The 288,358-nt window shown below is 34.7% G+C and overlaps 1 protein-coding gene and 1 pseudogene across 1 annotated transcript; both read right to left on the bottom strand.

Annotated features, from left to right (window-relative positions):
• Positions 1-32,814: 32,814 nt before the first annotated feature.
• Positions 32,815-33,503, bottom strand: LOC715043 (small ribosomal subunit protein eS7 pseudogene; annotated as a pseudogene).
• Positions 33,504-107,750: 74,247 nt separating this feature from the next.
• BMP5 (bone morphogenetic protein 5) lies at positions 107,751-230,736 on the bottom strand. The gene is made up of 7 exons (XM_001109809.4): positions 229,498-230,736; positions 174,729-174,921; positions 149,043-149,191; positions 128,937-129,131; positions 114,339-114,415; positions 112,914-113,024; positions 107,751-109,575 (listed from the first exon to the last, which is right to left on the bottom strand). The coding sequence occupies exons 1-7, from the start codon at positions 229,985-229,987 to the stop codon at positions 109,426-109,428; spliced, it is 1,365 nt and encodes a 454-aa protein (XP_001109809.1). The 5' UTR covers positions 229,988-230,736; the 3' UTR covers positions 107,751-109,425.
• Between the last annotated feature and the right edge of the window lie 57,622 nt (positions 230,737-288,358).

Raw genomic sequence — 288,358 nt, 5'->3', positions numbered from 1 at the left:
TCAAGCCTGTAATCCCAGCACTTTGGGAGGCGGAGACGGGCGGATCACGAGGCCAGGAGATCGAGACCATCCTGGCTAACACGGTGAAACCCCGTCTCTACTAAAAAAAAAAATACAAAAAACTAGCCGGGCGCGGTGGCAGGCGCCTGTAGTCCCAACTACTCGGGAGGCTGAGGCAGGAGAATGGCGTGAACCCGGGAGGCGGAGCTTGCAGTGAGCTGAGATCAGGCCACTGCACTCCAGCCTGGGCGGCAGAGCGAGACTCCGTCTCAAAAAAAAAAAAAAGAACTATATTGTCTGGATAGACAAAATGACCTGATTCAAATAGATGTTTTTCATGTCATTCTCAAGAGCTCTGAGTAACTTACAGCAAAAAAATCATATGCCCATGACAACAAAAATAGAAAATATCAAGTATATATGGAATTTATTTAAAGTAAAGCTTATCTCTCTGTCCATATCTAATGGTGCGGTAAATAGACGACTGAAACTTAGCTTTGAATTATATACACTTATGTCACTAAGAGAGACACCCATTGGGTCAAGCCCTAACTCTTAGTATGAAACATTGCAGAACTAGGGACTGTGAAAAATTAGTTATGACCAAGACCTGACTGTTTTGAGGGTCCAGCCAAGAATTCTAGATAAAAAATTCCTTCATTTTAATGGAATATACCACCTACAAACAAGGAATTAAATTTCATATGCATTATATGCAATATTCTGTAGTTGAACAGATTATCTTACAAATTAATAAAGACTATGTACTTTCTTTCCAAGGTGCAAGCTAGTCATCATTTAGATACCATTTTTACTGACAGTTGATTTTTGCTTTTGCTTAAGTTCGTGGAGAAGGTGCTGCATTATTTTGAATCATCTGCCAGACACCTTCAGCAGGATTTCTCCTTTATGACATCACTAGGTGAATGGGACAAGAAGGAAAGAGTCAAGAGAGCTCAATGGGTAGGACAGAGGGCATCAAAGAAAAATGTATTGTTCCAGCCCTATTGATGCTGGCCACTGCTGCACACAGAGAATAGTGACGTTTAATAAGAAATGTGACCAGAAAAGTAGAGTTAAAGTTCTGGGCACTTGGTAGCGGCCATTACAACTGAACACAGAAGCTGCTCTGGGAACCCAGTCTTGTCTTCCAGCATCATCCACCCTCTGACCCAGATATTAGCCCTATAAGAAGTAGCTGGAAGTCGTCCAGCGGCATAATGAACCTCTCGTGTTTCCACTCAAACACTGAAAATGTCAATCTCATGATCAAGTATAGCACTAGACTTTAGGGTACTTGTTTCATTTTTACAACTGATTAATACAACTAAGAACATCACACAGAACCCATTCCTACATGCATATTAATAAAGTGGAGGCCACATCAAAAGGGAATATCATTAAGGCATTTTAAACTAGAAAAAAAAGCCAATATTTTAAAGCATATTTTGAATGCTGATGTGTTCAAAATATCCTGAAAGTATTATGGAGGGTATATATAAACATTCAGATAAAGATCATGATGGAACATCAATGGAACTTTGAAGGTTAATATGAAAAATGAATAAAATGTACAGTAACTTGTTCTCACTAAGAATAAAGGGTCTAAGTTTCCTGGCTATACCAGTGGCAACTCACTCAAATTTCCATATGTCCTTATTACTATACATGCTTTGTTTCCAGTGTTACAGCTGGACTCACAACCTAAATCTTAAATTCAATTGCTGGTAAGCTAAATAACTTATGGCTTAGTGTAAGGATTCATATTTCTTAACTCTAAGCAATGAGCTGTTGCCTGTGGGGATGTGTTAAACTAACATATGAGTAATATGCCTCTGGAGAGTTCAAACAAAGGAGGCGTCTTGCATTCACACCAGGTCCCCCATGTATTTTTCTCATTGCAATTACAGGCAAAATGATATCACTTTTAAATCTAAACAATAATAAAGGAAAAAGTTTAGGGTCAAGGTGATGAACTGTTTAACAAATTTAATAAAATGAAACAAGCTCTGTGAAAAATGTAGATTGAAGAGAGAGTTCCTGGTATCATTATTCACTTCTGACAGACCCACCTGGAGTACAGGACGGTACAAAGAGCTTCCTGCAGTGATATAAACTTTTAAAACCTTGACTTAGTTGTCCCTCCAAAGCCGAAATAAGTGTGATAATAAAGTTACTTCCTTCACATAATACATTTGAAGATTGCCTTTCAAAGAGCCAGCTAAAAAATAAAAACAAATGGATCATTATTTTTGACATACATATTCAAGGAATTCCTTCTATTTTCAAAATACCTTATTCCCATTTAAGATGTTTCAGCCAAGGAACTAGCATACATCTGTCAAAGACAAAATAACGACAGTATAGCTATAGACTTAATGAGCTTTTATTTGAGATTCATAAATCGGCACAGTCTCCATTCTACAGAACAAAATGAGAGCTTCCTCTGGGCAATGGTAGGACATAGGGTTTGTAAAGTCATGATAAGGAAGCAGAATATAGAAAACAAAAACAAAAAACAATATTGGTGAACATCAAGTTACTTCAGGTTACTTTTTGTAAGAATTAAAGCTGAGGGGAATAGCATATTATCCTGTGGTAGACTAGAATCTCATGTTCAGGAAAAATTGGTCTGTTCTGGGATTTATCTGTTTTCTTAATGTTTCAGTTTGACTATGTGGCATTTAACATCAGTAACTCCATTTGACTTGGCTTGATTTGTTAGGGCCTGGTGTATAAGCTCAGTCCAAAACAATGGTCTTCCATAATTTCATTTGATACACTCTCCGTATTAGAGATCATATCTAGTCATAGGCCTCCTGTATTCTTCCTAGATAGTGAATGCTCAGTATGAACATCAAAATGATATACATTCCCCTGGTCTTCCTTCTCTAATTTGATGTGTGTGTGTGTGTGTGTGTGTGTGTGTTTTCCTATCAGCATCAAATTGATACCATAGATACATGTATGTACAGCATAATTGATGGAATTATTCATTAGAGAATGAAGACTAAATCATTGTCACAACAGTGGCTTTGTGAATCCAAGAGGAAGGGCACTAAGAATATGTATAAGAGAAGATCCACAATGGATGCCCAAAGCATAATTTATTTTATCCATATTACTGTCAAGTATTGAAACTACAAAACTCACTTTGAACATGATTGAAATAGCTGTGACCCTAGAATTTGATGCTTTAAAAATGATATAATTAAGTCTCCATTGCAATTGTGATAATAAACCAAAATGGCAGAATAGGATGGGGACAAGGTGATATTAGATATTAGAAATAAAAAGTTATAGCTGGGCATGGTGTAATCCCAGCACTTTGGAAGGCTGAGGCAGGTGGATCGCCTGAGGTCAGGAGTTCGAGACCAGCCTGGCCAACATAGTGAAACCCTGTCTCTACTAAAAATACAAAAAACTAGCTGGGCGTGGTGGCGGGCGCTTGTAATCCCAGCTACTAGGGAGGCTGAGGCAGGAGAATCACTTGAACCTGGGAGGCAGAGGTTGCAGTGAGCCGAGCTGGTGCAATTGCATTCCAGCCTGGGCAACAAGAGCGAAACTCTGCCAAAAAAAGAAAAGGAAATAAAAAGTTATTTAGAAACATATATTTTCCCCATTAAGAAAGAGTTTAATATGCAGCTTCCAAAACTAGCTCAAATGACAAAAGCTTAGTTTAGACAGAAGCTAGGTAAACCTAAAAAACAAAAGCAAAACAAACAAAAAACACTTTCAGTCCGAAATGAGTCCTGGATTCTTTTATTTTCAACCTTTGTTATGTTTTCAAAGTCACGTTAACTTCTTGAGAACTTCATTTACTCATTTGTATAATGTAGATAAGGCTGCCTAATCCACAGGATTCTCAGACAAATGACAGGAGATATGTCAAGTGAAGAAATCTGTTTTGATATATTCCTAACCTTGTTTTGTTTAAGGTAGCTTTAAAAAATATATACAGTAAAAGAGATAAATTAAATGGTTTAGGGAATTAAGATAAATAAAAAGTGGAAACAGGGGAATAAAGCCAAGAGTATAATAAACACTAAATTTATACCATATGGTTCTAAATATTGCTAAGAATAACTTGCAAATTTAAATCTGTGTGTCCTAGCAGCCCAGGCAAACACAGGAAAATGACAATATTTACACATCTGACAGATAAACAGACTAATTATTTAGTTACTATGGTATCATTCTGCAAACTTTAGTTATAATTAGTAGTAATTACTTAAACTTTATTTGCTTTAGTTTTCTTATTCATGAAATAATGGTATTTATACTTGCTGCAAAGAATTGTTGAACTATTAAACTAAGTAATTCATGTGACTGACATATAGTACAATCTCAATAAATGTTAACTACTATTATTATTCCTAATAACAATAACAGCATAACCACTACCATTACTGATAACATTTTTGCTGCTACTAGCAGGACAGTACTTTATTAGCAAACATTTAGTGAGCATTTGTTATGTACCAACACCTTGCTAAAATAGTTATTTCATAAATTCTTTATTCTGTGAATATTTATTGAACATCTACTAGATGGCAGCACTATTCTAGACACAGGAAATGCTTTCCAAACACCATGTTTCTGAACCAAATACTCATATTTCTGGTCCTTCTGGAGCTAAAACTCCACTGGAGAAGATAGGCATATTTATATTTTTGTTTATTGATAAGGAAATAGAGATGAATAGTCGATGCAAGAGCATGTCATAAAGACAAGCAGTGCTGGAACTAGAACTTAAGTTGCTGCTCTCCACACATAAGCACCATACACTCTAATTTGTTTAAGTGGCTTAAGGCTATAATCTCCTAATAATCACATAATTGTTCTCTATTCTCAGTTTTATTCCAGTTTTCCTTCACTAGTCGCATAAACCAGGAAAAGGAAGGATAATGGCAATGAAAATGATGAAGGAGAAAGAAAAGAAAAAGAGAAACGTGGGTCAGGCGCGGTGGCTCATGCCTGTAATCCCAGCACTTTAGGAGGCCGAGGCAGGCAGATCACCTGAGGTCAGGAGTTCAAGACCAGCCTGGCCAACATGGTGAAACCCCCTCTCTACTAGAAAAAGTAAAAAATTAGCCAGGCATGGTGTGCGCCTGTAATCCCAGCTACTTGGGAGGCTGAGACAGGATAATTGCTTGAACTCGGGAGGTGGAGGTTGCAGTGAGCCCAGACCATGCCATTGCACCCCAACCTGGGCAATAAGAATGAAACTCCATCTCGAAAAAAAAGAAAGAAAAAGGGAAATAAAAAAGAAGAAGAGAAAGTGGATAAGAAGAGGAGGAGAAGGGGGAGCAGGAGGGAGATAAGAGAAGGACAAATAATGGGAGGAGGAATTTTGCAGTGTCTCCAAAAGTTGAAGATGTTCACGCAATACTCCAGTAATTTAACTTCTCAATACATAAAGTAATGAACAAACTAAATGTGCATTAACAGAAGAACAAGTAAATGAATTTTATTTATTCGTTGAAAACTATGCCCCAAAATAAAAGCTAATAACAATAACTAGACACTTGCCTACTACAAGAATGAATCACATAAATATATACAAAAAAGAAGATATAGAAGAGTACATACAGCATCATTCTTTTATAAAGCTATACAACTTGTGCTGTATAAAGAAATAAATTAGTTAATTAATTTAAATTAATAAAAACATAAAAATTTAAAACCTCACATTCAAGATTGTGTCTATCACTAGCACTATAACGAGGTGTAAGAAAGAAAGGAGAGAGTTATATTTGAGAAGAGATAGAGAAGGCCCTTCAAATGCATTAGTGATATTGTATCACCATGGTAGGCACATGCTACAATATTCTTTAATACATTATGACATCCTTATGTGTATTATGTTATATATTTTGTAACATTATATATTATAAAATTTATATTCTATGTGTTATATATACTATTTAGTATAATATTTAAAAATTTTACTTCTATGAACTAAAGTTTATCTTTCTTGTTTGAATGGAATTCTCCAAACTCATGACTGACTTAAAATATTTTTGGAAAGACACAGTTTTCATATGTTCAAATATGTCCACTGTATCCTTATATTTTGTTTATAAATCAAAACTTAATAACAAATTCACATTGATGAAAGAATGGGTGAAAGAATCAAAAAATGTCTAAATCATAATATAAAGCCATTAAGAAATAAATTAGAATAATGTCACTTTATTTGGAGAGATTTTATTTATTTATTTATTTTTTATTCTTTTTTTGAGACAGAGTCTCGCTCTGTTGCCCAGGCTGGAGTGCAGTGGCCGGATCTCAGCTCACTGCAAGCTCCGCCTCCCACGTTCACGCCATTCTCCTGCCTCAGCCTCCCGAGTAGCTGGGACTACAGGCGCCCACCACCAGGCCCGGCTAGTTTTTTGTATTTTTTAGTAGAGACGGGGTTTCACCGTGTTAGCCAGGATGGTCTCGATCTCCTGACCTCATGACCCGCCTGTCTCGGCCTCCCAAAGTGCTGGGATTACAGGCTTGAGCCACCGCGCCCGGCCTATTTGGAGAGATTTTCACAAGACATTATTGAGCAATTATTAAAACATACAAATATGATAAATAGGAAACCAGATAAATTGTTGGTGGAAAAAAATGGTAACAAAAACTAGGTATTTTTAATTGTATATATTATAAGCTATTGTAAAAGACAGGAAGGAGGAGGAAGGAAATAATAAAGAAAAAGAATGAAAAAACTTTAAAGCTAGTAAGTATTGCATAATTTCTTATGTATAATTAATTTTGTATTGATATGCATTAATGAATTAGAGCAGCAATAGGTTAAAATTTGATCTACTGACCAAAAATGTGGGCCCATTCCAAGTGAAAAAGCAAGTTGCATAGTAATAGATATATTAAAGACTATCTATAAATAACAACAAATGATAAAAATGTTATATACGTGTGTGTGTACGTGTGTGTGTGTGTATTCACACACATGCATAAATAGATAAGCTTTTCTGATCAAGGAGAAATAAGTAATAGGATATACCCTGTAGTTACCCTAGGAAAACGGAATTGGAGAAGGGAGTAGGAAAACAGTAGGGAAAACACAACTGGAATAGAGAGTAGGGAAATGAATAAATTTTTTTTGTATGTCTTCCAATTATTTCAGCCATTATAATAAATACGTATTATATAACTAGAAAACATCAAATGCAAAAATATCATTTTGTAAGAAGGAAGAAAATCAAATCTGTTTCCTAGCAATTGTATTTCTGTTCTGATGGCTAAAACAGTCCTTGTAATTTTAAATTTATAAAGGTATTTCACATTCTTCTATAATTTTAAGAAAATAACTTAATCAGAATGAGAAAAGATATAGCTCTTTTAATGGACTGATTAACAATAAGTAATGTAAAATTATGAGTCAATCTGAATGAATTTTTATGGCTGCTTTTAAAAAAATACTTCTGGGTCCATATAGGCATATATATTTATGAGATACCTAAAATATTTTGATACCAGCATGCAATGCTTAATAATCACATCATGGGAAACTGGTTAATCATCCCCCTCAAGCATTTATCCTTTGTGTTACAAACAATTCAATTATACCTCTTAGTTAGTTTGTTTTCTAAAACTTCTATTTTAGGTTCAGGGGTACATATGCAGGTTTGTTATAGAGGTTTGTTATAATATAAAGCCATTAAGAAATAAATTAGAATAATGTCACTTTATTTGGAGAGATTTTCACAAGATATTATTGAGCAATTATTAAAACATACAAATATGATAAATACGAAACCAGATAAATTGTTGGTGAAAAAAAATGGTAACAAAAACTAGGTATTTTTAATTGTATGTATTATAAGCTTGTGTCACAGTGGTTTGTTGTACAGATGGTTTTGTCACCCAAGAACTAAGTATTAAACTTAGTATCCAATAATTATTTTTTCTGATCCTCTTCCCCTTCTCACCCTCCACTCTCAAATAAGCCTCACTGTTTATTGTTCCCCTCTTTGTGTTAATATGTACTCATCATTTAGCTCCCACTTAAAAGTGAGAATATGCAGCATTTGATTTTCTGTTTCTGCATTAGTTTGCTAAGGATAATGGCCTCCAGCTCCATCCATGTTCCTGCAAATAACATGATCTTATTCTTTTGTATGGCTGCATATTATTCCATGGTGTATATGTACTACATTTTCTTTATCCAATCTATCATTGATGAGCAGTTAGGTTGATTCCATTTCTTTACTATTGTGAATAGTATAGCAATGAACATACACATACATGTGTCTTTATGAAAGAATGATTTATATTCTGTTAGGTATATACCCAGTAAAGGGATTGCTGGGGTGAATGGTAGTACTGTTTTTAGCTCTTTGATGAATTGCCATACTGCTTTCCACAATGATTGAATTTACACTTCCACCAACAGTGTATAAGTGCCCCTTTTCTCCACAACCTTGCCAACATGTTATTTTTTGACTTTTCAATAATAGCTATTCTGACTGGTATAGATAGTATCTCACTGTGGTTTTGATTTGCATTGCTTTCTAGTTGTTTTCTAGTTCTGTGAGTAATGTCATTGGTAGTTTGATAGACATAGCATTGGATTTGTAAATTGCTTTGGGTAGTGTGGCCATTTAATGAAACTGATTCTTCCTATTCATTAAATTATTATTGACTATAGTCCCCTTGTTGTGCTATCAAATACTACATATTATTTATTCTTTCTAGTGTTTTTGTACCCATTGACCATCCTCACCTTCCCCCACTCCTTACTACACATTACCATTCCCAAGCTGTGGTGACCATCTTTCTGTTTCCAAAAATTCAAGCGTTTTGATTTTTAGATCCCACAAATAAGTGAGAACATGCAATGTTTATCTTTCTGGGCCTGACTTATTTCATTTAAAATAATGACCTCCAGTTCCATCAACATTGTTGCAAATGACAGAATCTGCTTCTTTCTTATAGTTGAATGACACTTAGATTGCTTCCAAATCTTGGTTACTGTGAACAGTGCTACAACAAACACGAGAGTGCAGACAACTCTTCAATATACTGATTTCCTTTCATTTGGGTATAAACCCAGCAGTGGGACTGCTGGATCATATGGTAGCTCTATTTTTAGCTTTTTGAGGAATTTCCAAAGTGTTCTCCATAGTGATTGTACTAATTTACATTCCCACCAACAGTTTACTCTGGTTCCCTTTTCTCCACATCCTCACCAGTGCTCACTATTGCCTATCTCTTGATATCTCTTATCCCATTGATTGATTTGCATATATTGAACCATCCTTGCATCCCTGGGATAAATCCCACTTGGTAATGAAAAAGATCTTTTTAGTGTGGTGTTGAACTCAGTTTGCTAGTATTTTGTTTAGGATTTTTGCATCAATATTTATAGAGATACTGGTTTGTAGTTTTTTTTATGTATCTTTGGTTTCGGTATCAAGGTAGTACTGGCCTCATATAGAATGAGTTTGAAAGTATTCTCTCTTCTTCTATGTTTTGGAATAATTTGAGTACAATTGGCATTAGTTATTCTTTAAATGTTTGGTAGAAATCAGCAGTGAAGCCATTGGTTCCTGGACTTTTCTTTCCTGGAAGAGTTTTACTGTGGTTTTGATCTCATTATTTGTTATTGGTCTGTTCAGGTATTGGATTTCTTTATGGTTAAATCTTGGTAGGTTATATGTGTCTAGGAACTTATTAATTTATTCTAGATATTCCAAATTATTGGCATATAGTTACTCATAGTAGCCACTAATGATATTTTTAATTTCTGCAGTATTAGGTGTAATGTCTCCTTTTTCATCTCAAATTTTATTTATTTGGGTCTTCTTTTTTCTTTCTTAGTTACTCTGGCTAAAGTTTTGTCAATTTCATTTATCTTTTCAACAAACTTTTTATTTCATTGATCTTTTATATCATTTTCTTAATTTCATATTTATTTATTTCTTGTCTGATCTTTATTATTTCTTCTATTAATTTTGGGTTTGGTTTGCTCTTGCTTTTCTAGCTCTTCAGGATGTATACTTAGGTTCTTCTTTAGTGGACATTTTTCTTCTTTTTTGATGCAAGCACTTACAACTATAAATTTCCCTCTTGGTACTGCTTTTGCTCCATCCCATAGGTTGAGGCATTTTGTGTTTCCATCATCATTTGTTTCAAGATATTTTTCAATTTCCTTCTTACTTCTTTCATTGGCCCACTGGTCATTCAGGATTATATTGTTTAATTTCCATGTGTTTGTATAGCTTCCAAAATTCTTCTTGTTATTGATTTGTAGATTTATTCCATTCTGGTTGAAGAAGATACTTGATATTATTTCATTTTGTTGAATATTTTAAGACTTGTTTTGTGATCTAACATATTCTTGAAAATGATCCATGTGAAGAGGAGAAACTTGTGTATTCTGCAGCTGTTGGATAAAATGTTCTGATAATATTCATTAGCTCCATTTGTTCTGTAGTGTAGATTAGGTATGATATTTCTTTGTTAATTTTCTGTCTAGAAGATCTATTCAATGCTGAAAGTAGGGTGCTGAAGTCTCCAGCTATTCTTGCAGTGGGGTCTATGTCTCTTTTTATCTCTATTAATATTTGCTTTATATATCGGGGTGCTCTAATGTTGGGTTCATATATATTTACAATCAGTGTATTCTCTTGCTGAATTGAGACTATCATTAAATTATGAACTTTATCATTATATAATGACCTTCTTTCTCTCTTTTTACAGCTTTTTTCCTGAAATCTATTTTGTGAGGTATACATATACTTAATCCTGCCCTTTTTGGTTTCCATTTGCACAGAATGTCTTTTTTTAATCCCTTATTTTCAGCCTATATGTATCTCTATAGGTGATGTGTGTTTCTTGTAGGTAACAGATCATTGGGTCTTATTTTCCATCCATTCAGCCACTCTATGTCTTGACTGGAGAGTTTAGTCCATTTAAATTTAATGTTATTATTGATAAGTAGGGACTTACTCTTACAATTTTGCTATTTGTTTTCTGATTGTTTTACAGTCTTCTCTTCCTTCTTTCCTGTCTTCCTTTTAGTGAAGATAATTTTCTCTGGTGGTATGCTTTAATTTATTGCTTTTTAGATTTGCTTATCAATTGCATGTTTTTTGATTTGAGGTTACCATGAAGCTTGCAAACACTGTCTTATTACCCATTATTTTAAACTGATGATAACACTGACTGCATAAACAAACATGCAAAAAGAAAACGAATAAAAACTCTACACTTTAACTTTATTCCCCCATTTTAACTTTTTGTAATTTCTCTTCATGTATTATTGTACTATATATGCCTTGAATAGTTGCTGTAGTTATTATTTTTTATTGGTTCATCATTTAGTCCTTGTACTTAAGTCAAGAGAAGTTTACACACCACAATTACAGCGTTATGACATTCGTTTTTCTGTGTGCTTACTATTACCAGTGAGTTTTGTACCTTCAGACAATTTCATCTCACTCATTAACATTCTTTTCTTTTAGATTGAAGAATTTCCCTTAGCATTGCTTGTAGGACAGATCTGGTGTTAATGAATTCTTGAGCTGTTGTTCATCTCAGAAGGTCTTTATTTCTTCTTCATACTTAAAGGCCACTTGCATCACAAATACTCATATATAGGGTAAAAGTTTTTTTTTTTTTTTTTTTTTTTTTTCCTTTCTCCGCTTTAAATATGGCATACCACTCTCTCCTGTCCTCTAAGAGTTCCACTGAAAAGTCTGCTGCCAGCTATATTGGAGCTCCTCTATATATTATTTCTTTCTTTTTTCTTTCTGCTGTTGGGATCCTTTCTTTATCATTCTTGGCTGTCAGGAATTTGATTAAATGCCTTGAGGTAGTCTCCTTTGGGTTAAATCTTCTGGCTGTTCTATAACCTTCTTGTACTTGAATGTTGATACCTTTCTCAAGGCTTGGAAAGTTGTCTGATATTATCATTTTGAACACACTTTCTATCCCCATCTCTCTCTACCTCCTCTTTAAGGCCAAAGCCTCTTCAATTTGCCCTTCTGATATTTTCTAGATCTTCTAGGTGTGCTTCATTTGTTTTTATTCTTTTCTCTTTAATCTCCTCTATGTATTTTCAGATAACCTCTCTTCAAGCTCACTAATTCTTTCTTTTGCTTGAACTATTCTGCTCTTCAGAGATACTGATGAATTTTTCAGTTACATTTTTCTACTTTAGAATTTCTGCTTGATTGTTTTTAATTACTTCAATCTCTTTATTAAATTTATCTGATAGAATTCTGAATTCCTTCTCTGTGTTATCTTGAATTTGAGTTTCCTCAAAACAGCTATTTTGAATTCTCTGTCTGAAAGGTTATATATGTACATATATATGTGTGTGTGTGTATATATATCTTTCTCCAGGATTTATTCCTAGTGCCTTATTTAGTTCATTTGTTGAGGTCATGTTTCCCTGGATTAAGTTGATGCTTGTAAATGTTCTTCAGTGTTTGGGCATTGAAGAGTTAGGTACTTATTGCATTGTCTTCATAGTCTGGGCTTCTTTATGCCTGTCTTTCTTGAGAAGGCTTTCCAGGTATTCAAAGGGACTTGGTCCCCAAGCCTAACACTGTGGTTGGTGGTCTTGGGTAAGATCTGGAATAATTCCCTGAACTACTAGGCAGAGACTCTTTATCTTTTCCCTTACTTTCTCCCAAATATATGAAGTCTCTCTCTGTCTTTCCCTCTCTCTCTCTCTGTGCTGAGCCACCTAGAACTCGGGGTATGATGCTGCAAGCAACCCTGTGGCCACCACTACTGGAGCTGCGCTTCATCTAACATGAAGCTGGCCACAGCACCAAGCTACCTTGCCTTGCCAAGGTCCTTCCCTTCAGCATGGCAAGTTCCCCTAGGTCCTGGGTGTGTCCAGAGATGTAGTCTGGAAGCCAAGGATTAGAGAAAACAATCTTGGCAGTTTGTCTGATGTTCTATTCTACTGTAGTTAAGCTGGCTCCCAAACCACTATACAAAGTCTTCTTTGCTCTTCACTCCCATTTCCATAGGCAGAGGAGCCTCTCCCTGTGGCTACCATCACAACCTGTCCACAGGGTGTTCTGCCTGGCTACCACCAATTTTTACTTAAAGCCCAAAGGCTCTTCTGTCAGCTTGTGGTGAATGCTACCAGGCCTGGGACTTACATTTAAGGGAAGTAGGCTCCCTGCTGGCCCAGGGTAGGCCCAGAAATGCTGTCCAAGAGCTTCGTCCTGGACTTGGGGACCCTCACAGCCTGCTTGTTGCTCTACCTTACTGTGGCCAAGCTGGAACCTAGGGTGCAAGGAAAGGTCACCTTTACTTTTCACTCTGCTTTTCTCAAATAGAAAGAGTATTTCACTATAGCCACAACAACTGCAAATGTGCTGGGTCTCCCCTAAAGCCAGCATGTCTAAGAGCCCAATTCCTGCAGCATACTCCTTCAGTATCACTGATGGTAAGTCAGAGCTCAGCTCTGTAGTCAGCACGTGATAAATCTTGCCAAGACTGCATCGGCTTCATGTCAGATGAAGCGCAACTCCAGTAGTGGTGGCCACAGGGTTTCTTTCTTTAAGGCAGTGGGTTTCCATTTTGGCTGAGGCTGTGTCTAGAAACGTTACTTATAAGCTAGGGCCCAAAATGGGACCTCACAACTCTGCCCAATGTCTTATCCTACTGTCACTGAGCTGATATCTAAGATACAAACAAAATCCTCTTTACTCTTCATTCTCCTCTTCTTAAGCAGAAGAAAGGAGCAACTTTCCTTGCTAAGAGCTGCACTGCCTGGGGTTGGGGGAGGAATGGCACAAGCATTTCCTTAGCTGTGCCAGTTGGTTTCTCCCTAAGTCATGGGCCACCCTAGTTCACTGGCTCTAAGCCCAAGCTAGGCCTAGGAGCTGCCTAGGAATTGTAGTCCTTATGACCTAGACTGTCCTTCACGTTTACCTGGGAACCCAAAGCACTTCAACCCATGGTGGCAAGGCTTGCCAAGAAACTCAAGTTATGACTACTGGCATAGGTGATGTTCTTCTGACTAGGTCTGGTCGAATGTTGCCTCCATGTACAGGTGCTGGCTGAGCCTAGCAGAGCTCTACTTTCTGCTGTGAGAAAGCAGCACTGAGTTCAATGTAAAGTCTCTGAGTCACTCCACTCTCCCTTCCCAACGTGCACAGCTTCTCTCTCTGGGCCATGTGGCTGCAGGGGAGATGAAGGAGAGGTGATGTTGTTGATTCAAGGCTGTCTCTCCTGCCCTCCTCAATGACTCTTTTAGTGATATGAAGTTAAAACCAAGTACTGTGATTGCTCGCCTGATATTTGGTTCTTATGGTAGTCCTTCTCTATCTGCAGATAGTTGTTAATATTTGGAGTTCCATGGTGACGGGGAGGGGAGATAAGTGGTGTGTACTTTTATTCCACCATTTTACTCCATCCCCTGAATGAATTTTTGATCAGCCAGGTTTCTTATGATTCTAACAAGAGATCCATTTTTGTGACTTTCTTCCATCCATCTCTTATAAAATCTTTTTTTTAGCCAAGAGGACTTCAGTCGTACCACTATTCATACATCAATATCAACACTCATGAAAAAGCTGGTAGACATTTGTAGGTAAATAAAAGCTGATTTTGAACGTATAATGTCTGGATATTGAGAACTCTGCATTTACACAAAATTTAGACACTTTAGTTCATTATGCAGACAACATTTTAAGGAAAAAAATAAACCCTAAGAGAATAAACTGCTGTGAGGATAGAGAATACAATGTTCTCCATGAGATAGAAAACAGGTATCAGTGTCTGTGCTGAGGAACTCCTGAATGATTCTGTGGTTCTGCAGGTGGTTCTTCAGATAATTTGGCTTGTCAGTGATGTCCATGTTCTGCAGTTTGTCTAACATTGTTCCTCTTTCACAGAACTTGAAACTCATACAGCTCATGGCCAGGGAAATTTCATGGCCTTCCCAAGTCATATGCAAATCAATCTTTTCTGTAAATCTTGTCTACTTGGGAAAACAAGGGCTGCCTTTGTCTTTCTTTGTAGAAATTCTCTATCATAAAAACAAGAAAACATCCATGAAAAAATTGTCAAATTAACAGTGGATCTTGGATTGTTACTTTCCAGGACAGATTTTAACACACATGTCTTAAATAGCTTCTTATTTATCTGTTTGCAAATGTGTTGTTATTATTTGCTCACCTGAAGAAACAACTAGTACATTCCTTATTTCTTTACCTACTTGCTTTAAATAATTATGGCTTGATTCTGAAATCAATATTCCTTCCCAAAATGGTGATCGTAAAGGAAAAAACTCATGTTTATAGGGAAATAATGAAATCCATATCCAACTTGATTTCTAAAGTCCATATTATATCATTACCTTTTCATCGCCATATTAAAAAAACAAAAAAGTGGCTTTACAAAAGTTCATACCATTCAGCTTCTTTGTTTCTTTTATGGCAAGAAAAAATTTCTTAGCTACTAACAAAAAAAGTTCCTCCCCAGTATTCTTCTTGTTGTATAGCAATAATCTTCCTGTGAGACAAAGGTCTTCAACACTCCAGGACAAGAGCAAACACAAAAATGAAATAATTTTAAGAAGTCAGTTAAATTTTAAAGTAGATTTTATGAAACCTAGAACAGGAAAAAAAATTAAATACAAAACAGTTTGGATTTTCAAGTGGCAGATGTTTGAGAAAAAAAATATTTTTTATTACCAAATGACATGCTTTCAAATAATAATGAAAACTTCAAACTACCCTATAGGTAGAATTTATATCATAAAAACAGGACTAGGAAAAATGTACAATATCTAAAATAGACAAAGTCAATGCAGTTTGAGGAAACAGAAAATATTAAAAAGATGAGCAATAAAATTAAGTAAGCCTTTTTGAGAATCCCTAAGAAGATACTTTGCTCCCCATCTCAGCAACAGGCAGAGCCCTTGAGGTATTACCAATAGGAACCCTGGACCAGGTCAATGGGAACCCAGAGCAGAGCAACACTTCCTAGTATGTGTTCTGGGAAGCCCCTTAGGAAGAGCTGACACCCTAGAGAAGTTCCACTTCCAGCATAGCACCAAAGTACCTGAATGGGACACAGTCCATCTAAGTGAAGAGAAGACCTGTGTTAACCCTCCCATTCCCCTGGGGACTTAAAAACAGTATGAAGAAAGACTTGAGAATGTTCCATATCCCAAAATAATTATGTTGGGTTTGATATTAAGATGAAGCACCCATGGAGATTTCTTATGGTGGGAAAAAGGTCAGTATCTTGATGGTGAGCAAGACGGGAATCATCATCTAATTATCAGCTTGGAATCATCTTTTGAGTATCAGCTAAAGAGAGTAAATGCCAACAACATAAGGCCAACCACCTAATCCTTTATTTCGGCAAAAGCCTACATAAGAAAGTACTGATCATTGTGAACTAAAAATGTCTTCCCCAGATAGTAAACATATATAATCCTATGAAAGGGATAGAGGAGGAGACTGAAGTGACTGAATTTGACTGAATTAATAATGAAATTTTTTGAACACTCACCAATTTAACTGTGTTTGTCTTATAATAATTATATATTATATAAATATGTATTATATAATTTATTATTAAACTTTCTGTTGCTGACTCAATAAGGACTTAAAGTCAAAATTTGAAGTTATTCATGAAAATGAAGAACATTATATTTTGCACAACAGAATAAGTTGCTTATGAGCATATATCCACCATAATGTCATCTATCGACTAACTCTGGTTCCTTGAAGACTTTAGCATGGAGTACTATCTTCCTGGCAACTAAAAGTTCTGCCATCTCCTAGGTGATTTAAAGGCCATTGAAGATGATATATGCAATAGCGTAGCTTATCAGTTGTTTGACTTCCAGTAAGTGCTTGATCAGCAGTTACTGTCCAAACTGGTACCTGGAAAACAGCAGGATAGCTCATCTCTGAAATATTACATTGAAACATTATATTGGTCATCACAACTTCTCATCCTTCAGCTTGCACATATCACTTTATCTAATTTCTTCTTCCCTGTCAACCCTTTCCAGGATTCATTTCTTACAGTATTCACTTTAGACTCTGTAGTTAAATCATGTAATCAACTCTCCTCCTCATAACCTTAAATGAGGTGTTCTGTGGCCTTGCAATGATCCATTCTAAAAATCCCAATCATGATTCAAATGGTGAATTTCTCTTGCACCTACACATACAGGCACTGAGCACTGTTGGAGAAAATTTTAAACCACATAGATTAGCCATATTATTAATTTCTTTTCTCCAGCCTAAGTTGAGTCCTCAATTCTGCTGATTAGTATTTCTCTATTTCCCAAATAAGCTATGTTCACAGTTCTCTACAATGTATTTTCAACCTACTCTACTTTTATCAAATCTCTGATCTTTCTATTTATTTTACTTTAGTAGATAGACTTTTCTTCTACTTACTAGAGAAAATATATTCTACCAGTGAAAAATTATATCAATTTACTCACCACACCTATTCACTTACCTTAATACATATGTATTATTCCCCCCAACCTCCATCCCCCTCCTGTTACAATTAGATAGAACTCCTTATTTTAAAGTAAATCCTCTCACGCATACTATGGCTCTGTGTCCTCTCTTTTATAATTTACATTTCTACTGGAGTCTTCCCATCAACATTTAAATATGTTGCAGTATTCCTTTACAATGATAAATAGATGATAGAGAGATAGATGGATACGTAGGTAGGTAGATTGGTTGGCAGATAGATAGATAGATAGATAGATAGATAGATAGATAGATAGATAGATATCCTGCCTCCATCTCAAGTTTCATTACAAATACCACCCTAACGTATCGAATGAAATATGTATTGACTCTTTCTCCACTTAATTACCCATATTTATTCCTCAGTTCACTAAATCTGTCAAACACCTTCATACTTACCAACACTTCTTTATACTATGGTCTTGGCAAAGTTTTCTACAGCTTATCTTTGCTAAATTATTGAATTGCTTTTAATTGTTATTTTAGGTGACCTCATTAGGTGAGAACATTTGAAGTATTTAACCATTTCTTCTTATCAGAAACATCTACTCCTATACATTACTCTCTCCTAATTTAATTCCTATTTTAACTCTCTCCTGGTTACACATGGGACATCCCTTGATATTTGCTGAGTTCATTTCTAGAGATCATTTCTTCTTAATCTCCCAAGGTAGTCTCATATATTCTCTTGATTTCCATTCATATGCTTATATTGATAATTCCAAAATAATATATCTATCCAAGATCTCTCTACTGAACTTACCATTTAGAAACCTAACATCCTACTGGGAATTTTTTTCAATATCTAATTAGAATCTCAACTTTAATATATTCAAAAAGTTTCATTTCCAAAGATGTCCCTCCTACCTCACTGAATAACATCATTACTTAACTCATTTCACAAGTCAGAAATCTAGATATGTTTTACCATACCCTCATCCTAACATAACCCTAAGTTTCTCCAGGTCTGACTTTATGGATTATGGTGAAAATTTTAGACTGCACTCTCAGAATTATAGGAAACAATTGTGAAAAGAAAAGGTGTTCATCAATATCTATCTTTTTATTTTTCTTCCTGATCACACAGCTAAGCATATAACTAACTTACCAGGTGAAAATTATAGGCACCATTCACAGGCCTGGCCACATAAACATCTTGTGTACTTCCCTCCACTCCTTGATATCTCTCTTTTTATCCAGCTGCCAGCCAGATCCAGAAGACCCAGTGGAAGACTCGAGTCTCTGTGGGGTAGTGGAGCCACAACAAAGAAGGAAACTGGGTCTCTGAAACACCACAGTAAATAATGTCCACTGAATTGTGATACACTAAGAAATAAACTATTGTGTTAAACTATTGAAGGTTTCTTTTTTCCCCCTAAAACAAGCAGTTTATCCATTGAAAGTTTCTAAACATAGTAATAACACAATATGATTTCAAAGACTGCTGACTTTTCTGTGTTGAGAAAAGGACTAGAGGGCAATGGGTGAATGTTGATGAAGGGAGACCAGTTAAATTTTTATTGCAAAAATCTGGGTAAAGAAAAATGGCTACTTTGACACTGTATTACTTGTGGCAGTGGTGAGAAGTTATCAGATTCTGAATATATTTTGAAAGAAGAGACCACAGAATTTGCTGATGAAATAGATATAGAAGTGTAGGATGTACTTTGCCCACTTTTTATGGGTTGTTTGTTGGTTTTTTTTTCTATAAATTTGTTTAAGTTCCTTATAGATGCTGGATATTAGACCTTTGTCAGATGCATAGTTTGCAAAACTTTTCTCTCATTCTGTAGGTTGTCTTCTCACTCTGTTCATAGTTTGCTTTTGCTGTGCAGAAGCATTTTAATTTAATGAGATCCTATTTTGTCAATTTTTGCTTTTGTTGCAATTGCTTTTGGTGTTTTCATGATGAAAGTTTTGCCTGTGCCTATGTCCTAAATGGTATTACCTAGGTTGTCTTCTAGGGTTTATATAGTTTTGGATTTTGCATTTAAGTGTTTAATCTGCCTTATTTTTTGTATATTGTATAAGGAAAGGGTCCAGTTTCAATCTTCCACACATGGCTAGCCAGTTAGCCCAGCACCATTTATTGACTAGAGAATCCTTTCTCCATTGCTTGTTTTTGTCAGGTTTGTTGAACATCAGAGAGTTTTTAAGTGTGTGGTTTTATTTCTGAATTCTCTATTTTGTCCCATTGGTCTACATGTCTGTTTTTGTACCAGTACCATGCTGTTTTGGTTACTGTAGCTCTATAGTATAGTTTGAAGTCATGTCCATTGTAGCGCTATTCACAATAGCAAAATATGGAATCAACCTAAATGCCCATCAATGATAGACTGGATAAAGAAAATGAGGTGCATATACACCATGGAATACTATGCAGCCATTAAAAAAGAACAAGATCATATCCTTTCCAGAAACATGGGTGGAGCTGGATACCATTATCCTTAGCAAACTCATACAGGAATAGAAAACCAGATACTACATGTTCTAACCTATATGTGGGAACCAGTGATGAGAACACATGGACACACAGAGGGGAACAACACACACTGGGGCCTTTTGGAGAGTGGAGGGTTGGAGGAGGGGGAGGATAAGGAAAAATAACTAATGGGTACTAGGCTTAATACCTGGATGATGAAATAATCCATACAACAAACCCCCATGACACAAGTTTGCTTATGTAACAAGCCTGCACTTATACCATGAACTTAAATAAAAGTTTTCTTTAAAAAGGTGTAGGATTTGTGACAAGAGGGGAATTAATAAAAATTGTAAAATTCTTGAGCTCTCATTTACTGAGCTGAGGATAAAAGATCGATTTGAGAGAGGATTGACAGGACTTGATAATAGATGAGAAATTTATGGATCAAAACGCCATCTGGACTTAATCTTCTCTCTTTGTCGGCCTTCCACCTTGACAGTCTATTCTCACTTCCAAGTAGAACCCCAGGCAAATTCTGTTTCAATGTCTTAGGTTAAATTCTACATAAAATGGTTGCTCTCTTTTGCTAATACTCCCAACAAAAATATCATCTCTGATCCTAAATTGAATAATGTGCCCAAACCTGAAACAACATCCTCTACCCCCAACCCAATGCAAATACCATTGGGAGTGATATGGGAATGTGTTGTGGGGCTTGGGCTTCTGTCACGTGGGCACAGAAATAGAGTCATTCCTCTGCAAACCCCATGGGCTGAGATTTGAGAAGCATTATAGTATTATGGAAATGTGGGATACATATATCTAAAGAAGGCAATGGATATGGGGAACCCAACAATAATGACAACAAAAATATATAAAACCTCTTTATTTCAATAATCTACCATAGGGAGTGAAGATGGTATATAGCAAAATCATTTCTTTATTCAACAAATACTTTTGTTAGGTATTGGGATATTTTCTGGTAATAAATGATAAGCAAAAATAGACATGTTCTGTATTTTCATAGAGTTGAATAATTCAATGAAGAAGAGAGACTTGAACAAATAACTCACTAAGCAAAGTATAATTATAAACTTTGTAGGTACTATGAAGAAAGAAGCATATTCTAGGATAGAATATCAAAGCACAGTGACCCAGACTGGGGCATCAGAGGATCCTCTATGAAATATGTAATCATTCTGACTTCAATGTGGAGAACGAACTGAAAGAGGGGGCAGTCTGTATATGCAGACAAATTAAAAGGCCATGTTAGCAATCTAAGTAGAATTTAATGGTTGATTTAGCATAATGTTAGCACAAAATGAAGAGAAGGGGACAGAGGCAATGGATATTTATGAGAAATATCATATCATATATGGGTGGATATAGGTAATAAGAGAGAGAGAAAGATCAAGGGTTACTCCCAGGTTTCTAGCTTACGCAATTGAGTGGATAGAGATGTCATTCCCTAAGAGAAAGAATACAAGCAAAAATCCCCAGAAAATTAAGGCTGGAAAGAGCAATAATTTTTTGTTAGATGGATAATTCACTAGAATATATAACATGGGCCCTAACTAAAATCGTTTATGACTTCATTGAGTATAGTCTCAAAGATTCTCTGGGCTGAAAATTAAAATTTATTTCACCCTTCTCACTCTTTGTCTCCCTGAAGGACAAATTGCCCTGCAGAGATAGAATCAGAAACATGTGTCTTAAATGTCAAAATGAATGTCAAAAGAAAATAACTGGCATAATTGCTTAATTGCTAGCTGTCACGCAACTGAAGGAAGGAAATGCAATTAGAATAAGGTGATTTTTCTAGACTTCTCATATCTATCATACTTTTACTGTTCAAGAGGTGTATGTAAAGTATAATTTTTCATTGGCTTAATTATATGTTTAAAATTCTCATGTTTTCTGATGTGTTCATTTATTTCTATTTATCCTGAAGTTCTACAGACATGTATCTTTGTTCTTCACTTTATGCTGTATTCAGCACTAGGTTATTCCTTCCTGAATACAATAGAGAGGAAATTACCCTATCATATCCTCTAAACATAAAGTTACCAAAGTATTTCCCGCTTGAAATGTCAGTCTATATTGTAGCTGCAAGATCAGTTATAAATCTTCTTGTATTTCGGACATATCAACACTCTGAACACATGCCAGAAAACTACAGAAGTTTGGGATTCATTGAATTCACTACTTCCACAGAGTGGAAGTCCAATGAGATAGAGGTGCCCAATGAGATAGAGGTTTCCAATGGGATAGAGGGATAATTATACTACTAAAATAAATGCCTCCTTCAGTGTTTTTATCCTGGCTAGATTGTCTTCAAATTCGGGAGGGAGTCAACTCGATAATTGGTTTGTGAGCTGAATTATCTGATTTATGCACCTCACACCCCTGCCTTACTGGCTAATATTTAGTGTTTTCCAGACTCTGTCTATGGTTTCAGAAAGACAGGAAAAAACCAGGTACAATCATTTTATTTAACTTTTATTTTACTTTCATCAGTACATATGCAGATTTGTTATACAAGTAAACTCATGTCACAGGGTTTTTTTGTGCAGAGTATTTTGTCACCCGGGTACTAAACCTAGTACCCAATAATTATTTTTCTGTTCTTCTCCCTCCTCCCACCTTCCACTCTCAATTAGCCCTGGTGTCTGTTTCTCCCCACTTTATTTCTGTGTGTTCTCATCATTTAGCTTCCACTTATAAATGAAAACATGTCGTATTTGGTTTTCTGTTCCTGTGTTTGTTGGCTAACAATAATGGCCTCCAGCTCCATCCATGTACCTGCGAAGGGTATGATCTCATTCTTTTTCATGTCCATGAAGTATTCCATAGTGTATGTGTACCGTATTTCCTTTATTCAGTCTATCACTGATGGACATTTAGGTTGATTTCATGTCTTTGCTATTGTAAACAATGTTGCAATGAACAAACACGTACATGTGTCCTTGTGGTAGAATGATTTATATTCCTATGGGTATATATCCAGTAATGGGATTGGTGGGTAAATGATAGTTTTGTTTTTAGCCCTTTGAGGAATTGCCATATTGCTTTCCACAATGATTGAACTAATTTACACTACCATCAATGGAGTATAAACATTCATTTTTCTCCTCGACCTTGCCAGCATCTGTTATTTTTTGACTTTTTAATAATAGTCATTCTGACTGGTGTGAGATATCTCATTGCGATTTTGATTTTCCCTAATGATCAGTGATATTGAGCTATTTTTCATTTGCTTGTTGACCTCATGAATCTCTTCTTTTGAAAAGGGTCTGTTTGTGTCTTTTGCCCACTTTTTAATGAAGTTGTTTGTTTTTTTCTTGTATATTTGTTTAAGTTCCCCATAGATGCTGGATAGTAAACCTTAGTCAGATGCATAGTTTGCAAATATTTTTGCTCACTCTGTAGGTTGTCTATTTACTCTGTTGATAGTTTCTTTTGCTGTGCAGATTCTCTTAAGTTTAATTGGATCCTATTTGTTAACTTTCACTTTTTTTGTGATTGCTTTTGGCATCTTCATCATGAAATTGTTGCTAGTTCCTATTTCTAGAAGTCTATTGCCCAGGTTGTCCTTCAGAGTTTTTATAGTTTTGGGTTTTACATTTAAGTCTTCAATCCGTCTTGAGTTTAATTTTGTATATGGTGTAAAGAAGGGGTACAGTTTCAGTCTTCTGCATACGGCTAGCCAAGTATCCCAGCATCATTCATTGAATAAGAAGTTCTTTTCCCAATGCTTGTTTTTGTCAGCTTTGTTGAAGTTCAGATGATTGTAGGTGTGGGGCCTTATCTCTGGACTCTCTGTTCTGTTTAATTGGTATACATATCTGTTTTTGTATCAGTACCATGCTGTTTTGGTTACTGTAACCCTGTAGTATAGTTTAAAGTCATGTAGCGCGATGCCTCCAGCCTTATTCTATTTGCTTAGGATTGCCTTGGCTATTTGAACTCTTGGGTTTCACATGAATTTTTAAGAAGTTTCTTATTCTAGTTCTGTGAAGAATATCATTGCTAGTTTGATAGGAATAGCATTGAATCTGTAAATTGCTTTGCGCAGTATTGCCATTTTAGTAATATTGAATCTTTCTATCCATGATCATGAATTGTTTTTCCATTTGTTTGTGTAATCTCTGATTTCTTTGAGCAGTGGTTTGTAGTTCTTCTTGTAAAGATCTTTCACCTCCCTGATTAGCTGCATTCCTAGGTATTTTATTCTTTTTGTGGCAGTTGTGAATATCTCTTGGCTGTTGTTGGTATATAAAAATGCTAATGATTTTCATATGTTGATTTTGTATCCTGAAACTTTGCTGAAGTTGTTTATCAGCTGAAGGAGCTTTGGGGTTGAGACCATGAGGTTTTCCAGATATAGAATCATGTTGTCTTGAAACAGGGATAGTTTGGCTTCCTTTCTTCCCATTTGGATGCCTTCATTTCTTTTTCTTAGCTGATTACTCTGGCTAGGATTCTCAATATTATGCTAAATAGGTGTAGTAAAAAAAGGGCATCCTTGTCTTATGCTGGTTTTCAAGGGAATTCTTCCAGCTTTTGCCCATTCAGTTTGATATTGGTTGTGGATTTTTCATTGATGGCTCATTATTTTAAGGTATAATCCTTCAATGCTAGTTTACTGCAAGTTTTTAACATGAGGACTGTTGAATTTCATTGAAAGTCTTTTCTGAGTCCGTTGAGATTATCATGTGTTTCTTGCTTTTAGTTCTGTTTATGTGAAGGATCACATTTATTGATCTGTGTATGTTGAACTGACCTTGCATCCCAGGGATAAAGCCTATTTGATCATGGTGGAGTAGCTTTTTGATGTGCTGCTGAATTTAGTTTGCAAAAATTGTGGTTGAAATTTTTTGCATCAGTGTTCTTCAAGGATATTGACTTGAAAATTTCTTGTATTGTTGTGACATTGCCAGGTTTTGGAATCAGGATGATGATGGCCTCATAGAATGAGTTAGGGAGGAGTCTCTCCTTCTCAATTGTTTTGTGATAGTTTCAGTAGGAATGGTACCAACTTTTCTTTGTACATCTGGTAGAATTTGGCTGTGAATCCATCTGATCCTGGATTTTGTTGTTGTAGTTGTTGTTAGGCTATTTATTATTGATTAAATTTCAGAGCTAATTATTGGTCTATTCAGGGAATCAATTTTTTTTCTGTACAATATTAGGAAGGTGTAGGTGTCCATGAGTTTATCTATCTCTTCTAGGTTTTCTAGTTTGTGTACATAGAGATGTTCACAGTAGTCTCCGATGGTTGTATTTCTGTGGAATCAGTGGTAATAAACTCTTTGTTGTTTCTGGTTGTGTTTATTTGCCTCTTCCCTCTTTTCTTTCTTATTAAACTAGCTAGGGATTTATCTTATTAATTAAAAAAAAAAAACTCATACTCCTGAACTCCTTAATCATTTTAATGGTTTTTTTGTTTCTCAGTCTCCTTCAGTTCAGCTCTGATTTTGGTTATTTTTTGTCTTCTGCTAGTTTTGGGGTTGATTTGCTTTTGCTTCTCTAGTTATTTTAGTTGCAATGTTTGGTTGTTAATTTGAGATACTTCTAACTTTTTGATGTGGGTATATAGTGCTATGAATTTCCCTCTTAACACTGTCTTAGGGGCAACCCAGAGATTCTGGTATATTGTATCTTTGTTCTCATTAGTTTCAAAGGCCTTCTTAATTTCTACCTTAATTCCATTATTTACCCAAAAGTCAATCAGGAGCACATTGTTTAATTTCCATGTAATTGCATATTTTTGAGAAAATTCTTTTAGTATTGATTTATATTTTTATTGCTCTGTAGTGTTTGGTACAATTACAGTTCTTTTGCATTTGCTGAGGATTGCTTTACATTCAACGTGTGGTTGATTTTAGAGTATGTGCCATGTGGTGATCAGAAGAATGCATATTCTATTGTTTTAGGTGGAGAGTTCTGTAGAGTTGTATCAGATCCATTTGGTTCAATGTTGGGTTCAGGTCCTGAATATTTTTGTGAATTTTTTACCTCAGTGAGATCTACTGCTGTCAGTGGAGTGTTGATGTCTCTCACTATTATTGTGTAGGAGTCTAAGTCTCTTTGTAGAGCTCTGAGAACTTGCTTTATGAATCTAGGTGCTCCTGTGTTGGGTGTATATATTTAGGATAGTTAGGTCTTCTTGCTGAATTGAACCTTTACCATTATATAATGCCCTTCTTTGTCTGTTTGGATCTTTGTTGGTTTAAAGTCTGCTTTATCTTAAATTGCGACTGCAATCTCTGCTTTTTTTCTGATTTCTATTTGCTTGGTAGATTATTCTTTATTTCTTTATTTTGAGCCTATGCATGTCATTGCATGTGAGATGGGTCTCTTGAAGACAGCATACCATTGGGTCTTGCTTTTTTATGCAGCCTGTCATTCTGTGCCTTTTAAATGGGGCATGTAGCCTATTCACATTCAAGGTTAGTATTGATATATATGGGTTTGACTCTGTCGTTTTATTAACTGGTTACTATGCGAGCTTGTTTGTGTGGGTGCTTCATAGTGTCAGTGTTCTGTGTATTTAAGTATGTAACTGTATTAGCTGGTAATGGTCTTTCCATATTTAGTGCTCCTTGCAAGATCACTCGTAAGGCAGGTCTGGTAGTAATAAACTGCCTTACTATTTGCTTATCTGAAAAAGATCTTAGTTCTCCCTTGTTGAGGAAGCTTAGTTTGACTAGATATGAAATTCTACCCTGTACAATTTTCATATGTATACAGAGATTAATAATATATGTATGCCTTAGTAAAAATGCTATTAAAACTATGTCTATAAAGTAAAATCCTATTCATATTTTTAAAGTCAAAGTTAAGTATTTTGATTTAGCTATCTATTATTTTGTAGCCAACTTTCTCAACATGTAGGGCCTTAAAACAATAAACATTTATTATTTAACAATTTCTGTGGGTCAGGAATCTGGACAAGGCTTAGATGAATGCCTTTGGCTCAAGGTCTCTCATGAGATGCATTCAATTTGTTAGTCAAGCTGCAGTCATCTTGAAACTTTGCTAGGGCTAAAGGATACACTTCCAAGCTCACTCACACAATTGTTGGCAGCCCTCAGTCCTTTGTTCCTTTGGCTTCTTCACACATATGGCAAATCCTCACTACATGGCAGCTGGCCTCTCCTAGAATGAGGGATCAGACATGGAGTGAGAGTGAGGTAGGGAGAGACAGAAAGAAAAAGAAAGGGAGAGACCAGGAAAATTCATGATCTCTTTATGAGCCAAACTCAGAAGCAGTATACCATCACTTCTACCCTGTACAATTTATTAGAAGTGAGTCAACAGGTTCAGCACATACTCAAGGAGAAGGAGTTTATACAAGAGTAAAATTACTAAGGAATAGGAATTATTTCCCCTCCCCGCTTAGAATTTGCCTACAACCTACGTATTTTTACATGTCTATGTTAACAGGATAGACATGTATCTCAATAAAGCAAGAAAATTTTGAAATTATCTTCATGGGCAAACTTTTTGTTGTTATTGGTTGTTATTTTTAGAGGCAGGCAAGTATATTTTAAAGTAGATTCTGAAGACTACAATAGATAATCAAGTTACATAATGTTATTTTATCCCAAATAAGGGTGTGACTACAAAATAGGAATACACTCCCTTGTTGAGTCATTTATAAGTTTTCATTCATCAGGGAAGCCACAGGTAATTTAAGTGCACACATTTTCTTAATTAGGCTGTTCTTTTATGTTTTAAAGGGACATGGTAGTAGGATTATAGTTGATTGGGGAATATAAGATTAGGAAGAGATTCCAATGCTGAAACAAGTGGTACTCCCTTTCTTGGTAGTTTCACTAAGTACCTTATCTGCCTCCTTCCCCACCCCACAACTGTCCAGCTGTTGAAATTGCTTCTTCGCCCAATGCCAGCCCAAGCCTTTCTTTTTATTCTTGTTGGAAAATTCTCTTGGGCTTTTAACTGGAATTAAAACATTACTGCAAAGCCATCTGTCTCAAATCTCTGCTATGGTACAAAATACCTTTATGTTAACTGAGCTAGTTACACGAGTAAATTATTTAAATTATTGCTAAAAGTCCTCAATACAGTCTATTCTAAAATTTCTCAAGATAAGTAGATGAAACGTCTCATTGAAACATTTATTTTTCTGAACTCTAAGTTATGTTATATAATAAAGATAAAATGATATACCTACTATAAAGTTGGACAAATTGATAAATTATTAGTTAAACAACTGAAACCTACAGGAAGGGCCACATATTGTCTCACAATAACCATAAAAAAAACTATGGTTCCCTTGACTAGAACATAAGCTTCTGAGAATGAAGTAACAGAGAGAGGCAGAGGAGAGGAACCCCTATGCTCATAACTTTTCAGCTCACAAGCTTTTCCCCTACAGGAATGTACTTCTATAAACCCTCTTTTTTTGGTTCTGAATCAAGCGTGGACACTAAAGTCCCAATTGTATGCTAAAAAGTAATGGAACCAGCATGATCCAGCTATGCAAATAATTTTATAAATAGGGCCTAGAAACAGCATTAACTAAACAGGACTATATGCCAGAAACAGTCTCCCATTTCAAGAATTAACACACAGGGTACTCAGTAATCAGTTAACCCTCTTCAAGGAAAACCACATTTTTATCCACTCAAGTTTCAGAAATCAGTTACTGTACTCTGTGAAGTGCCCAAGTTAAAGTCAGGGTAGGCAATGACCTTAAGCAAAAGCAGTTATATTTTCTTTCCCACTCCTTGCCATGTCAAAGAAAAAAAAATTACATGTTATTGCATCTAATATTACATGTTAAAGCCTTGTAAAGATTAGAGTTTTTATTTTTTTATTATGAGAGACCAGGCCACAAATTATCATAGATTCATAGCAGGACTCATTTATTTTACTCTAATATTTTCTAGCTAACGGAGCATGAAGGACTCACACAAATATTCTTTCCAAAGCAATAAAACTCAAATTATTTTCTCTGAGCTATCATCTTAAATGTTTGATTTATACCAAAAGGAAACAAATCCTACTGCATGGGTAGCAGCCAGTTTAGAAAGCTGCGCCAGTTAAACATTTCAAAATTTTTGGACACATCATCTGCCAAAACTGCATGGAACATCCCTTAACCAGACATGGGAGGAGAGTACCGAAAGACATTGCAATTGAGTCTCTTTTACAACATTATACGTAGAAGCCAAGAAACATTCACAATCTTTTATTTTTTTTTTCCAAAAGTTTGGGCTCCTGCACATCATGTTCTTAAACAGACTAGGTTATAAAAGTCATGAGTTTCCATTGACCTTTGCCCGGCCTTCTTAACTTTGAAGAGCATTGTATCTTATGTTTGAAAAGAAGCGTAAGTGGGTTTCCAGTAGAGATATCCCAGATTCTAATTACCTTCTAAGTCCATCACATACAAGAAAGTGGACAATATTTAGCATTGAGAAGTCCTTTAATTTACGAATCTCTTGCAAAGATTGCATCACAAATCACAAAATATTCACTAGTTGTAACAACTAATTTTCATTCTACTCCACATTGAAGATACTTTTGATTATCTTAGAGGGCAAAAATAAATGACTTTATTTTATTGATGTATTAAAAAATTAATAATACTAAGCATAGCTGAAGTTACCAAGTGTTTACTATGTACCAGTGTTTACATTTACCTCATTTAATCCTCTCAGTAATTCTATAGGATTGGAACAGATATTATCACCCTCTTTTCAAAGATAAGAATCCTGGTTGCAGAGAAGCTAAGTAATTTATCCAAGCCTACTCAGCTAGTAAGTGACAAGAAATAATACAAAGGAGGCTTTTTCTGTACTCTGTGTTCTGTACTCTACACATTAAGACATAAATAAGCCAGTTTGTGCTTTGTTGTTGGTGGTGGTGATTTGTTTATAGCACAGAGTCATAAAAAGGAAACATATATAACATTATAAATTCTAAGCACAACTAGAGAGAACATTATCTATAAAATATTTTCCTTATCTACCAGTGTTCAATGCCACAATAAAAACACGTAAACATACTGGTTAATTTTACTGAACTTTCTATGTATACGAACAAATGAATGCTTTTCCCAGCATAATAGATCACATATTATTAGTAAATAAATCAGGACTGACATTTCTTATACAATATACTCTAAATGCAACAGATTTTTTTGTGTGTTTTTTGTTTTTTATGTTGTTTTATGTTTTTTCTTTCTTGGTTGCCCAATACCTTTTGAATACCCTGACTATGCTTGGGGAATTTTCCTCCATGAGGTAGAACCCATAGAACTCACTTCTATGGCACACTTTCACTGTTAAAAATATAAGTATACAACTTCGATTGCACAAATTAAACTCACCTATGAGAGACTTTGATTTAGATGTGAGTGACTTGAGTAAGAAGGCATTTCAGGCTAAAATGAATGTTTGTTTGACTTCTGGCATCAGAGATAGACTCACTGCTGATGGTGTGGCTGTTGTGAGAAAGCTGAGTTTCTGGTAAATGCCAACTTTGTTCTTGTAGCAGGTGTTCCCTGATCCAGCAGGATCTGTGACAGGGTTAACAGAATTGTCCCTAAAATATAGCTTTCTGGCTAGTTCTTAACACTCTCAAAACTTCTGGAAATTACCCAATAACCTTTTAAAAGCTTTTCTTCTTTAGCAACCAGAGTCGGCTTCTGTTGCTTATGTTTAAGAATTCTAAGTTAGGGGCTCTGGTTCTGGGTAAAATAAAGTAAACACATCCCATCCCATCCTGTCTTTCTCACTTTACGTAACTATAAAACCTAGGCAGATTGAATGTACTGGACTATGAGGAGTCTGAAAAGAAAATAGCAATATGTGGATAAAGAAAAGATACCAAAATTCTAATCATCACTAAGCCTGTGTGAGTTTACATTTTTTTCCCTTTAGTATCCTTGAACTGAACTCAAGGCAGCCAAAAACCCAGAAGTGAACATTGTGGTAAAGAGTGAGCTTTAAGAGAAGCCTGGCTCAGGGAACAGGGAAGGAAACTGCCAGATCTCAGAGAAAGTAGAGGAAATCAGCCAAGTTGTTATTTTTCTTTCATTTTTCCTGTATTCGCTCATGACTTATCCCCCAGGCAATTCATTGGTACCACAGCAGCAGTAGCAGTAGTGGCCAGCAACAGGAATCACTGGGTATACAACTCCAGGGAGGGAAACCTTCCTTTCCATTTGGTAGAGCTGTGTCTTCAAAAGGGTGAGGACAAATCCATTGCTTTTTTCCTCTTCTCCCTGTCCTCCTACCACATGGCCTCAGACTTGGCACAATAATAGAAGTGGACAATTTCTGGCCAAAGAACCAAAAACTAGAGCCTGTGGAAACCAGAAAGTTCCAAGAAAACAGTAGAGAAGGAAGGAAAAAAAGAAAGCGAAATGTTTCATTAACTCCTGGAGTCACTGTCAACCTGAGCATGCCTGGATCTATCATTAGTAGCATACAAAAAGTTTGCCAACTGAGTTAATGGATCAATTTCCTTTCAGGTCCCACATGGAACAGTGAATGATGTACACATAAAACAAATTTGAATAACATTGCAACAACTTTGGAAATTAAACTGACTTTGGAAATAGCTTATAAAAGATGGGTTGATACATGTAGTCTGAGCCAAACCAGTCAATTGCCTACTGAACTAAAAAAACATCAACTTTCTCTATGAGATTTAAACAAGAGTCAGTCCCACAATATTCAAAATGCCCAGTATGTAATCCAAAATTACTTAGATTATGAAGAAAAAATAATCTAAAATGACATAGTAAAATAAAATCAATAGACAGCAAAGACACCAACACAGATGCAAAAGGCTTTAAAATACCTTTTATTAGAATGTTAAAAAAAAGCCATCACAAAGTCTTGAAACAAATACTAAGATACGAAGTATCCGCAAATAAATAAAAGAGACAAAGAAGAATCAAATGGAAGTTTCTGAGCTGAAAAATTCAGTAACCCAGATTAAAAGCTCACTGGATAGATTAAAAAGCAGAATGAAAATGACAGAGGAAAGAGCCAAAAAACTTGAAGGTAGATCAATAGACATTGTCTAACCATAAAAGGTAGAAAAAAATTTTTTTTAAATGAACAGAGCCTCAAGGAAATGTGGAGCAACAGTAAATATTTAACAATGATGTTGAAGTCCCAGGAGAGATCAGAATCTAGAGGTTTAAAAATGTGAAAAAGTAACAGCTAAAAACATTCTAAATTTGGTGGAAAACATAAGACCATAGATTTAGGAAGTTAAGTAAATTACAAATAGAATCAATCCTAAGAAATTCACATTCAGATTCATCATAATGACAATACTGAAAACTATATACAAAGAAAAATTATTGAAAATGGTCACACACTCAAAAAGACACATTACCTACAGGAGCAGAAATATGAGAATGACTATGGATTTCTTATTATAAGCCATGGAGGTCAGACAGGTGTCACAACATATTTTTCTTCAGTGTGGAAAGAGAACCGTCATTCCAGAATTCTATCTCCAACAAAAATATCCTTCCATAATGAAAGAGAAATAAAGATATTCTCAGATGAAGGAAAACTAAAATAATTCAATGCCAGCAGGCCTGCTATTTAATAAAAAATTGTTAAACAGGTACTTCATACAGAACAGAAATTATACCAGAAGAAAATACCATGAATAAACAAATAACAACAAAATGGTCAACATCTGAGTTATGTTACATTTTTATTACATTTGAGGTCTATTAAGTATATTCCATACTTGAAAACAAAGAACATAACATTGTTAGGATTTTCCATATATGTAGATGTAATGAAGAAGACACCTACATCATAAAGGGGGAATGTAAAGGAATTTATATAGTTATGTTTCCATATTCCTACTGAAGTGGTAAAATACAAATTCTTTTTTTTTTTTTTTTTTTTTTACTGTGAATATATATTTTATTTAGTCACTTTTGTTTACAATTGAAACTCTGGGAATTCAAAATTAACATCCTTGCCCGTGAGCTTCTTATAGACACCAGAAAAAATTTCAACCTTGTGTTCCACATTGTTCTGCTGTGCTTTGTCCAAACGGACCTTTATGAGCCAGCTGCCATCTAGTTTCACACGGATTCTCTTGCCCGCAATTTCGCTTGGGAAGACCAAGTCCTCAAGGATGGCATCGTGCACAGCTGTCAGAGCACGGCTCCTAGGACGCTTTTGTTTATTTTTGTGTACAGCTTTTTTGAGTTGGCTTAGGCAGAATTCTCCTCTGAGCGATAAAGACAACAGGCTTCCCACTGAACTTTTTCTCCAATTCGCGTACTAGCCGGACTTGGATTTTCTGGAAAGATTTCAGTTGAGGAACAGGAACAAAGATAATGATAGCTTTCCGACCACCACCAACTTCAATTTCCTTCGCTGCCGTCATATTCAGCTCCCTGAGCTGAGCCTTGAGATCCGGGTTCATCTCCAGCTCCAGAAGAGCCTGGGAGATGCGGGACTCGAACTCGTCCGGCTTCTCGCCATTGGGCTTCACGATCTTGGCGCTCAAACTGAACATGGCCTTCTCCTGGGAGAACTTGCCGAGCGCCGGCTTAGGAAGAGCTAAAATACAAATTCTTAATAGACCGTTAATAGTTTAGTATGTATTTATAATCCCTAGGGCAACCACTATAAAACATTGTAAAAAGATACATTGTGAAAATTACAATAGGTAAATTAAAATGGAATAAGGCAAAAGAAGGCAGAAAAGGGGAAACATAAAAAAGTAGGGACCAACAGAAAGTAAATAATACAATGGTTTGCTAACAAACAAATAATTGCATTGTATGTAATTGCAACATCAGTAATTGCATTATATGTAAATAAATAAATTGCAACAGAGATTACTGGTGAATAAAAAGCATGACCCAACCAGATGTTGTCACCCAAAAACGCACTTCAAATATAATGATAAGGACAGATTAAAAGTAAAGGAAATCAAAAAAAGCTGTAGTAGCTATATTAATACCAGACAATATAGGCCTTAGAGAAAAGAAAATTACCAGGAATAAAAAGGAAAATTACACAATGATAAAAGGATCCATTTCAAATGTGTATTCACTTCTGATAAGTGAAATTCGAAGAACGATCCTTGACCTTTTGCCTTTGTATAATCTGCCTTCCTTTGAGTATGGGCTGAAGCTGTGAATAGGATGAAATACCACTCCCATGAATATGTTATGTTCCTTGGTAAAAGGAATGTTTCAATTGTGTTGAGTTTAAAGTGGAAAGTTTTCTCTGACTGGTGGGATTAGTCAGAGAGATTTGAAGCATGAAAACGACTTTACATGCCATTGCTCTTTGGGACCCAATAGAAACCACCCGGACATCTGACTTACAGAACTATGAGGTAATAAATGGAAGTCATTTAAGGCCATTGAGGTCGTGATAATTTGTTACTCTGCAAAAAAAAAAAAAAAAAAAAAAAAAAAACAAACAAACAAAAAAAAAAAAAAACACCTAATACAACCTCTAACAAGAGTTTTTACATGAAGCGAAACTAACAGAACTGAAAGGACAATATGAGATTTTAGTTGGAGACTTCAACACTCCTCACTCCTCTCCTAGTAGTAGATACAACTGGTAGAAAACCAGCAAAGACATATAAAAACAAACGAGATTTTTTGTTTATTCATATTTAAATGTTGGAGGTTCTATCAGCTTGATCCGCTGAGAAAGAACTATGTGGTTAGGTACCTAGGAAACCAACAATGGACATGCAACATGGATGAAAATTAAACTTTTATTGTATAATCTGCTGAAACTTGAGGATTTTTTTTTTTTGACAGCAGCCATGTCTTCTTCTTCTGGTTGATACAATCCATTATTAGGATATTGCTTAAATAATTACAAAACATAGTGTAATGAAATATATTATGAATATTACATAACTAACATAATTTTTAGATACATTGTTGGTTGAAAAAGATATAATACAAAAGAAAGTGAAGAATATGCTAGCCTAGAGGGTATGGTATGTGTTTGTAGTGGATATATGTTTGTGTGTTCATATGCTCCTGATTAGCCCTGAAGGGTGCATAAACTGATAGTACTGATTACCTCTGGGAAGAGGAACAGGGAACCAGGGGACAGAGGAAGATTTTCAGTGTCTATCCTTTTGTACCTTTTAAATTTTAATTCTTGAGAATGTATTATTTTTTCAAATATCAATAACTGATCTTAATTTTTTAAATCTGCATAGATTCAATTATGTTTGAAAATACATTTACAGAAAAGACAGCAAAAAGAAATAAACTAGTATCTATTACCCTTTAAAATTAATGACTGCTTAAAATTTTGCTTACAAACTTTTATCTGTCATTTATATTTTCTAGAATAAATATAAATTAATTTTGTGAATTTAAGTTTTATAAAATGAAAATTTACTTATTAAGCTCAAATTCTCTTAAAGAGTAAACTTTTAATCCCTTTTTATAGCATCAAATCCTTCACCATTTATATCTAACCTGCTTTCCTAACCTATACTATTTTCCTTTATAATAATCAAATGTAATATATTCAAATTGAACAGCATTCTCTTTCCTTGAAGACAGGAAGAATCTTGTTTGTTTCTAGTTTGAGGGTGTGTAATAACACAGAAAGAGCAACAAAGGCAAATTGGAATACTTTGCAAATCACTTTCACCTAATTGGCTTGTTACTGAACATTAGCCTTGAACATAAGAAGTACTATTCAAACATGCATACACCACACACTAAAATTACTATTATATGTAATTGCAAAATTCTATAATAATATATAGAGTCAACTCTTGATAAGAGACTATATTCTACTTGAGTTTTCCATTGTGTGTTATTAGTAATTAGACCTCTGCATATGTAAAGTAAAATGGTTGATTTAGCTATAAAAACTGATCACAAGTTAAGTGCATGTTACGCGTTCGCAAGGAGAGCCTTTAGGCACACTAATATTGGAAATTTTTCCTAAGTATGTCAGAACTAAGATTTCTCATTTTCCCATTTGACAATCATTATTAACAACTCAGTTTATATACTGGATACTCCTTACAGCTCTTTCTAAGGAGAAATAAAAAGAGGTGCCTTAGCAGAGACCTTCAGTTGGTGATACCTACACAAACTTCCTATGGAATCAGTGTTCAAATATAAAACATTTCTCATAGCAGCAAGACTTTAAACCTAATTTCAAAGCTCAGAGATTTCCAACTCTGTAGGTGAGGTGTGCCTCCTCATAGCTCCTGTGTAAATATGCAAGGAGGCAGGAAACTGGTTCCTCTCTTAGTGGAGAATCCAGCTATACCTAGCCTATTGGTATTGTCTGGAAGCAAAGTAAGCACAGCATAAAAAGCCATGTGCACTTATCAGCCTCAGTTTGCAAGCATTACTGAGCCTGTACTATGTATTTTATATGGTGACCATGCTCTCCCTGTGTCCAACGATTATCAATATTACAAAAAAATGAAATAAAGACCTAAACTATTTACATAAAGGTAAATGATGCAACGTGACATAAAATAAAATGTAAAAACAAGCTGGAGATAATGTTTTAAGCCTACACAAGGGCAAACGATCATGCTTTGGAGAAAATAGCAAACACCTATTAACAGAATTAAGCAAGCAAATAAAAACAAGATGGGATTAAAAAGCAGTCACGTTAAAATATTACTAAGATTAATAATTTGCTACAAATTAGATACAAATAATGCATAATAGCAAACTATTTTGGTAGTGATGCCCCTTAAGGGATGATGATAATAACAAAAATAATATAATTGCAACACTACTATTAATACTTTTGCCTGCTCATTGTGTGTCAAATACTTTACAAAGTATTTCAAATATATTATCAGATTAAATATGATGTTAAATGGTCCATTTTGTTTTGACTCTAATGTTACGGTCAATTTTGTTGTTTACCATTTTATAGATTGAGAGACTTAGGTTTAAGAACATTCAGAACTTTCAAAGACATCAGAGAGATTTAAAAAATGCCAGAAGTACAACTAAAACTTATTATCTTAACTATTGTACTATAAAAAAGTGTTGATATCAATGAATACAAATTGACTAAGACTGATAATTGGTAGGCTGAGAGTAAAGAAGGACAAAAGGGATTGCTTCCAAAGGACTAGCATGTCGTAATGTTTCCAGTTGAAAATGATGTTGATACACGTTACCATTATCAAATTATTCTCTAGATGCCATTATCTTTTTATATTCCTGACTCCCACAGGACTTCAGGGAATCAATAGAATATGGTGTCAAGTTATATAAAGGAAAAGTAAGCTGTTATATAAAGGAAAAATAAAGCTGGCCTTTATTTACAAAAGTGATACCTAATTTAAAGTAGAATAAATGTTTTGCTGAGCGTGGTGTTGGAGGTTATTGGTGATATGATCGTGCCTGTGAGTAGCCATTGCACTCCAGCCTGGGCAATAAAGCAAGAGTCTGTCTCTTGAAGAAAAAAAAAAAATCTGAAAAATTTTCAACTTAATTTAGGTCATTGGTAATGAGAATAACTAATTTTAAAATACGCAACGTAAAAGTACTAAATTGTGAAAAGCAATTAAAAGATCACAAGGAATCTGTAAATTTACCTTTACTCCATGTCATTATCATAACTACCTACCAGGTTATGCAAATGAGCTAGATAACCACACTTTTGCTGTAATTTCTGTCTTTATGAGACTACTCTTCCTGGTTTGGGGCTCTACATATGTGGGGCAATGATAATGTTACTATAGGATTTCATCCAACAAAGTTAGCAAGGATAATAGGACCTGTGAGGAAAAATTCAGGGCTTGGGGCTTTTAGAGGAACTGAAAAATAAAACGTTAAAGAGAGACTTATTGTAAGAGCATGATGTCCAACAGCTGTTCTCTTTTTCCAGCAAACCAAGAGGAAGAGGAGACAGGCTTCAATTAAGGCAAGAGAAATTTAAATTAGACATCTGCTGAGTTGGCATAATGATCCCATATTCTTTTGGAAGTGGAAAGAAATGAAGAAATCCATGAGTTTAATATTTGAAAATATTTAAACAATTTCATAAAAGACAAAAATCCAGTCACACTGATACACACTGGAAGAAGGAAACAAAAACATTTACTTTTGCCTAAGAAGTATTTTGTTGCATCATCCAATAATGTTCTAAATAAATATTTTTGATCAAAGGAATTAAATAAAAAATTTCATGTAAACATGGGCATAAGGCAGAATGCAATCACTGGAAGTTGTACAAGGTGTGCTGAAAATCCTATTCACCAGAAGTCTCAATAGTAAATTTTATCTTTGTGTATAGGCAAAACAAAAAGTACTAGAGAACACACACATTTTTATCCAATTTATTCTTATCCTTTCTGAGTATACTGGTATTTACACTGCCAGTAACAATAAAAAGTTTTCCGTTTTTGGAATAAATTATGTCTTCTCAGGTGTCAGTGGCCTTATTCAAACTGACTGAAATGTCAATGATTGATTCTTTTCTAAAGGATGTAATGCCTAGATATCTTACTGTGATTCTTGGAATTCTAGGTTTCAGGTTCCTAAGGCATTTGAGAGAGCAACAATGTGAAATAACAAGTAATAAATGAATTTAGGCAGGAAACATTTATGGTGATGATCACTGCCTCTCTCTTCTGTCATGTGCTACTCTTTGAAAACCTTAAAGTTCCTTCAATCCATGTAACCTTAATTACATCACTGTGTATGTGTGCTTGTTTTTATTCCATCTGAATGCAAAATGAAATGGGAATGTTTTATGTTATTGCTCATTTTAATACCGTAACTTTAATTACATCATTCTTTGTGTTTGTGTGTGTGCTAATTCTTATTATATTTTAACACAAAATATAATAGGAATGTTTTTTATTACTCATTTAAGAATTGTTGGTAATACAATCATTTCCCATTTGCATATCAAAGCTCTGAGCTGCAATGCTTGGAATCAAGAATTGGATGCTTATCTGGCCACCTACAGCCAATTTTGCCTGAAGATTGGCCTCATGTGTTTGATTATTTCCAAATAGTTAAGGCATATGCTTTTTGAGAAAGCACACTACATATTTTTAGAATTTCATCATTCAAGGCCACAGCTGGTTAATAGCAAACACCACTCATTTTCAAACTTCTAATAACCATTAAAGTAAAATCCTGCACATCACAGAACAGACACTGTTATGCTCAATGTACAACATAAAAACAAGCAAAGACAAACAAAAAAACAAGGGGCTGTATGTCTTAGCTACTATAAACTGCTGACACTAGAGACAGGTATAGCAAATTTTCCTTCATTTATCTTCCTCCCTCTACCATCTTATGAGAAATGGCATACCAAAACAGGTCAATATTCAGACCAATGTCTTCCAAAATTTTAACACTATATTGCCTTATATATATATTAAAAAAAAAACCTGTGAATGCTAAGCTCATTAAATGGCCTTTCACTGAGGAAGTCATGATAGCAACAGTATGGCCTAAATTTTTCCCTTTTCCTCACCACTTCTCCATGGCCCTTTACCAAGCATTCCTCCCACTGATTACACATTTGCCTACACTTAATAATGTCAGTGGAGGGACAGCGTGGCATCTAATGCTGAGCATATTATTTACAGTATCTGAAATCTCCAAAGTTGTAATAATCTTCATACACTTTCTTTCAAGCATGCTTGAAACAAACACTGCACTAAAACTCTTCAGTTTGCAAATGTTTGATTGTCCACAGTTTCCATAAAAGAACCAAAGTAACAGCTTGGTTTTAAGAATAAAAAGAGTGTCTTAATAAATGCAGCGTACAAACAGTTCAAACTGTCTATCTTGACCAAAGTTAAGTTCATAAGAGATGGTTCCCACATGCAGGGAAAAATGCTTTACTTGCTTTTGCATTTGCTTGGCACTTGGGGCCTATTTATTACTTCATATACTTGGATGCATCAACAGCTAGCACATAGTTATAGTTGTGGAAAGGGGTGGTATTGTGGTAGATATACTCTGAGTGTTAGCAAATGTCACATAATTGTTATTTGTAGACTTTTTCAAGCCCAGATAACAAGAAAGTTTAAAAATATGACTTTACAAAATACTTCTGGCTGGGCACAGTGGCTCATCCCTGTAATCCTAGCACTTTGGGAGGCCAAGGCGGGAGGATCACTTAAACTCGGGAATTTGAGACCAGCTTGGGCAATATGGTGAGACTCCAACTATACAAAACAATTAAAAATTATCCAGTCATGATGCTGTGTACCTGTGGTCCCACTACTTGGGAAGCTGAGGTGGGAAGACTGCTTGAGCCCAGCAGTTCAAGGCTGCAGTGAGCCTGGGTGACAGAGCGAGACCCTATCTCAAAACAAGACAACCCCCCAACACATACACAAAATATTTCCTAAAATAATAATCTATAAAGCCTGAGAGAAATTGTGAGGAGAAATTTACTCTGTTAAAATTCACACTTTTAATATCCAAGTTTTTTTTCTTATGATTATAAAAACTGATTTATACATATGGGTTACTATTTTAGGACAGTCAAATTTTTTTTTAAGATTCCTTGGTTTGGGGATTCCACTAAAGTAATTCTTCAATTACAGTGTGTGTGTCTTTAATTTGTCAGAGAACACTATAATTCCTACATTAGGGTGATACCTGTTATCAAATGACTACACAGGGAGGAACTCATTTTGCCAAAAAACTTAATTCAATCTACTTACAGCTCAATTTTATAGTTCATTGAGAGTAAGGGTGAAACAAAACACAACCTATAAGTGATAATACCACAGTAACATTTGCTTCAAAAACCATTCATATTTATTTCACCTAATTTTCACATTTATCCAATAAAGTAACTGTGGAAGACATTGTATTTTATGCATCTTGGCTGCCTCAATGTCTATCTGTAACGCGTAAGAACTTACTATTAGTGTCTGACAATAACGCATGAGGTTGATGTTGATTACTCAACCCCAGGCACTCAGTGAGACTGTGTCATTGTACAAACTAGATTCATGGACATACTCTAGCCTCCAGACTCTTCTCGTAATGCCATGCTGAAATCAACTATAAGGTTGTTAATAGTCAGGAGGCTGCCATGTATGAAGAATTATTAACCACTCTAGATCAAGGTGTTGGCTCTTATGGCTGGCATTTTGAGAACCAGAGCTATGGGTGAGGTCATATTAAGTAGGAATATAAATATTCAGCACTTCCAATATCTGGAAAGATCATTCAGGGCTATCTTTGCCTTTCTCCAAATCCTTTAGCAGAGATACAGCTACACAGATTTTTTAATTTGCTAAGGATTAATTTACTAATTTTACTAATAAATTACTATTTTACTAATAAAATTAGTAAATTACTAATTTACTAATTTTAATTTACTAATTTACTACCAGGGAAAGATCATTAGCGCAAACTTTAGTTTCCATGAACATTGTTTAAACACAACATAATCAAGAAATAAAATGAAATACAGGGAATGAATAAACAATAAGCTACTAATAAGGCTGGTTTATGGTCTTAAGGGGGCCAACCTACGTGTAATGACTGGAAGTGATGTAATAGTAAAATTGCATCTAAGCTGTCAAGTACATTGCCTATGAAATCTGATAAGCTCACTGATATTGAGCAAGAAAAAAGAGGAACCATCAAGAGAAGGGCACTGTTTTTCCATGTGATGTCACTGCATTCGCTTGGTTAGTTAAAAATAAAAACAAACAAACAGAAAAGCTACTTTTATATCATTCAGAAAACCAATAATCCCATTGACTTTCCAGTTAGATGCTATCATTAGGCATAGTCCAAGGAAAGAAACAAGGTTGTAACAGAATTTTAACAGAATTATCTTTTTTAACCAGTTAGAATACAGATGGAAGAGGGAGGTGGAGGAGTAAGAAGAAACAAAAGGGCACAGACAGATTCCCAACATATAAGCATTATTAAATATTATTGGTGTTTTGTTGAGTATACTTACTCCTGTTAACATTAACTTAGTCAGTGCTTGTCTATGAATCAGACTCGCTGGACTCATGTCCATGGTGTACTCTAGAGCAGTAAATTATCATATTGTAATGGGCATGCGATTATGTGGGCATGGTGTTAACATGCAAGCTCTGATTTAGAAGGTCTGGGCTGCTAGGAGATGCTGCAGATCCAGGGACCACACTCTGACTACCACTGCTCCAGGCAATCCATATTAGCTAAACTGAAGGTCTTCATAACAGCTTTCTTCCTGTCCCACAATGAATTGTTATGAAGAGGTTAAATATTTTCCCTAATTGTGTTTCTAATTCTCAAATAATAAGATCCCCATTGTAAGCAGATAATATTATCAATGTGACTTATGCCATAAAGAAACTGTGCTATAACAGTTTGTGCTATAACAGATTGTTTCATAATAGAATTCTCAAACAAAGATGATGAAGTTATAGAATTTAAAGTTATCTATCTACACACTGGAGCTCTATAAACATATGATTTTTTAAAAATGAGTTTTTAACAACAGATGTCTTGTTTTTCACATGAAACCCCTCATGCTTCTCTATATTCAATATATGAATATGTGAAACAGATAAATGAGAAAGAGAATATCTTTGCTCCGACACTGCCTGTGTGTAATGACGCGGGGAACCTTCTTAATACCTCTGAGAAAGCTCTTGGGTATGAAAACGACTTTTCCAGGGGAAAAGTCCTGTCACCTTAAACCAAACCTGAGACTAAGGCCTCACACATAAAGTAAACCACAGAATGAGTCTTTGCTCTCTTTGCTCGTCAATACTGGTTTTCAGCTCAATTAATTCTGTCCCTTTCAGTCCATTTACCATACTGCCAAAAGTAATTTTGCCTAAATATCATATTTCTGATGTTACTCTCCTGTCCAATAAAATCTTCAGTGATTTCTCTTTAGAAAACAACACATTTACTAGCACAATGTTCAAGATTTAGAATTAAGCATGAGTTTGAATTTACTCTGTGACACAAGTCCCTTAAGTATTGTCTTATTTTCTCCAACTACAAAATAAGGACATACAATTGGGTTGAAAGAAATTCAGAAAAAACTAAAAGAGGTTTTGGTCAAAATGATTATTTGGTAAGAAATGAATCAAAATAGTCACTCCCCTACTTCCCCTCGCCACAACAAGCTAGTGACTTTGAAGCATCTTTGAGAAGTTTTATAATCTTTTGATTTTTTGGGGGAAGTCTTTCATTCTTTTATTATAATATATATATGCAGATACACACACACACACACACATATATATATACATATGCAGGTCTGTTTTACATACAACAATTGATCCTATCAAATAATCAGACAAAGGTATTCTACTGGTAATTTCTCCCAAAATCAATTCAGGTAAAATTAGATACTAACGTACTTAACAGAATATTAAAATTTGAGAATTCATGATCAGTTTCAGTTCTGAGACCATACACACAGTTCAAAATATACATTAACTGAGTTAAGGCAATACAAGTGGGCTAAAAGAAACCACAGGTTTCAGAACAATTAAACTGTGTATTTTACTTGCATTAGAGTCACAATGTGAAGAGCAAATATTGTGTGTATCTCATGGCTGTTTTGTGCAGTGTGAGCAGTTTCTGAACACCTAAGGTGATTACACAGCAGGTGGGCAAACAGCTGGTGTGGCCTGCTTAATGCTTCTCTGAGGGTACATTTCTTCTCCACCTCTCCTTTCCTGGGTCCTTATTTTAGTTTGTAACCAGCCAGGTGGCCTTGGTTGCATCTTCAGCCAGCAGGGAGCAGGCACTTTCACAGGAGGATGGCAGGACTCCTTGGTGATGTCTGTGTTTTTGATGGTAGGCTTCCTCTATCATATTTTTTTCACCCAGTCAGTGGCTAATGGGCTGGAGGCAACTGCAGAACTGCAGCCAGATGCTTTAAACCTCATATCCACAATCTTCCCCTTTTTGTCCACTTGAATCTGTATTTCATCACCTCATGCTGAAGCCCACACCAATCCAATTCCAATATTTTTAGATGTCTTATCATGGGACCCCACATTTGTAGGCTTTTCATAGAAATCAACAATCTTCATTTGACCTTTTGTTTAATATTTTTGTTGGTTTTGAAGCGTTTTGTACTTGTTTGATGTTTTTCTATTTTATTTTCTTTCAAATATTATTGCCTTTCCCTATCTATATTAGTCATATTAAGTTAGTTTCTAAACCAGTGTATGTGTTCCATGCAAGAATCATAGAAGATGAACTTAATGGAAATAAAATCAAATGAAAATTTTTAACTTTTTAAAATGTTAACATATTATTAGAAGAGATACAATGGGATGAAAAAAACTGTGGAAGACAGAAGAAGGAGGGTTTGACTAGGACAATCCTTCCAAATAAGAAATGTTTAAATTATATTATTTGGTTTGATGACTCCATTCAGTTACTGTTGTTGGAATTACAAAAACGTAAAATAAAATAAAAATTATGATCCTATCACACACATAAGAAAAATAGCAAATACAAGAGTATTAAAAAATGTATAAAACTGTTCATAAAAATCAAACATAATCTGCACAGTTTTATATACTTCCAAATATATTTCTATGTACATATACATGAATTTACAGAATGGAGGCTTGCTTTGTCCCAGGCATTGAGCTAAACACTATTCTTATATGACCTCATATAATCCTCATAACAGCTTTGAGGGGTAGATATTATTCCCATTATTTTTTATATAAAGTGAGGTTTAGAGAAGTTACAAATTATTCCACTGCATTGTTATGTCATAATGTATTTAATCACTTATGTTTAAAATTCAGATTTTAAAACCTTTTAACTACCACGAAGAGCTCAGGATAAGAATAATTGCCTTAAAATGGTTTCAAATAATCAATGAGAACAAGAACAAAACATTTTTTACAGTTTATCAGTTCTTGGGTAAATGTTCACATCTCTACCTTAGCTTCTCTTTGTCTAGTACAATGTTGTAGCTTTACTATCAGACTCTGCTAAACACCTTCTGTGTGTGGGTGTGTGAGAGCATTTAGTTTCCACAATAACTCTATAAAGCAGATACATCATCCCCATTTTACATAAGAGGATACTATAGGTCAGTGGGGTTAAGTAGTATGTCTAAGGTCACAGAGCTACTGTGCAACACATTTAGAATGCAAGCCAGGTTTGTCTTGCTACCCAGCTTTTCACCATCAGTTCATCAAATTTCTTCTCACCCCACTAGAGTCTCTTCAAATAACAGAAACGGCGAACATTAGCAAACTGGCACTCTGCACCCTCCCTTTTGAACCCCCAATTCTGGTGTGCCCCTACTAAAATAAGGTCTGTATCCTCCCAATACTTAAGAAAACCTATCATCTGTATAGACTTAGTTTTCTGGGATTTATTTTTGTTTGTTTTTTGTTTTGTTTTGTTTTTGTTTTTGTTTTCGTTTTGAGACTGAGTCTTGATCTGTCGCCCAGGCTGGAGTGCAGTGTCGCGATCTTGGCTGACTGCAACCTCCCCCTCCTGGGTTTAAGCGATTCTCCTACCTCTGCCTCAGGAGTAGCTGAGGTTACAGGTGCATGCCAAGCCCAGCTAATTTTTTTTTTTTTCCTGTATTTTTGGTAGAGATGGCGTTTCATCATGTTGGCCAGGCTGGTCTCCAACTCCTGACCTCGTGATCCGCCCACCTCAGCCTCCCCACGTGCTGGATTACAGCAGTGAGCCACCTCGCCCAGCTGGACTGTTATCTTTAAGTCTGTTTTTAATTTATCTCTCCCTATATTCTAGATTTCTGCACTGTGGGCTCATGCTTTATGTGTTCAGTAAATATTCAAATTGCCATGAAGATGGAGGAAATGATCAAATTACCTGTTACTGTTATGTTATTTCTATTACAAACTGCAGACCAAGCCTTTTTTCATCTCTTCAATCATATTATTTTCTTTTAAGTAAACACATTGCAAACAAACAGTAGCTTATTAATAGATATTTAAAGTAATTTCTTGTTAATAAAATTTCTTTTTCTATTGAATTTCTTGTTAATCATTAAGTAGTCGTTGCCTTTAAACCTTGGGTCCCCAACCCCCAAGCCACAAACCAGTACAGGAACCCGGCTGCAGAGCAGGAGGTGAGCGGCCTGTGAGCAACCATTACCGCCTAAGCTCCGCCTCCTGTCAGATCAGCAGCTGCGTTAGATTCTCATAGGAGTGAGAACCCAATTGTGAACGGCGCACCTGCGGGATCTAGGTTGTATGCCCCGAATGAGAATCTGATGCCTGATGATCTGAGGTGGAACAGTTTCCTCCCAAAACCATTCCTGCGACTTCATCCACGGAAAAATTATCTTCCACAAAAACCAGCCCCTGGTGCCAAAAGGTTTGGGGACTGCTGCTTTACACATTTTTTTAAATTTATAATCTGTCAAAGATTAATTTTGCCACAGCCATTTTCCTTTGGTTAGTATTTTTCTTTCTCTTACTTTCAAACAATCTGTAAAGTGGCTTCTAGAGATGTCTTCTGTAGAAAGAATAAAACACGATTTTTTATAGGCCAATCTACTTTCTGTTTTCACACTTTAGAAGCTAATGGCAAAATATTACAATGATAAAATTCAAATTTAAAAAATTTTTATTTTGGGAAATTTTGAAAACATACAAAAATAAAGCAAATTATATAACAAACTTACATTTATCTATCACCCAACTCCAACTAGTATCAACAATTCATTCAATTTTTTCAATGTATCTCCCAACATATTATTTTCTTGAGAAAGTATCTTTTAACATATACCCTTGAACTTTAACATTTTTTGCAATTGATAAATACGGAAACTATTTCTAAGACTTTTTTTTTCCTGTTTTTCTTTTCTGTCTTTTATTGAATCAAATTTTTAAGTTCCTTTTCATCTTTCTTTTATCATAGATTATATTTCCATCCTTCAGTAACTGTTCCAAAAATTATCAGTTTTTAAATTAACAAAGCCTAATATTGATTAATATGTGTTTTCTGCTACCGAATACCTTTGATATGGTTTGGCTGTGTCCCCACACAAATCTCATCTTGAATTATAGCTCCCATAATCCCCACCTGTGGAGGGAGGGACCTGGTGGCAGGTAATTAAATCACGGGGATGGGTTTTTCATGTGCTGTTCTTGTGGCAGTGAATAAGTCTCACGAGATCTGATGGTTTCATAAAGGGCAGTTTCCCTGCGTATACTCTCTTGCCTGCTCCCATGTAGGATGAGCCTTTTCTCCTCCTTCACCTTCCACCATGATTTTGAGACCTCCCCAGCCATGAGAAACTGTGAGTCTATTAAACTTCCTTTTCTTTATACATTACACAGTTTCGGGTATTTCTTCATGGCAGTATGAAAATAGACTAATATAACTTTAAAAAGAAGTAACTTTATATCCTAACCCAGTTGCTATTATTTAATATTTTATATTTACTTTCTATATGTACTCAGGCAATTATTATTTTTAATTTACATAGTCAATGTTACTTTTATGTTTACAACTTGTTACTGCTCGCTTTCTTCTATTGCTTCATTTTGGGTGCAATTTCCTTCCTCAAAGTACTGCTTTGGTCATTCTCAGTGATGGTCTGGGAATGGTAACCATTTGAATTTTTACTTTCTCTGGAATATGTCTCTACCCTCAAACTTGAATGATAGCTTAACGAAGTAGTCATTTTATTCTCCTAATCTAACAGTATCACTAGAAAAGGAAAAGCTGTTAAGATTTTTAAAAAGTACAACTTGTCAATATTTTTCTTTTATGTATCACACTGTTGGTGTCATATCTAAGAAATATTTGCCTAACCCAAGGTCACAAATATTTTTGTCTTATACACTGTTTTTAAATTTTAGGTGTTTCATTTATAATGTAATGAATGAAATTTTTGAAATGGATATTTAGTTGTTCCCCCACCATTTGTTGAAAAGGCTATCATTGTTGTCTGAATTTCCTTTGCATTGTCAAAAATTAGTCGTCTATATATAGGTGGATCTGTTTCTGAATTCTTAGTTGTTTGATTGACTTCAAATTCTTTTTGAAATAGAAAATCTTGATGCCAGTATCATGTCTTAATTACTATAACTTTATGCTTTTTGAAATTATCAAATATGAATTCTGGAACTTTTAAAATCATTCTTGAAGTTGTTTTGGTTATTTTTCTCATTTGCATGTCCATACAAATTTCAGAATATATCGATTTGGAAAGAATTAACAATATTGACTCTCCCAAGGGGTATCTCCTCATTTACATTTTTTAAATGTCTCTCAGTAATGTTTTGTAGTTTTCAGTTTAAAGGTTTTGTACATCTTTTGTCGGATTTCTCCCTTGCACTAATATTTTCAATGTATGGTTTACTTTTAATTTCAACATCCCTTTGTTCATTAGTAATAGATAGAACTGTGCTTGACTTTTGCATATTGATCTTGTATGCTATAATATTGATGAAATACCTTAACAGTTCTGGTAATTTTTTGGTGGATTTTGTGAAAATTCTGTGTAGATGAACATGTTATCTTAAATACATGTAATTTTCCTTCTAATCTCTTTTTGCCACATGGTACTAGTTCCAATCTTTAGTATAATGACCAGAAGTAGTGAGATCTGATATGCACGTCTTGTTCTTGATCTTGGTGGGAAAGTATTTAACACTACTAAGTATAATGTTAACTTTCCGGATTTTTGTTGCTCCTCTTTGCCACTTTTAAGATGTTTTCCTTTTTTTCTTATTTCACTGAGAGGTTTTAAAATTTATTTTAAAATCAGGAATGGAAGATGATGTTTGTCAAATACTTTCGATGAATCTATTGAGATGATCATATGGTTTTTCTTTTTTTTACTTACATGGTGAGTTATATTGATTTTTTTGCAATATTAAACTATCATTCCTGGTATAAAATATCTTTGCCTGAAAATGCATTATCCTTCTTTTTTTAATTCAATTTACTAAAATTTTGTTCAGAATTTGAGATTCAATGATTCTGAGGAAGAGTGATCTGTAATTTTGCTTTCCTTAACTGTTTTTGTTTGGTTTTGATATTAATGCAATACTAGTCTTATTGAATTTACTATGAATTTCAAAAAATCTGTGTAGAATTAGTATTTTATCCTTAAATGTTTAGTAGAACGCACCTCTGAAGCTATCTGAACTTGAAGTTTTCTTGCAGAAATTTTTTTTACTACGATTTTAATTTACAGACATAGTACCATTCAGGCTATTTTTGTTCTTGAATACACTTTTGTAGTTTGTGTTATTCAAACAAGTGTCTATTTCGGCTGGGCATGGTGGCTCACGCCTGTAATCCCAGCACTTTGGGAGGCCGAGGTGGGCAGATCACCTGAGGTCGGGACCAACATGGAGAAACCCTGTCTCTACTAAAAATACAAAATTTTTATGGTGGTACATGCCTGTGATGCCAGGCATGGAACTACTCTGGAGGCTGAGGCAGGGGAATCCCTGGAACCCAGGACCCAGAGGTTGCGGTGAGCCGAGATCATGCCATTGCACTCCAGCCTGTGAAACAAGAGCAAAACTCCCTTTAAAAAAAAAAGGGGGGGGGGGTCTATTTTATTTAATTTGACTAATCTATTAGCATACAGTTGTTTACAATGCTCTCTTACTATTGTTTCAATACTTGTAGATCTCTAGTGTGCCATCTTTACATTCCAGATATTGGTAATGTGTGTCTTTTCACTTTCTATCTTTTTTCAGATTAGTCTGGTAAAAAGTTTTTACATTTTAAAAACTCTTCAAAGAGACAGTTTTTGGTTTCATTGGTTTACTCTCTTCATTTTGTTTTCTCTTTCCTTAATGTTGACTGGGTCATTATTTTCTTATTTTTTGTGCATGTTTGTTTCTTAAGGTGGAAACTGAAATCATTGATTTGAGCTCTTTAGTGCAGTCAATTTTCCTCTTTGTAGTACTGTTTCAGTATCCCACAAATGTTGATATTTTGTGTTTCTATTTGCTTTTTTTCTTCAGTTAAAAATAATTTCTGACCCCAGTGTGGCAGCACACACACGTAGTCCCAGATACCTGGGAGGCTGAGCCCAGAGGACAGTTTGAGCTTGGGAGTTCCAAGTCCAGTCTGGGCAAAGCAACAAGATCCCATATCTTAAAAACAAAAACAAAAAAACTTCTACGTATTTTTTGACACATCAGTTATTTAGGAGTCTGTTAATCTCCTCATACTTGGAGATTTTATAGATGAATTTCTGCTATTTATTGCTAATTTAGTTCCACCATGGTTAGAGAATACATTGTGTATTCACTTAATGATTTTGTATTCATTGAGAGTTGTTTCACACACCAAATCTATCTCATGATTTATCTTAGTAACTATTTCATGCTCATATAAAATGATGGATTATGCTATTAGATAAAATGTTGTAGAAATATTACTTAGGTCAAGTTGTTTGTTAACATTACTCAGTTTTCTGTGTCCGTGCTGATTTTCTGCGTATTGTTTCTATCAATTATTGAGTGAGGGATATTAAAATCTCCAGCTGCAATTATAAATTTGTCTCTTACTCATTGTACTTCTACTAGTTCTTGCTTTATGTATTCTGAAACTCTGCTATTAGGAACATAAACTTTAGGATTGTTATGTCCTTCTGGTGAATTGACCACTTTGTACAAAATGACTTTCTGTACATGTAAAAGTGGTTAAAATGGTACATTTTATCTACATTTTATGTTTGTATACTTTACCAAAATTAAAATAATTGAACATTAAATAGGGTGAAAAAATAATGTAAAATCAATTGTTTGCAAGTTCCTCCCATAATACCTTTCTCTTTCTCCTTTTGTTCTTAATATACTCTAGATTGTAATGTTATGATTTATCCCTTTCGCTTCTGTTGCAGCCTACAGAATTAATTTCTCCTCTATGGAACATGGAATTTCTTAGGTTTATAGACTATTACCATCTCATCCTTTGCAGTCTAGTCTAAACACACTTGGGTGACTTATCTTAAATTGACAAAGAAACAAAATTGAAACATTCTGTGCACACTAAGGTCAAGTTATATTTTTTATCTAATTTATACTATTTGCCAATTAAAATAAGGAGCATTGTCTTCATGAAAGAACAATTGATCTGTTAATGATTTTAGGCAAGGAGAAGTTTATTTTATCTTAATGCAGCCTGTAGAAAAGCATTTCCTTTTCTTTTATGTGGTCTAAATTAAGTAAAAACATAATACTCTGAGCAAAGAAATCATGGAATGGGCCCCTTGCTATTGTATGCTGATGTTAATATAGAAGAGAGACTTCATGACTGGAAGGCATCCATGATATTAAACAGGCCATGGTGCTGTGAAGTGCTGAGAGTGGTCATGCCGAGCAACAGGCCACAGGAATGCAAATCATCCACAAAGCCAAGAGTGGAGCTAGCAGGTGGCCTCGCCCATTCATCTGATGTCAACACTTTATTCAGCTCAGGCCCCTTTAACATCTGGGAAGGCCCACTATTGCTTTTAATTAAGTAGAATACAGGCCGTGCAGTGTTCCCTTCATTTAAAAAAAAAAAAAAAAAAAACCCAGTCACAAAAAGAGGTGTCTTCTATACACTGAGGGTCACTCTCCTTATATAAATAAATATGGGCATTTAACTTAGATTGTATGGAGGTTTTAGTTTCACAGATTTTTCCGTACATTATTTCAGCATTTTATAGAAAATATTTATTTGGCTTTTGGTGACAGATCAAATTTTCTTTTGGGGAAAAATGAGTTCTTTTAGTTCTCTTATGATTAACATTTCAGACTTTTGAAATATTTCTACTTTAAGGAGTTTTGGGATAACCATAACATATCATTTCAAAATGAGTTTATAGAAGATTAACCTATAGCAGTGGAAAGTGTCAGGTTATGGAATTAAGTCATTTTCTGAGGTCTGAATCTGAAGCCAAAGCCATTTGTAAGTGTAATTCTGTCTGTAAGTGCATAATACATGCACCCACATGCATATTGAATATTTCAAGTCATGTAAAACAAGTCACTGTCAAAAACTATTTAAACCACTACTCTTTAAGAGCCTTTTAAGTGTGAAATTTCTTAAGATACTCATCATGTATAGTAAATATTTAAATTAGAAAGGCCAGCCAAGGTACGAAGTATTTAGAAGGTTCATTTAGAATTTCATAACAAAGATCTTATAATTTAATTAGGTTAGTATTTTCTTCCTTTAGATGTCTTTGAAAGGCAAAATTTTGCTTTCAGAGGTAAAAGTGTTCCATGTCTTCATGAGAAAATATTGTTTTCTGTTGGAAATAGGTTAAACTTTCCCATACACATAACCAGTTGTTATAAATTCTACATTGTTAACCATGGCATAATTTTTACAGAGTCTAGTAAAGTATTAAGAGAATCACACTAAGAAATTCTTGAAATCATAAATCATGTCTTTATATCCACATCCTTACACTTTTGTCTAATATACAATAGACATTCAATATGTGTTAAGAAATGAAGAAAGGAAGGAAGTGGGGATGGTTCTAAGTGTTAAAGATGAGTGACAATATAAAATACAAAAATGATACATACTCATAAAATAAAATAGAAAGATAAAAAGTTCTTCATTCAAAGTCCTAACTTTTGAGCAGATTGTTCAACAGTCTTGAAAATCCAATTTTATCTGGATTTTGACTGAAGTATTATTCTTTTCTGCTAATTTAACCTTCTATCCTTATGTTTTTCACCTTTTTGAATGCAGACACACCTGTAAAACTTCTTCAAGATCTACATCATAGAGTCCTATTCCAGACATACTTAATTCAGACTATCCTGTTTAGGAGCCTGATATACATACTATCTATGGAAACATTCCAGATTGTTCTTATGCCCAACAAATACCAGTAACCACTGCTTTAGTAGCACCAAACTAAACGTTTTTCTTTCAACATAATTCTTTTAACCTCTCTATTTTTACTTATACTCTCCCCTCATCCTCAAGTGCTCTTTTCTCCTCCTATTTCTAATCAAAGCTTAAGGATTTCTGCTAAGTTCCATAACCCTTCATCCAAAACTAAGGCCCCCGGAAAAGTAATTGTTCTCTGACCTCTCCTAAATCATTTCACTTGTAGTTAATAAGGTTGGTTACTCGAGAATATTTTGCAGCACATTAAATTTGATTCCACACTCTCAATGTCAGGAGATCCCAATAAAAGCCATAATTAGAGAACTGCTGCAGTCATTAAGGATTTGTAGGTATTTAGACTGGGTAGACAAGGGTCACCTTGCCTTCGTTGAGAATACCCAGGCCCTCAGGCTCATTCAAATGACTCTCTCCATGCATGCAAAGTAAAAAAGTCTCAAGCTCTCTAATCATGGCTGAGTGTCCAGGCTCCTTAGGCACAGTACACAGCTAGTCCTCTTATAACTCTGGGAGGGAGGAACCCAGGTTTGGCTTAAGTACTTTTTACTAATTCAGTTCCTAGAGTGAGTTTCCCAATGGACTTCAACCTCTATGATATAATCTGAATAGGGATTATTATCAAGACATTCCCAAAAATACATAGGAGTTCTTATTTTCCAATCCACTAAAAGAGCATCTAGAATTCTGAACACAGATCTATACGTTTAAACTTCTTTAAGAAGGCAAATGTACCTGCCATTTTTTGCTGTCCCTGTGGCAACAAAGATGAACCACAAAATAACCTGTCTATATTACCCCACTACAGAATTTTTAACCTGTTCATAGATGTTTATTTACTATGTCACTGATCTTTTTTGAGATTTGTAATTCATTCATCTTCAGTTATATATTAAACTGCTTGGTTATGAGCTCTGTGCTAAATGCTGGAGGTAAGAGGGAAAATAGAAGTTACCAATCCCCACCCTCATGATGCATATAATCTGGTGAACAACTCAAGCAAGTAAACAGGCAATTACAATATAGCATCCTGTGACGTATACTTGAAAAGTATAGGAGGCTATGGGGGTACATGAGAAGGGCTGTCTAACCAAGGTTTTCACCTTTAGAACATAGGGCCTGCAGATAATTGGTGGTTAATGTTTATTAACTGAATAATTTTAGACAAAAATTAAAAAATACATTATAAATGTCATCACTCATTTTTCAAGGTTGATAGGCCTCCATTGTGAAGGCATTACTTTTAAAATTTATGAAATGGAAAGATAATTCTTTCTCCACTATAATATTATACTGCTTTGAGAAATATTTATCTTCAGAAAGGGGAATACTGTGGGGGTCTACTGCTATTATCGGGACTATAGGAGGAATAAATCATATAAAAATCACACTGATGAAAAATGTCAATGGCATCAGAATTATGTTCAAGTCTCTTGCTAAGAATTAGGAAGACACAGCCTTATGTGCCCAGCACCATTCAGAAAGACTTGGATTCTTAAGACCTGGAGTCCTTCATCTCTAGATTAAGGTCTGATGGTGAGAGGATGTTGAATCCTGGGGCAAATCAATACTGTGCAAGGTGAGGTGTCCTAAAAGGTGGTGAATATTTTTGCACAGTACAGATTAGAAGGAAAAAAAGGTTAGGTAGAGTCAAGCAGGTACTACTTGGTTGGCAATGGAGAAAGCTGACTTTAAAAAATGGGTGTTCCCAGGCCAGGCACGGTGGCTCATGCTTGTAAATCCAGTGCTTTGGGAGACCAAGGCGGGCGGATCACGAGGTGAGGAGATCGAGACCATCCTGGCTAACACGGTGAAACCCCATCTCTACTAAAAATACAACAAATTAGCCGAGCGTGGTGGCAGGTGCCTGTAGTCCCAGCTACTCGGGAGGCTGAGGCAGGAGAATCACTTGAACCTGGTGGGGCGGAGGTTGCAGTGAGCCGGCGTTGCGCCACTGCATACCAACCTGGGCGACACAACAAGATTCCACCTCAAAAAAAAAAAAAAAAAAGTGTTCCCCAAAATAGACTCATGGGTATACAGGGAAGCACAATTTAACAATGAAATTTTCAATTCCCTATAATTAGTGCCAAACTTTGAGAAAAGTTTTACAAAACCATACCATGTTGAATGGTGGTGGTTTGAGGAAAGAGACAAGGTAGCAGACTGTAGGTGCCATGCCCCACAAAATACTCATTGAAGCTTCTCCTGTAGGACAGAAATATCTCTTTAGGAAATTGGGTCTGGAAACTTAAAGGCTGCGACCAGTAATACAGTGAAAGTTTTCCCATAATGAAGCTGTAAGCACCGTGGAAGGCCCAGAGACTGAGGTATGTGTTTACAGTACACAACGCAGCAGAGAAATGAAATAGCCTCCTCTCTTCCTCTAGTATTTCCTTGAAGAAAGGAGAGGGAGGCAGATGATTAATTATTCTAATTAACCTTAAGCAAAATTCAGACTTCTCTCTGTTTTCTAATGAGAAACATGATGATACTTTGCCAGCTTCAGTGGACTGATGTGGAGAAGAAATCAGTAAAAGAAGTAGAAAAGTTCTACGAAGACCATTAAAAAAGACTTTATCACTGTACATATGCTAGATTATTCTCATGATGTGTACCAAAGATTAGGATCAAGTTTTAAATTGTAAAGTTCAAGTGGATCCTAAATCAACTTAATAAGAATGTGTTGGCCTGTTAAGAATTTCATATATGTTGCTGTGATTATTAATAAATAACTAGAAAGAAAATTTATGGAATCCTGCCAAAAATGCTGTAGAAAGATGAGCATATTTGAAATTGTTTTCACCAAAAAAGTGTTCTGAATCTCAAATCCGTATGCTTTTAAAAATATTATATTAAAAGTATGTTAAACTTACCTCCTAATATTACATCTGTGCTTGTCTTTCATATTTATTGTTACAGAAGATTCCATGTCTGTTTAACTCCTAATTAGCCATGGTTGGTAGGTCATACGGACTTCTGGAAGAGGCTATTATTAAGGATATTAAAGAATATGTATAATAGATTTTTTTCTGAATATAGCAATAAATATCCTCAAATTTACCATTATAAAAATAAGGGTTTTGCTCCAGAATTCAAGTATTTCTTCAGAAATATTTTCTAGTTGACAAATTGAAAGTATTAGTGGAATTTCTTCACCTTATTCAATGCAAATTGGAACCTATATCATTTTATTTACCCATTCATATTAACACTTTTCAGATCAAATAAGAAGGTTGGTACTCAACTCTATCTTTAATTAGGAATTTATTTTGTACGTTTAAAAATGTATTATGATTCAAAGTGTTAATAAAAGATGTCTCTACCAACTGAAATTGAAGAGAGTAGAAAAAAAAACTTGATTTAAGATGTGTAGTAAAGGTGAAATAGTGTCTTCTAATTTGTATACCTTTTCTCACTCTTTGTGGGGAAAGACAATCTTTCCAACACTCCCATCCTTGCTTTTCTCTAGTTTTTATCTGAATCTATGGAAGGACTGAGGGGCTTGGGCCATCTCAACATGGTGGAGAAGTGAGCCTTATGGCCACAAGTTAGCTTCTGAATCCATGCTGGTTTCTGCTGCAGTCACAGGTCTGATCCAGGCCCTGCTCATTGTCCATTTAGATACAATTATGATACAGTAAATAGAGGCAAATTTTATTGGAATAAAGTAATTGTCAGGGAAGAGCAAAGGGGAATAGTTTGAAGGGGAAGTGTTCACAGTTTAAGGAAATGCAACGTGACTTCAGAAAGAAGACCCATTTGAGGATGGTGATCATTAATTTATTGAGAAACTAGCGAACATAGCCACATTTTTCCTCCCATTGATTCTGGGGCAAACAGTATAGAGTTGAATCCAAGTAGGGTTGGGTTTTTGCTAAACTAGTTAAAGGTAGAATAGCAGGTCAAGAGAGTCTCAGTCCAAGGAGTTATTGTCTTGATGGAGTCTTTGCTGGGTAAGGGGAGAGATCAAGACTTGAAGGAGACATAGAAGAGTAAAATGTAGTGGGGTTGATGAATAGGGAAGCATTACTAGAATTACAGTGTAAGCTGAAAAGTGGAAAGGAGGCATGACTGAAATTAGATTTATACCGATACTACAGTTATAATAATATCTAAATATGACAATGAATGTTCGTGACTTTGGTAATTGATAATTTGGCTACATATGAATCTGGAGTTATATATCAAAACAAATATAAAAAATTGCAGCATATATAATAAAGGGCTAATATACTAAATATCTTTTTGGAATCAATAAGGAAATGAAAAAAATCCCAATAAAATTGGCAAATACAGGCTTAGGCAATTCTCAAAATAGAAATACAAATTAATAATAAACATATGAAGAACTATCCAAGCAAATTAAAGCACCTGTCAAACTGGCAACAATATTTGCAAATTATAGTATCCAATGTTAGCAGATCTATAGTTATAAAATCACTCTCATACAATGCTGGTGTAAAGGGTAAATCAGAACAACTTTCTCAAAGTCACTGGCCATTATTTTTAAGAACCTAAAAATGTGCATAGCCTTTGACTCACTAATTCTGTATCTAGGAGTTTGTTCTAGGACACAATAAGAAGTGTGCTTCTGATTAGTTCAGCATTTATATAGCATTATATTAGTGAAACAGTGAAACACTGGAAATATCTGAAAGTTGAAACATCTTACAGGAAATGATTAATGATAGAATGAAATATTGGGTAATCTGTGAATATCATTTTCAAATAAAATTTAATAACCAAAATTATTTAGAACGTACTAGGAAGCAAAAGCAGGTTACAAAATGCGCACAGAGATTGTTCTCTGAATAATTATGTGTTCCTGTGCATGTGTGTATGTTCAGGGTGTTATGTGTGTGCACAGTAGCATGCATAAAGCCTGGAAGACAACCTCAGTTGTCCTTATATCTGGATGACTTAAAAAATACTTTCAAGCTGGTCTCAAACATAGCAAAACCTCATCTCTGCACGAAAAGAAAATTAAATAAAAATTAGGAAAATAATTTTAGTAGTATTCATGCCCAATACTATATGCGAACACCCAGCTACAGCCTGAGAAAAGTCAAGTAGGAGTACGGGTGAGATACAAAGTTAGAAAAAGGAAGTCTTGACATCATTTGGGTTTCTGAATCCAGTCATGCAGAAATAGTTCCCTATTATCCTTCCTATGATTTTATTCAATATACAAATATGTTGCTCCCACTGTTTTGTTGTATTTCGATTTTCCCTTATATAGGTTTCAACTGGGTTTCTCTGACTTGAATCAAAGAGTGGTAGACAAGATTAATATCACTATTATGAATTATATAACAATGAATTATTGGCACATATATCTTTGTCCAAGTTTTACCCATTTTCTTAGATTCCTAGAAGGGGCTGAATGTATCAAAATCTTACTGGCTGCTGTGGCAGTTGAAAGAACTATAGCATAGAGATGTCAGCCCAGGGCCAGCCAGCCATATAGGCAGGGGTTCAAACCATGACCATAGGTGAATAATGTGTCCACCATTTCTTTCTTTCTTTTCTTTCTTTCTTTCTCTCTTTTTCTTTCTTTCTTTTTCTTTCTTTCTTTCTTTCTCTTTCTTTCTTTCTTTTTTTCTTTCTTCCTTCCTTCCTTCCTTTCTTCCTTTCTTCCTTTCTTCCTTTCTTCCTTCCTTTCCTCCTTTCCTCCTTTCCTCCTTTCCTCCTTCCTTCCTTCCTTTTCCTTCTTTTCCTTCCCTTCCTTCCCTTCCTTCCCTTCCTTCCTTCTTTCTTTCTTTCTTTCTTTCGAGATGGAGTCTCGCTCAGTCGCCCAGGCTGGAGTGCAGTGGCTGATCTCAGCTCACTGCAAGCTCCGCCTCCCGGGTTCACGCTATTCTCCTGCCTCAGGCTCCAGAGTAGCTGGGACTGCAGGCACCTGACACCACGCCCAGCTAATCTGTTGTATTTTTAGTAGAGATGGGGTTTCACCATGTTAGCCAGGATGGTCTCGACCTCCTGACCTTGTGATCCGCCCGCCTTGGCCTCCCAAAGTGCTGGGATTACAGGCGTGAGGCACTGTGCCTGGCTGAATGCATCCACCATTTCTAATTTTGAAAGTTAAGAAACTGAATTTTCATTAGTGAAAACAAGTCTCAGAGATAACAGTGTCAACCCTAATAGAAGTGCTAAATTATGGAGTCAGAACTATTACCATTATGCCAAGTAAAATACCTGTGGCATTTGATCAGTGCAACTCTTTATACAGGGAAGCAAAATTCCCCCCACTCACTCTGGTGGCGATATCTGAAGACATGTTTTGTTGTCACAACTGAGGATTGCCACTAACATCTAACCAGCAGAAGCTAAGATGCTGTGAAACATCCTATAAGGCACAAAACACAGTTCCCATGACAAAGAATTATCAAACCCTAAATGTCCATAGAGCCAAGATTGAAAAGCCTGCAATAGAGACATGTGCTTGACAAGTGATTGTTTATCCCAACTGATCATTTTTATATATGGGAAATACTAGACACAAATGAATACTTTTTTGACCATTAGGATCCCTATTTCTAGGTTCCATTGATCATTTCCTAATACAAATGCCTCCAGTAAGGATACAACAGTTTATTACATTACAGATTTCTTGGTTGCAAACACATTCTGCCTCTGCCTCCCTAGAATTACAACCAAGTCAACTTGATTGCAGTGCTTCATTCACACGGACATAGCTTTATCATAGTATATGCATATTTCAGTTTTTCCAGAAATAGTCAAGTTTGTGTCAGTTGACACTTTTCCAACAGATTTGTACTCCATAAACTAACCAATAGCTGGCAGTTCCGGACTTCAAATATTTGTCAATCCGGATATAAAGTTGTATTTTATCATTATTTTAATAAGCATTTTTTCTGAATTCTAGGTCAGTCAAGAATCTTAGCAATAGTATTATAACCATTCTGGTTTCTTTTATTAAAATTTATCTGTATATTCATCTTTTGTAGTTTTTTAATGTTTCTTATAACTTTTTAGAAATCTTTATAATTTCCTGGTGCCTAATTTTTATGTTTAACATATTGCAATACAATTTAGTAATGTTTATTTATTTATTTTGGTGTTTTTTTTGTTTGTTGGTTGTTTTTTGTTTGTTTGTTTTTTGAGACAGAATCTCACCCGGGTTGTCCAAGCTGGAGTGCAGTGGCACGATCTTGGCTTACTGCATCCTAGACATTGTGGGCTCAGGCGATTCTCCCATCTCGACCTCCTGAGTAGCTGGGACTACAGGCATACAAACCATGTTCGGCTAACTTTGTATTTTTAGTAGAGACGGGGTTTCACTATGTTGGCCAGACTGGTCTCAAACTCCTGGACTCAAGCAATCTGCCTGCCTTGGCCAGCCAAAGTGCTGGAATTATAGGCATGAACCACCACGCCCAGATAGTAATGTTTCTTTATTATTGCAATCCTTGGGATTGAAAAGACGTTTCAGATTATCTTCATTTTTAGTCTAGGAAAATATATACCTGAGTGTTATCTTCAAAAGAATACTACTCCCTAATAGTTTACTAATTTCATAGAAGCAGGGATAATCATCAGGTACTACGTTTGAATAAGTTTTTCACTTTTAACGAATATGTTCCAATTATAATACAATCTTCTACTTTTATATATTTATACTTCAGGGAACTTTAATGAGTTCTTTTTTTTCCTTTTATTTCCTTTCAAATCACAGATCTTTTGCGATAAGTTTATCAATTATTATATTTATGCCACTTAAGGTGGTCATAAATGTTTCACCTAATGATTTTTAAAAAGAATATGATGTAATTTACTGTTGTTCACTTTAACAGAGGTTTATTTTATTTTGTACAGAACTGCATGGCACCTCTCTCATTTGCTGGCTCAAAAAATGTTTATTGCATACACTCTGGGTGCCAAATAGTGTTTTAAGTATAGGAAATACACCAGGATACAAAACAAATTTAATTCCTGCTCATATGGATCTAACTTAATGGAGAGGGAGACAAACAATAAACAAGATAAATATATGAAATGTCAGCTAGTATAGTATTAGTAAGTCCAAAAATGGAGTATCTGCCCGGAACATAAGTGAAGGAAGTGTGATTTTCAATGGAATTGCCAGAAAAGACTCGCTGAAGTGATATCGCGGGGAAGACAGAGAACTGTGGATATAAGGAGAAAGGACATTTCACCTAAAAGGTAAAATGAGAACAAAGCCCCTGAAACATGAGGCTTTAGGCGTGAGGCTTGGATAGGTAGAGATAGGAGCTGAACTACCTTATTCATCTCAGTCATGCCAGGTTCATTCTTCTAGATGCTTAGGCTAGAAACCTTGGGTTCTGAAATTAGGGTTTGAAAACTGAGCTACAAATGGGAGATAAGGTCAGAAAGATCATGCAGGAGCCAGATACAGATTTTTAGCTTATACCCTGAAAAAGATGGGAAAGCACTGGAGGGTTTATAGTAGACAGTAACAATATCTGATTTAGATTTTAATTGGATCACTAGAACTTCTTTCACCAGAAAGTCTTCCAGGAGGCAAGGGCAAAAGCAAGATCAATCAAAACATGTTGCCTTCACTTTTTTTTTTTTTTACCCTTTCTCTATCTGTCTGTCTGTCTGTCTGTCTGTCTATCTATCTATCTATCTATCTATCTATCTATCTATCTATCATTTTAATAGAAACAGGATTTCACCATATTGGCCAGGCTGGTCTTGAACTCTTGGCCTCAAGTGATCCACCTGCCTTGTCCTCCCAAAGTGCTGGGATTACAGGTATGAACCAACCACCGTGCCCACCCACCCTTTCTCTTTTTAACACACTCCAATAGGGTATTTGCTGTGACTCATTTTCCTATTAAGGGCAATAATAATCTCCACTTCGGTAAATTCGGTTGTCCATTCTAGTTCACCTTCATAGACCATTAGCACTTTGGCCATGATATACTTTCTCATTTGGCTTCCAGGATAGCATAATCTCTCCCTTTATCTCCCAACTTACTGGCTCTTCCTTGTCAGTTTTCTTTGCTGGTTTCACCTCATGTCCCCAGACTCTTAATGTACAGAATCCAAGTGTTCATTTTTTGTTTTCTCATCTCCAACTACACTGACTCCCTGCATGATCTCATCCAGTCTCCTGGCTTTAAATGTCATGTAAATGATAGCAGTTCCCAAGATCTATTTTTACAGAGACTTTTCTATTGAATTATAACCTCATGTATCTAATTATCTGAATAAGATCTCCACCTAGCTTTATACTAAACATGTCAAAATCACTCTGCCTAACCAAAATCCTGATGTTTATCCCTAGTCCTTCTCTATCTGCAACCTTATTCATCTCAGTCATGCCAGGTTCATTCTTCTAGATGCTTAGGCTAGAAACCTTGGGCTTTGAAATTAGGGTTTGAAAACTGAGCTACAATTATAAATTTTAGAATTATCAGCACATAGATTATTTTCAAAAAAATCCCTAAAAATATGTTTTGGTTGGTATTTAACAGAATAGTCATATAAAGTATCTTTTTGTTTCTGTAAGGCGCTCTTCAATACAAATGTATTTCTTACCTACATCTTATGTTAAATCTATAAACACTTAAACATTTAGTTAATTAGGCAAATAATTATAAATAACACTAATAAAGCAACAATTAATGTGAACTAATATGAAGTATTAATTATATGTCTAAACACAGATTTTCTGAAGAGGTTTGACGAGCTTGTCCATTTGAAGTCAACTAAACTAACAACAGTTATATATTTTCTTTTCTCCCCTCTTTCTTTCAGATCCTATAATCAATCTCTTAATAATTTTTGTTTAAGGATGATTTTCCCAAAAAAAGTAAAATCATTACTCTCATACAGATACAAAATTGGAATCTGTAAGATGTCTTATGTAATTCATTATGAATGAAATAAGTGGGCAAGCGTTAAACCTGCTCAAAGGAGAAGCCAAAGAACAGACACATTTATAGATAAGGAATATTAAAATGAATTTGCAAATAGACACAAAACTGGCTTTTTACATAGTGGAGCAGGGAAGTCTCTACTTGACAGAATTTATTTGCATGTCTATAGAGAAAAATTATTTTGGATCACTGTTCCAAAATTTTTTGGAAAACATTATTAGTAAGTGCAATTTAGAGAATTGTAAAATAACTCCAAGATAGTGATGGGCACAGAGCCTCACATAATTAGAATCAGATAAGCCAGGGGAGGAGAGTGTAAGTAATGCAGTTTTTCACTGGAGACACCCAGTATTCTTTTTTGCTTATTCCAAATTTTCTTCTGTAAATATTTATACCCAGTATCTGTCATATAACAGAATAAAAATCTGAAACCTGGAGAGTAATAAATAGCATGAAAAGAGGAAATTATTATTTTTCATTAATCCACATGTATTTAGCTTCTTCATAAGAAATGAAAAGTTATGTTAAACATAATAAACAAACTTTAGTAACAACCATTCTTCAAAAATATTTTATGACATTGAAATGTTATATTTTTTGTTATCAAGTTTATATTCAAATCTTCTATTTTATTATCATGGTAATTCAAACCATAATACTTCTAACAGACTATAACGCTATTCTCTATAAAAAAATAGCACTTGAGAAAAAATTGGTCTCCATTATCTTAAAGATCATCAATTAAATAACTACACTTAAATTTATATGTGTGTGGTATAATAAAGAATTTCTACTCTTTGTTATCCATTTCTGTCCTAGAGCTTCAAAAAACTTGGAATTTCCTGAGTGGAAATTTTCTGAGTTGGAGTATTTGTTAGGTTAATTAGGTGACTCATTATGGGACCTTATGCAGATTCAGAATGGGAGTTGGTCACTGAAAACACCCACCGCATGATTGTGACTAAAGGATTGAAACTTTGGGACAGCTCAATCTCTGGCAAGAACCAGGGGTACTGGAATTTGAGCTCAATCACATGGCCATTGATTTAATAAATTATGTCTACATAATGAAAACCCAATAAAAACTCTGAACCTGGGATTCAGTGCAGCTTTTGGGTTGGTGAACACATTGATTTGCTAGGAGGGCAATAGGCCAGATTCTATAGAAAAAGCTTGGAAGCTCTGTGTCCCTACCCCAACCTAATCTCAGACCTTGCCTATATGCCTCTTCCATTTGACTATTCCTGATATGTATCCTTCATAACAAAACTGTAATTGTAACTATGGTGATTTTGGTGAATTCTGAGTCATTCTATCAACTTATTAAGACTGAGAGAAGTGGTGAGAACTCCTGACTTTATAACTGGTCAGTCAGGTGTGCCTGTGACCCTGAGATTTGCAGTTGATACCCAAAGTGAGTGTAGTCTTGTATTCACAACTGTTTGTACAAACTTGTGGGGTCTGTGCTAACTCTAGGTAGTTAGTGTCAGAATTAAATTGAATTAAAGGACATCGAGTTGTCAGAGAATTGGTTTTAGAACATATGTAGATACTGGGCAGTGTAGAATATTAAGTCAGCAATAATGGGAAAGTATTATGTTGAAGTATTATATTTCATAAACACATAAGGAGTGACTGAATTTCTTACCGAGTCTGTCCATGTGATATTCGATTATCTGCTCAATTCAGTTAAATCAAGCCACAAAACAAAGTAAACTCTTCTATCTATGAGTATTGAGATCTATTGCATATAAATTACAATAACCTTTACTGAAGCAACTTTTCCAGAGGGTTTCCTTTTCTACCCACATAAAACCATAAAGAGGAAACTTGTGGGCCAGTTCTTCCTACTGCAAAAAGGAAAATGGCAAGTATCCAATGGTTGTGAATAGTGTAAGTGGTAAGCCTGGATGATGTCGGAACAAAAACTACTTTTTAAGTCATATTTCATTACTTACACAATTTTCTGGCATCAGTGCATCTTGACTTCATCTAACCATTTTTTTCAGCCATCTACAAAATACAAATGTGAGGCTTTTACAAAGAAATATTGGGTAAAATAAATTCAAATATAAACAGTACGTCTACAGAATTGTTATAGCAGCTCCAATTATAATGAAAGCAATGTTTTTAAGCTTTCTTGCATTATGAACATAATGCTCCCAGTATTACAGAAGCCAGGAGTCTATTTATAATGGTCTCAGCCGCCCTCACTACATCAAATCCTTAGCATGCAAACTGAAGCCAGAAAACCAAGGATCCAAATTACACCATGCAGAATGCCAATGCAAGTTTCTTTTTCATTTCCTAAAGCGTTAAGACTAAGAATGTAAAAATACAGCTAAAAATATGCTTATCCTTGAATCTTCAAATGTGTAAAATAAAAAGCATTCAATCTCTATTTCTTTATTTCTTGAATCACATATGCATAAAGCAGCACTGAAATTATTTCAAGGTGATTTTGTGGCAAAGAGGACGCTTTGCAAAGAATTAAAACAGCGCCAAGGAGTTAAGTTCACATAACATATTACCTTTGTCTTGCAAGACACAGTAGAGAGATCTTACTGATTTCCAAGGAAAAAGAAGTGCTATTATGTTAAAAAGTCTAAGCATAAAACTGCTAGAAAACAACGTACTACAATTATATCCGCTCTCTGTAAATCTCAGGTAGTGAAAGAAAAAAAATGATTAGATGATTGATGAAAATCACTGTAAAACTGTGCTCTTGATATGGAGTAAAATTGGTACCTTGAAAACCTTCATTTCCACATAAGTCATAATGAGAACACTGGTTTCATACCTACATGTTTTTAGGACATTTTACAAACTGAAACACCCAAACTTCGAAATTTGAGCTATTTTTCTTGTTTTCCATTTCAACTATTGAATTAGTAGCAAACCATCCCAACTGTTATTACACAAGTTAAAAGCTATGAAGCTCTGAACATTTCCATTATAAAAATGTGTTACTTCCTAAAAGAACTAAAACTTTCTTTAGCCTGGATATGTCCAAAGTTTTTCTAATCCAAAAAAATGAATTCTGAACTGTTTAATTTCATATTTTCAATTTGGAAACAATAAATCGGTAATCATACTTTAGCAGACATTGGTTTTTGTTTTTTAAACTCAAGATACACATGGATGGATGACCTTCCCCTGCTCAGCAGGCATAAAACTTATAACGTGTAACACCCAACTGGACTCACAAATAAGTCCTGACACCTCATGCCTACAAGCAGGAGAGATTCTAGGCAAAACTTCAAGGCAAATAAAATGTCTTCTTGTTACCCTTAAGGTCCTTTTCATAGCACTTCACAGCTTCAGAATCCCTTCTGTTCTATGATCCCCTCCTTACCAAGGGCTCTTTTGAGACTTTTAATGTCTTAAAGGGCAGTTTCTGAAGAGGGCAATGCTTAACGAAAAGATATAAATTATGTTAGACATATTTCAAGTATTTCATACTGCTTGGTCAGCTTCCACATTCGGCTCTTTCAGCCCCTGAATAGTGGTGGGGAAAACAGTCTTTATAATAGTGAAGCCAATGATTTAAGAGTGCTTAGGATTGATCATTTAACCCAGAAATGTTTTGATTAAAAAATGCTGTCTTTTGGTAGATGGTACTCATTCTTTATGCAAGCCTCTTTCTAAAGCTAGAACATTTAAATTATTTCCTCGTTCAGCTTATCTATTATCTGTCTCTCTTGCTCTTGATATATTCCTTTCTCTGCAATTCCATCCTGATTTTAGTACTTTATCCTAAACTTCTAATTTTTAAGTTATTTCTTGTAGTATTCATAAACCTAAGTAACCTTGTGAAATTATATTAGAAGACAGTAGGCATTCTTACTGAGAAAATACAAATCTCAAAGACTGAAGTAGTCGTAAACACTACTTTCAAAATTCTCAGTCTTTTTTATTACAGCACTTGACCTGGGTTAGCCTCAATAAATTCAAAAGTCTTTTAATAGTGACCTAATATTTTCTATTCATTTCACTAATGTTTTATTCCTGGTGAATTACTAAACTTTTCAATCTATTAAATCTCTTATTTTTTAAACTAAATATTTTTAGATGTGTTCATAGCACATTTCTGTGCAATTTATTTCTACATAGTACATAAAGTTCAATTTAACAGTGTTATTTTGTTTTTATTATTTCAAGTATTTTCAATGTGTTCCTGAATAAGGCTTTTTAGCTTTTAAAAATATAAAAAAAAGATAAGAAAATAAGTGCTATATTTCTCTTTTATGACTCTAGCAAGTCTGTAACCACAAATATTCATGTATAATGATTATTTACCAAACTAATTTGGTAAATATATGTGTTCTCTATGGGCCTATATAAAGTTCCAATAAAAATTTCACTTATTTGGAGGAAACATTTATTTTTATAGTAATCTCTAAGTGGTTTTGTGTTGTTGTTGTTGTTGTTGTTTTTGAGACAAAGTCTTGCACTGTCGCCCTGGCTGGAGTACAGTTGCGCAATCTCAGCTCACTGCAACAATCTCAGCTCACTGCAACCTCCACCTCCCGAGTTCAAGTGATTCTTCAGCCTCAGCCTCCTGAGTAGCTGGGATTACAGGCACCCACCACCATGCCCAGCTATTTTTTGTATTTTTAGTAGACAGGGAGTTTTACCATGTTGGTCAGGCTGGTCTCAAACTCCTGACCTCATGATCTGCCCGATCGGCCTCCCAAAGTGCTGGGATTACAGGCATGAGCCACCACACCTGACCAGTAATATTTAAGTATGTTTTTAATTATGTTATTTGGCAAATGAAAAAAGGAACCTATTCCTATATATGTCTTAATGTCCACATTAACCTGGCTTCAGTGGTCTTTATGGAATTGTCTTTTTTGTTTACTACAGGAACTTTTGAAAAGACTTATCAACTTTTCAATAGAAGACATAAACAGACAGTTAACCTAATAAGATTCTTTGAACCCCTTGCCTAAAAATATTGCCATTGCTGCTTGCACCAATTATAGCCTCTTATGTCATAAGAATTTCCCAAAGCTAATCAAGTTTCCTCCTGTAACCCCTTCTTCCTGCTCCATTCCCTCCATTGCTTTCTTAAACCAAGTTTCAGAATCCCAATAAAATTCAGTCTTGCCCTTCCTGGTCTGAGACATTCCCAAAGCTCTGTTCAAGTGGTGTTCTCCCACACTGCAGTGAGCAATAAACTTAACTTTGTCTTATCCACAGTTGTGATATATGAGGAGCTGGCATTCAACATAAACATAATTGAAAACATTTTTCTCTCCCTCAAAATACAAATATTTCTAAGTTAAACACAATTTTGGGCCTATCATTTTAAGTTGGCTGGAAAACATACTTTTTTTGGAATCTCTTTGAGAAATTCGAAGTAAGTGTGTATTACAGCTTTAAAGCTTTGAAATGGTTACCTGAGTAATATGGTAGTAAAAAGTTCACAGAAGAGACAAGGTTTTTCATGTTATAAACATAGTAATAGAAAGGAATTTTTCTCTAAACTTTTTCCAAGTTATTTTAAACGTCTGTTTACTGTGATTTTTATAGAATTTATGAAGTTTTACCACAAAATGCAAAGCATTGAAAAGGTCATTCACTACTATGTTCAAATGGGTTGGAAAAAATAACATTTGTGAATTGCCCATCTTCTTTTTAGAGAGGAGAAACATACATTAATTCCTTTAAAAAGTGTCATGATTAAAGTGCTTGTGGTAAGACCTTTCTGAAATTTAGATATAGGTCTACATTCATGACTCATTCTACTGGACTTTTCCATATTGCCACAGTGTTGCCCTAATGTAGAACCTCATACACTACAGTTCTGTTCAACAGCAATGACAGAGCCAAATTCATGCTTCTTATTTTGAAAGTCCTGTGTTTCTTAAGTGTAGGATCCATGTCTTCTACCCATTAAGTAAGCAAGGAGTATTTTACTGAAGCCAGTTAAAGGAATGAGGTAAAGGGAGGCCAAGAAAGTGGAGGGATGTCCAAATGGGGGAAACAAGTGAGAAAGAGCTCCCAGGGTTTACGGACTTCTACTAGAGGGTGAGGAAATACGTGGAAACACATGCACTGTTAGGTTCAGTTAAGATAAAACAGAGATACAAAGACACATAAAAGTACAAAATGTACTTTTATTGTCTAGAATTTTGTAGATCCTCGTCAAGCTCACTTCTTAATTACACAGACACACACGTACAATCATCATATGATAGTCAGTTCACTTACATGCTAATTGGTAAGCTTTCTTAAGGATGGTTCTAGTCACCTTTGAAATTAGCTTTAAATTGATGCCAAGGTATGAAACATTAGTTTTGATAATGGCCTATTCTAAGGATGCTTTGCTATTGCTTATTTTGAACTGTGCCTTTATGCTTCATCCCAGGTACAAGTGCCTTTCTTTAAGAAGTATTCAACTTAAACTCATGCGTGCACACAGGCTTCAGGATATTCTTAAGTAGGTAGATTCCTTCCTTTTTAATTAAAATGAGATAGTATCTTTTAGATCCCCTGATACTTAACTGTACATCTTTTTCATATGTATAGGTAAACATTGCTCCAGAAAGTTTGAAATACATTTTATTATATAAAGTTTGCAGATAATAGTGGGCTATTCATTTGAAAAGCACGTAACACATTTCTGGAGAGAAATGCTGGCAGTTATTTGAGAGCCATTTTTCAATTGCCTGGCACCATTGCTGATCTTGTTCTGATGTCTCTTCCGGGTCTGCAAGCCCATGATATTAAAAATTTTAGATGTTATATACCTTTAAAATATATCATTTTAAAAATCAGATAATGAAAAAGTCAACTATTTTAATACCTGAAAATTTGATTAAAAAAAACCAGTACAACCAATCTTTGTTTTGTTTTATTTTGTGGGAGAAACCTACAGGAGATTTTGCCAGTCATAGAGCTAGTAGAGGATGGAAAAATTGGATCAAGAGTAAATGTAACAATTTATAGAATATGCGAAATTTCTAATACAGTCCGTACATGCCATAGACTCTCAATACGTTTAAAACACTCACTAGGCTCTCATTTTAAAACACTGCCTATCCTTGCCAATGACTCTGTGCCTATTTACTCGCACTGTATAATCCTCACACTGTGAGAAAACTTAGGATATCATTATTCCCATTTTGCAGCTAGAAAACTGAAGTTAGGCAGCTTTCCTAAGGACAAAGAGGTGACAAATAATAAAGGGGCTTTTTAATCTGGCAGTCTGGCTCCAGACTCCAGGCTTTTCACCACTGAATTGAACTGCTGTTGCAATTGTTGTCATTAATACAGTTGCTTACAGTGGGAAATTCCTTAAATATTCATTATAGTGACAAATGAAGTAAAGAAAAAGTGGAGATGCATAAAATCAAGATATGCCATGTAAGCATATATAATTTTCCTTGTTTGATTTATATTTTAGAAAGCTATATGGTAATAGTACCTTTGAGGTTTGACACTTAGGTTTGAATTCTGACTTTCCTATTTACTAGTTTAAGTTATTGCATCAATATGAGATTTGTTTACTCACATTTGAAACCACTTACATGTAAGCGTCATTACAAGGATTAAATTAGTTATTAATGCACAAAAAATGCCTACTAGAAAAACACTCAGTAAATGGTTGCTGTTGTAGCAGTCATAGGAGTTTTTCTGTTCTTTCTGCTCTATTTTTTTTTACTACCTCTTCTCAATGGAGAAAAGAAGAGGCACATAGAAAGATTCTGGAATGACCCAGTGGCCTTGGGCTATGAAGTATTCAACTGTCTGCAGTGGGAAGACAGGCAGAAACTACATGTGCAAGGCCCTGTGGCCAGAGGAATGATTACTAAAAGCAATGGATTGAAAAGGCAGATGATCTCAACTTTAGAAAGTGAAGAAGCAGATGAGGCTGGAGAGGTGTCAAGGTACCAGATCACAGGGGCCTGAGGACACTGGGAAGTCACTGAGATATTTTTATGCAATAAGGTACATGAACAAATATGCCAGATTATTATTTGACTGCAGTGTGGAAATCAGAATTAAGAGCAAAAGTGGCAATTAAACAAGATACGGTTTGGGGTTTTTTGTTTATTTTTGCAATGTCTAGTCTAAAGAAATATGATCTGGGTCTAAGAAAGGTGCTGTGGGAGATAAGGTGCTTTGGTGATCTGCTTCACACTACCTAATGAATTATTACACTAGGAAATGAATTCCGTGGTAAGCATTGTTTTTTTTCATGGCAGCATCATTTCTATCTAAATCAATTATCCCCAATTGTCATCACCCCCACATTCTCTTTTCTCAAGCAATATACTTGCACACTTTTACAAAAGACTTTATATTTCACTGGACTTAATAAAATAAAAAATTCTCATAAAAGTCTTTAAAAGAGAGATTTAAAATTATTAATTATAGAATGAACCATAGAGAAAAATCTTGTGTCTGTATGTACTCGTTCCATGCAAATAATTACAAACATTTGGTGAAAGAAGTCAAATAGTCAAATGGCTTTCCACCTACTTGGCCTTTTTTTTTTTTTTTTTTTTTGAGACGCAGTCTTGCTCTGTCGCCCAGGCTGGAGTGCAGTGGCTGGATCTCAGCTCACTGCAAGCTCCGCCTCCCGGGTTTACGCCGTTCTCCCGCCTCAGCCTCCTGAGTAGCTGGGACTACAGGCGCCCACCACCTCGCCCGGCTAGTTTTTTGTATTTTTTAGTAGAGACGGGGTTTCACCGTGTTCTCCAGGATGGTCTCGATCTTCTGTCCTCGTGATCCGCCCGTCTCGGCCTTCCAAAGTGCTGGGATTACAGGCTTGAGCCACCGCGCCGGGCCTACTTGGCCTATTTTTAAAGTCAACAGGTATTTTTACTTGTTGTATAACAATTTATTGAATTTATGAAGTGTCTGTTTGGTGCAAATTTCTATAAGTGACACTATAAAAACTAAAATTTTTTTTTCAAAATAAGAAAGATTATTTTTGAGAAGATGCAATTCATTTGAAAGTTTATTTAAATAAGTTATGTATTATAATGACTCCTGGAAAACATATAGCCACCTCTAGAAGTCCTACCCTTCATGGATTTTACCATTTGCAAAGCAACAATTCCATCACAATAAGTAAAAACTAAAGATTCAAGGAAGAACAAACCGGATTTTCTAACCTAGAATGACTACAGAAGTTAATATTAACTTAAAATTAAAAGCAACATTTACTAGAGACCATGTTATATAGCATATAAAGGACTTATTTTGAATTGTAGCAAATGTAAACTGTAATGCCATCCTTATTATTTAAGGGGTCTCAATTTACTTATCTGTAAATGAGGATAAGCATATTCACTTGGAATTGTGGGGACTGGAGGAAATAATGTGTGCTAAATGTCTAGCTTCGTGCCTAACACATAAGAGAAATTAACCATAATTAACACACTGACAGGCAGATCCCAAACTAAATCTGCATTTGAGACCAATACCTTCTCTATCTCAAATATGGAGTCATGAGAATAAGCAATGTAGCACATTATTGAATGCAGGATTTGGGGTAGATATGCCAGAAATGATAAGGAAGCAGGGATGGATTGTTGCGGGGATAGGAATGGGCAGCATTTCTGAGTAGTGTGTTTCCAGACCTGAGATTTTTTTTCCCTGGTTAGGAAGAAAAAAATATAGAAAATTTACACATTTAAGATTTTGCATGAATTTAAAATTGTTACAACCTGGAGAATTAGACTAATCTCACCTATGAAAAACCTCATCTTTAAAATAAGAATTTCAATGTAGCATGATTTAATCAAAATGTTAAAATAATAGCAAAGGATTCATACAATCCTTCATAGAACAGCACACTCTGTTTTAAAAGTGTGCTATAGTTGTTTTGGATTTTCCTCACATTTAGGGTCAGAATTTGAGGCTAGACAAAAGGGTAAAGATGATTCAAAACCACTAGATTAATTTACTTTTAACTAATTATAATTAATATCACTTCAAGACTGTTTACATTTCTGCTGTCATCCATATGCATTAGCACCAGGTTAATGTGATAACCATGAACCAAATAATAGCTTGCATAAATCTCCACTGTATTCAGATAGTAAAGTCCATTGCCCTGTCCTTACTTCCTGGAAACAACCTTTGATCTTCAGATCAACAGTAAAAATAATTACTGGCATTGGCCAAACCAGGATTAGTCATTTCTGTGCTGAGAAGCTGCACAGCTGGAGACAGATGTGCAGGTCTCTTTGCACAGATCCGAAAGGATCATCTCCAAGCGTTTATATCATGCTTGTCATTCGTTTATCAGAGGCCAAATGTTTTTCTTTGTAAACGTGTGTAAAACATTCTCAGAATTTTAAACAATAACAAATCAGGGCTGAATGTGGCCAACATGCAAAAAGGAAATCTCCCATCTGTCCAAATCAAACAGTTGTATTATTAGAAACTGGGGGCTAAAAACTGTGCACATAGACACACATATTATTTTAATATAGATTTTTCAATAATTGGTCTAGGATAAGGGTAATATACAGAGAACATGAGAAAAGTTTAAGAAGAAAACAAAGACTGTTACTATGGAAAATGAAAATAGATTTTAAAACATGTTAATTCGTGAAATTAATTTTTGTTATTAAATTTATTTTTCTTCTTTCACTTCTTACCTGTCAACGTTATTAATATTTTTAGGAACAATAAATCCCATTAATTCCTTATGTGAAATTTCATATTTGTGATTGATACATTTAAATATCATCTGTTGAAGGAAGATTATTCATTTGTTCGTTCAATAAATATTGTTTAGAATAATAAGTCCCAGGCACAAGACTAGTATTATGTTCTCGGCATTGGGGATATCATGTTCACAAGACAGACTATGATTTACAGGATCAGATGTGGAATCTCAAATTCAACTGAGAATAAAACAGACACTCAGCAAGTAAATAAAGTTAATTTCAAGTTGTAATTGATGCTAGAAAGACAATGAAACAGAGTCATGTGATCACTGAGAGAGATGAGGGGGGCGGCCGCCTGTTTGAGATAAGGTACCTGATTGGTGGGATTGGAGAAAACCTCTCTGAGATTAGTGTCTTTAGCTATGACTTAATGATATGAAAGAACCAATCATGGGAAGGCCTAATATTAAAAACTGTCTAGGCAGAATGAGCAGCAAGTGCAAGGGTCCTGGATGGGAATGAGCTGGATGTACTCAAGGAAGAAAGAGAAAACCAGCATAACGAGCAAATTAGCTCAGGAAAATTTGGCAGGCACTGATTTTCACTGGGCCTTGGAGGCTATGGTTAGCAGCACCAATTTTATTTTAAAGATGATTTGGTGTTTCTAAGCATATTTTGAATCTTTTCCCCTAAAGAGCATTGACAGCATGGAAAAGCTAGAACTCCCTGTTTAATAAGTTAACGAATAGGAAAGAAAAATAGATACAATCAGACTTATTCTAACATTAAAAAATCATAGACTCCTCTTGTTTTGAAAAGATATATATATAATCCAGCCAAATTGTTTTCTGCTCGTCTCTTTAGGCTATTGTTAAACCCATGACGAAAAGGGAAATTTCGGGTTAGATTTCACACCCCTGGGGGCTGATTTTTACATTTTATTGAGTTTGGCTCCTGGATCATATGATTTGAAAGAGCTAATTTTACTCGGGTATCACACAGACACAGACTAAATACATTTGCAGCATTTCAGGAAATCCATTGTTTTTATTCTAGTTGTTCACCAGGGTTGAGCCCCTTTCTTGCTCACTTGAGAAATCACCATTCAGAGGCCTTACCGCACTTGAAATTAGCTCATGATTGACATTCTCAAAGCTAAGCAGTAAGTTCCCAAAGAAATTAATGGCACTTTAACTAAAGGATCATTAACTAAATAGTATTTTAATTTCTCTTCCTAAAGTCAATAATTTTATTCTGATTAAAATCAGATGCATGATTTGAGAAATAACCAGAAAAATCTCACATGAATCCTACCACCTAGAGATAGTCACAGTTAATATTTTGGTTCCCCCTTCCAACTATTACAATAAGCCTTTGTAGTATCAGCCTACCTACTATTTTATCACCTATTTGCTTTTTTGAGAACTTAATTTGCTGTGTACAAAGTTTGTATTCTTCTAAGACATGGAATTATAACCTATTGATGAACCACAATTTATGTAACTAATATCCTACTACCAGACCTTAAAATTGTTCGGCATTTTTTCTTTTTTTGAATGGTTTCACAAACCTCTTGGTACATATATGTTGGGGTACATTAGGTACAATTTAAGCAGGCTTTAAATGAAAAAAAAATGCCTAGGTTAACAGGAGCTAAAGAAGTCTACTAGTGTTAATGGCCATTTGCATTTTTGTTAAATAACTGGGTCGTAGAGTTGGAACACTTTTCACCTTTTTCTTCTCCCTGGCCAAGTTAACTGTGTAAACATAAGAGCACTTAGGTTTAATAAGTGATGGAGTAACTTTAAAACAGGGATTACGGTAACCTCCTCACCTTTGGGAAATCTGAGTAGCGCCCCCATGGACAGGGCAGGCATTATACATTCAATTTTCACTGGAGATAATCGTGTGGATCACCAAGTGTAATAGCTCCTCAGGATGTCAAATTTCATAGCTGCATGGGCAAACACAATGCTTGCTGATTCTTTTCTTAGTTCCAAGAACGTAAAGCAAACTTAAGTTCAGTTATTAGCCATTAGTTGTTGTTGTTTTGTTTTTAAGTGGATCTAGATATACCTTTTTTTATTATTTCCCTGAAACTTTATCTGCCAGGAAAACTAAGAAGGCTATTTAAACACCTTAAGATAATTTCATTTTAATAAGCCCAGCTAGCAGAAAGTAATATAAGAGGGAAAATCTGACCAGTTTGACACTCTTTAAGATTATAAAGTTTTTTCAACTACTGTCGAGATCAATTAGTCAGTGGTCCTCCTCTATTGGAAAGTATTAGCAAATCCTACATTGGACAATTCTTCAGTTTTCTGCTTATATCTTTCTCATGGAGCTTCCCTCATTTTCCTTTAATGAGTACTGGTAACAACTTGTAACTGTTTAGGAAAATGTAGAGTTTTGTGAGATGGAGTCAAAATTTCTAATTTTCTTTGAATCAAAAGAAAGGATATATTAAATATTGATTAAGGTAGCTTTTTATTTTATTTCAATAACTCAGATCCTTATTTACTATAAGCATCCTAAAAACAGAAGTGTTTTTAAACACCCTATGCTACTATCACTATTAAATATTGATCAATTTATAGCACAGATGGTTGATTCACTTAAATATTGTGTTGCAGAATTTTTTTCTGCATAGCCTATAAAATATTTGAAAAAACCATTGCATATTATAAAATTAACATCTTTTTATCAGTAGTTTTTTGGTTGCAAAGGAGGTTATAATTGGTGCTTGCAAATACTGATATTATAGAACTAAATTGTCAAATCATTTGTTCAATTAAAACTATTCAAATGTAAATATCATAGCTATTTGGTACATATAAATTTTAAAAATATATGAGAAGATAATCAGAAATTTTGCATTACCTATTTTATTTTTTAAATTATACTTCCAATCTAATTCTACCTAAAAATATTATTAATATATTATAATCTTACCTAAATAGGTTACATATGGAACATCTTGTCATAACTATAACAATAGTGTGTGTGTGTGTGTGTATATATATATATGGAATTAAATAACATTATTTTCTGTAACTCTAACTGTAAAATTTTTCAAGATTCACTTATTCAGATTATTGAATAAATATGTTTAATATGTTAAACATAAAAAAATTTCTTTGAAAGTGGCTTAATAAAATTGGTGTGATTCTAAAATTAGTTGGTGTATACGTAGATGAATATTTCTATTGCTGGAATGAGACAGGACTCAACATAAATTTTATAGTTAGTTTTCACATTTGGGGAAATAAACTGTATGTAACCACTTCAGTTACCTATAAATAGTTACAAAGGAAAAAAAGAAGTCTAATTCTAGATTTATCACTTAATTTTTTAAATACTCCTTCAAAGTTTTATATTAAAGTTAAAATGAAAATTACATTATACATATATATGTGTGTGTGTGTGAGAGAGAGAGAGAGAGTGTGTGTGCACATGTGTGTCACCCAAACTGGAGTGCAGTGGTACAATTATGACTCACTGCAGCCTTGACCTCTTGGGCTCAAGCAGTCCTCCTGCCTCAGCCTCCCACGTAGCTGAAATCACAGGCACATGCCCATGCCATCATGCGCAGATAATTTTTCTATTTTTTTCTTTTTCTTTTTTTTTTTTTTAAGAGATGAAGTCTCACTTTGTTGACCAGCTTATTTTGCACTCTTGAGCTCAAGTGATCCTTGCACCTTGGCCCACAAAGGGCTGAGATGACAAGTGTGAGCCACTGCACCTGGCCAAAAATATTTTAAATAATATACCAGATTATATCTTATTTAAATTATTTCTAATTTTGCATGAAAACAAGTTGTGTGAATTGCGAAAAGTTTTATTATATAGTCATAAGAGTAATGATCTTTTTAGTTACCCCAAGAACAACTGTCCCTCAGTTTTGTGCCTGGAGGGAGATTTTTACCCTTAAAAGAAATATGCCCTAGTAAGAATCAGGATGGATGAGTGAGATGTGTTTATTTTACAACTTGGATAAAGAAAGGGCAATAGTGAAAGGGGTATTTGGAAAGGAATAGCAGCAAACTCTGTTCTCCAGGTAGATCAGTTTTACAATAGTACAGATGGAAGTTGAGGATATGGATACTGATTCCTTTAAAAATTCTGGATCTGCTTAAGTCCAGACCCAAAGGTCTGAGTGCCTCAGTTTTAAGACAGCTTGTCTTGAATGGTGGTCTCCAAATGAGGTGCATGAATCCAAAAGGATGCATAAGACCATCCACAACAATGTACGGGTATAAACCAGTGCTATATTTATATTTTGACCCAATTTTTTTAAAATAATTTTTTTACATTATAAAATAGATGCATTCACACCGATGTCCCTTTTTCTAGCATTACAGTGAGTCCTGGGGAGAATGAGTACCACATGATCACTCATTTCTTTTCAGTATATTGCCACAGATTGAACGCCGTTGTTTGCTTATGTGAATTTTGGGCTTTTATCATTATAAATAACAGAATATTTATAACTCTGATATGAAATGGAAAATGATCATGAAAAATTTTCTGTATCCCACATAGACTCACCTGTTACTGCATGACAAAATATTTAAAGAAGTTGTTGAATAGAAAACTTGACCCAAAAAAGAATTTAAGAAGCATAAAATACTATAATATATTTTACTATGTGAAAAATTAAGAAGGTATACTCATCAAAAATACCATAAAAAGTGTATAAAAAGCAAGCGACAATTCAAGAACAGACATTTCAAACTCATAGTGCATATTCTGAACGTACATTTAACTTCTACAAATCAGTAAGAAAGCATAAAATACGCTGCTACCACCATTTTACATAAAAGGAATTAATAGGAATTTCACAGAGTAGGATACAAAATGGCTCTAATCTTAAAAGATGTCCAATCCTAGTAGTAATTAGGAAAATGAGAATTAAAACCAAAATGAAATACCCTTTCATACCACAATTTGTCAGTACTATGTGCCCATGAGAATGTGAAACAACAAGAATCATGTTACTGGTATAAGTAAAAAAGTGGGCAATATATTTGGAATATGGTATGTATCACATAGTAAGGTTGAACATGCATGTATCATATATCCAAGAAAGCCTACTTCTCAAGAGTTATTTTAGGTGCTAGGAGCTTTTACATATGTTTTCCCAAAGGTATGCATAATAATGTTCATAACAACCTTGTTAATAATAGCAAAACAAACAACATCCGACCAGTCAAACAAACAAAATACCTTTGAACAATCCTAAAGTCCATCAGCAGTGGAAATAGACAAGTGGTGGTGTATTTATACAATGGAATATGATTTGGTAGTGAAAATGGGTTAATTAGAATCATAGGCATCAGTACATTAAAATCACAGAGATGTACTACTGGGCAAAAGAAGTCATGAATAAATATATGGTATGATTCTATTTATATAAAGTTCAAAGCCAAATAAGCTACTGTTCATGATTTTCTACATATATGTATATATAAAATCTGTGGAAAGCCAGTAAATTCCATATTATGGTTAACTGATTGCAGGAGGAGGTACTGGAAGTGGGCAAGTAAAGTCATAGACAAGGAGCTTTTAGAGTACAAGCTTCTGTTTATTCACTTGGTAGTGGCCATATGGATATACACATTTTTTATTGTTTTAAAATTATACATGCAAATTTTCATTCACTTTTGCATATGTGGTTTATTTTACAATTCCAAAAATTATTATTGCCCTCAAAGAGGGAGAGAAAGAATATGAGTTATGGATATTTCTTTTACAAAAAACAAGTGTTTCATATGTGCTGCCCTTTTCTGCAAAAGATAACTATCCAATATTTATATGTTGCCAAAGACATACTTGGGGATGGGGAGTGAGAAACACGTTTTGTGTAACCTTCAGAGTAAAATTAGTGTTTGTAAAAAGGACATAGAGAATTTTTCAAATTATTTTGGAAAATTTGTATTATAAGATTTGTGGTAAAAAATGTGCCTCACCTATGAAAATTATATGTGTACACATAAAATTAATTTGAGAAAAGTTGTTAACCACTTTTCAAACATTCCAAATGAAAAGTTTCAATGGGTTTTAAACAAGTTTATTAACATTATTAAAATAGTACAACTTCCAGGTGATACATGCACCAAAATCTCACAAATCACCACTAAAGAACTTACTCATGTAGCCCAAAAACCTATGGATATAGAACATAAAAATAAATAAAAATAAAATAGTGCAACTTCAAAAGAATATTCAGGAAAAATCAATTGAAATCAAGGAAGATGAAAATTTACTAGCCAAATTGCAAAAATTTTAGGTCTATGTATCATTGTGAGTTGTCTAGTTATGATGACATCAAAACCAAGCTTGAAAGCCAAAAAAAAAAAAAAAAAACCTTGAAATCATAAAATACTCCCTCTGAAGTAGAAAAAAAAAATCATAAGATATGTTTAAATTGATGTATCATACATTACTAAACAAATATTCTAAAATTCACAAGGCAAATTTAGTTACGTTGCACTTACTACAATATTGGTATTTAAAATGGTTTCTACCATTAAAAGATAAATTGAAAATTCCTTAAATATTATATTTCAAATATGCTTATTTCAATTTTATCAATTTATTTCAAAATATTATTTTAAATTTAACAATTTAGCTCTCCTTTTAAGTGTATATTTAGGGTATAGCATAATGAACAATAATTTTCTGCCGTTCTATTGATTTATGCATGTAATTTATATATAAATAAATATACACATATTGTATGTTCATGCTACAAAACTGTAGTGATAAGAATGCATCATTCTAAAATGTCTGGAGACCAATGGTCTAAAAATCTTTCAGCAAATGAAATATTAAATTTGGGTTTCTTGCCCTTCACCATAGACATGTGGCCAGAGGACCAGAATTAGCCATCAGATTAAACAAGTATTAAAATTCCAAATCCTTTGCCATACAAATCTGTATTCTTATACAGGTATCAACTTTGCAAGGTAATTGTTTTAAATATTCATATAGTTTGTTTAATTCTTTAGTATGAGTTACTAATGAGTTGCATAGAGTTTGCAAATATTTTCCGGTTTTTCAATATTCAACGTACCAGTAGTTAAACAGTATGTTACATAGACTATATGAGTGATTGAATTTCTAAACAAACAGGACATGAATTCAAAGGATGAATAATTTCTAACACATGAACTGTGTAACTATGGTTTTAGGTCTTTGTAGTTCCAAACCTTACAAAAACATTTTATATTCCCCCATGTGAAATGTCTTCTCTATTTCTTCTGGAAAACACTTTGAAAGTCAGCAGCAGTGGCTCACGCCTGTAATCCCAGCACTTTAGGAGGCCGAGGCAGGTGGATCACCTGAGGTCGGGAGTTTGAGACCAGCCTGGCCAACATGGCAAAACCCCATCTCTACTAAAAATCCAAAAATTAGCTGAATGTGGTGATGCACGTCTGTGATCCCAGCTGCTCGGGAGGCTGAGGCAGGATCATCACCTGAACCCAGCAGGCGGAGGTTGCCGTGAGCCACGATCGGGCCACTGCACTCCAGCCTGGGCGACAGATTGAGACTCAGTCTCAAAAAAACAAAAAAGAAAGAAAACAGATGCACCAACGAATGGAGGAAATTTCCCATTTTCCTCAGCCAGATTCAGTCCTTTTTTCTTCCCTTTTCTCCCTCCTTCTTGTATGTTTCATTAGATTTTTAATTATTCTTAATATTTTTACCATAATGAATTATAATTGTATGTAACCAGTTGTTGTCATTTGTGTGTGTTTGGTTCATTTATGAATTGTAAATTCTTTGAGGACAGACTTTGTCTTATTAAATTTGTAAGAGATGATTCAAGAATTATTTCTGAATAAGTAAAATAGGCATACATTCAGTATTCCTTAAATCAGTGTTTCATAAAAAAAGATTCAGAAGAACAGTACTATCTTGATAGTCTCTAGGTAAAAGAGTTCCATTGTCAAATAATCTTGTTTGGTACGTAATAAATATTACACTTCCCTTCCGAAAATCAAAAATGTACATTAGTCAGAATTCCTACCATAAATAAACCTGTTTAAATTTGTTAATTCAGTATTTTTCAAATATATATTGCAAATCTCCTTTTTTTTTTTTTTTTTTCCTGGAACACACATTAATGTCCTGTGGAAGTGGTTTTCTACGTAGTAATACTCTAGGAAATGCAAAAATGCTACATTTCAACATTTATATTGTTAAATGTGCATGCAGAGAAAGTAATTAAGGGGAAGAACTATAATTATATTATTCAGGGGGCCATGCTGCAGCTAAAGGAAAGGAAATGAATTCTAAATAGTTAAATTATTTATCCATGTAGAACTATGTCATTGTTTATATTAAAAACATATGTTGTAAATTGAGAGATAAATTTTATTCCATGTATATTTTTAAGGAAGAAAGATTTGACTTTGTCTAAGAATTACTATCATATGAAAATGAAAAAATTAAGCTTTAAATTAAACCAACAGAACTCATAAAATCGGCACAACAAATTTATGCAGCCCTCCATAGTGTTAGCCATCAGAATTGCCATATTTAAAACCATGATGTTAAATATCTCTGAGGAAAGTTCACCAATCACAAAAGAAAATTATTCTCATCTATTTATTTTTGGCATCAAAGAGCATTAAGAATTTGATCACCAACTTTATTCTTCAAATTTAGATTTTAATTCTTAGCCTATTTTTCTTAAAGAAATTCTTAAACTGTGTAAATTGTTACTGCTGAAGTTTCTCAAAAGGGCTTTATTGAGCATATGAAAGTAATTTTAGTTGATAAGATTGATTCCAAAATAAAAATTGACATTTAAATATCAGTTTCATTCCTTCAAATAGCTGCCATGGTAGGAGTGCTTCCAAATGAATTTAGTAATGAACATGTTAAACAATTTGAGATACTCTTAGGATTGCATATTTTATTAACCAAGAGACTATTTAAAGGAAATATCTTTTAGACAATTGAAATGCTAAAAATTGCAAATATAGGCTGGCGCAGTGGCTCACCCCTGTAATCCCAACACTTTGGGAGGCCAAGTCGGGCAGATCACGAGGTCAGGAGATCGAGACCATACTGGCTAACAAGGTGAAACCCCGTCTCTACTACAAATACAAAAAAAAGGTTAGCCGGGCATGGTGGCAGGCGCCTGTAGTCCCAGCTACTCAGGAGGCTGAGACGGGAGAATGGCGTGAACTCAGGAGGCGGAGCTTGCCTTGAGCCCAGATCGCGCCACTGCACTCCAGCCTGGGCAACAGAGTGAGACTCCGTCTCAAAAAAAAAAAAAAAAAGCAAATTTAGATCATCTTTATTCATCCTTTCAAAAAGTATTAGTTACCTATATAACTAAAATGAGTTAATACCATTGAAAGATTAATTTTAGAATATCTGTGTGGATAGCAAACCAGCATAATGTTTGACTTTTTTTTAGTACCAGAAAATGTTAATTGATGGATGGTTTTTTCACATGGAAAAACAATGAGTTGTTTTATTCAATCTCAAACATGTGATTTACAAGGCAAAAGGGCTGGAATAAACATTAAAACATAAGAATCTGACCCATAAGGCTTTGAAGCTCTTTATACTACTGATTGGGATCCAGTCCTAGTGTATTAATATACATTCTGCAAACTCTTACTCTTTACATTTATAGAAATCTTCAACATTAATGAAAGAAGGAAGTAATTTTCAATGTCCTATATATATTATTGTGTTTTTTGGGAGAAGAGGTCAAAGGATAGAAGTCTACTTTCTTCCAAAGAAGCATCAGAATTAAGGGGAATGTCTCTTAATAATGAGGAAGCATAACATTTTCTACCCTTTTATATTATTAAATTGCCTAAAGTCAGTACAGGTGTACCATATGAAGGACTATGAAGTCACCAAGATTTAGGAGAAAGTTCTGGGCTATTTTTTACTCTTGAATCAAATATCTCTAAGGGATTCTCTGTCATAGAAGAAAAAGAAGGAGAAAAAAAGAAAGATGGGATAAAGAGAAAACTAACTTTGTACAGACTTTTGGAACACATACTTTTGCGTTTTAGAAACTTCTTTGCATGGAGTTCTCTTTCCTGTGCAAATGTTATTAATAACACATACATATTATTAATATAAATATAGACTGGGACTGAGAAGGATATTTAACAAAGAAAAGCTTATGAGTAGTGAGAGGAAGGGATGAAGTTGTTTATAAAAGCTGGGAGATGCAATGTTCTTTCCATACATAGTGGAGTCTTGCATGTTTATTTTAATACTTGAGTTTGTTAGCTTTTTTGAAGTATTTATTAATGGTGCTTACTCTGGTTTTCAATAAAATCCATAGCTGCTTCCTATTTCTATATATACAGCACTCTCATTGTGTGAATTTTCAACAATTTACATATTTTTTGCTTAAGTCAAACAGTTTCATATTTTTAAATTTAAAAGACTGATGACTTGAAATTACACATTCATTTCTACACATTTACATACACAGTCACAGTACTAATATGTAGACATGACTATAAATCATGCAAAAATATAATGCACTGAAGCATATATACTGCAGTGTCTGCAATCTATACAGTGTGACCCTGGTTTAAAAATGCCAGTTTCACAAAGGAAAATGTTAACTTGTCTGAGAAATATTCTATTGATGTAAAATTTCGTTCTGTAATCTAGCCTTTCTTGCTTTTGAGAATATCAGCCATAATTGTTAAAAATGAAGTTTTTTTTTTCACCCCTTCTTTTTATTATTATTATTATTATTATTAAAAACCCTAGAGGAAAACCTAGGTAGTACCATTCAGGACATAGGCATGGGCAAAGACTTCATGTCTAAAACACCAAAAGCAATGGCAGCAAAAGCCAAAATTGACAAATGGGATCTCATTAAACTAAAGAGCTTCTGCACAGCAAAAGAAACTACCATCAGAGTGAACAGGCAACCTACAGAATGGGAGAAAATTTTTGCAATCTACTCATCTGACAAAGGGCTAATATCCAGAACCTACAAAGAACTCAAACAAATTTACAAGAAAAAAACAAACAACCCCATCAAAAAGTGGGCAAAGGATACGAACAGACATTTCTCAAAAGAAGACATTCATACAGCCAACAGACACATGAAAAAATGCTCATCATCACTGGCCATCAGAGAAATGCAAATCAAAACCACAATGAGATACCATCTCACACCAGTTAGAATGGCGATCATTCAAAAGTCAGGAAACAACAGGTGCTGGAGAGGATGTGGAGAAATAGGAACACTTTTACACTGTTGGTGGGATTGTAAACTAGTTCAACCATTATGGAAAACAGTATGGCGATTCCTCAAGGATCTAGAACTAGATGTACCATATGACCCAGCCATCCCATTAGTGGGTATATACCCAAAGGATTATAAATCATGCTGCTATAAAGACACATGCACACGTATGTTTATTGCGGCACTATTCACAATAGCAAAAATGAAGTTTTGATCAAACTTGGTGCTTGGGCCAAATAGTCACACTTGGGAAAGGCAGTGGGTCATTCAGTGAATTCCAGAGGATAGGCAGAGAGAACAAGTGTTTACCAAAATCTGCGGGGGCTACTGAAATAAGAGAAGTTTAAGGAATCAAGAATTAAGCTAGAAACAGAGTTTAGTGAGCTTTAGAGATAAGTCCAAATCAAGAGTCCAGAAAACATATCAGAAAGTAGAGGCATAGAAACTGGCAGGGAAAATTAGAAGCAAAACAGGGAAGGCTTTGGAACAGTGGTCTAATATGCAAGCTATTGTCCCAGGCTGGTGTTAAGAAACTTATTGAGGGGTGGCCTATAGAACATCTGTCATATAAAGGACTGCCAGTTTGGACTGCCTCAGATATTTTCTTTTCAGTGCACATTTTTTTCCCCAAGCAAATTAAATTATAAACAATTTGAGAGAAGAGACAGTCTCTTTTAGCTTTTGTCCATTTAAAGGAGAAAAAAACAAGGTGTCAGAAGACCTTGATTTTTGTTCTAGTGTTTGTATGAGTTTTCTATTGTTGCCATAACAAACTACCACAAACTCTGGCTTAAAACAACACAAGATACTTATCTCTAAGTTCATAAACTGGAAATCTAAGTTGGCCCAACTGGTTTCTCTGAGTTTTACAAGGCTGCAGTCAAAGTGTCAGCAGGATAGGCTTTTACCAGGAGGCTCTAGGAAATAATGTGCTTCCAGGTTCATTCAGGTTGTTGGCAGAATACATTTCCTTGTGGTTGTAGGACTGAGGTTCCTATGTCTTGCTGGTTGTTGGCTGACAATTATTCTCAGTTACTAGTGGCTGCCCACATTTTCTGGCTTGTGCCCGTCTTCCTCCATTTTTCACAGTTCAGTCTCCCCTCCTGCCTCACCTCTCCAGCCTTCCTTTTCTGCTGCATCTCTGTCTGGCTCTGCTATTTTCATTTCCTGCTTCTAAGAGTTCATGTGTGTATTAGTCTGTTCTCATGATACTAATAAAGACATACTTAAGCCTGGGTAATTTATAAAGAAAAAGAGGTTTAATGGACTCACAGTTTCACATGGCTGGGGAGGCCTCACAATCATGGCAGAAGGTGAAAGAGGAAGGCACGTCTTACACAGTGACAGGCAAGAGAGCTTGTGCAATAGAACTCCTCTTTATAAAACCATCAGATCTTTTGAGACTTATTCACTATCATGAGAACATTATGGGACAGACCTACCCCCATGATTCAACTACCTCCCACTGGGTCTCTCCCACTATATGTAGGAACTATGGGAGCTACAATTCAAGATGAGATTTGGGTGGGAACACAGCCAAACCATATCGATGTGATTGCATTAGGTGCACTCAGATACTCCATGATAATCTCTTTATCTTAAAGTCACCTGACTAGCAAGCAGAATTCTATCTTAACGACAATCTCTACATTAGTGTATGATTAACCCAGGTTGAGACTCTTGTGGGGACATCTTTAGAATTCTGCCTACAATTGTTTTACAACTGAAAAAATTGTGTGAAGCTGGAAAAGCAGGCATCTGCTTTGTATCTCCTCTTAGATAGTCTCCCATTGAAAAACTCAGAAATTAGGCCAAATAAGTGTTAACTTTCACTTCCAGCTGCCTATACCTAAAATCACTTGACTTTAATATAATGCTATGTAATCAGTTGCTGCCCAGTGACTATTTTTGAGATGAAATAAATAAACTTAATTGTTGAATATTTGAACTTACACTTTTTGGCTTTGTTTTACAAAATTGTATTATACCAATAAAAGTTCACATAATTTGTTATTAATATATTCTATTATATATCTAAGTAAAAGTTCGTATAACATTCTTACAGAGTAATACTGGCCCAGAGTTTTTTTAAAAAAAAATAACTCCACTACCAAATTCTCTAACTTCAGGACTGGCAAATCTTGCTTATTACATCTTCCAATGCTAGACTTATGACTTCCAATAATATGCTTTTACTTCTCTATTTTGATGTAGAATGTACCTATTGCTTAGCTACTATAAAAGATGAGAAATTTACCAAAACTCCATTTCTCCACTTACTCACATCCCTCATATTGGTGATTGTGGCAGATTGTATTTTCTAAGATAGCCTCATTAAGATCTCCCACCTCTCATCTTACAGCATGATGCTGACTTTCCACTCACCAAGATGTGGGATGTTTTTTCCCTCCCTTTGACTCTCACAGACTGTGGAAACAGTAGAAGTGTTGCTACTTGACTTCCAACGGTAGGTCATATAAGACAACCAGCTTTCTCCTGGTTCTGTGGGGATGCTTATTCTTGAAATACAGCCAGCATGCTCTGAGGAAACCCAGATCACAAGTACAGGCTATGTTTAGGTGTTCTAGCCAATAGACCTAGTTGAGGCTCCAGCTGACAGCCAGATCCAGCACCAGACTCACAAGAAAGCCTTGGAAATGACTGTTGTCCCCATCATCATCTGGCTGTAACCACATGAGACACCCAGCTTGAGAACACCTAGCAGAACATGGTCAACCCAGAACTATGAGAGATAATAACACGATTTTTGTTGTTTTAAGCTATCAGGCTCTGGGTCAACAATAGGTAACTGGAACAGCTACATCTATATTTTATATTCTTAAGTTTTATTGACTCAGCATTCTGTCAGGAGTTCAATTTTAATTTGTTGAGTGATTTGAAATATTTTATAATAAAAACAGAATTTAGTGTATTATGGTTATATATTAATAAATGCAATTTAATAAGGAATAAAGAAATGAGACTAAGTACCTAGACGAGGAAATGCACACTTGTCACTAAGTCCCTGAAACCCAAAAAAGAATGTCTCAAACACAAAGGTCCAGTAAATTCTCTAATGTTTTTATAGTTATAAGTGGCTATCATTCTTCTTGTACCTGAAGACATCCTCTTTTACGGCACTTTTTTTTCCATTTTTATTCCTTACTGTCCTTACTTTTCTTAAGTAATTTTTTAAAAAATTAAATTACTTAAGGAACTTACTTTTCTCATGTAACATTTTTATTAGGAATAAATGAATGGGAAATATTCTGGGTTATATACTTTTAAATGTTTTTATTTTGTACTCTTGCTTTCTTGTGTGTGGCTTGATATGAAAATTTAAGTTTAAAATGTTTTTTTGTTTTTATTTTTCATTTTGGCATTTTTGTCCACCTATTTTTATTATATTTTAGTCAACACTGCATTATATTTCCATATCATATTATTCTGATATAAATAAAAACCATTAGGTAAAATACAGGTATTCATTATTTTCTTGGTATTTATCTTTTTTTTATTATTATACTTTAAGTTCTAGGATCCATGTGCACAAGGTGCAGGTTTGTTACATATGTATACATGTGCCATGTTGGTGTGCTGCACCCAAATCATCATTTACATTAGGTATATCTCCTAATGCTATCCCTCCTCCCTCCCCGCTTCCTACAATAGGACCTGGTATGTGATGTTCCCCTTCCTATGTCCAAGTGATCTCGTTGTTCAATTCCCACCTATGAGTGAGAACATGTGGTATTTGGTTTTCTGTTCTTGTGATAGTTTGCTGAGAATGATGGTTTCCAGCTGCATCCATGTCCCTACAAAGGACACAAACTCATCCTTTTTTATGGCTGCATAGTATTCCATGGTGTATATGTGCCACATTTTCTTAATCCAGTCTGTCACTAATGGACATTTGGGTTGATTCCAAGTCTTTGCTATTGTGAATAGTGCCGCAATAAACATACGTGTGCATGTGTCTTTATAGCAGCATGATTTATAATCCTTTGGGTATATACCCAGTAATGGGATGGCTGGGTCAAATGGTATTTCTAGTTCTAGATCCTTGAGGAATCGCCACACTGTATTCCATAATGGTTGAACTAGTTTACAGTCCCACCAATAGTGTAAAAGTGTTCCTATTTCTCCACCTCTCCAGCACTTGTTGTTTCCTGACTTTTTAATGATTGCCATTCTAACCGGTGTGAGATGGTATCTCATTGTAGTTTTGATTTGCATTCTCTGATGGCAAGTGATGATGAGCATTTTTTCATGTGTCTGTTGGCTGTATGGATGTCTTCTTTTGAGAAGTATCTGTTTTTAATTGAAGTCATTGTATTTTTTCTCATGTCCACTATTAGTGATTAATTGATCTTAATTTCTTTGTATGTAAGCTATTTCTTGATCTCTAATGGATGTTGGAATTTTTTCTTCAAGATTTTAATTTTTCACCTAAAAACATTCAGATGTAGGTATCTCTTAGTCTATCCCTTTTGGCAATTGGGAGTTCTTTCAGTTTGAAGAACTATGTCTTATGGCAGCTTAGAAAAAAATATGTGTGTGTATATATATACACATACACACACATACACACACACACACACACATACTTGATTGGTTTCTACCATCTCTTTTCTCTGCTTCTGGATATCTTATAAAATGACCTCCAAGAGCTATCATTTCTCTCCTACTTTCTCTCATGTTTTAATATCTGTCTTCAGCTTTGCATTTGGGGAGTTCTTTGTGTTTATGTTGTAGATCACTGGTTTGGTTTTTTAGCCTAACCCATTGTATTATTTAGTTTATTCATTTGTTTTGTCTCATTTTTGGAGATAATATTTGTCATTTTTGTCTTGATATCTAATTGTTTATTTTTAGTAAGAAGCTGTTTTTAATGTATTGATATAATATCTCAAATCTCTGTAAATATACCCTGTGTTTCTTAAGAGAATTCCCCCCAATCCCAAGATATTTGGCAACATCTGAAGACATTGTTGCTTGTCACAATTGTGAGGGTTGCCACTGGTATTTAGTGGGTTGAGGACACGAAAGCTACTAAATAGCCAATAATTAATTCCTAGGACAGCCCCCTACAAAAAAGAATTATCTGACCCTTAAAGTCAGTAGTAGCGAGGTTGGGAAGCCCTGGAATATAACTATTAGAAATATGAAAAATTCTCTTTATTCCATATATCGTTTTCAATTCCTCTGGATTTGATGGACATATTTTCTTCTTTCTTTTTATTTTGTGGTTTTTCTTCCCCCAAGTATGTGTTGATCTTAGCTCCTAGTTCTCAAAACGTACAAAGTTGAGTCATAGAATTTTCTCTCTGGTTGTGTTTACCTATTTTCCCAAGTGCTTCTCCTTTAAATGACAGGGCCAACCACTGATTTCTCTTAGAGAGCAGGGTCATGTCAACAAATCAGTACCACTGTAGGGTGCTTAGGTATGGAGCAGGCAGGCTAGAGATCCCTTCAATTGTCAAATTAAGAAGAGTTTTACTCTGGAGATAAAGTATTTTACTGTATTTCACTGCTAGATGAAACTTTTGTTTTTTTCTTTTACTTGATATTTTCTTGGTGTCTGAGGTAAATGTCTGGAGCTACTTCAAATCCTTCTCTACTCTCTCGGGCCAAGACTCATTCTAGAATACCTCCCCAGACAAGTGTTAGGTTCTAGCTTGGAGGCAAATACTACTGCTGTTAGGCATATCATCTGCATATATTCCAGAGGAGGGGGAAGAAAAAGGTCTCTCTAGGCCCAGCTATTAATAAAGCAGTTGTTTAATTAATTAATTTCCATGATGATTCCCAGGACTCTCTCCTACTCTTTGTGTTGATGTCATAGAGTTTAGAATTCCTCATGGGCTCCATCAGGATTGATTGCTCTCACTTCTGGAATCTTGGCTTGAATTCTTCTGCTCTGTTTTCTCCATTAATCCCATTCCACCTACTTTTTAGTTTCCAGGGTTTGTTTAAACTTTCTGGTCTACTGGTAGAACATTTTTCTCTTTCCCAACACCATTATTGTATTTTAAAATGCTGATCCTAACCATTTTGATGAAACAGTGTGCAAGAGGAGAAATAACATGGAAACCAAAAGCTACCCTGAATCAATTATCGATCCCAACTTTCATAGATGTTTGTCACTTTTTCGCTGTTAGTCCCCCTGTATTAGATCATGTTCCCTGGTAGCACATCTTGAGAACGTCTTGTGCAAGTGATTTATTGACAAATGCTCCTAGGGAAATGGTATGGGAATACGTGGAGCAGGATGGGGGAGGCGGAGGAAACATGCCAAGTCTGATAGGCAGAAAACTGCCACACCCAAAGACGTCCAAGTCCTAATCTCTGGAACCTGGAAATACATTACCTTACGTGGCAAAAGATACCTTACAGCTGTGAATAAATTAAGGATCTTGAGATAGTGAGATAATCCTGGATTAGCCAGGTAGCCCAAATATAATCACGAGGGCCCTTAAAAGTGAAAGAAGGAAGCAGGAGTATCAGAGACTGAGAAAGAGTTGAAGATACTATGTTGCTGGCCTTGAAGATGAAGCATAGAGCCACAACACAGGAAGCATATGGCCTCTAGAAGATGGAAGGCAAGGATGGTAAAGATGTGATTCTTGCTGAGAACCTTCAAAAGGAACCCAGCACTGTCAACACTTTGATTTTAGCTCAAAGGAACTAATTTTGGACTTCTCAGGCAAAGTCCATCAAAGAACTTCTTTGACCTGATCCCACACAAGAGTCCTAGGGTGTAAGCACTGCCTCAGAGCTGCCCCACTGATGACAAGGGGTTTGAGACTTTAATACTGACACACCTATAAATTTTCTGGTTATTTATAGCTAAATTCCCAGTTCTGACTCTCCACCTGAAATTGGGAGAGCACACGATTGTCAAAAGGGATTCAGAGTTCTGGAATGAGCACTGACATTATTCACTAGGCCTCTCTTCACCTAATTTTCCTTTTAGATACTCAGCCATTATATATTCAGAATCATAGACTAAAATACAATTCATTTCTATTTCTTGCACCATAAAATATTAAAAAGAAAATGTGAAGTGGGAAATCATTCTTCAGAGAAATGAGATGAAGTAGAAGGCAGCAAAAGTCTTATTCCAAGGTGGGAATCAAACAGCTTATACCATGAAGTAATGACACCTAATTAAAGATATAATTGAAGGTCACGAGTAATAGAGTGTCCTAGAGAGGCAAATATCTGGGGTATTGTGAGTCTGGTGCTAAAAAACGGTATAAATCGTATTAAAAAATCAAAGGTTAAGAGATGGGTAATTAATTCTGGATTTGAAAAGTTAACAACAACAAAAAATACTCATTTAAATACTAAGTATTAAGCTCAAGACAAAATTCCAATAACATCCATTTTGATGTCTGAATCTCTGCCCTTTATCTAATAAATGAAACAATCTAAATGCAGTTATTTAACCAATGCATCCTTTTGCCTACTAATGCATTTATAATTGCATTATGTCTATACAATGTTGGCACCTATCTAGATGCTAGAAATAAAAAAAAAAGTACCATACATATTCACAATCTTTTCCTTCAGATAGCTTATAGTCTCATAGTATAGGACACTTACAGGAACATAAATATAAAATATACACATATCTTAGTAAATGTAAGATATTATATATATTATTTGGGTTCTTTGACTTCATTATGGTAAGTCTGATAATAATGTAATTCTGACAATTAGATTATTAGAGATAAACAGGTTCAACAGGTGCTATGGTTGATTAAATAGTTATCTTGAAAATTTAGGACAGACAAAATGCCCAATCTAACTCACAAATTTCTTCCCACAAACACACTCTTCCTAATTTCACAAAAACATTTCCTTCAGCTTTCATTTGAGAAACTAGATTATACATTATCTTCACCATACAAAAAAGTAATTGCCTATTTCATCGGTTTAATGTAGCACTTAAATACATAAATATTTAACCAGCTGTTTATTATTTCATCCATCTTTTATTTTACTCATATTAATATAAAACTCAGACAATTGTGTAATGATCATTCAAGACTCTCATTGGTATAAGAAATGAGTTTGAAATTTAATTTTTATATTGACACTTTATACAACCTTAGATTTAGAATTGTTGATTTGAAAATGAGATTCCATTGACAAAACTATTTCGCTATCCTAGAAATTATTCTCACTTATATTCCAACTAAATAACACAATCAAGTTGTATCTATTTATGGTGATTGAGTAATTAAGTTACATTTCTTTGATTGTAAGAATTTTCCCATAAGATATTCAAATTTCAATCTTTAAGATATTTATCTTTAATTGTCCTAGGTTTGAAATTGTATTGTTTGAAATTTTGTGGTAAAATGGAAGTTTTAGCAGCCTAACAGAATGCTTATAAATTGGCTCCATATCTCTGGTTTGTCATTTTAGTTAGGTATGCTGAAATCTAGAAGAGAACAATTATGATTCAACTAGATTGACTCTTTTCATAAGTCAAAAATGCTTCAGTCAAAATTTTAAAATGTTAACATACGATTTTTAAAAGACCCTCATCAACATTCAAGACTAATTGAAATGATTGATATGATCCAATTACCAATATTTTATAGGTCCTTCTCTACTGCTTTTGAAATACTTGTCTTAAGCATTTATAGTATTCTTCCTCTGCTAACAAAAAACCTGCTATGGCATGTATTTGTTTTTGTTTTTGTTTTCAGATGGCGTCTCGCTCTGTCATCCAGGCTGGAGTGCAGTGGCACAATCTTGGCTCACTGCAACCTCTGCCTCCCAGGTTCAAGCAGTTCTCCTGCCTCGGCCTCCCAAGTAGCTAGGATTACAGATGTATGCCACCACGTCCAGCTAATTTTTGTATTTTTTAGTAGAGATGGGGTTTCACCACATTGGCCAAGCTGGTCTCGAACTTCTGACCTCAGGTGATCCACCCGCCTAGGCCTCCCAAAGTGCTGGGATTACAGACATGAGCCATCGTGCCAGACCTACGGCATTTGTTTGTATTAAACTCACTTTTCATTGGTTTTATGTAACACATAGAACTTTTAGACAATTATCAATAGTTTATCATTGCCGCTCCTGTTTCGGAGGTTTTTGTTTTGTTTTGTTTTGTTTTTGTGGCAGCTAATGTTTTTGCATGGAGATACACAATGCCATTGGTTGGACTTTCATAAGGAAGAACAGAGCTAGGGGTTCAAACTCCATATTACAGTAAGTAATTCTTCAGGATCAAGTCTTGGCCAAGAAAAGTCCAGGAACTGACCCCATTTGTTCTCCATATGACCCAACTGTACAAAAGTCTCTTCTCCACTGAATAGTTTTCAAATTTCCTGTTATCAAATGAAGCATTTTCAACTTGTATCTGAAGTTTGTATCTCCATATTGAGTCTTCATTTTATTGACACTGAAATCTATTACTTGAGGTAAGATGAAACACTGAACTAATGATCTCACCCTTACAACTTTCCAGACATAAACATACTGAGAGCAGAACCAATCAAGAATGAGACCTAGTGATACATGGTATTTGGTTTCTTAAGGAGAACAGAGAAGAGACAAAAGGAATTTCTGGTCTCAGAGGCCCATGCAGACATTCCTAAACTGGACTAGTAAGAAATATGAGCCTTCCAAATACCTGAGAGGGAAGGAATCTGAATTGGTATGCTGTTCTAAGAAAAAAATATTCTCTTAGCAAGAGGGCTAGGGTCAGACAAAGAGGAACGTAGTCTTTCTATTCTACTTATTTTCCAGGACCAGCCCTTGAAGGATATCACATAGTGAATATTTTCCAATGGATTTATTTCACTATAGTATACTCTTCCAGAAAAAATTCCAGTTATAAGTGTTTTGAGTTTATAAATGAAGTTTTAATCTTGTATATCTCACCCAAAAAATCAGTCATGTCAAAAATAACCTTATGTTACGTAAAACGTAAAAAGCCAACAGCCAGCCAAATAACTATATAATAAAACTATACAGGTAAGATACAGGTATCTGAATATATGAATATATAGTTGTATACAGCTATACAAATTATAAAACAAAATATATTAGCTAGTAAGAGACAATATCTAAGTCTCAGGATATTTCTACCACGTAATGAAATCATAAACTCTTTTTCTCCCCCAAGATCTTTACTAAATTTTACTTAAAAATAAATTTTAAAAATATTCTTGGGAAATAACTTAATCTTTTGGTCCTCCAAAGTGACAATTTGAGAACTTTCAACAGAAACACAGTAGTTGTTCTTAATTGCCATGAGTATTCATGGAAGACAAAGTACGTGATATAGAACTATATGTTTACTTTCTACAAAATTAAAGAATAAGAGATAATGTAAAAGTAGTTTCAATTGTAAGTAAATGTTGTTTGTTTAAAGAATATAATAATCACTTTTGTGATTTGACAACAATAATGAAATTTACTTGATATGAACAGCAAAATTAACTTTAGTTTCTTCCTCTTTTATTATAATGTAATAGGGGCTGTGATCTAAGAGTAGATCTTGAGTTTCATTCCTATGGAAAAATAAACATATATTTATTCTAGAAATAAGCTGTAAAATACATTGATCTATTTGCTTGTCCAGCGCTAACATTGCTGAGAAAAGAGAGCACAGTAGTATTTACATTGAGAGCCTTTCTTATATCAACGAAGTGTCTTTCACCACTGACAAGGAAAATAAAGCTCATGAAGCAAAATACTAACTTATTTTTATAGCTCTGTAACAGTAAGCTAAGGCCACAATAATGTTGTGTAACAACCAACCACAAAAATCACAGCAGAATACACAAATAAGCACTTATTATTCACAAGTCTTCAAGTTACCTAGTGATCAGCTAATCTAATCTGTGCAAAGCTTAGCAGCTCTGTTGGTTTTACATGTGCTCTTTCATGTAACCTTAGGTTTTTAGCCATAAGAGTTTCTCTTCTTTTTCCTGGAAGAGCAGGCTAACCTAAACATGTCCTTCTCATGGCATTAACAGAGTCACAATAAAGAAAGTCCAATCACACAAGTGTTTTTCAAGGCTTTATTCATGTAACACCCTTCAACCTTCCATTGGATAAAGTAAGTCATGTGGTCCAGTTCAAAGGCGAGGAGTGGAAAAACACACTTCACCTTTTTAATGAGAGAAACTTCAAAGTTCGATAGCAAAGGGTATCGATGCAGGGAATGATAAACAACTGGGTCTATTAATACAGTCTACCATCAGCCTCCTTGGAGCACATAGGAGTCTCCTCCAGCTTTATCTCTGGCTGCCTTCTCTAACTCTATGGGCCACAAGAGACATCATATTTCCCATTGTTAATTTTTATTTGCTTTTGAACACATATAATATCATTTCTCACTTAATCTTACACAAACATTCACAATTAATTTTAATATAATCAAACTCTCGATTCATAAGGCCTCATTCAGAAAATACCTCTATCGATCTGCCTGTGTGGGGAAGTGATTTAGGAGAATGTGATGTCTGAGGCTCATTCTTTGTAGGAATGTGTGGGGTATTGCAGGCCACCACTAGAGCATCACCTTTTAATGGGGGCACTAGTAGACACCAATGCACAACAACATGAATGCAATCACCAAATAGCAAAGAATAACAAAGTGTGTGAGGAATGGATATTCTCCTACCTGGCCTCCTGTTTTCCATCCATTCTCTAATTAAAGCTAGGATAACATTTACATTATTTCTTTATTTCTGCATTTTCGGCTTTATTACATCACTTCATTGTTTAAAATTCTTCCTTACAGGGTATATACATGCAATGTGACGGTAAACAATGAAGATGAACAAATCGCAATAGTTTTAGCAATTACTTTGAACAAATTTAGATGTTTATCCACAATTATCTAAACTATCTCTCCTCCCTGAAATTGTTTAGATTCCAATTCCAGAGTTTCTATAATGAGCTTATTACTTTCACAAGGATCCTAATAAGAATCAAGAATAATCTTACAGTATTAGGCTTTCTGACTTCCCATCTTGTCCATTATCAAATAGCAAATAACCAAAGTTTGGCTAAGAAAATGTTCAGTTTCTTTAAAATAAGTAATCTATATTTTTCAAGAATCAAGTAGCTTCATTTGAAGGTAATAAAGGACCATCTTCATGTTCTTTTCACAGGCCTCATTAATATGAACTTGAGCTGTCAGGAATTCAGGAGGAAAGTTGTACAAACATGTTCGGGACGCTACAGAAAGACTTATCTTCAGAATATCATTATACCCTGATAAATTCAGAAAATCAGGAAATTTGATTAGTTATTCAAAAAATCGTCTCAAAGATATTATACTATTAATTCCATTATTAAAATGGCTTTCTTCAAGGCTGGTTTGTATGCAGTGAACTCTGTTAGCCAATGTTTGCCTTAATAACTTCTTGCTTCCTATAGTCATACCCCATACTAAATTTGAATGGAGTTTGCTCAAGATTCTCATGCCATAAGAATTATATCTACCACTCAGTAATTTTCCTCTTTGTGCCAAGAACTATATTTGAAAATATTATTACAAATATTCACAGGAACAATCAGGTAGTTTTTTGTTATTATTCTTAGTTAAAAATGAGAAAACACACTCCAAGACGCTGAGTCTTGCATGGTATGTTAGAGATCTAGGATTTTTCTTTTTTTTTTTAAATAGGAGATAGGAAGTAACTGAAGAATTTTAAGCAAGAGAATGACATAATCAGAGTTACATTTTGGATACATTATTCTGGTGGCAGAACTTACCTAATCCTTGGGTGATCTGCCACAGGCAAGAATGAAAATGGATGCTTGTTCGGAGGTCATCATACTGTAGCAAGAGTGATGAGAAACAATACAGGTTAGAATGAAGGTAGTGACATTGTTAATGAACTTCAGTTTTTTAAATTTTTTAATGTGTAAACTTACCATAAGACCTTTCTCAACAGTCTTTCATGCAGCCTTTACAAATATATAATTGACATGCATATAAATCATTTTTGTTTTTCTTGCCAAGATTTGTGGTTCCCTACTATACACACGTGTTTTCACACTGCAGCCTGATTGCTTGTATTAGCTACTATAATGGCTAATGCTCTAATGAAGAGAAGCCAAAGTCAGAAAAAATCTCTCTCACTCTATGTATTTCTCTCTCCCCCTCCCTCCCTCCCTCCTTTCCTCCCTCTCTCTGTCTCTCCCTCCCTCTCTCTCTCCCTCTCCCCCTCTCCCCCTCTCCCTCTCTGTCTGTTTCTCTCTTTCTCTCTTTCCACTGACTGAAATATCCCACATTTCAGTAGGAGGGTAGGGAAAGAGAAACAAGCAACATTTTTTATCCAAATGAAAAAAAAATATGGCACACAACACTTCCACTCCCATTCTTTAGCGAGAACTTAGTTATGGCACCAGAACTAGCTGCAAGGTAAGCAGCTAGTTTCCAATAGGGCAGTTATATGTCTATAATGAAGAGAAAAAAGGGATTTGAAATGGCAACTGAAATTGTATAACAAAAGTCTTCCTTACATTTTTCTATATCATTCTCATAAGTACAATTTTTCAATTATTTTAATTGCCACCCAAATAAACTTTAAACCCTTTCTCCTATTATTCAAGTCCTGTTTTATCTGACTCTTTCCTACATACAAGGTATCATTTCCTGTTGCTGTCATTTAAACCTTATTGTTTTAGTAAATATATATAAATAAATAAACAAATCCCCCCTTCCTCCTTTCCCTTTTTTGCTTTATGCTTATATTTTCTGCTAGATTGCAATGCATTCTGACCTCCAAAAACCCTAAGCCTGCATATCTTCTAGTCCCATATTTGTTTCCTCTGCTACAGAGTCTGACTTGATCCCACCAACGAGAATAACTCTTCTTCCATTGAGCATCTTGAGATCTTGACATATATCACTTCATAGGTGTTAATCATTTGATTTTTAAAAAATTTAAGCACTTTTATTATTGCATATTGCACATATGCAAAGTAATATATAAAAATAAATGTGATAGATTGTTGCAGTAATAACCCTCAATTTGTTTGTGCCTCTTGTAGCTGTGTTTTTGTGTAATTATCTCCCTGTGAGGTAAAAATCACATATACACTTTTAAAAATTTATAAGATTAGATTTTTAACTATCATTTATACTAAGAAGTAGCATTATAAACATCTCCCTGACCTATTAAATACTTTGCCATAATTTTGGGATAGCCATTATCATGAATTTTAATATTTTTAACCATTTCCTTGCTATTCCTTAATGTACATACATATTTGCCTAAAATATTGAGTTTTGCTGTATTTTGAGATTTATAAAAATTACATCATACTATACGTAATCTTCTATCATATACTTTATTTCTAAAACATTATGTTTGTGGGATTCATCTATAGAATTGTGATGAATTTATTTTCACTGCTATATAATGTGATATATTTGTCCATTTTCTACAGATAAATATCTGTGTGACATCCATATTTTTATTTATAACATACGCACATATATTTTTTATTCTCCAAGATAAAGAGTTTTGCCATAAACCTTCTTGCATAATTTCCAGGTTCAGATCTCCAGAAGTGTTCCAAGGCAAAAATTTAGGAGAAGAATCCTTAGGTGGTATGTGTGTGAATGCTCTTCTTAACATTTTTATATTTATGGCTTTCAAAATTATTTTACCAATTTATATTCCCACCAGCAACATAATACACAATAATATTCTCTTCAACCATGTTAAAACATTCTTTAAAAATTATTTGCCAATCCAGTGTGTATTGTGACATTACTTTGGTCTTTGTCTTTTCATAAATGTTAGTGGAGTTGAACATTGTTTTATATATCCCTTGGCCATAACTGGCTTGATAACGATTATTTCAAACAGATAAAGTATTTTTCTTTCTAATTGATTGTTTGGCACTCTTTATATCCTTATGAGGAGATGCTTGAAAGAAAAAGTAAGAAAACAGACTTCTGCAATGTGTTCATTCTAGTTTAACACACAGCCAACTTGGATAAGCTCTTTCAAATCAGCTCCTACAACATTATCTAGGATGTAGCATTTCCTATGAGAGCTGTTAGAAACCTTGAATACTAAAACAGATAAAATATGAAGCATTTTAGAAGACTTCTTCAGGCTCTAGAGACAAGGCTTGAGGTACTGATGTTCAAAACTAGTAAAGCTGAAATAAGAGAAACCAGCACAGATTTTAAAAATGCATCCAAAAATTCTACATATTTTATTAGTATTGTCACAGAACACATTATTATGTCTAATAATAACATATCTTATCCAAATAATATGTTCCACTTACAGAATGATCACACTAATACTGCAACATCTAGAAGTGTTTGGATTAATATTAACATTGTTTCCCCATGACACAAATTCTTCTGGACTAGTACTTAGTATTCTTTGGAAAACAAACTTTCTTGATAACTAGGTCTTAATGTAAAAAATATAGCAAGTTTACAAAAAGAAAGTAGATGTAATTTTAGCACAAAATAAAGCTGTGTAAACCAAGTAAATCTTAAGAATATATAAAGGACCTTAATCAAAAGGAAGGCAGAACTATCTTGTCAATGGTGAGAGATGAGGGTGATCAAATACTAATATCGCTTCTGCAAAGGGTTTTCCAAAGTCTTTTCTTGGAGAGCCATCTTAATGTTCAGTGGTATTTTAAATCGGAGACACCTTCTTTATGTCTCTCCTAAACCTTTTATGCTACAATTTAAGCTCTTTTTTTTCTCACCACATATACAGTATTGGTGAAAAATATGTATTACTTTTTTGTTTTTCATTAAAAATTCATATTCATGTAGCATTTATATCGATGAAATGTTATACGAATGTTCCCAGATGTTTAGCTTCATTCTTTTCTATTTTTTTCCCTCACTGCTGTATTCATTTTCCCAAAAGCTCCTTGGACTACCTGAAAGTTTCAGCAAGTGAAGACATTTAGTAACTAGTACCTAGATTTTATTTTCTGAAAAACATATAGAGATTTCCAAATGACCCTTCTCATTAAACAGAGATAACTTCATTCCTAAAGTCCTGTGGCATAAGAAACATCCCCAGCACTATGCTGATGGACTTCACCTCAATACCTGTTTTCCACAGGTAGACCCTGGTGTGACTTAGCTGAGCAGTAAAAGTTGGAGGAGGGTTCTTATTTACTTCCAGTACTTCGCACCTACAGTAGTAATCTCGCTGATGATATGGTTTTAAATGCCATTACATGCTGATGACTTACAGATTTATATCTCTGGCCAGTATGTCTCCTGCAACATCAGGACTTATATTTCTAACTGCTTTCTGGGCATCTCACTCTGACATTAACATGCCCATAACCAAGGTCTCAACTCTTTGGAACAATTCCTTTCTGTCCTAGATTGAACCTAATAAATGATTCCTCCTTCTTTCCAGTTACTTGAGCCATTTTAACAGGAATTCTTAACTCACTTTAGATGTTTGTCCCCCCAAATCTCATGTTGAAATGTGATCCCCAGTGTTAGAGGTGAGGCCTAGCAGGAGGTGTTTGTGTCATGAGGGCAGATGCCTCATGAATGGCATGATGTCCTCCTGGTGGTTCGAAGTTCAAGCAAGATCTGGTTGTATGAAATAGTCTGGGACCTCTCTCTCCTCTCTCTTGCTCCCTCTCTTGCCATGTAACACACTGGCTCCCCTTTTTGCCTTCTGCCATAAGTAAAAGCTTCCCAAGCCTTCTCCATAAGCCAAGCAGATGGTGCCATGTTTGTATAGCCTAAATAACCATGAGCCAAATAAACTTCTTTTCTTTAGAATTCACCCAGTCTCAGGTACTTCTTTAGAGCAATGCAGAGTGGAATAATACATTCACTCTCTTCTCACACCCCATTAACATACCTTATCAACTCTGCCTGTGAAATATTTCCAGATTCCAATCACCTCTCATCACCTCTGCCATTACCATGCTAGTCCAAGTTATCCTATTTTCTAGGCCTGGCTTATTTCAGTGTCTTCTAACCTGCTCTCCTTTCTTTCTGCCTTTACTGTAACACCCAGTATTCTCCTCACATGGCCAGATTCCTTTTAAAATACAAGTCATGGCCTCTTCTGCTCAAAACCTCCAAATGGCTATGCATCTCTGAGTAAAAATTCAAAGTCCTTCCAGTGGCCTTCAAGATCCTATACAACCTGGCTTCCTGCTATCAGCCTACACTTGTGTTCTTCCTCTTTTCCCATCAGTCGCTCTGCATGACCACAATGGTCTCCTTGCTGTGTTTCTAATATGCCAACCATATTTCTGCAATCGTTGCTATCTTTGCCTGAAATGCCCTTCTCATGGATATCTACATAAATCATTCATTTTGTCTCTATGCCCAATTCTGTATCACCACTATGTGAATTAGGCAACACTTTCTACCTTGATGGGAGGCTTTTTTTCCATCTTATAATTTAGAAAAACGAAATCATCCTGTGGGTTTCATATTGCGTTTCTTGTTTTATCTAGATCAGCATACTCTAAAAGTGAGAGATGCTTGGGGTCTACTGGTTTGAAAATAAGGAAATTAAATCCCCTCACTTTCTCAATTTTGGTGATATTTCTATTAGATGTGCTATTTATTTCCCATTAAACCATAAATTAGGCCATTTTCCAATTATTTCTAAACCATTTATTGAGCATCAACTCTATCTTTGTGATAACTTTTTGAGGAATTGATAAATTAATGAACATGCTAAGATTTCCTTATCTTTCAATGTAGATGGAGTGTATTTCCAACTAACTGTAGTAACTGACGTAATAGGATGATGTGAAGCATGTATCAACATAAGAGTGATATAGTTATTTATTAGAGGGATTAAATACACATGGTTGGTGTATTTGGTCATTTTGAAGGAATTCACAAATGAGAAAAGTCTCTAGGAATCAACAGAATATCAGCAGGCAAAACTTAGAGAGGACATTACTGGTGAATTTAAAAAAATGTTTTCAAGGTGCGTTGGGGGATACAGAGTAGTTAAACTTATTTTCACTTAATAACAGCCCTCAATAATAGAAGGTTAGTGTGAGATCAGATCCATTGGGCCCCTATGTTCAATAGTCAATATTTTTCAAATATTTCCTCTTTCTATCATGACATCCTTGGAGAAATGTTTGCCATCTCAAACTATTTAAAGTCCTAAGTAGAACACCTTAGAAAGGCTTATTGACCTCAAGATGTATTGTTTGGCACAATATTGTTGACTTTCACCTTTAAAACAAGTAATGGTCAAATAACCAGCCACTATGTAACACGTGTCTTTGCTCCTCCGTCTTCCTCCATGATAGTGAAACCTCCCCAGCCATGTAGAACTGTGAGTCCCTTAAACTTCTTTCCTTTATAAATTACCCACTCTTGGGTATGTGCTTATAGCAAAGTGAGAACGGACTAATACACCTGTCATATTTGCTTGAAAATAATGTACATTCTGCAGTGTTCTATATATGTCCATTAAGTCATATTCGTTAATAAGGCATCTGCTGTATTCTCAGTAATCTTTTTTCCTGTTAATCCATCAATGTTTGCTAAAAATCCTTCACTAAAATTGTACACTTTTGATTTATCCTTATAGTTCTAACAATTTATAATTTATTCACTTCTAAAACATAATATTAGGTACACTTAAGCTTATTAAACTTAAGAATGATTGAAAACCTTATCAATATGTGTTGATCTTCATTGTCTCTAGTAATGATTGTTTTGTGTTAAAGTGTAAACACACTTTATACATATGATTAAGTCAGAGTTTTTGTCTGTTGTTGACTATTGCTGTCCTGATATGTATGTCCCTTCATTTTACTTTAAACTTTTCTGTGGTTTTGGGTCTTTAAATAACATGTAGCTACTGGTTGAAGTTACTATTTTTAAATCTAATATGGTAATAGTGACTTTTCAATCCACTTACATTTAACATTTTATGAGATTATCTGGATGTGTTTTGGGCCGGGTGAGGGGAGGCAGTGGTGGGGTCAGGGTCTTACTCTGTCACCCAGGGAGGAGTGGCATGATCAGAGTGCACTGCAGTCTCCATCTCCTAGGCTCATGACATTCTCCCACCTTAGCCTCCCATGTATCTGGGACTACAGGAACATGCCACAATGCCAGGCCAATTTTACATTTTTTAAGTAGAGATGAGATCTCACTATGTTGCCCAGGCTGGCCAAACTCCTGAGCCCAAATAATCCTCTCTCTTGGGTCTCCCAAATGCTGGAATTACAGATGTGAGCCACCACACTCGGCCTGGATTTCTATCATATTACTCTATGCAACATTTCTCCCTTTTAATGTGTCTCTTGTTATCTTTTCCTCCTTTTTTTTTTTTTTTTTTTTTTTTTGTGACAGAGTCTCGCTCTGTCACCCAGGCTGGAGTGCAGTGGCTGGATCTCAGCTCACTGCAAGCTCCGCCTCCCAGGTTCACGCTATTCTCCTGCCGCAGCCTCTCAAGTAGCTGGGACTACAGGTGCCCGCCATCTCACCCGGCTAGTTTTTTGTATTTTTTTAGTAAAGACGGGGTTTCAGCGGGTTAGCCAGGATGGTCTCGATTTCCTGACCTCGTGATCCGCCCATCTCGGCCTCCCAAAGTGCTGGGATTACAGGCTTGAGCCACCGAGCCCGGCCCCTTTTTTTATTTTGTTGAAATAATTGCATTTTATCACATTGCAATTACTGGTTTAGAACAGGGGTCAAAAATCTACAATTCAAGGACCCAAATCCAATCCAACACATCTTTGTAAATAAAGTTTTATTGTAATATACCTACACTCGCTCGTTTAGGTGTTATTTATGTTGCTTTCACACTACAGATGCGGAGTAGAGTAGTTGGAATAAAGCTACAAAGCCTAAACTATGTACTGTCAGGTCTCTACAGAAAAAGCGTGCTGACCCTTATTTAGAAGATATATATTGTTTTTCTGGTCTTTTATCTTTGCACTTAAAACTTTACCACGAATTCTGAGGCCAAATCAAATTTAATCATCATCATCGAGTAAAATGCAAAACATGTATTTTTAGTCATCTACCTTCTAGCATACAGTCCATAGTTTCACTGTGTTTTAAACTCTGTGTTAACTCTTTAAACACTATTCTAACTCTACTCTGCTTTTTAAACTATGGTTGTTAAACGATATTTATTTTAATCTATCCCCCATGTTTACTATTTTTTACTTATCATTTTTGCATATATTTCCTTTTGAACTTTATTTTCTTTCTTCCTGAGGTATAGCCATTAGCAGTGGCTTTGCTATTAATGGTAAATTCTTTTTCAGTTTCCGTTTTATTGTCTCAAAAATGTTTTAATTTGCCCTAACTATTGAAGATAGTTTTGCAGGACATAGAATTCTAAGTAGGTTATTTTTCCTTATCAATTTAAAGACAGTAATTATAAGTTGACTGACTTTGAAGTTGAGAAGAGTTTGATTGAGAAGCGTACTGTTAGCCCAAAAATTGTCCCCAATTTTCTGGAAGACTGATTAGATGGATGTTAGATCTCCCTTTAGTCCCCATGTACTTTTAGTTCTCTGTTAGATTTTCCATCTCTATCTGGCTCAATGCTGCCTTCTGGATAGTTTCTTCAGATCTGTCAGCCAGCTCACTCTCTCTTTTGTTCTTGATATCAAAACCACTATTGATCACATCCAATAAAGTTTAAAGATTTTTCTTCTTAGATGTTTTATTTAGTCATTTAAAATCTTTTTATACTTATGTTTTTATTCTTTTTGAAAAAATCACATAAAATATACTTACTTATATTCTATATCCAATAATTCAGTAAACAAGACAGTTACGAGTTGGGTGTTAGCATTTTTTCTTATACCTCTTATAGTGCCTTGTTTGTACATTTATTGTGATACTTTTTGTTTTGTTTGTTTGTTCCTTTGGTTGTTTTGGTGTGAGCTTATATTCCTTAGTGTATTTTCAGTGGGAGTTCCTTGGGTCACAGGTTAAATGTCAAGTTCCAAAAGAGAAATTTTGCATTTGCTTCTCTCAAATGCTTTTTCAGCTTCACTAATCAGATCAGAGACTTTTAAGACTTACATTTATGCCATAACTGTACATGAGTATATGTGTATGTGTAGATGCCATACATAGTGTGACTTCTAGTCTGTCTCTTGTCGCACGGAAAGGTCATTGAAACCAAAGCTCCGGGCAAATAGAAATCAGAAAATGCTACTAATGCAGTACTCATTTCTCCCCTGTACGTGTGTGTGTGTTGCTAGAGAAAGTGATACGTAGTCTAAGCTCTCTTATTGGGCTTATGCTCAAGTTTGAGAATTTTTCTCCTACTTTTTTCTGCAGATACCTGAAAGAAAATATAGTCCAGCTTTTTAAGTAAGTTCTATATTTAACTATATAGTATTATCCGCAATGAACTTATATATATATAGCTTATGTCTCACTAAACTCTTGAGTTAGGTCCTGTTTCCAGACTGACGAATTCTTGAGGCTTTTTATGCAGTATTAGCTACTTTATTTTCTTCTCTATAATTTGCAGAAGTTGAGGATCTACTGTATCTACCCATCCCCTACTTTGACCTTTCAGATTTGATTTGATTTGATTTGATTTTTGAGACGGAGTTTCGCTCCTGTTGCCTAGGTTGGAGTGCAATGGCACGATCTCAGCTCACTGAAACCTCTGCCTCCCAGGTTCAAGCAATTCTCCTCAGTCAACTTCCCAACTAGCTGGGATTACAGGCATGTGCCACCACAATCAGCTAATTTTTTATTTTTAGTGGAGATGGGGTTTCACCATGTTGGTCAGGCTGGTCTCAAACTCATGACCTCAGGTGATCCACCCACCTCAGCCTCCCAAAATGCTGGGGTTACAAATGTGAGCTACCACGCCTGGACCAGAATTGATTTTAGGCTAGCTGACTTAGTGAAGTTGAAACAAGGATGCAAAAGTTAACATGCATGCTTTTGATTTTTGAAATTTCTTTGTAATTTTTAAAGGCTATATCTAATGTGACTTTTCCTGCCTTTGAAATCTGTCTTTAAAACAGCCTTTAATAAATATCACAATAGACTTTTAAAATCTGGCAGAGCCTTTGCTATTTAAAATTGCTAACTTGGTTACAGCATCATTTTCTACTTAAATAAGCATTGACATTGATTGTTACTTTTTGTACTTTCTCTTCAATTATGATCTTAAAGAAACTTGATAAAACACAGATGTATACCTGTATACCAACAATTTTTATGCTTTATCAGCAAAGGCATCTTCACTTCTAACTTTAAAAACTTCCAGACCAAAAAAAAAAAAAAAAAATTGTGAAAGGAAAAATAGGTAATCCGAGATGGAAATTAGATAATAGTGAGCACTGGACTGAACAGTTATTAGATGGTTACTTGTGTTTGGGAATGAGGATTTCTTCTGACTTGAATGGAACTGCAACATAAGCTAATTATTCATCGTAAATGTCTTGGGAGATGGTATCTGCCAGCTTGTGAAGTACCCAGTAGACTCTGGCTTGGGTTTGATGATGATGATACAAGGATTATAAAATGACAGTCCTTAGTTGAGAAAAAAAAAATTTTGGATTTTCTGCCTGTGTTTTCTTAATTTCTTTAATGTAGACTATTTATTTTTGCCTTAGTTTTAAAGAATTTGAATATTTATGATTTATGCCATTCTATTTCCAAAAAGGATTATGGCCACTTTACAGAATAAAAAAAAGTATAAAGCAGAAAAATTAAAAATAATCAAAAAAACAAGTACATCATTAACAAACTAAAAAGATCTGAATGAAGATCTGTTAAAATAGGCCAAATTATTCTGGTTTCTGGTAATAGCTTGGGTATCACCAAGTTAATACTAAGAGTTTACTGTAATAGTTATTAGAAAATAATGTGACTGAGTATATGTGCATATTATACACATAGGTAATTCTAGAAAATGCAAAAACACTGATGCCAATTATCTCCCTTCTCATATGAAAAAGAACAAATGAGGTATTTCCCCATCCTAATTTTTTTTGCTATTTTTAAAATTTGTTGTTTGAACAGATTAAGAAAAATCTTTAATTCATGGATTGTTGCTTTGCACATTTAATAGTGAGATAATTATTAACAACACAAAAAACAATTTTAGCAATTAAGAACAACAAAGAATCATGTGATCCACACTTTGCATTTGATAAATATTCTTATAGTCTCAATTTATGACATACTTACATTTTGTATTCCTTTTAAATAAAGAACCAAATCAAGAACAGCAGAAATTAGCATCTGTTTTATTTTAAAATATGGAAATATATTTAAACAGCACATTTAAAGAATAAAATAATAGACTTCCATTTCTTATTCTCTCAATGGTACACCATTAATCAAAAATATATTACTTAACGTCCCCATTAATATAGTTACTGTCAAATTTTCTTTAAGATAAACTGTATTTCAAAACAACATTTTAATATACCTGAATTACAAACAAAGCCATAACATTTTTGAAGACACTTTTAAGTTTTGTTTGAAAGATCCAAAAGGATGATTAATAAGTGGTGCTTTATGAATATTTTAGATTAACTGTAAATAAGCCTAACCACAGAGTCACCATAAAATAGCAAGTTATCATTCTGAAGATCATTCTTCAAAAAGTCAGTGTGTGTTAAAGAAAGGCCTTACAGGGCATTCCAATAGATAGAGAAAATAAATTAATTTTAGAGGGAAGAACACACATGCACACACCCACATAACCCCCCGCCCCAGAACCTTCCTGTTTGGAATTATTTGTGCTTGGAAGAAGGTTTACAGAATCCCTTTACAAAATACGGTTTTCATTGAGCTCACTCTCAAAGATATGAAAAATGAATTTCAGCTGTTCTTCAGAAATGGCAATTCTGTCAAAGCCATTCTGGGACTTTTGGCAATTTCCTCCGGTTCAGTTTCAGTGCTTTTACTTCTAAATAAAATCCCTTGCATCACATCAATCAGCAAACTCAGTTATAAAGGAGAGTTAAAGAAAATGGTTCTGTCGGCATCTTCTGCTCTTGTACATTTTATGCATGCAGTGACTCCTGCCCGTGGGGAGGAAAGTGAAGCCCATGTAAATGTTTGTTTATTTCGGACTAGGTTTTTAAATCTAAAAAAAAAAAAAAAAAAAAAATCTGCAGCAGTAGTGTTCTAGATAATAGGCAGATATGATTTATCTGAGGTAAGAAGGTTGTACTACAGTTAGTGTTAACTTGGAAAGCTATGGACACAGGCTCAAGCCTGTCTTCTGAAGCTTTGAGCTCTTTGCAAAATCTACAATCCACAAGCCAAAAAGGAACATGCTCCTACAGTTACACCAGTTCTATTAAAGCAAACAGTTAAAACAATTATGTGCAATCTTTCAGCTTCTATGTTCTGCCTACTGTTTATTTATTCAAATCCAGTTCAACATTTCACTTTATCTAATGAAGCAGGAACTCTGAAAGAGAAATTGTGTTTATCCAAGCATTTTTGTTTGGGTTGTTATTTTTTTAAGTCTTATTTCTAAATAAATATCCTATCGTGGTTTTCATTGGCACAATATAAATAAATTATTCAATTTCCTTCCACAATATTAAACAGTCAAAGGAGTTCTGTCTAATCTCAGAAAATTATATAAAATTGTATTCGAAAAAAATGTTGAAATGGAATTGAATGGACTCAGCATAACCCATTGAAAATTAGACTAGATGATCTATTGTATAATGTAGTGGCCTATAAATTTTACTGATAAAGCATCCACAAAAGAGAATATATACCTTTAAATAAATAAAAATGACTATATACATGATATTGTACTTAGGAAAATAGTCAAAATGAGCCAGACTAATTTTAGGAAATTCCCCGTTTGTCTGAAAGTATGCTTTTTATTGCAGCCATAAATCTTAATACAGATCTTTTGTTATTATCAATATTTAATATTAGTGGCAGCCACATGAGCGTACTACCATATTTCTATATTTTTTCAAAATGACATTGGAGCTGTCATCAAAGTACAGAACAGAGATGGCATTTAATTTGGTTGGAGCACAACAAGGCTTTGGTACGTGATCAGGAAACATCAGATGAACCTGGGAAAGGAAAAAAAGTTTTGTTTTATTAAGAAATAAAATACACATTTTCTTACAGTTTTAAAATGATATGCTTGTTTTATCACTCAAAATCAGGCACACCGTTAAGCTCATCGCCCTTCTCCCATTTATGTTCCATGACTAGGGTGAGGGACTGAAAGATGTGTTCTTAAGCATTAACACCTGGAATCAACCCACCCATTTCAATTATGTGTTTGAACCTTGAAAAATATCTCACCAAGTAAAGAAAACTTCCTCTATAGAATATTCAGTGGAAGTTTTCCTAGGGAAAGAACACAGCAACTAGCAGTCTGTTGCTTTTAGTTGAAATGACTATTTCTATACTTATCATGAGGAATATGGAAGTTATAAGAAAAAAAATCAATGAAAACACATAGTTGCAGAAAGATTTGGATCTAAGAATTCCCTTTTAAAAGGAAAATTAAACAATAAATCACACATTTTATGCCAACTCTTAATTTTCCATGGTAAAAGAAGCATAAAAATCATAATAAAATAAAATCCACATATAATCCAATACTTGCCTTTAAGCAATGATTTCAGCTCTTTGTAGAATTTTTTTTATCACATTGGCTGGAGTTTAATATCCATATACTTTTTTCTCCCTTGCCTGCCCACTAGACAACTGACAAAAAGCAGGCTAAGCTAAATCAGAAGCAAAGGGCCTAGATGCTTTACAAATGAACATCCACCTCCCCAGAAGCCTAAAAAGGTGTCTGTACGTGGAAAGTGAAATGCTTAAGGGTTGATAATAATTTTGATCAGACTGGCAGTCTGCCTATGATTTGAAATAATTGAACAAAGAGCCAGAACACAGTTCTCCGCTTTCCCACCCACCTATTCTGGCCCTTCCCCCAGAGGAGTTTATGGGAAATCCCACTGATGAGTCTTATGGGATCCACAAAAAGCAAATACAACCTCTTACGGTTTTGGCTGTACAACGTCCTGGCTGAAATGATATAGGAGCCTTGCATGTGGACAGAAACAGCAGGAAAAATGAGGTGACCTGACATTGAAATTTCCTAAGACCTCACAAAACTAAATGTTGGATATTTTCTACAAATTTCTGATGCAGCTTATGTCCTTCATCAGCTTTATCTTCCATAACCCACACATACATGATTGATAATTGCGTTGTTTCAATGGCCTTGGCAGTCTACCGGGAAAAAAAAATGGATTGTTCTTGAATGGTTTCTTAATATATTAGTCACAAACATACTTTCCTCTCTCTTTTTGTTTCATGTCCTTCACAGAACAAACATAAAGCATGCACAACACCAGGAGAAAAAAAAAAAAATCAAACTTCCCGGTATGCTCCAGTTTTGCTATGACTTATGTCCTACATCCCAGGGTGGAGATACAGAGCAGACTCTTGTTCCAAGTTTGTGTCACTTTTTTTTAAGTTTGTTTTTCGATACTTTACTACAGCCATAGGAGCTGAACATATGTATTTATTTATTTTAAAAAAGAAAAAATGAGAGAAGGGGGGGTATTTGACAAATGGTATTTTTCAGTAAGTAGGCACTGCTTGGCCTGAGTGAATCTTTGATACATTAGATCCATATCTAAGGAAACAAAAGTCTGCTTTCATAGTCATCGAAATGATGATAAAAAGAGGCAAAGAACTTTCTGAGAAATTAAGTAGCATTACTTCAACTGATAGGAGTTATTCTACGACCTTACAGAAAGACAGTGATCTTGAAGTTCTCTTCATAGGATGAAACAACAGCATTCTTTATCTGATATGCTTTCATGTCAACATGAATTCTCATATACAAAGAGAAAAGTTAACTTCTCAGAAATCATTTTAGTGGTAGAAGTTTGAATGCAAAACATCCATCCCTGCAAAGCCTACCTACTTCCATACTCCCGGAAACAGTATTCCATATAAAGAGAGCTTATATTTACAGATAGCAAAGGTGAAGTCATATCAGACTTTAAAATCCTCCCAGAAATTTACTCTATGCCTTGTATATGGCACTAAAGTAGGCATTCTCACTGGTCATGAATCAATAAAAAGAAGAATTTTTATAAATTACTTTAAAAATATTTGCTTTATCTTTCTGTTGCCCTCTAGCCCAAGGTTATTTCCAGTCTTTGATAATGTTCATGCTCTAGTTGTTATAGATTACATGTTTTGGTGTCTAGCTATTCTGTAGTATTTTATGAAGTCAATAAAGATGCCAGTAAATATCAAGTCATTCAAGTATTTGATTTTGCCAGTTCATATAGATGATTGTTTATTAAGAAGGAAACTAGGCTACTCCTTAATTCAGCTTTAAATTTTAAATTAATTGTGGGGGAAATTAGCAAGCTTATAGAGAGTTAAATCTTCACAAATCTTAAGAGTAATTCTTTCTTTTTCCATAAATATGCTTCAGCCACAAAGATAGGTTTTTCTACTATCTACTTTTCTCTTACTGGCATCCACCAATTAATTCCACTCCCATCAAGCCTTGATTCTAAAATAATGTGTTCTCTCCCATTCTTCTTAAATACAAAATTTAAAACTTTTATATTAGCCCAAACATTGATTTAAAATTATATCACATAGTCTGGTATGTCTGCTAGGAGCCTCTCGTTTAGTCTTCTGGAGAGTGTTCCTCTGCCAAATCAATAGGTCAGATACTATACTATGAGGTACATCAGACTCTCAAAAGGTTTCACGAGCTCGTTAGGTAGAATGCAATCAGTTAATCAAGTCAACCTTTCAGAACCTTATTCATAAAAGTAAGCCTAGATTATTAGAGATTTAATCACTGTTAAGTTTCTGAGAGTAAGGAATAAAGAAAAGGAAGTATAATTTCTACTTTAAAGATTACAGGAGAAGGAGGAGAAGAACAATAAGAAATGTCAATTAGTTGCCCATTTGTGTACTACACTGAAGAACTTTTATAATACCAAAGTGTGTTACAGAACATTCTTAAATAATTAAAAACCCTCAGATGAAATTTAGTACAGCTATTACTCAGTGTTTTTGCAATGATTACTAATGAATTGCTAGGTTAGAAACAGCCCCGGGGAACCTGTGTGCTTAGTCATACAGTTAATGAAGAAACAGTTCAAGATGACCATTTCATGTTATTACTCCAATTTTCCTAGCTGAATCCTTCTCCATTGTGTAATTGGGATTACTCTAAACCAGCCTGAGTTTCCTGACTATACCCACAGTTGTTACTTCAGCTCTAAAAAGAAACAAATTAGTTTGAGAAGATAAAATAATGCATTAAAAATTGTAAATAGATGCTTTCCTCTAAAACAACTTTTTAATATGCTTGCATTCTAAGCTACTTTTAATCCTTCAAAACAAAGCTTACCAGAGTCTGAACTATAGCATGATTTGTGGCATTCATATGAGCGTTAAGTGGAAAAGAACATTCTCCATCACAATAAAATGCAGCGTATCCTTCTGGTGCTATAATCCAGTCCTGACACACACACAAAACAAGAAAAAATAGTATCACCAAAGTAAAAATTAAAAAAAAAATTCTTAAAAATTATTGAAATATATTGTATCTGAATAGGTTTACATTCCTGGTCCAACAATTATTCTAATGGAATAACTTTCCCCACACCCTTTAATTTAATTTTAAGCTGAAGTTTAGGACAGAAGTATAAATATTTTCACAAGAAATTGTCCTCTCTAATTACTCCCAAGAGGTAGTTATGTAAGATATTCATAGTATGTATTAAACATGTACGCATGAATAAAACTATTATAAGAAAATAGCATTCTAAATATTGTTTAAACAGGAAATGATGAAGTCTGGAAAGTTCAAGTGAACCCAAAAGAAAAAGGAGAAGTTAATTGAGATTATTCTCATTAATTCTTAAGGAATCATTCTTAGTTTTATAAGTCTGACAACATCCTAAAGCCTTAATATCTTTTCTGCATGCTGTTTTTCTTTCAATTCATTCATTAACTTTATAGTCTCTTTGGAAAAAATGAATTGGAGCAAATTCCTAAAAACTGAACATGATAAATTTCGGGAAGCTAAATAATTGGTACATGTATGGTTGCCTTGATATTTTTCCCACAGAGAAATAAAATTTGGCACAAATGTAAGAATTCTTGAGTTATTCACGTTGAAAGTTTATCATAAATTTTGAATATATTTACATTTTAATAGTATTTCTCAATTCAAGAACTGATATATGAGAATCCATTGTAATAAGATATTAGGAGAAACCTTAAAATTTCTTTTTAAACTGTCACCATATAGAGCCATTCAAAAATTACTTTGGTGAAATTTTCCTCCTCATCCTGTTTCAAAATGCCATCTAAAGATAGCAATACATTTTTAAGTGCAAGAAAAAAAAATGTCTGTCATCTTCCCCATGACAGGGACATTATAGTTGAGGGCTCTATTTCCTAGCCCAATAGTTGGAGACCCTCAGAGGCTTAGTGGAGTTACTTATACTAATATGAACAAATCTTCTATTTATCATAAAATTAAAAGTTTGTAATACTTAAACAACAGCACTCTTTTTTTTTCTTCCTAAATATCTTAGTGTTCTATGTTTTATTCAACATAGTTTTTTTGCTTGTGAAACCTACTAATCATGTTTCAATGGTAAAAGGTTAATTGAGAAATGAAAATAAAGTGAATAAGCCATATTCTAACTGGTCATGTCAAAAATCACTGGGTATTATTTTGGAAATTTACTGCCAAAGACTATGACTTACTAAGGATTTATGACAATTCAGAAAAAAAGGACCTAAGTTGACTGAAAATTCTTACCTGCCATCCCAGATCCCGGAAGCTCACATAGAGTTCGTGCTTCTTACAGGCTTGTTTTTGCTCACTTGTGTTATAATCTGAAGATAAAAACCACATTTTTAATAAATGGTTGCTTAAAGATATACTAATATTTCTTTTGTGAGATCACTGGTAGGATTTTTTAAAGGGGTTTTATTTGAAGTTGTGGAACATGAATTTCAATCTTAAAGCTAGAACTACTTACTAACCATGTGAACTTCAGTCAAGTTACTTGTCCTGGGTTTCTTCTGTGAGATGTAGACAATACCATTTACCTTATGAAGCTCTAACAAGGATTCTGTTAGGCCATCTGCTTCACAGGGCAGAGTGTGGTGTCTCTCGTTCACTGAGTACCATCTGCTCAACGAATACTTATTAATTCATTCATACTCTAGGGGTACTTAATATATTCATATATATATACACATACACATGCACACACACACACACACATATATATTTGTGCAATAATTTTTAACATCTACCACAAGTTGAGCTTCTAATCATCCCCCCCAAAATCCTGTCCACCTGTAGACTTCATTCTTGACTGATGGTAGTTGCCTGGGTTAAAAAATAAAAACCAAAACAAAACAAGAATCAAAATAGTTCTGTTTTTTTTTTCTTTCATTTACACATCCAATCCATCAGGAAATCTCACACACTATCTTCACTAAGTCCAAAATGCACCTCCTCTCACGCTCTTAATAATTGGTCTTGGTCCAAGCCACCATCATCTCCAGCATGAATTACTGCAATATCCTCATTGCTAGTCTCCTGGCTTCTGCTCTTGCTCCTCTACAGCAAACTAGTCAAGTGGACCTTTTAACAAGTAAACTAATTACATCACTTCCCTGCCAGTCCCTCTATGGTCCTCATATCACTAAGAGTGAAATATTCTCAGAGTGGTTATAAGGCTCTCTACATTTTGGTTCCACTATCCCTCTGACTCATTTCCTGTCACTCTTCTTCTCCTTCACCTTGCTCCAGCCATCACACCTTCTTGCTGTTTCACTCACAGTCAGCCTTACTCCCACTTTAGAGGCTTTTCTCTCACTAGTCCCTCTCCCTGGATAGCTACATGGCTAATTCCTGCATCTTCATGTCCTTGCTTAAGCAACATCTCAACAAGGCCTTCACTACCCTTTTAATATTACAACTCTCACCCTGATACACCTGATTTCTCTCACTTGTTCTGATGTTTTCCCATCTCAATTTTCACTATGCCATTTCTTCATTAATTTATGCATGGCTTCTTGTCTGTTTCCTCCTACTAAAATATAAGCTTCACAAGGGCAAGAATCTTGTTTAGCTCTGTTTTGCTCACTGATGTATCCCTAGTGCCAGGAACAGTGCCTGGCATACAATAAACATTCAAAAAAGTATCTGAGGAGTTAATGGACAAATTTCTCAGAGTGTTCCACAAGGGATTTGAGGCAAGTGAAATACTATCATTACATATTTTGGAATGTAATCTGAAATACCCATAACTTTTATAATTGTTTTAAATGATTAAATATAAATGCAGAATTTCAATCTTGCACCTGGAATAAAGTAAAACACTGAAGAAACACAGAGATTTATGGAACATTTTTCATTGTTGTCTTATCTGAGGTTTGCTCACATTTTGTACAAACATTCGAAAAACTAGTCCACTTTATTTCTAATATAAAATATTAAATAAATAAAATTAAAAAATAATTTGTTTCACAGTTTTTGTTAAAGTGTCACCTTCCAGTTGAATTACCCTCAACCTCTAACAGAAGTGTAGGCACATTAGAGATCAAAGGAGCCCACCATAGAGGGGCTTACCTCTCATGATTACTTCAAGTAATTATTTGTTTAATGTTAATCTAGAAAACAAGCTAATGATTAAATTTTGAAATCAAGGTATTTTTCTTCTAGGTTATTTATTCCTACTATGCAATTAACTTCATTAAAACAGATTAAATAAGTAGATAATGGGAAATGGAGGAGAGAGGATTTATTTCACACTCTACATTCTGGTTCTTTAGGGAAATATCTCCCTCGGAGCTAACTTTGTTCAGGTAACGGACAAATGCACTTTAGCACTAAACATGACATGGATAAATTTCCTCGATCCTTTTTAGAGAAAAGAAATAATTGATTCTACTATTGGTTTGATTTCACAAACTCCTTGGTATACAAAATAGGGAAAAAAAAAATGTTAGCTATGCCTTGGACCAAAGGGGTCAGCAAACTTTTTCTTTAAAGAGACAGATGGACCCAGCCACCCTATTACTGGGGATATACCCAAAGGATTATAAGTCATGCTTCTATAAAGACACATGCACACACGTTTATTACAGCACTATTCACAATAGCAAAGACTTGGAATCAACCCAAATGTCCATCAGTGACAGACTGGATTAAGAAAATGTGGCACATATACACCATGGAATACTATGCAGCCATAAAAAAGGATGAGTTCATGTCCTTTGTAGGGACATGGATGCAGCCGGAAACCATCATTCTCAGCAAACTATCGCAAGAACAGAAAACCAAATACCGCATGTTCTGACTCATAGGTGGGAACTGAACTATGAGATCACTTGGACACAGGAAGGGGAATATCACACACCGGGTCCTATTGTGGGGAGGGGGGATGGGGGAGGGATAGCATTAGGAGATATACCTAATGTAAATGACGAGTTAATGGGTGCAGCACACCAACGTGGCACATGTATACATATGTAACAAGCCTGCACGCTGTGCACATGTACCGTAGAACTTAAAGTATAAAAAAAATAAAATAAAAAAGAGACAGAGAGCAAATATTTTAGGCTAAGTGGTCCCCCCCTCTTGCAACTATTCAATTTTGCTGCTGTAGTATAAAGGCAACCATAGACAATATGTAAATGAATGGGTGTGGCTATATTCCAGTAAAAATTTACGTACGGATACTAAAATTTGAATTTCATATGATTTCCACATGCTACAAAATATTGTCCTTCTTTTCCAAGCAAACATTTAAAAATGGAAAGACCACTCTTGGTAGGTCATACAAAAACAAATGATAGGCTTAATTTGGTTATTGGGCCTTACTTTTTCCAACTCTGCATTAGATAATAATGGGAATATTTATTCATCTTTGTCTTAATTGAAAATATTAAATATGAATAACATTGTAGCCAATAACACATACATGTTTATATGAAAAGCCATAAACTACAAATATAGTTATTTGAATTCAATGTTTATAAAAAATGAAGAAAATAAAACTTAAAAGTCAAAATATATCTGTTCCATATATATGTCTTTTTATGCAGGCTAAGTGATGTATATAATATAACATCATATAAATGTAACAAGCAATGAAATTTATAACAGAATCTGGTTCCAAGAGTCTGATTTCATAGAGCATTAGGACCATATGCTTATTCTGTCAGAAATAAAAATTAATGGATAGTGAGTGAAGTAAATGTTGTACCCAAACTAGAAAAGCCTGCAGTTAGGTTTACTCTAAATGCTTGGCAGAACAAGCTGTGGGCGGAAGGGCAAGGAAATTAGATTTATGTCTTTTAAAATACTGATGGGCAGCCTTTAGGAGATTAATATGAAATGGATATAATTCTGTTGTTAATGAACCTGCCTACAAATGAAAAGTCATGGCATAAATTATTAAAATGTTCTACAATCAACACTAGAAAAAGTAAACCAACACGTCTTATCCATAGTGCAGGTGTTATCAATAATACTTCTCTGTTTTGTCTCTTAATGGTAATAATGTTAGGAAGCCAACGCCAAAATAGTAAAAATATCGTTAAATACTTGTGCAAATTTCTTTATGGTCAATTTCTAGATAGTGTATAAATTTAATCTTTAGTTTGATTTTAATTTTTTTGTCTTACAATAAAATCATGAAAAACAAAATAAATATGTGGAGGTAAAAGTTGGTAAAACACACAAAAAATCCTGAATGTGATAAGAAGAACACTAGTACACTATTGGTGGAAATGTAAATTAATACAACCATTTTTTTGAGGTTCCTCCCAAAAGTGAAAGTAGAGCTACCATATCATCAAGCAATCTCATCGCTGGGTATATATCCAAAACAAAGGAAATCAATATGTTGAAGATATATCTGCACTCCCATATTGCAGCACTGTTCACAAGATACAGAAGCAACATAAGTGTCCATCAATGGATGAATGGATAAAGAAAATGTGGTACATATACACAGTGGCTTATTATTCAGCCATAAAAAGAATGAAATTCTGTCAATTAGAGCAACATGGATGAAACTGGAAGATGTTAAGTGAGGTAAGCCAGTCACAGAGAGACAAATATCCCATGTTCTTAGTCATATGTGTAAGCTAAAAAAAAAAAATTGATCTCATGAAGATAAGAGAGTAGAATGGTGGTTACCAAAAGCTGGGAATGGTAGCAGAAAGAGGGGAACAAGAACTGGCTAATGGATTAAAAAAATACAGCTTTTTAAAAAACGTACAGATGAAATCAGTTGTGGTGTTCAATAGCACAGTATGGTGACAACGGTTAACAATAATTAATTCTACATTTCAAAATAACTAGAAGACGAGATTAGGAATGTTCCCAATGCAAAGAAATGATAAATATTTGATGTGATGGATATCTTAATTACCTTGATTTGATCATTACACATTGTATACATCTATCAAAATATTGCATGTACCCCATGAATATGTATAATTATTATGTATCAATGAAAACAAATTCCTGAAATCTGCATGGACTTTCAAAGCTCTGCATAATAGTTACTGACAAAAACAAATAAATAAACATGGGATAGACTTTCTGTGAACTGGACAAGAGACAATCAAGTACAAAAACCTTCATACACCATTTTTTTTTCTTCAGAACATAGTATTAGTTTCTTAAGGGGATGAAACACAGATACAGCTATAAAAGCAAATAAAAATTAGAAATAAAATTTAACATTTAACCATGACAACAGCTTAAATGAGCCAAATATGATATGCTGCTGCTTCAAAGCAAAAGAGGAGATATTAGTTTTTTCACTCTTATTTCCCAGAGAGAAAAAGGGAAAAAGGAAGTTGACACCTAAAGCATCAGGACAGAAGACCTTAATTTATTTATAAAAATTTTAAATGACAAATGAATGAAGTACAAGAGTTGAAAAAGCAGGAATGGTACTATCATAATACAAATTTTTATATGATCTTGGGGGTAGAAAAATTCATGATAAACCCAAAAATAAATAACAATCCTACCCAAAGATAAGGGGCTTTAAAATGCTATTGTTGCTCTAGCTCAATCATTATCTTCTATACCCAGTGAATTATTCACTTGAATTTACACACAAGCCAGTAGTAATTACTGTTGTTTATTTTGTAGATATATTAACACAATTTTGTGTTTCTGTAGGTACCAACGTGTGACACAAAACACCACAAAATAACTCTCTAATGTGTTTGCATAACTCTGCTCAGCAAAGTATCCATGTGGATCATGTAATTAACGTCCTCACTTTAGAGCTCCTTCATATAAAAATCTATCCACAAACCTGAATTTGCCAGACACCTCTAAAGGACAGTTTCCTGATGCCTCCTGCTCACTATTTCTACTTCTGACCTCACACTCAGTATTCACTATTTTTGTTAATAGGACCATCAGTCACCTAGTGGCCAGGACAGAAAATTTAGTAAGCTTCTTGATTTTCATTTTTCCCCCTCAGATCCTGTATTAAGTGGATCCACAAAGCCCCATTAGTTGATCAATTTCACTACTTAATCTAGGTGTCCTGTTGGAAGCCCTTTGCACTTTTGCTTGCCTCATCCTTCCTCAATGTCTTCTTCTGGTAACCTTAGATTCTAAAATAACACTTTACCCCTGCTCCTCTTTGACGTCTCTGATGATATTCTTTTGGCTTATTTTATGGAATTCCTTTTTCTCCTTTGCCTATACTTACAGTATTGAAGTTCCCCAAGGAGGCTCCATTTTATTATTTTTGCTTTCTTTGTTTCCTGTGGCATTTGGTCAGCCTCATCCTACATCTAACAATTTGGCTTATAGCTACATCTTTTCCCTACACATTCCACTTATTCTCAACACTCCCCTCTCCAGAGTGCTGGGTTATCCATCCTCTTCAAACCCCTGCTGGCCCTATCCCATGTGTTTTGGTTCCTACATCTCTCTCTCCAATCTATGATCTTCATTGCTTGGAGTATTATACTAGACTCCTAATCATTATTTGAGTTTTCTGTCTCCACCCTTGGCATTCCACTCTGCACTCTGTGGCCAAAATTAACTTTTTAAAATGCATATCTGATTACGGCTCTTCTTTGTCCAATTGCCCATGCAAAGACATCACTGCTCCTTATCATCACATACCCTACTCTTTATGATTTGGCCCCTGAATAATTTCCTAACTGATATCACAGTCCTCTCACATAAAAATACATGCATCCCCCAGCCATTTGAAAATGGTTCATGGCTCCACAACTGTAGAGCCCTTTCCTTTCTACAATCTGAAATGGTTTCATCCATGTCTGTATTTCTGGAAAATGTCTATTTGTTCTCAGATAAGTCCCTCATGTAGTATTTTGGGCCATATAGTTAATATAGTACATAGCATATAGTTTTATAATGTTGTGCCTGGCATATAATGGGAGTTTATTTAATACTGAATAAATATTACTTATAAGAAATTATACCCAGATATATTCTCCCTGTGAATTTTTCCTAGAGAGAAACTTGACAACAGACACAATGCCTTAATGTCTATTGGCAAGTCTTTTTTAAGGTGTGTAGTTAATTGCTAATATAGATTAGCCAAATTAGGTTAAAGACTCTAAAATTTCCCTTGTTTCTAGAGTATCCAAAGATAAGAAATCCCGTGACCACAGGTATGGGTACTTATAAGAGAGAGAGTGTGAACTTGTAGTTTTCTCTGATGTAAGAGTCTGAACTCTTTGCATACCAGTTCTATAAAAGCCATTATAATGTTCAATTCTTAATGAGCATTTACCATGTACCACTATTTTATATTAGTTATATGCAATAACTCATTTAATCCTCACAACTCACGTAATCCTGCTCTGCAAGGCAGGCATAATTAACATTCCCACTTTAAGCATGAAGAAACAGTCAGAGAGAGGTAACCTATCTTGTGCAAGAGTATACAACTAGTAAGTAGTGAAGTCATATTAAATGATGGATAGACGATAGATAAATGTATAGATAGAGCTAGCTAACAACATATTATATGCATCAAAATACTTGTTTCAGGAGGGGTTTCCAAAATTTTTCACGATTCAGGTCACAGATAGCAATTTTTAATATTAGTTACTGTCACAATTATGTGGATTAGAAATATTCTCATTTGTGCAGCATTGCAGTATTTTCAGTACAGCATTTATTTTGAGAGTCCCAACTTGGAAAAAAGCAAAATGTCTTTTTGGAGTGACATGATTAAATAAACTGATGCTAATACTATGTGACAACAGTTAAAAACAATTAGCTCACCTTATTTGAAATATGGCTAATCATTGTTTATTAAACCTTTAAAATATATAACTCATGTAATTTAAAGTATATAACAAAAATGTATTCTCTCAGATGACAGAGAGGTTTGTACCATGTTGATATCAGCATATTAAGGGAATCTATTATGTATGGATTAGGTAAACAAGGGAGAAGTTTAGCTTTTTGATTTTATTATTTCTAAATACTAAAAATGTATATTATATAAAATATTCTATGGAAATAAGTTCAATTAATTCTCTTCTTGTTTTGACTAATATCTGTTGTTCCAAGAGGCATAAATTTACATTGTATTCATTAGGCAAGAGATAGTGTCTATCAAAGTTGAGAATGAGAGCAGAATGTTTCAATTTTAGTAACTATGCATTGTATCTGATTTACAATGCTTTGACTTACGATTTTTTAAATTGATGAGGGTTTGAAAGCAATACACATTCAGTAGAAATCATACTGAGAGCACCCATACAACCATTCTGTTTTTCACTTTCAGTAGAGTGTCCAATAAATTACATAAGATATTCAAAACTTAATTGTAAAATAGGCCTTTTGTTAGGTGAGTTTGCCCAACTGTAGGCTAATGTAAATGTTCTGGACACGTGTAAGGGAGGCTAGGCTAAGCTATGATATTTGAGCTTATAGTACTGTAAACTTTTGTTGGGTTTATTGGGATATAACCCCATTGTAAGTTGAAGAGCACCTCTATGCCAAAGACTTGCCCTGCGAAATCACCGTGGATGTAGGCAGGGCCACTACATGATTGGATTCTTTTTCAAAGATTCTCAGTATCCAGCATACAATAAGCAACCTTTTTTTTTTTAAAAAAAATTTATTTATTATTATTATACTTTAAGTTGTAGGGTACCTGTGCATAACGTGCAGGTTTGTTACATATGTATACTTGTGCCATGTTGGTGTGCTGCACCCATCAACTCGTCATTTACATCAGGTATAACTCCCAGTGCAATCCCTCCCCCCTCCCCCCTCCCCATGATAGGCCCCGGTGTGTGATGTTCCCCTTCCTGAGTCCAAGTGATCTCATTGTTCAGTTCCCACCTATGAGTGAGAACATGCAGTGTTTGGTTTTCTGTTCTTGTGATAGTTTGCTAAGAATGATGGTTTCCAGCTGCATCCATGTCCCTACAAAGGACACAAACTCATCCTTTTTTATGGCTGCATAGTATTCCATGGTGTATATGTGCCACATTTTCTTAATCCAGTCTGTCACTGATGGACATATGGGTTGATTCCAAGTCTTTGCTATTGTGAATAGTGCTGCAATAAACATACGTGGAATGGGAGAAAATTTTTGCAATCTACTCATCTGACAAAGGGCTAATATCCAGAACCTACAAAGAACTCAAACAAATTTACAAGAAAAAAACAAACAACCCCATCAAAAAGTGGGCAAAGGATATGAACAGACATTTCTCAAAAGAAGACATTCATACAGCCAATAGACACATGAAAAAATGCTCATCATCACTGGCCATCAGAGAAACGCAAATCAAAACCACAATGAGATACCATCTCACACCAGTTAGAATGGCGATCATTCAAAAGTCAGGAAACAACAGGTGCTGGAGAGGATGTGGAGAAATAGGAACACTTTTACACTGTTGGTGGGATTGTAAACTAGTTCAACCATTATGGAAAACAGTATGGCGATTCCTCAAGGATCTAGAACTAGATGTACCATATGACCCAGCCATCCCATTACTGGGTATATACCCAAAGGATTATAAATAAGCAACCTTTCTTAGCAGTTCTGTAATGATCTAGGACTTGCCATTTGCTCTGTTAGTTCTTTTGGGTTCTTCATACAGGCATATGTCAGAGACATTTACTGGGGAGATACTGTGAATTTAGTTCCAGACCACTGCAATGAAGTGAACATCACAATAAAGTGAGTATCAATTTTTTTGGTTTCCCAGAGCATGTAAAAGTTATGGCTACATTATACTGCAGTCTATTAAGTGTGCAATTGGATTATATGTTTAAAAACGTACATTCCTTAGTTAAAAATAATCTATTGATTAAAAAATGCTGGTGATCATCTGAATCTTCAGCAAGTTGTAATCTTTTTGCTAATAAAGGGTCTTGTCTCAATGTTGATACTTGCTGACTGATGAGGTTGGTGATTGCTGAAGGTTGATGTGGCTGTGGCAATTTCTTAAAAGGCAACAATAAAATTTGTCACATTGATGGACTCTTCCTTTCACAAAAGATTCTTTGTAGTGTGCAAGGCTGTTTGATAGCACTTTACTTTGTGTAGGTCTTCTTTTAAAATTGGAGTTGATCCTCTCAAATGCTGCCTCTACTCTAGTAAATAAACTTATTTAAAATGCTAATTCCTTTGTGTCATTACAACTGTATTCACGGTATCTTCACCAGGAGAAGATTCTATCTCCAGAAACCACTTTTTTTGTTCAACCATAAGAAGCAACGCCTCATTCATTCAAGTTTTATTATGAGATTGCAGCAATCCAGTCACATCTTCAGGTTCCACTTGTAATTCAAGTTCTCTTGCTATTTCTACCACATCTGCAATGACTTCCTCCACTGAAGTCTTGAACCCCTCAAACTCATCCAAGAGGTGTAGGAATCAACTTCTTCCAAACCCTTGTTAATGTTGATATTTCGACCCCTCATAAATCACGGATGTTCTTAATGGCATCTAGAATGGTGAATCCTTTCCAGAAGGTTGCCTAGATCCTGAAGGGGAATCACTATTTATGGAAGCTACAGTATTACACAATAAATTTTTAAAATAATAAAACTTGAAAGTCAAAACTACTCCTTCATCCATGGGCAGCAGAATGGATGTTGTGCTAGCAAGCATGATAAACACCGTTAATCTACTCGTGTATGTCCATCAGAGCTCTTGGGTGATCAAGCACATTGTCAATGGGCAGTAATATTTTGAAAGGAATCTTTTTTCTGGACAATAGGTTTCAACAGTGTGCCTAAAATATTTAGTAAACCATGCTATCAACAGATGCACTGTTCATCCAGGTTTTGTTGTTCCATTTGCAGAGCCCAGGAAGAGTAGATTAAGCATGATACTTAGGGGTCCATGGATTTTCAGAATGGTAAATAAGCATTGTCTTTCAACTTAATCTCACCAGGTATATTAGCCCATAACAAGAGAGTCAGATTGTCAGAAGCTTTGAAGCCAGCCATTGACTCCTCTCTAGCTATGAAAGTCCTACATAACATCTTCTTTCAATAAGGCTTCTTAATCTACATTAAAAATCTGTGGTTCATTGTAGCTATCTTCATCAGTGATTACTTAGATATATCTCCTGGATAACTTGATATAGCTTCTTCATCAATGCTTGCTGTTTCACCTTGCACTTTTTTGCTATGGAGATAGCTTCTTTCCTTAAACCTCATGAACCAACATCTGCTACTTTCAGACTTTTCTTCAGCAGCTTCCTTACCTCTCTCAGCCTTCACAGAATTGAGGCGAGTCAAGGCTTTGCTCTGTATTAGGCTTTGGTATAAGGGAATGTTGTGGCTGGTTGGATCTTCAATCCAGGCCACTCAAACTTTCTCCACATCAGCAAGAAAACGATTTCACTTTCTTATCATTATTATGTTGATGAAGTCACACTTTTAATTTTCTTCAAGTACTTTTCCTTTGCAGTCACAGCTTGACTAACAGCTTGGCACAAGAGGCCTAGGTTTCGGTCTATCTGGACTTTCAACATGTGTTCATCAATAAGCATAATCATTACTAGCTTTTGATTTAAAGTGAGAGATATGCAAATCTTCCTTTCATTTGAACACCTTTAGGCCATTGTGGGGTACTAACTGAACTTATTTCAATATTGTTGTGTCTCAGGGAATAGGGAACCCAAGAAAAGGGAGAGAGATGGGGTAATGACCGATTGTTGGAGGAATCAGAACACCCATAACGTTTACTTCCCATCTTATATGGGTAAAGTTTGTGGTGCCACAAAACAATTACCAATAAATATCAAAGATCACTGATAACATAAACCATAACAAATATAATAATAGTAAAATTTTGAAATATTGCAAGTATTATCAAAATATGACACAGAGAAATTGAGAGAGCAAATGCTTTTGGAAAAAATGTCACCAATAGACTTGCTTAATGCAGGACTGCCACAAAACTTCAGTTTGTAAAAAAAACACATTATCTTTGAAACACAACAAAGCAAAATGCAATAAAACATCGTATGCCTGTACTCTATTCTTTTCAACACTGAATATACTCCTTCAAACAGCATCATGTTCTGGATGTTTTTTTAAAAAGTCGTATCAACCTAGTGCCTTTATATCTTCAAGAATAGCTAGCTTAGAATTTAGCTATTGGCTCCATTTTTCTTCCTCTCACACACAAATTCAAAGAAATACCCTTTGTGCTGCCTCAACATGAAACAGGAAATATCTTCCACAATGTATCTGCTCAACCATCTTGCCAAAACCTGAAGAGGAACAAGCAGTGCCGGGCAGTTTCTGCAGGAAACCTGGAAGTAATGGTTCTATATACCTTTACCTGAAAAAGGAAGTTAGTTTTTCCTATGCTGTCAACACATTAATTTACTCAACAAGTATTTTGGGGACTCCTATTTTGTGCTGGTTACTGTTCTATGCTCTCCCACAGGAATATGGAAGAAAAAAAGAACATTGGGAAGTCAGAAAGCAAGAATCGTTGAAGTAGAAAAGAAATGAGATAAAGATAGCAGAAATGACTTGAGTTTTAATTCTTCTCTACTAATGGAGATTTTCGACATCTGACAACATGCTTTACAAAAAAACTTGCAATCAAGCAAACCTGCAATACAACTTTCCTCCCTAACTCCATCCCAACCCCACCCCTTCTTATCCATAGAGCCTTTGCACAATATTTTATTGTAAAATCTTGTTACTATTACAACTTTGTTATTTATATTTGGATAATTTTTAAATTTCACTGGCATTTCAAGTCTCCAAAGTGTCAAATGTTCTGTTTATATTAGCATTCCCTTTCCTTAAAGCCCTGTCTTTTACGCCAAATCCTATGAGGATTTTCCCAGACTGCTTGATTACTACCTATTGAAAGGTTAAGTCTTATAGACACAAACCAGCTACTTTCTTTCTTCTTATTATCAAAATATGAACACACTCCAAAACCATCTACCACATATTTCACAGAAATGGTTGCCAATGACAAAATTTCAGAAAGAAAATATTGGTCTATATTAGAATAATTTTGTACTCTAAATGGTGTTAGGAAATTGGTGAAAAGTTACATGATTTCTGCTCCATGTGTTTTATTCATCTCTGGTTATAGACGTACATTTGTTTCTTGTGGTCAGGAAGAAAAGATAAATAGAGTTAACCAATAGGGAAAAGGACTTTGATGATTTCAGTCACTGGAACACCTCTGCCAGAGTCATTATGAGCTCTAATAATAAGTATGTAACTTCTACTTTTCCTTTTGTAATTTCCTCCAAAATTATTTACTATTCTATTCAAGGTTTAGCAAAACTTTTTTTAATACAGTCTGCTACATTAAATTAAAAACATTTCAACCGAACTTAGAACCATTCTACATGAAAAGAAAAATATACAAGTTTGACAGCCTAGTATTTACCAGGAAGAAAAGGTCTTAGAAAGTTATTTTTCTCCACCTTTCATATTAAGTAATTACAACTTTGTGCCAAACTAAATATCTTGTGAAGATCTTTAAAAAATAGCTTTGTAATAAGGCACTAGTGTCATGCTTTACTAAAAGTGGTTAAATTTCTTTGTTGGAAAATTATTTTAAAACATCACTTTATAAGTAGCATTTAATTCAGTATAAAACAATTCCATACAGAAATCTTCCCTCCTGCTTCTGTTGCTTGACACACAAATAGGACTTCTTTCTAACATGATTCTCCTGGTGCCTTCCCTTTAGGAAGAGTACAGTGAATTCCACTTAGTAATTTTATGGAGCATCTCTGAGCAAATAAAAACAAACAAAAGTCTTCATCTATTTCTCATCTAAACACTCATGCATGTTTGAGTAATAAATAGCTGCTATATGATCTGTCATTTTCAAGTAACCTGGAAAAAATGAAGATTTTAGGAATAATGGCAAAGACTGTTTGAAGTTAGAATTTCAATTTGCTAAAATAATATATATAGGAATCATGACTCTTGTTTATCAGTTCATCCATCGTTCCTGGCAGAGTACTATGCATAAATTGGCCATTAACACAGAATAATGCATATTTGACAAATAGATAAGTATGTGGTGCTAAATGGAGATGTTCCAGGATGAGTTCCCCCTTCAAATTTATTTTTATAAACAAAATCAATTTTTTGGACTAAAATAGCCACCATTTTCATGTAACAGCTTACTGTTTGCATCCTGGACTAAACAAGGTACTTCTTAGTATAAATAATACGATTAAGCCACTACAAATTTTGGCAGTTAGATGCTTTCTGATCAATTGAAATTTGATCCCCCTATAATTAACAGATTAATTTGCAAGGACTTTGACATCAATTGTGCATTTGTAATATTTTGTTGAAAGATTGTGTGTATGTGTGTGTAGACACACCTGAAGAAAATTATCTAGATAACAGTCCTCCAAATAAAAAGATAAATATCGTTTTAATCATTGTCTTCTCCATGTCATTCTCCTGCTAATTTCAGAAAATAAAACTGAGTGGCATAATTCAAATGTATTGCCTTAAGTACTAAAGAAAGGATTTTATGTTTAATTTACCTGGTTGCCCATCCATTTTTGAGAGGCCCTGAGGAAGTTAGCTCAGCAAGTTGTGTAGCTCAGTTCTGGCGAGATTTTGTTGATCTAGCCATTTCATATTTCTATTACTGCCATCCTGATTTGAATTTGAACTGAATCTTTCAACATATGAAAGCAACTCATACGTATTTTAAAATGAATTACTGAGTGATTCACTGATGAAACATTCTGGGATGCTAGAAACATCACTGGAAGATTTAATATACCATCTGAAGGTATATACAGAGGGTAAATTTATTGTGGCTACTTGATTTGCAACATACGACCCCATAACTCTCTGTGCATAACTGCTGCTTGGGTTTATTCTTACCTCCAACACTGGACATTCTGGAGGAGTCCTGATGAGAGCTGGATTTATTGCGGTTTTGATTTTTTCGTTTGTTGGCTGCTCTCACAGATCGAAGAAGTACCTCACTCGCCTTGAAGAAGGCCACCATGAAAGGTTGTTTTGACTGAGGTCCCTGTCTTCCCACGAGTCCAGCAGATTTTACGTTGATACTGCGTCCTAGAACGTAATACAAAAGCACTTGGTTTATGAAAAAGAAAGAACAATTACCTGATGTGAATGAATTCCAAGGGTACTTTGAAAAGGGGAAAGGTTTTAAAACATCATCAGAATGCCTTCCTTACAGGCCAAGATTCTTATAAATATTGAGGCTTACTATTACAGACCATTATCCATGCATGTTTTTTCATCTTGCATCATTCTTCCACCACAGAACACCCTCCAGCTGCTTTCACTCACTGATAGCTTCTGAGACCTTGAAGTTAGGAATATTATAAATTGGAAGATTTGACTACTCATTCGCCTGGAAATGTCCACATTAAATAGCAATTTAAAAAATATTAGCTATGGGCTCTTCTGCACTAAATGCCCTATAATTTTCTTTCAAGTTATAAAAGCCAAATACTTGGCAGGGTGTTTCTACTTTCTCCAGCCTATTCGAAACCTTTCAAGTGTTAATTAGTGCTGATAGCCTTTCCACCTTCACCTCTGGCCAGTGCCCAGCAACATTTACTAAGCTGCACTATACTTAAAGCTCTTCACAAGTCATTCTGGAAGCCTAGTCTGGGGATGGAGGTCTGCTTTAAGCCGCAGCTATTAAAAGTAGTGGCAAAAACTGCAATTACCTTTGCATCAACCTGATAATTATCAATATGAAGCATTGTGAAATAAACACAGGAACTTTGGAATTCCTCCCCTTCTGAGTTTTGACACACCTAAATGTTTACTGAAAGGAATTCAGAAGAGGCAAACCAAGCCTGGAGACTCTCAGAAGAAAAAACAATCCAAATGAGCTTCGAGACTCAAATTTGCCTATAAACTAGCCTGTGCCTCAGACCCTTATGAGTTCTTTGATGTGGTTATATATCAATGAAAAGGGACACAACCAGTGCCTATATATAGAAGTGAGTTAAAAGTCAAGGTGCCCTAGAGATAAAGTTGATAAAGTACCTCTCCCATGTGGTTAGTAATAATAATAATACTTACAACTATGTCAAATCACTTTGGAGTGGTTGCTGTGCTAGGCATTTTTCTAAGCAGTTTCCATGCATTATTTAATTTGATTCCACAAATGCCTTAGAGTTAGGTATTAACAGTATCCTCTTTTAATAGTTTTTATTAGGCTCTTCTAATTTAAAATAATCACTGAAAATTATATTTTCTATATATGTGGAAAAGAAAACCATTGATATCTGGTTCAATGAAAATCATTCAAAGATGATAAACCTTAAATTGTAAATTTAGTTAAGAATTACTTGTATCTTATGCAAAGTTGCTACTCTAGATACAGAAGTTAGCAATCTTTTAAGAATAATATAATGTGGTTTGAAATATGTGCATGATTGACTCTGGCTTGCCCCATGAGAGATGTGCATGTTTTCTTAAAATATTTATTCAGTAAAGACTGTGGAGCAACCTGAGTCCATTATAAAACCTGACCCACCTTAGAAGAAAGAAAAGGAAAGCAAGTCCCCGAAATGGCATCGATGGCATTTTAGCAAATAAGCCCTCACTCTTAACGAAATTTATTTTGGCAGCATAAAAACTTTTGTGTGTACTTCTATTGTGCAGAGACCTTCTACTGTCAGAAAATGAGACCGTGTCGCATGAGGCTGTGCAGCTGTTGAGAGGGACACAGGGGTCCTTTAAATGTGGAGGTATTGGTTAAAAAAAAAGGCTGCATCAATTCAGACAGCATAGGTATCCTCCACAATTGTCTTACGACCTACTGGGAAAAGTTGTTCAATTCCTACAAGTATTAAAATGGCCATCTGCCTCACAAATGTCACTATACTCAGTCCTACCAGAGAAGGGACTTACAAATAATCAAAGCAGTAAACCTTAAACAAATAAGCATATAGATTTCTCTTTTAAATGCAAACTTACAGTGGCTCTATGCCAGAGTCTATATTTCTTAGAAAAACTCTATCACTGGCATAAATGAAAGAGGCAGTTTGATTTGTGGTCAGAGCAGTTTCCATTCTACTTCCACTGTAACAAATGTATTAATTCAGCTCAGACTTCCTCCTTCTGGCAGCCCTTTCACTGTAAAAAGAGAAATTAGAAGTTCCAGCCAAATACCATACCTTGAACTGACCCACTTCAATACATAAACACTTTTACAACATGTTTATTCAGGTGTAGCACTTGAAATTGGTTTAAGATGTTTCCAGTGACAGAGAGCTCAGCAAAAGAAAAAAAAAATAAAAAATAAAAAAAGAACTGAGAAACTTAACTGTTATAGAATAGAATAACTGGCAATCTGTTCTTTAAATTTTTTCTTTTTTTTTTCTGTCTTGGAGTACAACATAAAGTATTTGTCGAAGCTTTTATTTTGATATTTTAATGAAGTGTTAATTTAACAGGAACTAAATTTTAACTTGTATACATTGATGACTGCAGAAATCATTTTTAATATATGATCTTTCTAATACTGAAATAGGTTGCTGTGAGATGTTCATAAATGGAATACAATAAAATCAATTTTCCATTCATTACAACACACACTGACTCTTTTATAGTTAAAGAAGCACTTAACAAGAAGTTCCAAGTTTCCTTTGGGTTGCAAAGGGGTTTCTTTTGTTATTATTCCAAAGACTTTCAATATTTTAATTTTTATCTGTGGAGAAATAATACTGCTCTGAAGATTTATGTTCTAAAAACTGTAAAGATGTGTGTATGTTACAAATACGGGTTTCTTGGGTTTTACAAAGTGGATATTGTATGTGAAGCAAAGTACCCTTCAAACCAATGTGAACTCCCTTTAAAATAACTTTTAATATTATTAAGTTTCCTCTTGGTTTCCTTTTTACTTCAGCAATGGGGTGACTATTAACATTCCATAAGTTAATGCTTGCTCAGTTACCCTTGGTCTTGAGCTATACCATAGAAGCATTAACTATTTGACCTAGTCTTTCTGACACAATACACTTATACTGATTATGCTGACTAAACCTTTTCAAAGACTCAATAATTGTTTTAGTAGAAGTACTGATAGAAACCTAGACTACACTGCATGTATTAAAAAATAGTAAATTCTTTATAAAACTTTATTTGAACTTTTAAAATGGTATGATTAAACATACGGTATGCTTTAGATATTGCAAATATATAACTGAAGAAGCCTACCTAAAGCATTTTGATTTAGAAACACATTACCTTTACGTGTGTGTATCACCATGGATTTAATTTTCAAAGCTGATTCTTGTTTTAGAGTAGTTTCTACTTTAAAAATATACATAAAGATTAAGCATTGAATATACAGTGGAAATGAAAATGGGGGGGAGGTAACAAAAAGAACATTAAAATAAAGGATGGTAAGGATACCAGCTTGAGCCCAAGCTTAGTCACCTTAGGATTCAGACACATTCAGGCATAGCTAGAACAGTGATAGATTTGATTCACCAAGCATATATTTAAAGAATATTGAGCAATTTCGTGGGCAAGAAGTCATCTTAAGAAAAAGATGAGCCACAGTGATTTTTTTAAGTCTGTATCTCAGAGTTACTTCTGGCACAGCTCCAATAGATGCATGTGTAACTCCTAGAAAGAAAGGGAATCAAAGAAAATCTAATACATCCTTTGTACCCAAAGTCTCTAAAATACTGGGAAGACAAGGTAGCACTACTTTGGAACTTCATTAACAGACTGTGACACAAGTGGTGAACAAAGATTCTCTCTATATAAGAAGAATGGCTTCTGAGCAGTTCCACATTGGGTTAGGATGGCAGCAACAGAATGAGCCCCAAAACGATCTTCCGTATTAGTCATCAGCTTTGACTTCGGAAAGTAGTACCAGCTCAAAGCTGAGTGGAGCAGCAATCTGACAACACTGGGAGTTCCAATGTGCATCAATAACTATACCAAAGCAAGAGAAAATGCCAGTGATGGGATAACGTGGCTCCAATTGCAAGAGAAAAATTCCCTTGTGTGATATCCACGCCTTGATGTGGACACTGGAAAGAGGGTAGGGATGTGATCTGCCAAATGGATGGGGTGGTAATAGGAGGTAAAAAGCTTGGTTGCTGAGAGCTTTTCAAGCTTCAACACACAAATGGGAGGGAAGAAGAGACAGCAGAGAGGAGACTGGAAAGGCTCTTGAAGGATGTGCCAACATTTCAGTCATCTTGCTGGTGGCAGTTAGACACAAAGAAACATTGTTTATTCCCAATTATTTCAGGTTTGGGTGTCATATAATACTTGGATTATGAAATGAAAGTGGTAATGACTATCATTGTAGGCATCCAGAGTTTGTTATTGGCATAGATACCGTCTTTTTTGATTTACAAAAACAAAACAAACAAAAAACAAAACACAACAAAAAAAATTAAATCTTTGCTCATGAAAAGTTTAAGAACTATTTATACCTTGTTCATCTTATTTTCTCCTCAAAATTATTGTACAGAAATCTCAGTGTGAAACAATTTAAGCAGCAAATATGTGGGCATATTATTTTACAGTTTTATTAACTCAGTGAACAAACATAGGATTGGACTTATATCTTCTAAGAAATTATTATATTCATACAGAGATCAAAAAGGATGTAGATGAGGCTGGAGTTCTGAACTACTAAATTTTGCCATAATTGAGGCTGGAGATTCAGTCCTTCTAGATCTGCTACTCTAACCCAAATGACTTCATATAAGTACTGAGGTCAGGCTATTGTGGTCACATTTGCCTAAGAACACAACTGAAACTATTTCACATTTATAGTCACAGGGAAGGTAGGTTGGCAAACCAAAGCTCTATCCCAAACTCACTGGTTTTGTATTTCAGACCACTCCTTTTGGAAAATGTGACTTTCAAAATGTTTATTTCTTTAAACACAGTTATTAAAGGAGATTCTGACATAAAACAGCTCTTCAGACACATGTTGATGTTATAAGGATAAGTGGTTCCAAATATGATCATTGAGTTTCCCTCTAGGATACACAGTTTGAAAAACATTCATTTGAGGATTTATCAGAGTCTAAACGTTGATATCATTTTGAGATGTTAGCATACATTCCAGTTTGCTTTTTTCTCCTCTAAACCCACAGTAATTGACTGCTTAACCCAAAACACCTGTGATGGAATTGGTGCACAAATTATCTTTCCTTCATTTCAAAAAGACTCTTGCAGTATCCATTATGGACTCCTTAGCAGTAGTCAAATCAGTGCATTGTCTCACATCCACACATCTATCTGATCTTCACTTATTTTCAACCTGTGATTAAATTTGATTCTGGTACTGTGAAATTATGGATTCTATGACTCTACATTATACTCGAATTGTACCCTTTTTACAAACTGATCATTTAAAAAGTATAGAATTCACCACCCAGAATACAGAATAGATCATTTTTATATCAGATTTTAAGGAACATGGGGAAGATAGAATTTGTCTACTTAAATTCAATATGTACTTAAATTTTCTATAATCTTAAGTATATTGTAATCTAGCTACAAATTTCAATTTTGTTATACTTTGATGAAAATTTTGCGTCTTTTTTAGTTTCATTGTAAAAGCGCAGACCTGTTGCCAGACTTAAGTACATAGACTTGAAGTATCACAAATGGAAATTCAGCCTTCCTCCTTATTACATTCTTGTTTTTCAAATGGTTTCAAATGGTTTACATTGCTTTATAAATTCAAACAAAAATGAGAAGAAGTTGGGATTTTAAACTTTTTTAAGTATTAAAATTTTCCTTGTAGAGAACAGGATAAGATTTTTGAGTGATTTTTCACAGTAATTCTGGGGTTCTGTTTAACCCAGGAATATTGTTTGGTGTACAATACCTTTGCGGGACTTTTCTCATCTCTTCTTTTTCCTGACATTTAAAAGAGTAATCTTTAAAAAAAAGTCACTTTGCCAATATTATATATTGATAATTATATATTATTGGTAATGTGTGAAAATCAAAGGAAGGGACAAATGTAATAATATGTACAAACAAGCATAGGATTCTGTGGCTCATAAGTAAAGGGGGGAAAAAAAGACATGCTGGAAAAATAAAATCCAGGAAGGGCTATTGGTAGCAGTACCCTGACACACTGATATGAACTATGAGTTGAGAGTTTTCTGTGGGTAAGAAATGTGGTTACGGCCAGGCATGGTGGATTACGCCTGTAATCCCAGCACTTTGGGAGGCTGAGGCAGGCCGATCACGAGGTCAGGAGATCGAGACCATTCTGCCTAACATGGTGAAACCCCGTCTCTACTAAAAAAACAAAATTAGCCCGGCATGGTGGCGGGCACCTGTAGTCCCAGCTACTTGGGAGGCTGAGGCAGGAGAATGGTCTGAACCCAGGAGGCAGAGCTTGCAGTGAGCTGAGATATCGTGCCACTGCACTCCAGCCTGGGCAACAGAGCGAGACTCCGTCTCAAAAAAAAAAAAATGTGGTTACAACTCCTGGTAACATATAACAGTAGAAGAAATCCATTTTTCTATATGATCGGGGTGTGTTAGGGATAAAGAAGTTTAAAGGAGATAGAGATTTTTTAAAGTGTTGACATTCTAACAATTTTGCAGAAGATACTGTCATGCCCCACAGTTTGATAAAGTGATGGGGCTTAGAAAAGAAACAGGATATTTGGTCAGAAACACTGGCATGGTAACTAAAGTCATGCAGGGGGAGAAACACAAACCCTTGAGAACCCAAGCTCATGAGGCTCCAGAAAGTAGGGCCTGAGGACAAAGAAGCCGAGAACCATAAAGCAGCATGGCCAGAGATCTGTGCCCAGTTGTGGAAGCTGTCCAGTATGCTGAAATGTTTTATTGCATGGAGGGCAGGACTGAGGTGATGGAAAATGATTAGTTTCCTTCCATGGGACATCACTCTGAAATGAGGGGCTTACTGTCTCGGGCATGACAAGCCCAACAAATGTGTTTTACTTGGTCCCTATTTTCAGCCGCTGGAAATATGAATCTCACGCTAGGAACTGTAGTTTACCTCCACAAAAGCACTTACTTTTTAATAGCTCTTGTCTTTATATATAGCACCTTTCCCCTGAGGTCCTATGAACTTTACAGACATCATCTGTCACATGCCCCAAAAAGATTGGTTAGCAGTCTTACAGCCCTCATTTATTTTAAGACAGCAGAAACATTCTTTTCACAAAACCATGAGAACAGTGAATTATTTTTTGTTTTGTTCTCCAGTTATTATGTGACTTTTTAAAATAAAAAATGTACATATCTTAAATGAAAGATTCTTTTCCTTCAGAAGCCTGGGGGATTCTAATAAGACTATAATGAAGCAGAATTTCAGCAGAAATCAACCAAAAACTTTAAAAACTCTTTGTTACAACATGAATGACAAAAAGCTTTTAGATGTCAAACACATTTTAGTTTGTTTCACAGCAGTAAAATTTTAGTATTCTTCATTTTACCTATAGTGATTAAAGAGGTCTTTGAAACTTAGAGTAGTTACTTGGGAAACTTATGAGTATCTAAAGGAGATACTCTTTTACCAGCTACAGCTACTATATTATTCCAATGTTTTGGGTTTTTTTTTTTTTTTTTAGATGGAGTCTTATTCTGTCGCCCAGGCTGGAGTGTAGTGATGTGATTTTGGCTCACTGCAACTTCAGTCTCCCAGGTGCAAGTGATTCTCCTCCTTCAGTCTCCCAAGTGCTAGGACAAGAGGCATGTGCCACCATGCCTGGTGAAGTTTTTCTATTTTTTTTAGTAGAGACAGGGTTTCACCATGTTGGCCAGGCTGGTCTCGAACTCCTGACCACAGGTGATTCTCCCACCTTGACCTATCATATAGAAAATCATATTTGTTAAATATTTGACCTTCCCTTTTGACTTGTACATGAACCTATCAAATGATCACAGGCTACTTCCAGGATCTTTGGGATCAGTCTAGTACCAGCAAAATAGAAGAAAAATAAATTATGCTGTACCCCAGAAAAAAGAAAGTGAAAAAAAAGTAAAATATATTTTCTAAAATATGCAGTAGAGAACTGATACTGAGATACCTAATGTAATATGCCATAGTAACTACTTCTGCAGGAACACATTTTGAATGCTGCTACCACAAAGAAATAATAAATGTTTAAAATGATGGATGTGATAATCACTTTGATTTGATCATTATACTTTGTACTCATGTTTTGAAACACCACATTGTACCACATAAAAAAGTGCAATTATTGTTTCAATTATAAATAATAAATTTAAAAATGTGGAGTTTTACTATTTGGGGCTTATTTTCTTCACATATGAAGGCTGATCATAAAGCATTTTTCTGAGTAAAAAGAAGCAGAATTTTTCTTCACTATTTTTTCATGTATCTGGCTACGGCCAGAATGCCATCTAGCCTGCCCCACATAAGGGACCAGTTACAAGGTGAAATCTCACACCACCGTGATTCCTTGCTGGCCCCCACAGCAAAAGCATACTGAACCATTTGCATGCAAAATAATAGCTGGTTTCCAAGAGTGTTTTCCTTGTGCTCAATCTAGGTCAGCAGTGTCACCTGACCTCATAGCATAAGTAGAACTTTCATATTTCTATCAGTTGTGTTACTTCAGAGAAAAATAATGTGAAGAACACTTCTGCATATAAACATAACTGGTACCTGAGAGTAATAAGAAGCATGTCTCAAAGAATCAGGGACATTGGGAATTGAAAAAGCCAATTCAACATTTCTGAAATTAAGAGAGAAGCAACAGCTGCCATCTATTGAAGACAAGTATTTTACCAGTTGATCTGTATACATCTTATTTACTCCTCACAGCAAAGCAACTGTTATACTCTTAAAATAAGACTCAAAAAAGAGTTAGATTTTTAACTCGGCCTTGTCACACTACTAAAGTAGTGTGCTTTTCCCTTTAAGTACATGGTAGTCCACTTTTTAGAGACTGGTGGATACTTTCATCTTGGGTTTCTGTGTATTTTCACCTTGAGAAGAATGGAGGAAAAACAGCCTGTCAGTGGCATACATATCATAGTTTTCCAGAACAATGTTATAGCTGCTGCTTTTGTTAAGTTCAGGATCAGACTTTCGTTAGTAAGTAAGTAGGAAGATGAAGACTTGGTACTTCTTACCAGCCATAAGAAGGCAGGTGGCTTCCCCAGTTGCTATTCTACTCTAACTGAAACTTAGATTCAATTACTGTCACAAAAAGATTAGATTCAATTACATGCCCCAAAAAGAGACATTAGCATACATTTTCAAGGAGTGGCGATATATAATTTAATTATCAAAGTATTCTTAGTCTAATCCAAATTTTGATTGCCACTTCCAACATATGCTACTGGATTTGATGGTTAGATGCCTTTGTTTTTTGTTTTTTGGTTTTCCTCTCTCTCTTATAATCTTATTACCGGCATGCCAATCTTTAACTCTCAGCAGCATAGAGCCACAGTGGTTGCTCATGCCTTATAATGATTAAAGATTCTCTCGTCTTCCCACTTGTGCTCTCTGCTCAGGATACAAATACCAGCACTACTGTTAGTTTTGCAATATATCTTTGAGAGAGATGTGTCAACAATAAGTAAAACTTAAGTAGAAAGAAAAGAAGAGAAAGGGTCAGCTCCAGTGTATGATGACAATAAGTACTATTTTATATTTTTCAGGACCCTAAATTGATATTAACATGAACATACCCCACAGATGATTAGTTTAGCTACAGAGTCTAGAAGAGAAAATGTAACAAACAACAAAAACTGAAACATGTTTCTGACTTTGGCATTTGTTTGGTAAGACTGGTACTCCATAGTTACTGTTCTGAATTAGGGAAAAATCAAAAACAGAAATACAGACATAGCCAAGCACTTCTGAACCCCTTTTCATTAAAATACATCTTAAAAATTAGTAAAATACATATTTTGCCAGATAATGAACCACAACTAACTCCCTGTTTGTCACTACTTACTTTAAGTCAATAATTTTAAAACCTTGTTTCATATATGTTTTTTAGTTGTGATGCTAAACTTTGGATAAGCAAACTATGTTAACCATGTGGCTCTCATTCAAATATATATAAACTAAACTAAAAGCTAACACTTCTGAATTAAGTTATTGTGATCTGCCAATTATGTTAAGATATTCTTAAGTATGATCAAACCTGCAAGTCTCAATTTACAAATGTTACCTTCTTTGGGACTTGAAGAAGAGAACTAACTAGACTATGCCAAATGTTTCACATATTATTCTTTTTAAAATGTTTACTACTATGTTATCCTAAGAGGACATAATAAAGAGATGCAAGTCTTCAAGAGAAAAAAAGACTAGTTTTAAAATATTGTTTATATAATGGACGTGATTAAACAGCAAAATTTAGTCTTTCAATTTATTATTAAATATATTCTATAATCAGTATCTATTTAAAAAGAAAAATTATTTTCTGCCTATGAATCATCATACAAGACTAAGAACAGAGGGTTCATTATCAAGTTCTAAATAAAGGGATTAAATTTGACTAAATTACATGTTGAAGTGAATCATCGGCAGAAGAAAAGTTTCTTTTTCTCCTTTCCGATTTATTAATTTATCAAATTAACTATAATTACATAAAGAGACAAAAAAATTGAAGAGATTGATTTAGAAAATAAAAAATATGACAGAATTACTGTTACATATTGTCGGCCACATCACAGTTAAACTCCAGAGAGAAAATATAAAAAATCAAAAATAATTCCCAACAGATACAGCATAAAATTCAATTCTGTCCCATAATAATCATTTTAATGACATTGTTTTATTTGCAAATTATAGCAATACAATTATTTTTCAGTTCAGAATTTATAAAAGAATAACATAACTTGTAAGAGGCTGGCCCTGAAATCAAATCATGTTTAGATTTATTCTTAAGCTACATTTACTCATGTACAAAATGGGTTAAGAAGAAGTAGATATTTCACTTAAAGAGCTTAGCAAAATGCTTAACACTGAGTAAGCTCTCAGCAATGTTAGTTTCCACTAATGTTATTTATTTGATTTCAGTTGTCCATCACAGGAAATGCATGGTTTAAATTCTTACTGAAAATGAATTACAGATATACCTAGCCAGTTAAACCTGGATTAACCATGTAGAATTCAAAAATACTAAATATTAGCATAAAAGAACAAATTGATATTGGCAAAAGGTATTGCTGAAATCAGCGTATAAAAAAGAGGATATCTGTGTAGACAGAAAATAAGCTGATAAGAAAAATGAGTTTGAAATACATGGAGTATATTTTGTGAAAATGCTATACGGCTAATAAGAGATTCTAACGACATATTTGGTTGAACCAAGTAGAAATTTAACAGTGATCCATTATTTACGTTCAGTTTCTCCTGCCATGAAAGACACAGTAAAGATTTTGCTCATTTGTATGCAGTGGGCAAATGACAAAAAACTAAAGCATACAGGGAAGATTTATGTTCTCCAATGTGCTTTAAGACATTACGCGAGTTAGAAAACCCATGGGTCACAGCTTACATGGGTTTGGAAAATTAACAAATACTGATTTCAAACCCCAAGGGATATCTATGTCATATTTATTTTCAGTAGAAATCTAGTCATTTTTACCATAAATGTACAGGAATTCTCAATGGACACTTTTGCTAAACATTCAGATTAAAATGATCAACATAGTTGTTTCTCTTAGCCACATCTTTTAAATATTTCTCCAAGGCTTGATTTCTTATATAAAAAAAAAAGATTTTCAGAAAGTAACACATGGCCATAGATAATTTATGTTTTGATGTTTTCGAAATTTCACGAAAAAATCTGATAGAAGTAGAAGCCACTCTAAAATGTTATGGAAAACTTTAGATTGAGTTCTATGTTTTGCTATGATACTAAAACATTTAGTATGGCACTTAAAAAGAAAATACAATCCTGCTAAATGCTGTAAGAAGAACTATCTAGAAATTTTAATAATTATGGATTTTCAACTATGAATTTATATTTGATCCCTAACACAATTACTTGAGATTGTGTATATGCCTGGGTATTCCATGTCTACACACACACGCATGCGCACAGAAAAACACGCCTAGCTTTCTCGCTTCTCTTTACCAGTTTCTCCATCACTGGTTTTATACAATATCTTAAGTTGGGGTTTGAATATAATTATTTAATACCAGCCTCCTCTAAGACAATGCATTTCCATTCACTGTACCCTCTCTACATATAGTATTTGTATATACATGAATATAATGCTTAAAGTATAAATATATGCTTAAAGATTACAATTGGTTTGCCATTATATGATGCAGCAAGGTTGTAAGTGACTGTAGAAATTACCTAAAAATGTATATTATGCAGTATAATTCCTAGACAAGAAGTCAACTAAATAGTGAATTCTTCAAGTCACATAGAGCTTATTCCTCACGGAACGAACAATTCTATGGCCATTGGCTTCCATTATTCAGGGTTTTTTGTCTTTTGTAAAGAGCCCTCAGTTTGCCTTTTATGCACATTGATTTAACTTGTGGACTGTAGAGTAAAAGTTAAATTTTATTTATTAATTTTATTTCTTCAGGTACTGGAAAATAACTATTCTTCTGCTGTCCTCCTAATTTATTCTAAAATATTAATCCAGAAGTCAATATCTAATTATCCTTAAACATTAGACAATACACAAAGAACTACTTATTTATAACAATATTTATCTAGAGCAAATCATAAGTGTATATGTTCTTTTTTCCTTTCAGAACCTCTAGCAAGATATGTGATTCTTTCAGTTTCTTGGATATAGATACTCTCATTTATTTATTTAAAATCAATTGTCATCACCATAAATTCAGCAAAAGGGGAGCCATATGGTTTTATGAACAAAAATGACTTAATTACTTCAAAAGATAAGATTCAGATAAGAGAAGGAAATATTATCAAATCTTAGAATGTTTAAAAGATCCTCAGATAAGTGGACATAATTCAACTTTTTGAACTTAGATAAATAATAATGAGAAACTGTAGTCAAAACAGCAGGAGAAAAAGAAAAATATCACCCTTGATCTCGGAATTTCTTCTGCTACTTATTAGCACTGTCAGCTGATATTCAGATTACCCAGCCATATAGATCATCTAACCTTTGACACAGATAAATTAAACCTCTGACAACACAGAGGCTTAATTTTGAGTTCTTTCCCTGAGGTAAAAACAACTCTCTTAGGGATACGAAGAATAACACAACAAACTTAGCCAGATACTTCCACTTAAAAATAGCAGATTCTAGGACTTATTAAATTTAAGTAGATATTATATTAAGAACTCTGCATTTCTCACACAAATACACTTAAATTTTATAAACATAAAAGAATATTCAGTTGCAAATTATACCTTTGTTTAATATATAATCACATGTGGACTTTAGATACTGGAATATATGTTTCTAATTAGGAATATACTGCAATTCAAAAGACGTGGCAATTTTGGAAAAACTTATTTTAACAGAATACATTTAGGAGATATTACTGGATATTTTAACTTGGAAAAGAAATGTTATCAGTATGTTAAATTACTATGCAGGTAGGAATGAAAAACAACCCAAGGTTGTAGAAAAAGATGAATCCTGTTCTTTGTTAACATAGCTCTAACAGTTGTCAATTACTGGGAATGAACAACTACAACCAAAATTATCACAGGTTGAAAAGGAGAGAACACAGCAACATCCTGCATAATGAAATGTAAAATTACCCACTTTCAAGTTAATTGTCCTGATAACAAAATACTTCATTTGAAGTTTGCAGAATAATATTGGCGAAAATGAAAGAGGATTAAACTGTTGGTACTTTTAGAAAATCTCTGATTTTCTAAAGTCTAAATCTCAAAATCTCAAATCTCAGCTTTCCGATCATTTTCTGGGAAATACCATTTATATGGTGGAGAGTTTATGTGGTTTGCTATAAACATCAGCACAACAGGTATTAGGGACAATTGGACTCTACTCTTTATCAAAGACTACTGATATTTATTTGATCTTGTGTTCTACGAACATTAAAATCCTGCTTATAAATTCAATTATCTTTGTTAGAATCCATTCTAGTGTTTAATGCTTACTAATAGGTTTACTAACTCAAATACTAGTAATTTGTCCTGAGGCATTTTTAAACAGGAGTTTTTTATGCTAATGTTGGCTAGCCTTTAATAAATTAGCCCCATATATAATCCTATTAGGTTACAAAAAGCTTGTTTCCCTTATTTACAATGATGAAATTAGTAATCTCCAAAAATATGTTATTTTTCTAAGAACAAAATGGGTCTCCAAAAACTGCCATATTAAGTACTAATAATTTAATATTCTGTGATGTCTATGAATATAAGCATCAATCATTGGTTGATGCCAACTAATATAAGCATCAATTGATCATGATACATATGTCTGAGTGTTCATTTCTATTGACTTCATACCCTAGATTGAAACAGGTTAAAAGTTTCTTACCAGTAATTATTTTATCAACCAATATTATTAAACATGAGCTTAATAACATTACTGCCTATATACTCTGCTGTCAACTCAAAGTTTCAGAATATATATCAATCTGACCTTTTTCCTGTGGACTATCACTTGTGAATTTATCTAAAATTTATTTAAATCATCTGTAAAACCTCCGCAATAAAAGAACTAGTCCCAAGTTAAAGGAGTGATAACCAGAGCTAATGTAAGTGAAAAGTCTGTACAATCTCTAGTCCAATTTATCATACAGACCTTTATTTGTGCCCTATCACGTGCCAGCTACTATCATCTAATACAACTTCACATTCCTTGTAAGGTAATTACTATCACACTCATTTTATTGATGCAATAGCTAAAATGGTAAATATTTTGTCAGAGCCCAGATTTTAATCTAGTTTTCCTAATGATTTCTTTTTAAAATGTTTATTTCCAGAATGTAGCTATCTGTTCATTTATCCTCATTTAAATTAAATATCAAAACTTTAAATTCTAAGTTACTGTAAGCAGTAAGTTTCTTTATTTTACATTTAAGTATCAGTTATAATATAATTTGACAGTTTAATATCTCTGAAATCTTTTTTTCTTGATTTGGGTACAGAATTTAGTGAAACTTTAAACTTTCTGACTTTAAACCTAAAGTTTTACCTTGATGTGGTTGAAAATTACGCTATGACTTTGTTTTCAAAATGGCTTTTAGAGTCCTACTTCTAAAAAATAACCTTATAATGTTTCTTGGACATTAAACAACTCTCTGACAAAACAACATTTTGATGACTTGAATACAAATGAATCAGAAACATATGGATTGAATTTTTCTTGATATATAAGCAAGTTTGAACAGAAAGAAAAAAAGTCACTGGCAAAATTCATTCCGAGTATTGCCAAACTGAAAATGTCTGAAAACATAGGGCTTTTTAAAAGACATTCTAATGAACCCAAAAATACTATCTTTGTTTTTCCATCTCTAAATTATTCTATAAACCCAAGTTTGAAAAAAAGAATTAATCTACTTGGAAGGCTTAAACTATATAAAGCATCAAACAATGGAAAATTATAGTGTTTGGGGGGAAAACTCGAGTCTTTAAAGTTAGACTAAATTGCTATCTGTGTAATAAACTATGTGCATATGTGTGTAGGAAAAATCATTACTGTAGATTTATTAGCAATGTCAATAAAGACCTAGTATGTCAGTTAATTAATGTATCATTATAATGTAGAGAACTGGAAATCTTACAATAATTTAGGACAGATTTAAGTCTATTCATTTGCTATTAAAAACAAAAATAGAATTTATTTTATCATAGAGGTTTATTAACCACCATGAGAAAGTGCTTGAGAACTTTAAAACCAATTTTGTAAAACCGGATATAACATCTTGTCTGGAATCTCTAAATTTTGCCATTAAGAAGCAGCAATATATTTTTTTCATTTGCTTACTCGTATGTTTGTATTATTTTGCTGAAACAAACATATGGAGCTCTGATAATTATCAGCATGAAAAAATAATAAAATATACTTGAACGCTCTTGCCAAATCCATTGCAGTTCATTTGTCAGATTTCTAAAAAGAGTATTTCATAAACTGACATAATTTCCACAGGCTCTCTGAGGAATCAAAATGCTACTTTTGGTTTCAGCAGCCTTTTGATTCCCAAAATATATTTAGACCTTTTTGGTATTTTTTTTCACAGGGGCAGGCTAAACAAAATTTAATAATACACATCACTGACTTTCCTTTCCTTATGATTTAAACTATTTAACTTCTGTACTGTGGTTTGCTCTACAAAATTCTGCTCCTATGTTGCATTAAACTAGTTTAGTTACTAATAATCCAAAACTCAGTTTGGAATGTTTTCTTAAAAGGAACATATTCAGTGGCAAATGAACTACAAGAGCCTTTTAATTACGAACTCACACAATTACTATTCAAGACATCTTGAATACATACGACCTGCCACTCTTGTGCCACGCACTGAGAGTACAAGTGCGAATGAGTGATACATGTCCCATGACCTCATGAAACTGACATTCATTCAAACCTGTAATCACGGTGGTGTTACTGTGATTGATTAAAGTAATAAGTTTAGTTCTTTTTTATGGCTCACGATCAAGCTACAAGAGGATATTACATTTAATTTAGATTTCATATTCCTTACATGATTTGTTTACAGATTACTTGCCTAATAGCATCTGCAATTACATTTTATACATGAAAGTTGTTCTAGCCAATCCTGGACTGTTAAATTTTTCCAGAATATTCCATGCCATTTTGACATGGTGTGCATCTACTTACTGTTTCTTCATCCAGGAATGAATTATCCTGTCCTCACCATCGCTTCCCATACTTCCATGACTTCCCTTCCTCTTCATCTGTATTTCTTAGGATCCTAACTGCTGACCCAGTTTCAAGGCCACCTCTACCATAGCTCCTTTGGCTCCATCCCAGGTGTCTTTAGCCATGTATGTTCTGCTTTTCCTTGGTGTCTTTGTTGTATCACTGTTTTTCAGTATTAGGGCACTTTGTTCTTTCTAAAATTAGCTACCTATATCTGTCTCTTAGGTGATATGATTTGTAACCTGCTGCCTTGCATGCACAGATACTCAATAATTGTATGTTGGACAAATGGATAAATGAATAACAGTTTACAAATGAATTTGAAAGTAGACTATCCTGAGTATCATCCTTTCATGATTTTCAACTCCTTTTGCTTAGAAGAAAACATTCGGAATATATTATTGAAAATAAAAGATGGTCTGTCTGCTCTGAAGCAACGTAACATTGAGAACACCAGCCATGGTAATGAGTGAAGCTGTAATAAGCTGAAGCATCTGGTTATTCATATTTACAAAGAAATGTCACATGTATATTCTCCATGAGGTTGCAGTTAATAAATCTAAGGTGCCAGGAGAATCAGTTACTTTCCCAAGGCCCTATCTGCTCCACTTCTGGTTAAAATCTGTGTTAAGTATTGCCTAAAAGCAAAAAGCCAGCTAGCCTAGCATGTTTAACCATCTGAAAATTCTTCAAGTTAGACAATATCAGAGAGATAAAGAAAAGCAACAACAAAAGGCTGTATATCTCAAACCTAACTCTTAAACATAGAATTTGGAAACCTTTTAAAGGAGTAAAACATTAGTTTACTCTAGGCTAAAAACTAACACACTAGTAATTTAAAGTCAAATTACCCGTGCAATATAAGAGAAAATTAATCAGAGAGAAAGGGAAAGTCAAAATACAGACTAGTTCTCAAAGAGAAAAAGATAAACTGAAAACAACATTAAATAATGGAAATAGTAAAAGAGAGAACCAATACAATGTAAGAGTGGGGGTAACAAAAAAAAATAAAAAAGAGAAACTTTAGAAAATCCATATGGGGCATGAGGGAAGATGGAAATTAAAAGGAAACAGGCTGATCATATTTCATAGATTTCTTGATTTGTTTAGTTAGACATTTCAAGCATATCTCCAAAGAGGAGAGTGGGAGAAGCACATATCACTAATTTCATTTTTCTTGTTAGGGCCACATACCAGGGAAGGAATGATGGCTTACCTCCCCACTGCCAATTTCCCAGTCATATTTCTGACCAAAAATGTACAGTAGCTTAACACTAAGAATTCTTAGAAGATTATTTAAATTTATGCCTTACTCAGTCTACATTTATAATGCTTGAACTCTGAGGATCCTTTAATGATAATCTTAAAGCCATAATTGGACTCTAACCTATAATCCAGAATATTTGAATTGTTTATGAAAATTCAGCCATTGTAATTAAAAGCTATGGAAAAATCTGTATTTGACAGCAGAGGAAAGGTCTGAAACTTTGCCTATGACACTTTCAGTAAGAACTTTGTTTTTCTAGGTCAAGATTTGAGACCCATAACACATTCACTAGACTAACCCTTTAATATATTCCATTTGTGTATGAACTTCATTCCATATACATAATCTTTGCAATCACAGCATCGGCCATGGTATTACCCATAGGTGTGAAACTGGCTGCAGGTAAAACAACGCCATAATGAAGTCTTCAGTATTTATAGCAACAAATCTACTTGAAAAAGGTCCAAGACAGGCACAACTTTTACTTACCTCCATGGTTTATTAAACAAGGCTTTTGTGTAACACAGCAAGGAAAAATGAGGGAGGCAGACTGTAGGCCTAATGTTTTTCTTGCCTGATTCTGTGACAACTAGAAGCAGTGAACTTTAAATACGATACGTTCTCTTATTAATGATCTTTTTAAAAATTATCCTCCCTGTCCCTGTTGATAACATTTTTGGGGTAGAGAATAACAGCTCAATGTAGATCTCCATGATGTTTTTTATAAATATTTAAAATTAAACATTAAGTATTTAAAGATAGGACACCATTAAATTATGTATTATCCTCCTATCATGACAAATATAATTTTAAATGACCTGCAAGGCTAGATTTGGGTTTAGAGTGTTTGAACTTTGCGTGATCAAAGGGCAACAAAGTTCTGAATATATTGGCCTAGGCTTTCTGAGTCTTCTGAGCAAATATGCCAGTGTCACCATCGCCACAGTCTGCAAATTCTGTTCCATGTGTCTGAATTGCCTGCCCCCCAACTTCTTCCCCAATCATATCTTTGTATTTCAGATTATAGCTCAAATCTAGTCACCATCCTATGTTCACAGATTCATTGAACTCCTCAGTGTGCTGTGATATGCATTCAGTAATACTACTGTGTTATTACTAACTCGTACATCACTCAAATGCAAGTCTCATAAAGCCATCTGCATTGGCTCACTTTTATATCTCCAGAATCTCGACAAGTGCACAGCATATAGTAGGTGCCCAATAAACACTTGTGAGCATAAGAATTACTTCTGGACCTTCTCAAAAGTGAAGATTTCCTACAGACCCTTCCACAGGTAATTCTGGAGCAGTAGTCTTTGATCAAACATTGCAATAGGTAAGGAACTAACTTGGTATTATTTTTCTGCAGTTTTTTGTGACTCATTCCATCCCCATCTCCCACTTCGTATTATTGGTAGCTCCTTTACTTCCCTAGTGTCTCTTTTGATACATGTTTATCCTTGTTTTAGTCAAGCTTTAAGACACAATTTGCATATAGTAATATTTATTCTTATTTGATGTACAGTTCTATAAATTTTTACAAATTACATAGTTGTGTAACCACCACTACAATCAAGATAAAGATCGATATCACTTTATATATATCTTTCTTTTGGTATTGTTGTATTAGAGTAGTGCTACTTAACTTACATATACAGGTCTTCAACACTAGACTAAAAATCCCTGGAGAGCAGTAGCAGTACCTACATCTTCTTTACCTCCCACCCCAGAGTCTGACAATAAATGTACTGGATGAATGTGTCCTAAATTGATTAACTAACTAATATAGTTTTGCACTACGCTATGGAATGTGCTGTCTTGGACATCATAAATATAAAACATATATTGGTTACATCACATAAAAAACAATAACACTCAATGTGTCAAACAAGCTTCACAAAAAATATATAAAATTCAGTGCTTACCATCCCCTGTTTCTGCACAGAGCTGTAAGCCCAAATTGTTCTGTGGATTAATCACCCAATGATTGCTGGTCACAGTGATATCAAAGACAAGCCAACCCACATCTAAAGCTTGGGCCTTTCTTGTGTCTAACAAGAACAGATCTGCATCCCTAAAAAGAAAAAGAACAACAAAAAAAGTTAAAGGTTTAAATGAAGATCACTATTTCCTAGACTTAAGTGAAAACATTACAAAAGCAGTCTGTAAAATAACACGAGTTAAAGAACAAGTAGAACAAGTGATTCAAATGATGAGTAATAAGACACAAAACCCTTTGTTACTAGGCTCCCAATCAAACCTGATACAGATTAGTAATCTCTATCTGAAAGTAATTTCCATTTTCCTGCTTTTCACTGGCCTTTATAAACTGACTTAGTGCTCTTAATTTGATCTCTGGTCATCAGTGTTCCTGGTAACCACCATCTGTAAGTAGTCCTCAAAACAAAGGATTAAACTGAATAGAGACAAATGAAAGTAGCTGTTCCAGTTTGTATGAATGTGAATTCTCAAATGAATGGAACACAGGCAGGATGTAATGTAATCATCTGTTTTAGAAAGAGTTTTCTAATAGTTTTTCTATTTTTATTATATAATTATTTTATGGATACCAAACACCAAGATAGGATTACAGAGTGCACCACTGGTTTAAGGGATAAATCCCATGAGTTGAATGGTACAATCTATGAGAACTTTTGTTAATATCTTCCGCAAGCTTAAGTCCCCTTGGGACAGTAATGGCTATGAATATGAACTTATGTACTTTAGAATAATCTGCACAGTGTTACTGTTATTAACATTTATACTTGTATTTTTGAATCTTAATTTTAGCACTATATTTACAAATGTATAAACATTTGTTGAATTATAATGAATAATTTATTATTCTCTTACTACAGGCAGTCTCTGAGCTAAAATTATCTATTTGTGACATTTAATCTTTACAACAGCTCCTTCGTATTGATAAAATTCAGGCTCAAATAGGTTAACTGTAAAACACTGTATCTCCCTCAAGGTAGAGTAGAAGTAACACCCTTATGCATTTTATGACCTTTGATATTGTATTGAATCTATTTAAGAGCATATTATTTATATAGAAAACAACAGAGCTAGTCATAATAAGCCACGTTAAATACTATTTTACTACATTTTCTGTCTGTATATATCATAGAAGTCACTATGGGTGGCTTACAAAATGTGAAAATACATTTTTAATAAATCATACTTTTTAAAGAAAAATACTCTAAAATTAAAATTGAACTGTTTTAACAAAAATGAAGTTAAAAAAAAGTGTCAGTATCTTAGAAACTACATCTTTGTTTCCTAACTAGATTTGTACTTTTTTTTCTATTAATCTAGAGAAATTCAAGTAAATGTAATATGATAATGAAATCATCTAAATAATCTAATGTTTTATCATCTTTTCACAATTACAGTCATAGTGTTTACCAAAGGAAGGTCTGAAACACTTTTTTCATATAGGACTCAGTTTTAGATACTGCAGATATGTGACAAGCATGTCGTACAAAGCAATAAAATGATTCCTTTAGTTATCACTAGAATGTGTACAACCCTTTATAGTCCCAGTGTGATAGCATGTCAGTTAAATTCTTCCTCTCCCTCCTAAATTGAAAAATCCTCCAAATAAGCAGATAAGAAAATAAGAATTATCTTAAAGTTTTGAGATATTTGGTAAATATCTCTGAGACCTTAATCTTGGAATTAACTCATTTACACTGTTCACTTCTTAAACAGGAGCAGTCACCCTGTACCTTGGGAAATACTTGAGTGCTACACTGATTTCAGGTCTGCTTTCATTTGAAGTATGGCAAACATGTCCTAATCAATTCTGCAAGGCTCATAATGTCATCCCTTGGCATGATATTAATAAAAACATTGAAAACAAAAAAGAACAAGGAGGTAAATTTTCAGAAACAAAATTAACAAATTTCTTTTGGTGGTCATTTCAATGATATTTTCTATTATTTTTAAATTGTGCTATCTCTTCAGGAAAAGAAAAAATTCCCCAAACTCTCCATGTTCAAATCCCAAAACTTTCCAGCATGTCTATGAAGGAAACAGTTCCAGTTTTAATGTATATATTTAGAAAAAGCATCACGTATGTCCTAAATATCTAAATTTCAGTGATGCAAATTGCAAATTAATTGGAAAGTAAATCTAGCAAGATGAAGTGGTATGGTCTAAAAAGAGTCACATATTTCTAGTTCACCTCTGAAAAGTTATGAAAGTTCAATTGATTTCTTAAGTGCAGTTTTCTATTAATGGTCAAAACTATTTTACTTGTGACTGACAATTTCTTTAATTTCTCCCTTACATATACGAAGCTCTTCTGCATTACCTATAGACAACAGAATATGCTTGACAAGAATCAAGACTATGACTAATAAACACAGCAGTAATAATTCTGTAATTTTTACTCATACAGTCCCTTTCATAGCAGTTTCTTGAAAACAAGTTCCCCCTAACCCCATTCTGTAAAATGTTAGAGGGGATTTCTTTTGAAGTATAAAATTTCTCCACTAAAATATGGCACTTATACTGCCGGGAATAGTAAAATATCCTAAGTATTTCCCATGAACAGTATAAAATAAACTTGTTAAAGTTGCCTGCCTCACCAGTTTTACTTGACTTTTTAAAAGAGCTTCTTACAATATCCAATAAAAGAACATTTTAAATAGTAATGCATTTAAGAACAGTGCAATAGACAGAATACATGTATATAGAAAAAACATATTTATTTGTAGCAAAAATAATTCCATAAATCCTTTTTTTTTTTTTTTTTTTTTTTTTTGAGGCGGAGTCTCGCTCTGTCGCCCAGGCTGGAGTGCTGTGGCCGGATCTCAGCTCACTGCAAGCTCCGCCTCCCGGGTTCCCGCCATTCTCCTGCCTCAGCCTCCCGAGTAGCTGGGACTACAGGCGCCCGCCACCTCGCCCGGCTAGTTTTTGTATTTTTTAGTAGAGACGGGGTTTCACCGTGTTAGCCAGGATGGTCTCGATCTCCTGACCTCGTGATCCGCCCGTCTCGGCCTCCCAAAGTGCTGGGATTACAGGCTTGAGCCACCGCGCCCGGCCCATAAGGTGCAGTTACAATACTTAAAATTAAAGCCTACATTGTAGCAAAGAAAAAGCCCATTTACATGAATGTACATAAGCAAATATTTCAGAATGGTGTTTGTGATTGTTTTCTAAGGCTGTTATAACAAAATACCAGGCTAGAGTTTGCAATTGATTTTCTCCCATTTCTGGAGGCTAGAATTCCAAAATCAAGGTGTCAGCAGGGTCGGTTCTTTCTGAAACCGGAGGAAAAGATCTATTCCAGGCTCTCTCCTTGGCTCATAGATTGTTGTCTTCTCATCATCCCTTGTATCCCTTGATTGTATCCCTTCTCATCATCTTTCCTCCTATGCATGTCTTTGTGTCTAAATTTCCTCTTTTCATAAGGACACCAGTCATATTGGGTTAGGATTCATTCTACTGACCTCACTTTAGGTCAACTGCCTTTGCAAAGACCCTATGTCCAAATAAGGTCACATGCTGAGTTACTGGAGGCTAGGATTTCAGCATATGGGGGAGAGGGCACAATTCAACCCATAACACTAATACTAATACATAACACTAATAAAGCGGGTTTTAAGGCAGGGATGTAAATATTCCTGGAGGTGAACAGTCTGTCTGTATTGACAACATAGCACTTACCAAGATTGAGAGGTTTTCAAAAACAAACATGTGAAAGTAAATTTATATTAATAGAAATCATCATGACTAAAATTTGCATTTTTCTTTTTCAGGTAAAATTTCATCGTTCATCTTGAGTATGATATAGATCAGTATAATAACTTCCTATATAGTTAATAAAGTCATGTCATTGTTAAACACAAAGTCATGTTTAACAGATAAAGTTAGATTTGTAGTATCAGATAAACTTATCAGATATGAAATATTTAGGAATATTAAGTTTAGCTACTCAAAAGTGAATAATAATGTATAATATATACATACATTTATAGTCAATACAAATACATTTGAGCAGGTCTGACTCATCATGACCAGAAGTTTAAACATGTCTAGTTAAACATGGGCTATTGGTGTGTTTATGTATATTTACTTGCATGAGTGCCTTTTATTTTAGTGAAAGAAGAAAGAGTTTTGCAAACATACCTTGAGAATCTTAAAATACCGGAAGGACACTACACTAAAGACTAAGCAACAGGAACCAAAATTCAGCAGAATTTAAGTTACTACCATTAGCATAACTCAACCGAAAATGCTAATTGGTGGAATGAGAAAATTGAAGCTATGTGGCTAAGAAATTAATATTTATCATCTTTTTATCATATCAATGTAGTGCTATAAAGATTTGGAGATCAGACAGATCTTGAACAATTAAGGAATTCCTCAGCCTCAGTTTCCCTGTATATTAAAAATGGTATGATAATCCCTGCCTGAAAAGGTTTGATCAAGACAAAGTCCAATACTTTGAATATCTATCTGGTTAAGAGATAAATTATACTTAAATCTGCAATCTTTTATAGGGTCTGCCATAATCTTAAATCTTTTACACTTAAATCTGCAATCTTTTATAGGGTCTGCCATAATATAAATGTCTCTAAATTGCTGCATTTTGACCTGTGAGGTTTGGGAAAGTATTATTTAGGGAAGCACATTACCTTCAAATGACCTCAATCCATGTTAATTTGGTATTTACAAGAAGGGGGGAGAAGAAAAAAAGAGGAGCAGAAGGAGGAGAAAAGGAGACGGAGGAGGTAAAAAAGGCATAAAAAAATTAGAAAGTATTTCTGGGAGTGTTGTTTCAAAAATTCAACTATTGACTGTCTTTACAAGTTTACCTGTGGAGGCCAAAGCAATTCCATCTTGAAAGCTAATCCACTCTATTGGCTTCTGATTAACTTCTGTTCTGGGAAGGCTTCTAATATTTTCTGTTTATCTATTTTCCTTGTGTAAGAGCAGGTACTTACCACAAATTCTGCCTTTAGGTCAAACAACCTTTATGACATCATGCTTCAATTGTCCTACAGTTCACTTCTGAACCATCCCTTCTCCCCTGTGATATATAAGCCCAAGTTCTGGGGGTAATGGTGTGGGAATCCACCATCTCAACTTGCTGCTGCCCAAGACACAGACATGGCTTCTGTTTCTAAGTCCCTATTAAATATTTCTTCCAAGGAAACTGGTTTTGTCAGCCTCTCTCTTCAGCCTGTCAGATTCCTGGGACTTTGGGGTAGGTTTGCACACACCTCCCCACAGTGAAACTTCACCTTTTTAAAAAGCACTTTAGAAAGCACTTTACAAAGCAAAGTACCCTTTCCTTACATAAGAATAGAGTCAGAGACTGCATTGTGGATGTAACATTTATCCAGTTAAATGCTAAAAAGCAAAGAACAACAAACACACACACACACACACACACACACACACACACACACACACACACACCCGTGGATTCCTGCACTTTTTTATAGCATAGTATTTCCAATGACATTATCATATACAAATACACAAAAAAATTCTACTTTTCAAACAACATAGATGGAGCTGCAGATGACATACTTTTTAACACTGTGATATATGATTAAAAATGTGATTCTAGTGATAAAGACATAATGTTGAAGTTGCATGAGACAAGTTTGAAGAAAAAGTCATCATATATGTTTTGAGAGTGAAACAAGGAATACTATATTAATAATTTCATATAACGTAAATTAAAATATGTATGCAAAATATTAAACTATTATAGTCTTGTCTAAGTGTATTCATTATCTACCTATGTTTACACAAAAATTCAAGTGTATAAACATTCTACTTCTTCCTATAATTTGTTTGATTTTACTTGAGTAAAGGGAATATCATTTTATATCGTCATATCATGATAATGTGTTCTCCTTATAATTAGACATATAAGGGATGTGAACAGGCCTAGTAGCACACCAGGCATGTAGTATTGGAAATGTTAACGTCCTCTATTTTCTAGTCAGCTGAATAAATGGAGCACAGAAAAAAAAATTGACCAAGAATGTTTGATGTGAAATCAGTGCATCTGGGATTTTAACTCTGAAAGTAACCAAAATAAATCACAGAATATTAGAACTGAGTAAGACAGAAATTACTTAGCCAAACTATTTTTTCATAATGAAATTTAAAGAGAAATCAAATAATTTTCCATGTTCACTTAGCCAATAGGGGAACCAGAACCTGGTTTTCCACTTTCACAACACTTTCTCTTATAAAATATTAGCTCCCTTTACTCCCAAACCATAACTCACTTGCTTTTCTTATCTTGAAGAAAAGCATTGATATATGGACTGGACCACTAAAAGACTGATCTGAGCCAAGTCTAAAATAAGATGGGTAGAAACAGCTAAGAAGTGACTTTGGCTGTCATTTCACAAATCCATCTATCTATTAATTCATTTATTCACTTTTTCAATTTAATATATTTTCACACTCCGTGGTGGTTTTATATTATATCAATTCAACTAAGCTGGAACTACAGTGTATGGTTTGGGATTAGGGTTGGCTACAAAGGAAATTTGGGTAACATTTAGAAGGTGGCAGTGAAGCAATAGCCATATTTATACTTAGAAGACTACCGTGTGATCAAGTGTTACTGCAACTTAGACATACTGTGGAGATCTGCTGGTTCATCTTATTGGTGTTGGGTGTACAACTCCTTCAGATCCCACTAATATTCCTTATTTGGTTCCTCGGAATCTAGGGCAAGGCATCCACTTCTAAAAGGAAGGCCTTGGTGGCTAGAAAGTCAACTGCATCATTGAAGTTGGAGACCTGGAGGTAGGTTCCACCTTGTCCTCATGGGTTCCAGATTATCTTCACAGGTTCTGTTTTGTCCTTGTTTCCCGCAGTGCATCTTTCCTTTCTGACTCTCTGACCTGTGAACCTTAAGCCCAGCTTCAGAGGCAGAGCAACAGACTTAAATAGACTGGTTAGCTCTAGGAATGCCTAAGGTCAAATCTCTACCATAAATCCTTGCAGAAGCATTTCCCAGGGTGATAAATCTCCACTTTGCGCTTGGCTAATTACACTGGAACACTTACTTCAGTACTGGAAGGGCACTACTTTGTTGTCTCTGGAAAGGGTGCTCTGGACATGAATCTGCTTTGTCCATGATGCTTCTCCCCAAAATTAACACACATGAACTTCCAGAATGCCTTATTCACTTATTCATGGAATTCCATATTGCATCGCTTCTGATTAAAAAAAAAAAAAAATGGGCTCATGCTTATGGAAGTCACCAGTCTTCCCATGCTGCCCATCAAAAGGATGGTCTTTGGAAGACTCAGTTATGCCACCAGTTGAGTACCAATATTTTACAAGAATGAACTGATATCCTTCAGGGAAGCTTTATATGATCTAAATCAGTAACTAATATAGCTAGGATGACTGTTTCTCTCATAGCCGGATGTCTCATAGGTGGAAATGGAAGTGGTTCCTCTCAACTCACTATACATGATTCAACTAGCAAAATCTGTGCTTCTGACTCCCAAGACATTGGGCTATGTTGGTCCAGAGCTCTTAGTTCCCAATGGTACAATGCTAACTCTAGGGTCTGTAGCAATGGTTCTATTAAACTGGAACTTGAAACAGCTACCTGGCCACTTTGACTCCTCATGCCAGTGAATCAAGAAGCCAGTAAGAGGTTACTATACCATGTGAATTAATTATTCTAAATATCAAAGGGAAATTGGACTACTACTACCACAATATGGGTAATGAGGAGTATGCATTGAGTACAAGAGATCACCTGGAACATCACTTAGTACTCCCTTGTCATATGACAAAAGTCAATGGAAAATCACGGTTCATTGCAGGCATTATTGCTAATGGCCCAGACACTTCAACAATAAATGTGTGATTTACCTACTAGGTAAGGAAAAGTGACCAGTCATGGTACTTGTCAAAATAAACAGAAAATTGATTGCATAGTAAAAGAAGGAAATTATAAATACTAACTGCAACCATTGATGAGCTGCAGAAATGAGTATTGTAATATTATGGTATTTCTTCCTTATTTTGAAATTAATATATTTGTTTTTTGTATTAAATATATGTGTATCTTTGTCAGTACTTTTAACAGCAAAAACCACAAGTACTTTTGCACCTACCTAATATATATTAAACAATTCTTTTTTTCCCCTTTTCTTCCCTATCTACCTCCCATCTAAGCAGTGTTGATAGTAGCTAATCACATATTTCAGTATTGAAGTTATAATACTTCAAAGGGGGAGCATGGCTCAGCTAGAAAAGGAATGAACAATATCCAAAGATGGATTAAAAGGCAGAATTACTTTGCTATTACATTTTTTATAAGTTATGAATGGTGCTGGGTGCAGTGGCTCACGCCTGTAATCCCAGCACTTTGGGAGGCCGAGGTGAGTCGATTACCCGAGGTCAGGAGTTCAAGACCGGCCTGCCTAACATGGCAAAACCCTGTCTCCACTAAAAATGCAAAAATTAGCTGGGGATAGTGGCAGGCACCTGTAATCCCAGCTACTTGGGAGGCTGAGGCAGGAGAATCGCTTGAACCCAGGAGGCAGAGGTTGCAGTGAACTGAGATCGCGCCGTTGCAATCCAGCCTATGTGACAAGAGCGAATCCCCGCCTCAAAAAAAAAAAAAAAAAAAGGAAGTTATGAATGGTTATAAAAGATGTATATTAGTGCCAAATTGACAAGGATGGACTGTTGTGGCTATGTACATTGTCATATTACCTAAATAGAGGTGACAAATCCCAGAATTCCTTCAGGAATTTGCTTGGGGCTGCTTTGAAGGTAGCCATCAGAGAAATCGGAACAGGAGTTGGGTAGTGGAACGAAAGCAGCACCCAAGTTTATGATTGGATAATTGGTAAACTGCCAGACTTTTCTGCTGCTCGCATACATTGTCACTGATCTGCTAGCTCACCTTACTGATGGGAGCACCTGGGCTCTTTTAGCTTCCACTGAATAATAGCTCCATCAGCTTCTCCAAATTCTGGCCCACAATTCCTTCTGCAAGATCACCTCCTTCAGCTTCTCTACATCCTAAGCAAAGGAGTTTGTGGAATTCATGGTGAAGCATACCAATCTCCCCTGCAGGCCACGCACATCATTAAAATTAGAACTCCAAAGGCATGAGAAAGACATGGGTTCCAATTTGTCTCTGGGACTCCAGCATATCCTGAAAAGTTCTAGTTCTCCTTGTTCTCTCCAATTCTGTATCTGTTTTTCTTCCCAGCTGCCTATAGGAAGCAAACTTTAGACCCATCACAAGATGGAGAAGCAACAGCCTTACATGAACTATTTAACCAGGTCCCATGATTGCAGAAAGTCAAATCCCTATAATAAATCTCTTATTCCTTATGACTCACAATGATTTTATTTATCTTATCAATCACTATCTAGCTTACTCCCTGTTATGGGTTAAATTGTGTCTTTCAAAAACATATGTTGAAGTACTAGTCCCTCGTACTTGTGAATGTGATTTTATTTCGAAATATCTCTTACAAATGTAATCAAAGTTAATATGAGGTAAGCCATATTACAATATAATCTCCTTATAAGAAGAGGAGAGACACAAAGATAGAGACACACAGAAGGAAGAGGGCCACATGAAGATAGAGGAGATTGGATTTACAGTATCTTCACACAGTCAAGGAAGTTCTGGGGCTACCAGAAGCTGAAAAAGGCAAGGAAGCATCATCCTCTAGAGGTTTTGGAGGGTGCATGGCCTTACCAATACCTTGATTTGAGAAACCTAGCCTTCAGAACTGTAAGAAAACAACTTCCTGTTGTATTAAGCCATCATAATTTTCAGTCATCTGTTATGGCAATTCTAGGAAACTAATATATTCCCCTGGTTAGGATATTTCACATATTAAATAGGGAATGATCAACAATATCAAATACTGAGGAGAATAAGAGGAAAGACAAAGTATCCATAAGATCTGGTAAGGAGAGGCTGTTGGTAGATGACTAGTTGAGTGGAGTTATGAAAATCAAATTACAGTGCATTGAGGGGTGAATTAAATACGAGAAAGAGAAGGAATTAAAAGTAAAGTTTTATATCTGTGAATATGGTTATGATGTGGATAGGACAATTAGCGTGGAATTTGGGGGAATAGGTGCAAACAGTCATGTAAAGGAATTTTTAATGTGAGAATCATGAGGCTACTTATAGGATGCATTTAAGTTTGTATGTGGAAGATAGAATATCTCACACTATTTCAATGTAAGAAGAGATGTATGTAGACAGTGCAGAAAATCTTCTGGAATCAGCAAATGCGTATTTACCTTTCTACAACATTATCCTTAGAGTTCAAATGCAAACTTTCATTATAAATGAAATTGCCTCTTAGCAAGAGTCATTGTTGTAAACTAATATGCACTGGGGTGGGATGCCCATTCATCTTTTGCTGAAATCTCTTTTATCAAGAGTACTATATTATAGACACATGACAAAAATATTTGCTTGTTTTAAAAATATAATTGAACATTTCTCATTGGTATCATGTGCCAATAAGCTGTAAGACTCACAGATACTTGATTCTATTTATTTATTTATTTTACTTTATGTTCTGGGATACAAGTGCATAACATATAGGTTTGTTACATAGGTATACATGTGCCATGGTAGTTTGCTGCACCTATCAACCCGTCATCATAGTTTTAAGCCCCACATGATTAGCTATTTGTTCTTATGCTCTCCCTTCCCTTGACCAGATCCATCCATGTCCCTGCAAAGGACATGATCTCATTCCTTTTCATGACTGTATAGTATTCCATGGTGTGTATGCAGCACATTTTATTTAACCAGTCATCATTGATGGGCATTTGGGTTAGTTCCATGTCTTTGCTTTATAGTAGAATGACTTATAGTCCCTTGGGTATATATGCAGTAATGGGATTGCAGGGTCAGGTGGTATACCTGGTTCTAGATCCTTAAGGAATCGCCACATTGTCTTCCACAATGGTTGAACTAATTTACATTCCCACCAACAGTGTAAAAGTGTTCCTATTTCTCCACATCCTCGCCAGCATCTATTGTTTCTTGACTTTTTAATAATCACCATTCTGACTTGTGTGAGATGGTAGCTCATCGTGGTTTTGATTTGCATTTCTCTAACGATCAGTGATGTTGAGCTTTTTTTCATATGTTTGTTGACTGCATAAATATCTTCTTTTGACAAGTGTCTATTCATATCCTTTGCCCACTTTTTGATGGTTTTTTTTTTCTTGTAAACTTGTTTAAGTTCCTTGTAGATTCTGGGTATCAGACTGTCGTCAGATGAGTAGAATACAAACATTTCCCCTCTTCTGTAGGTTGTCTGTTAACTCTGATGGTAGTTTCTTTTGCTGTGCAGAAGCTCTCTAGTTTAATTAGATCCCATTTATTAATTTTGGCTTCTGTTGCAATTGCTTTTGGCATTTTCATCATAAAGTATTTGCCCACACCTATGTCCTGAATGGTGTTGCCTAGGTTTTCTTCTAGGATTTTTACGATTTTTACGATGCCTAGGTTTTTAGGGTTTTACATTTAAGTCTTTAGTCCATCTTGAGTTAATGTTTGTATAAGGTGTAAGGAAGGGGTCCAGTTTCAACTTTCTGCATATGGCTAGCCAGTTTTCCCAACACCATTTATTAAATAGGGAATCCTTTCCCCATTGCTTGTTTTTGTACAGTTTGTTGATGATCAGATGGTTGTAAATGTGTGGTGTTATTTCTGAGGTCTCTGTTCTGTTTCATTGGTCTATCTGTCTGTTTTGGTACCAGTACCATGCTGTTTTGGTTACTGTATCCTTGATGTATAGTTTGAAGTTAGGTAGCATGATGCATCCAGCTTTGTTTTTTTGCTTGGCTAAACAGGGTCCTTTTTGATTCCATATGAAATTTAAAGTAGTTTTTTCTAGTTCTGTAAAGAATGTCAATGGTAGTTTGATGGGAATAGCACCGAATCTATAAGTTACTTTGGGCAGTATGGCCATTTTCATGATACTGATTCTTCCTATCCACAAGAATAGAATGTTTTTCCATTTGTTTGTATTCTGTCTTATTTCCTTGAGTAGTGATTTGTAGTTTTGCTTGAAGAGGTCCTTCACAACCCTTGTTAGTTGTATTCCTAGGTATTTTACTCTATTTGTAGCAATTGTGAATGGGAGTTCATTCATGATTTGGCTCTCTGCTTGACTATTGTTGGTGTATAGAAATGCTTGTGATTTGATTTTTGCACATTGATTTTCTATTCTGAGACTTTGCGGAAGCTGCTTATCAGCTTAAGGAGTTTGGGGGCTGAGACGATGGGTTTTCTGAATGTAGAATCATGCCATCTGCTAACAGAGACAATTTGACTTCCTCTCTTCCTATTTGAATACCCTTTATTTCTTTCTCTTGACTGATTGCCCTGGCCAGAACTTCCAATACTATGTTGAATAGGAGTGGTGATAGGGGGCATCCTTGTCTTGTGTCAGTTTTTAAAGGGAATGCTTCCAGCTTTTGCCCATTCAGTATGATATTGTCTGTGGGTTTGTCATAAATAGCTCTTATTATTTTCAGATATTTTTCATCGATACCTAGTTTATTGAGAGTTTTTAACATGAAGGGATGTTGAACTTTATCAAAGGCCTGCATCTATTGAGATGCCCATGTGATTTTTGTCATTGGTTCTGTTTATGTGATGGATTACATTTATTGATTTGTGTATGCTGAACCAGCCTTGCATCCCAGGGATGAAGCCAACTTGATCGTGGTGGATAAGCTTTTTGATGTGCTGCTGGATTCGGTTTGCCAGTATTTTATTGAGGATTTTCACATCGATGTTCATCAGGGATATTGGCCTGAAGTTTTCTTTTTTGTTGTGTCTCTGGCAGGTTTTGGTATCAGGATGATGCTGGCCTCATAAAATGAGTTAGGGAGGAGTCCTTCCTTATTAATTGTTTGAAATAGTATCTAAAGGAATGGTACCAGCTCCTCTTTGTACCTCTGGTAGAATTTGGCTGTGAATCCATCAGGTCCTGTTTATTTGTATTTATTTATTTATTTATTTTTTGGTTGGTAGGCTATTTATCACTGGCTCAATTTCAGAACTTGTTATTGGTCTATTCAAGGATTCGACTTCTTCCTGGTTAAGTCTTGGGAGGGTGTATGTGTCTAGGAATTTATCCATTTCTTCTAGATTTTACAGTTTATTTGCATAGAGGTGTTTATAGTATTTTCTGATGGTGGTTTGTATTTCTGTGGTCCAGTGGTGATATCCTCTTTATCATTTTTTATTGTGTCTATTTGAGTCCTCTTTTTTCTTCTTTGTCTAGCTAATTGTCTATCTAGTTTGTTAATTTTTTGAATAAACCAGATACTGGATTCATTGATTTTTTGAAGGGTTTTTCGTGTCTCCCTCTCCTTCATTTCTGCTCTGATCTTAGTTACTTTTTGTATTCTGCTGGTTTTTTGGATTTGTTTGCTCTTGCTTCTCTAGCTCTTTTAAATTTTATATTAGGGTGTCAATGTGAGATCTTTCTAGCTTTCTGACATAGGCATTCAGTGCTATAAATTTCTCTCAACACTGCTTCAGCTGTGTTCCCCAAGATTCTGGTACATTGTTTTTTTCTCAATGATTTCAAGGAATTTCTTGAATTCTGCCTTAATTTCATTATTTACCTAGGAGACATTCAGGAGAAGGTTGTTCAATTTCCATGTAGTTGTGTGGTTTTGAGTGAGTTTCTTAATCCTGAGTTCTAATTTGATTGCACTGTGTTCTGAGAGACTGTTTATTATGATTTCAGTTTTTTTTGCATTTGCTGCTGAGGAGTGTTTTACTTCCAATTATGTGGTTGATTTTAGAATAAGTGCCATGTTGCACTGAGAAGAATGTATATTCTGTTGACTTGGTGTGGAGAGTTCTGTAAATGTCTATTTGGTCCACTTGATCCAGAGCTGAGTTTAAGTTCTGAATATCCTTGTTAATTTTCTGACTTGCTGATCTGCCTAATATTGACAGTGGGGTCACTATTATTGTGTGGAAGTCTAAGTCTCTTTGTAGGTCTCTAAGAACTTGTTTTATAAATTGGAATGCTCCTGTATTGGGTGTATATATATATTTAGGATAGTTAACTCTTCTTGTTGAATTGATTCCTTTACCATTATGTAATACCATCCTTTGTCTTTTTTTATCTTTCTTGGTTCAAAATCTGTTTTGTCAGAGACTAGGATTGCAATCCTTGCATTTTTTTTTCTTTCCATTTGCTTGGTAAATTTTCCTCCATCCCTTTATTTTGAGCTTATGTGTGTCTTTGCACATAAGATGGGTCTCCTGAATACAGCACACCAATGGGTCTTGACTCTATCCAATTTGCCAGTCTGTGTCTTTTAATTGGGGCATTTAAACCATTTACATTTAAGGTTAATATTGTTATGTGTGAATTTGATACTGCCATCATGATGCTATCTGGTTATTTTGCACACTAGTTGATGCAGTTTCTTCATAGTGTCATTGGTCTTTATATTTTGGATTGTTTTTGCAGTAGCCAGTACCAGTTTCTCCTTTCCATATTTAGTGCTTCCTTCATGAGGCAGGCCTGGTGATGATGAAATGCCTCAGCATTTGCTTGTCCCCTGACTTATGAAGCTTAGTTTGGTTTGACACGAAATTCTGGGTTGGAAATTCTTTTCTTTAAGAATGTTGAATATTGGCCCCCACTCTCTTCTAGGTTGTAGGGTTTCTACTGAAAGGTTCACTGTTAGTCTGATGGGCTTCCCTTTGTAGGTTACCTGGCCTTTCTCTGGCTGTCCTTACCATTTATTCCTCCATTTCAACCTTGGCAATTCTGATTATTATGTCTTGGGGTCGATCTTTTCATGGTGTATCTTAGTGGTGGTCTCTGTATTTCCTGATGAATGTTGGCCTGTCTTGCTAGGTTGAGGAAGTTCTGGATAATATCCTGAAGTGTGTTTTCCAACTTGGTTCCATTCTCCCCATCTCTTTCAGGTACTCCAATCAGTCCTAGGTTTGGTCTTTTTACATAGTCCCCTATTTCTCAGAGGTTTTGTTCATTCATTTTCATTCTTTTTTCTCTAATCTTGTTTGCATGCCTTATTTTAGCAATATGGTCTTTGAACTCTGATATCCTTCCTTTCTCTTGGTTAATTTGTCTAACGATACTTGTATGTGCTTCATGAAGTTCTTGTGCTGTGTTTTTTAGTTCCATCAGGTCCTTTATGTTTCTCTCTAAACTGGTTTTCTAGTTAGCAGCCCTGTAACCTTTTATCAAGGTTCTTAACCTCTTTGCATTGGGTTACAACATGCTCCTTTAGCTCAGTGGTGTTTGTTACTAGCCACCTTCTTCTGAAGCCTACTTCCGTCAATTTGTCCATCTCATCCTCCTTCCAGTTCTGCACCCTTGCTGGAAAGGCACTGCAATCATTTGGAGGTGAAGAGGCACTCTGGCCTTTGGGTTTTCAGTGATTTTTGGTTGCTTATTTCTCATCTTCATGAATTTGTCTAGTATCGATATTTGAGGCTTCTAACCTTTTGATGGGGTTCTTGTGGGGACTTTTTTTGTTGTTGATGCTATTGTAGCTTTCTGTTCATTTGTTTTTCTTGTAATGGTCAGGTCCCTCTTCTGTGGGGCTGCTGTGGTTTGCTGGGAGTTCACTTCAGGCCCTATTTATCTGGTTCACTCCATCACCCACTGGAGATGTCACTCAAAGAGGCTAGAAAATAGCAAAGATGGGTGCCTGCTCCTTCTTCTGGAACTTCTGACCTCAAGGGGCACCGATATGATGCCAGTAGGAACACTCCTGTATAGAGTGTCTGACGATCCCTGTTGGAGGGTTTCACCCAGTTGGGTGGCACAGGGAACAGGACCAGTTTAACAAAGCACTTTGACTGTCCCTTGATGGAGGAGGTGTACTTCGCTGCAGGGGACCCACTCATCTGGGCTGCCTGGTTTCCTCAGAACTAGCAGGAGGAAAGACTAAGTCTGCTGGTCTTCGGAGACTGTGACAACCCCTCCCACTAGGGGCTCAGGCCCAGGGAGATCAGAGTTCTGTCCCTGAGCACCTGGTTGGAGTTTTAGAAGCTCCTGCAGGAAGGCCCTGCCCAGTGAGGAGGGATGGGTCAAGGTGAGGCCTGAAGAGGCACTCTGTCCGCAATATGTCACAGCCAATGTGTTGGGCTATGAGGGATACCTCTTGGGACCAAGCCATCCAGCCTCCCTGGGTCCAGCCAAGGAAAAACACAACCTGGAGCTAGAGAGATGGCTGCTGCCCTTCTCCTGCCCTGGTAGGTTAATGTGTTAGGCAGTTATCCGTCCCGGTGTTGGCTCTCACCCTCCCCCAAGGAGTTCAAATGGCTTAGACAGCAGGCAGCCACAGCTGTGGTTCTGGTCACTCTTCCCTCCATGAGCTCAGCACAGGCTTAAGTGGATTCTAGCTTACTGACTGTTGACAACCTGTGAAGTTCCATGGTTGGGACCCTAGGCACTGGTGGCGTGGGTTCACGCGTGGGATCTTCCAATCTGTGGGTTGCACAGATCTGTGGAAAAAGCATGTTTTCCCAGGCTGGATAGCACGCTCACTCACCGCCTCCCTTGGTTGGGGGGCGGCAGCCCCTCTGCTCCATGAGGCCCTCAGGTGGACCATTGCACCACATTTCTCTTCCTTCCTCTCCATGGGTCATGCCAGCTGCCTAGTTGGTTCTGATGACAGAACCTGGATACCTCAGTTGCTGGTGTAGGATTCGCACGCTGTTATCATTCTTCTCAGTGGGAGCCTCCTATGGCTACTGCTTCTAGTCAACCATCTTGACCCACCCCACAGATACTTTAAAGAGCCACACTATCCATGTACCTTCATGAATCCAGGAACCGTGATCATAGATGGAATTGGTGCCTGCTTAATTTCAACACTGACTTGCTATACTCAGGCTTTGCTTAATATTAGAAAAAAATAATTATGTTCTTTAAAGTCACCTTTCTAAAGTTATCTTTCTTCTTCTTTAAATGAAGATTAAAAGAAGATTAAATGAATATTCTCTAAATGAAAATTAATTTCTACCTCATAAATCTATTGCAAGGATAAAAGAATACACAAATAAAAATCATATACAAATTACTGTAATTGCTACTTTCTTAACAAAATATTTGCATCCAACTCATTATAGTCAGAAGTGATTTGTACAATTACTAATGTAAAAGTTATTTAACAACCTGTACTTATAAACTTTGGAAATAGAAATTTATTCATTTTCTGTAACTTTAGGAACATTTTTAATACATAATCCATAAAAAAAACTTCACCCCTCAGTTCTGTTGGAGAAAAAAATGGGTTCAAAACTTATCAAAAAGAAGGAAAATCATTTATATAATCAAGAAGAAGAGATAAGAAAAGAAATATTAACCCTGGTTGTGGTTTCAGTTATTTGAATATATGTATATGTGTGTATGCATGCATATATTATATCCATATATATATGGAGAGAGAGAGAGAAAAAGGTTAAGGTTATCCTTAACCAAGAGGATAACCACATTTTTTTTTATACACAAAGAGGAAAAAAAAGGAGAAACGAATAGGATAGCCACTCTACTATCTAATCATGAAGCACTTATACCTGGTCCAGAAAGCTTTAAGAAATTATCTAGAAGCTACACAGACAAATTTTAGAGGAAAGGATGCCACACTACTTTATTTTCATCACAGTGACATCTCCACTTTTCCCAAAGCTTCTATTATTATAACTATTTCACTTCCTTCCATTTCCTGTTTTCCTTGAATAGCTTATTAAGTCCAGTAAAAATATAATGATGGCCACCCAAAGAGAAAGCATACATCTCTCTCTGGGTATTTGTCATAAATACCATCATATTATTCAAGAGACTACAAATTAATGGTAAATTCTAGAGTTTATATAAAGGTTCAAAGGTTCTCTCATGAGCAGCTTTTAGCTTATATGGACTAGAATTTGAATTGGGTCTGATGTTTTCAAATGGTAAATCGCTTTTTTTCCCCCAAAATAAATGTGGAATTATACAATTATATAAATCTTACTAATCATTAATTTTCAGAATATCTGATTCCATGCTGCTAATCATTACGTTTTAGAACATCTGATTCCATGCTGCATTTAAAAGGTACAGATGAAAACTGGTAAAATAGTAATATTAGATGCAACTGAATGAAAAGCATGGAAGAAATGAAAAAAAAAAGTTGGATTGTCACTAAGAAAATTCAATCACTTTTCACTGAGCAGAATTTTTTTAATTACCAAGACATTTTTAATATTTAGCAGATTTCCTGGCATTACATCATCCCCTGTTTTTCCCCTGCAGAGAAATTTAAACATGTGCTACCAGGTATACACCCAGGAGGTCCCCTCATTCAACAAGCAAAAAAGACATGAGACTATTACACAGACAGTCCAACCATTTTTTATGCAGTGAATGAGCAATGTACCCAGTACAAACTCCTAAGAGCTCTTTCATCTTATGAATCTTATGATCCAAAATATTACATAGTCAAAGCAAAATTCACTGATATATTAGTTTATGGCACAAACTATTTCCACTTTAGGTTTATATCTTAAATCTCCAAATGGAGCAAGATTTCTCAACCTTGGTACTAAGGACATTTTGGATTGAACCACTCTTTGTGAGGTAGAGGAGCTGTCCTGTCCATTTTAGAAGGTTTAGCAGCATTCCTATTCACATTACTACCCCAGCATATCTACTCACTAAATACTAGTAACAGTACACACACATACCTGTCCCCTACCAATTGTGGATGACAAAAAAAAGTGTTTCCATATGTTGCTAAATGTCTCCTAGGGACCAAAATCACCCCAGGTAAGAACCTCTAAAATAGAGCATGATCCCTGCACACTGAAGATACTCAAGCTATGCTTGAGTACCGTTCTAGACACTTTAGAGACAACATCATCTCCCATCTGAGTGTCCTGCTCTGGCACGCTGCTCTCAAGAACCCAGCAAATCTTCCTGAGTGGAAAATGTCAGAGTACCTTCTGAAGTATGTCCACAGAAGAATCACAAATCTTAGAGAAGAAGGAGGCGGGGGGAGATGATGTAAATATGAAGCTGACTGTGAACTGGAATGATGACAGCTTAACTAAATATATCCAAGTACTGAAGGTGGCTAATGACATCGAGCAGGCTAGCTTAAAATGTTTTCACAATGGAGAACAGAAATTTATATTCACAGCAGAGCATTAGAAAAAGGTTGATTTTACATAGCACATTTTCTTTAGGGAATACATAAATATATATATCTGTGAAAAAATTAATTCAAGTAAAGCACTTAGCACAGTGCCAGACACATGGTGAGTGTCCATTAAATGCATAAGTGCTGGCTGCTATTCTTATTAGTAGTAACACTGGCATTGATCATTTTATTGTATTAATTTAATTCATTATACACTTAAACATTTTAGCGCTTAGGAACATTTCTTCTGGGATACACCTCTGTTCGTTCTCTCCCTCTCTCTCTCTCTTTCTCTTCGCCCCCCTTCCTCCCTCCCTCCCTCTCTCCCTCCCTCTCTCCCTCCCTCTTTCTCTCTCTCTCTCCCTATTCTTTCCCTATTTGTTGTTTTGCCTGTAGAAAATTCCTACTCTTCTTGAAAAGTTCAACTCAAAAGTGAACTTCTCTCAGAGGCTTTCCCTAAGGTCCCTTATTCTTCCAAGTAAAAAATTAACTTTCTCTTCATTTCTATTTCCACAACACTTAGTGCATATTTACATCATCGTTCTTAGCACATTTGTATTATAGTTATTAAAATCTGTGTGTGGCAGCCCCACCACAGTCCCTGGCCTCCAGGCTATGAGCTTTTGAGGCCTTATTTACTCGGCCTTATGTCCTCTGTGCTTGCCACATGGTAGGCGCTCAACAAAAGCACGCCAAACTCAGCTGAATTATCTGGAAAATTCAATCATGTGGAAACCTCATTTCCCAATAATGCCAGATATATGAGGTGTGACTGAAGAGCAATGCCTTCTATATAGAATTTGGGGCTGTCAGCCTTATATGAAAAGATTAAATAAGTGAAATGATGCAAAGTGTGTTAACTTTTTACCAAGTAAAATATAGATTTGGATAAATATCAGAACACTCCTTTAAATTACACACATTTAAATATGAGTAGGGATAAATTGGGAAGGTGGGAGAAATGGTAGGAATAAAATATATAATTTTAAGAGCTATACATCTCACTAAGATAAATAAATAAGAAAAGAGGTGACATAATGGATCTGCCATATTTTAAATTTGAATGCATAACACTGTCAAGTAATTCACAGACTAGATGGTTAATAGGTCAGACTGTGTCTTGAATATAAAACATATCCATAAAACATCAGTCAAAATTACTGTACAGATCTCCCTCACCCAGCCACTCCTAGGCAGTACCTTAGGGAAAGGAAACTTTACATATGTGAAAACATATGCATTGTCAAATAAATTACATTAAAGAGTACCATCTGCCCTGACTTTTCAATTGTTTCTGAGTTTAATTGAAAATATGCAGTAGATAAAATCCACAACTTTGACACAGAAGTTTTGAGAGGTGACTCTGCTTTAAAAATAGCCAGAGGTACTGGTTCCTTTTTCTACTTCCATTTTAGTTCTTTAAGAAGTATATGAAGCCACAAACAGTCAATACTTCAAAAAATTAATAGGATTTTAAAATTACTTTTCAAATTGAAATTCTTTACATTTTAACCATGATCACGTGATGTGTAAATAAAGTATTTTTAATACAATACTCTTCTAGAGAATTAAAGTCAAAGTTCCAAAGTAGTGGTAAATTTTTTTCACAAAATATTTACTCTTCTCAGAGAATCCTCAGAGAATTAAAGTCAAAGTTCCAAAGTAGTGGTAAATTTTTTCAAAAAATAAAAAAAGATACTATTTATTTTCATTTCCTATGGGAAAAAATACCTTCCATAGCTAAAGAAAAATGAGAGCAACTAATTTTTAAATCATAAGTGTTTTTTGTTTTGCTTTGTTTTGATATTTTACTTTCTACCTGGCAGAAGTTGGGAATGCTATTTTGTAAAGATGTGTGTAGCATAAAATTATTTCATTACCTTTTTTCTTTCAACTATAATTATTCACATTTCTGTTTATACAAATAATGTTCATCATAAAAATTTAAAAAAACACCGAAAGTGATGAAGAATTAAAATGTAAATTACCCACATCCTGCAATGAATATTTGATGGGTTCCTTCAATCTGTTTTGTATATAAATGTATTTAAAATAGTATAATAATGTAGATAATGTTTCTTGGTTTTAGTCAATTAACATTATTATTTGAGTATTTTTCAGCGTTAGTAGTTTTCAAAAATGTAATTTGTATTTGCTCTGTACTATTCTTCCAAAAATTATACCTTAACTTTTTTCTTGTTTAATTATGTTCAATTTGTGAATTGTAAACAATAATACAGCAATAAACACTTTTAAATGAATCTTTGTCTACATCTGTCTATATCTGCAATGTTCCTGTAAGATAAATTCATAAATAAGAGCTCTCTCATCCCACACTACCCTATCCCCATATTTCTTCAAGTGTATTTCAAAGAGTTTTACTATTTATCTAAAACTTGCATTTTTAGCTATTAAGTTCACAGAAAGATTCAATGATATTGCTATTAAAGTGGGTGGCATTTATTATTACACTCAAAAACCTACCTATTAATTTTGCATATATTAAATTATGTAATAACATCAATTATTTATTAAAGACACCTAGAACACTTTTTTTACTTACTTTATCTTTACAAAAAGATAGGTGTCAGAAAACAGTACCAACTGTTATTATAATAAAAACCAATTTTTCCCATTATGTATATAGTTCTGTAAACTAAAATAGATACTCACATGAAGTTATATGAAAATATATTGACCAATGTATTTATTATCAACTATGGTCTTTGCATTGGGATATGCATTAGCCCTTCCCACATCATCTAAAATTATTTTTTGATCTGAAATATTTTTCATTTGTTTTTTATTTTTTCAGATTTGTAAACTGAGACTCCAAGAAATACAGACATTTCCCTATTTGGGAATTTCAAAGTCTATGCTCTTATGGCACTATATTATTATTTTCTATGGTGACTTTGAAGTCCTTCATAGAAACCTGAAATATTCTATAAGACATATTGCTATTTCTATATGTTATTTCCCTTAAACATCTTTCTTTGGAAGAAAAGGGGGAGTACAAAAAGTGAATCCTGCATCTATAGGTAATAACAAGGCACAGGATTGCATTTTCTTACAATGCAGAATAATGAACTCCTGACAGTGAACAAATGCTTGTTTTAAAATTAAAAAAGTGTTTTGCTAGAGATTGTCCTACCTTATCAACAGTATATAAAAGTGAAATATGGCCAGGTGCAGTGGCTCACACCTGTAATCCCAACATTTTGGGAGGTTGAGGCAGGGGGATCACCTGAGGTCAGGAGTTCAAGACCACCAGCCTGATCAACATGGTGAAACCCCCTCTATACTAAAAACACAAAAATTAGCCAGCCGTGGTGGTGGGTGCCGGTAGTCCCAGCTACTCGGGAAGCTGAGGTGGGAGAATTGCTTGAACCCGGGAGGCAGAGGTTGCAATGGGCCAAGATAGTGCCATTGCCCTCCAGTTTGGCAACAAGAGCGAAACTCCGTCTCAAAAAAAAAAAAAAAAAAATTGAAATATGAAGTATGAGTCTCTGAGTGTGAATACTTCAGGATTGAAATAATTAGTAAAAAAATCAAAATACATTAGCAAAAACAAATATCACAGAAGACAATAAATATACCATAACCCTAGAAGATAAAGTAACAATCATAATTCAGTAACACTATTCAATAGATGTTCAAAAATGTGAACTTCGTAGAACGGAATTAAGATTGAAATGAATTTTTAAAATACTATTTGGTAAATTAAATAGAAGCCTATCCAATCCATATCATTCCAGAGTTTCAAATGGCAATGGAAGAGAATGCCAGGCAAAGATATACATGCACTTTAGATTTTACAAATTAAGTCAAAGGAATTAGGAAAAATATCAGTGAAATCCTAATTCTGAGAGTAGATTTAAACACGTTACAATAAAGTCTTAGCCAAAGTATACCAAAGAATACTGAAAGAACATGTAGCTATAGTAGCAGAAACATTAAGAGTAATATTTTTTAAATTAGGTATAATTAGAAAAATACCAGAGGTGCAAGATAAACGTCTCATTTTTCTTAAAGAGAATTAAAATTTCCCAAAACTATAAAGTCAGGTGAACTAAGCATCAATATCCATAAATATTCCAAAATGGACTGCTAATAAAAATAAGCATGAGTTTATTTAGAAATAAGCTATAAATTATTAATAGACTCTTAGTTCTTCATTTTTATCATTTTTGTCATGTGTTAAATTATACCATTCACATCCTTAGAAAATAGAAAGGTAAAAGTAAGCTCAAAGGGAGCTTCATTACATGACATTCAGAAATATACTGAGCAGACAGAACAGTGGGCATACAGAAAAGATAGGAATTTTAATTGTGATCAATGTAAAATTCTGCAATTAGACACAACTAATAAATATATTCTAGAAGATGGAAAACTGGTATGCCAATCATTCCAGAAAAAAATACTTAGGATATAGATAACCAACTACAAACTCAACATACATAAAAATATATATAACTGACCGAAAATAAACATAATTCAAACATTTTAGGATATGTATATGGAAGTAGTATTCCAATTTTGAGTAATAATGATGTCAAAGCATTGAATCAAGTTGAGGAAAATGGTAGTGCTGAGGATAAAAATAAATGACTTATCCTTATCTCTTCTTTAAAAAACTCATAATCCAAGTGTGAAAACAGACATAGAAAAAGATAACTATAATAAAACAATTTGTTAGTTTTGGCAATATTATTAACTAACATTCAGAATATTATTTTCAACTCTTCTCACTAATTTTGAAAGATATTATTATTATTTAACATAAAAATAACCTATTATAGTATTCACCATATATGCCTGGCCCTATGAGAAAATAATATTAGCATCTTAATTTTATAAATGAAACCATTGGATTGAGATTTTTTAACAACATAACTTATCCACAGACAAATAGCTAGTCAGCGTTAAAGTCGAGAAACAAATGTAGGTATTTCTGCCTTGAAATTACTGCTGTTAAAAATAACAATGCATATCAGTTGGTATGTATTAAAGTGAGTTCTGCTCAACTAGTGTTCCACAGGATATTAGTAAGTACTACACACCCAATGAATCCACAGCCAGATAATTTTGAGGAAGATTAGCTAAAATAAAATTGATAGGGCATGCGCACATGTGTGTGTGTGTGTGTGTGTGTGTGTGTGATGTCACTGTAAAGCCTTCTTAAGACTTTAATATTCTGATATGCATTGTGAATCTCTTAGAGGATAGTCTAACAGGAAGGCTTTACCAATATACGTGACCTCAGAAGCTTTTTAATTTTTTTCTTCATTGAGTATTGCAAGGCACTATTGCGAATTTCTGCCAAACTGGAAGACCAAGACAAATCAAACATCAAGAACTACAAATAGTCAACAAGGAGAGAACAGGGCCTTACAGCAGACAGGATAACAATCTTTAAGTATTTGTCTCATCAAAAAAGGACATATTATTTCATCAAAAGGAAGATCTAGATCTGAGGAATGAAAGCTACTGAGAGAGATATATCACCTCAACATAGGATTTCAAACAGATTTAGATACATGATAGATAGATAGATAGATAGATAGATAGATAGATAGATAGATAGATACATACATACATACATACATACATACATACATACATAGATAAAGATAGATGGATCTTTTTGAAATAGACTGACAGATGGATCTGTTTGAAATTAATAGATAGACAGATGGGTCTGTCTGAAATAGATAGATAGACAGATCTGAGCTGTCCGACAAAGGTGATTCATCACCCAAAAAAATGTGTTATCCAAGTGATTTCGGCATTGTGTTAAATGTCAGAGAAAATGACTAAGGTCCCTTTTTAACATTTATTTTCAATGGTTCATTTGCAGTCATTATCAACTGAAGTTTTTATGCATTTAGTATTTCAGACTATCTGTCCATTTTTGTACCATTCTGAATTAACCATCTTACAGAGGACATCAAAATACACGTAAAAATGAACACACGATTCTTACACTCATGTCAATGAAAAGTAAAGCAGTGCTTCTCTAACTTCCAGAACACCAAATAATTTCATTATCTTAGTTATAAATTTCATGTGGGTAGAACAAAGTGGAAGTTTTCTGGGATGAAGGACAACTTTACGAAATGAGACAACAGACCTAGAAAGCACATTTTGAGAAGCATGTGACTATTTAGTATACGAATTGGTGTCAGGAATAGGTAGCAGCTATGGAATGTAGGATAAAATTCTCAGATCGATTACTGTTACCTTTCAATATCTCTACCTGGCTCTAAATGTTACTACATTTACTATAAACGTTAATAAACTGCACAAAAAAAGATAATTTGTTTGCTACATCACATGAATTATCAATAGCTTTTACTAAAATTTTACAAATATTTGCCAGGATAATAAGTTAAATAAAAAGATTATACCTATTTGTGTATTCCTTGATGATTTGATATATGCTAATCTTAATTGTTTCATTTTCAAATCGGTTGTTGCTCCGGTCCTTGTATATCCGGAATTCAGCTGCTGTCACTGCCTCTCCATGAGGAATTTGGGTAAGATCAAATCGAAATTCTTTGTAATGTCTTCGCTGGTGAGAAAAATCCTTGTCTCTTTCAACTGAAAAAAAAGGGGGAGGTTGGGGAGGAAAAAAGTTAGTCCTTTATAAAATATGGAAATTAATGATAAATTCTCCAGCTTTGAAAATGAAAACAAATAAGCAGGATAGTATAAAACTGGAAAAACACTAAACCACAAACTGAAATGTGTTTCCAGTTAAAGGAAATTCCACAAACCAACAGCCTTTAGTTCAAAGGCAATATAATCTCTATGATTTTATACGAATTCCTGGATCCTAAATGGAAAGGTTATCCAAAAATGTTTTTAAAAGTGAAGGTTGTAAAATGATTGCTAGTATGTATCAAGTATCAGAACACAGAAAATTTTACACAGAAATTCTGAATATGTTATGGTAACCTTTAGAGTTCCAGGTGAAATGAGTGGAGAGAGAGCGCAGCCATGGGAGGGAAATGGGAAAGAGGACTAAGGAGTTCCAAGTATACAAGGACTGTGTTTATGACCTTTCAGAGTTCAAGTAAATAAAGCAAACTAATTTTTACAAGAAAGATTGTTTCTAAAATGTCTTCCCTGGAAAGGTTTTTCTCTCTTCAGCAAATAAAATATTCTTTTTCTCAAAAACTTTTTTTTTTTTTTCTTGAGAAAAGGTCTCACTCTGTTCCCAAACTGAAGTGCAGTGGTGTGATCATTGCTCACTGACACCTTGCCCTCCTCGGCTCAAGCGATCCTCCCACCTCAGCCTCTAGAGTAGCTAGGACTACAGGTGTGTACCACCACACCCAGCTAAATTTTTTTATTTTTTGTAGAGGCAGGGTCTCACTATGTTATCTAGACTGGTCTCGAAATCCTGGGCTCAAGCAATCCTCCCACTCTGGCATCCCAAAGTGCTGGGATTACTTGCATGAGCTACCCTGCCTTGTGTTGTCTGTTTGTTTTTAAAGCATTTTTTATAAATTCTTACCCCTGGTACAGTATAAAGTCTCCCAAAGACCTCTGTCATTATTCAGAATTGAGACGGGAACATATTTTCGCTCTTTAGTAACCTTCCAAACAAATGAAGTCAAAGAACTGTTCCTTTTGGGAATATTACGAAATGCTGAAGAATTTAGGACAATATCAGACATATTATTACATAATCTGACTGTGTAAGATAGTGTATTGTACAAGTGGTATAAATTGATTCACAAAGCTCAAAAATTGGAAATCTTTAGAAGACTAAATAAATTTACAACACTGCTATACATATATGTAACTTAGTATCCTAAGTTAGAAGCATTAAGATTATGGAAGCGAGAAGACGATAATGACCATCAGGAACGACACTGTGGAGCCCAGGCTACTAGACCATCATGTTCCAAGGCCAGATGGGTGGCCACATCTGAAGCTTCTGACAAGGGAACCCACAATTCTTTGCCTTCATCCTCCAAAATAATCTCTGGTTTATTTTCCCCAGAAGAGTAGAAGGTGGTTCAGGAGAGAGCAAGAAGCTGATCCTCACCTCCATCGCAGACTCTAAAGCAGACATACAGAAAAATGTAGCTACATTTGGGGGCATATTTTTTTAAATTTTATTTTACAGATGAGGTCTCTCTATGTTAGCTAGGCTGGACTCAAACCCTGGACTCAAGCCTGCCTCAGCCTCCAGAGTAGCTGGGACTACTATAGGTGTTCCCCACCGCACCCAGTTGGAAGAATTTTTGTCCTGTGGAGCTTGGTAAGGATGATGCTCTTTGGCTGTCTGACTACACTAACACCACCTCGCATGATTCATAAAATTGTTTTCTTAAAATATCATTATCTTGGTCCTAAGAGAGGTCCATTTCTAGAGAGATTATGAATCAACTTTTCCTAAATAAGGACAAAAAACCCATTTGTAAGATGTTATTTTGGTCCATAATTTAAAACTCTTCTCTGGTGATAGTGCAGACAGCCATGATAGTGCAGACTGCACACACCTCCTTCCTCTCCCTTTTGTCCATTTGACTGGGCTGTGTAAGAGTGGAAGTCTAGGGGGAGAAAATGCCTACTACCTAAGTAGCTAGTAGCTGATGTGCATGTAAGAATGCTAAAACTGGCAACAACTTCTGCTTTCAGAGAACTAAATCTGACTCACTGTATTGTTATTTTCTTATCCTAAATTTAAATGAAGTAGATGACATCATGTGACCATATCTAAATAGCATTTATATGCCAGACTATATTCTCAGTATTTTATCATCTTATTAACATTAACATATTCTGCCTCATAACAGCCTACAAGGTACGTTCTCTTTTTATCCTCATTTTAGAAATGAAGCAACTGTGGAAGCATAGGAAATAAATACCTTACCAAAAACTTTGAACCCAGGCATTTGGTGTCACCAATCCATGGTTGTTAAATGTCAGGATATGCTGTGTCTGCTTACACACTACTGCTTTGTCCTATTTTATTAACACAGATCTAAAACTTTGTATTTACAAGTCCCAAATCCAACACATTCTGAAAACTACGAGTTTGTTTTCAAGCTCCTTTGACAGAAGAACCAGAAGTTAACTGATATGAAGTGATTTAAAGTCTCTTTTTATCCCAGTTTCTATAAATATTTATTGCTTTGCTGTAGAAATTGTCATGTGTTTGCCTAGGTGGCACTGTCCCAGACCCTGCTTGACAAATACTATACTTCATGATATATGCACCAACCAGCCATGTAAAAATATATTTTCTCCATTCTGAAAGACAATATTCATAATTCTAAGTGATAACAACCATTATTCATTTTTTCATTAACACTAAATTGTATATTTAAAATTTTAACCAAAAAGCAACAAGTATAGTCCTAAAAATAAAGATTAAGACATGAGTTTGTTAGGATCCAATCTAAAGTGTGCACCTGCTTAATGCAGGTGAGTATTGAATTCATGTTATGTAAAGTCATCTACCGTTCTGGAATCCCCTGTGAGATGTTAGTGTAATAAAGTAGAAAGCTAGAATTTCAGCCATTATTATAAAATTTCAGTTTTCTAATCCAGGCTATTTAACTTAAACCCTTAAGGGGACTCATTTTCAAAGAGTTTAATAAAATTTTGTATTAAATATACCACACAGAATGAAGTTGCATTGCAGACTTGTCTGCTGACTCAAACTCTTATATCCTACTGCTTTGAATCATAATTGCAACAATAAATTCCATGGGACATGTTGGAGTGAGTAATGGTATAAGACTTACAGCCTAATGATGCCCACAAATATTCAACAAGGTAATCTCAGTTACCTCAAACAGTAACGCTAAGGAGGTGGCAAATATTAATATCCCTGACTTAAGAATAAGAAATTGGGTGATGACAGCTACATGGTAACAGATGTCTGTCTCCTAAAGTTTATTATAAATCTTCGTTCAATACCTATACCACCTACATAATGACATCCTACTGTTCTGCACTTAGAGGCTAGTTCATTGTTAGTTTGTTTAAACACTGTCTTTCAGTAGTTCACAAAAAAGTGAAGAACAGGCCATAGAATAAGGGATTAGATCACCAAAAAGTTTCATTTAATCCCTGTGACTCTACTTATGTCTATCAGTTTTATAACTTGTCAAAGAGCCCAAAACTTGTAATCGGAAGATAACAGATTTCATCCCAGGATTTCAGTTTCCAAGCCCTCATGAACACAGCCTGAGTGTGTTTTTCTGAATATTGTTTTGTTATGTTTTCAATCTAATTATTTCTTGGGAAAGTTGACCTTGTTTCAGTGCTTTCATTATCCTCTCTCCAAGGAACCCTTCCCCCTCCGTTTATGATGGATCCTATTAATATAGACATGCCATTCTTTCTGGACTGAGTTCATTCTTTTAGAACACACCTCTTCCTATCTTTATCTTAGCAAATGTGTTTTTATTCACTTATTTAATATTGATTACATTTCTTATCTAAGGATTTTTTATGAATAAACAAATGATTATATAATTTGAATATTATATACTATATATGTTAATGTAACAACATGCTTTTACTACAACCATATGGTGAAATGTAATTATAGCTTTTAATTTTGACATAACTGTGATTCACTGGCAGAATTCCTTCATACCTTTTATTCACCAGAGCTGCTACCAAAATCAAAACTCCCGAAGTAGATGAAAAAGAACAAACACATACATTTAACTCTCCTTAAATGTCAGCTTTTTATAGGAAAGATCTTTGTCTTATTTACATTGACAAATTTGGTAAATATTAAGCATTCTGATTTTCTGTATATTACAGTATGCTATAACCTACTGCAGTGGTGAATGACTTGGGAAGGTTAAAAGATACACAAGTAAATGAGAAGAAAAACAGCAGAGAAGTGTATACTATTATTGCCTTTGAGATTCATGTATTTGGCCTTTTTAATTCACTCTTTAATGTATATTTTACACCAACCAAATACCATGAATTTCCAGAATCTTTACCAGTATTTCTAGCAAAATCTGTTTTATCAGATATAGATATGCAAGACTCCATAAAAGCCCTAAACACATTCCCTCTTTGGTGGTGAAAAAGCATCTCTTAATTACCATATAAAAACAAATAAGACAAAAAAGCAGAAGGTTTGGCTCATTTAAGCCAGACTCAGACTTGTTAAAGGGTATAGAAAGACACAGAGTAAAGACATACTGAGATCAGGGGTTAATGCTTTTTTTCCTAGTACCCTCCCCTTATCTCAGACCAAAAATGACATTTGTCTCATGTGAGAATAGAAAGAGTGTTTAGTAACAAACAAACACTTTCGTCAATGAATTTGCTTATAATAATTGTATTTAAAAGGAGACCACAGCAGCCTGTCCAAATTCTTCTATGTGCTGACCTATCTAACAAGATCAAGAGGGGGTGCATTTTGCCAAACAGCCGTACATAGACTTCACTAATCCCAGACTCTTCTCTCATTGTCATTTATGATACACAGAAGTTTTGAAGATTTCCAGGTGTAAGCCATTTAATATCACCATAAAAATGAAAAAAGGAAACTTTACAACGATACTCTTTATGGATGGAGGTGTAGATCATCCCAAATAATATCATGTAAAATTATTCCATTCAAATAAGTCCATCAACATAGGGTTATTTATTTGAGCTGATGGTTGCCAACAGTCCTCTCTAAAAAAACTAAAATAAGTTGCTTTCCTATACACACACACAAACTCACAGAAAATAAACCATTAAAACTTCAGCAAAACTTAATACATTTTATCACCCAAATCACAAACACAACAATGATGGTGAATACACTTCCTTCTGCTTCTAGGGAGCAGGTTTTTTTGTGTCTACTCCAAACTATGTGAAACTACAGAGCTATTTAGAGAAACAGAAAACTCAACTATGCTAGTAGAAGAGGAGAAATAATTTATTATTATATTTTGGTTTAAAAAGTGGTAACATCAAAGCATACAAGATGTAAAATATGAATCAAATCATTCACATCGCATGATTAATGGACTGATAGTGAAAAGAAGCAGAATTGCCTTTATATAAGCACCAAACTATGTCCTAAGTGCTCTGAATTGTCAAAGTTCTGCAAAGGTTAAACTCTGTTTAAGAAACACACTGAAGACTTTTATTGTTGAGATATAACTTAACAGAAGTTAATGACTGATAGAAGTTGGTTTTTATGTTTTGTTTTTATTTTTTTCCTCCCAAGCAGATATCTCTCTGAATGACTTTATCACTAATAGAAACTGGAGGAAATTGTCCTGGGCTAAATATTTTCATGTCTACATTATCTGAAGAGTAGAATTAATTAACAGAGGATTACAGTTTTATCTCTGTAGTGATTTATCTGCAGTTTTAAGGAGATGCATTCATGGGCAATCAGTCTTAATCTCCCACACAAGAGCTGTAACTTGGAAGACACAAATAGCAGCAGTAGCTGTAAGGCAAAGATAGCATTCTCCCAGGAGCCTAGCCAGCTGTTGAAAGAATACAGATCATTGTTTGCTGCTGAGTGCAAAAAATCATTAAGAGATTACTCATAGAATTATTACTAATCTGTGTTGTATTGTCAAAGTGAAAAAAAAAGCAAAGATATCATGTGACTACCAAGATGCATCACTTTCCACGATATCCTTCACTAACCAGTCTACCAAAAAACAAACCTGGTTCTATAATGACTTATTTATTGGTCAGTGAAAGAGTATGTACATGTTTTCCATGAATGGATAACCATTCCAAAGAGTGTGGAAAATTCTAGATTCCAGAAGTCTTAAGAGCCTTTTAATACACAGTAATGTGTGACTTGAATGAAAGAAAATTGTCCCCCTGAATGTTTTGTTTCAAAGAATAATTTCAATTGACTTTCAAATTTTCTATGATTATGATCCTCATACTCATAAACACTTCATGAATACAGTTTTATAAAGAAGTAAAATCTCAAAGAATTACTAGATAGTTAAATAATTGTAATACTCTACTATAACTAAACAAATTGATTTTCCAAATCAATTTAAAATATGCATATAATTTTGAAATTTGAGAAATTTAATTGATCAAATATTTATATATTATACTTTAAAAATATAATAGTTTAGAAACAGAAAGAATTAAGTCTTACATAAAGGAAGTTCTAAAATTAGAATGAAGTTGGTCTCAAGGTATTCCTGTTTTCTTTAAATTAGGCCTAGCAATGAGCTTCCAGTGATTATTTAGAATACCATAATGACAACAGCTATACATACCAAGCATTAGTATGAAAATTATATATTTAATTAAATTAATAACAAATAAACAATGGTAGCAATAAATTAATGATGGAGTTAATAAAATTAATAAATTTTAATTTTTTGTTTCTTCCCCCTAATTGGATCCAACAGGGTGGAGCTTCCATTATCTCCCTCATGGTACAGATAAACAATATTAACTTCCTCACTGTCACAGAGTTAGTTATTACAAAGCCAGAGATCTTATTACTCCTAATATTATTTGCATGAACGTTTCAACTAATAATAACTGCCACTTCTGTCTCAGGGCAAAGTTTTCCTGTTCCATTCCAGAACAATGTTTCTGCTTGAGCCTTACTCCCAAGCTCCTATGCTCATTCTTAGCATGCTCTCTCCTCTTGTCCGTTTAGGTTCTTCCTTTTTCCTCTACCTTAAGTCAGTGTTGTGGAGACAACAGAACACTGGGAACACACTTGCAGATGAACAAAGCTGGGTGTATTGACTAGTTTCAACTTGTGTTATGGGATGGACGCCACAGCAAATCTCAGTAAAAGGCTGTTAGAAAGGACTCATTAGAATTGTGTTAAGTAATATGGTAGAAAGTTCTAAGAGGAAGGGTTTTCCTCTGGCTTGAATGCTCTTAGGAAGCAGAGGTAAATTAGTCATTTGGTATCTTAATAAAATTTTCTAGAAGGTAGATGTCATTGTGGTTTAAAAAAAAAAGTTTGTTATTTTGGAGTTAAAAAAAACTGCAGGCTAGGTTTCTACGACTGTGGATAGATAAAAATAATTGTATTTACTTGACATCTTGTTTATATATTGGTGGAACACATAACACATATTTGAACATTCACAAATTGCCAAGAAATATCAGTCTAATCAAATTTACTGGTTCTTACAATTTTTTTAAAGTCTTAAAGTCATTTAGTTATTTTTATCACTGAGAATAACAATGCATTCCGAAGTACACACATAGTTTACTATTGTTTTTATTATGAGCATTTTAGGAAGGAAAACTTATTAATTGAACGTTAGAAGCAAATATGCATCTTTTGTGGGTGAAATGTTAATATTAAACGTCAAAAATTAGAATACCCATAAATGGTGATACTTGACTGATTCATTCTGTATAATGAAAAATGGTTAATGATGAATGAGTATATTTACTACACAAATAATGTATCCCAATGACACTGTGTACAAATATTTGAGAATATTTTGTGTTTACCTATAAGGAGTTAAGATAAAGGCATAACGGTGTGATAGTCATCTTTTGGTCAATATTTAGCTCTTACATTTTCTTTAGTGGAAAAATCTGTTCCTTTTATAGATTGTCTGGCAGCTAGAGGTCAACCATTCTAATCTCACCAGATTTCACTAAATGATCTTGTGAATTCTTCTGCTCTATCAGTAAAATAAAACAGTTTTTAACCACCTTTAGGTGATAGAGGTTACAGTAAGTCCATGTACAGAAAAGACTTTCCTTTGCATCTTGAAATCAATGAGTTGATAGTTTATCTACAGTGAATATTTGTGGTTACATGACAAAAACAGGTCAAAGGTTTTGTGAGTTTTCTTCTGAAATTGTTTAGTGCCTTCTCTAATGACTGCTAATTGAAAACAGAGATTGGGACTATCAAATGAGGTGGGTGACAGATAAGTAGTAGATTAATGCCAATACTTGGTTACAAGACACTAAAAGGTCAGAAGTCACATGAATTAGCTATTGTGCTACTGTGAAAAGACAGACATCAAAAGTCTATTATCCCCTTTAGTAGCTCTTAGCCTAGCTTGAAATCCATTCTCAATTCTTTAGGTTATAATATAGAAGTAATCTCCATGTCATTTTACATATGATGTCAAAGTGAAGCCACTCACCCTAAGTATATCAATAGTTGGAGTTTGCATATTTTATTTACATAATAAAGAAATATTTTTTTAAAAATCACATTTTTAGTGTATTCAATGTTCATCTTGGTATATTTTAGGAACATTTTATTTAGAAAAAAATAGTTATACTCAATGAAAAGAACACTTGAAAAAATAAAGAAGTTGACAAGTATATTACATTTGCTCAATATTTCTCTATGGGGAAATGGAGTGGGTTTAAGACACAGTTGGTATACTTTAAAGGATATGAGGATTTTTGTAGCTGAACAAATATCTCAAATCAACCACTTTAAATTTTAAATTGGTATAACTTTCATAGAGTTCACTCAAGTTCAATTTGTGGTTCAATCTGTCATTTTACAAAAAGACAAACTATAAATTTTTCTGCCAAATGGATTACATCAGTGAAGTTTGGTACATGGAGGTATAATCACAAAGAAATGTGATTATCATATTGAATAATATAAAATAGAGACACATTATTTAATTTTACAGGTTTCTAAGATTAGGAATAAAACTGTAAGAATATATTACCTATACACTCTAAAATTAATATAGGAGTAGCTGATGTATCTGTTTAGGCAAGAACTGCAAGTGGCCCATGTTTGTTTCCTAAGAAGTGATTATTTGCTTTCTGTCTCCCCAATAGATTGTAAGCTTGATAACAGCAGCACTTTTGTTTGGCTTACTACCGTACACTCTTCCTTACCTCAATCCCTAGCACACAGTAGGTATTCATATACATGTATAATAAATAAATATAGGAATATATGCTGGTTTTCTTGTTTTTTTTTTTTTCAGCTTTTGTTTTGTTTTTTGTTTTACTGTTTCATAAAGGAGGTTAAATCCAGACTTTGCCATTCCAGCGAATTCAAAAGCAGAACCCCTCAATCATCTACTGTGGCACAGCCCTGCCATGCCACAAAATAGTATTAATGTTAGTTCTAATAATATATATACTTTTTACTTTCTTCTTCAAAAGAAATTCAAAAATATAGTGATAGCTAGACAGAATCCTAATGTCACACATTTATTTTCAGTTTCACACTACCTGTGTTGGTACTTAAAAACATATGCTAATGTAATAGAATCTCTATAATTCTTTAATGAATATATTACTCTTGAGGAAGAAAAAAGGTAATTGAAAAAATACATAACAATGCAAAAAAACAAACATTTATCTTACAATTATTATCAGAATTGTATTAAAGTCATCCACAGAATGAATTATGCATTGCAAAAGACAATATATGATGTTTTTGAACATAATTTTTATATTCTCATTGATTTTTTGCTTATGCATATAAAAATATTCCACGCAACTGTGTATATGTAATATAAGCAAATCTTTGGTAACATATTTATAATTTTTAAGCTTCTTTTTAAGGTGTTACGAACATTTGGTCCCTTCAAAAGTATGGTTGTTTTGTGTGTTTCTTTTATATTTGGTTGTTACAACTGCTATTATATGTCGTTAAGTTTCCCTAACATCATCCTTACAAATTAAACTTTATCAGTCTTTACGTTTACAGTTAGAAACTGGAATACATAATACGTGACTTGCTTAACACCTCTTTATAGCACATTATTAAAATTGTGAATTATATGAATCAATTTATTGTATTTAAAGATGTATTGTATAATTGGAGAGTTACTTCAGAACATATGTGTATTTAATAAAGATGTAACAGGTGCCAGAATCAATAAAGAAATCACATGATCTTCCTACATTTTATTGAATGAGACCACACTGTAATTAGAGTCAAGGGATCCTTAGTGGTCTCAGTTCACAGAGTTTTCACATGAACAGTCTCATATTTGGGTTGATCTGGTTTCACACTCTTGGGCTTTTCCTTTGTATTGGGATTTCAGGTCAACCACAAAACTCAGAGCAAAATTCAGCTACATATCTTTGAGCAGTATCTGGTTTTGAGTTCAAATATACAAACCCTTCAAGTTTCTTAAGATGCACACCTGGAAACAACAATAAGTCTTTTGAGATTTATGTTAGACCATCTTATTTTAGGTTCAAATTTAATAATTTCCTGAGTCTCCAATCCAATGTTATGTTAGTTATCAGATGGTCTGTTTTCTGATGCTTATGCTGTTAAGTCTGACTTGTTCTTAATGTTATTTAGTAATCCACCTAACTAACTCATATGTACTGTTACATAAAACCTAAATTTACAATAGAAAAGGCTGAACTAAAACAACGTAAGCCACATAGTCTCCAAAATGGTCAGGAATTGATGATATCTACTACTTCCAGAAATGATTGTATAAGGCAGATATAAGTTTGAGGTTAAAATAAGCATGTTTGAGTATTAGATGTTTACAAAGCAGGTAGATTCTTAGGTCTCTCTTCACATTCTGTGCTTTTGAGTGACTGTTCTTTCCTACATGAGAAGTTTAGACATTTCCTTTTTCCTAAAGAGGGGAAAGCAGAGGGTTCTTGACTGGCAACACCAGGCACAGTTAGAGTGTGTTAGCATACTCAAGACAGAGGAACTAGACAAGAACATTCACCCTGAATGCTAAATTCCCAGGCTTCTTTCCCCACTTGGTTGCCAGGATGTCGACAGCCAGGGTTATACCTTGCAGGCAAGAGAATGAGAATCCTCTTTTTGAAATCTGATGAATCCAAAGGGAAAAGACTAAGTTTCCACAAAATAGCAAAGAAACAGTATCCTAAAGGGAAAATAATACTGACAGGTTCCACCCATATGCTAAGTTTCTAATCAGCATTTTAATATCTCACAGACAACCAATGATTACCAGATAGCTGAAAAAATTCTCCACTATGAGATATAAACGTAAAAATTGATTTTTTTAAGGAAAGAAACTTGAAGGAACCTACTAAAAAACTACCATATTATCCTTTGAGGGCTAAAAGAAACTGTTGCATCCATGGAACAAGTATTAATATAAATCCTGTAACACAGAAATAGAAATAGTCAATGCTAAAACATCTCTTGGAAGTAAAGCAGAAAGTTATTTTCTGCTTTGAAAGACTGAATCAAGGAAATTCTCAAAAAAAAGAGAGCAATTAGAAGTGGAAAATTAGAAAAGACTTTAAAAAAAATTTTTAAAAGTAAAGAATTAGCCAATTAATAGTTTCTGGAAAGAGAGATGAAGAAAAAAAGGAAAAGGAAATCATCAAACAAATGGTTCAATTCACTTATCTGAAGTACAAAAAATTTCAAGATTTAAAACCAGTGTTCCCAGCTCAGTGGACGCACATCATTGTGAACATTTAGAACACTGGAGGCAAACAGAAGATTTTACAGGCTTCCAGAGACAAAATACAAATCACATGCATTTAAGAAATAAGTAAACCAGAAAAAAGACGAAGACATGGGTTACAGGAAAGAGAAGGTCTAACACAGAGAGAGACAAAAATAATGCTTATGAAGGAAGATCTCAGGACAACAGCTGTGCTCCAGGTATAGGAGGCAAATAGTCCCTATTGGAACAGTGTGATTCAACAGAAAGATATATTAAGGGCTAACATCACAAAGATTCCATTTACCACTTGTACCATCTTTTGGACCTGACAAAGTCTGGGTTAGTCAAGACTTGAATTGTACCCACAAGTAGTTCTCCTGACGTCTTCATGAAGTTCTTGCTCTCTCCTCAAAGACAGGCTGCCTCTTGGTTCATTTGAGAACACTCACTTCTCCCTAGTGAATTTCTGTTTTCTTTTTTTCCCTACTACTGAGAGCTGTCTATTGATCACAATGAGCCTGGAAACTGAGAATGCAGAAAAGCTCACCTCCCCTCACCATGTTTCAGTTGGCTGGACTGTATCTGGTCCACATGGCAGATCCCCCAAATCCCCGGGACAATAGCTCCCCAGAAAAGAATCTTTAAAAACTGTTAAGCAAATGAAGCCAGGATTTTACTCAGAGGCTGTGTTTATCTCGTCTTCTGAAATAATTCACTAAGCACCTTTATTTAAATATCTAGCTTTGTGCTTCTCATCTGTTTTAATACTAATTGGTTTTACGTGTACTTATATGTGAAATATATTTCATAAAACATGACATATCTAATTGAAGAAAAATTAACTTATCCAAGTTCATATGTATAGTAATCTATGGAGCATGCATTCAAATCTGTACCTGACCACACCAGTGCCTCCTATGAAACGTTACAGGAAGTTACTAAATTTCTTTTTGAGTTTTATCTTTCTGCTCTGTCACAGTGTTAATGCAAATTCCAAAATTCTGTGTCTCACTTTTCATTTGGGTTTTGTTCCTTTAAAAATAATTCATAATCCAGGTGCAGTGGTTCATGCCTATAATCACAGCACTTTCAGAGACTAAGGCAAGAGGATCGCTTGAGGCCAGGAGTTTGAGACCAGCTTGTGCAACATAGCAAGACCCTGTCTCTACAAAAATTAAAAGAAACAATTAGTTGGGCATGGTGGCACATGCCTGTAGTTCTAGCTACTCAGGAGACTCAAGCAGGAAGATGACTTGAGCCCAGGAGTTCAAGGTTAAAGTGAGCTATGATCATGTCACTGCACTCCAGCCTGTGCAACAGAGCAAGATCCTGTCTCTAAGAAATAAAAAATAAATAAATCAGAGATATTAGGAATATCCAACACTAGGGAGCATTTTCAGTAATCTGCATGGCATTGACCACAGTATAGGATGTTTAGACTGCAAAATGCAAGTGTTATTCCTACAATCACATCTAAGTACAACAAAAATTGCTCTTGTATAGAAACGGCAAATGTACTGAAAGTTCTGCTTCATTTTCTCGCCCCTTGATGTGTGTTCACAGCCTCAAATAAGGCATGACTTTGAAAACATATCAACATCACTAACCGGCCTATGCCACATTGGTTTTAATACATAGTGAAAACAAAAATTATCTCAAACCTAAGTCGTGCTTTACATATTTCCAGTTATAACAGGCTTTATTCTTTTTCTGCTTTTGAAGGAAACCAGCAAAACTTAAAATAACTCTAGGAAGCCATGTAAATAATCATTACACAGAACAGAGCTGACCTGACAAGGGTAATGGAAAGGATTAGGTGAATTCATTTGAAAGAGAAACTGAATGCATCTGAAAGAATGAGGGGCTAAAAAAGTTCATTAATATTTATTACCTAGTAAATTCAAGCAATATGTTAACAGGACAGGAATCTCTGAAGCATAAAAGTCCTTTAGTTTCTGTGCCATTATTAACATAGTTAATAACACTATGTTATAGTGTCTCTGTTCTTCTTACCCAAAATCATGCAGGATATCCCATATTCAATCATGGAATCCTAATGAATTCATAAAGCTTTGGTATATACTCAGAAGTCCCACAATGTCCAGAGAGAACCACTAACAATAATGATGACGACTATGAAAATTTTAATACAATTATGAGACATTATGCAAAAATCTATAATTTCATTTAATACAATATGTATTTAGTAAAAGAAAAAAGAAGAAAACAGTTTCCTCATCTATTGAATGATTATCATTTTGGGCACATGATTGGGGAACAAAGGGTATCTTCCTGCAAGCAATCATCTAATTACCCTCTGAGGTGACTTGATTCTAGACGAAATATAGGTCATGGAATTAGCGTTAGTTAAATTGAGCATTTTTTCATCTGTGATTAATGTGTTGCTTGTTGAAATTTTAAATTGTCTTGTTCTATTGAAGTCACTTTAGGGTAGACTTTACTAACAGAAACTTCCTTTCCTTGCTTCTTTAATCCTGCTTTTCATTATCCCTAGTTATATTCTGAAAAAAGAATTCAAAAATAAAAGTAAATATTACTAATATTATCTGCATTCAATTGATAAGTAAAACTAGATATTCATGTATGTAATGTGCCTTGCTTCTTATCTCTGACACAGAAGGCCATCTTCATTATTTCTGAGGATTCTGAACTGCCTCAAAGGGAACCTTGCACTCAGCTGCTTTCATGTTTTGTTTTGTTTTGTTTTTTTCAGGCTAATATACATTCACTTAGATTATGGCTATAAAAATTTAACTATCATTTTATTAAACTTTTTCATATGGCAGATACTATACTGGCTGTCAAGGGAATACACACCATCCTTTCCCCCAAAAAAGTAAAACTCATAATTTACAAACCCTCATTGACTTATTTATGAAAATAAATAAAATAACATGTTTAAATGGACAGAAACAGATTCTATATGTGCTTACATAACAAACAAATAACATAAAATCCCATATGGAGGCCAGATGTAGTGGCTCACGCCTGTAATTCCAGCACTTTGGGAAGCTGAGGCGGGTGGACCACCTGAGGTCGGGGGTTTGAGACCAGCCTGGCCAACACAGCGAATCCATGTCTCTACTAAAAATTAAAAAAAAAAAAATAGCTGGGCCTGGTGGCGGGTGCCTGTAATCCCAGCTAGTTGGGAGACTGAGGCAGGAGAATCGTCTGAACCCAGGAGGCGGAAGTTGAAGAGAGCCGAGGTTGTGAAATTACACTCCAGCCTGAGCAACAAGAATGAAACTCCATCTCAAAAAAAAAAAAAAAAAAATTCTATGTGGAGTTAGTTTGAGACAAATTCATTGTGAATAGCAATTCTTAATTGGTCTTTTGACACAACTCATTAGCAGAAAAATATTTACATTATTTTTCAAGATATTTTCTAAAAATACTTTTATGAGAACCAAGACCTTGTCCCCAATTTTTCCCACCAAATTCTCAACAATGAAAAAATAAGAAAACCCAAGATTACATCAAAAGCATATGAAAACAAATGCAAATGTGTAACATGGGTGGGGCAAAACTTCCTGAGCAGAAATTATTTCTTGGATTTCAAATGCATATGTACAGGAAAACTCTGACTTAGTTAAACAATACTGTTTAACATTTAGCATTACATACTAACTTGCAAATCAACTCAAACTACAAATCTAGCTCTATTCATATTTACTGAGCAATTGTTAGGTACAAGCTGCTCAGCTTGAAGTTGTGAATGAAAAGCAGCTTTCATTGTTAACAGTGCATATTATAGCATATTATAGACAGTACTTTTGTGTTTAACGCTACGTCGTTCATTGCTCAGGAGTATATGGTCCTACTTCTCCTTCTCCCTCTGTCTGAGGCTTGGATTATGTCCAATTTTTAGAAATCCGTTTTTCCTTTCTAGAATGCCAACTGTAGCCTACATTGTGTTCAAGAGGGAAAGACAATAGAGCAAATTTGCAACACTTGAAAATCGCTTCAGTGGCAAGAGACTAACAAAAGAATTTTCTGTCAGAAACAATTTGGGGAAAAGAGTTACAAACAGTTTTCAATTTAAACGTGAAACTAAAGTAAGAGATGAATTTAAAGTTAAACAGCATTAGACTGGAACTAAAGAATAGGGATGTAATGTATACCACTGAAGGTATGTTTGCAATACATTTTGATTTAACACAATACAGTATTTTCTTTCTTAAATATTAAATAAAATTATAACATCATCTATAGTTTTATTTAAATGTAAGCTACCTGGCTCAATTTTCCCAACCAAAACAAAACAACAAATTTGTAAAGTTGATTAAGATATTCAAAAGACTCACAAAATATCAGAGGATGAACAATTCTTTCAATTATAGATGATGTTTATTGAGTGCTTAAAGTATTTCATGAAATAAATTGAGGACTAAAAACACATTGTTTTATTAAGTACTATGCAAAAATCAGTAACTACAGTTCAAACTAATCTTGAAAGTGATTATTATTGAATTTTTGCAACAAAATTGTTAACATTAAGTAGCAAATATTAACCAAATTATATAATATGTATGTATGTAACTATTTTGCAAAACCTAGAGAGCATATTTTAAAAGTAAAAACAAACAGAAACCTTTTTCTATTACTCTAGAGAGGTTTAAATCTAGAAGTCTAGCATGAAAAATCTAAATCGACAAGACTTGGTTAGCCGAGTTACGTGATAAATCAGTAGTCAGAATGAGATTTTTGTCTACTGACTTTGTAGATTGCCAGTTGACAATATCTAGGCTGTAAAGATCTTAACTGCCTAACCTCACCCTACCAACACACACACGCACGTAGGCATTACTGGAAGACCTCCCAGGTTATCTTGTTTACCCTCCCAGCCTTTAGACCGGTGCCAACTAACATATTCCAGAGAGTGCTGTCAACTCTATGTTCACACAGCTGTACTTTTGTGATTTTTTATTCCAGCGCAAAGAATCAGTGTTAGGAAGTTCCTTGAATCTATCTCAAATGTTGTCTCACACTAAAACCTAAAACACTTCTTAAACTGAACTACAGGGATATAAAAATTTTAAATCAGGCAAAATATGTAGAAAAATAAAATAATTGTAAGCAAACTTCTTCAAATTTGTAAGAAGTAATGCTGTCAAATGTGTGTGGTTTTTTTTTTGGTATTGAAAGTATGGGAAGAATTGCTAAAAATTACGTAAAAAAGTAACTGTGTTTTTCTTTTTTTTTTTTTTGAGAAAGAGTCTGCTTCTGTTTTCTAGGCTGGAGTGCAGTGGCGCGATCACTGTCCACTGCAACCTCTGCCTCCTGGGTTCAAGGGTTCAAGCCAGCCTCCTGAGTAGCTGGAACTACTAATTAAAATGACTCTTTATATCCTTATAAAATATAACTAATTTAGATAGATAGACAGACAGACAGATGGATGGATGGACGGAAGGAATTTACTTTGGTTTACTTCGGGCTAAATCAGCCAAGTCTTTTAAATGTGTTTCATTAAGTACTCCTTTATTTTTTAAATTTTTTTAGTTTGAAGTTTTGTGGATACATAGTAGGTGTATATACTTATGGGATACATGAGATGTTTCAATACAGACAGGCAATGTGAAATAAGTACATCATGAAGAATAAGGTATCCATTCCCTCAAGCATTTATCCGAGTTACAAGTAGTCCAATATTACTCTTTCAGTTATTTAAAAATGTACAGTTAAGTTATTATTGACTGTAGTCATTCTGTTGTGCTACCAAAGAGTAGGTTTTATTCATTCTTTCTATTTTTTTTGCACCCATTAACCAAACCATCCCCATCTCCCTGCCAGCCTCCCACTACCCTTCCCAGTCTCTGGTAACCATCTTTCTACTCTCTATATCCATGAGCTCAATTGTTCTGAATTTTAGATCCCACAAATGTGAGAACATGAGTTGTTTGCCTTTCTGTGCCTGGCTCATTTTACTTAACCTAATGATATCTAGTTTCATCCATGTTGTTGCAAATGACTGGGTCTCATTCTTTTTCATGACTGAATAATACTCCATTGTGTACATGTTTCACAATTTCTTCATCCATTCATCTATTGATGGTGGACACTTAGGCTGCTTCCAAATCTTAGCTATTGTAAACAGTGCTTTAACGAACACAGGAGTGCAGATATCTCTTTGACATACTGATTTCCCTTATTTTTCTTTTTTTTTTTTTTTGTATATACCCAGCAATGGGATTGCCGAATCACTGGGTAGCTCAATTTGCAGTTTTTCAAGGAACCTCCAAACTGTTCTCCACAGGGGTTATACTAATTTAGATCTCCAGCAACAGTGTACAAGGGTTCCCTTTTCTCCACATCCTCACCAGCATTTGTTACTGCCTGTCTTTTGGATATTAGCCATATTAACTGGGGTGAGCTAATATCTCATTGTAGTTTTGATTTGCACTTCTCTGATGATCAATGATGTTGAGCACCTTTTCGTATGCCTGTTTGCCATCTGTATGTCTTCTTTTGAGAAATACCTATCCAAATCTTTTGGCTACTTTTTGATTAAATTATTAGATTTTTTTCCTGTAGAGTTGTTTACGCTCCTTAATCCCTTGCCAGGTGGGTAGTTTGCAAATATTTTCTCCCACTCCATGTGATGTCTCTTCACTTTGTTGATTTTTTCCTTTACTGTGCAGAAGCTTTTTAATTTGATGTGATCCCAAACCCCTGGGGATGTTTCTGAGATCTGGACCTTCTCCAGGTTATTTACATCATGTAAAAAACCTTTATCTTTAAAAAAATCTATCCTATTATTCCCTCTTGGAATCATTTATATAATCATTTATTTTCGTGATGCTTTTGCTGCCATCCTTATCTAGAACAATTATAAATGTAAATAACATGTTCCACATGGTTTTTTCATTCTAATTCTGGTTTGGAATTTAATCCACCTCAAAAACAGCTTGAACAAACAGTTGTACAGAAATTGCAGAGACGACAAGTCTTTTAACTGTATATTTTAAACAACTGAATAAATTCTTCAATTACAGTGCTGTTATATTAGGCTTTTTTGAAATAAAAAAAAATCAGAATATAGCAAAATGACAACCCAACAGAAGCTACTATAGGCCATTCACAGCCACAAAATCTGCACACACACACACACGCACACATGCACAGGCACACACAAATATGCAGGCTCACTTTGCATGGTACAATGTTAACTTAAACTTTTGTATAAGGAAATTGTGTCCTCCTTTTGCAGTACTCCGTGGTGATTGCAGTTGCCATGGACCATGCAAAGCAAGGACATCATTCTGATATGGACCAATTTAACAAGGCACTGGTCCAAAAAGCATGGACTACCTGTATATATGCATTCGTGTGTGTATGTTCATATATGTATACATACACATGATATATACAAATACCCACACAATACACACAAAGTATTCTGTCATATTTTGTCTATGCTAAATCTTTTTGCATTAGAGTTATTTTCACATTCACGTTAAAGAAAATGTGAAGTAATTGCTCAAATTCGTATATCTAAGATTTTTAATAGAACTCTTTCTTGAGACATAGTGAAAGGCACAGATCTTAAGGGTACAATTGTATAATTTGATGAGTTTGAACAAATGAATACATTTACCTAACTGAATTCCCAATCAAGATATAATTTGCATCTCCCTAGAAAATATTTTGCAGATTCATTCATGTTCTCAGATCTATCAATGTTCATTTTCTTTTTAGTGCTAAGTATTAATATTATATCATCTTGTGAGTATGCCATAACATATCTAGATTGCATAAATCTATTGATGAATTATTGTGTCATTTCAAATTTAGTTATATATGAATATATCTGCAATAAATATTCTGCTTATTTATTTCATTTTCATTTATTTAGAGGTTTTATTTATTTACTTTTATTTATAAGGTTTTTGTTTTTATTTATTCATCATTTATTTATTATTTTATTTCGAGGCAGGCTCTCACTCTGTCACGCAGGCTGGAGTATAGTGGTACAATCATAGCTCACTGCAGCCTCCTGAGCTCAAGGAATAATCTCACCTCAGCCTCCCAAGCAGGGAGGACTATAGGCATGCACCACCACCAGGCTAATTTTTAAATTTTTTGTAAAGACAAGGTCTCAATAAGTTGCTCAGGCTAGTCTTGAACTCCTGGTCTCAAGCTATCCTCCCACCTTGGTTTCCCAAAGTGCTGGAATTATAGGCATGAGCCACCATGCTTGGTCTGTGAACAAAGATGTTTAATGTCTCTTGAATACATTAATACATAGGAACACAATTGTTGTGCCATAGGCTATATGTACATTTTCCTTACCAATATTGTTGCTGTCATCCTTTTTAAATTTTGCTATTGTAGACAGTATTTTAACTTCCATTTCCCTAGTGGATAATTAAATATCTTTCCAGACTTTTTTTTGCCATTCATATACCTATAAGAGGAGCTCTGCCTCCTGTTAAGTGTCTGTTCAATTTTTTGTCTATATACTATTAGGTTATTTATCTTATAATTACTTATTTGTAGAAATCAATATATAATTTAGACACATGTCCTTGGTTCAGTATGTATACTGATAATATTTTGTCTGAAGCTCTGACTTTCCTTTTCTTAATAGTGTCTTATAAACAGAAATTTTTTATTTTGATAAAAATCACAGTTTGTCTATTTCAGCTGTGTTTTACAGTTTTTAATATAGAAATCTTACACACTCTTCGTTAAATTTATTTTGATGCTATAGTAAATATTTCTTAATTTTATTTTCAATTGTTTGATGTCAGTATACAGAAATACAATATTTTAACTTTGTATTGTGACCTTGCTGAATCCACTAACTTTTTTTCTTTTATTAACTGTGTAGGTTTTTCTTAGGACTTTAAAAATACTTATGTTGTCAGTAAATAGAGAGGATTTTATTTCTTCTTTTTAAATCTTTATGCCTTCTATTTCTCCTGATTTATTTTCCTGGTGAAGACCTCCAATTCAATGTTGAATAGACATAGTGAGCATAGATAATCTTACTTTATTCTTTATCTGAGAGGGAATCCACTCAGTATTTTACTTTCCAATATAATGTTAACTGTAAATTTTGTACAGATTTCCTTTATGATACTGATACTATTTGTCTGGTACTCTGACATTTTTCTTCCAGCATTTGTTATAATGTAGATTGCGTTGCTTTGAAATATTTGTACTTTCATTAATTTAAAATACATCTTTACCTACTTTAGTCATGTTTTCCTGTAAAAGTATGGATTTTTATCTTTTTAAAGTATTACTGCTTTGTCATCTGATTTCCAATGTTTCAAATGAGAAATGAGACATCATTTGTATCATTGATTTACTCCATGTAATGTGTCTTTTTTCCTCTGGCTGCATTTAAGATTTTTTTCCTGATTTTCAGCTGCTTAAAGATGATGTAACTAGCTGTACATTTCAGAGTATAGTTCTCCTTAGGCTTCACTAAAGCTTTTTAGATCAGGGATATCCAACCCCCAGGCCACAGACTAGTACTGGCTGATGGTCTGTAGGAACCGGGCCGCACAGCAGGAGGAGGTAAGTAGTGGGTGAGGGGGCATTATGGCCTGAGTCCTGCCTCCTGTCAGATCAGCAGAGCCATTAGATTCTCACATGAGTGTGAACTCTACTGTCAACTGCACATGCAAGGGATCTTGGTTGCATGTTCCTTATGAGAATCTAATGGCTGATGGTCTGAGATGGAACAACAGTTTCATCGGGAAACCATCCCCCACCCTGCATCCATGGAAAAATTGTCTTCCTCAAAACCAATGCCTGGTGCCAAAAAGGGTAGGGGCTGCTGTTTTAGATCATTAGGTTGGTGTTGATGTTTTTCACCAAATTTTCAGTTATTTTTTTCTACTCATTTATTTTCTCTCCTCTCCTTCCAGAACTTCTTAAAAGTTATTTTAATATGTTCAACAGAATCTCACTGGTCACTGAAGCAACGTTTTTCTCCAAAAATCTTTGATTCTCTTTTCTTCAGTTTAAATTGTTTCTATTGATTTGTCTTCAAGTATAATGGCCCAGAGTCCCTATATATTGTGTTACTTTGCTAAGGCTGCCACAACAAAGTGCCATAGACTGATTAGCTTAAACCACAAAAATGTATTTTTTCATAGTACTGAAGGCTACAAGACCAAACTCAAGGTGTCACAGGTCTGGCGGTGTTGTTTGTTTGTAGGCATTTTCTTAGCATGCAGATGGTCACCATCTTGCTGCCTCTTCACATGGCTGTCTCTCTGTGCACACACACACCCTGGTGTCTTTCTGTGGGTCCAAATGTCCTCTTTCTATATTGACATTAGCTCAGTTGAGTTATGTTTCACCCTAAAGGCTTTGTGTTAACTTAATCTCATTTTAAATGCCCTTATATCCAAATATAGTCACATCCTGAGGTACTGGGAGCTACAGCTTCAATATATGAATTTGGACAGAACAAAGTTCAGTCCATAACAGAGAGAAAAACAGAGAGAGAAAGAGAGAGAGAGATTTTTCCATACTTAAGCATATTTATACATTTCCAAATCCTTGTCTGCCAATTCAAATATCTGTATCATCTTGCAGTCCATTTCTATTAACTGCTATTGATCGTGAGTTTACAACATTTTTTTTAATTTTAGTTGGACATTATGAATGATATGTTGCAGAGAGTTTGTATGTTTTCATTTTCTAGTCTGTTGAGGTTTGCTGTCTGGATTCACCAGACATTTAGTTGTCCAGTGAATCCTCTTGGTCCTGTCAAAATTCATTTTGTGATTTCTTACAGTGGATCTATTTCAGTTTGTTCTTAGTTCTATGGCATGGCCCTATCTTGGTATCTTTACTCCTAAGATGTGGCCTTTCTGGGGTCCTAACCGAATGTCCAAGAAGTCAGCAAGTTCTCTCCACCCTGATTGGACAAGAATGTCCATGTTTACGTGACCTGGCTTCTGGTGTGCCTGTTCAAGTCATCTCTGTAGCAGCTACTCTCTGCTAGGCCCTGCAGAGTCTCAGCCTACACATGCAGAATGCAACATTCTCCCCAGGTTTACAAGGAAAGCTCAGTGCCTCCACATAGTACCTTTATTTATAGTGTCTTTCCTAGAAAATTCCAACTGCCTCAGGAACGCCAGACTCCAATCACTGCCTCCTCAATTCACTGGCTGCTGCTCTCAGCTAAGGTTTCACCTTCTTGCATCACACTAGCCCCTCAAAAAAAAAAAAAAAATGCCCCAACACAGAAAACCTGGGCAAATCTGGGACTTCTTTTGTGAGTACCCATTCTGTTGAAGATTATAATCCTCCATTGTCTGCTGTCTGATACCTAAAAAAGTTGCCTTATATATTTTTTTCACAATTTCACTGGAATTATTTGTTTTGTTGTGTTATATTTATTAGCTTTGAAGGTACAAGTCTAAAATTAATCTACCATAAGTGAAAGAGCAAATCACATTTATACATTTCTTAGTTTAGCTAAAATTACATACATCAACTGTAAAATATTATTTCGCTTCGCCCATTTAATTGCTTCATCTTTGCTGTGAGACTGAAAAGAATCTGATTGCTTGTTTATACCAGATGCAGCCTCCTAAGTATAAACATCATTAAATCTTCTCCTTATAATTGAAACAGATTCTTATGAAAACTTTAAAGCAAAAAAAAGTAAATAAAATAAAACATTAAGATTTTTTTCTAGTTTGCCTAATTTTTCTATAACAGTAATTTTCACGGCTATATCACACCATGTAAAACACCTTTTTCTCTAATATCATAAGTTAGGATATATGTATTTGTAGACTTACTGATAAGTACTAAGCTGTTAAAGCAGCCTGGCTATTTCATTAAATTGTTTCATAGAGGCATACAATTTTTAGAAGTTTCCTTTAAATATTTAAGCATTTTATAAACTAGATAATTAAGACATTTCTGAAGTCAATAAAAACTAATTTAAGATTAAGAATACATCTCCATAATGACATTTGGGGTCTCAATTTTCAAATACTTGCATACCGTCTTAGCCATTTGGTCATACTTATTGTAGTATTTTTTTCTCAAATTCATAGTTACGTTGTTTTCTGCTGTAATGTAACACATTGAGGCTGTGTTTCATATAGATTAGGCTGCCTTTATCGTTAAAGAACCAAACGGTTTTTCTATAAGCACATTTATTTAGGAATACAAAAAATCAACTATAGATCTATTATTATTCCAGTTCTACAGTGGAGTAATCTGAGATTAAGGGGGAAAATTAATATGAAATAGGATAAACTTTTATCTGGTATATCATATCAAATGCAATCTTTGACACACAGTATTGAATTAATAAATTTGTGCTGAATAAGTAAACAAGGTTTTTTAATAGTGCCTGAGCCAAGATTTAAATGCAGGTTTGCCTGACTTCAAAATTCATACTTTTATTATCCTGCCTTGAACAAAGAAAGACAATTTATCTAAATAATTCTAAAATACAAATTATGACTTTCTTGTTTTTTCAAACAGAAATTGTCCTGAAATTTTACTAGGTATCAGTCATGGTTTTTCATGAAAAGTCAAACTTAGCTCAATTCACATCTCTATGAACATGTACACTAAGGGTGAATGAACTAGAGAGAAGCTTGAATATGAATCTGTATTTATAATACAGGAAGGGTTGTTTTCGGTTTAATAAACTTTCCACCCACCCTTTCAACAAACTATGATATTATTTATCCTAACACAGCATGAGCCTAAGAGTTGATTATTCTGTCTTCTAGATTAAGCCACTTCCCCTGCTAAGATTTTATATTCAGAAGAGCAAAAGCAAGTAAAGTTTGAAGCTGGTCCACTGATGATTTATCTATTCTTTTAACTGTGCTGCTGTCATCATGACTCATTAATCTAATTTTGATTTGGATAGTCAAATAAAAACACTGGCAGATTCTCTTTCCTAACACATTGATCTAAAGATAGTACGCTTTTTAAATTAAAACCAAAAACTATCAATATAGGGAAGATATAGTATCATAAAGCTATACAATTTTATAGTTACAACAGATTATGCATATTTGTGAACTCATTTTTAATGTTATATATTTAACTTAGAAGTAATTTCCTTTTTTATAATGGATTTTTTTCTTGAGAGTGATTTTATGAGTTCTGCAAATTAACAGATTACTTTCTTTTCCAAACCTGAGATGCCAAAATAGTTCACAGCTGATTGTTAAAATTCAATGTGAATTCAATAATAGGGATATCAATGCTTTTTATTAAAATTTTTATAAATTACATTATCTTCTGAAAATTTTTTTCTTGACCTTTAAAATATAGTACGTATACAGTTTAACTCTTGCCATAAGTAGTTTTGAAATTCTAAAGAACACTTATAATTTCATATAAATGAAATATACAATAAATAAAACATCTAGAAAAAGAAGTAATAATGTTTTTTAGAACCAACCAAAATGTTTTCCAAAAGACCTAAGTGTCTGGCTAAAACTTTATATTTTGAAATATTGACTTTGACATGTTTAATTCATTTTAAGTTCATTTTAAAAACAAGACACCCTGTTTATATCATATAGCTTTAGTTTAATTCACCATGTACATGACTTATCAGTTATATTTATTATTGTCTATACATATGAAGAACCATAAACAAATGCTGTTCTTCAAGTTACTTGAAACATATTAAAATTTGAAATCCCCTAAAGGACATTCAGCAAATTTTATGGCTAATATCTTTACATGGCACATATGCATAATAAGAAACAGAGCTGTCATATTTACTTCAATGGACATTTATTACTTCAAAGAGATTTATATTTTTTGCCAAAAAGTTTCAGTTTCACAACTAATCAGTTATGCTGAGACAATGAAAAATAAACATGGAACTTTATTCTGAATTATCCTGAGATACGATTTTACCACACAAATTACTTGCCACCTGAAGGAACTAAATCACTCTGCAGCAAATTCACCGGGAACCTACAATGAGTCTGTGGAGCAACTCTTGAAAAAAAAATGATCTGGATGCTTTGATGTAGTGACATAACCAGAAGGTGATGGGATTTCCATGGATTGTGTGAATATGTAACACTTCACTTACTGTTAAGTGTCTCCTACTAACTTAAGATGTTTCTTAATTACCATGCAGATCTCTGGGTGATAGCAATATTGTACTGACAATTTAAAATTACTTTAATATCCAATATAAGCACCTTGATTAAAATATGAAGTTGAACCACCATAAAACCACTGCAAGAAGCCTTTGAAGGAAAACACAGTGAATCGAGAATTGGTTCCTCTTACACAGGGAGAGAGGTTGTGATGCTTCTCCCCTTCTATGATTTGGAGGTTACACCATGAAACCCCTGGACTCAAGTTTATCAAATTCCTTCATGTCAGTCTTCTTGAAAAACATACATTGGTCAATTAGGCAGCTATTCTTAACTCCTTATTCCCATACTTTTATAGAAGAAGGTATTTGGGAATAAGAACACCAAATCCAATTTCTTGTCCCTCCTGATGCTACTCCTACCCCTGCTCCTCTCTCTAAGGCACAAAAAACCTTGGAGGCAGCAATGCTGTCTCCTGGAGAGAGTTTGGAACTATGTAGAGACTTGGAATTTAGCCGGAAGAGCAAGTGCTATTTTCTAACACAAGTTCCTCATAGGGAAAAATTTATTTTCTTGGGCCCCACACAGTCTTTGAATGGCCCACTAGACTAAACTCCTATGAATATAAATTGTTCATTCTTTAGTCGCTAATAATGAAGAGTTTTTACAAGAATGTACATGAAAATACCAGTAATTCAGTGAATGTTCAACTTGGAGAGCAAAGCGTAAGTGGAGCCAAGACACTGCCTTCAAATGTACAACTCAAATACTACATCCAGATAGGAAATAAAATAAAAAGGGAAATATATTGATTTGGTAATTTTCATTTGGTTAATATTTTATTTGGTGTTATTGAAGACACATGGTAGTTGTTCAGCGTGGTTCTCACTTACATTATTAGAGAGAAATGCCACCCAAAGTAGTTTAGAAAAGATGGCAACCTGAAGTGTTCATGGTAACATCACTTATACCCTCATTTGAAAAACTGTAATAGTCTCTCATTTTCTCAACTTCTATAGTAGATCATTTCTCTTGTCATGTATTTCTTCTTCAATTAAACTTGCACTCATATTCACACACAAATTAGTATCCTCTTTCATGTGCAACAGACCCAGTTTCTTATTTATCCAGACATTAATTCATATGCTCAAATCTCCCTGAATATCTGCTCTTTCATTTTAATGTATTTCTTGAATGGACGGGTTCTAACATCATGTCTCTTAAATTTGAATATCTTCATTACTGGTAGGTGCAAACATCTGACATTTTTATTGTTTTATCTACCAAAGTAATACTCAAGTTTTTATATATTCAAATATATAATATTTAATAATTTTTATTCTTTTTATTTTTATGTATATGCCTCAGCTGATATTTTATAATCATATGTAGGTAAATTATATTTTTCAATTATTTTCATTTCAGGGAAGTAAATATTTATAATTAAAAAGTAACCTCAATATGAAATTAGTGCTCTAAAATTTTTTAAAAAAGAAAATAACCAGCAAGGGTAACCCGCAAGGGGCCGAGACCAGTCCCAAACATTGTATACCCTCTATTCCATTATCTCATAGACTAGACATTGCAGTTCCTATTTTATCGATGTAGAATATAATATTCCAAAAGATTTGCTTGCCCAAGGTAGCACAGCTTAGAAAGTGGTGGAACTGAAATTCAAAGTCATTGCATTCCATAATACATTAGAGCCCCGGTGGTCATCTTCGCCAGACCCAGGATAAATATCCATGACTTCTCATCTTGTCCTGTCATTCTCAACCTGGGCTGTCCCAGTACTTCATTTTATGCTGTTTGTAATGTGTCCTTTTCTATCCTGAGACAAAACTTTTACATAATGTGTCCTATTTACCCTCATTGTCTTGAAAACATCAATACAAAATGAATTTTACAAAGTAATGTGGGTATACAACAGAAGTGATCATAGGTTTACATCATCAGGAATGCAACAGCCTTAAAAGCAGACTTATACCATTGCATTACCATTAGTCATATTATTTATCAAAACTGAAAATGCTGCTTATTAAATTCTTGGGCCCAAAAAACATGTTATTATTCATTGACTTCAAAGACAAATATATTAATGGGAAAAATCAATGTATATAAAAATGCAGTAATATTTTTTACTTTTATGTTAAGTGAGTTTAGAATCTAGATTTTGATTTTTTCATCTACAGGAATGTCCAGAAGGAGATCAGAAATTTTATAAAATGCAGTCAGTTCTTCACTGTGTAGAATATCCATTACTGCAGCATATCTTAGCCATCAAAATATCAGTGATATATCTCAATATTGTGAAAATAGAAATTGCACTCTAAAATTTTTAAAAGGACTCCTAGGGAAAATAGCATCACGTCTACTCCTATAGCTTTTTCATACAGATCACCAATATTGTTAAGGATGCTTTTAATTCTACTTCAGTTAATTTTCTTTAGAAGGATAATTAATTGGATTTTAATTTGTATAGTTAATCTTTTAATCCATTATTTTAAAACAACTTTTTTAAAACTTGTATTTACTTTCCTAGTCAAAACTGCTGGTGTAGCCTAAGTTACATTTAGACTTCCCTGTGTGAGGTCAAAAGTTTCTATTTTCAACCAGAATGCTGCTTTGTGTATATTTCTATATCACTGCTTGTAAAATATTGTTTGTTGTTCTGTTTCCTGGAAGACCACCCTAATGTACGAATAAATATCCTGCAAAAATTTAGTCGACTCCTGGTTTCTGGTTGACCAACAGCTGTCACTTTGGTATAATCATTCAAAAGCCAAAAGAATGCAAATTTGTAAACAAAGAACACTGTATCTCAGTCACTACACTTGATTCTCTATCTTCTCCATTTAGTAATACCACACAAAATTTAGGTGAGTGATACATTATTGTAATTCAATATATTCATATTGTTCATATATTCAATATATACATACATTTATGCACATCCATGTAAGTCTAGCTACAATATGATAAATGGTATCACAATGAAAATAAAGTTCTTGTTTATCTCATTTCCTGCTGTAACCTCAGGGATGAAAACATTACCTAGCAAGTAGTTAGAGATTAACAAATATTTATTGATGACTGAGGAGTTGGGACTTTATGCTGTGGTCCGTGGATGATCATAGTTGGTTTTGTTGAAGAAAGCTAATATCATCTCCTGGTTTTTAACTTCCTTCTCTATGTGACTTTAATCTCTGTCAGCCCTAAAATGCTATGATTCTAAATATGAGCCAGCTATCAGGTGGGACAAACGATGCAGCAGGAATCATTTCTCCCTTATCCCCAGTCATAAAATCAAAGACTGCAGGATTAGACCAGCTCTTACAATTCATTAAGTCAAAATATGATCTTCTCTAAATCTTACTTAAGAAATTAGACTGTCACTGCTTGAACATCTTCCGTAACAGAGAATAAATACACTTCATCTTGGGACCACTGTGATTGTTATAAAAAATGGGATTGCCATTAATTTAGCTCTATTTTACATTATGTCTAATCACACTTCCATGCAAAAGCAATTCAAATATTTGAAGATAACAATCAGCCTCATTGCATTTTTTTCTTCTTGAAGCTAAATAGTCCATCATTTATTCTTTCAATCAATATTTGTTGTGACCCTTCTGTGTTTCAGGCACACTGCTGGGGTCTGGGGCTACAAGAGTGAAGAAAAGTGGCAAAGTCCGTGTCCTTATAGAGTTCATATTCTACCGGAGGAAACTGTAATAGCAAGAGCTAAGAATCGATGAACATATAAATAATATCAAGTGCTGATAAAGGCCTTATGTATGTGTATACCTACACATGAACATACATATACACAGACATGTGCACATATATACCAAGATAAGTGAATAGAGATTAATATGAATGCTATTTTAGATAAGATGAGTGAGGAAGAAATCTCTGAAAAACTGGCAATTTACTAACATGAGAATAAGCAACATACATAGATTGGAGAGGAATATTTAGGCAGCATGAATGGTGGGTGCAAAGGCCCTGTGGAAGGACACCGTCTTACTTAAGGAAGAGCAAGAGGAGAAGACTAAAGCTGAGTGAGCTGCAGGAAGAGTTAGGAAAAATGCAAAAGGGAGAGTCAAAATAGATATTATTTAGGGATTTGTAGAACAGAGTAAGGAGTTTGAATTTTATTCTATGTAAGAAGAAAAGCTTTTAAAAGATTTCCTTCAAGCATTCCTAATATATGATTTAGAACACCCTCACACCCTGCATTCACCTCCTATGAACATGTTAAACTTTCTCTGTATATTTATTAAATCACGGAGACCAGAAGTGAATGAAAATCATCCTAGATTTCTCTGATCAACATGTAGACAAAGACTATTTCCATCCTACCCTTGATCATCTACTCTACTAATAAGACCTAAACTTACAGTACATTTTCTGATGAACCTATCAATTTGTTTCCTCTGAAACTTGTGGTTAAACAACATTTTGAAGTCCTTTGCATACAGAGTATTTGTCAAGGTTTGTCAGTGCCATACATTTTTAGTTTTTGACCAAGAACAGCACTTCAAGTTTATCTCTAACACATCACCCCTCCTTGAATAATCTGGATTCAAATCTCAGGTGTCATCTACAAGTTGCACAACCTTTACCAAGTTACTTGACTTTTAGTTTTTATTCATCTGTAAAATGGGGATTAATCAGTATTTATATTATAATTTTGTTTTTGAGGATTCTATGAGCTAATACATATAAATTGCTTAGACATACCTGGCAAATGTCAAGTAGAACGTACATATTTACCTGATAGAAAAGCTTATGTGTGTATTTATAGATATGTAGTTAGGTAAGTAGGTAGGTAGGTAGGTAGATGATTGATTGATAGATAGATAGATAGATAGATAGATAGATAGATAGATAGATAGATGGAGATAGATAAACAGGTAGATAGATAGATCCCTACCCAGGATATATTTAATATCCCTAATCAGTGATGCTGGTCCCCAGTGACATATACAGACCTTATATATTCACACCACTGCTCAAGTTACTACTTTATCCCACAAAGTTTCTCTGTCCCAAATTTTATCCAGTGTAAGCCTTATTTTGTGCATTTTCTACCTTCTGTCTCCTCACAGTAATCGTTTCCTCTTCCGACAAAGCATTCACAGTAATGCTTATTTGATAGAGGCACTGCCATTCATCATAAGCCATGTCTGTCTTATATTATAAATTCTTTCATCAAATATTTATTTAGCATCCACTAAATGTATATCTGGAGGCTGTTTAGCATCGTGATTAGGAAAGTAGGTTCCAGTCCCATCTTCTTAACTCATTAGTTGTGTAAATGTGGGCCTCTCCAAACCTCAATTTCCTCACTGAAAACAGGAGATAATAAACAGTTTACCTTACAAGATGTAGAATGCTTTAAATGATGAAATGTTTGTATACTATCTAGCATTTTCTGCACTGCATAGCAGTTGAATGGTAAGATAGCTATTACCAAAGTTATTGCTTTGATCTAACAGACTGAATTTCTTAAAAGTAGTTTTGCGTATCCTTCTTTATATTCCTTAGAGCAAAGAGTATAGTGGCACAAAATAATAGTAGTGTGGGTTTTTTTTTTTTTTTTTTTTTTGCTTTTTTGTTGTTGTTGTTACTTTAATAGAATAAGGAAAAGAAAAGTTATTTATCTTTTTTTTTCCTCTTAATTTTCTTCTCCCCATTCTAAGCAGCTAGACAAGTCTCTGTGCTACTTTTTCTTTCAGTAGATGATTGTGCTTTAAAACAAAAAAAACAGCTTACTTGTATACAACTTCCTTACTGGCTTCTTTCAGTCCTATGACAATGTCATGGAGTGAGGGATATGTTATGTATGTTACAGAAGGGAGAGACACTAATGCTTTTAAGGGAGATAGGCAGGAGCAGTAGACAAAGCAAGACTAGAGCGGGCGTCCAGAGCCAGTTCTCCCATGAAGGCAGGTGGTAGTACCTCTGGAAGAAGCGTGGAAAGCTGGCTTCCACCCCAGGGAATATTACTAGAACATTTCTGGAGAGAAGAATAGGCAGTAGAACCACTGAACTGCAAAGGAATCTGTGGACTTGGAAAACAAAGTGAACTTCTGTTTTCTTAACAAAACTTTATAGCATGATTTAGACCATGTGCAAGTATAACTTTGGTAAACATAAAAATCAACTTACGAGGATTAAGTATTACAAAAGTACTTTTAAATTTTAAACACTTATCATGGACACAGTGTTAATAATATGATTAGATGTCATAGAAAGCATCTGCTAATAAAAAATCTACATTCCCTCTAGTAAATCACAGAAAAGATTACTTAAAAGGTATGAAAAGCCTCCTTTTAAGTATGGGCCATGTCAGATGTTAAGAAGTTTATTTTATTGCAAAGGTATCTTGAGTGAGTGACTCTGCAAGAAAGTTGAAGATTCTACTAATTTTTCAGTAAATTCAGAAGGAAATTGTATTAGCTCAAATTTTCATGCCTCCCATTCTATCCCCCCAAAATATTTTTATATGCCAAGCACTTACTAGTAAAATGAATTTAATTTATTTCTGTTAGTATATCTATCTACTCTCATGATATTAAAATCTATTCAATTCAGGAAGCATGCTATATATAATGTGTTGTATACAAATACTATACTGCTTCTATTATAGCAATATATAAGATATTAAAATATTTAGTAGGGCTTTATAATGTACATTAAAATTTGGTAGGAAGATTACTAAACTTGCTGTCCCACTAGTTCTTAGCTGATTTTTATTTTAAGATGAGGGGTTTTATTGTATATTTCTGTCAAGATCCAGGAAAGATTCAGTTAAGAGTTTTAGACTGATAGTAAATCTATATGCAGATAGAAAGACAATATTTCATCTCTCTTTTCTCATTCAGAAAATTGTGTGTCACTATTTATTTACACCAGTTTTTATTTATATAAAATTTAGTCATGACAATCTTACATGTTCTTGTTAAGGGTTCCAATTAAACTTTTCACATTATTATTTTGGTGTTTTTTTTCTACTTCTACTGTCATTGTTATGTAATATTTTCACCATAGTCTCTAACTGAGTGCTCTTTATATAGAAGAAATCCATTGTGTTTTTTTTTTAGTCTTATTTCTGCTCTTAGTCATACCAATTAATTTTAGTATCTTTTCAGTTGATTCCTAAAGAAAGCAATATTATCAACTGTATACAGTGAAAACTTGTAGCATTTTTCAAACCTTCAGACCTCTGTTAATTACTGATAGTGATAACCAGCACACTAGTTTGTTTTGCCATCATGCTTCTGTTGTTTGTTTTGCCTTAATGTGGAATTTCATTAGACATAATTTTATTATTAAAATATGTGTTGCTGGCCGGGCGCGGTGGCTCACGCCTGGAATTCCAGCACTTTGGGAGGCCGAGGCAGGCGGATCACGAGGTCAGGAGATCGAGACCATCCTGGCTTACACGGTGAAGCCCCATCTCTACTAAAAATACAAAAATTGGCCAGGCGTGGTGGTGCCCGCCGGAAGTCCCAGCTACTCAGGAGGCTGAGGCAGGAGAATCATTTGATCCTGGGAAGTGGAGGTTGCAATGAGCCGAGATCGCACTACTGCACTCCAGCCTGGGTTACAGAGGGAGACTACATCTCAAATAAATAATTAAATTAAATTAATTTGTTGTTAATTTGTGATAGATATTATTTATCATATGAGTAAATTATCTTTCTATTCCTAGCTCTCTCTCTCTCTCTCTCTCTCACCCGACCCCTTCTCTCTCTCTCTCTCTCTGACTCTCTTTCTTTAATGGGAAACAGAATCAAGTTTTATTGTATGCCATTAATCTCCTATTAACATCATTGGTGTACCAAGATTAGGTGGTTAGAGCAAGCCACTCTGGGTTCAGGAAAGAAAAAGGTTCACTTTCTGTAGAGGATTTGAAAACAATAATATAACCAACTATTAGTCCTTCTGCTTTTTATTATCACCATGCCTCCAGCAATTCTAAAGAGTGTCAAAATACTCCTCCCAGAAAAAAATATGTGTTGAGCAAAGCTGTAAAAAATGCTGTTGTAACTGCTGTATTTTCATAATATGTATGTAAGTTTCCAATTAGCACATTTTTATTATTTATCCTTTAATAAACACTGTATTCTATGGAAGCTAATGTAGAGAACTGCTGGTTATACAGTCAAACCTAATACACATGGGGTAAGAATTGAAGTATGGTTATATTTTTTTCTTTACGATCACTGGGCCATCACTGTTTATATCAAATCTACTGTTTGCTTGCAGGAATATGTAGTACCACATGACTCAGAGACACAAATAGCACCCTAAGTAAGTTCAACCAATTTCAAAACCACTATATACTTCAGAAGTTTTTACCAAATGTAATATACCTTTAATTATTTGTAAGGAAATTTTAGCAAACATTTTCAAATGTAAAAACTCTAGAAAACCATAACAAATCCAAAGAAACAATGACAGACTGCATTATAATTTCTGAAATTGATGGAGAAAAAGGTTTTTATGAATTTCTAACAAATTTCTTTGTGTTTAAGACATTTTCTACTTTTATATATGTTGTTGTGTGCATGAGAAAAACCTCAAAAATAAGATTTAGATTATTTTATCAAGTAGGAGTGAAGACAGATTAGGCAAATCTGGACATTCTGATACTAAACACAGATATATAAAGATCATTTTGATAAAGTCATTGACAAATTTGCAGAAACCTTGGAAATGAAAACTATTTCTTATATAATTGAAGATGTTGATATTGATCAATATTTTTTCATTTCAAAAAAATTAATACAATTTAAGTGTTAATCTAATGTCTCTTTTTTATACTGTATTTTCTTATTTTATTGGCATTCATACACATATATGTATATGTGTGTATATATGCATATATATTTATCATTCAATAAAAATAATTTAATTTAGCCTTATTTTACTAGATTCATTTCACAATTATTGTTGAAGATAATTTTGTCACATAGAGGAGCAAGGTGCTGAAATGATTGGCTCTAAATGCCAAATGTTTTAGGTATGCCATAAATTCAGACCAGTTTCCCAATTTTACCTTATATGCTTCATTGAATTGACAGATTCCTTAAAATTAAATCATCCTTTCATTTCTAGAATTAAAATCAATTGGTAAAGGTAAATGACTCTTTCAAAAGCACTCAATTTCAATTTGCAAGTATTTTAATTTTTTTCCACAGTACTTCTGATTTTGATTTGCAAATAATTTTAAGATTTCTGCCATGCAAAAAGACTCTCTTTTTTATATTTTCATATGCATGTTATGCTAATTTATTAAAAATTACTATGCAGTTTTTCATATTTTAAAAATATTCTGGACCAATTAATGTAGCATTTGATGTGTTTCTTTTTTTCTCTCTCCCCTAAAATGACAAATTTCCTCATCTCCTTTAGAAAACAGAAAAAAACTTTTGATCAAATTTTCAGCAACTACCAATATTGTGTATCTATTTATGTTTCTCATTCCTGGGGTATCTCAATAAGATTTTTAATAAGGTGGGTGGGGCGCGCTGGCTCATACCTGTAATTTCAACACTTTCTTTTTAATTTTTATTATTTTTATTTGTATTCATTTATTTATTTGTATTTATTTATTGTGGGTGAGAATGTGGAAGATCAAGGTGGAAGCATCACTTGAGCCCAGGTAGTCAAGGCTGCAGTGAGCTAGGATGGTGCCACTGCATTCCAGCCTAGGTGTCAGAGTGAGACCCCTCTCTCAAAAGAAAAAAAAAAAAAAAGGCGGATTTTTAATATATTAGATATTAGCATAGCATTAATGTAGTAATCATTAAAGTACTAGAGAATATTTACGTTATTTCCCTTTTCGTTTGTTTGGGATTTTTCTATTTTTATTAAGCTTACCAGAAGTTTGTTGATTACTTGGTCTTGCAAATTAACAACCCTTACACGAATTAATCCTATTGTTTTTGTCTTCTAACTCAGTACATTTTGCTTTCACTCCTGCATGTAGTCCTTCTAGGATTTCGTGGAGTATGTTTAATCCGATGCTTAATTTATCAATATACATGTATTCTAATCTTTTTCTTTTGGTGCCAAACTTCCAAACACATTAATTTATCATACAGTTCTGCCTTGGCTGCTACTTTTATGTTTTGATAAATGTTTATATATTTTTTCAACGTTATTCCTTAAACATTTAATTTCCTCTCAATATAGCTATTTATTTTAAATAGCTATTTTATATAGTTTATGAATACTTGATTGTAAATACGGCATATATCTGCCCCTGTAATTTGCTTTTACCAATGAAATCTACCATTAGCTCTATGCCTTTGACAAATGCAGAATCGGTGATCACCACCACAGTCAAGATACAGAATAGTTCTATTACCTGCTCATGGCTCTTTTATAGTCAATCTTTCACCCTACCTTTAATCCCTGGCAAACACTGATCTGTTCCTATAGCTACAATTTTGCTTATTCCACCATTTCATACAAATGAAATTATACAATATATAGCCCTTTGGGCCTGGTATTTTTCACTTAGCTAGATGTATTGTAGGTTTATGTTTTAGCATTATCAATAGTTCTCTCCTTTTATTGTTGCCAAGAAGTCTAATTCAATGGATGTGTCACTGTTTATTCAGCCACTGAAGGATGTTTAAGTTGTTTCCAGTTTGGGAGAATTATGAATACAATCACTATAAACATTCATGTACAGGTTTTAGTGTGAACCCAAGGTTCCATTTCTCTAGGTAAATACCTAGAAGTGAGATTTGTGTCATAACGGCAAGTATATGTTTAATACTATTTAAAAAATTGTAAGATGTTTCTACGTGGTTGTATTATTTTGCATACCTACCAGCAATTTATATGCATTTTAGTTGGTCTGCATCATTGATGCACTTGGTTTTCTGAATTCGGAGTTTTTTATTTCTTTTTCTATTTTAGCCATTTTTATGATGTGTAGTAGAATATCTCAGTTTTAAGGAGCAATTATCTAATAATTGATAGTGTTGAACATTTTCTTACGTGTTTATTATCTATACTTTTTATACTTTTAAGCTCATATACCACCTGATTAGTGGTGATTTAACTGTTCCATGGAATCTCAAGTCATATTCTCTACATGATTTCATACATATCAATATACTTCAAAGTATAATCCTCATTATGTACCATTTAATTTAATCTTATTAATTGTATTATTTAAGTACATTATTTTACATTTTTACATTTTTGTGTGTGTGTGTGTGTATGCGCGCGCGCTATTATGCAGTATTAACTTTATGGAAAGATTTCATACTACAATTTTGCTTCTACCAATTTTTAGTTACATTTCTAATCATCTTGACCTTATACATTTTAATTTATTACTTTCCATATACAGAGTTGGCACTGCTGGAGCTTTGTAAAGTTTTATGTAGTTCATGATCATAGTGACTTGTTTTGTTCAACGTCATTCAATTTTTGAATCCTATACTTACTAATATAAAATTTTGAAACCTGTTTTCTTCTGCTCATGCTGTTCTGATATACCTTCTTTGATTTACAGTTTATCAAATCACTCAACTGCTGCTTACGTTGCATTATTTTTGCAGTTAACACAATATGTTATTTGAATATACATTAATTGTTGCTTAAATGACATTTTAAAAACTATGCTATTATACAGTATTGAGACTCAAAAAGTTATTACGTATAATTATAAAATGCTTAAAGCTAAGAAAGGTTGGTAAGATGATAAACATGTATAATGAAAACCTATCATTTAGAGACCAGGTTTAGCCAAAACAAAAATGCAGCCATACTTTGGTACTCTTTCATATCCCTTAGAAGTAACTATCAATCTAGAAGATACTAAAGAGGTCAAGGTGCTAAAAGTGGGTTATGAATATCCTATATCACTGTGATCACTTAAATAATTGCTGATGGCAAAAACTTTCAAAACATCTTGAGATTCTGTGAAAAGAAATGTTTTGGCTCAAAAGTCAACCTTGATACTAAAGTATATAATTTGTGGGTAAATGCATGCAATTACAACTCAATTAAAAATAATGTATACATTTATTTAGTAGTCCTCTGCAATCCCAAAATGACAACTTCATTTATTTATTTATTTATTTTATTTATTTTTTTCAGACAGAGTTTTACTTTTCTTGTTCAGGCTGGAGTACAATGGTGCAATCTTGGCTCACTGCAACCTCCACCTCCCAGGCTCAAGCGATTCTCCTGCCTCAGCTTCCCAAGAGCTGGGATTACAGGCATGCACCACCACACCTGGCTAATTTTTGTGTTTTCAGTAGAGACAGGGTTTCACCATGCTGGCCAGGCTAGTTTTGAACTCCTGACCTCAGGTGATCCACCTTCCTCAGCCTCCCAAAGTGCTGGGATTACAGGCATGAGCCACCACACTTGGCCAATACCTTTAAATAGTGTTATAAATGAGGTATTACATCTCTGCCATCCAAATTATTCTTTGCTCATGTATACTTGAGCATTTTATAATTAAATTATAGAAGGTTATTTGAACATAAAGTTATTTAGACCAAATCTATTTGCTTACCTCATTTTAATTCTAAAACTCTAACTCATTGAATATTATAAACACCTCATTCTTCTCCATTTTTTTTCAGCAATTACCTATAGGATGACTTTGAGCAATTATTTTCAAAATAGAATGTTGATGGTATGTTTTAAAAATTCTTAAATATCCGGAAATGTCTTCACATAATTGTTATTTACAAATAATGAGTTGACTGAAAAGAGATCAAGGCAAAAAAAAGGGGGAGGGAAGTAAATAATTATTAATACCTAGCTAAGCATAAGCTGTAAACTCTAAACTCCCCAAAGAGAAAATATAAAAGATTAACAAATCTCAGAAGAAATGCAAATAAAAGAGATATGTTTTAGACTATCAATAATGTAAATACATAAATTAATTCAGGTTTCATTCTGGTAAAATAATACTAACATTTCCACTGGTACAAATAGAAATTGAATCAAATTTACTGAAAAGCAATTTAGTGTATTTTTCAGGAGGCTTAAATGTGTATTTATTGCAGCACTATTTACAATAGCAAAGACTTGGAACCAACCCAAATGCCCATCACTGATAGACTGGATAAAGAAAATGTGGCACATGTACACCATGGAATACTACAAAGCCATAAAAAAGAATGAGTTAATGTCCTTTGCAGGGACATGGATGAAGCTGGAAACCAACACAGGAATAGAAAACTAAACACTGCATGTTCTCACTCAGAAGTGGGAACTGAACAGTCAGAACACATAGACACAGGGAGGGGCACATCACACACTGGGGCCTGTCAGGGGGTGGGGGACAAAGGGAGGGAGAGCATTAGGACAAATGCCTAATGCATGTGGGGCTTAAAACCTAGATGATGAGTTGATAGGTGCAGCAAACCACCATGGCACATGTATATCTATGTAACAAACCAGCACGTTATGCACATGTACCCCACAACTTAAAGTAAAATTTTAAAAAAAATATTTTAAAAGTATAGGATGGCAAGTGATTTAGCAGTGATACTGAAACACTGGTTAGTTTCAATAATCAGTGTTTCTGGGTTCATTTTCCTCAGGAACTCCTCAATGTAATTCTGTGTAATTGCATCAAAACAATCACACCTTTTGCTCTAATAATTTGTTTTCTAAGAACAGACTCTAAAAAACTGGTCAGGAATGTTTATAAACACATGAGTAAAGATATCTATTGCAACACAGCAAACAATAGTAAAAGCTAAAAAGATTGCATGCCCAATAATAAAATACTGTTTATGCAAATGACAATGAATTGTCTGGCTGATATTATTCAGTCATCAAAAATATATTCATAAGGAGAAAATGAACAAATGAGAAAACCCAAAAGCATAAAAATCAAGAATTAAGTAAGGGTACAACCTTACATAAACAGGTCAACTCTACAAAAAGGTATAAAGTATAAAAGGAAATGTACAAAAACATCAACAATAATTGGCCCTAGATATTGGAACTGCAACTTTTTCCTGCTCCTTTTTAATTTGACATAAAAGTGACTACAATGTCAATGAATTAAAGTATAATAACTTTCTGTTTGCTGTATTGCCAGAATGGCTTTTATAAACAGTGTTTCTCCATAAAGGAATGTTTCTCCCAAATACCAATGATCAATCATGTGAAACCCTATAACCTATATCCTCCTTGCAGAGATTCATAATACTCATTAGCATAATGAACACACTGAGGAATCCTGTCCTGGAAACATAAAAACCGATTGAATTAGTTTCTTTGCATAGTTCAAATTTATTTGGCCACATAATTTCAGACAACCCCTCTTAAAAGGACAGAGAAATGTTTTGGTGGCTCATGCCTATAATCCCAGCACTTTGGGCAGCTGAGTTAGGCAAATCGCATAAGCACAGGATTTGAGACCAATCTGGGCAATATAGGGAGACTTCATCTCTAAAAAATATTTTAAAAATTAGCCAGGCATGGTGGCATGGACCTGTAGTACCAGGTGCTTGGGAGAATGAGGTGGGAGGATTGCTTGAGGCCAGGAGGTGGAGGCTGCAGTGAGCCAAGATCACACCACTGAACTCCAGTCTGGGTAACAGAGGAAGATCCTATCTCAAAAAAAAAAAAATTTTAAGTAATGTTTTCAATGAAATTCATTTTAGGAAACCCTGACAAAGAACTCTGATTAAAAAGAGTAAATGATTGAAAGTGGACAAGAGATTGGAATATAATTATAGTTAAGCACCTGCTTTATCATATGTCAATGAAGTTAGTCTAATATAAATTAAATAAAATGTTTGACCTATTCATAAGTTCATCTGACTTCCTAAGTATGTCTCAGACTGAATAATTAGAAATCAGATATTAAGATCCTTCACACTTCTAGCATTACAATAGGGCCATTGGTAGATTGGGTACGAGTAGCTAAAGGTAAAGAGAGAGAGAGAGAGATAAAATAGAATTTTTAAGAAGCAGCAGGTGATGTACTAAATGCTCATTTTTACTCTTAGCTACCTCTTGTCTTGCTTTTCAAAGCAGAGATTAGTTTTCAGTGTTATAACTAAAAGTCAGTATGTTAACAACTGTACCTGCTTTTTATAATTCGTTGTGTGGTTCCCTCTGTTTGGTATTGAGAGCTGAAGATAGCCAGGTCTGAAATGTCCTCATGTACTTCGCATTTTGCTTTGAGAAATTTTGTAGCTCCAGAAATATTTTCTTTTGGAAAAAAAAAAATCCCAAGTCCTTACCCTTTAATTCATAAGATACAAAAGGAGCAGAAAAAATATATTTAGCTTTTGTGTGATACAGGGGCAATGAGTGAGCTATGGAAAAAAACTCACTTTACACATGCAAGAGATTAGGGCTGTAACTGCTACAAATCAAAGGATGCGTATTAAATACGGGATGTTATTAAATATTATCTATAACACAGAGGAGTTTCAGTCATGACTAGCAGGATGAAGCAGAAGTTATCTGTCAGTTTCTAGCTGCAGCAAGCAGTAGGAGATTCCTAACTTGTAAGCTGTAGATGTTCCTGAAGCCCAAATTTCCACTTTAGTAAGTTTCTACTAATTCGCTGGTCAATCCCAATTGGGTCATGGCAAGGCATACTTAGAGGCATGGCAGCCCTGCTTATATGGCCTTCTAGACTGGCCAGCAGGTTGGAAATCATCCAGCATCCAAATAAACTCACTATTACTTTATTCCAATCTCCAACCACTTCTTTTAAGGCCTATTACTGTTTGCAACTTTGATATTTTACCTCTTTTCTATTTGGCCAAATGTTAATCTTGTTTATGCCAAATCTGTCTTTTAAAAGTGGAAATCAATAACACAGATCAACCTTTCCACTCCTTAGTACTGACCAGTTAGATTGCATGTCACAAAGGTCAGTATCCTTGGTGTCTGCAAAGTGCTTCTTTTCCTGTTTCATGAGTATTTGCCTCCTGTGGAAGGCCAGCAACACAACTCATCTATCAAAAACCCGTAACAGTTGAACTCCAGGGAGAAGACTCTTGGTAAACTCATTATTAGAGACTTTCTTCTAAAATATTATTATTTCATTTTGTGACATTTTATGTCCATTACTGATGAAGTGAAAACAGTGCAAATTCAATATATAACATGGTGGAAAATATATAGAACTTTAAAAAGAATTCAAGCAATATCCCCACAACAGCAGTCTTCTCAATAGCACTGACAAAGGCAGCATAGCATATCAGTGAAGAGCTTGAGCTCTGAATCCAGTTCCTCCTCTTACAGGAAGTAGGACTTTGGACAAAGGACTTCAGGGTCTCTATTTCCTCATCTATAAAATTGAGTGACTTTATGAAAATGTAAAATGTTAGCACTTGAAATGCTATTTGCATGCTCTCTTGCACATCATAAGCACTATGCTAGCTGCAGCAAACAGAATATCCACTAGAGAAGAAATCATTACAGTCTTAACTTCTTCCACTTCTATTATTTCACTTTTATGATAGAATGCTTTGTTGATGTGAATTGATAGATGAACACTAACAACTGTGATGGTGTACCAGTACACTTATATCCGTATTTTGATGTAATTTTTACTTCACAATCACAGTAAACTGTCAGGAAAGAGTAAGGAAGTCATAGAATATTGATCAATTTTTCTCGACAATCAACTTGAAGTAATCATTGCCCAATCCCCAATACTGTAAGTAGATTCAAGGAAATGTATGAAAGTGGTCCTTATACTAATTCTCAGAATCCCCTTTTATTTCAATGTATAATTGTATCTCCATTGACTCTCATTATATCCTGAAACTATATTATGTTCAATGTATAAAGTAACAAAGTAAACACTTTATACACTCTTGTTAGCAGTAAAACCTGGAGGAAAATCTTTATCCATCACAATTGAAGAAGTAAGATACGGCTAGGGGTCAAGATTTAGACAGCTCCGACAACCTAATTTTGAAAAATTGTATGCTCTTGTATCCTTATTTCCTGAATACAACACAAATAATGAATGTTTGAGCCACACTTATATTTTGGAATGTACAATTAGCATCCAGTGTAAAACATAAAACCTTCTTTTCGGATATTTCCTTAAAAGTCACTGCAGCCTCCATACTAATAATTTCCCAGAGCTATACGAACAGGCTTCTAACAGACTCTTCAAGTTTTGCTGCAATTTGGTTTTACCTTTGCTCAAGTCTTTTTAGACTAAATGGCTTCCATAGGTTCTGTCAGCTGGTAACAGGCTTTAAAAAAAAATTCTTTAAAGGGATTTTTTGTTAGTGTTTTTAATTTTACTTGGTGCTAGATTTTTGGTGTGATTTATTTAAAGTATGTGACATTGAGCAAAGAAAAAAAAATCCTGGCACAAGAATGAAGGATTTTGGGCCTGGACCTGGCTCCTTTGCCCTGTGATCTTGGCAGTAAAACAGGCACAGTCTTTTGCACAGTGTCTGGCCCAATAGTAGGTAGTCAGCTTTTATTTGTTAAATGACTGAATGAATGACCTTTCAGAACTCCAGTTTCCATAGATGTGTGTTGTGGGATCATATCTACTTCCTTGAGTGCTATATACTGCAGTAATTTAGATCAAACCACCTAATGTACATAAAGGCGCTTTTAAAAAATGTAAGCCATTATTACTATTGTTGTTAAAAATTGTATACTTTTTAATTTCTCTAAAAGTTGGTTAATAAAGCAAAGAATAATGGCAAAGAATATAAAATCTGTCACCAGAGCATGGCTCCGGTAATGATTCCGCCATTTACTAGCTGGGTGACTTTTGTAAGTTATTTACCCTCTGAACACCCTCAATTTTTACATCAATACATTGACAGAAAAATATTTACCCATGGAATTAAATGTGGATACACTGAAATAATGCATAAAAATCAGAGTCCAGTCTCTGTCACGGGAACTACATTTATTGTTGTTATTGTTCCTTTAATTATCACTGCTACAATTATACTATGAAATTTTATATACTATAAGGAGCCACATAATGACAATGTTTAGATCAACACAGATCGTATATACAACACTGGTCTCATAAGATTATAATGGAGCTGAAAAATTCCTATCATCTAGTGACATCATAGCCATCATAATGTAGCACAACCAATTACGTATTTTCAGATATGTTTCCATAAATGCTTACCATGGTGTTATGACATCCTACAGTATCCCGTGCAGTAACATTCTACAGAAGTGTGTAGCCTAGGAGCAATAGGCTTTACCATCTAGCTGGGGTGTGTAGTAGGCTATGCCATCTAGGTCTGTGTAAGTACACTCTGTGATATTGGTACAGTGATGAAATCATCTAAAGAAACATTTCTCAGAATGTACATCCCCATTTTTAAATGATGCATAACTGCAAATGTATCACACATACAAAAAAAATGGCTCTCTTAATTATGATAAATAAAATTATTCCTCAATGTAAATTATGGAAGAATGATAACTTTTAATGTAAAGTGTAAAGAGAAAAACCTTAAATGGTGATTTGAATATATCAATAAATATGTAGTTGGAATGTGTATACTTATTTTAATAACTTTACCCATCACAATTAAAAATCTAGCAGTGATTATCAGTACAATTTGAGTATGTCCTCTCCTAAGCTCATGTTGAAAGCTGATTCCCAATACGGCAGTGTTGGGAACTGGAACCTCATGAAAGGTGCTTGGATTATGAAGGCACTGCCATTATGAATAGATAAATGTCATCTTGTGGGAGGGAGTGAGTTTTTGCTCATCTGGGAATGGATTAGTTCCCTTGAGAGCAGGTTGTTATAAGCCCAGTCTCTCCTGCATATCTCTGCACAGACTCACATTCCCTTCCACTTTCCACCAAGAGTTGAAGCAGCACGAGACCCTCATTGGATGGGCTGCCTGATCTTAGATTCCTCAGCCTCCTGAATCATAAGCCAAACAAACTTGTCCTTATAAATTATTCAGTAGCAGGTATTGTGTTACATCAACACAAACAGACTGAGACATCATATTAATGGCTTATCTTTCAGCATTTTATTAAATAATGAGAAAACAGTAAATCTATGCTTTCCCACTCAATATATTATGAAATATCAAAAATCAATGTGATGATTTTTACAATGTGCATCCTGTAATAGAAGATGTCCACAGTTTATGTATGGCCTTTTGTGTGACTTTGGAGACCAAACAAATACATTTTCATCACGTTTAAAACATTATAAGTTATTATATTATAACAACTCAAGAAAATTAACAAAAATATTTAACAGCCTCATCTGGAAAAAAAAAAAAAACCCCAAATAGTCGAGGAAAGTCACAATACTTAAGGCTGAATGGTATTATGTAGAAACAAAATTATAATAATGATTTAAATAGTAATGAGAATAGCTGCAAGTTATAAATCATAAATTCAGACATGATTTGGGTTACAGACGATACTAAAAGCTCCAAGATTGAAAGATTATTTGAACAGAGTGACCTTCCTGCTTAGAGTTTAAAAGTTTATACACCTAAATTTTCATCATGAATCAACTTCTTAAAAATTAAAACCCTCAAAATGAGTTGACTTATGAAAATAAGCATTAAAAACTTTTTTTTAACATTCTTTCAAAGGGTTCTTTATAGAGTGTCCATGTCTTTACAACCAAATATCTTCTAATTGTATATTACTGCCTTGGCTTCTAATCAGTTTCCCCTTCTCCTTAACAAGCAAGGAAATGGAACAGGTAATATCTAAAATTAAAGTAAAACCATGGAGTAGTTCTAGGACTCTGACCAAAGGTAATATGAAAAGCACCTTTCAGCAGCTAATCACAGAAAATGTTGCTTTTGGGTCCTCAGAGGAAAGCACCACAATCCGTCTCATGAAGGCTCTGCCACAGACTGACCTTTTCCAAAGCACCCTGGTGGGGGAACAGAGTACATCAGCTGTCCAACTTGAAGAAAGAGTCAATGAAATTCAAAGTTTTTCTTTCAGACAGAGGAAAAATTATGTGCATAATGTTTCAGAATTTCAGCAAGGCATTTATTTGACGAAGTCTGGTAGGCTGAACGTAGATTTCCTCTAACATTAGATCTCCATAGTATATTCTAGTAGAAATAGTTGTAATAGCAGGTGACACCATTAATTATTTGTCTCATGTAGACTCAAAGGTCTAGGACCTCACCTTACACAATCTTAACTCCAATTCTCTATTATGAGCTCCACTTAGATGCGGAAATAGTTTCAACAAAATGAAATGGTTTGCTCAAGGATACACAGCTGGAATTCAAACCAGTCTGGCTCCAAAGCCCTAACACTGAAACCCTACTAAAACAGTTAAGGGAGAACCAAGTGACCCTCCTTCACCCAGAGCGAAGAATACATCTACACAAATTTTGATATAAAGCATATTTAATTAATAACCTTCATTTCTTCCCCACTAGATAAGTATTTTGTGTCTGCATCAAGGTTATTTGCAGAAGAGGCTACACAATTTCTGAGTTGCACCCTCTCTTCCTCTTTTAATAATTACATAAGTGAAATTGCCAACTGTAGCAACTTTGATGGAAAACACAAACTGGTACTGGAAAGGAGTTGTTCTATTCAGTATTTCTCTGTGATTGAAGGGCAGGGAGTGGCTCTGGCCTCAAGGTTTAGTGCTTGATTATTTATGAGAACTAAATAGCTGACATACCTGCTCCACTACTAAATTCTGCCTCTGAGTCACAGGAGCTCTGCCAGAGGAGAATAAAGGTAGCAAAGAAGAAAGACAATAATCCCTATCTACCTCATTCTAACATTATTTTTGCCTGCAACATTAACTATGGAATGCGAACACTGCATGTGAGAATATCATATGATTCCACTCAGAATTCAATAAAGCTCTAACACACAGTCATGGATCATTTCAGGAGGTATAACATACAATTGAGAATAAACAGGGATTTGAAAAATATATTGCTCTTCATTTTGCTCTACATATCTGCATATATTCTGCTCATTCCCCTACTGAATTTTTTCATTGGCAATTGCAGTCCACAGTTCATATTGTGATCTGAAAGCGCTACTTTTCCTTGTTTTAGGGGGTTTTGTTTTCTGGGTAATTTTTGTTTTTTAATTTCAATTTTCTCTAAAATGGTTTTAATATATCAGCTGAAATTATTGACCCAAACACAATTGAAGGATTTTTTTCAGCATGCCATGCTTATATTTACCACTTTATTTCACCAACTCCTGAAGTAGTTCTCTCTCACACTAAATTATTATTCTCTTGAATTTTATTATAAATTAACTAAGACAAAGATTAACATATATATCAGTAACTTGCACTGAAATTGAAGTAATTCTAGAACCCTTGCTGACTAAACAACCAATGTTTATCTACTTGTGCTGAATATCTTCCATTTGTACCTCAAGATCCACTCTTCACATTTCCCTATTCTGCTATTCTCACCAAGAGACTAACTTTTAGGAACCTCACCAATGGGTTCTGTGGCTCTCTGGCTTTCAGTGAGGGTGAACCAAGGGAAGACCAAAACATATAGTCTGGGTGTTTATCCCCTGGTATCTGTACCCCTCCCTGCTGAGTATGTAGGGATTAGATGCATGGCATCTTTCTCCTAATGCCACAGTTTCTATCAGGGCACCTTCCCCACATATCTCTCCTCTGAGCTTTCTGGTAACTATGCCCCCTACCCAGGAGTAGTGAAGGCTACCCTGCCATCCCAAGATACTATATGATCCCTTGTTTTGCCGCAACAAAACAAAACAAAACCTCTGCCCACAACACTATAAACATTATAACATTACTTAAACTCTCCTAAATGATTCAGTTTGCACATTCTGTCTCTTTTCTTTTGGGAACGCTGATACATCTCAGTGGGTGGGGCAGGCAGGGAGTGATGAATGGGACATGGTTTCTGTTGCCACAACATGTAATCAAACATGTAGGACTAGCCTCACGGGCAAGTGACCGGTGCACAGGGCCCTGGGCTTAGAAGGTCCCTGCTCTTGGTATAATGCTCTGCTGCCACCATCTTGAAATTCTTAATAATTTTTGAACAAGGGGCTTGCATTTTCATTTTCATCAGGGTCCACAGATTATGCAGCTGCTCCTGCAAATTCTCTCAACATTCATGGAGTTGAGATTTGCACTTATTATCTTATTATCTACACTTCATCTTTAGATAAGGAACCAGAGGCACAAATAATTTAAATAATTTGCTCAAGTTCATGCTGCTAGTAAGCATGTAATATGGGATTCCAATCCAAGCATTCTGGCTTCCTGTATACTACTCTACTTCTGCGATGGAATCACAGAAAAGAAAGCAATTAAATTTAATTTATAATTAAACTTTAAAGTCATGTGAGCAGTAATATGCCATGAACTTAAGATTCTGGAGATGGCTGTGTCTCCTATATAGAAAGGGTAATCACAGAGTCAGAACAGAGACAGAAAATCTGCCCAACAAATAACACGGAACTTCTCATCTCATTAGAGCATTAAAATAGCTGAAGGATTGTGTACGTGTTAATAAATCTTTTCTTGGTTTAGACATGTCTTATAGTCCTGCATAAAATCTAAGCAGGATTTACATCTGTTGATCCTGACTTTTTAAAACTATTTTCTTTATTCCTAACAACTCCAGGAAACCTGTTTAACAAGAACAATAAAAGTTGCTAAAATTATTTTCTAGAAAGAAATTGAACAAACACAATATCGAAGACAAGGATCTTCATTGTCTTAGAAGTCATAAAACAGCACAATCTCCAGTTTAATTTCAACATCCAAATATTCAGAATTATACAAGGTTTTGGTTTCTAAGAGTTATGTAATATGTATTTAATTCACTGCCTTCCAAGTTGAGGTTAATGCATTCTTTTTGATTTATGGGTTTTTGTTTTGTTATTGTTGTTATTTTACTCCCCAAACCACTAAAGACCTTTCTTACTAATCTACAAATAGTCTTTTTTTTTCTCTTTTTAAACACTGTATATTTTAATAGATTTTGTTTCTGCCTTTTAAAATTCTCATTTATTCACAACTTCTTGGGCAAGACTCATACAAACTAGAGGTTACTACTACTTGGTTGTGCAGATTGTTTTAAACATCTCTGAAAAAGTCAGGTGAATACTCCACCATTATTTTTATCTTACTCTCAGACTGTGAGCTGAATCTTAAACATCCCAATCTGACATCAAAATCAAAACAGATCCCTTTTCCCCCTAAATAAATGAGCTGTTTGTCAGGGCTGACTAGTGTGTTTTAAAGGATATCTTAGCCAAGGGTATTATTTTAAGAGATGAGCAAATGGGAAACCCCACAGTCCAGCCAATAAAATATGAACTTAAGGTGCAAAGAAGCACTCATAAATATTACTTAGAACAAGGGATTCATTGTTTCTCTCCAACCCTTTCAGTGGTTCCTCTGATCTCAGCCCCTCTCCTGTGCGTCAGGGAAGCCTCTTCCTTTAACCTGTGGTTTTTTAAAGCTGAGCTACTACATTATTTATGACTGTAAATGTGAGTAGCCTGTCTGTATGCTCCTTGTACACACATACTGAGACAACCCCCCTCCTTCCCCACTTCGGTATTTTAGTGTGTAAGGATGAAAGGGTTTTCCCCTCGAGCTGATGTGGTTGGGGATGTTGAATTAGCTGCTGTTCAGTATGAGGTAGACTGAGGATTTCCCAGCACCTCCTCCACCTGTACAACTCAAAAACCAGCCTTTAATGACTCATTTCATTCCTTTTCTTTCTTTCAGGCTCTTTTTCCAAAATATTTTATTTCTTTCTCTGTCTCATCCTTATTCCTATATGCCTCTAAATCCTACTCTTTGTCTCTTTATTCTTTCTCATTATCTCTTCTCAAAACAAAATTAATCTCTTCATGGAAGTGACAGAATATTAAGGATAATATAAGCAAAAGTTTTTTATAAACTAAATAGGACTGGCATGTTTGATGAGTGTTATTTTTGTTCGATGTTGATTTCTTTTTCTTTCTTTACTTTTCTTGAAATTTTCCCTTTTAAATGTTATTTTATAAAATAAAGGCAAAACACAATTAAATTCTGTCAATGGGATCCTTAGGGAGAGATGAAGAGGCAAAGAAGAATGGGATGATGGAGAAACAATTACAGGGGATGGCAAGAGCCAGGGCAGCTCTGGTGCCCTGGGGAGCTTTTCTCCCAGTGGGTGGAGGCTGCAATTGGCACGTCATAACCTTTTCCTCCTCAACTGGAGAGAAAACAGGAGAGTGTACCTCAATTCTCAAACTGTAACTAATTGATTTTCAACTAATTTAAGCCTCTAGCAAACCAGGACCAAAGGCAGACCCCAGGAAGGGTGGGAGTGGTAAGGAGAGGGGTGCCAAGAGTGCCTGGGGCTACAGAGACACAGAACAAGGAGGAAAGGCCAAAAATTGCTGGGATGAGAAGGGAGGAGGGAGAGTGGTGATATTACAGAAAATGGAAGAATGAAAGGGAAGGAGTCAGAGGTGGCGGCTGAGGCAGTCCCAAGTCCTCCTTAGTTCCAGCTAATACGTCTCATTAATCATTAAAATTTGATATTTGTAAGTAACCATTACAATTTGCAAAAAAAAAAAAAAAAAGCATTTAATTAAACTATGATTATAACTATCTCCGGCAACCCTGCATGTGTCTGTCATGCCAGTCACTTGATAATCAATCATCTTTAAAGGAGAAAAAGAATCCTGTTGGTCACGATTATGAATGTGAAGGGTTGTTGAAGAAGAGAGAAAAAGGTCTCCACACTCAGCAATATTTTTCTCTTCAAAAGTTAAAACTTTTACAGAATGATTGTTGCTTTACCCATTATTAGCATTAGTTACTCCAGGCATAATTTATGAATATGTACTATAATGGCTTTAGATTATCTTTCCTTCCAACCCATCCCCCTTCAAAAAAAACTTCCATGTGTTTATGGGTGTGTTTATGTTGCACAAGTGTTAATAACTGTTGAAGAGACTACATCGATAGGCATCTTTAGGCAGATTTGTATATAAATTCCTTTCCACTGGGCACTTGATTCAGCCAAAAACAACAATAAATTATCAATGATGCCTTTCAAATCTGTCAACTGAGAACATAAGCATTTTTTCCTTCCAGTACCAAGAGAACTTAATGATTAGGGTAAGTAGGCAAAAAAGGATTAAAGTTTTTGAAAGCGTTTTTTCTTTCATGATAACATACTAAGTATGTTCTCATATTTAAAAAATTTAACAGCACATTTAAATACTTTTATGCTTGGAATTAAAACATCTTCTTGAAATATATCTAAGAGAAAAACCATTAATAAACTCAAAGTTCAACTTTTTCCAGAGGAATATGTAGATACAAAGAATAATATAAAAGTAATTTTCCTGTTTTTACTGTTTTTTACTTCCTCTAAAACATCTAGTGTTATGTCATTGTGGGGACAATGTCATCAAGTAATCAAAATTGGCTTCTAACTAAAAGATCTTAGAAATACACTACATGTTTTCTTTGTGTAAACAAGAGATAAATATTGTAAGCAAGTTATCTAATCATGCCTTTAACTTGTGTTGGTATTTAATACATATACTAACACTTATCACTTTTGACAAAAAGATGGTTAAAAAAGAAAACTAAACAGAAAGACATTATTATTAACAAAATAATGTTATATTGACTAAGCAAAAATTCCACCGACATTCAACAGTTTTAGGGAAAAAGCAAATAATTCAACCTGTAAAGTTTAATACTATGAGACTGATAAAAGTGGCCTAAGAATAATGAATATGATAGAAAAAATATTTCTCTTCACACAACTAATATTTTATATTCATTTCTTCAAAATAAACAAGTCAGTAAAATAAAGGTTAAAATGATGTTTTTGGTTTCACATTCAGATGTTTGCATGCCTCAGGCAATTTATTTACATTTTATTTTTCTTTTAGTAAATTCAAATCTATTTTTCACTTATGAACATAAAGCTAATCTCATCTGAATTTTAAACAGTGGGTATTTTGTTAAACATGATTCTGAGTTTGGGTTAAGCTTAATTGTTCTTCATGACCAAAACGATGTTGAAAAAAGAATTTCTGAATGAAAAGGTAACTGTAGAAAATCCGTTATTTGACTTGAGAAGGACAACACACAAGCATTTTTGAAAAGGATGCTACTAGATCCTTTTCATATAATTCTTCTAATTATGGGAAATGTCAACAGATTCTTTTCACATATTTAAATATCCAGGTGACTTCCTCAATACAAATCCCTTGACTATTACTAACGTGACTCATTTGTACTTAGTCTCAGCTATATGCATATATTTTAAGATACTGAAAAAATAAAATCTAATCCTTTTTAGTTTTATAAGAACATGAAATAAACTACAGGTAATATTTGCTAATGGATATTACATTTAAAATGCACTGACACTCTTATTGCAGCTAATAATGTTATTACACTTTCACCTTTTCTGAGTATGCTTATTTATTTGATTATAAAAGAAATGCAAAAGTTAAAGCATTTTACTAAGTAGTGATCGACTATAAGTTTTGGATTTATTAGAAGGCATGATCCAAGGATAATTAAACTGTTGTTTAATTTTCCTTAAAGTCTACCAAGAAAAACTCACCTAGTGTCAGAATCAGTTTGTCAGTAATTTCATGTAAGACAGTTTGGAATTATTAAATAAAGAAGAAACAATAGCTTGTTATTGAGTATAAAGTACTACTCAGCAGTTCAAGCATGATAAAAATAAATACACAATTTCTCTAAAGCTTATAACTAACATTGTTTCTCTAGAGTCTAATGAATAATTGTATTTCTTCATATAGGCAATAAGCTAATAAACTGCTATGTTATTATAATCTGAACAATGTAACTAAAATGTCATTTATTTTTAAATGTGTTTCTCAATAATAAAAAAGTTCTAGGAATCAACGAATAAAACTATTATTTGTTTTGACTTTCTTACTCTACGTAGATTTATAAAAAATAAACACGTGAATTAAAAAATCATGCTTACACTTATCTTGTAAAGGATCAGAACAATTCTAATAAAATATGACATTCATGACTGAGCTATTGTTTATTAAAATATGTAACATATATATGCTTCTTTGTCAGATTTTAGATGATATGACCTGATTTTCTCAATGATTTATGAATATATAAATTTTGCTAGATTGAAATTTTTCTACTAAAATATTTACACTACTTTAAATTCTTGAATAATACTTTAGAAATGTTACAAAGCAAAACGTACCACAAGCTACGTTTTCATGTCCCTTATACTAGGTAAAAGCAATCAAATTAACTTGACATTAAGCTATATTTTAAACGCTAAAAAGTTCCATGTGAAGTCTGTTAATTATATGTAGAAGAAAAGGCCTCCAGGACACCTGATTACTGCAACAAATGATGACTTACTCACTTAATAATGAGAGCTTTGTCTCTAGTAACATAAAACATATGATTTATTAAGTACCTTATCCTTCATGCTAGGATTGCTAAGAGCAAATGAGCAGAGTATATTAAGCAACATATATTATAAAAGCATTCATATGTTATTAAGATTTGTTGATAATCTGACTTTTCAAAGAATATTTCCTTTGAGATGTTACATGAGGAAGTTTTTAATTAAGTGTTTTATAAAACATGTTAATTTTAAGTCAAAGCAGATTGCATTTGTAAAACAAAGTTCTAAAAGCTATAACATCATAAAGTTCTCAATTCTTCCCAGTGGATTAAATTTGTTGATAGAATTTTTAATCTTCAAAAATAAAATACATTCGATGTTATTTTCCTTTGCCTGCCAGAAGAGAGTAAATTTCACCTTCGATTTTTACTAAAACATTTAAAGAAAACAACAGCCCTTATAAGATCATTTGAAATTGGTAATCCATAATATTATTGTGAGAGGGAATACTGGGAACTAAATTATCATTTGACATTATCAGTATTTAAAATCCATCATGAAATACCAGCTATGACTAAGACATAATTTTAAAATGTTCTCACTGATATTGTTGTGGTTTACAGAAAATTACAATTAAATATTTTATCTCATGTAGAAGGAAAATTTTGTATAGATAAAGACCCCTAAAGCATGTTTTACATTTTTCTTGCCTGTGAAAAAAATCAAGTAGGTAGAACATACTTTACACATTACAGTTAAGAACTGTTAGATTGAAACTTTATTTCTGAAATATTTATTATAGAATTTCAGAATCCATTCCTTGATTCCTTGATAGTAATCTTTTATGGTGCTATTCGATCTTGGTTAATTTTACATCTATATTTTTACAGTAGTTGCTTCCCCTAGATGAGAGATTTTTAAGTAGTATGTGAATATATACTTATACGTGCTTTAAATCACTTAAAAAAAAAGTGGTTCAGAATGTCACTTTTACTTTCCCATCTGTAAGTGCTCGTTTCTTTTTTTTATTTTTACCCATAGCATAGCTATCCTCATAAATGTCCCTGTTTTTAGACTATTGCCTTTGCATTCATATATTTAAGTGAGGTTGAAATTTTAACAAGATCTAAAAAGACCCACACTATCAGTGTTTAAATTTAACTATTCATATTAAATATATATACATATATATGACTTTTTGCCTAAGGCAAAATCTTACATAGCATGAATGAAAGAAACAAAACAGAAGCTAAAGAGGAGAGTTAGAGAAAATGACTTTATATAAACATGACCACCTACCAAGCAGCTCCTTTACTATTAGGAAAAACTTCCACTTTGTAATAACATAGATTAACAAACAAATGAACAACATACCTAAGTTGACAAAGCTCATGACCATGTCAGCATCATTCAGAAAGTTGGTATCATGGAGGCTGGCTAGAGGAGGACTCTGGGTGGTCAGAGGAGTCGTCCGAGATAACTGTATGCGACGAGGATACCCATTGGGAGAGGCTGGGTATCCCTTTCTTGCCCCTCTGGTCTCTTCTGCCAGGGATGCCCTTACTGAGTACTCCGACTCTTCAGGATTTTCTTCATTGGTCATGGCATTGTAGAGGTCCAGCATAAAGAGAGGTGCAGAGGATGCTTGCTTTCCAGGAGAAAATGGTCTGGGTCTGTGAGGCAAACCCAAGATAGAGAGAATTTCCCTTTGTATTTCCCGTCTTTCGTGGTTCCGTAGTCTTCTATAAATAAAACTGGAGTGAACATGATTGTCTCCCAAACCTCCTTTTGCATAACCCACCAGAACCCAGCAGCTCCAGAGGAAACCCACAATACCCTTAAGTAAAAATACAGTCAGATGCATTTTTGTCCAAAAGCAAAAGTTGATATTTTTAGTCCTTCTTGTCCTCTTAAAAAAAAAAAAAAAATCTAAGTTTCTAGGAGGTACACTTTCCCAGTAGCTGAAAAAACAAATTTACCTATTTTTCATGACAGTGACATTTCTGAGCACAACATCCTCACTGATTTTCCTTTCCTATTTTAAATATTTTGGAAAGTGTCAAGAGTAGTTATTTCTAAGAAAGCTGAAACTCAGATTTCCAATTATCCACAGTTGTTAAGAGTTTTTGCTGCATTGATGTAGCAGAAGACGACTAATATTATTTGATCAGATGACCTATGCATTCCTATATGAATTTATGATAATCAGGCCTTTGGTATTTGAATTAACAAAAGTTGATCTTCTGATAAACTGTAGTTCCCAAAGTAATCTTCACTTGCTCTTGAGTTCTTCTCAACCCTTGAGCTCTTTCCAAAACAAATCCTGATTTCTCAATCACAGATCTATGCTGATCTGCACCTTGGTGTTGGAATATATATCTGTCCGGCAGCTTGGTGATAACTTTAACATCTTTTGTGTCGTCTTAGTGTAAAATAATACTCTAGGTTGTACTATTCAAGTAAATGTGTTTCCCTGAATTTACTTGAAATCCTTCCTGTAAGTCCATTCAATCCCTTTCTCCTTCTTACTGTTAATTCCACCTCCAGCAGGCACAAATATACCAGCCCTCTTCAAGAGAGATCTAAAGAGTAATGTAAGCACAACCCTGCTGGGAAAGAAGAGGCTTCTCATTGTAATTTGAAACTGGTAAAGCAAAAAGAACTTAACCCTTTTGCTACCAGAAAAGTCTCCATTTTCACAATTTTATAACCACGCATCTAACATAGAACGGTGATGCATGGGGCATACAAATTCTAGGGGAAATAAAAGGCAGTTTTCAAGTAGTACACTGAAAATTTTGCCATCCATTTTACGTAGTACTTCTTTAGATCTTTTTTTTCAATGACATGTACTTAATACACTTCTGTATTAAGTCTCAGGTTGTGCCTAAGTTAGCTTGATGAATCTCAGTTCTATATTTGAGATTATTTCTAGCTTTTGTATGTCATTAAAATGCACTTCTTAAAAAATAAAAGGATGAGTTGTAAATTGAGGTTAATTCACTGTTTCTTAATGACAGAAAATCCTTTTAAAATAAAATACAGCAGAGAATTAATAACTAATAAATATATTCTAGCTGCCAAAATGGTTGTTGTAATAATTCAATAACAATGATTAGATAACCTAGCTTTAAGTGTCTTTAAATATTAAAATTTTAAGCAGAAAGTTGAAATACAAATATCCTAAGATGTAGTGTCATGATTCATAACTTTTAAGTTATTTCAGTTGAAATATACACAGACCTACAAATTAGATATTTCCCATAAATTGTACCCAATACTTTGATTTGTTTTAACCCATGCAAATAAACACAAATCAAATCTTCATGACTACATGCAGATTGAAATTTGAGTTTTTAAAATTTGATGGGTAAAATGGGGAAAGTGCACACCTTTCTAAAATACCATACTTAATCCAAGGAAATGAGCAAAGTATGTGTTTATCCTTAATGTTTAATGCCTTTAAAATTTGGAAGTCTACAATGTTTTTGTGCAGCTCTAATTTTCCTTACAGGCTCTCACTTAACCTTAGGGCTCACAGTACTTTCATTGTCTGGGATAGTATTCTGATACCAACGTAAATTTATCGAGCAAATTCTAGAGCTGTTATGAAATTTTAATGTTTTTCCTTTACTCTACCTACAGGCGCCTGGTTTCTTGTTTAATTTCTTTTTAAATATTTCCTCTGAGTGTATAAAGAAAAGTCATATTTCTCAGAAGTCTTCAGTTATTGGTGAATGCAGAATACTGAAAGGGCTTGCAGAATCTTATTGTATGCGTCATTTTTTTATACAAAGTTGTTGCACGAAAACTTGATGTTGCTATTTAATATTTGCTTTACTGAAATTTAATTATGACTAGTCATGTAGGATGCCAGAGTAGCAGACCCAAATGCTGACATACATGGAACACCCTTGTAAAATAGGTATCACAAAGAATAGCAATAGAGCAGGTTGAAAGTAAGTTAAGAAACACCACTTCAAAAAGAAGTAGTTTAAATGGCTAAAATTCTTGACAGTGCTTATTTAATATCCAAACCAAACTAAGAAACAAAGTCAAATCAATTGCTTTAAGACAAAAAGTTTCTCTACATTTATAAAACATCCTAAAGTAGGCTACAGTTCTCAATATTTTAAAATAAATCATCAAAGTTATGATTTTGCTTCATTTGTCTCTAGAGCACAGCACAGAATTACAAAGTAAAAATTTACCACACTAGAGGAAGAAACAACTCTTATTATCTTCCATATGTGATTTTTTTTTCTAAGATACATGTGAAAAATAAAAATGAGACTAGGCATCACAAGTCTTAAAACTCATTTTCCCAAAGCATGATTTATAGTATCAATCAGTGTAATTATAATTTAATTGTTTCACCAGGCATATAGCCTACCTCTATATTGGAAATCAGTTGCTAGTATTCTTAGTCAGAATATTAAGTAATCACCCTCCCCGCCGACTTTCCCTTCCAACTCAGACTAGATTTGGCAAACACTTATTTTTCAAAAAGATCAACTTGTACAGTGAGGGAAAGAAAATAAAGAAAAAGCCTTCCAGGAATTAAAGAGGAAATAGTAACCACCAAACAAAAAGTCAGATTCATTTTCAACTAAAAGTACATGTATTTTACTCCATCATTTGAATTCTCAGGTAGATTTGTAGTGAGAGCAATTTGAAGGATAAAGTATTTTGCAACTTCAAAGTATAAACATTCCAAATTTCAGAGTATGTATTTAAAGTTGTATAAGGCATTGAACATACGGAATAAGCATATGCTGAGAAAGAAGACATGGGGACAGGAAAAACACCCAGGGCATCACAATAATTGTGTCTAAAGATAAGCACATTTCAAAAAAAAAAAAAAAAAAAAAAAAAAAAAAAAAAAAAAAAGGAGCCTTGTAAAAATCTACTTTTCACAATGTAGTATTTCCCCGGATATATCCTAATGTTAGGAAATTTCTGGTGAGGAACAGAGACAATGGAATTCATGTAAGAAATATTTCTCCACTGTCATTCTTTCTATTCATTTTTCACTCTCTCATTAAAATCTGACACATTTCATCCATTGATATATAAACCAACTATGTCCAATCAACCAATTTCTTTTTTTTTTTTTTAGCTTTTTAAAAGAAACTTGCTCCAAAAAAATTTGAAGCATTTAAGTCTGTGTTGCTCTAGAAGGACCTTTCTTTTTCACTTTTGGCTTTTTGTTTTGTGTTGTTTTCTCCTTGAAAACATTTTTCCTTTCTCTCAATTAGGAGAAAAATCTCTTAATACAAAGATATGACTGCAGTGAAAGACAAATGCCCAATGTAAATGGCATCTGCTTTCTAAATTGTCTCTCAAATTAAAACAAAATTCAAAATCCTTTGAATGTGATTATAAAATCTTAAGCAAAAGCTATCTTAGATTGTGTTGGAGGGAGTAAGGGGAAAGGGTGGAGATAAGGCCACTTAGAATGTTGAAGAGGCTGGAAGCAGTGGGGGAATTTAGGGAAGGTATCACCTTCTAGACTCTTTTTGGTGACTACATGCACAAATGCATAACAAAGCAGCATCTATGGTATTAAATTACTTCAGTTCACTCTCTTTGAGTGAAAAACATATAAATAGAGAATACGGTGTGGTCCAAAGGAAGGCAGAGCAGTGCCACACCACCACCACCATCTGACTTAGATTTGCTTGTTATAACCTGAAAGGGATTGTAATCATGGGCAGCATAGGCTTTTTGTCCATCTTGATTACTAGTTGTTAAGGAAGACTTGAAAATGCATAATAAAATACAGTCACCAAAAACTTTTGAAATGTTGGGTATTATTTTTCATGGATGGTGACATTACTGACTAGTTTTAAATGAACAGAAGATTTTTCAGTATGCTTTGTATTATTACATGTTCCTAAGATTGTTTTTATATTATTTCTCGAGAGTAAATGTTATCCTACGAATATATTTAAGGACATAAAATTATTATTTCAATGTAGTTATTAATCAAGGGAGATTTCTAGTTTTTTCTTGAGACTTTAACTGTAAAGCAAACTGCATGAAAAGAAGGGCTGAGTTTATTTTGGTCACTGGTATAAAGCAGTACATATTAGTGGTTCAGTTAATATTTGCATAACAGTCCATTTTCTTAACAAAGATGAACAATATTCCAGGGAATTTTTTAAGGGCAGTTCTCGCTGAAGTAATAGTTATAAGGATTCATTAAGCTGATCAGTTGATGAATTGCTGCATCACTTAGTATATAGGCTCTCCTGACCTTCTGAAGTTTCCTTTCATAAAGAAACTTGCCAATTACGCATCTTACCCCAGAGTTATGAATCTAACTACAAACTTCTGTCAATACTAGGCAATTGTAATAACTCAGAAGTGAAAGCATTATGTAAAGAATTACATAAGAACTTGCAAAATACCTTGGTCTATCATTACAAGAACAGCCTACTGAATTGAAGTAGCCCTTGACCCAAATGAGCAACTTCTATTCCTGTCAATTAGCACCTCATTCCTTTGCACTGTAATTGCTTATTGTATGTGTTTTGTTTTGTTTTGCTGGTGCTGTTTTTATGACCCATATTACAATGTAAGAAGCCCTGAAAATGACCATTTTTGTTTAAGGAACATTAGCAATTAAGAGCACACCTGCTAAGGCTCAGTAGGTACATGCAGACATGAAACACACAGTAGACCTGAGATGAAGTGGGGTCTGGAGCATGAAAGAATGCACTAAAGGCATGTCTGTGAGTATCAAAGTAAATGCTTATAAGCCCACACTATTTATACTTTTCTAGATGGCTGACTCTAACTACAAGTATCTTACCAGTAAGTTGACCAATTCAAAACCTGTAGTAGTGTGACAGTTCATGAAAGACACAGCTGCCAATTTACCCCAAAATTCCCATTAACAGCACCTTGATCCTGAGTAGAGAGTAAAATCTATAAATGTCACTAGTCATGATATCTTCACAATGAGACAATTTGGAGAAAACTTAAAAATTACCTAATGCAAAATGGCCTTGATGGCAGACTTACTATTATCTGTAATGTTTTAATTAAATGGCCCTACTATTCCATAGCATTATTTCTTTCTAGGAAGCAGACAATATTTTATAGGGTCTTCTTCAAAACCTTTAAGATAAATTTACAGCCTAACAAATTGGCCCAAGATACATGACAGAAATCGTCCATCAGGAATATAAAGAACTTGTGTGTACATCATCCAAAATCCATTAATATTCTGTGATATGAGAGGATATGGACTATCTGCTTCCTAAGATATAATACACTAAAGAAATATAATAGTGGGGAACATAACAATAATTATTAATATTCAAGCTGTACGTGTAAATATCCCTCTAACACAAAGGTTCTCAAACCAGGCTGCACATTAGAATCACAAATGGGGACAGGAGGACATTTTAAGAAATACTAAGGGTGGGACCACACCCAAGACCAATTATACCACAACTCTTGAGAATGATCCCAAGCATTAGTATTTTTCAATACTAATTAATATGTAGCCAAAGTTGAGAACGCCTAACAAATAATCTTGACAACATACAAATCACATATAATAAGCTATATATTTCAGTAATATAACAACTTCAAATTAGAGAAATATTTTTTATTTTTTCCCTGATTGCTGCTAAGTTTCTATGATATGTAATAAATTATTCTTTAAACAGATACACAATGCTTGCTTGCATCAAGAAAACCTTTTCCATCCATTTACAGACTAAATACTAGGCTATTCTGTACTTACTATAGCAGTAATTAAAACAGTTCCTACTCTTCCCCAAATTAGAGGTCAGTTGTTTCTAGAACAATTTCCTTAAGTGTTTGTCTTTCTAATACTGAGTTTAAAATGCAGTTTCTTAGACACAAAGTGCTACTGTTTCACAGAGGGAATAAGAATATGTTTTTCAAAATGGTATCTACTTGTTACATAGTCCTCTGCTCTTATTTACAGTTTTTTTCTTAGATTATAGCATCATGTGAATTATAAAGCCTCCTCCACTACAAGGCTTTAAAATCTACTTTAAAAAAATTCAGTCATTATTTGAACTCACATAAAAAGAACCTTCTTATCTATACTGGATATGTTCAGTTGTGAAGTTTCCCATTTTCTTGGTTTTTAGAGAGAGCCATGTGCATGTGTGTGCATGCACATGCATCTTCCTCAGAGGCGAATGTTTGTTTCTGAAGTTTCCTCTTACACTGGATCTCCTTTCCATCTTCATTTCCCAGTTACTTCCTACATTTAAAATGTATTGATTTTATTTTCTTATACTTTGCATTCTGTTTATATCTTTTGTTCCTCTATTTTACAAGAAACTCTTTATGTTGTGTCTCCATTTTTAAAAGGCTTATCCCTCCTAGTTTTCTTATCTAGAACTCTCTTTCAAGTGTGTAACTGTTTTCTTTATCTCTCACCTTTCACCACCCCTTTCTTCCTACAGAGAGGGATTTAATCCTACCATCTCTTCTCCTAATCTCCAGTTCTTCTTTCTTCTAGAACAGTTGTATTTTTATAGCTGCACATTCATCAGCAAGGCAGTGATGACATCAATCTGCAATATAATAATATTCTCCCCATCTTACAACTTCATTTTACTTTTAAACTGCTTTTGTGGAAACAGATGCAAATATTGTACCCTATTTACCCAACCCAAGAAGCTCAGTGTTTTCAGATGTAGATAGAAATTCTTTTGAAATATTCACAACTTTTTCACTATTTCTGGCCAAAGCAAACCATGATAATAATAACAATAACAGTAATAATAACTCTAAATTTGTTTTTTAGAGACGCGTCTCACTATGTGTCTCATCCTGGAGTGCAACAGTTATTCACAGGTGTGATCGCAGCACACTATAAACTATAACTCCTAGGCTCAGGCAATGCTCCTACCTTTTCCTCTTGAGTAGCTAACACTTATAAGCATGTGCCACTGAATCTAGCAATAACTCTGAATTTTAATGAGATACGCAGCCTTATAGTAAAAATACAAGAAAATAACCTAAGTAGCTGTAGAGATTATATCCTGTCAGTTCACACTTATAATGAATAATTATCTTTGAGTCTAAGAAATTACCTTCTTACCATCCAATAATTTTACATTCTGGCACGAGATATTTTCTCTTAATAGTAGGCTCTAATCCAATATGCAATCCCACTTAATACTGTGTCTTCTAGAAAGTCTTCTAAGATTTGTATGTTTTCCTCCAACCACTTCCAGGGAAATAAAGTTAAGCCAAATTGTCTACAATTTCTACAATAATCCAGACACTCCACATATGTAAATATACTACACACCTATATATATTTTTTAAGCATGCTTCTTAAATCAGTGATAAAGGCACATTAGAAAAAGATCAATCTAATAACATCTCTTAAACAGAGTCAGACAAGTGTCAACACTCACAACTAGTCAGCTTTTCAAGAGCTCTCTAGATGCCCAGTTATTTCCATGGAAATCTAGAGCAGTTCAAATACTCTCAGCTTTCTCTATAAATCTAAATATACAGATTTCAATGGGCGCTTGCCTCTACAATTACAAGTCCAAGAACAGGCTAGCAGGATCTTCCTACCAAATTGAAATATGAATCATCCATATATGATAAAATCACAATCTCTTGGAAGGATAAAATCAGTAACTACAGGGCATAAGCTTAAAACTCATTATTCTATGATATGAATACTATATATTTGCAATTATCCAAATGTCATTTGGATGCTTGAAACTTTTTAGTAGAAAGTTTCTATTCCTTATCACTTATCATGTGATCAAAGAATGTTGTAAAACTTTTTCAGTTCCCATTGCTTATAGTTTTTCCACTTCCATGACTGATGCCAGGGATATTTAAGAAGCATGGTGCTTGCCAAGGAAAGTGCATAGGGCTCAAAGCCAGGAAACAAGATTTATATCTTGGTTTTGTCACTTACTGTCTGAATGACCTTGGAAAAGTCACAGTGGAATCACACAACTACAGAGTAACAGCAAAGAGTCACATTTCTGAATCTTAGTTTCTTCATCTGTGAAATGGAGAAAAAAAGAGCCCCTTATCATGAGGCTGTTGAACCCATTAAATGAGAACATGTATGAGAAAATGATTCATAAAAGTCAACATGTTTCATAACTTATTATCATAGGCACTTCGCCCAGTAAAACTGAGATTGTTGTGAGCTTTTCCATTGGTTACTTCACACTGACAACCTGGGACTCAAAGCTTGTATTTCTGTTTCATCACTTGATGAAGAGAAAAAGACTTAAGAATTACTATGAAAAGATCATTTCCCCAAATAAAATTGTTATGTCTATGGATAGACAAAGTTAGACAAAGCCAGGGATTTCATGCTGTTATCGTTCTGTACAGTCTCCTAATATCCTGGAGGACATACAGCATTTCTCTCCTTAGTGACATTTCCTCATTGTTTTAACAGCACATCTCAAATCTTTTCCTATGGTATCCCAGTGCAGTAGCAATAGAGAAAAATAGGCTTGATTGACTAATTGTTCTTCCACTGCACAAGGAAATAAAATTAAAATGCACATCTACCCTGAGGTTTTCCATTAGTGTTAAGGGAGGCTGTCAACTTCTGAATATGATGAGTGAAAAGAGAAAAAGTTAGCTTGTTCATCTTTGAAGTAAGCAATACACAACCAACTAATAGCTTGGTATAAGAATCATCTAAAACATACAGATAATTGCCTATATGCCTTCAAGCACTGGTTTTGCTACTGCCTGCTTTGTTACATGTAAGAAATGTCACTTAACACCTCTGCCTCAGTTTCTTCACCTTAAAGAGGGATAGTAATAATATATATTTCAGAAGATTTTTATAATTGTCAAAGGATGCAGCATGTGAATATTCTTCCATAAATGTAAAGTAATCATTATCATAGCATTTGTCACATGTATTATTCAGATCACAGTGGAGAAGTGTATAATTTTCATACCTTTACAAAGAGATAGCCCAAGGCATTTAGCATGCTACTGCACATTTAGATTTTTAAAAATATGGTAGTGAAAGGGAGGTATAGTATATAGCATTTTCCAAACAAATTTTACTATGGAATCACATTATCTAAGGAGCTAAGTAGGTGATTATCTAAGGAGCTGATTGCCATCATGCAAAACATATCATAAGACTGATTTTCAACCAGAACATCTGGAAAAGAGTACATCTGTCTTGATATAAAAGGAGAAGCAAAATAACACAATTAAAAGCCTCTGCTCAGGAACTAGACTAAATTTGTATTCCGACTCCACCATTTCATAATTGTGTAACCACTTTCTGCCTCAGTTTCCTGATCTGTCAAATGGAGATAATGGCAGGTGCTATCACTTAGGGTGTTATGAAGTTTAAATAAGTTAATAAACATAAAAAGACTTGGCATGGGGCCTGACACAAAATAAATAATAAGTGTCAAGTGTTGTAATATTTTACTACTTCTTGAAGGATGGAAATTTCTTCCTATGCATTATTGTAGCTCAGTGTTGTAGAAACAGTGTTTGACATATAGATGTACAATAGAATGAATATCCATAGAGTGAAATTTACAAATTTGCTTAAAAAGATTTACAAACCATCTATAAGCAATGACAACTATTAAATTAACATTAATAATTATTCATGTCATTTATTACTTTACTAATACTGTATCAAAGTTTAAGAAATGTATGTCACAATTGTGACTGGTCCATATAAGCTTTTACATAGTTTATATGATAATGCAGCTCAAAAAAATGCATTCTCCAGTTTAATACATAGCAGTCAAAAAGATTATCTACTAAAGGATATTTTCTTATGCCAATAAGACCTATAACAACACTAAATTCCTTGAGAAACACTACATAGAAGTAAGCAAACATAGTGTGAATCCAAGGTATAAAAATCAGTTCATGGTTTTTGCTCTTTCTCTTCCCAAGTCTCACTGACCAGCCGTAGACAATTTGACTGTCATTTCCATTCTTCCAATTGAGAAGCAAGTGAGTAGAAGAAAGATAAAATTACAACTAGTGTAACCTATTCTGTCCTAGAAGTCTTTCTTAAGTAATAAGGTTAAGGAGCCTTACATGAATAAATAAGTCATTTAAAAAGACTTTGCCACTAACACTGATAACTGAAAAATAAATGCATTTTATTCATTTTGATAAAATGAATTATAAAAACTTACTTGGGCTTACCAAATAAAAATAACTATCACTCAAATATATAAAGATTTTGTTTAAAACTTGTTTCAAAATTACTATGAGTGGTTCATTAATCTATATTTAGTATTTGCCAAATATACCCAATTCGTAACTTTTATATACATATTTAAATATAAAATTCTCAAGTTCAAAAACTTAATTATAATAAATGGTAGAATTTACTTTTTCCACGTTAATGAGAGTAAAAATGAAAGTCTTTTGGTGTTCAGATCAAACTCAAAAAAAAAAAACCCTAAACTTCTGTTTTAGAATTTTGATGCCAAGCTTTTGCTAAGGAAGTAACAATCCACAGCACTGTTGCAAAGCTCTAAAGAAACTGGTTTTTATACAAACACTGAGAGGCTCTGACCATCAGTGGCATTAGAAGGCGCCAGCATAATTGCAGCCTCCTCCATAACTTATTTCAGGCTAAGTAGGAGAGCCAATATTTTGTATTTTAATTAAGAAACCTGGATTTTGTTTGTAATAATTGACCGTTAAGTCAATTCTTGCCAGGATATACTTGTAAAAGAGAATTTGTGCCTCCAGTAAGCTTTCATTTAAGATTTTTTGGAATATATTTAGAATTTGGGATTGAAATCTGTTTAAATTATTTATGTTAGCTGTTTTCATTGTAATACTAATAGCTGAAGATTGTATTTGTATGTATTTTCAATAGATGAAAATGTTCATAAACGTTTATTATTTTCTTCTTGAAGAAAATGTTGAAGGATAATGATGATGTGTTATGAACTCTCAATCCAAACTATTCCTCTTATTAACTAGTTAGGCCTGAAGACAAATCACTGTTTTCATAGTGTTATAAAATAAATTAATCAGTATTTAAGACAGAGTAGAACACCAAAGAGACAATCTAGTAACAAAGCATTTTAGATGTAAAACACCCATATGCTAATGTTGAAAATGTCTAATTTTTGGCTGTTCAGATCAAACTATTCTATACAGTAATGCTTTCATGTTCTTATTCTCAAAAAGTGCTACTCAATTATAATTATTTTAAGTACATGTGATAATAGTAGTATTTATTAATACTTGTTTTAAAAGTTAATGAGAATATATCTGAAAATTTTACCCCTAAAGAATGAGTTTCCAAAGGAAACTAAATGGAATACTGCCACCTCTTGGTTATATAAATTGTAAAGTTGCAGAAGTTTAATGTAGCCTTTTTGAATGGAAATGTTTAGACACACTTTAAGCTTTTAGAAATAATAATCCTATCTCTATTGCTATGAAAATACACATCTTTAAATTTTTGCTTTTCAGTTACCGTTCTTTAAGTATTTCACTTACCATTTTGCTAAGCTTGTCCAAAAACTCTTGAACTTTAGAACCTGGAAACAATTCTTCATGTTTATTTTGTAAAGAATGGCAAGTAATGACCTTGTAATGAAAAACACAAAGAGACTTTTATATCCTGGGTCTCTGTTGTGAACATTTCTATCACTTCTCTTTATAGCAAACCACACCACTAACCTACAGAACAGAATTTTGCAATGACACACTCAAATTTGCCAAAACACTAATTACATTTCTTTCAGCTAGAAGAATTTATACGTTCTCACCCCATAAGTATTTTATGTATACAGTTTTAAATTATAGGGTAAAAAATTATACAGTAAGTACCTAGGCACATCTGGAGACTAATTTGGTGGGTGAAAAGAAATGAAAGACTCTACATAGACATAGATTTCACTTAGGACAGGATCTGAAATTATGAGGTTGTCTCTACATGGGGTCAATGCAAAATAAAGGAAATCAAGAATGGGAAGGAAGATAAACATTGATAAATAAAGAAAATAAAGGAATTGGTTCAACAACAAATTATATTATTATTTTTCAGTACACTTCTTACAACCTGACTGTAGCAACAAAGCACACCTCTTGCTACATAAGTAAACAGTAAATAACATGTAATCAAATAATGAAGTGAAATATACAGATGAGCTTAAAGGAAAATAAGAGAAATTCCTAGGCGCCAACAACAAAGAAGAAATGTAAAACCAGATAATTTGCAAAATGGCTCAATAGATGTTTAAGAGGGGTTATCAGGCTCAGGAAAAGCCACATTTCTAGGGGATGCAGATTAACTGTCCATATAGAGACATGAATATTACCTTGGACGTACATGAGGATAGATGCTGAACCTGAGATCCTTATAGACAGCTAGGAAAATAAAAGGGGGACCTCTGAGCAATTGAAGAGAGCGATAAAATAATAACCCCTAGGGAACTGATATTTGATTTGGCCTAAGGATCTAAGTGAAGAAATAAAATAAAATTCTCCTTTAAAAATTAAAACAAGGCCGGGCATGGTGGCTCACAACTGTAATCCTAGCACTTTGGGAGGCCGAGGCAGGTGAATCATGAGGTCAGGAGTTCAAGACCAGCCTAGGCAAGACGGTGAAACCATCTCTACTAAACGTACAAAAGTTAGCTGAGCGGGATGATGGGCACCTGTAATCCCAATTACTCAGGAGGCTGAGGCAGAGAATTGCTTGCACCCAGGAGGCAGAGGTTGCAGTGAGCCGAGATTGCACCACTGCATTCCAGCTTGGGTGACAGAGCAAGACTCTGTCTCAAAAAATTAAAATAAAATAAAATAAACAAAATAGTTCATGGCACTATGCTGTCCTTAAGGACAGTGGTAGAATTCCCAAGCCTCAATATTAAAAACTTGTTTTAAAACAACAGAACAAACATAGCATGATACATATTAATAGCTTCACTTTAGGTACCTAGACTCCACAGTATTCTGCACAGGGAGAAAATACTTATTAAAGAAAAGTTTAAAACCAAAAACTACAAACCATATAAGGAAGCAATCTAACCTGAGCAGAAGCTGTCAAGTAAGACAGCAGGAAGTACTGCACATCCCCAGGTTGAAGGGAAAAAAACCATCCAAAGTAAACTTTTAAAACTATGCTTAGAATGGTAAAGACACAACAGAAGAAATAGAAATCATCAGTTTTTAAAGGAGGACATTGAGAAAAGAACAGGAGGGTTTGAAAACTAATAAAAATCTAATAGAAATAAAATTATGAACACCAATTTTTTAAAAAATCAATCAACATATGGTCAAACAGATTTCACACAGCTGAAGGGGAAAAAAATTAATGAAGATAGATCTGGGAAATGTACCCATATATATTGCAAAAAGATAGAGAAATAAACATAAAAATGAGAGTTGGATATCTATCTTTTCAATACATGGCAGGTTTCTCTTAAACAGTGTCTTTCTCTCAATGTAATATTTACAAAGATATTTCAATAACAACTATCCTAATAGTCACCACTATTAATACTCTCAAATATTGCTTGAAACAATCATTTAAAAGTTTCCATGGTGCCAGTAGCCAAATAGTAAGAATGTCTTCAAAACTGTTAAAGAATATTCATATGTTCTTCAGTGTAAAACTGTGAATACCTCAAGAAAATGTTTTGGTTTAGGTCCTGATACAGATAATGGCAGCCTCTAAAATGGCCCCTGGTCCTCCTGCCCTAGTATATACACACTCCTCCCCTGAAGTGTGGGCTGAACTTATTGACTGCTTCTAATGAATAAAATACATAAGAAGTAATGGAATGTTACTTCTACTATTAGATTATAAAATGACTAACTTCCAACTTGAGTGTCTCCTCTTTCTCACTCTCAGGTTTTCTGTCTCTTGGATCACCAGCTGTCCTGTGGTGAAGACTTTCAGGGAGCCTCTGAAGAGGCCCACATGGTGAGGAGCTAAGGCCTACTAGCAACGACATGCATGAGCTTTGAAGCAGATCTGAGGCCTGCCAAAAGCCACATGAATAAATTCGGAAGCAAATCCCTCCACCCACCCACCCCCATGAAACCATCAGAGGATACCACAGCTACATTCAACAACTTAACCACAGTTTCAAAAGAGACCTTAAGCCAGAGGTATCTATTTATGTTCTCACCAGATTCTTAATGCACAGAAAATGTAAAATGATAAATGTTCATTGCTTTCACCTTCTATGTACAGGAATGCCTTAGTCTGTTTTGCTGCTATAACAAAACACCTGAGATTGAGTCATTTATAAAGAGCAGACATTTATTTCTTATAGTTCTGGAAGCTGGGAAGTTCAAGATCAAGATGCCAGCAGTCTGTGTCTGGTGAGGGCCTTCTTGCTGAGTACTTAACATGGCACAAGGGACATATTATTTCCTCACGTGGCAGAAGAAAGAAGGGCAAAAAAGGTCTAACTTAGTTCTCTCAGGCCCTTTTATAAGACATTAATCCATTCATAAGCTCATTACTTCCCCCAAGGCCCCATGTCTTTATACCACCACAACGGAGATTAAGTTTTCAACATGAATTTTGGAGGCAATAAACACATTCAAACCATAGCAGAGAGTAATTTGTTATACAGCACTAGTAGTTTCTTTACCTAAGATATCCTTTGATTTAGAAAAATTATTAATATTAATATCTCAATATATATAATGAAATGTTAAACAATATCACCTGATAATCCACTTTCTACAGATTATGAACCTGTCATAAATCAGTCTTATAGACATTAACATGTTTATATTCATCAAATAAAATAAATATAAAAACCTGCTTTATGACTTTCTTTAACATGAGCTAAGAAAACAAGTTACTTAGAAAAGATAACTTAATGATCATGCCATTAATACACCCCTTGGGAAAATTTGATTTTAGGGATAAAGTATATAAGCCATATTAGTTTAGTACATCTATAACACTGATGCTGAGAACATTGTTCATCTCTACATAAACTCCTATGCAAGCATCACATGAATTTTTCTTTTAAAATTTAGTACCTGGGAAACGTGTTTCTTTTGTAATTTTATCATTCACTTACACATTTATTGAATACATACTTTATTGGCTTACCATAAGTTAGGCATTTAAGATGGTACCAGGAATCCATTTGTTAGAAATAAAATATCTCAGCTTTCATGAAAGTACCTTTATTCTTCTAAGGAAGAAGCAAACAATAAACAACTGACTATATACAAAAAGATGATAAAGTAGGAGTTTTATCCAATACCTTAAAATGGCAGATTCAGAAATCAAGGAGAGGTGCTAGACAAAAGTAAGTATTTTCAAAGGAGGTTTATATAAAAACCAGCTAAACAACCAGTAAGTTCCTCCCTTCCAGAGCAGAAAGGGGTCAGAAGTAGAAAACTGGTGGGTTGTGAATTCCTCTACTTTTTCAGGGGAAACAGCTGAGGATGGGTATCTGCCTCTAACTTTAAACTTAATTACAGAAGCTTCAAGGAGTCTCCTCAGAGAACTTGATATGTGCACCTTAAAGTTGGAAGTTGCCATGCCTCACATCTGGGAAGTGTTCAGACAATAAACAATGGGCGAATCACTCTGATAGTGAAGCAAAGGGCGGGAGCTGAGTTGGAATGAGCCTGTATTCCCAGAATTCAATAAAGCAAAACAAACTTAAAGGTTTCTATGGACCAGATGTGGGCCACAGGTAGGGGTGACTCAGTGTGTTTAGTTATATTACGGTCCATCCCATGAAGGCTACCTAAAGAGTGAACTGGTTACAGCAGAGAGAAGTTAAAAGCCACCCTGGATTTCTAGAGACTACAAAAAAAAAAAAGAAGAACTACAGGTCAAAACATCACTTACATCAAGAAATAGTCAGTGAGAAATCTCTCCTGCTGGAGGGCAGCAGTGGGTCTTAAGAATCCACATAAGCCTAACACAGCAAAACCCTGTCTCTACTAAAAATACAAAAAAATTAGCCAGGCATGGTGGTGGGCGCCTGTAGTCCCAGCTACTCGGGAGGGTGAGGTAGGAGAATGGCATGAACCCGGGAGGCAGAGCTTGCAGTGAGCCGAGATCATGCCACTGCACTCCAGCCTGGGCTATAGAGCAAGACTCCATCTCAAAACAAACAAACAAACAAAAACACATAAGCAACTTTTTGTAAATCCACCAGCTATTTGTATGCTTTCTTTAGAAAAATGCCTATTCAGGTCCTTTGACCATTTTTTACTATTTGTGATTTTTTTGCCATTAAATTATGCAAGTTCCTCATAGATTTTCTATAGTAACCCCTTATCAGATATATAGTTTGCAATTATTTTCTCTTATTCCACAGGTTGCCTTTTCATGTAATTGATTGTTTCTTTGCTGTGCAAAAGCTTTTCAGTTTTATGTAGGTATCTCTTATTCAATTTTACTTTTGTCGCCTATGCTTTTGATGTAATATTCCCCCCCAAAAAATTGCCAAGATCAATGTCAAGGGGCTTTTTCCCTAGGTTTTCTTCTAAAACTTTTACAATTTCAGGTCTTATGTTTTTCTTTAATCTATATTGAGTTAATTTTTGAATATGGTGTAAGACAAAGGTACAAAAGCATGAGATATTGTTTTCCTGATACCATTTATTGAAGACATTTTCCTTTCTCATTGTGTATTTGTAATGCTCTTGTCAAAGACTCCTTGACCATATATGTATAGTTTTTTTTTTTTTTTTCTGTACTCTACTCTGTCCCCCATTGGTCTATGTGTCTGTTTCAGTGACAATACTATACTGTTTTGATTACTACAGCTTTGAAATATTGTTTGAAATAAGGGAGAACAGTGCATCCAACTTTGTGTTTCTTTCTCAAGATTGCTTTGGATATTTGAGGTCTTTTGTGGTTCCATATAAATTTTACGCATTTTTTTCTACTTCTGTGAAAATGCCATTGGAATTTTGATGTGGATTGTATTGACATAAAAATGGCCAACAAGTATATGAAAATGTGTCCAACATCATTAATCATCAGAGAAATGCAGGTCAAAGACAAAATGAGCTATCACTCCATACCTGTTAGGATGGCTATTATCAAAAAGATAGGTGCTAAGTGTTGGTGAGGATATACAGGAAAAGGAACCCTTGTACACTGTTGGTGGGGATGTAAATAGACATATGGAAAACAGTATGGAGATTCCTCAAAAAATTAAAATAGAACTATCATATAATCCAGCAATCCCATTTCTCAGGATATATCGAAAGAAAATAAAACAGTATCTCAAAGACATATTTGCACCACCCTGTTGAGTGTGCGTTATTCATAATGACTGAGATATGAAAACAACCTGTGCCCATCAGTGGATGAATGGATAAAGAAAATGATATATGTGTGTGGAATATTATTCAGTCAAGAAAGAAAGAAATCTTGCTATTGTGACAACATGGATAAACTCAGAGGACATTATGCTGAGTGAATTAAACCAGATTCAGAAAGACAAATATTATATAATCTCATTCATATGTGGAGTCTAAAAATGTTGCACTCACAGAATCAGAGTAGAACAGTGGTTGCCAAGGGCTCAGGGGTGGGGGAAAGGTAAAGATATTGATCAAAGAGTAAAAACTTTCAGTTATAAGATGACAAGTTCTGGGGATCTAATGTATAGCATAAGATTTGTGATAATCATTACATTATAATACAATGCATTATACACATATATACACTGAATCATCACATTCTATACATTGAACATATAAAATTTTTGTTAAATATTTTTAAAATAAAAAAATAATTCACATAAGTACTTTACAAAAGAAAGGAGTCAATGTTGAATACCTGTAAGCCCAGAGAATATAAAACAAGCATGGGAAATTTTGCAAATAAGAAATAATCTGCTGCTTTCATCTTTCTGTTTTAGTTTCCTATGGCTTCCATAACAAATTACTACAAACTCAGTGGTTTATAACAACAGAAATGTATTATCTCACAGTTGTGGGGACTATAAGTCCAAAATCAAGGTGTGAACAAGGCGTGAACAAGGCGTGAACAAGGCGTGAACAAGGTGTGAACAAGGCGTGTTCTCTTTGAGGGCTCTAGGGGAGGGTTCCTCCTTTGCCTCTTTTAGCTGCTGGTGGCTGGCTAGAATCTTTGGTGTTCCTTGATTTACAGATGCCTCACTGTAATCTCTGCCTCCCTCTTCACATGACCTTCCCTATGTGTCTATCTCTCCTCTTCTTATAATGACACCAGTTATACTGGAGTTAGGACTCACCTCACGTCAGTATGACCTCATCCTAATTAATAACATCTGCAAATAGCCCATTCCCAAATGAGAATGATACTGTGGTTTTGTATGGACATGCATTTTTGAGGACTCTATTCAACTCAGTACAGTTCCCTACCTCCCCATAGTTCAAATTCCCAAAGTGCTCAGAAAAGGAAGCAAGTGGTGCAGGAGGTGAGCAGTCAGTGAGGGGAAACGAAACAAAACAAAACAAAACAAAACAAAAAACTTACCATTTCACCTTCAGCCTCCACCCCTTCCTCTTTCCAGCTACATTATACATCTTCATTTTATGGCATCCTCCACCTTTCAGTTACATTCACATTTAAGTTCCTCAAACTTGCCACTATCTCCCTTGCTATAAGGCTTTTACACTGCTGTTCCTTCCATCTGGAATACTCTTCTATGTAACACCTACTTGCCTAATGCCTATTCCTTCAGCATTCAAAAGAAATATCACTTCTTCAGGACCCCAATTCTAGTAATCAGTCTCTTACCAGATCATAGCAAAGCTTTCATGACCAAATAAACCAAAAAATAAGTTATGGCAATAATGATACAATAAGGATATATATATACACACACACACACATACACACACACACACACATATGTATACATATATATACACACACAAATACACACATTTTACTGTATTATTATATCATACATATATATGAGTATATAAATTTAAACTCAGGTTTTAACATAATTGTAAAATGTGCTCTTTTGCAAAATCCATGTTTTAAATTCTTATATATTGCCTATCTTGCTTTTTTTCATAGAGCAGATGGAAGTTTTTTATTGCCCTTAATTGTCAAAAATAAATTTTAATATTCTAAAGGTGGCAATTTTATGTCATCAAAATTTGAAATTGTATTTGGGAATCACAGAGACTCTAATAATAAGATTTTCACATGGGCCACTAGAAGAGGAAAAACTTGAAAAAAATACCCACCAACTGAAAAAAAGGATTCTCCTTTCACTAACTATAAGTGCCTGTTATCCTGTGGTTTTTGAGTCAGTTACTCTTAGAACTTCTAAACCCATTTTTTCCCTCTATTTCCTTGGATCTCTACACCATATTTCTCAATCCATTCATTCACTATAGCCTTAACCGACTACACTCCAAATGGTCACTTAACTCAGTGTCACTCCTCTTAAGATCTCTGCATTTCTCATCTCCTTAAATTTCTAGCATCCCCATCTGTACTAATTCTGTATTAATTCACAGAAGCTCCTCAGGCTTGATTAGTTGCCTCAGACTTTGACACTAATTCTATACTTTACATATCTTCAGCTAATGCCATAATTTCTTGAGAAGATTTTGTTTGTTTTATTTGAGACAGAGTCTCGCTGTGTTGCCCAGGCTGGAGTGCAGTGGCGCCATCTCGGCTCACTGCAAGCTCCGCCTCCCAGGTTTACGCCATTCTCCTGCCTCAGCCTCCTGAGTAGCTGGGACTGCAGATGCCCGTCACCACGTCCAGCTAATTTTTTTTGTATTTTTAGTAGAGACGGGGTTTCACCATGTTAGCCAGGATGGTCTCGATCTCCTGACCTTGTGATCTGCCAGCCTCAGCCTCCCAAAGTGCTGGGATTACAGGCGTGAGCCACCGCGCCTGGCCCTGGGAAGTTTTAATAAACCTAAAATTAATTCCCTTTCAACCTCAAAATGATTCTGTATCTATTTTCTTTTTCCCTTCTATGTCATGCAAAGAGGTGCCTCCCGAATTGTCACGATGTCCCTCTGCGGTTGCAACTCTATACCATACTGCCTTGCCAAAGTTTATCCTTCACCAGTCATTCCTTTTTCAATATTTTCTACCATCCCACCTTTATCAGTCATTTGCTCCTTCTTTTCCAGTATTTCAATATAATGCAAACTTTTGTGTTCACCTGTCAGTTCTTAAAAGTATCATGCAATTTCTCACCTGTCCAAATTTCCACCATTTTATCACAACATATTTGGTCATCTACTAGTATTAAGTTATTGTCCCCCCAACTTAGCTGAAACTATTTCCATATATGTGACCTCTCATCTCCTAGTTATAATATAAAACGGATGTTCTCTATCCTTAACTTTTCTTGTATATCCCAACCATAGTTTTAAATATGTTTTGTAGAGAAAGGGTATCACTATGTTGTCCAGGTTGGTCTCAAATTCCTAGTCTCAAGCAATCCTCCTGCCTCACCTTCCCAAAGCACTGGGATTACAGGCATGAGCCACCACACCCAACCCTCCATAGCACTTGACACTGTAGTTATAATATTTAACAATGTTGACCCATTATTCACTGTGAATTTTTTTCTTCTCTTGAGTTATGTGACACTGATTCTCCTTATTTCCTTTGTATATTTAGAAAAGACTTTGATGTGTCTTTTTTATTAATTCTCTATCCTACTATGATTGGATAGATACCTACTTTTCATAGCTTCAGCTAACACTATGTTGAAGATTATTAGCAAACCAGCATCTCTAGTCCTGACTTATTTCTGAACTTCAAGTCCCACGTTTCTAGTTGCTCACTGGGTATTCAAAACTAAATAAACCAATGGCACCTTAGTCTCAATATGAACAAAATAGAATTTATCCATTCTCCTTTAAAATCTGAGTTCCCTATATTCCATAATGCATATCCTCTACATTACAGTCAATGTCAATTAAGCATTTTCTATGTTTCTGGTACTACACTATGTCTTGTTAATGCCAATATAAAAGATATAGTTTCTATACTTTGCAAATAACATAGTTTCTATCCTCGGGTCTAATAGAGAAGACAGAAATATAGAATTTAGTGTATTTTAAAAGAGCTAAACCCAGATTTCTGCAGGTGTTTATCCCAGACTTATGACAATACTAAACAAATTTCTGAGAGGATGCTATCTAAGCTAAGTCCTGAACAAATGTAAATCACCAACAGAGTTCTTGTTTGTTTTTCCTTTGTTTGCTCGCCAGCTATTATTTAACAACAACAGTATTCAACCTTGCACGTGCATTGCAGTGATCTCCAGAACTGTTTTTCAAAGATGAAATGCCTGACTTCACCTGAAAAACCTGTTTTGGCAGGGTTAGGGTATGAGCAAAACCATTTTATTGTTCCAAAGCTCCTCACTTTAAACTTTGGCACTGATTTAGGGTATCATTGATTGGTCCCCTAATGGAAAGAACTAAAATCAACTACAAAGAAAGATTTCTTTTAGACATAGGAAAGCACTCCTTAGTCATTAAAAACTTGGGAAAGTACATGGTTGCTCTCATAGTCTTAGTCCATTTGTGCTGCTATGACAAAATACTTGAAGCTGAGTAATTGACAAATAATAGAGATTTATTTCTCACAGTTCTGGAAGATGGAAGTCCAAGATCAAGGTGCTGGCAGTTTCTGTCTGGTGAGGGCTGTTTTCAGTTTCCAAGCATAACCCCTTATTGCATTATCAGACAGGGATGAATATTGTGTCCTCACATGGTGAAAGGGACAGAAGGGACAAATTTGCCCTCTCATGCCCTTTTAGAAGGCACTAATTCATTTATGAGGGCAAGGCCCTCATTACCTAATTATCACCTAAAGACCCTACTTTTTAATATTGTAGCATTGGGGATTACGTTTCAATACAAATTTTGGAGGGGACACAAACATTCAAACCACAGCACATAAGTTCACTTCTTTCGTGAAGTCTTTCAAGCTCTTTTCCTCAATTCCAGAGACACTATCTGTGATACATCTCTATCGATGTCCTATCAATAAACTTATCTCTTGTGTTTGCCTCTTCCAATAGATAATGAGTTCCTTGAGAGCAAGGATTCTGGCTTTTTCATCTTTGGGATTCAGAACTAGACAATACTAGGCACATTGTCAGACATTCTGGAATGTTTATGGATGAACTAATTAATGAGAATTACTCAAGTGAATATTGGCTAATAAATATGCTAAGAAAATGTAAGAGCAAATATACAAGTCAGAAAAACCATGCTTATTTAAAGGTAGAATGCAAGGATGGTTGTAGCCAGAGATTAGGCTGGAGAGGCAAGCATGAATCTGATCGTAAAGAGCTTTGAATCCAATGCTATAGTCTTTAGACTTTATCCTAAAAGTTATAAGGAACTTCTGAAAAATGTTTAGAAGTATACTGTAGTTGAACAAATTTAAGTCATATTTTTAAGCTATGCATTCAGGTGAGCAAAAATTTAACCTACTTTTTCTGAAATGCACTTCAATCTCAATTTTGAATCTCCATTGTAATTCTTTAGCCAATCCTATGGAAAAACAGTTATTTCAAATTCAAACGCTTTCTATATAAGATTTTCTGTCCTTCTACTCCTGTTTCTCTTCAGGGGGTAATTCATGAAAGAAAGACATCTGGTCTCTGGCCATTGGCAACTGTCCATGCTGTCATCTACTGAAATGCAGAGTCAAGCAAAGCTCTTGGGATTCTAATTGGGTCAACGGGATAAATGTTATTACAGTTCACTAAGCAAAAAGATAGAAGAGTAAGAATTAGTCTGAGGAGGGGTCAGGACAGAGAATGTTATCTTTACAGGGCTTCAATTACAGTCAGGAGATTAACTCAAGTAGGCAGATGGACATCTGGGATCTAGAGCTCAGGAGAAAAAGGTGAACTAGAGATGATGATTTGGGGATTCATCAACAAAATGCCTGGCAAAGACAGTTACTCAATAAATACTTGTTTAAAAAACATTAGAAATTAAGTTTGAAACTATGGGAATGCATGTGCAGAATTATAAGATGTAAAGGCTGAAAATAGAAAGTTAGGAAACACCAACATATACGAAATGGGTTAAGGAAGCATTGTTCTTTAAACAACCAAATATGTAGGAAAAGAAATTAAGAGATAATGGTGTCACAGAAACCAAGACAGGAGAGAGTTCAAAAGGATGAATTACTTACCATTATCAAATGGTCAGTGAGGTAAAGTTAAGATAAGGAATAGAAATTATCTAGCCTATTAAGCCACACAGAGATCATCAAAGACCTTTGCCTAAAAAATTTTGGTGGAGGGGTGTAGACGGAAGCCAGATTTCAAAGGATATGGAAGCAAAATAATGAAAATAATAAAGAAATATTTTATAAAAATTAGAAGAGTAAAAGGAAAGGGAGAGATAAGTTTGCTACCAAAGACAAAATGAGAGTGAAATTTTGAATAGTTGGTTGCATTTAAAATTGAAAAACATAACTTTTTCACTAGTCAGTTTGCTAGTCTCAAACAGATATTTGGTTATACGCTTCTCTTCAGTGCATAACCTATATCAAAATCAGTTTCTAAATGCTTTGAATTTTTTCACCAGATGGAAGTTTACATTTCTTTCATTCTTCTATTATGACTCCTATGAAGTATATAATGTCTTTTGATACTTCCTTAAGTCACCTTGCACAACACTCTTAATTACTAAAGTACTGCTTGGATCATGTCACACATCTTCACGTTGTTTTTGGTACTTTCCTATTTCCTATCAGATAAACTAAACAGTACTCTTATTTATGGAGAGAAAGCAAAAAATTCTCAAATTGTTGCTCAGCTCAACAGCCAAAAACCTCATTTTCAGAAGACTCTACCATTGTTCATGCCATTCCTTATGCCTAGAGATAATGCCCTCTTCACTTTTTCCACTATCCAAATTCCACTCATCATCTAAGACTCACTTGGAAGTCATCTCAACAATGATATTTGCTTTAATCTCCTCAGGCAACAGAGATCCCTCTTTCCTGGTCAATGTGACAGTCCTGAATTTTTACAGCTCCATCACCCTCTTATGCTGTTTGTGTTAAAGTTACTGGTGTCTTTAAATCTTCCGTGAGACAGTAAACAACTTGAAGATAGAGAATGTGTCTTGTGTATCTTTTAGCCATCACAAAACTTTACACAGTAGATGTTCAACAACACCAGTAAATATGTGCATCTGTTTGTTAGTAATGTTAGTGCAAGAAAGATCAAAAAAAAAAAGCAGGTGCAAAAGAATGAGACAATTATTTTACTGTCTATTCAGTGAACTGAGACATTCACAGATCATATATTAATACTTCTTAATCAGGGCTATAAAAATCCATTTAAAAATGAATTCATGGCCAGGCACAGTGGCTCACGCCTGTAATCCCAGCACTTTGGGAGGCTGAGGCGGGTGGATCACGAGGTCAGGAGATCGAGACCATCCTGGCCAACATGGTGAAACGCCATCTCTACTAAAAATACAAAAATTAGCCAGGCGTGATGGCACGTGCCTGTAGTCCCAACTACTCGGGAGGCTGAGGCAGGAGAATCGCTTGAACCAGGGAGTCGGAGGTTGCAGTGAGCTGAGACTACGCCACTGCACTCCAGCCTGGTGACAGTGAGACTCCATCTCAAAAACAAAAAAAAAAAAGAATTCATTATACACAAATGATAATGATACTCATAGTAGAGTCTCCAACATACATTAAAAACACTATGAAGCTATGCACTTTGACAGAATTATTTACCTCTGGCCAGTGCTAGGGAGGTAATGGGTCCTGCATGCTTATTATCCTGAAGGGGTGTAGTAGTGAATGAAGTTAAGAATAATGGTCCCATGGAAAGCTTTTGAACTAAGAAATAATTCCAGTTTGAATTAACAAGTAAGTCTGGAGCTTTTCCATTCAAAAGTTTGTTGTTACATAGTATGAGATAGGAAAAAGGTAAGCCACAGGACCTCCTCAAGAATCATAAAGTCTAACGGGAGAGGAAGACAAGTTGATGATAGCCTGAGATTATCTCCCAGCCTCAAAGGTCTAGGCCTAAGCTTAACATGTCCAGGGAAGCCACCAGAAATCACTCACGGCCCCACTGCCATCATGAACGGACTGTTGTCTCGGAGGGCCATGTCTGCACCGCCTCGGCCTCTACAGACCAGAGTTGGAAATCTTCTCTTGGATAACTCTAGGGTCTTCAGCTCTGGCTCCTCAGCCTATGGAGCTTGAGCCTCCCAAGCATGATGGCTACGGCCTAGTGCGGAGGAAAAGCCAGGTCGTCTCCTCCTCCTCCTCCTTCTCCTCCACCCTGCCAGCATTTATGCTGTCTCAACCCTTTACACCCTGAACTAATAATGTTCTTCAAATCAGATTTACCACATATCAGAGCTGTTCAGTAGAAATAATCATTCTACTCATCAGAGCCACAAATGTAATTTTAAATTTTCTGGTAGCCACATTTTTTAAATGTATAACGAAACCAGTGAAATTAATTTTAATGTTAGTAATATTTAAGCCCATATATCCAACATATTAGCACGTTAACATGTTATCAAAAATTATATATTTTGCATTTTTATACTGTCTTTCAAATCCAGTGTTGTATTTTATGCTTATAGTGCATTTCAATCCAGAGTAGCCATATTTCAATTCAGGCTTGTCACACAGAGACTATCGTAATGTACAGCACAGCTCTAGATACTTGACATCCATGTGGAGACTGAGAAAAGAAAAGATACTCAGCTCAGTTCAGTTGGGCATGTCCACCTTGCCTACTCTACGCTACCCTAGTTACCAGATTCTGGAAGGAACATGTGGTCCCTCTGAGCCCTTCCAGTGGTAATTATCATGTAAACTTACCTTTAGGACCTAGAGGTCCCAAATAATGTCAAATATAAAGAGTAATATTGAATATCCTCCTTATTCTTGATTCAAAAAAGTATATCTGACATTCTTCTATTAAGTATAATATTTGCTCTAGATTGTCAGTATGTGCTGTATCTTATTCTTAACTTGTAATGTTTTTTCATCAACAATGGATTTTTATTATCAAATGATGTATGTACTTCTATTGAGAACATTTGAATTTTTTCATTCCTTAATCTGTTAATGTAGCAAATTTATTAATATACTTTCTAATATCAAGCCAAACTTGAAACTGGAATATAAGTATTTAATATTTTTGGTATGTTATCTAAATTCAGTTTGCTAGTATTTTGCTTAAGTGTTTTTGCCTCTATGTTCATGAGTAGACGGGCCTGTTGTTTTTATTTTACTGCATCCATCTAATTTTGATATGACGGTTACTTTAGTATTGCAAAATAAAACATTCTGTGGTTTTCTATTGCCTAGGAATTTTTTTATGACCAAAATCGTCTATACCTTTAAAAGTGTGTAGAACTCATTTATAAAATTGCCTAGATCTGATGTTTTCTTTGTGGAAAGATTAATGATTCAATGTCTTTAAATGTTATTTAACAACTCAAGTTTTCTATTTTAAAAAGTCATAAGAAAAGATAGACTAAAAGAAATGCTACACTACAGATATAGTTGTAATTGCTGTCAAAATATAAAAATTAAGATAGCTAAAAAGAAACAGAAAAGAAGAGGTTGTAGGCCCTAAGTTAAGATTTGAAAGATGATAGAGAACAGGCCCGGGCTGACCAGGAGGTGGAAATCCTGACACAACGCATCACAGGAGCATAGTTCGCATAATTTCAAAAGCATCAACTGTGTAATATGTTCACGGAGGAGCAAATGTTCAAGTCTGGGTGTACTGCATAAAAAAAAAAAAGTAGAAGAAAATGAAAAGCAGACAGGAACTTGAATTCAGTGCTTAGGTGTTTGGACCTGAACTTAGTTATTTATAAGTTGTCAAAAACAATGGAACCATTTCCTTGTCTTTTTTTATTGACAGATTAGAGCTGCCTAATATTGTTTTTTTTTTATTATTATTATACTTTAAGTTCTAGGGTACATGTGCACAATGTGCAGGTTTGTTACATATGTATACGTGTGCCACGTTGGTGTGCTGCACCCATTAACTCGTCAGCACCCATCAACTCATTAGAGTTGCCTAATATTGTTATGAATCAACATGTGTTGTACTCTTCTTGTTTACTTTTGTCAACATTTTCTAAGTTTACAAATTATTCTGTAGTGTTCTGAGAAAACTAGTTCTTGTAATGGTTACATCACATCTTGAGTGCCTTTGCCTTTAAATTTTTATCTGAAAGGAGAGAATCAGGCTTGTGGTTAATCACTTATTTCCTGGATGAAATAAAAATGTTCACCCTACATAAAAAATAAAATGGGAAAATGTAAAATTTTAACGAGGAGTTCCTTTATGATGACCTTACATTAGTTCTGTCCTAGCTAGTTTAATGCTAGAAATTGTTATAAAATACTGTGATACATAAAGAATAAGATACTGGTCCTGGCCCAGGAATTCAGCAGCTTGATAATTCTGAGAGCGGAGAACTGTAGGAGAGCTACAATTTATTGACTCCTGTTATGTGCCAAGCACTAAGTTAAGTGTTTTGCATATATAACTTTATTTCTCCTCACTATAATTACATTAGTTAGATATCATTTCTTTTAATAATGTAACCCAGGTTCTAAAATGTATACAGTCAACACAATTTTAAATTTTAATATTAATGTACAAATAAAAGGCATAATTTTTTTTCAAAAATACTTGTCAGATAAAACAATGTTTAATAACTTATACAAGGTCATACACATATTACTTGGCAGACACAGAATTGAACCCAGGTCTCTGATCCATTGACCATGCTCCAAAACATGTTTTATTGACTGTCGGCAACATGGATCATAAAATACAATGTTGACTAGAAGAAAGAGGTGATTGTTACTTAATAAATCTAGATTTCTTATATAACTGTGTAAACTACTTAACTCAGCACAAGGTACATAAAAAACAGTAAATAACAGTCATTATTGCTAATATAATTAATACTATTTGTTAATAAGATGTCTAGCCAAAATATTAAGCAGTAAAACTTCCAGTACAAAAATTGAATTACTGTGCCGGAATCACCAGATGACTATAAATTCTTCACTTTGCTTAGGAATAAAAGAGCTCTGGGGAGAAGGATCTATGTGAAATGGATATGGAGGCTTTGTGTCTGCTGCAGAGACACAGAAAAGGGTAAGAGCCAAGGCATTCTTAGGAAGAAAAGTTTAGAGTATTTGTTTTTCTTTCGCTAGGTTCAGATTTCCAGAGGCCCCAAACATAAGCAAAAGAAGGAAACAAAATACAGAGTTGAAAGGTAAGGTTTAGATAAACGTGACTCATTTGTTCAGAGAAAGAGTTCGAGTTCCAAAGAGATAATGGGAAGGAGCACCCTTGAGGATTGGGGCAGTCAGAGAAGAGGCCCAGGCTGGGTCTTTTTTAAAGAGACATGTCTATTAGGTCAAATAAGCCAAATAGAGATTTTGAGGGCAGAGAAAACTTGTACACCAAGAAATAACTCAGAATTCGTCAGGAAGCTGGTGATAGCAACACAAGCAGAGAAGCATATGGTCTCACCTCCTCACCAGATAGCAGTCAAACTTTATTATTCAGTATTCTGCCAAATAATATCAAGGTGGAGGTGCTCAAACTAAACATTTAAGATAAAAATTATTGCAGTTTTATCAGGTGATGTTTGAAAACAAAGGACAAAAGCAAAGCTATAGCTTGGCCCTGCTCTCTATGTATCTATCAGCAGAGAAACAAGCAAATGAGAAAGAAAAAAATAAGTATAATTAATGAAGAAGAAATAACACCCATACTTCTGATTTTGGGAAAAGTTACTATGATGCCTAATTCAAAAGAAAAATTAAAAATGCAAACAGTGAAAATATTCTACCCCCAAAAAAATTATTACATTTTAAAGCATTTAGTGGTAAGAAACTACTATGTAACAAAGCATCTAATAAAAGCAATTTATTAAGGGACCCAAGAAAGAGGCTCTTTTATTTAGTGTAATCTTGTTCCAACTGAAAGTTGAAACAGAACATTTCCGACAGACTTGGAAACAATCTATTGAAAAAAATTTAAGCATCTTACCAAGGCAAGACAATTGATTCATTTCCTTCCCACTTAAAAAAAAAAAAAAAATCCCAGTTATTACATGGACTAATGAAGGGCAATGATCTTGGGTACAGCTCAAGCCTGCAAGGTTACAGCCAGCTAATATGAGGAAGCAGGTTCATTTAAAGTTTTCTCTAAGCACGCTTTAATTTTTTTCTATTCTGCACTTTTTTCAAGGTGGGGAGAGCCGGTGGAATTTGGATGGGTGACACTTTCTTTTATGCTTGTGTTAATTTAATAAGGCCAATAACACACTGTCAAAGTCAGTTTTGGCTGCCATAAAAGAATACCATAGATGGGATGACTTAAACAACAGAGATTTAGTTCTCACAGTTCTCAGAGTTCTGGAAGCTAGAAGTCCAAGATTGAGGTACTCAAAGATGAGGTGTCTGGTGAGTGCTCTTCCTAGTTTGCAAAGGGTCATCTTCTCCTTGCATACTCATATAGTAGAGAGAGATCATCTCTCTCCTGTTTCATCTAAGGGCACTAATTCTATTATAATGGGGGCTCCATTCTCACGACTTAATTACCTCCCAAAGACCCATCTCGCAAAACCATCACACTGGGTATTTAAGCTTCCACATATGAATTTTGAGGGTACACAAACATTCAGTGCGTGGAACATACCAATAACTGTTAGAACCCAACTGTATCATTAAGAATATTTTCTAGTCTCAGGATGCCAGAGGGTTAAAAATAAGAGATATCACTATACTTTCTATTTCTTGACTTAAAATCTTCATCTCCACCACCCCAAGGAGCTCAGACATTTATTTTTTCCTCATTAATTACACTTTTAAAGTTATTGTCCTCCCTTGAATGGGCACTAAAATGCACAGAAAGAATCCAGACCAAAGAGTAGGGATGAAATTTATGAACAGTACAAACAAACAATGGCATTGACATGAATGGAAGGAAATACACAAGGGCAAGAACAGAAATGTTCATGGGGCCAAGGGATAAAGGAATGAACCCATGACCATTCCAGACATGGTACTATTTTATCAGAGTCCTCAAGGAAGACCATTCTTTATTACAGAATAAATAATGCCTTCTTATTGGCACAAGAAGGAAAACAGAGAAATCTATATAGTCATTAGATGAATGAGCTGCCACAACAGATTTTGCAACTGATTTTCCTCCACGTCAAAAATGGATCAATATACCATATTTTCTTTATCCACTTATCTATTGTTAAGCACTTAGGTTGATTTCATAGTTTGGCTATTGTGAATACTGCTGCAATAAACATGGAAGTGCAAATCTCTCTTCAATGTATTGATTTCTTTCCTTTGGATATATAAACAGCAGTGGGATTACCGGATCATATGGTATTTCTATTTTTAGAATTTTTTTGTATGCTAAGTGAAATAAGCCAGGCACAGAAAGACAAATACAGCATGTTCTCACTCATATGTGGGAGCTAAAAAAAAGTTTATCTCAAAGAAAGAGAGTAAAATAGTGGTTATCAGAGTCTAGGAAGGGTAGTAGGGAGGGAAGAATAGGAAGAGGTTGGTTAATGGGTAAAAAATTGCATTTAGATAGGAAGAATAAGTTCTAGGGTTCTATAGCACAGCAGGATGACTATAGTTAATAATGTATTATATATTTCAAAATAGAAGAGAGGATTTTTAATGTTAACAACACAAAGAAATGATAGATGTTTGGCCAGGCGCGGTGGCTCACGCCTGTAATCCCAGCACTTTGGGAAGCCGAGGCGGGCGGATCACAAGGTCAGGAGATCGAGACCACGGTGAAACCCCGTCTCTACTAAAAATACAAAAAATTAGCCGGGCGCGGTGGCGGGCGCCTGTAGTCCCAGCTACTCAGGAGGCTGAGGCAGGAGAATGGCATGAACCCGGGAGGCGGAGCTTGCAGTGAGCCGAGATCGCGCCACTGCACTCCAGCCTGGGCAACAGAGCCAGACTCCGTCTCAAAAAAAAAAAAAAAAAAAAAAGAAATGATAGATGTTTGAGTGTGATGATAATTACACTTTGTAATTTGATAATGACACTTTGTATACATGTATCAACATATCATACATACCCCATGAATATGTACAATTACGTCAATTAATTTTTTTAACCAAAATATATGTAGAGTAGCTGAAAAGAAAACACAGATCAATAGGATTTTCAGAAGGTATGGGAAAAAAGTTCTCTCTACTTTTATAAAAGCAGAAAACAAAATAATTCAAATTATGCCCCCAGGCACTTTGAGCAGCTACAGTGCAGAGTGCATTTTGAAGAAGAGCAGAGGAAAATGGAATCAGGAAAACAGCACAGAACCCAAATACAGACATTGCTTATGAAAGTTTTTAGCCTATCAGGAATGGGGAGTGAAAAATTTATCAATCAGGAATTTTACACAAGTAACTACCATAGTGGTAATGTGGAGAAGACGTAAAATGAGGAGATGTTAAGAGCAGGGAGAACAAGTGGAGGCAATAATGCACGGGGCAAAAAGGATTTGAACCAGAAGAAATGGAGAGAGTGGATCATTTTCAACTGTGTCACACAGATAGATTCAAACAGTTTTAGAAATAAACTTTACTTTGTTATCTGCATTTTGGTTAGTTAGGATTTGTGAATAATTTTTCATCCAGTGAAATTAAAAAACCTTGGTGAATAAAGATTTACCTGAACCATAAAGACATGCAATGACTTCTCAAAATAAATAAAAGGCCGGGCATGATGGCTCATGCCTGTAATCCCAGCACTTTGGGAGGCCGAGGCAGGCAGATCATGAGGTCAGGAGATCGAGACCATCCTAGCTAACATGATGAAACGCCATTGCTACTAAAAATACAAAAAATTAGCCAGGCGTGGTGGCGGGAGCCTGTAGTCCCAGCTACTCGGGAGGCTGAGGCAGGAGAATGGCGTGAACCCGGGAGGCGGAGCTTGCAGTGAGCCGAGATGGTGCCACTGCACTCTAGCCTGGGCAACAGAGCAAGACTCTGTCTCAAAAAAAAAGAAGAAAAAAAAAAAGAAGCAAGAAAAAAAAAAAGGCAAGAGAAAGAAATAAAGTGTATTCAGTTAGGAAAAGAAGAAGTCAAATTGTCCCTGTTTGCAGATGACATGATTGTATGCTTAGAAAACTCCATTGTCTCAGCCCAAAATCTCCTTAAGCTGATAAGCAACTTCAGCAAAGTCTCAGGATACAAAATCAATGTGCAAATACCACAAGCATTCTTATACACCAGTAACAGACAAACAGAGAGCCAAATCATGAATGAACTCCCATTCATATTAGCTTTAAAGAGAATAAAATACCTAGGAATCCAACTTACAAGGGATGTAAAGGACTTCTTCAAGGAGAACTACAAAACACTGCTCAGTGAAATAAAAGAGGACACAAACAAATGGAAGAACATACCATGCTCATGGATAGGAAGAATCAATATTGTGAAAATGGCCATACTGCCCAAGGTAATTTATAGATTCAATGCCATCCCCATGAAGCTACCAATGACTTTCTTCACAGAATTGGAAAAAAACTGCTTTAACGTTCATATGGAACCAAAAAAGAGCCCGCATTGCCAAGACATTCCTAAGCCAAAACAATAAAGCTGGAGGCATCACGCTACCTGACTTCAAACTATACCACAAGGCTACAGTAACCAAAACAGCATGGTACTGGTACCAAAACAGAGATATAGACCAATGGAACAGAACAGAGTCCTCAGAAATAATGCCACACATCTGATCTTTGACAAACCTCAGAAAAAGAAATGGGGAAAGGATTCCCTATTTAATAAATGGTGCTGGGAAAATTGACTAGCCATAAGCAGAAAGCTGAAAATGGACCCTTTCCTTACTCCTTATAAGAAAATTAATTCAAGATGGATTAGAGACTTAAATGTTAGACCTAAAACGATAAAAACCCTAGAAGAAAACCTAGTCAATACCATTCAGGACATAGGCACGGACAAGGACTTCATGTCTAAAACACCAAAAGCAATGGCAACAAAAGCCAAAATTGACAAATAGGATCTAACTAAAGAGCTTCTGCACAGCAAAAGAAACTACCATCAGAGTGAACAGACAACCTACAGAATGGGAGACAATTTTTGCAATCTACTCATCTGACAAAGGGCTAATATCCAGAACCTACAAAGAACTCAAACAAATTTACAAGAAAAAAACAAACAATTCCATCAAAAAGTGGACAAAGGATATGAACAGACACTTCTCAAAAGAAAACATTCATACAGCCAACAGACACATGAAAAAATGCTCATCATCACTGGCCATCAGAGAAATGCAAATCAAAACCACAATGAGATACCATCTCACACCAGTTAGAATGGCGATCATTAAAAAGTCAGGAAACAACAGGTGCTGGAGAGGATGTGGAGAAATATGAAGACTTTTACACTGTTGGTGGGACTGTAAACTAGTTCAACCATTGTGGAAAACAGTGTGGCGATTCCTCAAGGATCTAGAACTAGAAATACCATTTGATCCAGCCATCCCATTACTGGGGATATACCCAAAGGATTATAAATCACGCTGCTATAAAGACACATGCACATGTATGTTTATTGTGGCACTATTCACAATAGCAAAGACTTGGAATCAACCCAAATGTCCATCAGTGACAGACTGGATTAAGAAAATGTGGCACATATACACCATGGAATACTATGCAGTCATAAAAAAGGATGAGTTCGTGTCCTTTGTAGGGACATGGATGCAGCTAGAAACCATCATTCTCAGCAAACTATCACAAGAACAGAAAACCAAACACCACATGTTCTCACTCATAGGTGGGAAATGAACAATGAGATCACCTGGACACACGAAGGGGATCATCACACACCAAGTCCTATTGTGGGGAGGGAGTAGTGGGGAGGGACAGCATTAGGAGATATACCTAATGTAAATGATGAGTTAATAGGTGAAGCACACCAACATGGCACATGTATACATATGTAACAAACCTGCACGTTGTGCACCTGTACCCTAGAACTTAAAGTATAATAATAATAATAATAATAAAAATGTGTTGTCTTGTTTTGTGGACTAATATGTAGTCTATCTTGGAGAATGTTCTGTGTGCTGATGAAAAGAATGTATATTCTGTACATGTTGGGTAGAATGTTCTGTAAATGTCTGTTAAGTCCATTTTGTTTAAAGTCTAGTTTAAACTTTCGGTTTCTGTGATCTGTCTAGTGCTGTGAGTGGGATGTTAAAGTCCTCCACTATTGTGGTATTTTTATATTATCTCTTTCTTGGTGTAGTAATATTTGTTTTGGGAATATGGGTGTTCTGAGGTTGGGTGCCTGTATATTTAGGATTATTATATCCTCTTGTGAAACAAAACTTTTGTAATTATATTAAATAAACAAATAAATAAATAAAAATACTTTTTGTTCTTTACAAAAAAAGATCAAATCTTGATCATTTTAAAAGATCAAGACTTGAAATTGACAAAATAATCATAGAAAAATGTGTCATTCAAAGATTTCCTGGAAAAGTCAGATGCTCAGAAGTGATAACTACAGGATTTTTATTCAATTGTAGAAATTAATTAAAGTGCCCTCTCAGTTGGCTTGTCCTGAATAATGACCACTAGAATCATTATTTAATTATACACTATATGTTTTTAAACTATATAGACCATCAATCTACAAAAGATTTCAAATATCTGATAAAGGCAATTGTATATAATAGGACTGAGAATACGCGGGGAGAAGAGAGTTAAGCTCTGTAAAAGAAAGGGGCTGATAAATGCAACCAAAATATGGGCTTACATCATTCTTCAAACTTAGCATTAAAAAATAAGCACTAGACTTCCTGGAAGCCAGTTATTATTTTTTTAATATTAAAAAGTTCTGGCGGCCAGGCATGGTGGCTCACGCCCGTAATCCCAGCACTCTGGGAGGCCGAGGCGGGCTGATCACCTGAGGTCAGGAGTTCAAGGCCAGCCTGGCTAACGTGGTGAAGTCCCATCTCTAATAAAAATATAAAAATTAGCCAGGCATGATGGTGGGTGGCTATAATTGTAGCAACTCGAGACGCTGAGGGGGAAGAATCGCTTGAACCTGGGAGGCAGAGGTTGCAGTGAGCTGAGACTGCAGTTGCACTGTAGCCTGGGTGACAGACTCCATTTCAAAAAAAAAAAAAAATACGTCAGTCATTTCATCTTAAATTTTCTAAAATTTTGTCATTAGCCATTTTTTAATTTTTAACTATAATGGATACATAACAGTTGTGCATATATCTGGGGTGCATGTGAAATTTTGATACAAGCATATGAAGATCAAATCAAGGTAATTAGGATATTCATCACCTCAAGTATTTATCATTTATTTATGTTAGGAACTTTCTAATTCCACTACTGTAGATATTTTGATGTACACAATTATTATTAACTATAGTTACCCTATTGTGTTACCAAACACTAAACCTTATTTCTTCTATCTAACTGAATTTTGGTACCCATTAACCATCCTCTTATCATACCCAATCCCCCTGTCCTTCCCAGCCTTTGGTAACCATTATCGGCTATTTCATTTCAAATTCTTTACAATCAGTCTCTTCCAAACTGATAATCAGACATATCCAATTGGATTTTTGGCCAGAGCTTTAAATGACATCTAAACTCATTACATTTTACACTAAATCAAAATCCTATGCTGGCTTCTTTGAAGTACCTGTTAATGGCATCACCATTTTCCCAAAACACAGTAATTCACATACATTATCAAAAAAGGAAAAACAATAGAAAACAGCAATATAAGCACTGTTAGAATTATAGCTATAGCTATAAATATACTTTCAAACCTTTTCTATACATGCCTGCATATTATTTTTAGTGATGTACTTTATATACTAATCACTTAACAATAGATTGTGAATTTTTTATGACCAAATATATAGATTTATATCTTCATTTTTGATGACTGTATTCTATTTTGTTGAACAAATATATAGATTGGTTCTAATTTGCTACGTCAAAAACAAAGATTCAAGGCCAGATGTGGTGGCTCACATTTGTAATCCCAGCACTTTGGGAAGCCAAGGCAGGAGGATTACTTAAGAACAGGTCAAAACCAATCTGAGCAACAAAGCCAGATCTTGCCTCTACAAAAAATTTAAAATATTAGCTGGGCATGGTGGCATGTATCTGCAGTCCCAGCTCCTTGAGAGGCTGAGGCAGGAGGATTGCTTAAGCCCATGAGTTCGAGGGTACAGCGAGCTACGATTATGTCACTGCACCCCAGCCTGGGTGACATAGAAAGACCAGGTCTCTAAGAAAAAATAATAATAATTTCAAAACAGAGCTTCATGAAAAGGTTTTGTTCATACACATTCATGTTTGCCTGAATAATTTCTTACTTGTGAAGGTGGAATTGCTGGTGAAAGGTATACTGTATACTTTTATTTTTATAGTTTCTGGCATGCATTCCCAAATTCCCTACCTGGAGATTTGGCTAATTTATATTTCCCCTAGCAGTGAGTGATTCACCCATTTATGGAGATTTTGGTCTTTGATCAACGATATTTTTTATTCCTTTTGTTCCTATCACTGTTAACTGTAAATTCACATTGTCTCAATGAGTCACTATCATGTACTCATCTACCCTACATCTTACCAGGATGATTGCAATAATGACCTGACTGGTTCCCAACTTCCAATAATTTGCTCAGCATTATGGTGATACCAAATAACCAGGTTGTCCATATGGGTGGCTGAGATAGTGAACCCATTGCTTTCTGTTGGTTCAATGTATACAAGTTTTGTTTCATGCACAAATTATTGAAAATATTGAATAAAATTATCTTCAGGCTATGTGCATAAGGTATATATGAAACAAATAATTTTCAAGTTTAGGCTTGAGTCCTATTCTAAGACAGCTTGTAATATGTATACAAATATTTCAAAATACAAAAAAAATTTTAATCTGAAACACTTCTGGTCCCAAGCATTTTGGAAAAGGGATATTCAACCTGTTTATCCAAATAAGCCTATTGTTTAAGGAATAAAAATACAAAAGATTGAACTAATTCTACATATTAATAGCATGTGAACTGGGAATATGCTAAAGACAGTTAAAGTAGTCTCCAAATGAGAGTAAAAATATAGACTGAATCATTTTTAAATTCATTAAATTTAAGTTGCATGTTTCAATTTCTAGAATACCAATCAAAATAATTGTGGGCAAATCATCTCTAAACCAGAGAGGAAAAAGGTGAACTAAAGAAAAACCTTATCTGCAAGAAAGCAAGAAAAAAAGAAAAGAAGCACGGAAACCCAAAATATAACAGTAGAAATAAATTCAAATACAGCAGTAATTACAATATATTTAAATGGATTGAGTTCAACAGTGGAAACAAATTTTTAAAATGCCATATTGGTTGGGCTTTAAAAATCAAGCTATTTATTATTTGTAAGATATATCCTAAAATTTAATGAACCTTAAAGCTATTACAAAAGCATGATTTGTCATAGAGATTTATAAACTAATAAAAGTTTTTATTAACAAGAAAAATAATATACCTAAAAATTTTATGCACTTAATAAGATGGCTATCTTATTATCTGTTATGCTATTAAGATGGTAGGCATCTTACCATCGTACCACCAACATGGTAGGAGCATTTACATGTATCTCTGAACCATGGAGAAGTCAATCAAACCAGAAAGGACATGGAGCATTTAAAAAGCACAATTAACAAGCTTGGTCTAATGGGATTATATAGAACTTTAAACTGGATTAAGGAATACACATTCTGTTAAGTTAAATGCAGATAATTGATGATGTAATAGGATATAATCTAGTCTCGACAAATTTTAAAAATATGTAATTTAATACAGAATATGTCCTCAGATCAGAATGTAAATAAATTAGAAATCATTGTAGATAAGATAAAATGTTGTATATTTTTATTTTAAAAATTATAAGACACATGTTAACTGATAAGTCAATTAAAAATACAATGGAACTAAACATACAACTAAAATTGACATATACATACTATATACAAAAGTTGTTAAATATAAGTAAAAGAGAATTTAAAGGGAAATGTACAGTATAAATGCTTATATAAGAAAGGTAGATAACTAATGTACTAATTGTGCGACTTAAGGAATTAGATAAAAGAACGGTAAAACTCTTTTTTAAGCCATCACACAGGCTAAAGTGCAGTGGTGCTATCATGGCTCAGTGCAGCATCGACCTTCCGAGCTCAGTGATCTTCTCACTTAAACCTCTCTAGTAGCTAGGACTACAGGCACACACCACCATGATCGGCTAATTTTTGTATTTTTTGTAGACACAGGTTTCACTGTGTTACACAGGCTGGTCTCGAACTCCTGAGCCCAAGGGATCCTCCCCCTTCAGCCTCCCAAAGTGCTAGGATTACAGACGTGAGCCACCATGCCCAGCCTAGTTTCTGAATATCTTCTCCCATTCTGTAGGCTGTCTGTTTACTCTGTTGATAGTTTCTTTTGCCGTGTAGAAGCTGTTTTTTTTGTTGTTGTTGCTGTTTCTTTTTTAAGAGCAACGATCTATATTCATGTTCTGCTATCTGTTTTTCATGGTTTTTTAAATTAATCCTCAACTTCTAGACTTTGTTTGAGAATTTAACTTTCTTGCCTCAGAGCAATTGATACCAGATTATATTCTTGATAACTTATAATGCAGGTGTTAATTATGTTATTGCATGCTTAATTTTCTTAGCTCACACAGCTAACTCCTTTTGTGTTTTTAACTGTTTCTGAATCAGGTTCTCATTTATTCTCTATCTGTTCTCTTAACTTTCTATCTTTCATTACTTTTAGAATGATCTTTTAAGCATGGAGCTGCCAAATAATATTCCTACCTTACTGACAGGTGTCTGGGGCCATTGGGTCCTTGGATGCACGTTCTTTTAAATGTCTTAAATTAAAACAGTGAAAATGAATCCAAGTGGAAGGTTTCTCCTCTCCCAATGGCGCTCTTGCCTTCTGTGGAAGTCTTCCAGAATTCTCTATGCTAACCTACTTCACCAAAAGGGAAAATTTCAAACTTGGCTCTCAGAGTTCTCATCGATCTATACCATCAAGCACAAATTCTGGAAATGTTATGGCAAATTTACAGTATTTTCCTCTCATTCTATTATTTTTGTCATTACAGATGAGAATGTAAGAGGGGGAACTAGAAGTCAGTGTTTAGGTAATCATTTTCTCTGACAGTCCCTCAAATAGATTATTCAAGTAAACATTTTAAAAATCAGGGAAGTTTTAGGTCTAACATTTAAGTCTTTAATCCATCTTGAATTAATTTTTGTATAAAGTGTAAGGAAGGGATCCAGTTTCAGCTTTCTACATATGGTTAGCCAGTTTTCCCAGCACCATTTATTAAATAAGGAATTCTTTCCCCATTTCTTGTTTTGTCAAGTCTGTCAAAGATCAGATGGTTGTAGATGTGTGCTATTATTTCTGAGGGCTCTGTTCTGTTCCATTGGTCTATATGTCTGTTTTAGTACCAGTACCATACTGTTTTCGTTACTGTAGCCTTGTAGTATAGTTTGAAGTCAGGTAGCATGATGCCTCCAGCTTTGTTCTTTTGGCTTAGATTGTCTTGACTATACGGACTCTTTTTTGGTTCCATATGAAATTTAAAGTAGTTTTTCCTAATTCTGTGAAGAAAGTCAGTGGTAGCTTGATGGGGATAGCACTGAATCTATAAATTACTTTGGGCAGTATAACTGTTATCACAATATTGATTCTACCTACCCATGAGCATGGAATGTTCTTCCATTTGTTTGTATCCTCTCTTATTTCGTTGAGCAGTGGTTTGTAGTTCTCCTTGAAGAGGACCTCCACATGGCTTGCAAGTTGGATTCCTAGGTATTTTATTCTCTTTGAAGCAATTGTGAATGGGAGTTCACTCATGATTTGGCTCTCTGTTTGTCTGTTATTGGCGTATAAGAATGCTCGTGATATTTGCACATTGATTTTGTATCCTGAAACTTTGCTGAAGTTGCTTATCAGCTGAAGTTGCTTATCAGCTTAAGGAGATTTTGGGCTGAGACTATGGGGTTTTCTAAATATACAGTCATGTCATCTGCAAACGGGAAAATTTGACCTCCTCTTTTCCTAAAACCCTTTCTTTCTTTCTCCTGCCTGATTGCCCTGGCCAGAATTTCCAACACTATGTTGAATGGGAGTGGTGAGAGAGGTCATCCCTATCTTGTGCCGGTTTTCGAAGGGAATGATTCCAGCTTGGCCCATTCAGTATGATATTGGCTGTGGGTTTGTCATAAGTAGCTCTTATTATTTTGAGATACGTCCCATCAATACCTAATTTATTACGAGTTTTTAGCATGAAGGGCTGTTGAATTTTGTCAAAGGCCTTTTCTGCATCTATTGAGATAATCATGTGGTTTTTGTCTTTGGTTCTGTTTATATGCTGGATTATGCTTACTGATTTGTGTATGTTGAACCAGCCTTGCATCCCAGGGATGAAACCCACTTGATCACGGTGGATAAGCTTTTTGATGTGCTGCTGGATTTGGTTTGCCAGTATTTTATTGAGGATTTTTGCATTGATGTTCATCAGGGATATTGGTCTAGAATTCTCTTTTTTTGTTGTGTCTCTGCCAGGCTTTGGTATCATGATGATGCTGGCCTCATAAAATGAGTTAGGGAGGATTCCCTCTTTTTCTATTGACTGGAATAGTTTCAGAAAGAATGGTACCAGCTCCTCCTTTTACCTCTGGTAGAATTTGGCTGTGAATCTGTCTGGTCCTGGACTCTTTTTGGTTGGTAGGTTATTAATTATTGCCTCAATTTCAGAGCCTGTTATTGGTCTATTCAGGGATCCAATTTCTTCCTGGTTTAGTCTTGGGAGGGTATATGTGTCCAGGAATTTATCCATTTCTTCTACATTTTCTAGTTTATTTGCGAAGAGGTGTTTATAGTACTCTCTGATGGTAGTTTGTATTTCTGTGGCTTAGGTGGTGATATCCCCCTTATCATTTTTTATTGCGTCTCTTTGATTCTTCTCTCTTTTCTTCTTTATTAGTCTTGCTAGTGGTCTATCAATTTTGTTGATCTTTTCAAAAAACCAGCTCCTGGATTAACTTTTTGAAGGGATTTTTTGTGTCTCTATCTCCTTCAGTTCTGCTCTGATCTTAGTTATTTCTTGCCTTCTGCTAGCTTTTGAATGTGTTTGCTTTTGCTTCTCTAGTTCTTTTAATTGTGATGTTAGGATGTCCATTTTAGATCTTTCCTGCTTTCTCTTGTGGGCACTTAGTGCAATAAATTTCCCTCTACACACTGCTTTAAATGTGTCTCAGATTCTGGTATGTTATGTCTTTGTTCTCATTGGTTTCAAAGAACATCTTTATTTCTGCCTTCATTTCGTTATGTACCCAGTAGTCATTCAGGAGCAGGTTGTTCAGTTTCCATGTAGTTGGGTGGTTTTGAGTGAATTTCTTAATTCTTTGTTCTAGTTTGATTGCACTGTGGTCTGAGAGAATTTCTTATAATTTCTGTTCTTTCACATATAGTGAGGAGTGCTTTACTTCCAACTATGTGGTCAATTTTGGAATAAGTGCGATGTGGTGCTGAGAATAATGTATATTCTGTTGATTTGGGGTGGAGAGTTCTGTAGATGTCTATTAGGTCCCTAAAACCATAAAAACCCTAGAAGAAAACCTAGGCAATACCATTCAGGACATAGGCATGGACAAGGACTTCATGTCTAAAATACCAAAAGCAACAGCAACAAAAGCCAAAATTGACAAATGGCATCTAATTAAATTAAAGAGCTTCTGCACAGCAAAAGAAACTACCATCAGAGTAAACAGGCAACCTCCAGAATGGGAGAAAAACTATGCAATCTACTCATCTGACAAGGACTAATATCCAGAATCTACACAGAACTCAAACAAATTTACAAGAAAAAAAAACAACCCCATCAAATAGTGGGTGAAGGATATGAACAGACACTTCTCAAAAGACGACATTCATTCAGCCAACAGACACATGAAAAAATGCTCATCATCACTTGCCAGCAGAGAAATGCAAATCAAAACCACAATGAGATACCATCTCACACCAGTCAGAATGGCGATCATTAAAAGTCAGGAAACAACAGATGCTGGAGAGGATGTGGAGAAATAGGAACGCTTTTACACTGTTGGTGGGATTGTAAACTAGTTCAACCATTGTGGAAGACAGTGCGGCGATTCCTCAAGGGTCTAGAACTAGAAACACCATTTGACCCAGCCATCCGTTACTGGGTATATACCCAAAGGATTATAAATCACGCTGCTATAAAGACACATGCACACGTATGTTTATTGCGGCACTATTCACAATAGCAAAGACTTGGAACCAACCCAAATGTCCATCAATGATAGACTGGATTAAGAAAATGTGGCACATTTACACCATGGAATGCTATGCAGACATAAAAAAGGATGATTTCATGTCCTTTGGAGGGACATGGATGAAGCTGGAAACCATCATTCTCAGCAAAGTATCGCAAGGACAAAAAACCAAACACCACATGTTCTCTCTCACAGGTGGGAATCGAACAATGAGAACACTTGAACACAGGGCGGGGAACATCACACGCTGGGGCCTTCGTGGGGTGCGGGGAAGGGAGAAGGACAGCATTAGGAGATATACCTAATGTAAATGACAAGTTAATGGGTACAGCACACCAACATGGCACATGTATACATATGTAACAAACCTGCACATTGTGCACATGTACCCTGGAACTTAAAGTATACTAATAAAAAAAAAAACAAAAAAAATCAGGGAAGTGGTCAGGCACAGGGTCTCACACCTATAATCCCAGCATTTTGAGAGGTGGATCACTTGAGACCAGGGGTTCCAGATCAGCCTGGGAAACAGAGTGAGACCCTATTTCTAAAACAAACAAACAAACAAACAACAACAACAAAAAACCTGGACATGGTGGCACATGCCTATAATCCCAGAGGTACTCGGGAGGCTGAGCAGGAGGATCACTTGAACCTAGGAAGTCCAGGCCACAGTGAGCCTTGATCGCACCACTGCACTCCAGCTGGAGTGACAGAGCGAAACCTCCATCTCAGTCAATCAATCAATCAATAAAAATAAAAAGAAGGAAAGTAATGCTAACTTTGCAGGGATTTCATGTTGCTAACATTGGTTTGTGCATCCTTGTAATACTAGCACCAAAAAAGCCAATGTCATTAGGAATTGGTTATTTTTAAGTATTATCAGCCCTCTCTTGGCTCAAGTTATTTCTCAAAAAATGTGGGAAATCAGCCTATCTAAACAAGCTGACTCTCTCCCGTTTGTCATGATGCTAACAAAAAAGAGCCAAGCAAGTATGTAGTAATAGTTGACAGGCAAGACTCCCTGATTTCACAGAGACAAGTGAGGTAACCTCCCCAAAGTCAAGTACAGACCTTGGCTATAGACTCTTCTCTTACAGGACTCACTTTACTTCCTGTTACAAAGTTTTCAGGGGTAAGCCCCTTCTCACAGGGTCAGCTCACCACCCTGCACTCTGCAGGACAGACAGCTTTGAGTTGTTTACAGTCCCGTCAGGTAGGCTGACCTTACAACTAACTGACAGCCAATGTTCTCTCCTGCAGACTTGAGACCATCCTCATTCTTTACTTGAGTAATTATCCATGATTCCTTTCATTCAAACATTTTCCTCAAAATTCAGAGAAGTTGCCCTTACCTGAGAGAAGCTCCAATTTCATCGGTTGTATCAATCAATTTTAGAACCCAAAAAATACAAAAGGGCAACTGTAAACTACTCAAAATTATGTGACTTTTTCATCTCTAGGGTCAAGTACAGTGTCAGACTCTAAGTGCTCAATAAATATCAAGAGCTCACGTGCTGACAGATGCTTTCTGTCATTATTTCTACATGACACAGTTAATTCCATTCTTAAAAGTTTTATCTCCTCAGTGCCCTTAATTATAGTTTAAGAGAGGATAGAATGTCCTTTCTATACAAGGTCTAACCTTGGTTCTATGAAAACAACCAAGCCATTTTGACTTTTCTTCAGTTTATTTCCATATGGCACTTAATAACATTTTGAAATTTAAGAGGAAAAAAAAAAGATGATTTTGGCTCGAATGAAAATGCATTTAATTATTATTAACTAATTATAAAGAAAAAGTCAAAGGCTAATTGAAATCCTTTCTCCTAGCTTACATACAAGTTCTTTTAAAGCTAATATTAGAATTTTCATTGTAATGTAAACTGATGTTTATTTTCATGCAAATAAACTGCCTCACCATTACTGATATTTTAAATTTCAACTGAACATACTATCAATGATGTTTGGATGGTAGAAAAAATTAGTTGCTGCATCATATTCCATGTATAAAATATTTATTTCTTGACAGCTTCAAACTGGAAAACCGGGTCAAGACAGAGACATAGGTTGTTAATAAATGTGGTATTTTTTAATAGGAACATATATTTATATGTTTATATATTTATAAATAAACATGTATATTTATATATAAACATGTATATATATTAGTTTCTTAATATATCACACCAGAGGGGCTTGATGAATTCCAGTGCCTTCATTCGTAAGATTATTTACAAAAAATAACAAAAGGAATAGCTTCATATTTGTCAACACCAAATAATTCATCAAAATTCTAATCTTATAATATTCTAATTGTATTGTATATTTTATTTACATATTATATATACTGTGCAGCATATGGAAGATAATATGGATTGAGTCGATGTACCAGGGATATACTAATAAATGTTTAAAAATCGGCGGGCTTTTGGTGGTGGGGGGAGTCTGATGAGTATTATTTATCAATTTTCATGGTGTAAATATCATTATATAATTATATAAATTATATATAAATGTTATATGTTATATATTATTAATAACATATTAAATTATATATGTTATATATCATTAAAATATATGTAAATATATTTATTTCATGGTATAATTTTTCCATATCTATCTTTCAGATATAATTCTGAATACAAACGCAATACCAACAGTTAGATCTATCTCACAGTATTTACAATGGGACAAGTGAGACTGAGGTCAACTTCCTCTGCTAGGAGGCAAAGTTGTGAGGCTGTGAGATGTTCCTGCAAATCATTCCATTGTCCCCTCTTCAGGTTCCTGAGTAGTGGAAGGTTCAGCTTTCTAATCCTAGGAAACCAGCTCCCTTCAAGTCTTAAACTTAGTAGTGCCCATAGCAACCATACAGAAGTATGAGGAAATTTTGGTGAATCAATTATCTCATGCTCTAGAAATTTTCCCTGGAGGGCCAGGATAGGATCCCCTCCTTTGGCCCTCCATGCATTTTTTTAAGCCTCTAATTTAAACCTTTTCTGCTTAAAATTTGCTACACAACTGGCTTCGTTGGCACCCATTTACAACTTTTTTTTTTTTAATTTCTGCATATCTGGTCATGTCCTCTCCTCAATTCTCTTAAATATCAGCTCAAATATTATGTTGTTATGAAACCTTCTTAGACAAATGTTTCTTTTATTTCCTTAAGCCCTATACCTCCTTGTCTGTGAATTCTTATAGGGGGCCCAGGTATGTACTAAGTGGTCTCACTTTAAAATTTAGACAAGTTCCATCAGGTTGGCAGGACAGGTGAGGTGGGTACAAGTAACATACCTGCAAGAAGACAGTAAGCACTTGGAAAGAATTTAATCAAAGATAAATATATATAGAAAAACAAAACTGGTTCAATAACAATGCCGTCATTATCAGAGGGTCCAGGTGATTTTGATACAGTTTTCCTTTCCTATTCCTGAGGATTTATTTATGTCTAAATCCCAGGGAGAGAGGGAGCTACTATTGGCAAGCAATAATAAATGACTGCTTCACTAAAATTCTGAATATTATTGGTGTACACACCACAAAAGTAGAACCAATTTTCTGTATTTGAGGTTGCATACCATAGCTATAGAGCTGGAAGACCACCAGCTTTCCCAGCTCACAAAGGGTCTTCATACAGCTCACAGAGCAGCTTCAGCTACAATGTTTCTCTGACACCACATTTTCAGTAGTTGGTCCAACAGCAAATTTGGCAGACTCAGATAACCCTGTGGTTATCAATCACTTTGCTACTTATACGTTTGGAGGCACAAGATAAAAATTTCCATGAGGACTATGAGAATGAAAAGAGACAACAAGCGGGACGCACAAAATTAAAGCTTTTGATAACAACTAGTAGCCCAGGTGAGTTACCTACCAGGATTTTTGAGCATGCACAATCAAATTGTCTCAGAGGAAAAAGAAAAAATGGCATGTGGCTACTATAGCTAAATCACTTTACTCTAAACACCTATAAGCACCATCTATGGACTCCTAGAGATAGCTGAAAAATAGTTTTCATTATGGGGACTATAATAGAAATAATGTTTGTTACTAAAAATATGATTCTACATTTACTTCTTGGTATGCAATGATATGTATATATGTTATTTTCCTTATCTGACCTGGACTGTAAACTTCTTAAAGCTAATTTATGAATTCCACACAATACCTAGCACATTGCCTCATACATAAGTGAACAATATATATGTTAGATAAATGAGTGCACTTTTCTTCTACATAGTTTTCTTCACTGCAAAACACATACATACACAAACCCAATGAACACTATAAATCATATTAATTCAAATTTCACTAATGTATAATTTACAATAATAGGTATACATAAAAATATTGTCCTGAAAAACACCCAGGTTACTTTCAAATGCTTTTTCTTATTATAAATCACACGGCTTTTCATAGATAGTAAAAGTAGTCACAATAATTTTATATTCAAATGAAAATTTAGTATCAATAATTTAATTTTTCACTTTATATAGTTATTTCACTCAAAATAAGAGTAGAGAAAAAATTTACATCCCACTTCATGGTAAGTTATATGCTAATTTCTCTAAAATATGCCATATTTTTGAATGTCTACAATAACTCTATGTTTTAAAAAAACATTTAGAAGGGGTTAAATCTGCAATTTTTAAGTGTTTATATATGGATATAGCAGGTCATTTTTCCTTTGGTAGAGGCAACTGGAATTCACTTTCCACAAATCCAAATGAGTAAAAACATAGGCAATTCCAATGAGTGTCTTTAAATATTCTGCTCATTTCAAAAGAAGCCAAGTGATGCCATATTATACCTTTATTTTCTCTAGAGAGAGTAGTCTGGTATAAAACATGTCTATCTTAAAGACAACATAATGTTTTACAATTTCTAAAGGAAAACATGACAAAAATATGGCCTAAGGCAATACCATTATATGAACAATGTTTTCAGTCACAATAAAAACCCTATACTTCACCAAATTTGCATGCATTTCATATTTGCCAGTAACAGTAGCCATTTAACACTATGGGAAAATGTATACACCTACACACCCACACACACATTTCTCCTTAAAATTATATCCTAAGAAGTTCTTAAAAATAACACTCTCCAAACAAGGAGTTTTGATGAGGTTTGAGTCCAAGTGACAGGAAAATCTGCTAATCTCCTATCAGGCAGAGAGTTAAATAGCAGTGTTATTAGAGATTTTGATGATTTTGGAGGCAAATTTAATAATGATATAAATCAAATGTTAAAATAATCCTCTAAGGAAATTTACTTCATTTGGGAGAAAAATAAAGTTCCACCAGTAACCATAGTGAGTTGATATTATTGTGTTGTTTTTATAAGTTGTTGCCATGACTTTTTTGACTTTTGGGCTAGATTTTACTCAAATACAACAGATGGCAACGATTACACTTCTGTAACTTTTTTCCCTTGAATAACTAAACAGAGCACAATAAAATAAACAGGCTTATACCCCAGAGAGTTTTGTCTTGTTTCACATTTTATTAAAACTAAAAGTGAACAAAGCAACTAAAAACAAATAATAAAGTAAGACCTTCATGTATCTCAAACTTCACCCAGATTTTAAAAATATTAAAATAGTCTCTTTTTCACTTTTTTTCCTGGCTTCAACAGGACTAAAACAAAATGGAACAAAGATACTGTAAGAAAGAAAGCTGCAACACTGACAGAATGTTGCTCAAATCGGAAGCAAATGTTTAACATTTATAAGCTTCTCCACATGATACTTCTCTCTTGCTTCAAAATTTGAGTCATCAATTTAAATATAATTAAAATTTGGAAGAAAAAAAATCTTATCACAAAAATTGTATTTCAAACATTTTCAGATGTATTCCTTAGTATTATATGATATCTCTCCACACCCTAACTCTTCTCCTTTATGAAGATCTGAGTAATTTTCAGAATCCAAACTAACAGGTATAAAGAAAGTCAAGTTTTGATTACTCATCACAAGCATATTTTACATAAATTAATTCTATAAGGATTATTTAATGAAAATCACAAGCTTAATGGGAATATATTCTAATAAATAGAGCACTTAATTAGATATTAGAGATTAGAGTCCCATTTCCAGGTGTTTAAAATAGTGTGTGTCCTTCGGTGAATCATTTCACTTTTACCTATAATTTTTCATTCTGGTAAATGAAGATAATACCTCCTCTGACAAAATAGGATTTATATATCATGCTGAGATTCTGATATAATTAGACAGGGACTTTAATGCATCATAATAATATAAATGTTAAAACTATTAGTCATCGTAATTTCATTGGCATAGATAATAGTCTTTCTTAAATAGTGTGTGGAATGGTTTCTAAAGTGCCAGGTTGCCTTTTGAGTGATCTCATCATGATTTCCTTCTTTGGTTAACAGCTTGAGAATTTGGTGGAATTAAGTGTTCTGATTGAGCAATACCCAAAGCATTTGCCTATAAACTTTTTTTAAAAAAACAAATCCTGCAAAAATTTAGTAAACTGACCATTTAAAGAAGATCAGCAAAACAATTCTTAGTGAGGGTTAAAAAATCTAATCCTAATAATAATTACCTACACTAAACTATCAATTAATTGCTAAGTATTGCAGATTAGAGGCCACTGATCCTAACACAGAAAGACTAAAGTTTCTTAGTCATGATGTGTTTCCTATGACTGAGTGGGGAGGGCACAGAATTGGGATAGGAAATATGTAGGTAATATTTGATGATTATTTTTAAAATTTGGAAAAGTATAAACTCCAAAACAGAGACAATAATAAGCATGCATAATGCTTAGAAACAAACTGTTACATTTTTATTATATTCCTTTAAGGTATTTTGTTATATTCATGTGGAGAAAGTCCTCTATTTACATGTGTTTGTTTTCCTGGAAATGTATTTAAAAGTTACAGGCCTAAAGTAATTGAATTTTTATATATTGCATGTAAATATATCAAGTTATATTCCCAAAGAATGAAATTCACACACACACGTGCACACTACATACATAATACAAAGCCTACCTGATACGGTTCAAATATGCCCAGGTTTGTCTGGCAGGCAGACAAGAAGATCACAGAGAATCAGAGTCCTCCACCAGGAAGACCCTAATAGAACCCTACTGGCTGTGCCCACTTGATCAAAGCTGGCCTCATCTCTCCATCAACCTTTCTGCAAGGGACACAGAATCAGAGGTTCCTCAGCCCCTCCCTGCCCAGATAACCTGAGTGCCTGGACAGGGCATTGGGGAACAAGGGCTGTTCCTCCCTTTGCACACACGCAGTAGTCATGGGCTCCATGGAGATTCCTCAGCAAACCAGAAAGAAATCAGAAAAGCAGGGCACGGTAGTAAACTGAGCAGACAATTGGTCTGTGAGACAGACATAGGACCTGCAGCACACGGACCAGCTGAAACACAGTCAAGGCTGTAGCAACCTACCCTTTCCTGTACTCTGCTATGTGATGTCTCTAAAGCATTCTGCAAAAGATATACATCTGTATACCTCTGTGTGTGTGTGTGTGTGTGTGTGCGCGCACGCGCGCGCACCCTCATGCGTCACTTAACAAAGTAGATATGTTCTCAGAGATGCATCACACTTAGGCAATCCCATCATTGTGTACTCACACAAACTTGGACAATTTAGCCTATTCCACACCTAGGCTACATTGCTCCTAGGTTACAAACCTGTACAGCATGTCACAGTGGTAAGTACTTGTGTGCCTAAACATAGCTAAACATGGAAAACATACCATGAAAAATGGTTTTGTAATCTTATGGGACCACCATCTTATATGCAGTTCACTGTTGAACAAAAAATCCTTATGTGGTGCATGACTGTATATACATGCATAAGTTTTATTGTACCATTGAACTATATAAGCTTATTTTTAAAAATATTTGTTACCTTATATTGTACATTGCATTGTTACTCTCACTTACATTAATAATTTTATCTTTGAATGATCATAGCATCCAGGGGAAGTTTTATTCCTATAGATAATTTTTTAAAATCACATTAAAAGGAAACAAAGAGTCATTGGAGGAGGATGAAAGCACCCATTCAGATATTCCTGATGTAACATCCTAGTACATGAAGGAATAGGATGGTTCCAGAATTATTTTTGGAAGAATTGCATAGAAATATCTGGATGAGATTTGGGATAGGAAATCCAGGTCGAGCTCAGTATTTTTCTAGTGCTTACTGGACATTAAGTACTGGAAATGATACAAGTTCTCCTTTACTCAGTTTGCTTAGGATTTCTGGTGGATTAAAGCAATTATAAATCCATTCCTCACTAAATACTATTAAAATACATGTGGGAGTAGAAGTCATAGATTAAGACAAAAATAGGCCAGGAAAAATATGAAGAAAGAACAGGACAGAAAGACTGAGGACAAGGAGTTCATAAATGAGGTCAGGAAACAGGCAGCATTATGGAGGCGGCGGGGGGGGGCGGGGGGGGCGGGGGCGGGTGCAGGGGACATCATTGCAACCTTAAATTGGAGGGAGAAAGGGTTTTTAGGAAAGAGAGAGAGAATCAAATGTCAAATGTCTCAGAGAAGCCAAGAAAAAGAAAAAATTTAGAAAACTGTCTGTTGTCCTTTTATCGAAGTAAAGAGAGAAGAAGCTGGATCTCCATGGATGTAAGAATCATTTTCTTTTCAGAATCTTGATGGAAAAGGAAAAAGGAGCAATGGCATTTGTTAGCCAACTGACATCCACAGTTCCTCTCTGCATATTTGAACAAGGTCTAGTATCTTCACTTAATTAATTAGTCATTTCCTCTTTTATTCAAGGATTTCCTTGTAGAATTTACAGCTGTTCATATCCAAACGAATCTCCACTGTAAGAGTTGTGTCAATCGCACCCAAAGTCCTAAGTACACAAAGGACAATGGTAAAGTTCTCAAAGGTATGTAACTTATTCATCCATGTAGCTCTAGAAACTGGTGTAGTGCCAGACTTTTTTTGAGTGCTCAATAAATGATTGGCGCACAACAGGATCACAGATCTTTTGTGTCACTAGCTGTGTTAGGAAACCTCAAGGAAGGACTTGGGTTTTGCATTGGGGAGTGGGTTTGTTTTGTTTTTATTTTAGTCAGATGGAAATGTAACTTGCTTATATACAAAGAAAAGAAAAGCAACAAAGAGGAGCATACAGAAGAAATAGGGTGATTACCGATGGATTGAAGTTCACTAAAGAGATGGCAGGGAATGGGATCCAGGACACAGGTGGAAGGGCAACTCTCTCCATCAAAGTGCATGCGATGGAGATAGGGACGTAACTATAGACATAGATAAATGTCTGTGTGACTGTGAGTGGGGAGGGCATAGAAGTGGTATAGGAAGGAATTTGAAACAGTTTCAGTCTATGAAGAAATAAGTCAGATTACCTGCTGACTGTGAGAACAGGGAATGGCACTTTTGACTCAAGTTGGGCTGTGATGGTTTGGAATAGTTGTTGTGGGCTGTTTGTGATAAGTTCAAGACAATGCTTTCTATGTTATGAAGACTTACACAAAGTTAGATTCGTATTGCTATGTATGCATATGTGGTCAGATGATGAAATTTAAATTTGATTGTAATAAGAAACCAAGTTTACTGCTGTAAATATATAAGGACCTCTAAATTCAACAAGAAACAAACAAACTACTAATAAAAAAATTTGTAAAAAAAAATGTGAGGTTACAAATCACAAAAGAAAAACAAGGAAATAAGTAATGGGCAAAATTCAACTTCAAAAGGATTCAAATAATATAAGTTAATGATGTCACCATTTTGCCATTCAAAATAAAGTTGGGTTCTGTAAAAATTATTATACACCTAATATATGTTCATCTAATAAAAGAAAGATTAAAAATAAAAATGCCCCAAAGAAAAAAACATGATGTAATATCACTTAAAATACCAACATCCAGGGATATTCACTGTTTAAATTTTCCTGTATCTGCATTCTGATGTTTCCCATGTACATACATACGTAAATTTGTACATGCATTTAGAAATACATATAACATATATTGTTCTAAAACTTATTTCACATACTATTCCATGAATATCTTTCCGTGTTAATAAATATCCACACAATTATTAATAGCTATTTGTCATCCCATACTATAAAAATAACAAAATTTATTTAAACAAACCTTTTTCTTGATGTTTTGTTTACAATTTGTTTCTGTAGCAAAGGATTCATCAAGGAACAGTTTTCTACGTGATGTTTTTGTGCATTTGTATAATTAATTCCCTGAGGGAAAATTCTTTAAAATAAAACTTCTGAGTCAAAGACTTCACCCATTAAACCTTTGAAACCGTTTTCCTCTGGAAAGACTGTGCCAATATTTGCTCCTAAGAGCTGTGTCTGTAGTTCTTCATTTCCCTCCACTCATGCCAACACTTGGTTTCATCCTTTAATCTTTGCCAAACTAATAAACAAAACATGCTGCTGCTTAATTCGCAATTTACATTTATTTACATACAAGTGAGACTGCAATTTTTTTTACTTTGTTACGTGATTATGAGTATTTCTTTTTTTAAAAAATCAATATCCTTTCCCTACATAGATTAAATATGTTTAATAGTAATATTCTGTGCTGGCATCATCTACTATTGGTAAAACTATAAGCTGATACAACTATCTGGAAACATATTTGATAATACAATAAATGTAAACCAATAAAGTGACTTTGAAATATGACAATAACAAATAAAAACAAGCCCTTTAAAAAGTGGGCAAAAATCACGACCAGACACTTTTCACACATGGAGCCAAAAATCATACGGAAAAAAAGCTCAACATCACTGATTACTAGAGAAATGCAAATCAAAACCACAATGAGATACCATCTCACACCAGTCAGAATGACTATTATTTACAGGTCAAAAAATAACCAATGCTGCCAAGGTTGTATAGAAAAAGGAACACTTACACACTATTGGTGGAGGTGTAAATTAGTTCAACCATTGTGGAAGACAATGTTAACAATTCCTCAAAGATCTAAAAACAAAGATTCCATCCCACCTAGCAATCCCATTACTGAGTATATACACAAAAGAATATACGTTGTTCTATTAGAAAGACACATGCACACGTATGTTCATTGCAGCACTATTCACAATAAAAACAACATGGAATCAACCTAAATGCCCATTAGTGATAGACTGGATAAAGAAAATGTGATATATACACCATGGAATACTATGCATCTATTAAAAAGAATGAGATCAGGTCTTTTGCAGGAAGATGAATGGAGCTGGAGGCTATTATCCTTAGCAAACCAATGCAGGAACAGAAAACCAAATATCATACATTCTCACTTAAAAGTGAGAGCTAAATAATAACACATGGACACATGGAGGGGAACAACACACACTGAGGCCTATCGGAGGGTGAAGGGTAGAGGGTGGGAGGAGGGAGAGGATATGAAAAAATCACTAACAGTTACTAGGCTTAATACTGGGGTGACAAAATAATCTGTACAACAAATCCCCATGACACAAGTTTACCTGTATAACAAACCTGCACTTGTATGCCTGAACTTAAAGTTTAAAATTAATAAATAAATATGACAATGTTTAGGGGCATTTCTGTAAAACATCATATTTCTACAAATAAATGATTTGTGTTACAAAATGGTACTTTGTTAGCAGCGTTCCTGGCACATAGTAGACATTCAATAAATATTTGTTGAATAAATAAAAGAATCAATGTTTAATCTTATTTAATTGGTTTCATAAAACAGTAACTACTAGACATAAAGTGTGAAGGAATATATTGTATCATCTTACTTTGCAACAGTTCTTCTCCCACTTAGTAAACACAAGAACCAAGAGTTCATGAAAAATGACCTTTTATTGTGGTATTAATTTTAATTTCTCTGATGAGTGAGCAGCTTATACATATTTTGTGTTTCTTAGCCTTACACATTTTGCATTTGATGAAGTATTTGTTTGTCTTTAGCCCAGGTTTCTACTCATTTGTCTTTTTCTTATTGATTTGTAGCAGCATTTTATATGTTCCAGATACTAATAATTTATTAGCAATATGTATTAAAAATATCATTTCCCAGTTAGTGGTTTGTCTTATATTATTTCATGAGGAGTTTTTAATTTCAATAAATCAAGATAGATCAATAATTTTCTTTGTGATTAGCAATGTTTGTATCTTCTTTAGGAAATCCTTTTCTATTCTCAGGCCAGAAAGATGTTTTCCTACACCTTATTCTAAAAGTTTAAGGTTTTTGTGTCAAATTTAAGTATTTAAGTAATCTGGATTTAATATTTTAGTATGTTGTAGGCAGGGATCTAATTTTGTTTTTCCATCTGTATACAAATAATCCCAGAATTCCTACTTACCTTGTTTTGAAATGTCTCACTTGTGAATGTATCAAAGTTTCACATGTGCTTTAGAACTCTCGATGCTGTTTCTTTTGTCATTATCATTCAGTTCAAAATATTTTTAAATATCTATTAGAATTTCTCATGAGCTATTTATAAGGTGTTTTAATTTCCAAACTCATGCATTTTGAATTTTGCCTTTTGCTCCTTGGATTTAAACTAAATTGCTTTATGATCAGAGAACATGCTATGTACGACTCAATTTCTCCTACATTCATTCCATTGGTCAGAATTACTTATACAGTTTTGCCTAGATACAAGAGGTCTGGGAAAGTATTCTTCCTGTGTGCTGATGGGGAAATTTTACAAACTAGTGGGCATATGGCACTATTCTGCCGTATATTAGGACCTTGTTCTTAGACAGACCCCCTCAACTCCTTCAAATCTTTGCTCAAATTATTGCCCTCCCAATGATACTCACCCTGTTAATCCTATTTAAAGATTCTCTTCTTTTTTACTTTTTTACACCTAATACTTTTTACACAGACCTATTTTTTTTCTTTTGATAGAATTTTCCACCTTTTAAAATATTATACATTATATCTATTTCTATCTTGTGTCCTTTACTTCCCATAAGACTGCAAACTCCCTAACGGATTTGTTCATTGATATATTCCAAAGGACGAAAATATGCACATAGTAGGTGGTCAGTGAATATTTGTTGAATTAATGAATATATCCTCTAGCTTGTTAGTTATTTCCTTAGCTGTGCCTCATATGTTGTTCAACCTATTAATTATTCAGCTTCAACATTTCATTTTTGATTTCTAGATGTTTTATTTGATTCTTTTTGAATTCTGCTGGCTATTTTATCATCTTTTTTCTCAGCATGATTTTCTAGTATATCTTTATTTCTTCAAAACATTTATTAATAGTCATTTTAGATTATTAAGCCTTTGAGGATCTTAATTGTTGTTGTTTTTGCTTATTCTTAATCATGGTAGTTTGTTTCATTTTTATATTAAATTTTTAAATGTGAGCTTCTCTTGAGTAGAGTAGCTACACAGTCACATTGTAAAAAGACTGAATTCAGGGTTGAGAAAAGGATAATTGCCATTTGGAACATACCGCAAAAATAATGCGCCTACTTCTTGTTAGGAATTTTCTTAGGCCCGAAAGCTTGATGATTAAAGAATATATTCATTGCATTACCTTTGTTTCAACTGGAGAATCAACCTCAGCAGATATGTGAACTGAAGTTACTATTGATGCTTATACCCTGGACTTGTCCAGGGGCCTCATGAGTTTTAGTATCCCACCCATGTGTTCTTCAGACTGCATAAAATTCTTCTTCCACTTTCGAACTGCATACAATTCTTAGGCCTGGTTCCTCCTGGTGAAGGCAATGCCTGCATGTCAACCTGCAATACTTACATTTTTCTTAAGTCTGTGAACAAGTCATATGAATTCAGGGTATATATCTCCAAATTTTCTTCCTGACTCTTAATTAAATTTGGGACATTTGACCTAGCGCTGCCTATTTAATGATTGCATTAAGGATATCTGAAAGTAGAGCTTTACAAGTGTTAGGATCTTTCCAGTTTAAAGAAAACAAATTTTGCTCAATGCACCATGCCTCAAAAACTTGTAAGGATTCTCTTTTCTACAGATACTCTAGTTTGTAACCACAAAAGCCTGGTTCCTTTCCTGTTGCACTTCCAATGACTCTTTGCCTTTTCTGAAGCTTGAACAATCCCATTGCTATAAAAATCCACTCATCTACAGATACCAACCAAAGTAAAACTGTGTGCTACCTAGGATTTAAAGCCTTTTGCCCAAGGCTTAGGAGTAATAAATGCTCTATAACCACTAATGTTTTAAAAGCCTTGCTTATACTGGGCACGGTGGCTCACATCTGTAATTCCGGCACACTGGGAGGCTGAGGCAGGCAGATCACGAGGTCAGGAGATCGAGACTATCCTGGCTAACACAGTGAAAACCTGTCTCTACTAAAAATACAAAAAATTAGCCAGGCATTGTGGCGGGCGCCTGTAGTCCCAGCTAGTCGGGAGGCTGAGGCAGGGGAATGGTGTGAACCCGGGAGGCAGAGCTTGTAGTGAGCCAAGATTGCGCCACTGCACTACAGCCTGGGCGACAGAGTGAGACTCTGTCTCAAATGAAACAAGAAAAAAGCCGTGCTTATACACTGAAGTTCAAGACTCCGAATATCGGTTCTATGACAAAGCTCTATCACTCCGCGTGTAATATAGTGTAATATAGAACCCCAATTTGGGAGAAGGGGAAGCTCAAAACGAATGGGTCCTCTTGCAGGGACACTTGCTCCCAAAGAGGGAAATGAGAGGAACTGAACTGAGCGTGCCCAGGTTACTCCTGGCCAAATTTACCAGTCAGTTCAATAATTCATGTCTTCTGAATAGAATGAGGGAAAGGAAAGAGAAGTGAAAACATGTAGAGTAACTGCATTCTGCATTCCTTTAATAGGAAAGAACACTTTATGAGATAATGAAGACGTACCAATTTAGTAAAGGAAAAGAGGTTCAAGTTAGGGAGGAAGAGAGAACTTGGTATATTTTGTCCTTCATATTATTATCTAACCCAGCTTCAAAGGAAAATCATTTTATTCAGCAAAGTGAGTGTAGAAAGTGAAAATTGAGTCAAATGTAAATTTTGTAACATTGGAGACATTTTTTATTCTTTTTTTAAATTTTACTTTAAGTTCTGGGATACATGTGCTGAACATGCTTTCATTACATAGGTATACATGTGCCATGGTGGTTTGTGGCACCTATCAACCCATCATCTAGGTTTTAAGCTCCGCATGCCTTAGGTATTTGTCCTAATGCTCTCTCTCCTTCCCCCCATCCCCTGAGAGGCCCTGGTGTGTGACGTTGCCCTCCCTGTGTCCTGTGTTCACATTGTCCAACTTCCACTTATGAATGAGAACAGGCAGTGTTTGGTTTTCTGTTCCTGTATAAGTTTGTGGCAGATGATAGTTTCCAGCTTCATCCACGTCCCTGCAAAAGGCATGAACTCATCCTTTTTTATGGCTGCAGAGTATTCCATGGTTTATATGTGCCACATTTTCTTTAGCCAGTCTGTCATTGATGGGCATTTGGGTTGGTTCCAAGTCTTTGATATTGTAAATAGTGCTGCAGTGAACATATGTGTGCATGTGTCTTTATAGTAGAATGATTTATAATATATTGGGTATATACCCAGTAATGGGATTGCTGAGTCAAATGGTATTTCTGGTTCTACATCCCTGAGGAATTGCCACACTGTCTTCCACAATGGTTGAACTAATTTATACTCCCACCAACAGTATAAAAGTGTTCTCCACATCCTCGCATCTGTTCTTTCCAGATTTTTTTAGGATCGCCATTCTGACATTTTTTAAAATAGCCTCTGATTTATAGAAAGAGGACTTGCTCTTACCTTAGCAAAATCAGTATAGATAGAAAATTAGGTTAATATTTCTGTGACCTACATTATAT

The sequence above is a fragment of the Macaca mulatta genome, chromosome 4 (genome assembly GCF_049350105.2).
Source record: "Macaca mulatta isolate MMU2019108-1 chromosome 4, T2T-MMU8v2.0, whole genome shotgun sequence".
NCBI classification, from domain to species: Eukaryota; Metazoa; Chordata; class Mammalia; order Primates; family Cercopithecidae; genus Macaca; species Macaca mulatta.
This window is presented reverse-complemented; position numbering and strand designations above follow the sequence as displayed.

Excerpts from the sequence above, each read along its gene's own strand:
- BMP5 (XM_001109809.4), bottom strand. The coding sequence starts at position 229,987 with ATGCATCTGACTGTATTTTTACTTAAGGGTATTGTGGGTTTCCTCTGG. Across the intron at positions 149,192-174,728 it reads ATCAAGGAATACACAAATAG|GGATGCAGATCTGTTCTTGT; the intron begins GTATAATCTTTT and ends TTTTCTTTTTAG. Across the intron at positions 129,132-149,042 it reads CTGTGCAGAAACAGGGGATG|GACGCAGTATCAACGTAAAA; the intron begins GTAAGCACTGAA and ends ATTACGTTCTAG.